Genomic DNA, 227171 nt, shown 5'->3' with positions numbered 1-227171 from the left:
ACATAAATCCCAGATACCAAGGCCTCTGTTAGGGTCACCAGGGGGTGTGGCCAGCCTGAAAACCACCACAGGCCCCTTGCCCAGACCACTCCACACCCCAAGGGAACCCCCACCCTGATCTGGGACACCCTTCAGGGCAAACAAGTGGGCCCCCACCCATGCACTAGGCCTCTATCCTATCTAATAAAAGAATAATATGCAGATTGACCATCACTCCAACACACAAGATGGCTGCCCCCATGTGGTCAAAGATCCTGTACCCGTGTGGACACAAGATGGCCATCACAAGGTGGTCAGCAGGGAAGGGTAGTTGAGAGGGACCAGGCTTGCAAGGGAGGGCAGTGATGGGTGATCAGACAAGCAGGGGAGGGCAGTTGGGAGGGACCAGGCCTGCTAAGGAGGGCAGTTGGGAACAATCAAGCCTGCAGGGGAGGAGTGTTAGGGGTGACCAGGCTGGCAGAGGAGGGAATTTGGGGGTGACCAGGCCTGCAGGGAAGGGCAGTTGGGTGGTACCCACACCTGCAGGGGAGGGCAGTTGAGCAGGACCCAGGCCTGCAGGGGAGAGCAGTTGGAAGGGACCAGGTCTGCAGGGGAGAGCAGCTGGAGGGGACCAGGTCTACAGGGGAGGGCAGTTATGGGTGACCAGGCCTGCAGGGGAGGGCAGTTAGGAGTGACCAGGCCTGCAGGAGGGCAGTTAGGGGTGATCAAGCTGGCAGAGGAGGGAAGTTGGGGGCAAACAGGCTGGCAGGGGAGTGGTTGGGGGTGATCAGGCTGGCAGGCAGAAGTGGTTAGGGGCAATCAGAAAGACAGTTGGGAGCAAGCAGTCCTTGATTGTGAGACGGATGTCCAACTGCCCGCTTAGGCCCAATCCTGGTGGGATCAGGCCTAAACAGTTAGTTGGACATCCCTTAAGAGTTCCCATATTGGAGAGGGTGCAGGCTGGGCTGAGGCACAACCCCTCTGTGCATGAATTTCATGCACCGGGCCTCTAGTCATAGGATAACAGCCAATGGGAAAGATAAGAACTAATTCCCCCCCACCCCAGAAAAGGCCATATAAATACCAAATCATCTTTAACTAAGGTGCCTTGTGCTGTTTCAATCAATTCAACACATTTTTATTGAACACCTCCTATGTGGCAGGCACTGTTCTGAGGGATGGACATAAATGGTGAAGAAAAGAGAATTAGGTGAGACACACACATGGGAAATGAGAAATTAAATTCTGTCTCCCCACCTGGCCAGTGTGGCTTAGTGGTTGAGTGTCAACATATGTACCAAGAATTCTGGGTCAGGACACATGCACAGGGTGCAGGCTTGATCCCCAGTAGGGAGTTGTAGGAGGCAGCCAATCAATGTTGTTTGTTTGTTTTATTGATTTCAGAGAGGAGGGGAGAAGAAGAGAGAGAGAGAAACATCAGTGATGAGAGAGAATCACTGATCGGCTACTTCCTGCACACTCATTATGGGGGATCGAGCCCACATCCCAGGCACGTGCCCTTGACCAGAATTGAACCTGGAACCCTTCAGTCTGCAAGCCAATGCTCTATCCACTGAGCCAACCCAGCTAGGGCCTGATCAATGTTTCTCTCTCTCTCTCTCTTTAAAAATCAATAAAACATATTTTTTAAAATATCTCTCTCCTATTGCAATATAATCTCCAGGAACCTAAAACAGTGCCAAGCACATAATATTTATTATATGAATGAATGAAAGCAATGCAGTATGGTAAGATCTGTAACTGGATAGGTAGACACAGATAAAGAGCCCCATCACAAAAAGTGGGATGAGGGAAGGCTTTCTAGAAGTGGTGATAAGGCTGAGAGCTGATGATTGAGCAGCCAGAGTTAAGAGTTAGCCAGAAGAAGAGGTAAGGGTGTTCTTGTAGACATGTCTATTTTATAGTACTTAACAAGGATGTGAAATTGGAGAGGCGAAGTAAAAATCAGAATAAACTGTGGTCCTAGTTACAATGCCGCAGTTAGATTTCTGAGAGGGTAAAGTGGCTGCCTTTCCATGTCTGTAAGCTAGACTTACAATCTTAGCTGTTTCTCCTTCCTTTCTCACTTCCCCACTCCCCTACTGGGTTTGCCTTGGCCTTCCAAATAACTTCTTGCTTTCAAACGCTTGTCTAAGGGTCTGCTGCTGAGGAAGCCCAAACCAGCATCTCAGTTAGTCTAAGCTAGTAGCAAACTACGGAAAGCTAGAGGGGATGGAGAAGGCTGATTACCTCACAAGGGAGAGGTTGGGCAGTGCAGGCCAACTTGTCCTATTTCATAAGCTTCCTGGAGCTGGCTACAGTTCCATTTTTTCCCAAGGAAAAGTAATTCTAATGGGTCATGATACACAATGGGGAATATGCTAAAATCTAGGCAAAGCAGCTGGATTTGGGAGTCAACTGAGAAAACAACAATGTGTGCAGATCTGATTGGGAGTGAGTCCTTAAGTTCCTGATATGTCAATGCCTGATAGTAACCAAAGGAGGTAACTCCAATGGGCTACACTCTCAGCTAGCCTTCTGGTGTTGGGGCTAGTGGGGAGAAATCATACCTTATCTCAGCTTCCCAGCACCTGGTAGTCTCTAAACTGAGGTACCTACCCCACAGCAGCAGCACAGATATGTTGGAGAACAGAAAGCAAACCATTAGAATTGGCATTTTAATCTATTTTCTTATTCTTTTTGATTTTTCTATTTTCATGTATGCTTGGTAATATACACAATATGAGTTCAGCAGTATTAGCTGCAAATAAATAAATATACATTAGGAGTTCATTCTCAGAAAGCTTTTACTATGAGAGCTTCACAATCAAATGCATTTAAAGAACCTTGATTTAAAGAGCCTGCTGCTGCCTTTTGAAGAGAGGAAAGGAATAGCAAGTAATAAATTTTAATAAAGAGAAAGAATCACATGTGTTTTCAAGGATAAATTCTGGGTATTGAAAAACCACATGAAGAAGGAGAAAAGGGAGGCCAGATTTGGCAAATAATTAGAAAGTTATTCAAAGAAATCAAAGATGGGTAACAACAAACTATCAATGTACACAAGGATAAATCTCAAAGGCATTATGCTGAGTGAAAGAAGCAGGCTTAAAGGGTTGTGTACATTTATATGAGACTTTGAAAAGGACAAAACCAATGGCGGAGCACTGATCAGTGGTTTCCAGGGATGATGAGTGGGTGAGGGTATGACTACAAAAGGATAGATAGATAGATAGATAGATAGATAGATATAGAGATATAGATATAGATATAGATATAGATATATAGATATAGATATATAGATATATAGATATATAGATATATAGATATAGAATCCTACCTAATGAAAGAGTAATATGCAAATTAACCATCACTCTGCTATAACCACAAGCCATGCCCACCAGCCAATCAGAGCAAGTATGCAAATAAACCCAACCAAGATGGCTACCAGGAAGGAGGCTTGGGTTTCCCCAGCAATGGAGGAAGCCAAACTTTCCACACACCCTGGTGGGCCCAGGCCTCCATTCAAAGCTACAAAGTTTCAATTATAGAAGGTAAACAAACCCAAACAGAAATGGTGGCAGCCACAGAGCAAGCAGAAGGCTTGGCTCCACTTCAGGCTACAAAGTTTCAATTGTAGAAGATCACTAAACCCCAGATACCAGGGCCTCCACTTGGGTTGCCAGGGGGCGTGGCTGTCCTACAAACCATCACAGGCCCCTTCCCCAGGCTTCCCCATGCCCCAAGGGAAAGCCCCTGATCTGGGACACCCTTCAGGGCAAACCAATCAGCCCCTACTCATGCACCAAGTCTCTATCCTATCTAATAAAAGAGTAATATGCAGATTGACCATCACTCCAACACACAAGATGGCTGACCCCATGTGGACAAAGATTCTATACCCATGTGGACACAAGATGGCCGCCACAAGATGGCCAGCAGGGGAGGGCAATTGAGAGGGACCAAGCCTGCAAGAGAGAGTAGTTGGAGACAATCAACCTGCAGGGAAGGTCAGTTAGGGGTGGCAGAGGAGGGAAGTTGGGGGCAAAAAGGCTGGCAGGGGAGCAGTTAGACATCAATCAGGCTGGCATGGGAGTGGTTAGGGGATGATCAGGCTGGCAGGCAGAAGCAGTTAGGGGCAATCAGGAAGGCAGACAGGCAAGCTATCGGGAGCCAGCAGTCCTGGATTGTGAGAAGGATGTCCGACTGCCCATTTAGGCCCAATCAGGCCTAAATGGGCAGTCAGACATCCCTCAAGTGGTCCCAGATTGGAGATGGTGCAAGCTGGCTGAGGGACACCACCCTCCCACCCCCATGCACAAATTTTGTGCACCAGGCTTCTAGTATCTTATATAATAAAAAGTTAATATGTAAATTGTCCCCAAGGGAGTTCAACAGACTGGGAGTTAAACATGGGATGACCACTAGGGGGAAGCATAAAACATGGCTGGTGTTGGCGAAGTGGTGCTGGCAGCAGGTGGCAATGGAAGTGCTACCAGCCCCAATGGGCCTCATTTGGGACTGTGGCTAGATGGTGGAGCAGGTGAGCGGGCAGCACCAGGCCAAGGTGGGTGGAAAGAGAGGCCCCAGTCAGTGGCGGTGGCAGGCAGTCGGGGGAAGACAGGCTGCTAGAGACCCTACTTGTGCACGAATTTTGTGCACTGTGCCTCTAGAGCACATGTGTCAAACACAAGGCCCGCGGGCCAAATCCGTCCTGCCAGGCCTTGCAATGTGGCCCGCACCGCGCTGTCATCACTGCACTCCGCTGCGTTTCCATCACAATGACAGTTTATGACTTCAGTAAACCATTCGGCCCACGATTTAGGCTGGATTTTAGATTTTGGCCCCTTCTCTGATTGAGTTCGACACCCCTAGAGTGTGTGTGTGTGTGTGTGTGTGTGTGTGTGTGTGTGTGTGTGTGTGTTTTATTGATTTCAGAGAGGAAGGGAGAGAAACAGAAACATCAATGATGAGAGTGAATCATTGATCGGCTGCCTCCTGCATGCCCCACACTGGGGATCAAGCCCACAACTGGGGCATGTGTCCTGACCAAGAATTGAACCGTGACCTCCTGGTTTATAGGTCAATGTTCAACCATTGTGCAACACTGGCCAGGCAGCATAGGAAGTTTTGGAGGGTGATGCTCTCTATCCTAATTGTGATGGTGGTCACACTCATCTATTCCTGGGACCAAATTCACAGGACTGTACAGCAAGTTGATTTTACTGTACACTAATTTAAAAATAAAATTTTTCAAAAAGCTTCACAGAGCTGGCTCTGGCTTAGTGCCTTGGGTCTGCAGAGATTAAAGTCCCCATGGAATGCCTCTGACTGCCAAGGGCCCTTTCTAAATCACAGCCAGAAGCAGTATTTCTGCTGTAAACTATGAACACTAAGGAAAAGACTTGCCCTTCCCTCTGATTTTACTGTTGGCTCTCTAACCATGGGCAAAATGCAAAGAACAGAGCTCCTAGTCAGAAAACACAGCCCATTCACTCTTCACTCAACAGATACTTACTGAGCATGCTCCAGCTACGAGGCAGGGATGCACAGATGAATGAGCTCTGGTTCATTTCCCTGCCAGTATACAGTGTAACAAGGGACACAGGCCCATCTACAGTAATTTCAAAACAAAAGTGCAGGTCCAGAGATATGCCACTTAGTGTTGGAGTCCAGAAATATATCAGTCTGGTCAGGGCAAGTCAGGAAATGTCTCCCAGGGGATTAAAAGGTGAGCAAAGCATTCCAGGGAACATGGGAGCATGTTATATTTGAGTAATGCTTCCTAAGACTGGGGGCTAGAGGGTGTACAGAGTGGAGGATGGGGATGTGAACCTGAAGAGATTGTTCTTGTAAATCACAACAAAGAATTCAGACTTTACCCAGTCAGTCAGGGAACGCAACTACAAATGCTTACATGAATTGGGGAAGATAATATAGACGAATAAAGCAGCCTGGGTGGAAACCATGGGACATTCTAGAGAGTTTTTGTCTAAACAAGACAGCTGCTACTTACTGGTAACTCCTCTTAGGCTGCCATACAGAAATCCTGGCCGTGTTGCCCGATGTAATTTTTCAAGAGAAGCTAAAAATATTTTTATGTAAAATCTTCCTATTTTTAAATGTGAGTATGAATATATTTCTGCAAATGTAAGATGCTGTCGATTACAAGGTGCATCACTATTTTGTGTACCAATAAAAAAGAAAAAAGCCACTCACCAAACTATGACACTCCATTGATTTTCAGAGAGATTTCAATTTCAGAGATGTTAAATGTGAAAAACATGTGCATCTTAGAACCAATGAAATACTGTAATTCCCATTTTCTCAAAACATTGTATAAACTCCATGGAGCAGCGTGAGGCTGCCAGATTGCAAGCTCTGTTTGAGTGATGGGGAGCCTGAGAGTAATTTGATTAGATTCAAACTTTAGGAAGATGACTCTAAAGGTCAAATGGTGATAAAAAGCCAGCCATAAGGCCAATGAGGAAACTCCTGCACTAGGAGATAGAGACATAGGGCTGAATTTAAGCCCTGGCAGTGGGGATGGAGAGGAGGGGCCAAATATAAAAGCCTGTTAGGTTACAAAATGCCACCGGTCTCAGATGGAGTACAGGGAGCAAAGGAGATGGAGGTATCAATCATTATTCCAGCCCCGGCCATGTGGCTCAGTTGGTTGGAGTGTAGTCCCATACACCAAAAGGTGGTGGGCCAATTTCATTTTAAGGTCAGAAAACATACCCAGGTTGTGGGTTTGATCCCTAGTCTGGGCACGTACAGGAGGCAACTGAACTGTTTCTCTCACCCTTCCTCTCCCCTTCCCTTCCCCCTCCTCCCCCGCCCCTCCCCCTTCCCTTCTCTCCCCCCTCCTCTCCCCCTCCTCCCCCTCCCTTTCCTTCTCCTTCTCCTCCTCCTCCTCCTCCTCCTCCTTCTTCTTCCTCTTCCTCTTCTTCCTATCTCTCTCTCTCTCCATTCCTCTCTGTCTACAATCAACTTTTTAAAAGCACATATCCTTGAGTGAGGATTAAAAAAAAAAAAAAAGAATGATTCCAACCCTAGGCAATGTGGCTCAATTGATTGGAGCATCATCCCCTGCACTAAGAGGTTACAGGTTCCATTCTAGTCTGGCCACAAACCCAAGTTGCTGGTTCGATCCCTGGTTGGGGTGCTACAGGAGGCAGTCCATCAATGTTTCTCAGTCTCTCCCTCTTCCTCTCTTTCTAAAATCAATAAAAACATACCCTCAAGTGAGGATTAAAAATAAGAATGATCCCAAGGTCTAGAATAATAAATGGATTCATCACTTATTTAACACCATTTACTGGGTATCTACCTTGTGCCAGACACTTTGCTGGGTGATAGAGGTACAACACTGGTCCTTCTCTCTTACAATTTACAGTCTAGGTGATACCATTAACTGCAGAAAAGTATTAACAGGTACAGGGGTAGGACATGAAGGGGGACAAGAGTGTTTATGGTGGATAAAAAGAACAAGTGGAAATATTCTTTATGCTTTAGAAGCTGGCATTTAGAGCCCCAGAAATAAATCAGGTCTTTCTGATTAAAGAGGTCATCAGGGTATCAATAACAGTTGAAGTGACTAGAGAAGATAAAATAGCCTGAGTGAGCTTATAAAGTAAGAAGGCAACAGGGATAAAAGCAGAACCCTGGGGAATAGAGACATTAAGGAGCGAACAAAGGAACAATCTGGAAAGGAAGAGGCCCAGGAGAGAGGGATGTCTGTATACCAAGGAAGATAGGTATTAACATATAACCCAGCCAAAACCGGTTTGGCTTAGTGGATAGAGCGTTGGTCTGCGGACTGAAAGGTCCTGGGTTCGATTCCGGTCAAGGGCACGTACCTTGGTTGCGGGCGGATCCCCAGGGGAGGGTGTGCAAGAGGCAGCTGGTCGATGTTTCTCTCTCATCGACTTTCTAACTCTCTATCCCTCTCAATTCCTCTCTGTGTAAAATCAATAAAATATATTAAAAAAACATATAACCCAACATATCTTCTATAATTACTGCATACAAGTAATTTACCTTGGCAATGTACAATTCAGATTTTCAGTGTTGTGGGTATTTTGTCTGAATTCCAAATCCACTTACCAGAGCTGCTTCTTATTTAGAGAGTTGTGATATTTTAAAATATTGCCACAATCTGTCCCTTCTAGCTTGCATGTGCTCCTGTTTTGCAGTATCGCAGTTTGATATCTAGCATGAGTCAATAACAGAACAATGGTAATTCTGATTTTCCTTTTGCGGGGGCTCTAATCTGCCATTCCAAGGCAAAAGTCAAACAACAAGATATACTTTTTCGCAACTCCCTGCCTTGTCCAAGCACTGGGCATTGGGTGAAACTATCTAGGCATAAATGATGGATTCCTCTTGCAAGACCACGATGAGGTTCTTGAATCAAAATAAGTGAACCTATGATGTGGCAAGATACTATGGCTCTCGAGACTTGTTCAGAAAGACCCTCCATTTTTTTTTAATCCTCCCAATGATATGCTTATTGATTTGAGATAGAAAGAAATATAATTGTGAGAAAGAACATAAATTGGCTGCCTTCCATATGTGCCCCAACCAGGGACTGAACCTGCCACCCAGGTATGTGCCCTGATTGGGGACCAAACCCCCCAACCTTTTGGTATATGGGACAATGCTCCAACCAACTCAGCACACTTGCCAGGGCAGGCCCTCCATTTCATAGGAAAGGTTAGGTGCTCCCAAATGTCATCCTATCTAATAAAAGAATGATATGCAAATTAACCATCACTCCGCTACACCCACAAGCCACGCCCACCAGCCAATCAGGAGCAAATATGGAAATAAACCCAACCAAGATGGCCACGGCCACAGAGAGCAGGAGGGAGGCTTGAGTTTCCCCAGCAATGGAGGAAGCCAAGCTTTTCTGCCTGCCCTTGACGGCCTAGGCCTCCACTTAATGCTATAAAGTTTCAATGATAGAAGATACATAAATCCAAACAGAAATGGCGGCACCCATGGAGCTGGAAAGAGCAGGAGGCTAGGGTTGCCCGGGTGATGGAGGAAGCCAACCTTTCTGTTCACTCTGGTTGGCCCAGGCCTCCGCATAAGGCTATAAAGTTTCAATTATAGAAGATAAATAAACCCCAGATACCAGGGCCTCTGCTTGGGTTACCAGGAGGCATGGCCAGCCTGCAAACCACCACAAGCCCCTCACCCAGGCCACCCCATGCCTCAAGGGAGCTCATACTCTGATCCGGGACACCTTTCAGGTCAAACCAGCTGGCCCCCATCCATGCACCAGGCCTCTATCCTATCCAATAAAAAAGTAATAAGCAGATTGACAATCACCCCAACACACGAGATGGCTGCCCCCATGTGGTCAAAGATGGCTGTCCCCATGTTGACACAAGATGGCCATCACAAGATGGCCAGCAGGGGAGGGCAGTTGGGAGAGACCAGGCCTGCAAGGGGGGGGGGGGGGGCAGTTGGGGCAACCAAGCTGGCAGAGGAGGGAAGTTGGAGGTGACCAGGCTTGTAGGGAAGGGCAGTTGGGAGGGACCCAGGCTTGCAGGGGAGAGCAGTTAGGGGCAAACAGGCTGGCAGGGGAGCAGTTAGGCATCAGTCAGGCTGGCAGGGGACTGGTTAGGGGGTGATCAGGCTGGCAGGCAGAAGCAGTTAGGGGCAATCAGGAAGGCAGGCAGGCGAGGAGCTGGGAGTCAGCAGTCCTGGATTGTAAGAGGGGTCCCAAATTGGAGAGGGTGTAGGCTGGGCTGAGGAACACACCCCCCCTCTGCACAAATTTCCTGCACTGGGCCTCTAGTAGTCTTATGACTGGATGACCAGTACTCTTACCATTACATTAAAGTTACCCAATTCGACTCTATAAAGATAGTTCCAATATAATATACTAGAGGCTTGGTGCATGAATTCATGCCCAGTTGGGGTCCCTGGGCCTAGCCTATGGGGATTGGGCCAAAATAGGCTCTCCAACACCCCCCTGAGGGGTCCTGGATTGCAAGAGGGTGGTTCTTGGGTAACACACCCCAGAATTGGGCTCCTTCCTCTCTGGCTCCAGGTGCATCATCCTAGAAATATAGCTGCCAAGTGAGACAGTCAGATGTTAGGAAGGTTGCTTAGGTTTTTATATATATAATACTAGAGGCCCAGTGCACAAAATTTGTGCACTGGGGTGTGTCCCTCAGCCCAGCTTGCACCCTCTCTAATCTGGGACCCCTCAAGGGATGCCCCACTACCCGTTTAGGCCCAATCCCACCAGGTATCCCTCTCACAATCCAGGACTGCTGGCTCTCAATCACTCACTTGCCTGCCTGCCTGATTGCCCCTAACCACCTCTGCCTGCCAGTCTGATCACTCCCTAACCATTCCCCTGATCCCTGATCAGCACCTAACTGCTCTGCTGCCAGCCCGATTGCCCCTAACTGCCCTCCCATGCAAGCCTGATCACCCCTAATTACCCGCCCCTGCCAGCCTGTTAGAACCTAACTACCCTCCCCTGCAGTCCTGGTTGCCCCCAACTTCCCTCCCCTGCTGGCCCAGTAACCCCCAACTGCCCTCCCTTGCCAGCCTGGTCACCCCTAACTGCCCTCCTCTGCAGCCTGGTCCCCCCCACTGTCCTCCTCTGCAGACCTGGATGCCGCCCAACTGCCATCTCCTGCAGGCTTGGTAACCCTTAACTGCCCTCCCCTGGAGGCCTGGTCCCTCCCAACTGCCCTCTCTGCTGGCCCAGTCACCCCTAACTGCCCTCCCCTGCTGGCTTGATTGCCCACAACTGCCCTCCCCTTTCAGCCATCTTGTGGTGGCCATCTTGTGTCCACATGGGGGCAGCCATCTTTGACTACATGGGGACAGCCATATTGTGTATTGAAGTGACGGTCAATTTGCATATTACTCTTTTATTAGATAGGACAGACTAGAGGTCCTGTGCATGAAATTCATGCACCAGGATGTGTGTCCCTCAGCCCAGCCTGCATCCTCTCCAATTTGTGACTCTTCTCACAATCCAGGACTGCTGGCTCCCAACTGCTCGCCTGCCTCCCTTCCTGATTGCACCTAACTGCTTCTGCCGGCCAGCCTGATCACCCCCAACCACTCCCCTGCCAGCCTGTTTGCCCCTAACTGACCTCCCCTGCAGGCCTGGTCCCCCCCCAACTTCCCTCCCCTACAGGCATGGTCCCCCCCAACTGCCCTCCCCTGCAGGCCTGGTCCCACCCAACTGCTCTCCCATGAAGGCCTGGGTCTCTCCCCCCCACCCCACTGCCCTTCCCTGCAGGCCTGGTTGCCCCAACTTCCCTCCTCTGCCGGTCTTGTTACCCCTAACTGCCCTCCCCTGCAGGCTTGATCACCCCCAACTGCCCCAAACCCCATGCAGTCCTGATTTCCCTCAACTGCCCTCCCCTGCAGGCCTAGTCCCTCCTAACTGCCCTCCCCTGCTCGCCATCTTGTGGCAGTCATCTTGTGGCTGCCATCTTGCGGCGGCCATCTTATGGCGGCTATCTTATGGCAGCCATCTTGTGGTGGCCATATTATGGCGGCCATCTTGTGGCAGCCCTCTTGTGGCGGCCATCTTGTGGCGGCCATTTTGTGGTAGCCATCTTATGTCCACATGGGGGCAGCCATCTTGTGTGTTGGAGTGACAGCCAATTTTCATATTACTCTTTTATTAGATAGGATATTAAAGTACAATAAACTCCTCCGAAACTGGTTTGGCTCAGTGAATAGAGCGTCGGCCTGTGGACTCAAGGGCCCCAGGTTTGATTCTGGTCAAGGGCATGTACCTAACTCTCTATCCCTCTCTCTTCGTCTCTGTTAAAAATCAATAAAATATATTTAAAAAATAAATAAATAAAGTACAATAAATTCCATACACAAAACATAAAGCCCACAAGAGTTGGCCAAACAACTAAACACAGGAAGCTTAAACTTTAAAACTAAAGCTTAACTTTAAAGTCATGTTTCCATGACTACCCAGATTTTATTCAATTAATTTTCTCATTTAAAAGTTCCTATCCTTACACATTATAACAGTTCCACACTCCTAGATACTTACTTGAGTGGTTGATGTATCTTTCAGCCTTGGCTGAAGGCTCAGGATTCAATCCATCCTCTTGTTCATAGGTGTTACTTGAGGAGGACTGAGACTTAACTGCACAGATGTTTATACAGTGAATCTTCAATAGGTTGCCATGACAACCCCATGATGTCAGACGCAATTATGACATCATCACCTGCCAACATAATGTGAACAACACAAGCTGCATACAAAAACCAATTAAAAAGGCAGGCGCAAGATCCTTCAAGCTTTCTTTTTGCCACCATTAACACCGTCAACCATTTTTGTATTCATAAACATAAAATGTAAAGAACAGTTGGTTTCTTGGGAAAATGTTGACATTATTAGCTAAACAAGACCTGGGAAAGATCCATGGCTTTATTTTCAAAACTCTTGCTACTACAGTCTCAAATGACTAATACTTATGGTGAAGATGAAGCCTTTGGAAAAGTTTTAGGGAGTTTTTTAATTGATTTTAAAAAGGAGGGAAGAAGAGAGAGACACACACATCAATGTAAAAAAGATACACCGATCAGTTGCCTCCTGCACGACCCAAACAGGAACGGAACCTGCAACCTTCCAGTACACGGGATGATGCTCCAACTGAACCACACCGGCCAGAGCTAGAGAATTTTAAGAGCACTTATTTTTGTTATGGTGTCATTCAAATATTCATTCAACAAATATTTGTCAAGCATCTATTGTGTGTCCAACACTGTACTAGACCCTGGGGATATACCAGTTAACAGAACTAACAAGGTCTCTTCCCTCATGAAATTTATAGCCTAGTGAGTAAACATTCATCAAATACGTTATAAAAATAGCTTGTGCAGTGTGGCTCTATAGTTAAGTGTTGACCTATGATCCAGGAGGTGCTGGTTGTATTCCTGGTCACAGCACATGCTCAGATTGTGGGCTTGATCCCCAGTGTGGGGCATGCAGGAGGCAGCCGATCAATTATATTCTCTCTCTCTCTCTCTCTCTCTCTCTCTCTCTCTCTCTCTCTCTCTCTCTCTCATGCTCAGATTGTGGGCTTGATCCCCAGTGTGGGGCATGCAGGAGGCAGCCGATCAATTATATTCTCTCTCTCTCTCTCTCTCTTTTTCTCTCTCTCTCTTTCTCCCCTCCATCTCCCACTCTGAAACCAATAAAAATATTTTTAATTGTAAATTTGCAGAGAAGTTAAGTATATCTTGAGAGCGTTTCAGAAGGTAAAGCAAAAAGGCTTCTCTGAGGAAATAACCTTTGTACTGACATCTGCAAGATGAACACAGATAATTATGTGAAGGTGTTGATAGGGGGATAGAATCAAGCTTAGACGCTGAGTTAAGGCTCAGTGACCTGGAGTAGATTAGTGGACTCCATGATCTGAAGAGAATCCAAGCCTTAATATATAGGTCTTAGTTTACTAAAGCTAAAGTTAGTATTTTTACCAATATTCCAAAGAGTACACAATCTGTGATTCTCATTTCCAGAAAACTCTCTAAAACAGTGCTTCTCAAACTTTAATGTGTTTATAAACCACCTGGGGGTCTTATTAAAACATAGATTAGATTATTGGGCCCATCCACTTAGAGCAGCGGTTCTCAGCCTTTCTAAAGCCGCAACCCTTTAATACAGTTCCTCATGTTGTGGTGACCTCCAACCATAAAATTATTTTCCTTGCTACTTCATAAGTGTAATTTTGCTACTGTTAATGAATCATAATGTGTGTTTTCCCATGGTCTTAGGCTCTACAGCAGTGGTTGAGAACCACAGGTTGAGAACCGTGAGCAGGGTCGCCTAAGACCATCGGAAAACACGGATATTTACATTACAACTCATAATAGTAGAAAAAGTACAGTTATGAAGTAGCAACGAAAATAATTTTATGGTTGGGGTCACCACAACTTGAGGAACTGTATTAATGGGTCGCGGCATTAGAAAGGTTGAGAACCACTGACTTAGAGGTTCTGATTAGGTAGGCCTGGAGTGGTGCTCATGAATATGTATTTCTATTAAGCTCCCAAGTGATAAGGAAGTATACTTTGAGCAGCGCTACTCTATAACACAGTATGATTTTTATTTGTTTAAATCTCTATTCCTTTAACAACCCACCCTTTCATGACTACTAAAGTAAAAGTATATTCTACAATGTTATTGTGATGTCTTTGGTCAATTCAGTAGTATCCCAAGAATGAAAGAATGTTGTGATATATAATTAAAACAATGCCATAGCTAACAATTTCAAATATTTGGGATGAATGAGAGAAATAACAATTATAAGCAATCTGAGGTATCAGTAATGGAGTGAAACTTCACTAATCTATCCCAGTAAGGTGGACTGTCACTCTTACTTAGTAAAAAGTCTGATTTACAGAGCAATCGAAAGGAAACATAATATAAATTAACCTGATGTAATGAAAGCCAGGAAATGTCTATGTTTAATGACGTTTTTACTTAAACAGGTAGATAAGAGCTATTTGTAATGAACACTTTCATATTCTGAATGAAGCTCTCGACTTTATAGTGTGTGAGATAAAAATAAATTCCCTTTGCTCAGTTGGTTGGAGTGTCGTCCTGTACATTGGAAAGTCATGGGATTGACCTACGGCACATTGTCTTCTGGCACAAAGGAGTGTTTGCATGAGCATGTAGCTAAAGGTGGGCAGTGCTGAAACTGGTTTGGCTCAGTGGATAGAGCGTCGGCCTGCGGACTGAAAGGTCCCAGGTTCGATTCCGGTCAAGGGCATGTACCTTGGTTGTGGGCACATCCCTAGGAGGGGATGTGCAAGAGGCAGTTGATGGGTGATTCTCTCTCATCGATGTTTCTAACTCTCTGTCCCTCTCTCTTCCTCTCTGTAAAAAATCAATAAAATATATACCGTATTTTCCGGCGTATAAGACGACCCCCTAATTTTACAGTTAAAACATAGGTTTAGGCCTATATTCACTGAATAAGACTACCCCCACTTCAAAGAAAAGACTTACTTTGCCGTCAAGATCTGCAGGTAATTTTTGTGCAATTTTGGTCTTTTGCCCCCGATTTTTAGTTGACTTTTTTTCGTTTCAAAAGTTGTCTTATACGCCGGAAAATATGGAAGAAGGGAAGGAAGGGAAGGAAGGGAAGGAAGGGAAGGAAGGGAAGGAAGGAAGGAAGGGAGGAAGGGAGGAAGGGAGGAAGGGAGGAAGGAAGGAAGGAAGAAAAGAAGAGAAGAGAAGAGAAGAGAAGAGAAGAGAAGAGAAGAGAAGAGAAGAGAAGAGAAAAGAAAAGAAAAAAAAAAAAAAAAAAAAAAAAAAAAAGAAAAGAAAAGAAAAGAAAAGAAAAGAAAAGAAAAGTGGGCACTACGAGCAAATCTCAGGGCTTTGGAGAAAGCGCTGGGACACAAACTTCCTCTTCTTCCCAAAATGTCGTGCTCTGAGCAAGGCTATCCCCATGAGGAGAGCCAGTCTGGGGGGCAACTGATCCATGGAGCAGGCCTGACCAAGGGAAAGGCAAGGAAACAGAGCTGGAGATCTCCTTTGTAAAACACTGGATGACATTTTACCTTCGGAATTTCCAAGTCAGATTCATTTGAGATCGGTTTTGCCTACTCAGTTTGGGCTGAATCTTCTCACTGGCAACCTCAGATTCCTTCTGAAACTGTTGGATGCAAAAAAAAAAAAAAAAAAAAAAAAAAGAAGAAAAAAAAAATTTAACATAAAGATTACATATGTAGAGGAGAACTTTCCAAATTCTGGTCTAGTGTGTCTATTTATTCAACTCTATAGTCAAGTATAATATCTATTCATACCCAAATCACCTCTCCAAAGGAAAAGAACAGCAACAGCATCTACAACTTGCAATTGTGTAAATTCATTCAAATTGCTATTCCCAAAGGAAAACAACCCAGGCAGTTGCAAGTGTTTTGTTTCTGGGTTGGTGTTTTGTTTTTTTTGTTTTTTTTTGTAAATATATCCAGGAGAGCTCCTGTAAGAATAGATGTGCATCTGGGTTTCAGAATAAACGCTGGACTCAGAGTCAGACACTGGAAACGTATGACTAATACCGAAATAATATTCACAGTCAGTTGTCATGGCAGCCTGCTCATTCGGTACAAAATAGAATCCACTTCATTTTAACAAGATTTAGCAGAGGAAAGCTCCTTGCCTGCAGCCTCTGAGTTAACCTACTAATTAGTTTGCTTTTATTATTACAGAGAACCTTCAGACTATTCCCTAATTGTATCCCAAATATCATGAATGCTTAAAATCACTAATAAAAATATACTATATGATGTTTGTTTAATATCTGGGCCACTCCTAAAACCTTCCCATCGGGCTTAGAGGCAAGCCCCATTGTGTGCACAATTGAAGCCACTTATAAATCTAAAGAAGACATTAAGTGTCAGGGAAGTGGAGGCAATAGCCAATTTCATTTTTGTCGCCAATTACCACTGGCTAGACACTGCTATCAGACATTTTCTTGTAAGTGGGGTTCTGTAGGACTGAGGTGCAGCCAAATTGCCCTGTGTTCAGTTACGCGGCCCCAAAAGAGTGACTTTAAAATTAGAGGCATCTTAAGATATATAAATAAGGAAGGGGGAGAGATAGGATTTTGAGCTGACCTCTTTATCTCCTGAATAGCTATCTCTATCAAATCTAAGCTCATCGAACATGTTGTGGGTGATTTGGGGATTATAGATAACTGTTAGGGAGAGGAATGCCACTGAGGCCATCTTCACTATTAGACAGGTTTCTGCATATTACCATGGCCCCACTCCCCTCTGCCTTCTCCACTTTTGAGTTTCTTCTTTGAGAGGAGATAGGATCTAATTAAAATCCAATCATATCCTAAGCTAGGAAAACTACCTGCAATGATTATGATCCATTAATATCTTGGAACAAAGTAGCCCTTTGGGTTAATGAATGTTCTTCAAATGCCGAGGATGGTGCCATATCATATATGTTTCTAAAACCCCCACACTGCCCAACACTGTGCTTCTAGACATATTGAAGAAATACTGTCCAATAAAGGGGGAATATACTAATTGATCATCACTCCCTCACAAAGATGGCTGCACCCACAGCTGAGGCCAAGTTCCCATAAGGAGCCTTAACCAGCAATCAGCAGGGACCTTTGGCTATGCCCTCCTCGTCTCAGTGGGTCTTGACAGGGAACCTCAGGCCACACCCCCACCCCATTGCCAAGGCAGGGGACCTGAGGCCACGCCCTGTGTGGGGGTTGACTGGGGGGGGGGGACCTCAAGATGTACTTCCCCGCCTAGTGCTGGGCTAGGGAACCTCAAGCTGCTCCCCCCGCCCTAGCACCAGGCCAGGGGACCTCAGGCCGTACCCCCCACCAGGAGGGACTTGACAGGGGACTTCAGGCTGTGCCCCCTACCCGGCACCAAGCGGGGGGACCTCAGACCGCACCCCCCACCTGGCGAGGCTTGACAGGAGACCTCAGTCTGCGGCCCGGCCCCAACACTGGGCCAGGAGACCTGAGGCTGCGCCCCCCTGCCTGGTTGGGACTGACAGGGGAACTCGGCCACGTCCCCGCCCAGTAGGGCTTGACAGAGGGACCTCAAGGTGTACCCCCAATGCTGGGTCAGGGTACTCATCCCACGCCCCCCCGCTCAGCGAGGCTTGACGGGAGACCTGAGGCTGAGCTCCCCTTTTGGTGCTGGGCTGGGGGACCTCAGGCCGTGTCCCCTACCTGGTGGGACTTGGTGGGGGACCTCAAGGCAGGCCTCCCGCCCCAGTCTGGGCTGGGGGATCTCAGGCCACACCCCCTGCCCTGACCCTAGGCATGCCCCGCAGGGTTTGACAAGGGTGGGACTGGCCAGGTCTGCATCTAGCCCAATGGGGAGGGGCCAGCGGGGTGCATGTGGGTGGGCGGGGACTTGACTCTGGGTCCCATGGTGAGCCCCAGACTCTGACAGTTCTATTATAAAGGAGGAAGGTTTTCATATACATTTTACTAATTTTCTTTCATCTCTGATAGTTCTATTATAGAGAAAGGGCAAGTAGCAATATTAAATTATTTCCTCTAATTAATCCCCTTTTAATGTGCACAAATTTCGTGTACCAGGTCACTAGTGTGATAAAAAACTTCAACACCGGGCAATTCCTCAGTAGCTGGTGGGCAGCTTAAACACTGTCAAAATGGTATGTGTGTTACATGCCATGGCTCCTCCAACTCCTGGAGGAGCAGGTGGAGGGCTGGGTTTCAATAGGAATGCAGACTATTCATCTAGGATGGGATTTTCCAACCATGGCACTATGGACATTTGGGACTAGGTAATTTGTTGTGAGTGCTGCCCTGTGCGATACAGGATGTTTCGCCGCATCCCTGGTCTCTACCCTCTAGATGCCAATAGCACCCAACCCCCCCCACCACCACCAGTCATAGCAACCAAAAGTGTCTGCAGATACTGCCAATAGCCCCCGAGATTTTGTTCCCTGTGATATACTGAGTTGTCACGACTAAGGGAGGGATGCTGTGGGCATTTAGTGAGTAGAGGCCAGGGATACTGTGAAACATTCTACAGTACACAGAACAGTTCCCCACAACCAAGAATTATCCAGTCCCAAAGTCAATAGGGCTGTGGTCGAGAAACCCTGATCTAGAGGAAGAGCCCATGTCTAGATGTCTAGGGGCACAGGTAGGTAGGTGGACAGATGTGGGGGGTACTTGTGGAAGCTCTCCTGACTGCTTCCATATTTTCACTGACATAGGAAGCAATTTCATCAGCTGTGAGATTGGTGAAGAAGGTTCAAGAAGTTTAGGAAGAGAATATAGGAAACTATCCTTTAGGAAAGGCGGACAATGAATGGACAGGGGACGTGGACATGATTCTGGGCCGCATCAAGGGCTCACTTGAAATCAGTAGTTAAGAATTCAATATGGGCGAAACTGGTTTGGCTCAGTGGATAGAGTGTCAGCCTACAGACTGAAAGGTCCCAGGTTCGATTCCAGTCAAGGGCATGTACTTTGGTTGTGGGCACATCCCCAGTAGGGGGTGTGCAAGAGGCAGCTGATCGATGTTTCTCTCTATCCCTCTCCCTTCCTCTCTGTAAAAAATAAAAAAATTAAAAAAAAAAAAAATATATATATATATATATATATATATATATATATAAAATTTAATATGAAACTTTTAGGCCTGAATGTGTATTCTTCCTGGAGCCATATTCAGAGGTGGAATGGCAGGGAGAGAGCTGAATTTAGAAGATTGTGATCTTGCTACAAGCAACAAAAAAGGCAAACAAGTGATAAAAATGAACACAGAACTTGAGCAGGGTAAGAAGACAGATGTCTTATGGTAAGCAACTATGAAAAGGTAGGTGAGCAAAAAGTACCAAACATTTTGAACATGGTGAGCCCAAAAAAGGGGAAAAAATAAGCTGAAGTCTATTATACCAAGGTAATGACTCACTTACTTAATAAATGCTTCAGTACTCTTTGGAAGACATAATACAATTGTTTCTCAATGAAACCAAGTCCACTGAGCTTTTTAAATCAGATTAGTGTTTGGGACTGCAGTCCATTTGACTGAGTTTCCCTCCAGCAGTGAAGCCAAACTCAGGGGAAGCCACACTAAACATAGGAGAAATCAAAGAACTCAAAAACCTTGAAGTGACTTCTCGTCTTCATTTACTGCTTTATGTGTTTGTCTTATACTCGATGAGATGATCATAGGCATTACCTGGGGGTGACATGTCTCACAAATCCAAGTGCACAGACTGAAGTGCCGGGCAAAACTGGGGCCATCTGAAGCATTATCCATGACTCTGGTGGTTTCAACGTGAAAATCAATAGCTGTTTCCGCAGGTTCTTGGTTCCTGCTTTTGTGGATTTCATTTAAAATTACAAAAGATAAAAACAGAAAAAGTATCAATTTCCTCACGGGCATGCATACAAAATATTACAAAAGACCATGGCACTCTTATGGGAAAAACATGGGCCTCCCAAAAAGACTTAGGTATCAAAAGAGTATGAGCCCAGCCCTGGCACTCACCAGCAGAATGGTCTCAGACAAGGCATTCACTATCTTCAGCTTCAACTTCTTCAGCTGAAAATAGTAATATTTACTACTAGTGGCCCAGTGCACGAAATTCGTGCACAGTAAAAGAGGATTAATTAGAGGAGATAATTTAATATTGCTACTTGCCCTTTCTCTATAATAGAAGTGTCAGAGATGAAAGAAAATTAGTAAAATGTATATGAAAACCTTCCTCCTGTCAGAGTCTGGGGCTCACCACGGGATCCAGAGTCAAGTCCCCGCCCACTCACATGCACCTCAAAATTGCATGAGACCCAGACCAGACTGGCGCCCCCCCTCCAATGGGCTAGATCCAGACCCAGCCAGTCTCACCTTGTCAAGCCCGACCAGGCAGGGGTGTGCCTTGTGGTCCCCCCGTCAAGCCCCACCAGGCGGGGGGGGGGGGATGCAGCCTTAGGTCCCCTGGCCCAGCACCAAGAGGGGGGCACAGCCTCAGGTCCCCCATCAAGCCCCACTGGCAGGGGGGAGCAGCTTCAGATCCCCTATCAAGCCCGCTGGGTGGGAGGCACGGCCTGAGGTCCTCTGTCAAGCCCTGCTGGGGGGGGGGGGGGGGACATGGCCTGAGGTTCCCTGTCAGGCCCCACTGGGGCTGAGGGGAGGGTGTAGCCTCAGGTCCCTGCTGATTGCTCATTAAGGCTCCTTATGGGAACATGGCCTCAGCTGTGGGTGCAGCCATCTTTGTGAGGGAGTGATGGTCAATTAGCATATTCCCTCTTTATTAGACAGGATGGTTACCTCACAGGAATAGATATATGAAAGTGCTTTGTAAACCATACTGTACTTCACTAGTTACGGAAACTGTGACTACACCTTGACAGCAGCAGGGAGTGGAACAAGTCTCCCTCCCTGTCAAAACGGAGTTTTTCACTAAAGGCAGAACCTGTGTTGCATGCATCAGAGGTGCACCAGCTCCTTTCCTACATGGGAACCTGACCAAAGCTTGCGCCTGGAGAACCCACCCTTAGAGCAAGGGCAGGAAGAAAGCTGAAGGGAGGGCAAAGCACTCCCTTAGACACATACCAAAAACACAGCTAGTGAGTACAATTCAATTCTGAGAAGCCTTGTTTTGAACTTACAGGGGTGTGGAAGCAGGTGGGACATACTTATTACTGAGCGTCCCCGGGTCATGATGGCTGCTGGACTAGGAGGAAACATGGAGCTTTTATGAAGTCATCCTCTGCTGGTGGCTGTGCAGTCATAGTCATCCCATGGCTGACGACCTAAGCACCAGATTAGCGCACTTTCCACACACCTGTTTCTTTCAGGGGCCTTCCCAGGAAGGCAGGAGTTGCCTGAATGGGTTGTTTTCCTACAATCAGTATCATTTCTCCATCATGCTGGTAGCTTCGGAGGAAAACTCCAGCAAAAAGGACAGCCGCAGCCTTCAGCCATGTCCCACTCAGCACTTAAAGATGTGGTTTTGCCAAAACCGGTTTGGCTCAGTGGATAGAGTGTCGGCCTGCGGACTGAAAGGTCCCAGGTTCGATTCCAGTCAAGGGCATGTACCTTGGTTGCGGGCACATCCCCAGTAGGGGGTGGGCAGGAGGCAGCTGGTCAATGTTTCTCTCTCATCCACTTTTCTACAATAGCTATCTCTCTCCCTTCTTCTCTGTGGAAAATCAATAAAATATATTAGAAAAAAAAAAAAAAAAAAAAAAGACGTGGTTTTACCTGGTTTTCAAGCTTGAGGATGGCAAGCAATCCGAGGATGGTGACAGAGATCCAGCCAGAGGCACAGGTGGGGGGGGGGGGGCGAGGGGGGAGAGGAAGGTATGAATAAATGGCACTGACAATGAAAACCAGGAAGGAAGCCATGCAGGCGCCCTGTGTAGTGGAGGGTCCCAGCCCCCTATAGGGCCCACAGTCCTGGAACCACAGCGACCTGTTCAAGGGTTTAGTGCTCTGAGGTCATCGTTTTGGAATTCTTAATAACGCGCACAAAAGATCTGGCACTTTTTATGTTGCATTGGGTCCCTCACGTGTTGTGTCTGCTCCTGCCTCACGCAGCCCTCACCCCACCCCAGCCATAAAGGGGTGGCTTGTCTACAACACCACCCCAACCCTACCCCAGCCAAGAGCAAACCAAAATCCTGCATGCTTAGCCCCTCTGGGGAGAAGGCTGTGGAAAGGTCAGGAGAGCTGTCATAGCCTCGCTTCTGGGGCAAGAGGCCTACTCCCCATCGGCCTTTCCCAGCCCTGGCGAAATAAACGCTGACATAAAAGTGACCCCCGCCCCAGCCCACCCCACACCCCACACTCCACACCCCACGCGGCCTGAATCTCTGGCTCTAGCAGCGCTCCTGGCCGCCCTTCAAACCGCCAGAAGCGGCTCAGTGTGCCCGTGGGGAAACTGAGGAACGTGCGGGCTCCTCACCAGCTGAGGGAAGCTGCCCTAAGGGGCTGTGCCCCGGCCAAGCGGAGGAGGGAGGGAGGACGGCGGGCACCTGGGCGCGGGGAGGGCGACCTGGCGCGTGGAGCTCACAAGCGGTCTCTACGTAGGAGCGTGAGCTCCGCCCCGCCCACCGCGAACGCGGGTTCTCGGAGGGGGCGGGGCCACGGTGGGGGGTGGAGTTACGGCGGAGAGGCGTGGCTCCAGCGGAACGCTGGCGCTGACGGAAGACTATAAGTAAACGAACGATGGACGTGTGTTACAGGGAGGTTCCATAGTGTAGTGGTTATCACGTCTGCTTTACACGCAGAAGGTCCTGGGTTCGAGCCCCAGTGGAACCACCCCGAGGCCCCCCGGCCTCGGTTCTCGTTTTCACTTTTTAAAGTGCTTTGAGTTGTTCACATGAAATCATAGAAAAGAAATCGAAGTGCTTTCCTTTCGCCCTTTAAAACAAACTTTCATTTTATTGTTTTAATTTTTAGAATGCTTTTATCACAGAAGCGTAATGAAAAATAGCCGGCTCCTCCATTCCCGGCCGCCATCGCCACAAATGAAAAACAGCAGAGGGGGGACCCCGTGATGTTGTAGTCCCGGGGCACACAGCAGCCCCCCAGGACGCTACTCCCATCTTCCCTCCGCTACTTCTGGGCGGCCTGAAACCTAGAGCTGGCGGGCAGCAACACCACCCAGCGCGGCCCTTTCCCTGCCCAAACCCTCCAAATAAAATATGTCAATACGCCAGCTCTTTGATTGCTGTTCAATAATTGAAGGGTTATTAATTATTATTTATTAAGGATTAATAATAATCATTCTGTTTTGGATAATTATTGTTTACCAAATTATTATTATTTAAAGTTTTTATTAAACTTTAAATTCAGAGTAGGGAAAACAATCTTTTTCTATTTAAAAATTTAATACAACAGTTCTTTTCTTGTTTAAAGTACTACATATGTCTCCTTCACAGCCCTTTTCTTTTTAATACAACAGTGGAGTTTGTTGAATAGACCTTCGTCTGTTTAATGAATCCATATATAGTACAGAATAAATGTCAGGCTTGTAGACACCCAATAAACATGATTGAACAATGCTTCTCTAGTTCCTTTTTGTTCCTCTTTATTAGTTCATCACACTTTAATTTTGAAGGGTCATTATCTTTTAATATTGGCTTTTTTTTTTCTTTGACAAGAGGAAAGAAGGAAAGGTGTCTGGGAGTCTGGAAGCTGAGATGGGATAGTGGTGGCCATTCATTTGGTTCTTAATGAATCATTAGCATTCATTAGGAACCAAAAAGGCAAAGGGAACAGCAGTCCTTTTCTCTGCATTTTTTTCCAAATAGTGTTGCTCATACAGTGCATAAATTTGCACCCTTTTCTAGCTCTAGACTAGAGTATGACATCTGATTGTCCCTGTTATTACAATCTCTTCAAGTTTTAACTTTTTTTTTTTACCATCTTCACCATTTTTAAGTATACAGCTCAGTAATGTGAATTATATTTACACTGTTGTCAAAAGGATCTCCAGAACTTCTTACACATATAATCCCATTTAATTCTCAAACTAACCCCATGAAGTAGGCATTATCATTTCCTTACAGACCAAAACGTTGAAACACAGAGCCCTGAAGTAACTTGGCCAAGGTCACAAAACAAATGGTTGAGCTGGGATTTGCACCGTCTGGCTTGGGAACCTGCTTTTAACCCTACTTGTTGCACTGAAACCCCTAACCTTGGCCATGGATACTGTTTCCAACTTTTTGTTATTATAAATAACCCAGCAATGTATTTTGGCATTTCCCCGAGTGACTAGATATGAACATGAAGTCAAGTTGCTTTCTAAGAGGTAAATCCGTGTCATTGTCACAGAACTCGCAAATGTTAGTGCTTATGTGGCGGGAAATTGCTCAAGGTCACCCACTAGAAGATAATGGCAGAGAAAGAATTAAGACCTGGGTCTTCAGATTCCAGGCTCCATTCCCCTCCAGTGCTTCCCTTACGTTTAAAGATAGAAGAAAAACAATATTTTCTTTTGCTAAACCGACCTCAGTTGACACTAGATTCTTGTCTAAGACTTCCTTGTTAAGGCAGGTAACTATGTGGGTTAACTTGGGGCTCAGCCCACGCCCTAAGAACTAAATGGCATAAGGTATTTAATGAGGTCGGTGCTCAAGTTAATCTGCTCCTGGGGAAGCTCTCCACTTGGATAAGGTAGAGCTGCAGCCAAGGACAAGGGAAGAATGCCACTCAAGATAGAAGCCTTCTTGTTCTTACTTCTGTTTGGCTATGAAGGTGGGTGCCAGCCAACCATTAGCATTCCTTAAACACTTAATGTGATTGAATGAATAATATAGCTGCTTAATAGAAACGCAACCTAAATAATTAAAATGTTCTTAATGAGCAAAGCATGTTAATTCATATGTGTTATTAATGAACAACATTGCCTTTGGGTGGATGTGGTTCTCTCTGTCTCGTCGCTGGCTTTTTGGCCTTCTGAAGTTCAAAGGATGCTTAAAATGGGTCAGAAAAGAAGGAAGGGTCTCAGAGATTGTGTAAAATAGCTACAAATTCAACAATTAGAAGGAAAGTGTGACATGGTCTTGTAAATTTTTAGGAGTCATGGTTAGAGTGGTTGTAGAGTTTAATCTTCCAAACCAGGACGCTAATGGAGTAGAAGAGGTTGCTATTAATAATTCTGCTGGGACAACAGGTGTAAACCAGACTGTCCCGGGCAAATCAGGACGTGAGGTCACCCTAGTTTAAATATGGATTAACGTGGGGGGAGGGGATGGGGTAGAAGAGGTCAATGGGACATAAGTAATACTTTCAACAATAAAGATTAAAACATAAAAATAAATAAATATGGATTAGTAAAACATGCTGAGTACCACTGGACTCTAATAGAAAGAATAATCCAACTGACAGTCAGAAACCCCCAAAGACTCAATACACTAAATTATGTTTAAACGGCTAAAGATGGTCCCAGCAGGAGTGATATGCTTAAATAAGGAGAAATTAAAGGCAAATATCGAAAATGTCAACCAATTCAACTTTTAAATTTTCAACTCACAAGGGCCCATCAGCTCAGGATTTCTTTTTTAGTTAATTCTGAACAAAGTATCTTCTTTATGGTCATTGAGTATGTACGTGGGTAACAGAAGATAAATAAAGAGGGCAGGGAGGAGGAGGCCTCTCCACTCTGTAAACGACCTGGTTGACAGACATGACAACACTCACACAAGCTGACTGAGAGTTCCTGGTTTCAATCATTCTCCTTTCTACCCTCTCACCTTTTACTGGTAGAGTACTCACTTTCATGATTCCCCAATGACATAACTTTTGTTATTTAGTCACCTTTTTCAGTATTTGGAAAGACTTGGAAAGATCTAATCCCAACATCATTTTTGCAAATGACATAGAGATCATTCTAAGTAGAGATCATTCCGACTAATTGTCGGATTTTTTCTCCTTGCAACATGCCCCAGTAACTTTAAAAAAAAAAAAAGAATAGTTCATTGCCCTGGCTGGTGTGGCTCGGTTGAACATCGTCCTGTGCATAGAAAGGTTGCCAGTTGGATTCCCAGTCAGGGGCCATACCCAGTTTGCGGGTTTGACGGTAGGCACTCAATCAATGTTTCTCCCTCTCTCTCTAAAATCAATAAGAACATTTTTTAAAAAGATAATAGTTTGCCCTGCTGCCGTGGCTCAGTGGTTGAGCATTGACCTACGAACTAGAAGAACACAGTTCAATGCCCAGTCAGGGCACATGCCCGGGATGCTGGCTCAATCTCTAGTGTAGGGCTCACATGCAGCCTATCAATTATTCTTTCTATCTCTCCCTTTACCTTCCTTTCTGAAATCAATAAAAATTGTGTTGTTTTTTTTTAAATTAAAGGATAGCCGAAACCAGTTTGGCTCAGTGGTAGAGCGTCGGTCTGCAGACTGAAAGGTCCCAGGTTCGATTCCGGTCAAGGGCATGTACATTGGTTGCAGGCACATCCCCGATAGGGGGTGTGCAAGAGGCAGCTGGTCGATGTTTCTCTCTCCTCGACGTTTCTAGCTCTCTATCCTTCTCTCCTCCTCTCTGTAAAAAATCAATAAAATATATTTTTTTAAAAATTAAAGGATAATAGTTTGATTTTTTTAGAGGAGGAAGGAGGGAGAAGGATTGTTATGTGTGATTGGCCTTCTGCATGCCCCCGCCCAGGGATCAATCCCACAACCTGGCATGTGCCCTTGACCTGGAGCACCAATACCCAAACAACTGAACCCACAGGCCAGGACTGTCTCAGTAACTCTTAATAGGCTCAGATGCTTTTGTGGTTTTGTTGTTTTCCCTTCTCTCTTTGACCTTTCCTCAGCAAGAACATCTAAACAGCCTTTAAAGGCTGAGATCCCAATACCTCTGGTTCTCAGACATCCACAGGGCTCATCTCAGATTCCTCTTTGTGATTGTCACTAAAATTTGTTTATCCATTCTTTCATTTGCCTGTTCATTCAGGAACCCATCCCTGAGTACCTGCTATGGGCCAAACACGTGCTGAGACTAACAACCCTGTTTTGTGATCCCCCAAATGTGAAGAAATACTATAAAAGTTTACCAGCCTATTTAAAAAATATATTTTTATTGATTTTTAGAGAGAGAGAGAGTAAGGGGAAGTTATAGAGAGATAGAAACATCAATGAGACAGGAAGCTCATCAATTGAATGCTTCCTGCATTGGCCCCACACTTGGGGATCGAGCCCACAACCCGGGCATGTGCCCTGAGCGGGAAGCCAACTGGTGACCTCTTGTACCAACAAATGAGCAGGTCTAATTTAAAGATAGGTTGGTACAAGAGGTTACCAGTTCGATTCCCGCATCAGAGTAAAGCACTGCTTATGTCTTATATAAGATGTCGGGGATATCTGCAATAAAAGACATGCTGTCAGGAGGCACAGAACCCTGCATTCATTCCTGTTCTACTGTGAAGCTTCTATTGCCTACCAATCTTTGTGCATGCCTAGGGAGCTCCAGAAATTTACAGTTAGAGAATCTTATCTGTCTGGGTGGAATGGAACATGGCCCAGTGGGTAGGCTTGAGAAGTTTAAGTTCTCTTACCCACCTAACCAAGGCCCTCCATCCTCATGCAGCATGGAAGGAAAGAAGCCAGCAGAAAATGGCCAGCGCTCTACCCTGAGCTAGAGGGATGCTCCAGGAGGCAGAGAGAAATCTTGACCGCCCCCAACTGTCCCCACCCTGCTGCCTGCTTGCCCCCAACTATCACCCTTGCTGGCCTGATCACCTTCAACTGAGCTCTACTGCCAGTATACAGTATAAAATGACCACTGAATCCGCTTGCAATCCAGACAGAGGAATAAGACATAGAGCACGTGGGGAAGATGTATTCTATTGCACACTGGGAACCTGAAGACAAAGCTTCTTTGTCTCATTGACTCTTCACTGTTTCTATTCCACGGTGGCAGTGGCTCTTTACTACAGTGAAATAAGGTAAATGGATTGACCTCCCATCCACATTAGATGAAAGCTCACTTGGGAACGCACCAATCATCAGAGTAAAGCACTGCTTGTGTCTTCTAACTGAAGCAGGCTTCTAGTTCTCTTGCATTGTACACTTTGGATTCAAAGCCAACAAGGATTTGAAAAACACCCTCCTTAGTAAATTCTATCAGGCAATTAATTGCTCATGGTTATTATATAAAAACAAACAAATAAAATGACCAAGCTTCATCTTACAGGTGTCCTCTCTGCTAGTGTGTCAATGCTCAGGGACAGCAGATTTTTTTTAAGCAGCTTGCTTGCGATGTGATTTACATATCCATTTAAAGTGTGCAGTTCCGTGTTTTTTAGTAAGTATATTTACAGATTTGTAGAGCACGCGATCTAATTTTAGAACATTCTCATCACTCCTAAAAAAGTCTGTTAGACATTCAGCCGTCACTCCTCATTCTCCACTACCCCCTCCACCCAGCCCGCCACTCCCTAGTCCAACTACTGATCCACTTTCAGTCTCTATAGCTTTGCCTCTTCGGGACCTTTCATCTAAATGCAATCATATGACATATGGTCTTTTTTTCTGTCACATAGCATATGTTTCTGAGGTTCATCTGTGTGAAGCAGGTACAGATGTCCAATTTACCCATGGATATGTCTGTTGCCTAAAATAGTCACATTTTCATACCAGAAGCCATTTCCTTCTTTCTTCTTCATGAAAAGGGACAGTATTTCAAGCTACTGTTTTTCTCCCGTGTCTTATTCTTGTTTTCAAGTAGATTGGAAGGTGGTTACAGTTTTATCATTCATAATTTTGTACTCTCTCCTCGGCTTCATCTGTTTCCATGGGCAGGAAAGCTCTGTATTTAGTGAAATCCAATCAAAGAGACTAGCAGAGGCTTTCCTATGTGCATCCAATCCATACTTCTCCTCTTGGGCTTGCAAAGTGAATTTAGCTATGCCTTGAATTTCCTGGCTGTAAGGGAAATGAATGCAACACTATGATAGTGATCAGTCATTAGTGAATGTAGTTCGTTATTAATAACTAGTGGCCCCCAAAAAACAAAAACAAAAAAAATAAACCTAGTGGCCCGGTGCATGAAATTCATGCATGGGGGGGGGGGGGGCTCAGCCCAGCCTGCACACACTCTCCAATCTGGGACCCCCTTGGGGAATGTCTGACTGCAGTAGGACGTTCCTCTTGCAATCCGGTACCGCTGGCTCCTAACTGCTCACCTGCCTATCTGCCTGAATACCCCTAAGCATTCTGCCTGCCAGGCTACTCACCCCCAACATCCCCCTGCTGGCCTGATCACCCCAACTTCCCCCCCCTTGCCAGCCTGATCGCCCCCAACTGTCCCCCCTGCTGCCTGCTTGCCCCCAACTATCACCCTTGCTGGCCTGATCACCCCCAACTGACCCCCCACTGCCAGTCTGCTCACCTCAACTGCCCTTTCTGCTGGCCTGATCACACCCAACTGCCCTCCCCCTCCTAGCCTGATCGCCCCCAACTCCCTCTGCTTCAGCCCTGTCACCATGGCTTTGTCCGGAAGGACATCTGGAAGGTCTTCCGGTCTAATTAGCATATTACCCTTTTATTAGTATAGATTATGTATAACAGGATATTGTAAAAATTAAGTTATGGATTTTTTATTAAAATGTTTCTTACATACCATTATATTGGCTGGGCCACAAAAATATTCACTATGGGCCACTTGCTGCCCACAGGCCTTGAGTTTGACATGCTTGCTCTGTAGGGGTGTCGAACTCAATCAGAGAAGGGGCCAAAATCTAAAATCCAGCCTAAATCGCGGGCCGAATGGTTTACTGAACAGTCATAAACTGTCATTGTGATGGAAACGCAGCGGAGTGCAGTGATGACAGCGCGGTGCGGGCCACATTGCAAGGCCTGGCGGGACGGATTTGGCCCGCGGGCCTTGTGTTTGACACATGTGCTTTAAACAATCAGTTTTATATGACTTCATTTCACTTTACCATGTAATGTATCATTTTGTTGAATTTCTCTTTCTTTCTTTTTTTTAACTTGATTTTTCCTCTCGTCCTCTTGCTCAGCCACACTGGGATTATCATCTGCTGAGGTATGTTACAGTAAGAAGGCTGGGTTGTACATGGATACTGTTTGTGAAGCTTTTCCTAGCCAAAACTAATGGATAGAGCTATGACTTTCTTCAATGTCCTTTTAAAGATATTTTTTCTGGTGTGGCAATAACACATTTTATCTGAGCAAGTTCCATGTTTCATTGAGAGAGTGCAAATAAACCACATCTTAATTCAGATGGTGTAATGATGAATCCAGTATCTTTTAAAACTGGGTCCCCAAAAGGGACATCCAGGGCATGTAAGGAGCCTGACCTTGGGTTGGGTGGCCCCAAACCCCTGAAGACAACTATAATGGGGTAAACGTTGTACCTTACATGAGTGTGTCTGTGAGATTATTAACTGGTCACCAACAGTGCAGAAACTTGTTTATCTAGGCAAACTCATTAGTCAACAGAGCCAAATGTCAACAGTACGATTGAAATTTCTTTTGAGAGCCCAATTTTTTAAACTTACACTTCTTCTAATGCCACTTCTTCAACATAGACTTACCCAGGCCGTGGAAGAGCCACACTCAAGGGGTCAAAGAGCCGCATGTGGCCCACGAGCCGCAGTTTGCCGACAACGGATCTAGACCCACAGATGAGTGGCAGCTGTGTGCATTAAGGCTGGACTAATGACTCAGTTGTGCTGTTGCAGTGCGAAAGCAGCTGTAGACAATAGTAATGATGAGCACTGTTTTTGAACTTCAGCTTTTCCAGTAGTGCTGACCACAGTGACCTTTGACTCTGACTTTCCTGACACCCTGCCTCTCTGGCTTCCCACAGGATGAGGGCGAGGACTCCTGGTATCACAAAGTGTGCAAGTGCGATTGCCAAGGGAATGCCAATACCCTGTGGTCTGCCGGCACCAGCTCCTTAGACTGCATACCGGGTGAGTGAGTATCCCCTCTCCTTGGGGCACCAGACCCTTGGGTTGACCTTGGGAACATCCTGCTTCTCCTTTCAATCCAGCGGAATGAAACCCCTGAATGCCACACTCTCGATTTTCTCCAGTTGGCCTCTGAGCTGCAAATGCCACATGGCCACTGATCCATTAAACTGACCTGATGGCCTTGTTAAAGATGGGACCCTTTGAAAGAGATTCATGGATAATTAATTGAAAATAAGTTCATTGCCGAAACCGGTGTAGCTCAGTGGATAGAGCATCGGCCTGTGGACTGAAAGGTCCTAGGTTCAATTCCAGTCAAGGGCGTGTACATTGGTTGCAGGTACATCCCCAGTAGGGAGTGTGCAGGAGGCAGCTGATGGATGTTTCTCTCTCCCTGATGTTTCCAACTCTCTCTCCCTCTCATTCCTCTATGTAAAACTCAATAAAATATATTTTAAAAAAAGAAAAGCTCATGGCAGGTGGCAGGGAGTTTTGAGAACAGCTTAGACTTCTGAGCCAGGAAGAGCAGAGTTGGAGTCCTGGCTGTGTGACTTATGAACTCTGGGACTGCCACTTTGCCCTTATTCTGTCAAGTGGAGGCAATACTTCTACAGGAGGAAAATAGGTTTAGTCTTCTCCTGTTGCTAGTGGGAGTGGGATTCTTGGGGGACTGCTGGAGGGAGCATTTCTAGAGGTCCCCATGGGAGGATGAGATGTGGTAGGAAACTTGATCTCCATGGAATTATACCCCTTTTCAAAGTCCCATTTCCCTTAGTCCAGTCACAGAAGAAGCTTAGCTGGGGTGTCTTCTCTTTGTTGGACTCTTGGGGAGTGTAAAGTTGCAGCTTCCTGGTGAAGCTGCCCAAATGATATGGCTATAATATCTGGCCTTCCCTTTGCTCCTTTCCTATCTATACTAATAAAAGGGTAATATGCTAAATAGACCAGATAGACCGGGAATCTTCCAGATGTCCTTCTGAACAAAGCTGCAGTGGCTGCAAGGGCCAATGAGGGCAGCTGGCAGTGGCAGCAGCAGCAGGGTGAACTTCCCCTGATTGGGGAACATCCCAAAGAGGGAAGCCAGAGACAGTAGCAGCTGCAGGGTGATGGGGGTGGTGCCTTCCCCTGATTACCTGGATTGACTTCCAGAGAGGGAGGCCAGACTGCAGCTTAGGACATCTCCTGAGGGCTCCCAGACTATGAGAGGGGGGCATACCTGGCTAAGGGATCCCCTCCAATGCATGAATTTTCATGCACTGGGCCTCTAGTCCTATATAATAAAAGGCTAATATGCAAATTGACTGAACAGCAGAATGATCATTTCTATGATGCACACTGACCACCAGAGGACATACGCTCAATGCAGGAGCTGCCCCCTGGTCATCAGTGCACTCCCACAGGGGGAGCACTGCTCAGCCAGAAGCCGGCCTCACAGCTGGCAAGTGCAGTGGTGGTGGCAGGAGTCTCTCTCACTGTTGTGGCAGTGCTAAGGACCCCTGGGGGGGTGTCCCAGATTGCAAGAGGGCACAGGCTGGGCTGAGGAACCCTCCCCCTTCCCAGTGCGTGAATGTCATGCACTGGGCCGCTAGTTATTAATAACTAGTTAATTACAATGGTATCAATGCTACTGTGCCTGGTTAGCCATTGCTCAACAAACAGCCATGTACTTCCCCACATTCCAGCCCCCAGCCCCCTCTCCACCACAATCAGTGGCTTCATATTAGCACTTCCCACCCAAGTGAATAGTGTCCTTCCAAAGTGAGGCATTTAAGGGCTGCTGGTCTTCAGCTCTCCAGCTCTCCATTTCCTGCTTAAGAAAATGGCTTTTCCCTCAGCCTGGGTGCCCACCCACAATGGCTCAGTCACCTGAGTGAGAAATAAATCTTTGTTGAATTAACCCTCTAAAATCTCTGGATGGTTTGTTCTGCAGCATAACATGACCTTTCCTGACGAATGTGAATGCCTATCTTCCTCTAAGGCAAGGGCCAGCAAACTTTGTCTATAAAGGACTAGACAATAAGTATTTACGGCTTTGTGGGTCATGCTTTCTTGACTCCTCAATTCTACCATTGTTGCTCATAAAGAATCCATAGACAACATGTCAATGCATGTGCATGGCTGTGTGCCAATAAAACTTTATTTACACAACAGGCAGTGCACAATATTTGGCCCGAGGGCCACAGTTTGTGGATCCCTGCTCGAAGAAGTTGTTATGAGGAATAACTCGGATGAGGCATGAAAGCACCTCGTGCTGTACTTGGCGAATTGGTGCTCCTTTTCTTCCTGCCTTCTAAGAGCTCACGCTCTGGCTTTCAGAGGCGCAGGAGGCCAGCAAATATTTGCCATCCTCAGTCCTTTCTAGGCTCAGAGCCTCTTTGGTATGAAACTGTCCTTGCCACCCCTCTCCAGGGTTACAGAGCGCCTGTCTCGTCATCCGCTTTACATAATCGCCTAATAATAGCTCCGGGAGAGACAGGTTTGTGTGTATGCCTGTGAGCTTCTCTTCATTATTTCATTAAATTTGCATTAAAATAGAAAATTGTGGGGGAGAGAAGGAGCGAGTCTACAATGGCTTTTACTGCCACCGTTTTCCTATTTACTAAGTCGTACAAGGGAACAGTGGGGTCCCTATAGGGAGCAAAGCATTATGTGCTGTTGAGTTCAGTGGGCTTCTCCCACTGGACCGGAGCTCCTGTAGCCATTATGTGTTGGTGTGATCTTCCCAGTCAATATTGATGCACCCTCATTAATAATCCGCCCCCTTTTGTCACGTGCCTATTATGTGCCAGATACTGATGGGGAGACAAAAATGAAGGCATTGTCTCCACCCTGGAGGAGTTTACCATGTAGTGAAAACAAATGTTCTCTTCACTAGAGACAGGAGGCTACAGGCATTCCATTCCAAGGAAGTTCTTTCTAAGAAATTGAAAAGAGATTTTTTATGCAGATTGGGTTCATTGACCTAATCAACTGTGAAAGGGCCTTGTGTTGGAGGAATGTGAAGACAATTGGGGCCCCAAAGCTATCTCCCCTACACAGTCAGGAACCGGAGGTTCTAAAATCACAAATTCTTTCCCCATTGTTTTTGCTTGTTTTCTTTTATTTTTATAACAACACAGATATTTCCAAGAAAAAAAAAAAAAAACACTCACACAACCTTGGTGTTAAATGGTTGATTCATGGGTGTTAATTAGCTTTTCCAGGAAAGATCTGATTCAAGGCAGCAGGACTATAAGCTTCCAGAAGTGACTTGCCCACAGTGCCTCAGATCCCTATTAGAACTTCGGTAATGATTGGTGCCCTTGGCCTGTATGATTCAAGGCTTTCTGCCTACTCTGATTTAGGGAGGAAGAAAAGCCTAGAAAGCACAGGAGGACAGGAAGGTCACTCATAGCTGCCAAAAAGGAGCTTCCAGGTGCACACTGGTTCTTACTGCCCAGGGCTCCCACCCATAGAGCAGAAGGGTAGGTGCGTTGTGGCCTCCTAATCTTCATCTTAACACTACTAAAAACACTCAAAGGTCTGTCATTTCCACCGTTGAGTCAAGATTACCTGGGCCCTCTGAGATGGAAGAATAGGGTAGGGAAGGTATTAGAGTATAAGAAATCCAATGGCTCAATGCTTTACTTGTATTCCAGATCCAGATTCTACATGATATTCAAATTTATATTCTATTCTTCTGTAAATATTATTTTATATTCTACTACATTGTCATAAATATTCAAGTCTAATGCCCATGCATAATAATATTCACATCTTAAACTGTGCACCAATGGATGAGGATGAGGGGGCAGAGGGTGGGGTGGGAACCTGGTGGAGGGGGGAAGAAACGAGGAACCTGTGTAATAATATGAACAATAAAGATTGATTAAAAAAAAAATTAAAAAAAATAATGATTCAAAAAAAAATAATAATAATATTCACATCTTTCTTGACAAGAATGTCCCTCTACTCTCTTTGCGTCCCTTTAGGTTAACATCTTTTATAAGCATGTCTGGCCTGAATGCCTACAGATTGAGCAATTATCTACTAAATAAGAAAAGCTAGTATGTTAAATATCCATAGTCTGGATCAGCAGCACAATGTGACTATGCCTTTATCCATCTAAGTATCACATCAGTGCTCACAAGAGCCACTTGTGCCACAAACGATTTGGGTTTCTCCTTAAGAGTAAAATGAGTATAGACAAAGGCCAGTGGGACATCTCTGGGTCAGTTAATTTCTACTTTCTCCCTGAGTTCACTGCTTCCTGTTTCTGCAATTTTCTCTGCTTATCCCCAGTGGCCACCCAAGAGGGAGGTGATGATGTTTCTTTATCCATCCATCCTTCATCTATCCATCTGATCAATATCTATGCAGTACCTACACGTGTAGGTACTGCATAGATATTCTGCAGGGCTCAGAGGATGGAATGGTGAGAAAGACTGACTGGGCTGCTGCTGATTAAATAATCACAGGAAGTGGGACAAGTGACAGGTGTAGAGTGCCTGGGAGTACTGGAATCCTTTAACCAGCTCAGGATGGGCAGAGATCTGAAGGATGAGTAGAGGTAAAGGGAGAAAAGAGGGGCAGGAATGTCATAGGCAGGCCTGCATGAGGACCTGAAGGCAGCTCAGCCAGGACTATGGAAGGAGGAGGAGAGAAAAGGAGTCAGGAAAAATAATAAAGAAACTGTACTACAGTTCACTCCACAGCACAGAGAGCACAAGGCATGTTACAGTTCTATTTTATCAAGTTCAGATAATCCTAGTTTGAGTCCCCTCTTGTCATGGCCTGTGAACAGTCTAAAGAAAGGATTGTAGAAGGTCCTTTCTCTCCCTTTTGGACTACATGAACCCATACCACAAGCTTGCAAGGGCTGCCTGGCGCAGGGCCTGGGTCCAGGCTACGTAGTAGGCTCTCTGCCCAGTCTACAGCCCCACTCCAAGGTCAACAGCTTCCTCTCTGAACCAAACTCAGTCCTGGGGACCTTTCCAAGTTTCCTGAAGGTGTCCAGAGCTCAGGGCTCTCGGGCCCCATCCCTGGTCCAGCCTCATCAGAGGCACCATTTCCCGGCTAAGCTCAGGCCCTTACCATGAGCCCCCTCCTCCTTTCCCCACCCCAACTTAGCAAGAGTCAAAGCCCAGAGCCCCTAGCATCTCCTCCTCTGGGAAAAGCAGCTGATTCCTTTTGAGGCCCACACCTTCCAAATCTACAAGCCTGGGAGTTGCTATGTTGCCAACAGGCTTCTTTCTCAAGTCACACACACACACACACACACACACACACACACACACACAGATGTGCACATTGCTTATTCCATCCTGGGGCAAGGAGAGCCCAAACCTTTGGAAACATGAAGCTGGCCTCTTTCTTAGAGATGATGGGAGCAGGACAGCGTGGGCTATAGGGTGGATGTTAGATTTCTTCCCTAGAGACTCTTCATCAGAAAAACAAACAAGCCAAACTCAAGAAGACATGACTATATTCTCACCATTTCACCCTATCCTACCAATATGAGCTGCTGCTTTTTGACCTGGCACTATGGGCTTTATACTTTACAAATGTTATTTCACATAACCCCACAGCAACTTTGTGGAGGCTGGTTCTACTGTTGTGTTCCTTTCATAGACAAGGAATCTGAAGCAGAGACATTAAGCAGCTTGCCTACCTCACAGAGGGAGAGTAGGATTCAATTCCAGGTTGCATTGGCTCTAACCCAGCAATCTTGACTTTGGCTGCCCATTACAATGACCTGTAACTTTACCCCATGCCCAGGTCCTTCCCCAGACCAATGACATCAGACTCTCTGGGGGGTCTGGCCTAAACACCAGCACTTCTGCAACTCCCCAGGTGAATCGCAGGTGAAACCCATCAGAGAGTCTCTGCTCTGTGCCCTGGGCCAAACCACCCAGTTTCTGTGTAACAGCTGGGTAGTTGGAGGCACCAAAGCTTGAGAAAGGAGCACCGGATGGAGGCAGGCTTGAGGCTTGCATGCTGAAGGGCTCAGTTTTGGCTATGAAATATCTTTGGGTCACACAGATGGAACTATTCGCCTGGAAAATACTCCTAGGGCCTGGGAGTCAGGCTTTGGCTCCCACATGCCTGCTGAAACCATGGGAATGGTGAGATCATCACTTCTCCTGGAGAGTGTGGGCAAGATCCATGTCTGGACAAGTCTTCACAGGCCTCCAAGGCTATTGCTCCTGGCCCGGTCCCTGCATGTCTACAGCCCACACTCTTAACTGTTAGATGGGTAATTGGGAAGAAATGGCAGGAGATATGAGGGGAAACAGAGAAAAATTGAAATGCTAAGAATAAAGTTCTTGGAGAGGTGGCAATGGCTTTTTCTTCCCCTCTGCTCCCTCCCTCCCTCCAAGTTGGTGGCCCTGAAGTAAGAAAAGGAAGGTTCTGGATACAGGAGAGTTAGAGATAGCCACAGTTAGAATTTAAGTAATCACCAAGGCCCAACTGAAAGCCAGCTTTCTGACACTGGAGCCTTGTCCCTCTATCTGGTGGCCCCAGTTTGTCTTCCAGGTCGGAGGCGGGTAGAGGAGGTGGAGGAGCCCTCAAAGCCATGGGCACTAGGCCCATGAATCCACCAGCCAACAAAATGCCTTCCGTGGTAGGCTAAGGCTTCCATAGTGCACTTTGATAGTGTGCTTGTTCAAAATTGGCCACTCTGGGAGTGAAATCCTGGAAACGGCATTCTTAAGAAGCTCCCTTGATGATTTGACCACACAAGGTATGTGTGTGTAGCTCATAAAGTGTTCCTGTTTCCTCTCCCAGGAATTGACATTTTAATAGGCCCCTGAAGCCTTGTGTTCTTGATCAACTACAAATGCTATACCTTCACCCCCAGTCCCACTGAGTTGCAGCTACTGGTGGGAGTTGGACCTATTTTTTTGGTGCATTGGGTAGAAAGGGTCTTACCCACCACCACCACCCTAACCCCAGGGGGTCTGAAGCTTTTTTATGCTTCATTCAGTTTCACTGACTTCTGAAAAGGATTCTCTAGAATAGGGGTGTCGAACTCAATCAGAGAAGGGGCCAAAGTCTAAAATCCAGCCTAAATCTCGGGCCGAATGGTTTACTGAACAGTCATAAACTGTCATTGTGATGGAAATGCAGCGGAGTGCAGTGATGACAGCGCGGTGCGGGCCACATTGCAAGGCCTGGCGGGACGGATTTGGCCCGAGGGCCTTGTGTTTGACACATGTGCTCTAGAAAGAACTTGCTCTCATTTTACTGTGTAAGGTGATGATACCCCCCCCAGTAAATATATTCAGCTCTTCAACATAAACCCAAACTTACACATGAAAAAAATAATCTGATTTACCTTACTTGAAGTTTATCACTCACAATCAGAAAACTAGGAGAATGTATTTGCATAAGCTGATTTATTTCCTACTAGTGACCTGGTGCATGGATTCCTACACATTGAAAGGAAATTAATTAGAAGGTGGTCTGTGGGGCGGGATTGTGCGAGACAGGCTGGACACATCTTGGAGCCAATCTCCTGCGGTCTCTCCCCGGCCTGCCACATCTGGGGCAGCACCAGGGCTCAAAGGGCATCTGCAGAGTGAGCGGGAGTCCCTCCGGAGTTGGGGTCTCTTGGCCTGGCCTGTGGAGATCGGGCTGAAACCAGCTCTCCAATATCCCCCAAGGGTTCCCAGAGTGTGAGAGGGCACTCTGCAAAGTTGTTGTACAGGGTGTGGAACACAAACGCAAGTGTGCAGTAAACCAGATTTGGGGCTGACAGTGTCCCAGCAACAACATAACCAATAGCCAAAGGTGGAATTGCAGGGCCCTGTGAGGAATCAGGCTCCCTCCTCTCTGGTTCCAGGTGCATCACCCAAGAACCACCGCTGCCAAGTCACCACAGCTCAGCAGCTCTTGTGTTGAGCATCTGCCCCTGGTGTCCAGTGTATGTCATACCTACCAGCCAGTTGGAAGGTCAATTAGCCTTTTATATATACTAGAGGTCCGGTGCATGAAATTTGTGTGTGGGGCGGGTGTGTCCCTCAGCCCAGTCTGCACCATCTCCAATCTGGGACCCTTGAGGGATCGCAGTCAGACATCCTCTCACAATCCAGGACTGCTGGCTCCCAACCGCTCACCTGCCTGCCTGCCTGCCTGATTGCCCCTAACTGCTTCTGCCTGCCAGCCTGATCACCCCCTAACTACTCCCCTGCCAGCCTGATCAACACCTAACTGCTCCCTTGCCAGCCCGATTGCCCCTAACTGCCCTCCCCTGCTGGCCTGGTCACCCCTAACTGTCCTCCCCTGCAGGCCTGGTCCCTCCCAACTGCCCTCCCCTGCTGGCCTGATTGCTCCCAACTGTCCAGACAACTGCTGGCCATCTTGTGGCAGCCATCTTGTGTGTTTGAGTGACAGTCAATTTGCATATTACCTCTCTTTGATAGATAGATAGATAGATAGATAGATAGATAGATAGATAGATAGATAGGAATTCAGTAGAAACTAGGTTTGGTTATAAATAAGAGGCCACCTAAATAGTGGGTTATTGAGTTAGCTTTGTTTTGACTGACATGGTAAAAAGACTAGGGGTAGGGTTTTGCTTAAGGATATCAGGGCTGAGGTCTCTGCCATTCCCTTGGCCTTATCCCCATGGTGCACCAGCCATTAAGTCTTGCTTCTAGGCAACAGTTAGAAAGAAGGGGCAAGCAAAACCTGACCAGAAATCCCCAGCAAACATTCTTTTATATCTCACTGGTCAGAAATTATATCACATGACTTCTAACTGGAAGAAAGTCTAGGAAAGATTGTTTTTGTAGCTGGCTACATTGCTGTCCCCAACAAAATTAGGGTTCTTTAGTGAAAAAGAAGGGGAGAATGGATACTTGGATGGCAATTGGCAATCTCTGACCAGGTAAACCAACACTAAATGTGAGAGGAAATACATGAGAAGCAGCAGGTAATTAACATAAGAACGAGCTTTGGCTATTCTTATTTGAGAAAAGCAGTTCCTTCCTACTGTTCTTTATTCGAAAGTCACTCAAACACATTTCACCCCCCACCCCCATTAGACTAGTGAGACAACTTCAATTTACAAGGAGGAACTCAGTCTCAATATATAATTGCCTTCCTGCCTCTCACCATTGCTTTTTTTCCTTATAATTGCCACCACATGCTGTCCAAGGACAATTAGGGACCCTGATGTCATCATACAGGATGGCTGATGTATTAATGAGGAAAACAAAGAGTATGGCATTTAAGTATGACATTTCGCTGCAAACCTCTTGATTTTTAGGTCTGTTTGTGAAGGAGGTGGACTATTTCTCAAAACTACCCCCAACTACTGCCATGCTTTTATGAATGTCCCGAATCTCTGTAGCAATTCCTTTACTTCATCTTCAGACGGGATGGTTTGATTTGTCATTTCGGTCTATTGTGTTTGGTGAGTATTGTGATGCAATCTGAGTGTTTTGATGTGCATTGTTTTTCCTTTCCCAGAATGCCCCTACCATAAACCCCTGGGTTTCGAGTCAGGGGAGGTTACACCAGACCAGATCACCTGCTCCAACCCGGAGCAGTACATGGGTTGGTATTCGTCGTGGACTGCCAACAGGGCCCGGCTCAACAGTCAAGGCTTTGGGTAAGCAGGGCTGGCAGCTCAGCTGACTTTTTTTAATGTGATTTGAAAAAGTAGGTCTCTGTAATAAATGAGTGAAACAAAATGCATTGAGTTATTCAGTAAATATTGGTTGAATGCCTTCCATGTGCCAAGGACTGTGGTTAGAGCACCGAGCAAGGTGGATGAGGTCCTGGCCTTTACGAAGCACACAATTTAGAGGGGGAGAAGGATTCTAAGCACATAATCACACAAGTGATCACTTAGTAAGTGTGATGAGTGCCATGGAGGAGACAGAGGAGAAACACCTGGTCCATTTGAAGCACCAGGGAAGAGCTCTCTAAGGGAAATATATTTAACCTGTGACTTATAGTTGGCCAGGTGAAGGGGTGGGCATAGGATACAGCAGGTGTAAAGGCCATCAGTAAAGACCACTTAAGGGCATGGATAGGGCCCGCAAAGAAGGCCAGCAAGGTCAGAGCACAGGCAAGGCAAAGTTGGAGAGGCAGACAGAAATCAGATCACACAGGTCCTTTTAAGTCATGCTAAAGAGTGTAGTTTTCACTTTAGGGATAGTGGGAGGATCCTGAATGTGCATTAGTTAGAATGTAGGTTTGTGCTGCTGTAACAAAGAAGCCCAAAGTACAGAGACTTAGTGTGGAGGTGTGTCTCCTGTTCATCTAAAAGTTTCATCAGGCGGTCTAGGGTTCTTATGGCAGCTGGGTGCTGGCAGGGGTCCAGATTCTTTCTACCTTGTTGTTCTATCATCCTTAACATGAAGCTTCCCATCTTGGAATTTAGCTCCTCTAGCTTCCACTGTCACTTCCACATTCTAGTCAACAGAGAGAAAAGGAGAACAGAGCACTCACACTTTTCCTTTAAGGATTCAGACAACCTTATTGGCCACTTCTGCCCATATCCCATTGACCAAAATTTAGTCTGAAGAAATGTGAACTTTGTTTGGTGGCCATTTGCCCAGATAAAACTCAGGGGTTCTATTACCAAAGGGGGATGGGAAGAGGCTATTGGGAGACAATTAGCAGACTCAGAGAAATTTGAAGTTGAGGAGTATTACAATCAAATTTGTGTTAAGAAAAAAATCTTCTGCCGAGCTGGTGTGGCTCAGTGGTTGAGCATTGAACTATGAACCAGGAGGTCATGGTTCAATTCCTGGTCAGGGCACATGCCTGGATTGCAGGCTTGATCTCCAGTGTGGGAGGTGGCCGATCAATGATTCTCTCTTATCATTGATGTTTCTATCTTTCCATCTTCCTTCCTCTCTGAAATCAATACATATATTTTTTTTAAAAAAGAAAAGAAAAAATATTCTGGCTCTTGTGGGGAGAGCTGTGTAGTTTGAGAACAAGGGTAATCCAAGGAGACTAACGAAGCTATGGTGGCAGTCCAGGCAACAATTGAGGGCTAGTGTGGTGGCAGTGAAATGGAGAGAAGTAAATGACTGACAAACACTTGGAGATGGAGCCGATAGATGGATTGGCTGTTTGAGGTGACAGAGAGGAAAGGGTCAAGGATGGCTCTCAGGTTGCTGGCATGAAGACCTAGAAAGACAGGGGTTGCATTCAGAGAGATATGTAGCATTGAAGGAGGGGTTTGGGTGAGGATAATTCATAACTCACTTTTTTAAATATATTTTATTGATTTTGTACAGAGAGGAAGGGAGAGAGATAGTTAGAAACATCGATGAGAGAGAGTCATCGATCAGCTGCCTCTTGCACACCCCCTACCGGGGATATGCCCGCAACCAAGGTACATGCCCTTGACCGGAATCGAACCTGGGACCTTTCAGTCCCCAAGCCGACGCTCTATCCATTGAGCCAAACCGGTCCCAGCTCATAACTCACTTTTGAACTTGTTTCATTTGAGATGCTCTGGCATCCGGGAGAGTTTGACTAGCTAGCGATTGATTCTCAGGATTCGGAATTTAGAAAAGGTTTGGGCTGGAAGTAGCAAGTCAGAGCCACCTGAGGAGCAAGTCTGGAATTAGAAGAGAAAGCAACCAAGGACTGAGTTCTGAGAAGCTAATTAATACGCAGTAAAAAGCGGGGGAGCTACAGGTTTCCACAATTTAGGAGGGATAAAGCTAAAAAAACAAATCAGTTCCTCAAGGTTGGTTAGCTTGTAACTGTCAAAAAGCCCGCCCAGTGCCCCTCATCTCACTGTTCCCCACACGGTAGACACTCCCTGAAAGCCACGCTTGACAGCACATGAAGGAGGTGCAGATATGTATGAAGAGAGTGATGGGTGATATTAAAGAAAAACAAAAGATTCCTGGTGAAAGAAACATCAGGAGAGACTAATGAAAAGTGAAGGGGGCTGGTCGGTGCAATAACCATGCATTGAAGAAAGACACGTTCAACCACGCCCCAAAGGTAATTTCAGCTCCATCCGAAGGCATTTCTTTGACAAATTAGTTGAATCTGACAATTTTCACTTGGGTGGTAGGGATGCAGGGAGAAAGGATGTCACAGAGGCTGGGCACGTCTTGGAGACAAGCCTCTGGGTACTTCACAGATTGTAGCTCAACCCAAGCTTAGCGGGAGAGGGGGGCTCTTTGGGTGCTGGCATCCCCTCAAAAGTCAGCATTCTCAGGCTCTTTGGAGGCCTCTCAGGGAAAGCTCCTGCTGATTCTGTGTCCCTGGCAGGTGTGCCTGGCTCTCCAAGTTCCAGGACAGCAGCCAGTGGTTACAGATCGATCTGAAGGAGGTCAAGGTGATTTCAGGGATCCTCACCCAGGGTCGTTGTGACATCGATGAGTGGATGACCAAATACAGTGTGCAGTACAGGACCGATGAGAGCCTGAATTGGATTTACTATAAGGACCAGACCGGAAACAACCGGGTAAGTCAGGCCTACCCCAAATCACCTTAGCTCACACTCTGGGACTCTCTTCTTTGCTATATCCCTGTCACCGCCCTCTGTCAGAGCACTAACCCCAAGCAGGTGTCTTTCTTGTTATATCCCAGTTTGTCTGCAAATTAGTGCATTCTTGCATGCAGAAGAAATCTTTGTCTGAATCCTCATATCAGCCTATAGTTGCTTGAATAATCAAACCCAACTCTCTGGACTATTCCAAACTCATTGGATCATTGAACACTTTGCTGCATAGGTCTGACATGATCCATTACTGATGCAGGTAGGTTCTGGTCCATTGATGTAGATATGGCTCCTCCTTACTACTGATTGAAAGTTCTGGACAACCCAGCAAATTAGCCACTAAACTACAGAAATGTTAGATACGACTCCAGCAGAGCAGACACAGAGTCCCTTAAACTTTTATATGCCACTAACCACTGAGCAACAAGACCCAACTCTGTTCATCATAGACTGAACACAATTCTCTCTCTACCTATATCTATCTATATATAGATATATAACGTATATTTATGATGAACTAAAAATTTACTAGCTATTTGGAAATATTAACTGTCCTTTCGCCTGTGAGGACTTCCCCCAGTTGATTTGGACATTTAACCAAATTAAGTGCAGCTGAAAATCAGGCGGCTTTGTACTCTCTGATGCCAATTTGTATAGCAAGAACATGCATGGGTTGAGATTTTAAGGAGTTTGAACAATAGGTAAAATCAGCTTGATACTTGGACATTTTGTCCCATTTTTGTTCTTATTGGCTTTTCAAAGAGATATGGGAATTCTTTTCAAGCTCTGTGCTTCTGAAGGCCTTGAGGTTCTTTGCAAATTGCCTGTTGGGCACTTGTGCCATCTGGAAGAGCCTGTTCCATCCTCCCTCTTCACTGGCTGCTGCCTTGAATAGGTTCAAGGGCACAAATAGGGGAGAGAAGGGGATGGGGGGGCATTATTATTAAGAAGAAAGGTAAGATCATGGCATAGAAGGCTCTTTTTGAAGGGAATGAAATGTTCTGGTGATGTCGGGCAGAACACTATGACTCTGGGAAGATTGAAAGCAATGATTTCTTTGGAAATACAGCCAAACATCCACCTCACCTTTTATGCTTCACCCACTGCATCATGCCATGTTATATCCTGAGAACCACAAAACAAACCCTTTATCTCTGTTCTCTGGCCCTGCCCTCCTCCTTGCAAACCTTCCCTCTAGTTTGTTTTTTTCTTTTAAGAAACATTCCCGAGTGTAGAAAGTCTTTGCTCTTTGTATTGATGTTGAGACTTACCATTAAGTTTAGCTCATGGCTCAGGACTGCAGAGCCAGCTCACAGGTTTTTACTTGAGCCCCACGTTGGACACCTTTGGAACTTGGCAACATTCCTCTTGTGTGATGTTCAAAATTAGAAGAGAACATCTTTTCAAAATTCTTGTCAAAACACAGAGAATTAAAATGCAAAATCAAGAGGCGATTTTTAAAATAAGCGCCATCCAAACAAACTCTGTGTGATGATGGAAATGTCCAGTATATCTGGAGACTTCTAGAACTTCACTGCCCAATATGACCACCGCCAACCACATCGGCCATGGAGAGCTGTGATTGATGAAGTGCATTGCTATCTAATTTGAAGTCCTTTGCATTTAACTAGCCACATGTAGCTCTGGCTACCATCCTGGACAGCGCAGTTCTAGCTGTCTCCAGCCTCAGAGAGGTCTGGAGCGTATAGGTGCTAACAACCAGTCAAGATCAGATTTTGTGGGGGCACCTGAAAATTCTCTCTACATGGAGCACTTTTCTGAGATTTTCCAGGTAAACATTGGGGCCAGCTCCAGACAAGAACCAGTCTTCCTTTTCCCACCCCTTTCTTTAGATCTTCTATGGGAACTCAGACAGATCTTCCACAGTCCAGAACCTGCTGCGGCCACCCATCGTTTCCCGCTTCATCCGGCTGATCCCGCTGGGCTGGCACGTCCGCATCGCCATCCGGATGGAGCTGCTGGAGTGTGCCCGAAAATGTGCCTGACACCTGCAAGCTGGGCACCTGCAGGGGGGATGGGGGGAAGAGATGGGGAGGCACAGAGTGGACCACAGAGACCCTCACCCCCCTGTGACAAGCGAGGGACATTTTACAAGCTCTTTTTTGATGCAGAGCTGGGTAGAGAATGTTTCTTGCTTTCCAGTTTTTAAGATATAGTTTCCAATTTGAATGAGAAAAAAACACACACCATAATAAACCTATTCCCCACTCAGGGCCAAAGAAAATAAGAACAAAGAAAATGTCTCTGAAAACAATTTTCATACAAGAGCCTGAGTAGCAGGGGTAATTGGATGCTGCTTTTTTTGTTTGTTTGTTTTGTTTTGTTTTGTCGCAGCAACACTGGGAAAGGTGGAGTCCCAAGGGAACACAGAGCAGCCCTGATCATTTGCAATTTCTTTTGCTTGATTCCAAACAGGAACATCATGTTTCACAAAGCCTGGCTTTTCATGTAAAGGAGGAGCAAGCGTGCGCTTCCTCTCGAGTTTTTATTAAATCGTGACCATTGAGGACTGGAGAGCCCAGGGGACAGAATGAAAGGTTTCGGGGTGACCGGGCGGTGCAGATGAGCCCAGTGGGTGTGAGCCCGTGCCCCAGTTTCCTGAGAGCCATACACGACCGAAGGGCCCAGGCTTCAGCTGCTTTTACGCCATGTCCACCGGGATTGCCGGGGGGGGGGGGGGTTGTTTCCAGAGGTCCCATTATATACAACCCATTCAGGCTGCACATGGAAGTATTTAGGGACCCCAAATGACCAGAACACATCAGAATTCCTCTATCTAGGGCTGCTGTTTCCAACAAGCTTCCTGCTTTGAAAACAGTTGGCCCAGGAGCTATCACTGGCTACGGGGAGGAGGCCCATTAGCTGAGCCCATTACCTCTGTAGGAAGCAGTCAGAACCTATGTCCTAAGGATGGGGCTGTGGCTACACCCTTGGTGAGCCCACCTTCCAACTTCTGCCCCCTTGCCTTGCAACGCAAGCCTTCCTGTTCCTGACTGCAGCTAATGATGACGTGGCAGGTGGGCAGGAGAAGATTTGAAGGAGGAGATGAGAGGGGGTGGGATCAGAGAATGGGGCCCTTTAACAAGACTGGGGAATCTAACCTGGCCTTGATGCAGTACACCCTTTGCTAGCAGCTCATTTCTCCAAGTTACTATTTTTGTTGTTGTTTTTTTTAATTTTAGTGTGTTTTTTACAGAGTGCAAGAGAGGGATAGAGAGAAACATCAATGAGAGAGAAACATTGATCAGCTGCCTCCTGCACACCCCCTACAGGGGATGTGCCCACAACCAAGGTACATGCCCTTGACCGGAATTGAACTTGGGACCCTTCAGTCCACAGGCCGATGCTCTATCCACTGAGCCAAATTGATTAGGGCTCCAAGTTACTGTTTTCCAACACCAGGCTGAGTGCTGGACTCACACTAACCTTCTCTGTGAGTGAGCAGCCTCCTAAAACCCCCAGTCTCTTCCCTGGTATCCTTGGGCTTTGAGGAGTTCCATATTTAATGCAGCCTCTTTCTTCTCCTCATGCTGTATATCTGAACCCGAAAAAACACTCTTCCCTGCGCCATCTGCTCTCAAATCAATTCACGGTGGGGAAAAATCCTTCTATGGTCTTAGGACACACAGATAAATGCATTTTGAACAGAACACCTGATTGGATATCCTAACTCCGAAAGTTGAATGAACTTTTATCATGACATGCACTGTCAGAGAAAAGCCTAAGTTCAAGCCCTCTCCAACTGGCACTTTGGACCCAGGAGGGAAGTCAAGAGGAAAAAAGAATGAAATGGTGTGAGGCAGGGATAAAGGTTCTCGAAATAATTGTTCATATTGGATATTTTTGTTTGGTAACATCTTTATTGAGATAAAGTTCACACACCATACAAATTTCACCCATTTAAATTGTACAATTCAGCGATTTTTAGTATAGAGTTGAGTAATCATTATCACAATCAATTAAAAAAACCATCATCCCAGAAATAAACCCCACACCCAGTAGGTATCACTCCACCAACCCACTTGCCCACTCCAGCCATAGATAACCACTGATTTATTTCTGTCTCTATAGCCAATTCTGGACATTTCTTAGAAATTAAATCAAACACATATGTGGACTTTTCTGTCTGGATTCTTTCGCTTAGCGGTGTTTTCAAGGTTTGCTCATGTGGTAGCATATATCATACTTCATTCCTTTTTTATGGCAGAATATCATTCCACTATAGGGGTAGACCACATTTTATTATCTATTCATTTGTTGATGGACATTTGGATTATTTCCATGCTTTTTGGCTATTACTAATAATGTTGCTCCAATTGTGTACAAGTTTTTGTGAGTCATGTACCTAGCAGAGGAACTTCTGGGTCATATAACTCTGTTTAAACTTCTGAGTAACCATGGGACGATTTTCCAGAGTGGTTGTACCATTTTACACTCACACTAGCCACTACTAGGGTTCTAATTTCTCTACACTTGTTATTATCTGTCTTTTGGATTATAGCCATCCTGGGGAGTATGAAGTAGTATCTCATTGTGGTTTCGATTTGAATTTCCCCATGACTGATGATGCTAAGAATCTTTTCATGTGTTTACTGGACCTTTGTACATTACATTGGAAATATGTCTAAGAAACTTTATCCATTTTAAATTAAGGCTGTCTTTTTATTATTGAGTTGTATGAGTTTTTAAATTTATTTTGGATGCAATTCCCTTATTAGACATATGATCTGAAAATGTTTTCTTCTATTCTATGGGTTGTCTTTTTATTTTCTTAGTGGAGTCCTTTGAAATATACATTTTAAAATTTTGATAACATCCAATTAATTTTTCTCTTTGTTTGCTTGTGCTTTGGAGTTATAGCTGGGAAACTGTTGCCAAATCGATATCATAAAGATTTACTATGTTTCCTTCCGGGAGTTTTATAGTTTTAACTTACATTTAGGTCTTTGATGCATTTTGAGTTAATTTTTATATACGGTATGAGATAGGGGTCCAACTTCATTGTTAGCATGTGTCTATACAGTTATCCCAGCACCATTTGTTAAAAAAAACTATTCCCTCCATTGAATAGCCTTGGTATCCTTATTGAAAAAATAGGAATTGACATAAAAGTGAAGGTTTATTTCTGAACTCTCAATTCTATTCCACTGATCTATATGCCTGTCCTAATGCCAGCACCAGTTTTGATTATTGTAGCCCTTGTAGTAAGTTTTGAAATTAGACCGTGTGAGTACTCCAACTTTGTTCTTCTTTAAGATTGTTTGGATTTAGTCCCTTGAATTCCCATATAAATTTTAGGATCAACTTGTGTTTTTTTTTTTACAAAGAAGTCAGCTGAGATTTCACAAGGGAAATTGTTCAATACTTCAGAATTTAATAAACAACGAGATACTGAAATCTGTAAAATGTTTATCTGCAGGTAATTTGTTTATAACAGCATATGATTTTTTACTTAATTGAATTCATGCCAGAATATATAAAGATACAACTTTTTTTGAGGGAAATCTGAAGCCTAACAGAATTTTGCTACTAAACACATGCACTATGTTTGCAGCATTATTTCTTTTGTGGGGAAAACTTTCAATTAAAAAATATATAGTCTAGCAAAACCTCATTCTCTTACCTTATGTTAACATGTTTACTTTTCTTTTCCGTAATGCCAGGGTAGTCTACACTTGGAGATTTTTTTTAATTGTGGTAAACTATACATAACATATTGCAGATTTAAACACAGCTAAATTAAATGCTACGAACAACAACAAAAAGTGGCAGAAAGTCTTGCCAAGATTAAGAAAAAAGTCTGAACTGATGTGGGTATTCAGTGAGGGAAGGGGTCACTCGGACTTAGCAAAGGTATTTCAAAACAAAGATGGCACTACGAATCCAGTCTCAGAACCTGGAGGACTGTACACCTACAGTGAGCCTTCGAACAGACACTGCCAGAAGCCTGTCTCTTTGACTGCTTGCAATTGCTGGGGCCTGCTGACAAATGCATAGCTGTAAGGGCTGTTGCTTCCCCAGGATCCAAGAATAGCTCCAAGCTATAAGTAACGTCAAGTCACAACGGTTCTTAACCTGGACAGTGTTACAGGGCTGAGGTGAAGGTCAAATAGGATTAATGTATCTAAAGTGCTTAATGAGATCTCCCTAGCTGGCAATCATAATTCTGTGATAGTCCCTTTCAAGTTCATAGGGCTGCTGACATGGGCACAAATACTAGCAACAATGTTGTAACAGCTAATGTTTATTAAGAACCTACCAAGTGCTCTGCAAAGTATCATCTCATCAAATCCTCAAAACAACCTATGAGGTAGGTATCCTTATTCTTATTTCCACTTAAAGATAAGGTAACTTCGACATAGAAAAGTTAAGTAATTTGCTTAAAGCCATACAAGATGTAGGACTACACTCAGGTAAGCAGACTCCAGATCTGGTGCTTTTGACCACTTCACCAGTCTCTGGACCTCTAGTGACCTATTTCAAAGAAATGTTATATTCTCAAATCAAATCAACTACCATCTGCTGGGAGATGGGAGGAAAGGTGTACATGAATCACCCATGCCAGTTTCTATACATGGGGACACAGCAACTGCACTATTTAGTAGTGATGAAGGACGGGCTTTACAGTGAACATGCTAAGCTCCAAATCCTAGCTGGCTGACCTTGGCCAAGTTCATGTAAAGCCCACAGACCTGTTTCTTCATCTACAAAATGGGGATACAACCCATTTCATTGTGTTGCCGTGAAAAGTAAATGTAATAGTAAAAGCAGAACACTTGGCATGGTGCCCAGCCATAGTAATATGAACATACAAAATTACAAGCCCCAGATACTCTTCATGTCTTGATAAAAAAAATAACAGAAATCACTGGTTTCCATGACTTAAGGAGAAATCTAGAGCAAAGTTGATGACAGTGCTTATAAGAATGTCCTTTGCTTAGGAAGAGAAAGAAAGTTGGAGAATATTTAGATGTGTTATTTCAAAATGTAAGTTCTTTCCTCCCTGACTGAGCATTGACTCATTAGGTCTTCTTATCCTCAGACAGAAGTGAGGGCCAAGAACAGGTAGTAACTCCGGCGTCCAGCCTGTTTTCGTAATTTTACTGGAACACGGACACACCCATCATTTTCAAATGCTTTTGGCACTGTAATAGCAGAGTTGAGTGGTAGAAACCCTACGGCTCACAGAGTCTCAAATATTTATTATCTGGCCCTTTCCAGAAAAAGGTAGCCAGCCCCCTGCTCTAAAACACAAAGGTACCCTTATTCATTCTCCATCTTGCTTTCTCCATGGCACTGAGCAGGAAGCTGGCATCTCTTCCCATCCTCCCTGGCCCACCAAATGAATGACTAGGAACGTGCAAAGGAGACAAAACTCATGTGTAAAAGAAACCAGTTTTCAAAATACCAGACGGGGGGGGGGGGGGGAGGGGGGGAGGGGGGGGGACACTTTAAAAATACAAAAAAAAATTATCAACATCGCTAAATAACAGGATTTGCCCTGCTTTACATTAATTTCAGTCCCTTAAACCGATTCCAACGTCAAAGGCCCATTTTCCCCTCATTTGAATTCCAACAAGTTCTTTACAAAGAAGGAGCTACTTGAAGGGCTTTTTGCTTTTCAAACTCGAGGGACAACAGTGCTCAAGACTGGGATGGCCTGGCAATCATTTCAGTCAGTGCAAAATCTGCATTTTATTAAAGACATTTGGAAAGATCCATTCAAAAATACATTGTGCTCGGTAAAAATTAACCATTTCATGCTGATAATTTAGGTTACCACGGAATAGATATTTGTATAGTATTTACAGCAACAATAGAAATTTTACAGAAGTTCAGAATGGAATACATGCCAGAAAAAACTTGGTAAGATGTAGGAACACATGATACAAATAGTTATAGAAACATTTTACAAATGGTTCATAATTAGCGTGTGAGAAATTTAAATAGTCAACACTTTAAATTCAGTTTGGATTCAAAAATTAAAAAGGTTAACACTACAGCACACTCTTGCCACAGTAAAAAGTATGGAATTACACTTTGCGTTATGGATTTATAAAGTCTGTGCAATTAAGAATTTCCACTGATTCTTCAACTACCACAAATTTGGGTGTTACATCACTCTGGCTTATACCTATTTTTGTTTTCATGCATGAGCAGGGTTCTCAAAGTCACCCTGCCCTGTGTCTTCCCAGATACCACCTTCAAACCTCCTAGAGATTGAAGAAGCTCGGAATAGTCTTCTAAGTATATACAGAATAACTACCTGAATTTAAAATGTCACAAAAGCAATTCCTGGAGATAGGAAGTAGGGGCCACTATTTTGTTTGGTTTAATTGTTTCTGTTAATCAATCCAGGTTTACATGAGAATTAACTTCCTGCATTCACAGCATTACCCCTCCAGCCTGACTCCATCAGTGCCCAAAGCGGAAACAAGGAGAGGGAAAGAGACTGAGAGGACTATATATAAGTAATCGTATATCTCTAGTGAAAATGGGTTTTGTACAAACGTTGCTTTCCACTATGGAAAACCTAAGCCATCATGGAGAACTTCAAAGTTCTCCAGAAGGAAAATCATCTTTTTTTTTCTTGAACCTCTGAATGCTTTGCAACTGGAGCTTTTGACAACTCTGGCAATAAATACTTTAATCCCCCAACGGGGACAAAAGTCAAGGCATCTACCTTTTCTATTCCTGGGTTTCGTCTGATTCACCCTGAAGCAGAACACTAGGACAAACTTGTCTCTGCCTGAAATGAAGCATATCAGGCTTCTGGGGACGTCCGATCCCAAACCAAAGGAAGTCCTGAGGAAGTCTTAGCAGTCTGTCAAAATGGAGGGGATGGAGGAACAGATAAGGCCTCTTTCTCCCTGATACTCTGCGCTGGAAGAGTAACAAACAAGGCAACTTCTTTTCTGCATACAACACAGAGACCGATTTTTTTCAGATTCCAAAGGAGGATCAACATATGACCCACGGATCAAATGGGGTTCAGAGAGCTTTGCCTTGTCAGCAATGAAGGGCCTTAGAAGTGAAACTGGGTTCACTGACACAGCTCTCTGGCCCTAGAAATCCAACGTGCAACTATCACAAGTTTTTTTCTGGCAAAACAAAAAGACAAGCCTCCCTCACATTAGGGAGTAAACAGTGAATGAATGAAGCTACAAGGCAGGTCGTGATCATATTTAGTAGCCTATAGGAAAATATACAGAAAGGTGGGTCAGTGCCTGGAGTGAAAAAACGTACAGTCAGGATCAGGCCTGATGCTGATGAATGAACAAAGCACTATGGGAAATGGATATTCACGTAGTAACTGACTTGGCACGAAAGTCTATGATCTTTTATAGTACATTCAGTTAAAAAAGAAGAAATAGGGTAGAATAGGGCGGCAGGCCCAGAGTTTCCTATCCACCTCGCCTTCACCACAAGTGTGTATACAGACAGACGAGGGGCTAATCCTGTCACAGCTTCATTTTCTCGTTTTTACTTATGGTTTCTAAGACAGGTTGTTTTTTACCCAGCTGAATCAGACCTCAAGATATCCTATATCTCAGCTGGTCAAGACACAAAAGAAAAAAAAAAAATAAACCAGAACCACTTACAAGTTTTTGTTTTGTAAGCCGGCCCTTTGAGTCTCTGAGAGAACCTTCTTGCGAGATTCCGGCCCTGGGGATTAGAGAGAGGACATCATCTTTTCTGCTGCCCCTTTGAAAGAAACCATTTGTTTTGAACTGTAAGTAAGTTTTCTCTGCCTACACACTTCATCTGTGGTGAGCTGATGGAGGTAAGGAAATAATTCAGTATTTTCTGACTCGGTTCAGTGTATCATACCACATTCCCAGTTCATAAAAGCATGAGTCTGTGGATCTTAGTGCTCACTTGGAGCTCAATATCCCACTATAATGCAGGAAGTAACGAACTTCTAGATATAAAAGCAGTGCTCTCCACAAACGATGTTCTGACCAGGAGAGAAGATGCGGATTTCTAAGTCCCAGCTGAGCTCCAGGAATAAGTCCCAATGAGCGGAAGTTGGTCACCACAAGGACTTAGGCGAACAGAAATAAACAGCGCCTTCCACGCATTTGAAAAGCAATCCTCTGGCCTTTACAAAAAGCTGTACACTATCAGTCGTTCTCAATACACAGCTAGAAGAAAAGAAATGGCTTTTTTCCTTATGTACTCTAAAAACTAGTTTAAGAAGTGAGGATACTATGATGGTAACTAAGAGGAGCTGGGACTGGCAAATGGGATAGCATTTCCTAGAGAAGTCCACTAATTGTCAGATTAGGAACATGCTAAACTGGCTAACTCTACAACCACAACGTACGTTATTATACACGAAGTGACTAGAAACTAACCAGCGGAGCTCTGAGCTTAGAATGAAAGTACAACTGCATATGGTGAGTTGTAAAGCTGGTCTGAAAACAGATTTGACCAAAGCGTACGGCACAAATACTACAACAGCCACATCACAACCACCAATGCGGAGAGTTTTGCTTCTAATTGGTCTGTCATATGCCAATATTTATAAAGAGCTATTAAACGACCTAAATGAAAAACAAAGACATTTCTCTTTTGGGAGACACCGCTAAAAGCCATGGATACCTTGGAGCACTTGGTCAGAATTGTGCCAATCTGCCAGGTTGCTGCTTACTTCTAACGTAAGCATCATGGCTCCGGGAAACAATTTCTAAGGACGCTGACCTAGAATTGAAGTTCTCAAATACCTATAAAGTAGCCGTGGTCTCCTCCCAAAGGATTCACCTTTTAGCAGGCCCAAGACAATGGGAACAAACAATAAGATTCCAGGGGTTCGGATACAGTAGAGTGGGATTCTCAACTTCAGCACTACTAGCATTTAGGGCTGGATCACTTTGTTGTGGGGGGCTGCCCTGTGCATGTAGGACGTGTAGCAGCATCCCTGGCCTCTACTAACTACATGCCAGTAGCATCCCACCACACCTCGTTATGATAACCACATAGGAGCCAAATGCTGCCGAAAGGCAATATTGGCTCCGGTTGAGAACCCCTGCTGTAAAGCTCTCTTGAGCCCCGTAGTGCGGACTGCTTTTGGTCCAGGGCTCTGGAGAGAAACTAAACCTCAGATTGAGACCAAACAAGGTTCAGTAAAAGTTCATTTAGAACTTCTGAGAAGAAAAACGAGGATGGTGGTAAAGCAAAAGCAGAAAACCAGCAAAGCAGAGTTTCTTTTCAAAAGGAGATCAGTGATCCTTCCATAAAACAAAGTCACCGATAAGCCTTACTTCAATCTTTTTCTTCCTTAGGAAGTTAGGGCAAATCACAGAGCACGGATGTCATAAAAATTTCCCTTCCTAAAGAAAAATGCCAGCTTTTACGACTTTAAATCAAGTCCTTATCGTGGACGGCACTCTCTGTGAGGTCCATAATTCATCGACACAGGAAAATAACAGTTGAAAGCTAAGAGAGGGCCCATTAGGTTTGAGAGGAAATGACTATTCCCCTGTGCGAGTAGGAAAAGCATTATACATGCTAGAAGTGCAGATTGTAGTTCACTTTACAACTCACTGAGGTCAATGGAAAGTCAAAATGGACAGAAGCTGAGAAGAGGATAAAAGAGCTACCTCAAAAACACGAGTTGAAAACACTGGAGATATTATCTGGCTCAAATCTGGGAATGTACGAAAAGTATGTATTGACTCTTCATCATTTAGGTTTACTTTTGCTCTAGGTAAAAGGCAATAATTCTAGCCCTTCTTTGAAGAACCATCAGGAATAGAAATGATCTGCAGACATCTGAGATCCCAGTGTTAGCAAGGATGAAAACATGGGAAACCAGCCGCTAGGCGACGGCGAGCCCCCAATGCCGCACGTGGCAATGTTGACTGCGCAGTCCTGAGCGCACAGCACAGTGAGAAGTCTTTCCAGAGGAAATAAATGTAGTTTCTGGTTTGCAAGGGGGAAGATAAGGTACAGATCTGGTGTGAAAAAGAAGACCTTCACACCCTTTTAGAGTCATTAGTAGCCAGGCAAGAACTGCTAAGGGTTCATATCACTTATATAACTGAGCAGCTGCCTGGGAAAAGCCAGAATTCAGAGCTACTTGAATAGTATTGAACTGGTGAAAGAAACAAGATATAAAAGGAACCAAAGAGCATGCAAACTATTGGTTTGAATCAAATTGTTTCAATTATAGTACCCAGTTGAGTTGCATTTTAGTGCCTATTACACTTATTAAATTAAATAAAAAGCACCTTAAAATGACCTCTATATATAACCAATACACATCATTATAGTAGTTATATAAAATGCAATATGCACACAATTTAAGCTTTAAAGAAACTAACACGTTTTCTTTATAATCTCCATAATCATCAGAACTATAATTCTCAAAATCGTGGGGGCGGGGGAACAGTAATAGCACATTTCAGTTACAGCTGACTTGATTCAGGGGCTGACACTCTCAGAATCCTGGGACAAGTACTAAATACCGAGACATTACCTCCTTGAGGGGCAGGAGGAGATCTTTAAAAACATTATTGCTACGAGACTACTTCTAAAAATCTAACGCTTTTGATGGATGATGGTGGTGAGTGATTTCTGCCAAGGATGGCCCAGAGACATGGGGCTATGACCTTTGTTGGCCAAAGGCCTTGATGAAACTTGGGAGCAACTTGGGAGTTGGAGGAGATCAAATGAGAGCAAGATAATTCCTGTTCTGACCGTGTGTGTGTGTGTGTGTGTGTGTGTGTATAACCTAGTTATATATGGTCGGTCCCAGGAAGAAAAAATGGGTATAGCAATGTCTTCTACATCTAGAATGGCTTCAGAAGCCTTTTAAATATCTCCTAAATTATCTTGCAAAGAGCAGTAACAAAATAAGCATTTAGAAATAGAAATGCCACACATATAGCTCCCCTCCTACCCCCCACCGAGTCTGGTACAGTGCACAGGATTTAGGAGCATAGAGCTGGTATGCCAGGTCTGCAGACAGGAGCCTCGTACAACCTTGCAACTAGGAATGTTCACTGGCAAATCTTTGGTCAATGCTCTACACTCATGCTAAGTAGAAGAGCCCATTCTCTCTGCAAAGAACCACGAGTAAGCCCGGATCTGTTCTCCCTCAGGTACAAGGAATGTCCCTGGACATGAAGAGGAGCCAACTGTGTGAGGACAGAGACGAGGCCTGCTGAGTGAGTTCTCATGGGCCCAGCCCACTTTTTCCCCCTGTGGGTTTGCAAGGAGATGCTGCATCCCGTCTGCTGCCAAGGAGCATGTCTAGAAGCTACTGCTGGGGCCTACAAGTTGAGCAAGGTTCCTACTGTTACAGTCACATTTAGCCACGATTCCACTCCCTTGATAAGAAGTATAATACTCACTTCATATTACAAATGTATAAAAATATGGCAGAGTGTCATAACGATACTTCCTTTAAATGATTATATTTATAAAACAGACACATATTTATCATATATATATATTTATATATAGAATAAAGTACTCCTGATGCAATATATAAATGTTACTGTTTAGTTTTTATAGAAACTACTGTAGCTGTCCCACTGCTTCACAATGTTCCAAACAGCTCAAAATAACTTTACGTGTAACATAAAAGGTATGATTATAACAGTACAATATTAATTAATTATAAATAAATGTTACAAATCCTATCAAATATGGAAGTTTAGAAAACAATTTAAGACGTACAATTAGTTCATCTACTAACCCTTCCGAGGGATACTCCTGGATTACAATAAACCCCACATTTAGTCTACGCAGAAAAAAATTTGTGGTAAGGGCATTAGTCAACACGGATTTCTCTTTTCCTTGCACTGCCAGAACACATCCTGGCTTTCCCAAGTTCAACAGGGATTGCACTACAGCTGAAATGTAGGGGAGAAACTGGCAAGAATGTTTTCTTCCTCAATGGCATGCCCTATCCACGCTCACACCAGACCCGTGGAGACTGGCAATCCCTAAGGAACTCCTGTGGCTCTAAGATCCCTGACTAGCGTTTGTGGCCGTGAGGAGCCAGATGGCTCCACACATACAATATTGCACACACTTTCATAAAGCTGAAAATACTGGCTTACCACTCTGGCCCAGCCCATGTCCCATCCCACCCTCGAAACCTTCCCCTCCCCTCCCAACTGGCTTGTCCCCCCCACCCCCGCCCCCGCCCTACCCAAGCACACATTACAAGGCTGTCTCTTTTAAATCATTTAGATTTGGCATTCGAGACCGATTTGTTCTATTATAAGGGTGCCCATTTGGCCCACTCTTGGCGCCCAGCTGTTCAGAGTAGGAAGGCCCTTCTGCGGCACTCCGGGTCACAGAGGACACGTGCCAACCAGGGTCCATCTGACCTGGCAGCTGAAGGGCTGGCCTGCCCTTTGGTGTGGGCTCCTGCCGGATGTTGCTGCTCGTGCCAGAGGCCTGGGCCAGGGAGTGAATCCGAATTTCCGAGAAGGCATTTTTGACCTGTTGAGGTGTTAAGGGCTGGAAGCGCGGGTCCCCAGGAGCTGGGTGATTGGAAGTTGAAGACAGATGCAACAGCTTGCGCAGTGATTTTAATGGCTGGCTCTGGAAGACAAGATGAGAGCATGTGTAGGGTAGACTGGAAAGCTGGGAAGAAATGAGCAGGCCGAGACCGGTTTGGCTCAATGGATAGAGCGTCGGCTTGGGGACTGAAAGGTCCCGGGTTCGGTTCCAGTCTAGGGCATATACCTTGGTTGCGGGCACATCCCCAGTAGGGGGTGTGCAAGAGGCAGCTGGTCGATGACTCTCTCTTTCATCAATGTTTCTAGCTCTCTATCTCTCTCCCTTCCTCTCTGTACAAAATCAATAAAATATATTAAAAAAATAAAATAAAATAAATGAGCAGATCTGAGATGACTTCATGGAGCCAGAGAGGGTGGGCCCTACGGAGAAGGAGGGCCTAATCCAACCTTAGCTGTTCTTTTATTCTTTTCCTGAGAAGATGTGAGTTACTTTTCTTTAATAAAAAAGCCTATGCCTTGCTGGCTCAGGAGCTGAGCAGACACCTATGACCCAGACAGAGGTCAGGGTTTGATTCCCGGTTGGGGCACATGCCCAGGTTATGGGCTCGATCCTCTGTGTGAGGCGTGCAGGAGGCAGCCTAACTATGATTTTCTCACCTACCCTTACCTTTTATGGCATACCTCACTTTTTTCACCAATTATGGTTATTTATGGATTTTCTCTCTCTCCTAGGCCATAAAGTATTCGTGGGCTGGGCCATGTCTTATTAATCCCTTAATCCCATCCCCACCCCAACCCCCAGCTAGGTGGAAGATTACTTTTTTGCCCTAGGACAAGGCTCACTGATGCCAGATCCATCTGGACCCCCAAGATACACCTGGATATTCTGGGGAGATGTTAATACTCGTTGAGACATTGACGGACTACATTTTCCAACTATGCCCCCTCCAATTAGGAGAGACGATCACTGCAGTCTAAGTCTGGGAGTGATGCCTGGGCCACTCACCTGAGGCTGCAGATCAGGGATCTTCTCAGGACGCCACTCCTTTGGCCTGCCAGTGGTGGTGTTAGAGTGAATGGCTTTCTGCAAGGTCAGAAGATCAGGGCCTTCAGAGTTGGGCACCTGGAGCAGGATACCGACAAGGATTCAGTCAGCATACCAATAAGCCTAACTAAGAGATGCAACCACGCCCGAGAGGAGAACAAAAGCAAATCAAATCAAACCCAAACTCAACCCTCCCCAAGAAGCACCCCCCAAAAAAACCAAGAAAAAAAAAAAAAGAAACCCAAACTCTCCCAATGTTCACAATGCAAGTGATGCCAGTTAAATTCTGCTGCCCTCTTAATAATTTTCCCTGAATTAGGAAAAATTGGCAGATGTCATGCAGCTTTGTTAAAACCTCAACCTCCAAAGCATTCCCATGCTGTTAGTTTTGGTCGCTGTAGGAGAGAGCAGTTAAATCGGGCTGTACCAGGAATTGCTGTCGTATCCTCATTCCACATTGCAGTTAGGTTATGAACCAGTTCAATAAAACAAAAATTTGTTCCTGCTGGGAAAATGATCCGGACACTGTGTTTGGTGGTACTCAAAGAAGTCTAGCAGGTTTTCAAGGGTAGCAAAGTGGAAAAGTATGTTTGAATCACAATAACAAGACACTGCCCAGTAAAGAATCTGGGTCTAGAATTACGCATGGTGAAAATGCTGGAAATTTGTGCCACAAATTCCACACGAATGCAACTGGTCCATTCACCAATTTTGGTGAACACGGTAGAATAACTCAAATGCCAAACAAAGCCCTGGCTTTAACCCGGTGACCAGCAAAAGCTAGAGCCAGGCAAGAAAAAAACAAATTACCAACTAACAGAAGCTGTTTTTTTTCATGGAGCCAGCAAGCTCACTCAATTTGGTCAATTCAGCTTGGTTTCAAAGAAATAAACTGCCAACCAAGGATTAACAAACTTTGTGAGCAACAAACAAAAAGATATTTGTGAATTATAAGTTAATAGAATTCTTTACGGGAAATAAGGGGTTTTATGAAAGCTGTCTGCCAACAATTGGCTAATTAGACAACCCAAACTAGCCTTTTATTAGTTTGTTTGCTCAATAGCCTTTTATACTTCAATCTCCTCAACTAATTCAGAATATCCAGAATGGCAAATAATTTATATCTCAGTGAATTTATGGAACTGGCTCAGGTACTTAACTAGCACAAAGAGAATATGACCCCATGAAAATAAAAGACATGCTGTTGTCATCAGTAAAACAAGTTTACTGGAGCAGTTTTCAGGGCTACCGTATGTAAAAATGGGTACCATGGGTGGAGTGACTACAGGAAGCTTTTTCAAAGAAGAACTATGCTTTAAATGATTCTTTGAATTAAAGAGAGGAAAGAGGGATTTCTTGATGCTTGGATTCTCCCCGTTGGTGGAATCTGTCTGCAATATAAGATACAAATAAACTAATTGCAAACGAAGAGAAAAAAAGATGTCCTTACTGAAACTTCTAGCCCTTTGGAAGCCCTTGCATTGTTAAATATTAACAGTCCCTGAAAGAATGCCTGTGCTATGTGTGTATCTAGAGGGGGTACTGTGTCATTTCTCACCTGGACACAAAGATGCCAACAATATAATTAAGACATGCCAAAACTTCTACATATATGGAAAACATGTGGTCATGATCAATACCTACTGAAGGGATGCTTAGAAACCTACACACATCATTCACATTAAGCTTACAAAACACTTAAGGGCTTATGATCAGAAATATAATTATTATAAAGAATTGTGTTTAAAGAGCTATTGATGAACTTCAATCTCTTCCTAATTGCTAGAGAAGACTTCTGCAATTAAATAATCTGCCATGCAATCTGCCTATTAGGAAAAAAAAGATAGCACAGACCCTTTGAACATGGTTAACTCTTAAAGCAGAACACATCACTTGGAAGATGAAGACCACTGTTGCAGGATTTTACCTTCAAGGAAGAAGCCTAGCTCTAGGCTGTCAGAAATATTTCTCCCATGGAAAATATCTGGTGCAATGCAGACACGGGATTTCACAGTGAAGAAACAGAAAGTTCAATCTTTAAACTGAAGCATGATTACCAGTGGAGATAGATACTAACTTGGGTACAACTACCAAGTTGGCAATCACCATATGCTCTGAGGGCTTATGTAACTCTCTGGATTTGGAACTGAAGCCAGATTTCCCAAGGCGGCTTCCAGATTTGCTTGAGTCAAAGCAAGCACCTTTATAATATAAAATTATTTTTTTGGCACCACTTTTCCCTGTTGTGGTTATCTCAGTTCTCAGAGAACTAGAATGCATATGAAAGCATTCCGATCACCTTTCACGGCTGCGTGTATGAGAACATGTAAGTAAAATAGCCCATGAAGTTGCTTGTTCCCATGAGTTTAACTTGCATCACTAAGGAGCCCACAAGAGAGTCCCAAAGAACAAGTGGTCTGAGGCTCTCCACAGAGAAGGGGCTGGTGGTGGGACTGAGCCTGGGCCTGCTAGATGGGAGAACCCGCCTTTAGTTCTCTCAACTGATAGTGCAACTTGGGGTAGGTCTCAACTCGCCTGGGTAGTTCCTATAGCAGCAAAATAAAAGGGTGAGACTAGTTTGAGGATCCATCCAGGCTTTAAAATGTCCTGTTTCTGTGTGTGCCCTGGGCATCACGTTTCCCCTTTCTTGAACCTTATGCAAATGCTACAAAGCATTCCTTCTTTCAAAGCTTGGTTACCTTTTGCTGAGTTCTAGGAAGTGGAAAATCTAACTTTAATTCTATTTCTGTTCATGTGAAGGGGACAGAGTTAAACTGCTTGGCTTAGGAGGCTGAGGTCTAGCAGGATATACTAAGTGCTCTTTGGAAATCTTACACTAGATACCGAAGTCCTTAAAAACATTTTTTTTTAAACTAAAAAATCAGAGGTACAAAAAACTTTTGGTTTGCAAGGCTTAAGGCACTGTGATCTGTATAGAGATATTTTGAAGTTACTTTACAGACCAAAAATGAAACGTATAGCCCAGCTGGTGTGACTCAATGGTTGAGTGTCCACCCATGAACCAGGAGGTCATGGTTATAGTCTGGTTGGGGCACATGCCTGGGTTGCAGGCTCAGTCCCCAGTAGGGGGAGTGCAGGAGGCAGCTGATCAATGATTCTCTCCCATAATTGATGTTTCTATCCTTCTCTCCCTTTCCCCTACTCTAAAATCAATAAAAACATTAATATATATATATATATATATATATATATATATATATATATATATATATATATGTATGAAAACCTTAAAAAAGTATGTTCAAGTGGAGAGGATATTAGAGAATAATAATTTTCCTATTTCTCTTAACCTATATTATTTCAGCATCTAAAATTTGAATCAGATCCTGAAAAGTAGAGTCATTCAACATATATATCGATATATATATATATATATATATATATATATATATATATATATATATATATACACACACACACACACACACACACACACACACACACACACTTGACTTAGGCCACAATGAGCTGGGGGCTTTCAATTTAATGATGGTCTAAGACAGACAGACATCAAAATCCAAATCTATATACAAAACACCTTCAATTCCTAAGTTTTTGCCACTTTCTTCCATTTAACCACCTCACAAGTGGCTATAGACCAGAGGTTAAGAACAAACACATCAAAATAAAAATAAGAGTGGTTATGAGGAGGTGGTCTAAGTTCAATGTTCATGATAGACAACTGCTCTATAGACAATGATAAAAGTGTTATTTATTATCACTTGAAATATTTTGAGCTTTTCTACATGAAATTAAGTCTGTTTTGTTCATCCAGCGACATTTTGACTTGAAATTCTGCTTTAAGTGAGTTTCAGTTAGAGATAAAAGTTAAAAAAACACACACAACACTTTAGGAATATCATGCAGCCATTAAAATGAAGATAATAAAATTTGTGTAGCACATAAATGTTGTGCGTATTGATACATACACTATTAAAGCCAGAATACAAAATTGTACTAGAATGATTACTATTATTAAAAATAAACTAAAAAACCACCTTTCCCCATAAACATATGCATAGGCTAAAAAACTAAGAGGACTTATACGAAAATCCTAATATTATACTAGTTGTAATAGAGTGATAAGATTAGAAATGATCATTTTTTATCAAATTTTCTGTAATGAGCTCATATTTATTTTATAATGAAATATATAAATTCAACAAACAAGCAAGTGAAAGAATAATCTAGAAAGCTAATCTAGAAGAATTGCCAATACTTCTAGAACAGTGTTTTTCAACCTTTTTTGGGCAAAGGCACACTTGTTTCATGAAAAAAATCACGAGGCACACCACCATTAGAAAATGTTAAAAAATTTAACTCTGTGCCTATATTGACTATATATAAAGTAATTCTCTTGAATAGGAATCAAATAAACACAAAGAAAGTATTTTATAATTACTTTATTATGAAATATTAAGTAAACAAAATAGTGAAAAATTATAAAATTCTTGTCTTGTCTGCACCTACGGCACACCAGGCAACAACTAGTGTGCCGCGGAACAGCGGTTGAAAAACGCTGTTCTAGAACATCTGTGAAGTAAGAAATTCTTACTTCAGCTATTATTCTTTGATACTATCATCTATTTCATCTTTACTAACCACTTGAATCTTTTTACCCTTCCAAATAACTGAGTGTTAATTATGTATGAAGTGAAAATAGAAACAAAATCATTTAAAATGACCCACTCAACATAGTGTAGTCTGGAAGATGCCATAAAGTAAAGGGGGAAGCAGGCCTCACGTGGGTAAAGAAGCACCCGCTGAACTGGAGGTCTGGCTTCCCCATGTTTTCTCATGTCACTAACCAGCAGAATCCTTGCTTGCATGGTTCAATGTTGTAATATGCACAGTTCCATGGAGCCAGCCCTGTGTTCAGGCGGAGGGCTCCCAGGAGCTAAGACTCATTCTATTTCACAGTTCAATAACAGCATATACATGTCTTCCTATTAAAGCAAGCCCTGAACTGTCAAATGCTATTTCCTCTTGGTGACTCTGCAGCCCAGAAGTGCACTTGTCAACATGGGAATTAGATAACCAGCCAAGGAGAATAATGAAGGATGGTTAGTTATAACTTTTCAGATTTAAAAATAAAACAAAACCATTTACTGAGTTTCCACATATTGTTAAGCCCCAGAGAGAAGTAAATCCTATAGTTTCATAGGTTTTACATGACTACAAGTCCACATAGATATTTATTGAGAGAGGCTTAAAGTGTTCTCTCTCATCCAAATTAAATTTTTTCTATTCCTGGAGAGATTCTGTTGAGTCTAAAAGACGCACGGTGATAGAAGGACAGTTGTATAGAATTTGAGAAACATATACAGTACATGCATGTAAGATCTCAAAAAAAAATCATTCACATTGACTGCCACATACGAAATGTAAAATACCCATTGACTAACATAGACTCGTCTGTCATTGTACCATATATAGAAATTAGCCATCTACTTACTGTTTGAGATTTCTTCTTTTTCTTTTTCATTGACCTGAAAAAACCTTGTTTTTCCTTTTCTTTGAGTTGTTCGGAATGACTAATGCTTTCAGGACCTTTCCTAAATGGGAAGACATTTTTATCATATTGATTTTTCAACCATTCTCCTACCATTCTATGACAAATATAATGAATATGAAAAATGCATGACATCTGGTTCAAATAACCATGAAGATTCAATCACATAGGTAAAGTGACTAAAAAGCACAGGAGGAACTGAATCTAATCAACCATGGCTAATGATTAGCCTTTGGCACAGACTCATTCCAACTAGCAATTTGAGCGTTATTACAAATGATCTGTAACTCTGCTGCAGGACCATTTTCATGCTGTTGAAAACCTCAGAATTAGGAGTCTAAAAAACACACGGTTTAAAGAATGCCTTTTCTGCAACCCTCCAAGGGAAAGAGCAGAAACATTTTCATTATCTTCATTTTTCTATTTACCTTCTTAAAACCAGCTTGACAAGTTCATTATTAGTGGCTTGCCAAGGTACTGAACATAAAAAACAAATAAACAAAATGCTGCTACAGAAACATCTCTCTCTATAAAAGCCTGAGTGACTGGCCAACTGGCCGACCAGCTGACTGGCCAGTAGCTATGATGTGCACTGACCACTAGGGGACAGATGCTCACACAGGAGCAGAAACCACAAGCATGAAACATGAATAAACTGATGAATCTCAGAGGGAAAGAGGGAGAGGGGAGGACAGGAAGAGATTAATCAAAGATCTTACATGCATACTTGAGGACTGGTGCACAGATTTAGGCACCAGTGGAGTCTCTCAGCCTGGCCTGTAGGGATCAGGCCAAAACCGGCTCTCTAGCATACCCTGAGGGGTCCTGGATTGTGAGAGGGTGCAGGCAAGGCCAAGGGACCCCACCAGTGCACAGGCCTCTAGTTATAAATAAAAGTAAAAAATGCCTGAAGCTGGAAAATTCCTTTATAAAAATCTTATATTTATAAGTTAATCTACATATATAAAAGCCTAAGTGACTGAATACTGGAATGACGCCACTGGTGCATGAATCCGTGCAATGGGCCTCTGGTACTAAATAAAAATAGGTAAGGTAAGAAAAATTTGGACAGGAAAAATGCTTAGTACAAAGCACTCTTCCAGAAAAAAGCCTCTAATTGAAAACACTGGCATTATGCTTCAGATTCTACCCAGGCATTTTAATACAAATAGAAATATTAAGAGACAACAATCGAGATAGCTTGGCCCCAACAAGTTGGTTACCTGTATTACTTAACTTACAGTCTTTAAAAAGCAACTCAACTGATTTTATTTTTTTTAAAGGCACATTTTATTTGCTCTATTTTACATTTGAATATCTATATGACTGTGGAAAACCACTTTCTCAAATGATTGGATTCCTTCTGCTAACTATTCCCTAAAATCAAAAGTAGAAACATTAATGGTGACACAATTTATTCATATACAATATATGGTTTTAGAATACCTAACTGTAAAGAAATTACTAGAACATCTAAGAAAACATGAGCAAAGAAGCTCCAATAATGCTGGCACCTGATTTCTCATCAGAAACTCTACAGGCCAGAAGGGAATGGCATTAAGTACTCAAGGTAATGGAAAGCAAGAATCTGAAACCAAGATTACTCTATCCAGCAAGGCTATCATTCAAAACAGATGGTCAAATGAAGAGCTTCCAGGATCAAAAAATTTAAAAAAGGCTAAAGGAGTACATCACCAACAAGCCAGCATTACAAGAAATGCTAAAAGGACTGCTGCAATGAGAAGAAGAAATATAGAGAGAAACCTAAGCATAGAGAATTAAAATGGCAATAAATAAGTACCTATCAATAATAACCTTAAATGTAAATGGATTTAAATACTCCAATCAAAAGGCATAGGGTGGCTGAATTGATACAAAAACATGGCCCAACTATATTCTGTCCGCAGGAAACCCACCTCAGAACAAAAGACACATACAGGATGAGAGTGAAGGGATGGAAATTTTTTCCCATGCAAATGGAAAAGAAAAAAAATCTGGAGTAGCAATACTCATATCCAACAAAATAGACTTCAAAATGAAGGCCATCACAAGAGACAACAAAGGTCACTACATAATACTATCGATAAAGGGATCAATCCAACAAGAGGATATAACTCTGGTAAACATATATGCACCCAACATAGGTGCACCTAAATAGAGTAAAAAACTTCTAGAGGACTTTAAGGGAGAGAGACAACAATATAGTCATAGTAGGGTCTTTAACAGCCCAATGACTTCACTGGATAGATCTCCCAGACAAAAACTTAACAAGGAAACAGTGACTCTAAAGGACACACTGGATCAGATGGATTTAATTGACATTTATAGAACATTTCACCCCTCAGCAGCAGAACATACATTCTTCTCAAGTGCACGTGGATCATTCAAAAAGATAGACCCCATGTTAGAACACAAAACAAGTTTCTACAAGTTCAAGAAGACTGAAATCATATCAAGCATCTCAGATCACAGTGGAATGAAATGAGAAATCAACTACAGTAAAAATACCCCAAAACATTCAAATATTAAGTGAAAGTAGCAGGATTCAAAACTTTCTACATAATATGAGTCTAGCTGTATTTTAAAAAAAGGAATATGTGCTTACATATACATACTTTAAAAAAAGGCAGAAAGAAATAAAATAAAATCTTAACAGTTATTATCTCTGGGTAAGAGAATTATTTTGGTGATTTACCATTCCTTCTTTTTAATTTCAATACCAAATGTACTGCAGTGTAATAAAAAGATTTTAGAAATGACAAAAATTTTTTGACTTGAAAAGCCAAGAACTAAAGATCAAAGACAACAAGGGGGATGGATATATATATATATATATATATATATATATATAGAGAGAGAGAGAGAGAGAGAGAGAGAGAGAGAGAGAGAGAGAAAGAGGGAGAGAGAGAGAAACAGGAACTAAAAACCATGACTGTTTAAAGGAAAAATGATAATTTCTTCTAAAGTGTTTAGCCTAAAAGTTAATGGGAATCCCAAGGAAGTAAAAGCATGTACTGTAGGCACAGGTGTTCCTGAAACTCATTAGGACCTGTAATTTTAAACATCATCAAAATTCCCAACTTCTGAAATGACAGTGTTGTAATACAGCACAACCAGTGAAATGACTAGTATTGGAACTCTGAATGATTTACAATTTAGAAACCTGAAAAACTTCAGACAGGGTGGAATGGGTGAGAATGAAATGAATGAAAAGTTAAAAATTCTTGACATGCAGTGTTGTGGTGCTGCGGAAAACATTGTTGTCCGAAGGGCAGACTGGGATTTCGGCCACACTTTCTTATGGCAAGTACTTTTGAGATTAAGGAGATGAAACCCTCTTGCAGGAAGCCTAAAGACAGACTAGTACCCTAAACTCAATTCCAGGCCAAACATTCAGTCATGTGAGGGTTCTAAGAAACACAGCAGAATCAGCATACTTTGCTGTTGGAACCACAAAAGCAGGACCCAGCTAGCCACCTGGCACATTAATAAAATGGCGGAGGTGAGAGGTGAGAGGTGAGGATGGTGCGGGGGTAACAGGCTGCTTTCTGAACTGTCTTGGGACTCAAGCATTATTTCACACAACAGCTATTTCTCTAACTGGTCAAGAGGAAAGAGAATTCAAAAGACTCACTTAAAAAAGGAATGATTTAAAACCGACTGAATCAAAGTCAACCAACATTTATAGAGTACCTGATGTGCCAGGCCCTGTGCTAGGTGTTGGAACTACAGAGAAAAATAAAACAGGAGTGTGACTTCAAGCTGCTCAGACTCCAGGCAGGAGCCGCACAGGTTTGAGAGGGTCAGACCTCAGAATCTTCCGCAGAATCCTGCTGGGAGCAGCATGAAGGTGAACTGGAGAGGAGAGGGGCATAAATTACTCTGTAACACTTTCCTTGCCACCTTCCCTCCTCTGGCAGTGTCAATAATGTTTGAGAAGAGAAAATCAGTGAATAATTTTGTGACAAGCAATAATGGACACCAATATATTAATAACTCTACAAGAAGAAAAAGCCTGGGATGGTACAAGTGAGTGACAGCAATTCTTCACTGGGATTTCTCATTAATTTGGTTTACTGTTTTAAGCATCAATTTTTAGCCCATTTTTGACAGCAGGCTTTCTAAACATATTTACACATTAAGCAAATTAAAAGCATCCTAGTTTTTATAAATAAGGATTCTAGATAGCTGAGATGGCCAGAATAACCATTCTGGACAGTATACTACAATATCTATTTATTACTTATAAGACTTAGCAGCTTGATTTTTTTTTTCATTACAAAAAATGTATACCCTGTAGAAACATTCTCTTCCCCAAAGAAATGTTAAGTACTACTATCAAGGAGAAACAGACTGCCCTTAGGAAAGTAGTAATTTAGAAACAGCAATCCACTGTTTTCTGTAACAATTATCAAGCTGCAATTCTTTCAAATATACACAGTATGGTGAAAAAATGAGATTACTTGTTTAAGAAAAAAACATCAAGTCAAGTCAAGCTTAACAAATGACTTAGAGTAAGTTAGATGTGATGCATGAAGAAATATCATAGCAGCAATATCAGGAGAGGTAATGGGAACAAAAGAATATTGAAATTCATCACCAATGAGCTGGTACTCTCTCGAGCCTCCTAGGACTAGCAGCAGAGTACAGATGACTCAATGGAAACTTGTCTAAAGTTCAATGTCCCAATTGTGTCTCTAATTTTTTAGAACGGTTTTCAGTTTTCCACACATTCCCAGGTCTAAACAAGCTCTACTCAAATTGATTATCAAAAAGACAGAAGCAGTATGTTGTGAGTACCACTTATACCACATTTGGACTCAGTTTTGATATGATCTATCTAATTTTCACAGGATTCAATCTATAATTGATACTCTTTTAAACCATGACTAATCCATTAGGCAATAACAAGAGGAAAACCATTTTTTTCTGGTAATTCCATATTCTCATAATTTAGACACTATTCTCAAGTCTTGTTAAAGCCACACTTGAAAACTGTCAATGCTGATAATTAAAATAAGTTGCAACTGTGCTCCCAGGTTAAGGTATAGGAGATCTTGTCTACAGTCACATAAAGAATGTACTGAAGTTTGTCAGCAGAGTAAATGGAAGGGAGACACGTGACCAGTCATACTGAAGTTACAGGACATGAATGGTGAACACTGCTGACATTAAGAAGTTATTGCTCTAGATGCTTGATGTTTTAACCCAGTTAATCAGCACTAACCCTGTGAAGGAGATGCTCTTCCTAGCCCTATTTTACCGATGAGGAAAAGGATGTCAAAGTCACATAGCCAGGAAGTGACATTAATCAAGGTACTCTATTTCCAAAGTCTACCCTCTTAGTTGTCACTAATATTAAAACTCTCATTTTATAAATAAAGCAATGGATATTAAGTGTGCTTATAAAAGAAAAATTATTTATAGCTTTAAAAATAGCTTTTATTATAGTTTTAAAATAATTACCCAAGCCGGTTTGTCTCAGTGGATAGAGCACTGGCCCTGAGACTAAAGGGTCCCAGGTTTGATTCTAGTCAAGGGCATATACTCCAGCTGCAGGCTCAATCTACACCCCTGGTCGGGGCACATGTGGGAGGCAATCAATCTATGTCTTTCTCTTACATTGATGTTTCTGTCTCTCCCCCGCCCTTACACTTTCTCTCAAAATCAGTAAAAAAAATCCTCGGGTGAGGATTAACAGAACAAAAAAATAATAATTAAGTTATTTTCACTATTGGGCACAGTAACAATGAAATGTCAAAATAACCCTGCCAACAGGGTCCAAATTGTGAAACCACACGGGGTTAGGAGAACTGACCTAAGCCTGTCTGTGGCTTCTGCCAATACCAGAGATGGGCTCTCTGACAGATTGGTCTCATTCTAAATTCAGTGTGTTACAGCAATGCCCCGTTTTATTCTACTGGTGGAAAACTTGGTAGGTAGTTCTATGAAGTGCACATAAGTGCCCCTCACATCTGGATTCTGGGCAGTCTTTCGGCCGCTGAGAAAACAAAGTCCACATTACTATTTTCAAAAAGTCCTTACTTCCAGTCATATCCTCCGAGACTTGATGTACATTATAGTCTCCCTAAATTTTTATTACATATGACCCAAGAAGATAAAAGGATTAGCAAAGTTGGCACATTTTAATGTCTGTGGTACCATACACAATTGTTTTCTCATTTCTCTTTTTATCATGAAAAAAGTAAGTTTGGAGATTTTATCTTGAGATGGACTACCAATAAAAATTTTAGTTAACACTTTAGGAACAGCTTTTTGTCAAGTGCAATTAGTATATTTCCAGTAGGACATGATCTCACTCATCTAGGGGAAATGGTGAACAACATAGACTGATGAACAAGAACAGACCCAGAGATAAGGAGCCATGGGTCAGACTGTTGGACCTCAAAGGGAGGGTGGGAATAAAAGGGAGAGATCAACCAAATGACTTATGTGCACACATATGAGCCTAACCAGTGGTCAAGGACAATAGGGGGGTGGGGGCATGAGTGGGGATTGGGTGGGGGATTGGAATGGGGGGGTTGAGGACAAATATGTGATACCTTAATCAATAAAGAAATTAATTTTTAAAAAAAGAAAAGAAAAAGTAAGTTGGGCCTGGCTGGGCATGGCTCAGTGGTTGAGCATCGACCTATGAACCAGGAGGTCATGGTTCAATTTCCAGTCAGGGCACATGACTGGATTTCGGGCTCAATCTCCAAGGTGGGGCATACAGAAGGCAGCTGATCGCTGATTCTCTCTCATCATTGATGTTTCTACCTCTCTCTTTCTCTCTGAAATATATAATTAAAGCTTTAAAAAAGTAAGTTGGCATAGAGATGAAATATACAAGCCATGGAGTCAGAATCCATGTAGGACTAGATCCTGTTATTGGCTGTCCAGCACCCAACAAGCTCCTTACCTTTTTAAAGCTGTGGTTTCCCCATATGTAGAGTGGGAGCCACCCCTACTTCAAACACTGATTGTGAGAACTGAACACTATAGTGTATACAAACTGCTAAGCAAAGTGTCTGCTACGTGATTCAATACAACAAAAGAGGAGACAGTGAAAGACATCAATCATATCAGAAGAGCGCAATGAAAGACTTATGAGGTATTTACTGCACCAGGAAATTTTTTTCTTTTACATGGTATTTAATATAAGTGCTGCACTTGAAATAAACCATTACAAATAATGACAGATCACATTTTCCTTATCAAACAACCTCTCTTGAGAAAGAAAGGCCTAGCATGAGAAAGAATGCTAAATGTTTACCCAGAATTTTTTTAAAATCTCAAATCTCCAGTTAGAAAAAATAAGGGTAGAAACAAACCAAAATCCTTACCATGTTTCGAACGTTGGTTGTCTTTTTGAGTGGGTAGTTCCCGAACTGCTGTCTGAAGGCAGGGAAGAAACTCTGGATGACACATTATTCTCATGGAAAGAATTATCTGGACGTGGAGATGGCACTAGATAAAGAAAGTCACTGATGTAGTACTGTTTTGGTCAAAGCAGTATTCAAGTTACCCCATTGCATTTTTTCTCACATAAATAAAACCCAACTATGCAAAATCTATCCTTAGTTTGAAGTGATTTTTAACAATATGTGTGCTGGGACATACAAACTACCATTTAAGTCTTGACACTTTGGAGGCAGCACCAGCTATATATATTGTTAAACTAAATCCCAAAGAAATTTGGTTACTTGCACAAGAATACAACCTTTTCTGCAAGTTCTCAATCCAGGAATAAACAAAGAAAAACCAAATTGTATTTGAGTAAATACTTTCTGCTGTTTGGGTGAGGGTTACTATTTTTTTCTGTCAATTTCTAAGCTTGGTCATAAATCAAAACATATTGCAAATTTCATCACAAAAAGAATATACAGGCTGGATATCAAGATAAATGACACCATTTCACTTGACTCTTGACCAGTACAATGAAATATTCTAGAAACATCTATCATTTCAGTGATACCACTAAATCTTCATCCAATTAGATTTAGTAAGATTATTGAAATGGCAGCTGTCTCCAGATGTTCACTTAGTTAAATCTTTTCTATTTGTACACTTTCTAAAATAAAAAGTGGATTATCAGGTAGACAAATGAGGGGCTTTGCTGATATTAACTAAGTTAATTGCAAGCAAAATAAAACTGTGGATCCAGATTCATTAATTAGAATTTTGTTAACATTTTATATTAAAGTATATTCCACAGACATCTACAGAAATAACATGGTTCATTTTGAAAGTAAAAGTTAAAGTGATAGAAGAAAAGGCCTTTGCTCATGTATTCTATAAGATTTTGTTTTAAGTAACTTTAGTCTGAATTAAAAATTTAATCCCATAAGATTCTAAAGTAACCATGGCAAGAGAAAAGAGTACATTAAAAGGTATATTCAGCCCTAGCCAGTTTGGCTCAGTGTAGAGAGCGCTGGCCTGCAAATTAAAGGGTCCCAGGTTCGATTCTGGCCAAGGACATATGTCCAGGTTGCAGGCTCGATCCCCAGGGGGGAGGAAGGGGGTTATGTATGTGCAGGAGGCAGCGAATCAATAATTCTCTCTTATCATTGATGTTTCTATCTCTCTATCCCTCTCCCTTCCTCTCTGAAATCAATTAAAATATTTTTAAAGAAGGGTATATTCAAGGCCTTATGCTTTTTTTTAATATAATTTTTTTTTTAGCCTTATGCTTTTTTCAAAGGTGGGGCTAGGAGAAAACAGAGTAGCCTAGTCATTCAATATACATTTAGTCCTGAATAACACTTGTATGTATTTATTTAGCTCGGGTTCCTGGTTAAAATGACCAAGCAGCTGTCCACTGCACCCCCCCCCCCCAATTCCTGCCCCTTTCCAGCTGTCCTCCCTAATTAGCACAATAGCGAGAAGCCAGGCAATGTGGGTGTGGGTGTATGTGCAAGGTTTTGAAAAGATGAGCCTCCCAAACCCAGGACCTTGCCCCACCCTGATGGGCTTGCTGTCTGCTCCTTACTATAGGCTAAAGCTCCCCAGGAACTCCTCAAAGAGGATGCCTTTCTCTGTCAGCATCTCCTAAAGCCACACAGGCCGTCAAAGCACCTGTTTTAGATTCTATTAAACCACATGTGTCAAACACAAGGCCCGCGGGCCAAATCCGTCCCGCCAGGCCTTGCAATGTGGCCCGCACCGCGCTGTCATCACTGCACTCCGCTGCGTTTCCATCACAATGACAGTTTATGACTGTTGAGTAAACCATTCGGCCCGCGATTTAGGCTGGATTTTAGATTTTGGCCCCTTCTCTGATTGAGTTCGACACCCCTATATTAAACCCTGAAGTGCATTTTAAGGCTGTGCAAGATTTTAAGATTTTCTTTCATTCAACCAACAAATATTAATGAAACTGCCAGGTAGTCTGCTAGTCGATGAGGGTGAAAGAGAACAAGGGAGGAAACACTTTGTCTGGGTGGGCAGGGAAGACATCACTGCAAAGAACCTCACAGTACAATCTTAAAAAGGACAGAAACAAGCTATCCAAGCAGTGGGAGGAGTGAGTTTCAGGCCAGAGGTGGGTGTGACACGCATGCGTACCACAGGCTGGTCACCAGAGAGGAAGTGGAGCAGCTGGAAAGGATAGCAGGGCCAGGGAATGGGAAGTCTGAAATGCCATCTCTAGAGAATTCACATTTTGTTTTGATGCCAGTGAGAAGCTGGCAGAAGACTCTCAGAAGGTGAGAGATGGAGGACTGTGGATGAGGTGGTGGGGGGCAATGGGTTGTCTTGTTCTATTTTTTTTTCCTGTAGCATGTATTACCTTTATGGTTCTATATAATTATTATATTTAGTGCTGCTCTCTTCCCATGATGATGTGAGGTTGAAGACCTTCAACAGTCAAGTTCACTGCCATGATCTAAACTAGAAAAATGCCAGGCATACAGGTGATATCAGAAAGTATTTTATCACTGAATTAAATCAATGAATGGTGTGGTCAGAACATAGCTTCAGAAGGGTCATTCCAGAGACTGCTTTGATGGTGATCTTGGAAATGGAAGACTACTCAAATAACCCAAGTCAGAAGCCCTGAGGACCTCAAATTAGACAGCGGGACCTGAAGCCGGGAGAAGCATTGGAAGGCGACAGGGCAGGTGAATCACACTGACCTGAAGCCAGGACAGTGAAACGTAGGGGAGAGTATGGGCTGCAGGTATAGTGAGGGGCAGAGAGAGGACCCTTTGGGGCGTCAGGGGTCAGGCTTACCTCTGTAGAAGCTGCCAACTCTCCTTGGAACAGGATCATTGTACAGATGTCTGTTTTCTTTAGGGGCAGTGCCATCATCAGAGTGGGGGTCATGATATGCTCCACCCTGAGAGAGGAAACAGGCTTATATAAAATAAAAGACCTGTGGATTTAGAATAGCACTCCAGGGTCTTTTTAAAAGAAAACTGAGAATTACGGCATGAGGGAAACTACTTTATAAGTCAGTTCAAATTATTGGTGGGAGACTGGGCATGGATAAATGTTAAAAGACAGGTTGTAATGATGCTGAAGGACCGCTCTTTACAGACAGGTATTATCATATAAGGTAGCAATCTGGAGAAGTCAGACCTCAGATTTCTGCCGCGTGTGGAATGCAGAGTTTCCTTCTCTGGAGGATTCTTTAACGGAAGATCTTGCCACCGTCATCTCTGGAGGGTGCTGTTCCCCGGGCTGAAAGTCAAATCGAAAAGGATTAATAAATTATGAAAATCATCTAAGTTGCCATGGGCTTTATTTGGTATAACCAGTATCCAAACTGACTAAAAGAAAAAACGTTAGTTGGCTAAAACATAGATCGTCCTGTACAAGTCATCTGATGAATGTAAAGTAAGTCAAACAACTGTCACACAGAGGGAAAGTGAAATTCTCATTAAAGTTAAGGCGAGCCGGGAATGAATTATTCTGAAAATAGTTCAATTAATTATTAAAAACAAAGAAAATGATCTTCCTAATATCTAGATGGCCATGGCTCTGTTCAGCACTCTAATCAGAGATTCTATTACTTAATTCAAGAATTCTCTAGCAGACTTTAGGCTGAGTTCGTCAAAAAAGTACTGTGCAGATCCAAAATTATTTTTCATGAAGAATTTATATGGCATATGCAGATGAAAATTAAAGTTCTTTGGATATATCAAGGAATAGAATACATACCCTTAATCATTTCTGTCTTAAATTTCTCTAACTACTGTAGTTTATATACTTAAGTTCTCTTCTGAATCTTCTCTAGGATAGCAGCACTTACATCTCATATACTTCCTTAACCATAATTACAACACTGCTGACCTCAGGAGACACTACCTATTTCTCTCAAGGAAGTGATTCACAAGCTAAAAGCAGCACCGGTCCATAGTGGTGTTCAAAGAGGGGGAAAGCAGCATTTTCTACTCTCAGAAAAAAAGATTAAGGAACAAAATTACCAAGCCATTAAGAGGAGTTAGCTGCATCATGTACTATCATGAGCCTTATGTATCAAAAACATTTAAAATTTAAAATCTGAGTCTCTCTTTTTCCTCGTCACTCCCCAAATGTACTATGAATGGATTCTTAGCAGGAAATCATCCAATATAACCATTCTTCTTTCTACTTTATGGCAAAATCTCATATGAATGTTATCACCTGTATTGTTACAAATGCCTCTAAAAGATATTTTAGAGAACAAAGGATTTACATCTAACCTAAACTCTCAAATGACAGTGCCAGTCCAGTCCCCATACTCTTAAACATAGCCACAACATCTTGTAAGAGAGATTCCCCTCATTTATCCACAGATTTAGTTATTGTCAAGCTGTCTGACATCTTTGTGCCTTTAAAGTTGTACTGTCTTGCAGGTTGGCACTGTGCATCCTGAACTGGACCTAACATTTAATAACAGTTGTATCTGTGCTTAGCCCACAGTCACTATTTATAATTAGTTTATTTTCACCATGTTCTAAGTATTTTTTTTTCTGGAACTCTCAAAAAGCTTTTCAAGTTCAAGCTTTTTGTTTTTCTTGCTGCTTCTCTATGCTTAGTGCTAGCAAGTTTTACCTGGGTTTGACCTTAATGTCTATGGGTATCTACCAGGCTCTAGAAATCTTTGTAGGCCCTAGAGCTTCTCTCCTCTCTAGAGAGGATCCTTGAGGGAGCCTACTACCCTGTTTCCCCGAAAATAAGACAGTGTCTTATATTAATTTTTTTCTCCCAAAGTTGCGCTAGGTCTTATTTTCAGGGGATGTCTTATCTTTCCACGCGCTAGGTCTTATTTTCAGAGGATGTCTTATTTTCGGGGAAACACGGTACCACTGCTCTGACTCCAATCATGGTATCTCTTGCTCCTCCTCTCTCCTGGGCACCTGAAGGGCTTTCTAACCTCATAAAGACCAGGGGTCACTTTGTCCTCAAGATGTCAGCATGAAACAGTAAAAAGAGTGCTGGCTAGGGACCTGGACATTGCCTCATGATCCCAGCTCTGCTCCGAATTGGTAAACTTGGACAACCCAGTGAACAGTTAGGAGCCTCAGCATGCTCATTGTGAAATGAAGAAGTTGAATTCAATGGCTTTAAAAGTCCTCTCTTCTACTCTGAAAAGGAGCTCCTAGAAAAGCAACCCTGAAGGCTTTCCTTTTCCTCTGTTCTGTCCTTCAATTCACAAGTCCCCTTGTTTCTACTTCTAAGGAGTCTTTGAGACCCACTCTTTCTGTTTTTCTTACTGGCATTGGCAGTCCAGAACATTCTCTCCTCACCTCATGCTTACATTGTTGCAAAAGCCACCCAAAATCTTTCATTTCCGTTCCAGCGAGGTGGAACACGTGATCCCCACAGCATGCCATGCTATTTAATGTCTCTCTTACTCTCCTCTTCCTTGTTCTTTCCCACCTTCCCGTCTAGCCTCTTTCCTGATGTTGACTCCATTGTCTTCCCCTAGGTAAGTCCCAGAAGTGTCTGTTTAGGTAATACCTCCCCTGGGGGCTTCCCGCAAGCCCCTGCCTGACTGAGAGCTTCCTTGGCCTCTAGAGCACACACATCTCCCAAGCAGTATTATAATAAGCTATATGTTGGCAAGTGTGCAACCCTCATACTCTAAAAGGGCAGGGACCACATCTTTTCCATCTCTCTAATTAGAGCCAATCATGGTGCCTAGCTCAATGAATGCCTAGCGCACCTTCATTCTCTCTACAAAACTCTCTCTACACCCTCGCTCACAGCAAGACCTTTAGTTGCCCCTAAAGTCATTTCTGACTGATCCTGCTCACAATGCTCTCTCTCTGTTCCCAACTCCTATTTATAGTCGGTGCCATAGGAATGTAGTTCCTAATTAGTCCATGGTAATGTATAATTTAATCTTCCCTGAGAGAAGATAAGTTTCTCAAGGGCAAGAACCCAACCTCAGACTCTTCTGAGCACCTGAGAATACTCATCACAGAAAAGGTGTTGCATGTCTAAAGAACAGCCCCCACCATCACAGAAGCAGCAACAACTAAAATTTGTTCAACATTTACTCTGTGCTGAGCACTGGGCATGGTGCTTTATACACTGTCTTTAATCCTCACAACAACACTCAGATGAGGAATCTGAGGCACAGAGAGATTGTATCCCTTTTCCAAATTCACAGTTTGAAGCACATTGTAGAACTGGGATATGAACCCAGGTCTGCGGGGTTTCCCTGCTGAGCTCTTAGCTACTTTGCTACACAAACTGTGACTGTGGCTGCTGGTTACTTAGCCAATCATCTTGCTAAGCCTCCCATGACATTTTCCATCCATATTATCTAGAGTTTTTACATATGCCTATTTGTGTAACATCTAAATGGGGAAGACTTTCTCTGCATGAAACTCATCCCCTTCGGACACTGGCTTTTCTCCACCTTCATTTCTTTGATGCAGGTGAATGTTTAATATCATGAAAATATAATAAAAATATAACTACTCCAAACTGTGTTCTGTTGCAAGAATGCTGCTCTTTTAAAGAGGTATCGGTTCTAGAGGGTGAAGATCAATGAGATGGAGAAAGTATTATGCTAAAAGCATTGCCTTGAGATTTAAAAAACAATCCAAAGACCAACTATTAACACTTATCCTGGCCTGATGTTAACTTTCTCTATGGTTCTACGTAAATTTCAAACTTTTCAATCTGGTTAAGATATTGATAAGGTCTTAGCAAAAATGGTTTGGAGTCATTGGAGAAAAATTCCCATGAATTCTTACTGAATTTTGAGAAAATTAAAAACTATCCCATACAGCCAATGAATTCTATAATAGACCAAAATGGAATGCTCTCAACAAAATATGCCAGAAAGGGACATTTAAGAGAACAGATTTCTGAAACCAAGCTTTGAGTTCTGAGTACTCAACAATTGAGTTAAATAATTCAATTCTTTCAAACATATTTTAGTTTTTCAAGTATTACTTCCCTAATGCCTCCTCTCAAGCAAGTAGACTCTTGTAATAGGGAAAATTGCAGACTGACCCTATTTCCCCCTGCACCAACTTCCCACGGTGAACCACCAGACAAGGTCATGGCCCTCAGCGTACCTGGGGTGATAAGAGCTGCAGGCTGTTGGCTCTGGCTGCCATCCCTTGCCCTACGCTCAAGCTTCCGTCCAAGCCTTTTGCTCTCACTTTGTCCCGGGTCACATACATGGAATGTCTATGTGGACGCTGTTGGGAGGAGAAGGGGCTGGTGTAGCCCAGTCCATAAGAAAAGGATTCATGAGGTGCAGACAACGAATGAGAATGGCTGCCGTCCACGTGGTCTGGTAGCTTCAATTCGTCCATCGTTTTGGAATGCCTGGCTGTGGTTCGGCGTGAGTCCAGAGTGCCCTCACTTCGGTTATTTCTCCCCGAGGGGCTGAGCAAAGTTCTTGTGTCGCTGTGCCTGGTGGGGGTTGGGCTGGTTGGAGAGTTCAAGTCCAAGCAGCTGGAGGGGAAGTACCTATTGGTGTTGGACTCTGCAATTTGGGCCCTGGATTCGGAAAGGTTGCTCACAGACTTGGAGTCACTCAGTGCCCCGTGGCTTTTCGTCTTGGTCCGGTAGGAAGGACTTCTAGAGGACTGGGGAATGGTGTCGATGTAGCTGTGTCGACTCTGCTTTTCACTGGGCTGCAGGGTTCCAGCCTTGCTCTGGGAGCTTTCCATAAACGAGTGCCGGTTCTGCTGTGATCTGGTGTTTGACTTGAGGTACTTGGTGCCCGGGCCTTCTGAAGGCTTTGGGTCAATATTGAAATCAAACTCAGACTTCGACTTGGTTTCTTTTGGGCTGAGAAGGTGTGTTAAGTTGTTGTTGGAAAGATCTTTGCTGGTGGACCCAGGCTGGCTGCTTGCTTGATAGGTTTTGGTGTGCATGGGGCTGAGAGTAGCTCCAGCAAGGTTTCCATTGAGGAAGCTTTCACTAGCGGGCAGACCTTCTTCAGCCCGGGGCAGAGCCACGCTTAGGTTCTGGATGTCCTTGCTATTAGATCTGTGGTGAGACTGCAAAGCGGTACTTTTGCTGGCTTGACTTCTATATTAAAAACAACCCAAAACAAGTGTATCAGTTTTCCTCAATAGCAAACACACAGAAAGTATCATAAAAAAAGAATACTTAAAACACCTCAGAGTTTAAAAGCATTAAGTCTCAAACTAGATTCAATAAATAATAAGTAACTGTAAGGGCCTTACATCAAATCATTCTGGAAGCACCAGTCCTGGAGAAATGATTTGGACATCCTTAAAAGCTCAGCTAACTTGCTGCCAATATAGTTTCTAACTGATAATCTGGGAAAGCCTGCTCTTGCTGTGTTACTGCTCATGTGAGTGTTTGTTACAGAATGCCTGCTTGAACCAAAAGAGTTGAGCTATAGATAAACCCTTTATAACTCTTTTTGTCTGCTTAAATGTCAGAAGGCAACATTTACACTTAAAGGTCACTGTGTTCCTTGAACTTCATTTTTATTTGCCAAACTCACAGCCTGCCTCAGAGGTACATACTGACAATATATACACAGACACCAGTGTCTCTTTTGTCTTTAGTCTATATCATCAAAGAATGAGAATTCTAGCAATGTACTCCTTACGAGAAAATGACACTCTGAACAGAAATGTAAACTGTCTAGTGAGGTCTGTTGGAAAACACAATGATCAATGTTTATGTTTCAGTGAAGTGGCAATACTAGGGGTACAACAGATACTTGTACATTCAATAGGAATGCATCTTGAACTGGATCTCAGGGATCTAAAAAATTCATTTCTCTTCAAAAACCACAATTTATTCTCTTCTTCATTTCACACGTCATTATTGCAAACTGACTGAGACCTTCTTTAGGATTTAAATCTTCATTTCCTACTTGGTTTAAAATACAAAACATAAATCTAGAGGAAAACCTTGTCCTCTATTTGAAAGCTGAAACTAACATCACAACCAGGTCATTTTGTCCTATTGTAATTATTTAAAGGATCAAATTGTACTTTGAGATAGTTAAGAATATTTTTAATATTTTATTGATTTTTTTTTTACAGTGAGGAAGGGAAGAGGGATAGTTAGAAACATCAGTGAGAGAGAAACATCGATCACCTGCCTCCTACACTCCACCTACTAGAGATGTGCCCACAACCAATGTACATGCCCCTGACCAGAATCGAACCTGGTACCCTTCAGTCCACAGGCTGACACTATCCACTAAGCCAAACTGATTAGGGCCAAGAATATTTTTAAGTGAAAAAGAATTCCCTTTATCTGCATTTAGAAAATGTTGCTGCAAATATTGTTATTGCTAATGATGGTTTCATTTGGGAGAGTTCTGTTCCTATCACACAAGAATTGGGGAAAAAGTCACATTCCCCCCCACCCCCTGTTGAATGGTAATCTGTAAAAACATGTCTTCCATTTTCCCTGAAAACCCACTTGTTCAGGCATCAAAGGTAAGGGTCCTTTTCCTCTCCTCTATCTTTCAGAATATTAAAAAGTATTGGATATCAAGCAAGCCTGTACTAGAGTGCAGGGCCCCATCTCCTAAATGCACACTCACTAATCAGCACTAAGTAAAGTCACTTATCTACAAGCTAACTAAATGGCAAATCCCAGACCTAGAAAGAAGTTACAAAAAAAAGGAAAGTTTAGCCTGGCCGGTATGCTCAGTGGTTGAGCATCGAACTATGAACCAGAAGGTCACTGTTTGATTTCTGGTCAGGTCAGGCCACATGCATGGGTTGTGAGCTCCACCTCCAGTGTGGGGTGTGCAGAAGGCAGCCAATCAATCATTCTCCATCATCACTGATATTTCTATCTATCATCTATCTATCTATCTATCTATCTATCTATCTATCATCTATCTATCTCTTCCTTCCTCTCTGAAATCAATTAACATATTCTTAAAAAAGAGCAAAGTTTCACTTTTCATTAAACAATGTCAACAGAGTCTACCTTCGTCAATAAAGAAAAGCCCCCTAGAGTCGTTAGTTATCTTGGTAATTAGAATATCTTAGCAATTTTTCAAAACCCCAATGATGACAGACAAACAGTCTCACCTATAAACACATATGATTGAGTATGTTGGTTATTTTCCATTTGCCCAACCCCTAATCCACTCTACTCCTCTTTACCCCATCCTGGGTCTCAGGAATCCAGTTCTGTAGACTGCATCACCCAGGCTCCATTGCCTCTAACTCCCTGCTGGGTTTAGTAGTGCAAGAGGCTGGGGGCTGTCTTCTCTGTTTTTCCAGACATCAGCACCCTCTAGATTACAGTGCCCACAGGACAGCTCCTTCTGTCGGGCTCCCTTGGGCTCACATAACTATTTCCTCCCCTTTCTCCTTCAGGCCTAGAAAGAGTAATAGCAGGGATAACACATGCAGACACTGAAAAGTCCAAAGCTCTAGCCAGCAAAGAATAGAGAAAAGTGAAGATGGCTGCTAGAGTTTTGAAAATCTTGGAAACACTGCTCTCAATGTGGAGCACAAAATTACACGTGAATTTGAACAGAATTTGAACCTGCTCCCAGGCCTTCAAACAAACAAAAAAGAAATAGGTAAGAATGGTTTATAAGATGTGAGGGGAAAATACCAAAAACAATCATTTTAAAGATAGTAAACAGCTGTAAAAAAGACAATAACCCCCAAAACAAAAATAAAAAATTACACCATTGCAATTCAGCAGGAAAATACATGGCAAAATGGTTATTGACAATTTATGGATGCACTCATAGATCTAAAAAGTACCCAGTCTTGAGCTTTCAAAATTCCATTAGATTAAGAACATGGAGAAAAAAATTAGGGGGAAATAAGAGAAACTTATAGTTAAAAAATTTCATATTAAGAATTATTATTTTCTATTATTCCTCTTATAGTAAACTAAAAGCCCGGTGCATGAATTCATGCAACAGTGTGGTCCCTCAGCCTGGCCTGTGCCCTCTCATAATCTGGGACCCCTTGAGGGATGTTGAGAGCTGGTTTTGTCCGATCCCCACAGGCCACGCTGAGGGACCTCACAATACACGAATCTGGCCAATTCTACTGGCTGATTAGCTGGTCAGCTGGTTGGCTAGTTGCTTAGGCTTTTATATACAGATAGATGAGAGAAAATATTTCCTATCACCTATGATCTAAGCAACACTGGATGACAAGGCCAGCATCTTGGGAGAGGAAGGAAAACAGGGAGTGACAAACACTGCCCTCCTGTAAATGCAGCCAACAGAATCAGGGAATAGCTTTTCTGGAGAGAGAAGTTGATTGCATGGCCTAATCCCTGTGAATTTCCGCACCCCAGAAATAGAGGTGTTTTTTGAAAAAAGATTATGCTGAAAATACCACTTTTAAAAAACACCAATTTTAAAAATCACTATCTTCCAAACTGACTTTAGTATTTCAATATTCTTATTCTTATGAAAAATAACCTCTCAAATCAATAGTTAAAAGTCAAGAGCAACAAAAACACAAAACCCTTCTATAGAGCCAGACCTACTGGGTTCGGTTGCAAAGATTGTCCTCGGTATCTTCCCACCCATCTGGGTTTAGTATCTTCTTCTCTCTCCAGAAATCCTCTTGCTCTAACCTACCCTTCTTCCCCAGGTATCACTCCCTGGATCCCATTTGTACAGAATCTTTTAGCTCATGAGGCTAGAACCATCCTTAGTTGCTAACGCATGCTATCTTTCCCAGTTAAACGCATAGGTTTCCATAATATACTTGTTAAAGATAAGCAAGTCTTTAAGACCTACATGACTCTTAAATTGTGGTTCTGAATCATACAATAAGCATAAGGAAGCTATTTTTGAATAAAGAGGGCTTTCCTTCTTTTCTCTAATTGCAACATTTAAGCACCCACCTCCTCTACCTACACTGCATCTGTATTTCCTTAAAAGGGAATATTTACCTATTAGACAAAGTGCTGCTTTCCACGTGGTAAGGTTTTCTTTTTGTTGACCTTGAAGGGGAACGATCCAACAGCCTCTGGGTTTGAAATGCAGGGTGATTCAAACACTGTTCTGTCAAGTATCTTTCAGCTGGGTCCAACTTCAGTAAATTCTTAGGAAATAAAGTTAGGATGGGAAAGAACATTACAACATCAAATTTAAACTCTTAAAAGCCTTATTTTCTTATAGAAGAAATGCATGGTCATTGCAGAATATCTAGCAAATACAATTTAGTGCCCTCCCCCCCTAACATTTTAAAGGACTATGTAAATCACCCATGATCTTACCATTGCTGTCCTCTGGGGATATGCCCTTTCAGTCCCTTTTTGAATATCACATATAATATTTTCTTTTACAAAATCTGACTCACATTACACACTTAAGTTTTATATCATGTACTTCTCACTTATTTATCAAAAACATTATTTATACCATCATTATAACTTTTTAAATACTTTTGCAATAAGTATACAGTCATATGAAAGAATACATTCTTCATCTTTCTCCTGTCCTTCTCTCTGGAGGCAGCCCATGCTACCAGTTTCTTGCGCATCTGTAAGTATCTCCATCTGCTCTGTACATATCTTTATCTGCTCCTTTTATTTACCCATATAGTAGCATACACACAATGGTCTGCTCTTAGCTTTCTTTCACTGGACATTAGATCTTCTGAGATCATTTCATATCAGTAAAGAGTTGTAACTATGAATGTACCTTAGGTTGTTTTTAGCAATTCCCTAATAATAAACATTTTGGTTGTTTTCCTTCTTTTAGTATTATGAATAATGTTGCAACAAAAAAAAACTTTGCAATATGTTTTTCTATATAGAAGTTTGTGGTATGGATATATCATGATTTAACCAATCTCCTACTGTTGGACATTTAAATGGCTATCACTTTTCTTTTTTCTTTTAAAAAAAATATATTTTATTGATTTTTTTACAGAGAGGAAGGGAGAGGGATAGAGAGCTAGAAACATCGATGAGAAACATCGATCAGCTGCCTCTTGCATACCCCCTACTGGGGATATGCCCGCAACCAAGGTACATGCTCTTGACAAGAATCGAACATGGGACCTTTCAGTCCACAGGCCAACGCTCTATCCACTGAGCCAAACCGGTTTCGGCGGCTATCACTTTTCACTATTATAATTAATACAGTGGTGAAATCTTTGCATACATCCACGATCCCTTTCACAGGATAAACTCCTGGAGATGGAACGAATAGGTTTGCTAACTTTTAAAGATGATTTCTGTGTTGCCAAATTATCCCCTAGGAAGTTTGTCTCAAATTATACTCCTCTCAGCAATTGAGTCTACCAATTTCCTGGCACCTTCATCAACAGGCATTATCATTCTTTTTAGTGCTTGTAAATTACCGTATTTTTCGGACCATAAGACGCTCCGGACCATAAGACGCACCAGTTTTTAGAGAAGGGAAATGAAGAAAAAAAGATTCTGAAACAAATAGTGTCCTAAAATATTTTATGTACATTAAAACCCAACATCACAGTCATAAACACATGTAATCAACCCTGTAAAGTAAACAGCAGCATTTAGAACCATTTTAGAGCCGGGCAAGCACACAGAGACCACACAAAGCCGGGCAAGTAAAAAAACTTTTTTTTAAAAGTATATGTGTAGGCTATATTTGGACCATAAGACGCAGGGACTTTTCCCCCCCACTTCTGGGGGGAAAAAAGTGCGTCTTATGGTCCGAAAAATACGGTATATATTTTTAAAAATGGCATCTCACAGTTGCTTTAATTCATATCTTTGATAACTAGTGAGGTTGAATATTTTTGTTCATTGGTTATTTATCTTCCTTCTTTTCTTATTTTTCTATCTGTGTATCTATTCTAATTTATTTCTAAGTGTTCTTTATTCATTAAAGTACTAACCCTTTTACATTACACAGATTATATTCTTTTAAAACTAAAATATTTTCTTCTCATAATATTTATCTTATTAGTAATTGGACAAGATTTCAAAAGGTGACTCATAATTAAAACTAATTGGTTTTACTGATGAATTAAATATATAAAGAACCAATGAACACAGACACCAGGGTGGGGTGAGGGCATGAACAGGGGTGGAGGGGCATTGGGGGAGGAATAAGGACACATATGTAATATCTTAATCAATAAAGAAAAAAATAAAAGAAAAAAAGAAAAAAGAAAAAAAGAAACACAACCTACATAACCTAACACAACTCAACAGAACACACTTAACTTTTCTCTTTGAGTGACAGGAATTCTCCTTCAGAGAGAAGAAAAAGGAAGTAATCCCTTTGTGATCCACTGTTGAACACTGATAGTAAACCCAGATTTGCTCCCAATAAGCCAGAATTCAATTTTAGACAACCACTATCAACCTACCATCACAGAAAATTTGAAATGTGATCCTTTCATATAATAACACATTCACTTTGGGTCAGAATCTGGAAACCTAAGCCCCTGCTTACATACAAATGGATTTACATTCATGTTGACTCAGATTAATTCTTTCTTCTTCCTTATTAAAAAACAAAAACTGTGGAGGTATATAAAATGATTTCTCACTGGCATTTAAAACAGTTAACATCAAAATGTTTCAACTGCAGTGATACTAGGTAAAATAAAGGAAAGTCAGCCTCTGAGTAGTATTTTAAATTAGAAGTACACGTGAACTTTCAAAAGCCAAATTATACTAGCATTAAAGTGCTATTTTAATTTAAAATTAGCAACTGTAGAAATTACTACACATACATGCAAAGAACTATTTTTATGTTTATGAATATAGCTGTTAATTTTCAAATTACTTGGAAGGATGAGGTCATTATGAGGAAAGAATAAAACAGCATAATTTAAAAAAAAACCTAAAATAGAACTCATTATTATTATAGTTTCCTTTAAGTTATTAGGGGCTTGGGTTAATTCTGGAGACTTTTATTCCCCCTAAAATGGCTGACATGTATAAACAGATGCAGAATGAGACGGCCATTTTAGGTACTTATAAATGGACTAGAGGTCCAATACATGAAGGCTGGTGCAAGAATGGGCCTGCCTTCCCCTGGCTGTTGGCACCCCTTCACTCTGGCCTGGAGCTGCCTTTCTGCCTTTGCTCAGGGCCTTTCTGCCTCCCCATGCTGCCTAGAGGCCGGGAGTGGTGGGGCGTTGCAGAATGCCTGTGTATGCAAATTAACCTGCTATCTTTGTTGGGTTGATTTGCATACTAACTCCTGCTTGGCTGGTGGGTGTGCAAAGGTATGATCAATTTGCATCTTTCTTTTTTATTAGTGTAGATAAAAGTATCAAATCTGCTTTAGGAAAATGGCATAGAGAACACATTTCTTCATAAAAAGCTAAATGGTACTATTTATTTTTCAAATCCATTCTAAAAAATAACTAAAAGACAAAAGGAATAATTCTATTTATATTAATATTCAATAATAACAAGGCAATATCTTTGGTAATAGAAATCAGAATCATGGTTTCCAGGAGTAGTGAGGATGGAGTATACAGTCTGAGAGGTGGTCATGAGGAGGCTTCTGGAATATTAATAATTTTCTATATCTCAATTTGGGTGGGGTTACACAGATACTTACCTTACAAAACTTAACTGAGATATACACATAATTTATATACCTTATGAATATATATTTTAATAAAATGGTTCTTTAATATTCAGAAAACTCAAAGGTAAATATATTAAATAAATAGAAATTAGGTTGTTTAACTTCCAAACTGGTATAAATGCAAATTCAGGTTATCATTGATGCTTATAATTATATTTAGTAATGATTTAACAGGGAAAGTTCAATTATTTTTTAAAAAAATGTATTTTATTGATTTTTTACAGAGAGGAAGGGAGAGAGATAGAGTTAGAAACATCGATGAGAGAGTCATTGATCAGCTGCCTCTTGCACACCCCCTATGGGAATATGCCCACAACCATGGTACATGCCCTTGACCGAAATCGAACCTGGGACCCTTCAGTCCGCAGGCCGACGGTCTATCCACTGAGCCAAACCGGTTTCGGCAAAGTTCAATTATTTTTAACTATAAAAAGAAAAAGGCAGAAAACATGAAATCACACTTAATTCAACTCTTCTACTTTATTATATTTATATTAGAGGCCCAATGTATAAAATTCATGCATGGGTAGGGTCCCTAGGCCTGGCCCAAGATCAGGGCCAATTTGTGGGGCAACTAACAGGGTGATGGGGGGCGGGCTGTTGGCTCCCACCTTGGCTGGCCTAGTGCCACCCACTCACTGGTCCCACCCTTGTCACGGGTAGCCTCCCTCTGTGGGGCAACTGGCCAGGCAATTGCCCCCTGCCCTGCACTGGCACCAGCCTGACGGCTAGGAGCAGCCCCTGGTAGTCAGTGTATATCATAGTGACGGGTCATCCCAAGGGTCATTCCAACATTTGGTTGATTTGCATATTGGGCTTTTATTATATAGGATTTTTAAAGTTACCAAATAATTAAGACACTGATAAGTAAATATTGATTGCATGAAATAACATATTGACAAAACCCAACTGATTTAAGAGATAATTTATGCCTAATTAACCTGAAAGAGCCTTGAGGGTTCTTTTTTTAATAGCATCTCTCAATCTGTGTTCAGAAGAACACTAGTGCTGTGGAGCTTTATTTTTAAAACTGTATTCAGTAATTACATTTGGGAAATGTCGGGTGAGACAGAAATGCTTCTTCGCTGTGGGATTTCTTTTTTTTTCTTTTTTTTTCTGAAAGCCTGTATAGGTTAATGAATATGGTATGTGGCCTTTCTCAAAGGCCACGCCCCTCCCCCACTTCTGCCCCACACCTATTTATAGTGTTCCTTGGCGCACAGATTAACATAGTTTAAAGCACAGCAAAGTTCTGAGAGCACTGCTCAACAATTTCCAACTGTGCTAAGTATGCCTTTTTAAGGCTTTGTGCAGTGTAACCACCTCTGATTTTGATGGTTGTCTGAATGGGCATATAACAAACCTGATCCATTAACAACTGTTTTCTAAAGGTCTACTTTAAAAGCACTTAAAAGCACCAGCACTTGCTTATGCACTGACTGGCTTTAATGAAAGCTGGAAAAGTATGAAAAAAAAAATAGTTCTCACTCAAGGGGCTGACTTTGTCTACTGGGGAAGAAAATCATGAATAAAAACTGTGAGAATGTTTTCAGTAGTCCAAAGCAGGAAGACCTCCTGGACAGGGGCGCTAGCAACGGGAAGAACACGCAGGCCCAGTAAAAGCAGAACTATCAATTATCTGTGTCAAAAAGAGCCAGAAAGAGCCAAGGTTGGAAGAGGCCAAGTTAGAAAATGAGCAGAATTAGTTAAAATAATCGTATGAGAGGTCTTATAGATCATGTAAAAAAATGTTAGAATCTCTTTTCTTTCAACATTCGTTTTAAGATTTGTTTTAAAACCTTATGCTTAAAAAAAAAATGCACACCTTATACTTGAGCAGCTCTTGAGTGCTGAATAAATTTAATCATTTCTTATTATTTATCTTTAGATTATCATTATTCTGTCCATTTTAGGAATATAATTTAAGTATTCACAGTCCTGTTTAGATGAAATGTTATAATGCTAGATACTTCTGCCATTTAAAATAAATTCCATGTCTTTTAACATGATATAGTCCTTATTATTTACCATTATACATCTATTAACAAAACATTTAATTTGTAAAAGCAGGCTATGGTCACACTTAAGACACAAGAGAATCCACAAACCAAACAACATTTCATACAGACAACATCAACTTGTCCCACCTTCATTAAGTCAAGTAAAACACTGTTTAAAATTCCAAGATATCTTCTCTCCAATGACTGAGGATGGTTAACAGCTGGAAACTGGAAGAACAACATGACAGGGTGTTAGCACAGGAGAAAGGGTATACCTGTGCATGTACTGTCATTGATGAAGAAGGCGGCAGCCGAACGGAAGTTCTTGCCCTAGTGCCAATCCAAGTCAAATTGATCTCATACGCATATTACTTTTGGTATCTATGTATCTGAGGTACGGATTCATAGAACTGGGCATTAAATAACAGGAAAACTCACAGGTGAAAGATGATACTAAATCTCGTCAGATAATACTGAAGCATGCAAAGCAACCCAAAATATAAAAATTTGAAACTTTTTATACAGCATTGTCTGCTTATTTAGAGAATTCAGTTACAATACAGTTAGTATAGAATTTCTCTGCTTATAGAGACAATTCTCTTTTTCACAAGACATCATTTACTTCTAAAAATTAGACAAGTAAAAAAAAAGAGAGAAAAAAACCAGAGAAGCCAGCTCCTGAAAGACCATAGAAGTAGACATGGTAAATTAAGACACACATTGTATTATTGCTTTTATATACTTTTAAAATGACCTGTTTTCAATCCCTTCCTGTATGTAAGTTGGAATAGAAGGCACACAGGCTCGTAAGTTAACAAATGCATTTTTAAATAAAATGAGGGGAAGAGGTCAAGTTTATTTAGATGTTCTATCCTTCCCTCACATTTCACAATATCTAAGTGGATGGTAAAGTATTAGAACCCAATTCCATGAACTCCCTCCCAATGGGAGGGCTACTTTGCCTTTAATATATATTCCTTCTATACCAACATGAGAGCATTTTAAAGTACTGAAATCCCTACATGCTAAATGAGTGAACGGGAGGATTGGTTATGTGGGAAAACAAACAAGGCCTTTAGGAGTGATTATGACCTCACCCCCACACTGTGCCAGATAGCGCAGGAGAGAGAGAATGAGTAAGACCTAAACCTTGCACTCAAGCACTCCTCAGTCAGGTGGGAAAGCAATTATAAGTGAACTGTGCAGCTGTCAATTCCATGTGGAGCTCACAGAAAGGAGAGACCCAGGTGGTTTGAAGCTGTAGGAGAAAGAACCCATAGCTAATATTTGAGCCAGGCTTTGAAAGATAAGAAAAATGTGAGGATGGAGAAAAGTAGGACAGCATCTTCTACACAGAGGAAGTAGAAGAAATGGCATGAGCTGAATTCACTCAGACACTATGGCAACAACCTAACACTGATTTCTGAGGGAAGTGATGCTACATGAGGCATTTTAGCAATGATCATTCTTTGCTTATTTTAGAAATGAGAAAGGTGATGACCAGAAAGTTAAATAACTTGTTTGAGGCAAGTCATACCATAAAAAAGAAGTAGAACTAGTTTGCCCCCAAGTCTACAGTCCAAACCCACACTCTTCCCAAACCTAGGTACTTCTCTTTGGAGAGGTACAAAGGTCCCTTTGGATGTTGTCAGAGCATTAATTATTAGCCCAGAGGCAGAAATACCTGTCCTACTGTGATAAAAGACTATACTGGTATCTTAGTGAGTACATTGCTCATGAGGTCTATCTTATGCTACCAGGTACCCCTTCCCTTTCCCCCCTCAGGGTAACATTTTCTAAAGGCAATGTGAAAAGACTGAAGTGAAGAGAGAAGGTTGAAGCAATCAGTTTGGGAGCAGCTGTCAATAGTTCAGGTAAAAGGTGCAAGAGCGAAAGCAGCATTACAGATGGAGAGAAGTTGAACTTGAGCCCTGACAGCACAGATTGGTTCAAGCGTTCATTCAAATACTCAGAGTGCCACTGAATGTGCTGGGCTCTGTGTTAGAGGTTGGAAACAGTGATAAAATATGATTTCTGCCCTTGGGGAGCTTATACTCGAAGTGGTTCAGAACTAGACAATTAATAATTAACAAGTAAACAAACACAAATAATTACTTATCATGAGAAGTGCTATGATGGGGAAAAGGGATGCTATGGAAGGTGACAGAAAGGAGGTGGCAAAGTGAGAAGGGGTCACACAAGGGAAGTGCCTTTACTGGAAGGAGACGCAAGTCTCAAACCCAGGAGGTTGGAGAAACCTTGGAATGTTTATGGAAGTCAAAGGAAAGGTAAGGCAAGTGTGGTGACAGTTTGGAGGGAAGGGGAACAGAGACCAGTATGAGCTGAGTTCAAGAAGCTAGAAGGGCCTGGATCAGGCAAGGTATCATAGGCTATGGGAAGGAGCTTGGATGTATTCCCAGCCCAACAGGAATTCATGAATTATGAGTAACTCTATGTCTGAATAGATTTTCATTTCTGCTAGACTGAGAGTGAGTCCTACCTATTGTCACATTGTTAGCATCTAGTATGACAAATGTTTAACAACTGCTAGTATGACAAATGTTTAACAACTGCTGAACTCTGTGCATCCTCATTTATGGTCATAATTTGGCTAATTTTTGGCTTATAAAAATAAAAGGAGAAAGGAGAAACTTGCTGGATGTAACAACGATTTGAAAGAGAGAGGGAAAAACAGAAAGGAGATGAGAAACTATGCACTTCTGTTTACCCCTTTCTTTCGCAGTCAGAGTGGGTGCTGTGTTGGCCACTCATGTGTGAAAAGGGTTGCTCTTCAGGTGAAATGAACTGAGGTCCAGAAACTCAAAGGAAGAAACAAAGTGCTTTGCAAATGTCAAGAAAACATGGATTGAGAATTATGCATTTAAGAGGAAAAAAAAGAGAGTGGTGATAAGCTTATTTTATAGTCCCCACAATGGCCGCCACCAATTGGCATGCTGGCCCAAACAGGGCAGCTGTCAACTAAAAAATGTAACTTTGGTAAGAGAGAAGCAGCCTAGAACTGGCCACTTCCATAAGGTGCTTCTGCAGGCCGGCTGTCCCTCATTTAGGGAAAACTTATATTTTAAGACCCTTTTTAGTATATTTTCTGAAAAGTGTACATTAGCAAGTCTCACAAAGGCTGCCCAAGACAATATACCAGTTTGAAAAGAAGACAATGTTTCACTGTCAACAGAAATAGCCACCAGAACAGCATCTTTAAATCTGAAGAATGTAAGCATTCATAGGCTTCCTCCAATCACTACAAATATGTTTGCTCAAATAAGCAACAGCCATTTGTACATTTTCCTGTCTTTTGGGTATGCTTAATGTTTAGGAGAAACAAACATTCTGAGATAAGCAAAGTTTAGAATATAATAATACCCAAACTAGAAAAGACTTTGAAAAATTGGTACATACAAATTAGGAAAAACGTAAGCAGTTCCCACTTTCAAATTCGGGCCACTTTTTAAAATTAACAAATACTATATAAGATTCAAAAATAAAATGTTATAGTGGAGTTTATAAGCATTGTAATGAGAAAGAGAATAGCTAAGCATTCCATTGTGTAATGAACAATGATTTAGATATTGCTGTACTAGTTCCATTTTGAGTTTTTGCAAAGCCTCTTACCCGGAGCCCATGGAAACGAGGATTACTATAGAAGAGCTTCATCTGCTCAGATGGAAGTGGTCCTAGCACCTTCTGAATGGTGAAGAGCTGGTCAATTTCACTTTCTCCGGGAAATAAAGGTTGTCCATCGCTAAGCTCCCCAAGAATACAGCCCACCGACCACATATCTACGGATTTTCCATACGGAGCTCTGCAAAGCAAAGGGAGAGCTTATCCTGGCAACTGAAGAAATACATTTTAATAATTTCTAAATTATTTTAAACAGATTCATGATTTCAAACACACTTATGTATTTAAGGAATTAAAAAAGTGTCAGGGGATAAAAGGGAGGCTAAGAAAGGAATTATGGATATCCAACTAAAAATTCAGAACACAAGTGAATAAATCTATGCTAATAAAACCATCAGTTTAATAATAATAACACCTGGTGTATTTTGAACATGAATCGCTTAATAAACCTTAGTACAGTGCACGTGCATGATAACACCTCACTTGGGGAATGAAATGCTCCCCAAAATTTGTTCTAGGTCAGTGAATTTCAACCTTTTTCATCTCATGGCATACATAAACCAATTAATAAAATTCTGCAATAGATTTTTTTGCCAATCTGACAAAAATAGGTATCATTCTGATTATTTAGAAAAAAATAAAAATAAATAATTAGCTACTAATTTTGCTCCAAAGTGACTTTTTTAAAAACCAGGTACTTATACTTGTATATAAGTATTTATGGTTCCAAAGATGAACCAGACACAACATTATTATATGACGTGACCAATGAGAAGCAACTCTCATTGTTGCTTATATATTTATGGTTCAAGACTGAGCATTCAAAGTAGGTGGCCATTATTATTGGCTGTTGTCATTTTTTCAATTTGACAATCTAAGACAAAAGAGGCCAGTGCCTCTGATTAAATAACCAGGTATTGCATGTGTTAAAAATTCTTGTGTTACACTGGTAAATCCAAATTATAATCCCTCTCAAAGAAAATGGACTATGCATCCCAGTGAGTCCAAACAGAAGTACACAGAAGAAACAGACAAAAGCAACCTCTGTGGACATCCACATTCTTAATGTGAAAGATGATTAACAAAGATGGTGGCAATAATTCCCCCATTTCTTTACATTTCTCACTTTGTAATTTGACCCTGCCACTCATCCCATCAAGAGCTGTGTTTATTCCTCCATCCTTTGAATCAGGACTTGGCCATGTAATGTGCTTTGGCCAATGAGGCAAAAGCCATGCAAAGAGAACCTTGAAAGCAACTTCTGGTTTGGGGCTTGCCCTAATGCTGCAGGGAGTTCTGTTATCACACGCAGAAACTTGGACTTGCCTACTGGAGAATGAGTCCCCATGGGACAGAAATGGTCTGTCCCAGCTGTGGCCCCATAAACCAACCAGCCTCCAGATGACCTGTCACAGACTGACTATAGTGACATTAGCAACTCCAGTTGAGACCAGCAGAAGAACCATCCAGCCAAACTCAAATGCTGACTCCCCCTAATCACTGGCACTCAGAATTGAGAGCAAATAAAATGGTATTTTGGTTTATGCCATTAAGTTTTGGGGCGATTTGTTACAGTGGAATAGGTAACTGGTATTTAATTAACTGAAGTTATTTTCCATAGATGAACTCAGAGCTAATGATATAGGATCAGCAGATAGGCAGATGACATTCTATTTGGGGAAGAGAGCTCACCCAAGTAAGAGTTCTGGGGACCGATACCACCTGGTAGCCACATACTCTGTATAATTAGCATTATTGCCTTCTGATAGATTCCGAGCAAAACCTGAAAGATAACAAAGCCCAAAGATGTAACTTTGAAAAAGAAAAAATAATTACATGTTGGCAAAATATTTCAGTGCTAGCAATATTTTAAAGGAACAGCAAAAGAACATAATGACTGGTATTGATGGGCTGTTTATTAATAGCGTCCTTGTTATTTTAAAAGGTTAGTCCACTGTTCATAAGTCAATTAAAAAGAAATATTTGCTAAAAACAAACAAAAAATAGTATCCCCTTCTGCCTAAGAAATCCATGTTTTCAAAGTCATCACACGCTTTAATATGCATTCAGAACATATTTTTTAAGTATAAAAATTCTTTTTATTCTTTAAATATATTTTTAATTGATTTCAGAGAGGAAGGGAGAGGGAGAGAGAGATAGAAACATCAATGATGAGAGAATCATTGATCAGCTGCCTCCTGCATGCCCCCCACTGGGGATTGAGCCTCCAACCCGGGCATGTGTCTTTGACGGGAACCAAATCCGGGACCCCTCAGACTGCAGGCTGATGCTCTATCCACTGAGCCAAACCAGCTAGGGCCACAGCATATTTTTGAAACAGCTCTCCCAATAAATACAAAGCTTAGGAACAAAATGAAGCCCCACAAATGCCAGAAATCAAAGCTAAACTAGCGTTTCACAGCACTCATTGTATGCTGCAATGTGGGCCATTCATGGTATTTGTATATCTACTGTTGCTGATCAGCTCCAACCACTATAGAAGCAAGTAACAGCTAGCAATGACAGAAACAAAGCAGGCCAAAATTATTTTTATCTCCTAATGTGACTAAGAAGTACATTAGAGGTATCTTAATTACCTTATCTACTCTATTACTATTTTCCTCCAAAGCCATTTCAAGAGGTTTTAGGGTCACAAAATAAACCAGTAGGTAAGTTAATTACCCATCTAACTCACCAAAAGTAATATGGATTTTTTTGTAAATAGCTGTAGAGAACCAGAACATTAAAATTGGGGGTAAAAATTAATATATCAGTTTTAAAAAGTTGGCAATAGTATTTTTTAGAATGGAACAGTAAAAAAAAAAATAATAACTACAGCAGAAAACAAAACCCTAACTTCAGTTAATTAATACTCCTTTGTAAGACATATTCTGAAGGAATATTCAAAATTTTTGTAAATGGGGTTCTTCCAGCTAAACAAAGGAGCTGCTTGCTCTGGGAGGGAAAGCAATGAGGAAGCCCTCAGAGGGGATGCGCAGGGCACAGTAGTGCTATCTTGCTGAATTTCCGGACCATTTAAAATGGTCTTTTCTGTAAATGATGTTAGACTAGGGATATTCTTTTCCTATTACTAACCATTCTACAGGCATCTTTTATAACTTGCTTAACAAATTTCAGTAACTGTGGAGTTTAAGATCACCAACCCCGTAGTTCATGGATACACAGTAAAGGGTCTATGAGCTGCACAAAGTCTCAGTACTTGATGGTTATCACAATTATGGATAGCAAGTAAAAAATAGATATTACTCCTGAATATCATAATGCTAAGGAAATGCCAAAAATGCCACGATCAAAATCTTTTAAATATAGTATTCAGTCTTTTCTTTTTATTCTCCTAAGCACATCTTAAGATGTTTAGGATACATCAGGACTCTTCTCTGCAATATTCCTTGTTATATAATATGAAGAAAGTTAAGTTATATAAAAAAATTTTTTCTCAGGGAAACAGGTTCAAAATATTCAAAATCTTTGAAAACATTGGATAAAAGCAGTTATACATGCTTCCAATTGCTACACTGCACAAAATTGGTCATTCTAAAGTGATTTCTTGGAATGTTTCTATGTCTCACTTGTGTGCTCCATCTCCTAAGTACTAATCTAAATTTTGTTTACAAAAAGAAATGACTTCTCATTTACATGTGGAGGTTTATATTGTATGTGACTATATTTGAATATCTGAAAAATGACCTTTTTAAAAAAGTTATTTTTCAATATATGGATTAGACAAAACTACAATTTACAAAAGTGATTCATGCCTTAAATACCCTATGTTTTTAATACAGAGTTTTATACACAGGAAACAATATAGAATGTTCTACTAGAAAAAAATACAACTTGAAAACTTCATTATACACTCAACCAGAAGCTGGAGTATTATACATTAATTACTAATCTCATGCACTGAACACTTAAAGAGAATAAAACTGTTCTAAAACTCTGGATTCTTACAGATATATAACATTTGCATTCACACCATACATAGGCACATTTTCAGTGTTTATAATTATGACTAAAACAATTTCTATCAACGTTTAAAATATTTTTAAAAAATTTTTTTCGCCGAAACTAGTTTGGCTCAGTGGATAGAGCATCAGCCTGCGGACTGAAGAATCCCAGGTTCGATTCTGGTTGAGGGCATGTACCTTAGTTGCGGGCATATCACCAGTAGGGGACGTGCAAGAGGCAGTTGATCAATGATTCTCTCTCATCGATGTTTCTAACTCTCTCTCTTCCTTCCTCTCTGTAAAAAAATCAATAAAATAGTGACTTTGAGCTAAGCCAATCAATGAAAAAGAAACACCACATGACCTCACTTATTTATGGATAATAAAGAACATTATAAACTGATGAACCAAAAGATAGATATAGAAACAGTAAAGCAACAAGCAGACTGTCAAATTACAGTGGGGAGGGGAGGGAGATCTGGGGGAGATAACAGATCAACCGAAGGACTTGTATACATGCATATAAGTACAACCAATGGACATAAAACTCTGGGGAGGGAGGGTATGTATGGGAGGGAGGGGGGCAAAAAAAATAAATGTCAAGAGCCTTGAAATAGAAAAAATAAATAAACATAGATGTTTCTAGGGAAAAAAATCAATAATATATATATATACACACATATACATATATATATATATATATATATATATATATATATATATATATATATAGATAGATATATAGATAGATAGATAGATATATGATTTTCTACTCAAACCAGAGGGTATTTCCTAGAAAACTCTTTCAGGGGTCATTAACTGCCTGACTCATGAATATGTGCACATGCATGCATTTGAATACTAATGAAATAACTACTGCATGATAAATTTTTTTAAATAGTAGACAATACTATGTACAGCAAAGAGAGAGAGAGTAAGTACTCTTCCTGCAATCAATTTTTCAACATATGACCAAATAAAATGTTCCTCTGCTACTTTAAGTCCAAACATAAAAAAATACTTTTAATATGCTCGTGAAAACTTCTGATGTGTGATATTAACTCAATTTTGTATAGTGCTCTCCTTATCACAAGGGCTACATTCCAAGACACACACCCCCTTCCCCTGTGGATGCCTAAAACCTCAGATAACACCAAACCCTGTATCTGATGTTTTTTTCCCTACACATACATACTTTTCACTTAAAAGAAGCATTTCACAGCTTATCTTGCACCTTGGGGCCATTATTAGTACAATAAGGGTTACTTGAACACAAGTACTGGTGTACTGAGACAGTTGATCTGATAGCTGAGACAGATACTGTGATTCAATCCCAGGAGAGACAGAACAGAAAGTATGAGATTTCATCACACTACTCAGAGTGACATCCAATTTTAAACTTACGAATTCATTATTTCTAGAATTTTCCATTTAACATTTTCTGATCTCGGCTGACTGTGTGCAAATGAAACCACAGAAAGTGAAACTACAGATAAGATAATGTACTGACAGGGCTCAATTTCTTTTCAACTTACCAAAGTCACACAGCTTCAAAACATCATTGTGGCTGATTAAGAGATTTTCTGGCTTTATATCTGGAGCATCAAGATGAAAAAACAATGATTAAAAAATGTCCCATGGACTGCTGATTGATGCCATAGAACACTATAACAGCACCTAACTAGAAATATCCAATGTTATTTGAACAGAAACCTGTGGCAGTGAAAAGCAGAGCAACACATTTTATGCTGGCACATAAAAGTTCCATTAATTTCTTTTTGAGGAACATGCAGACCACAATTTCAAAAATATTTTCCCCTTAAATCTTAAAGGCATTAATTGCATTTCTGAAAAGAATTTAAGAATGATTGAATCTAGGCCACCACATTCTAAGGAACTATTTTTACTTTTTGAAAGAAAATACCTAGCATTATTTGCTTTCAAAAAGTAAAAAAATACATATAAGATACATATTCTGTAACGATTTTCTGTGTGGTTTCTATATTTATATATCTCTTTAGCTTTTCTATGTGGCTCACAATTATAAATCTCTAATGCTGAATGAAGCTACATTGAATGTGTTAAAATAAGATTTCTCTCTCTCTTTTTTTTTCATGGATCTTTTGAGGCTGTGGTGAGAGTTGAGGAGTAGAAATACACAAAAAATGCAAATTAACATCCCCCTTAGAAGGCATCTCACAATTTATTTTCAGAGAACCCATCATCTACCATATGGTAGAGGTGAAATGGAGAAAGGGGAGGGGTAGAAATAAAATCTGTAGATTTCAGAATCATGGTTTCTATTGCTAATTCCCAATCACTGAATCACTATATACTTAACCAAATCATTGTAACATTATGGAAATGCAGTCAAATCAGTTCCTTATTAATAGCCTCAAACTGAAAGTATAGACTGTTATTTTACCCTAGACACTAGATTTCCAGCTGGAGGAGGTCTATCCATGCCATCCTTGATAAAATAAATACTATGAAAGTCAAATGCAAGAGAAATATCAACTGTCTGTTTCTAGAAATAATAGGACTCGGCATTCTTCCCAAAGTATTCTTAAAGTGAGACTATCTTTAAAGTGATATTCTTGTGTCTCTATATAGGTAAATTAAAATGTAGTATTCACTTATTTGACTATTCAAAGACAAGAAGTATATATAACATATTTATATTAAGGTATTATACGTGTACATATCTTTCCATTGCCCCCCTACTCCCATACATGCCCTCCCCCCTATAACATTTTCTGACAAACATCTTTTAGCTTCATTATTTTATCAGTTCATGTCTTAGGATTGTAAAACTCTGGAATGCAAGAGAAATTATCAGAAGATAAATGGCTTAGAGTTAAAGACAGTGCAATTCATGGCAATAAAGGATAAAATAAAACAGTTTATGAAAGTATAACCATGGCCTTTATGTCAGGTTGGTCATGTATGAGACCTGCAACAAAAGGCAGTTTTCAATAACAGGTAAGGAAACAGATTGGAGATCTTAGTCTCTAAGGGAATAAGCAATGACTGTCAATGTGATTGAGAGGGGGGTGGTGTTAGTGATTTAGGCACTATCTCTAAAGCCTGATTTGGGGTTTGATTCACATTACTTGGTCTAACTGAAGAACCAAAGACAATGGAGAGGGTCCCCCCACTTAGTAAGTGCTAAAGTTTGAATCTGTTGAGTTTTTGTTTTTAATCCTTACCTGAGGACATTTTCCCACTGATTTTTAGAGAGAGAGGAAGAGAGAAGGAAAGACAGAGACCCTGACCAGGGCCTTGGCTAGGAAAGAGCCTGCAACTGAGGTACGTGCCCTTGATTGGATTGAACCCAGGACTCATAGAGCATGGTCCACAGGCCTATGCTCTATGCACTGAGCCAAACCGGCTAGGGGCTGTTGAGTTCTAGGTGTTCCTAGAGTTGAGAGTAAATACAGTTATACAAACACATAGATCTCACCATAATATCCAAGTAAATTTGCCATCCATCCTTTTTGTGATACGAAACGAGACTTAGAAGGTAAACAAGGTCTCTTTTCCTGTACTTTCAAAATGTATTTAATTTAAATGGACTGTCAGTGTCTTTGGAAATATTATGAGAGTAATATGTGAAGTAATTTACTGTTAACTTTGATGTTTGAATTCTTCTATTTCAAAAATTCCATACTTACCCCTATGAACAATATCATTCTTATGGCACCAGTGAATAGCTTTGATTAGCTGATAGATATAACTTTTTACTTTTTCAGGTGGAACTCCATTTGGCATTTCTTCCAGCAACTCAAGCATATTCTAAAAATTAAATAGGGAGCCATTAATCTCCAAAATTAGGTAGTCCATAAATTATATATTAATAATTTTAAAAAGCAGCTTGGATGATAACTCATCTAATACACAGCCTGCATTTTTAAAATTGTTTTGCTTTTCATCTATAAGTTTTTTCATGTTGAGGTAAGATATTGTATTAAATCAAGGTTCTTTTTAAAGAGAATTTCGTACTCCCCAGTGCCGTCCCAAATAATAATTTTGTGTACTTTTCACTCTCCCTAAAAACTTTGAGGCATAATTTTAGCAGTTTTCAATGGAAAAGCAATAAGACAAAGTAGGGATAAGACAGTGCAATGTATAAACCTGAGGAAAATCATTTTAACAGTGCATTGTGCATCTTTAATATAACTTTGCAATAAAATCAAGCCTTGAAAATATTCCTGGGAGACCTGGAAAATATTCTTAGAGGAAATAATCCCTAAGATTAGTAACAATCAATAAAATCAGTGTAAAAAACAAAATAGTCTAGAAAATACTGCTGAAATAAAAATTCCCAAACTCCAAACAAATCAATATTGAAAATTTCAGTCTGTAACAACCATTCTAAAATTCATGGAAGTTTTTCATGAAGTACAAACTCCAGTTAACCAGTCTCACTGAATTGCCAGATTAACCAAACATTCTCCATTTCCTCTGAAAAGTACAAGATTAAGGCCTATAGCACCACTAACATTTACTGTTTGTAGATGATCATCTTAACAGTGTTTCCCAAACTTTTGAAATATGTGTACCCTTTCTATAATTTTCGTAACGCTGAGTACCCCTCGTACTCATGAGAACGTAGAATTAGGCGCAGCTAAGCACGGTGCAGTGCATATCCCCACCAAACTCTGGTGCAACGCGTACCCCCACCAAACTTCCCGTACCCCTGGGGGTACGCGTACCACACTTTGGGAAACACTGATCTAGGACAACAGTTCTCAAAGTGTGATCTGTGGATCTCTGGAGGCAGTTCTCAGACTATCAGGAGCACTGATGAAGTCAAAACTATAGTCATAATAACACAGCCCTTTTCACTGTGCTGGCATTTACATTTATGGATAAAGTGGTAGCACTTAACATGAATCAAGGCTTTTGATTCTTCAATGCCACATCCTTGCAGTTAAAAAACAAACCAGTTTTAGTTAAGGATGTATTTATTTGATGAAGCAGTATGTGCCTTACTAAATTTCAATTCTCAAGTACATGTATTTTTAGGAACCTACAGGATAAAATGAGGAATACACACAAAACACTTCTTGCTGCTACACATCACAGTAGATGGTCATTTTAAGGAAAAGACTTGGGCAATTGAGTTGCAAAAGGAACAAACCACTTTTCTTGTGAAACACCATTTTGCACTTGAAAGAATGACTGACACACAAAGGTATTTATGTTAACATGCACAATGGGTTAATTATTGTTATTTAAATAGATGGATATTGTTATATTGTTCCGTTTTGATTTCTAAAAGAAAAATAGTAACAGATAAAACCTACATAAATAAAAAGCTCTAGTCCTAAGATGAAAAAATTAGAAAAGTGCTGTTCTCATACAACATGACAACTTCGTTCTCACCTATGTTGGTACCTAAAGAAGATTAAGACTGGAGAGGTTTGTGCCGAAATCGGTTTGGCTCCGTGGATAGAGTGTCAGCTTGCAGACTGAAAGGTCCCAGGTTCGATTCGTCAGGGGCATGTACCTTGGTTGCGGGCACATCCCCAGCAGGGGTGTGCAAGAGGCAGCTGATCGATGACTCTCTCTCATCGATGTTTCTAACTCTCCCTCTCTCTTCCTCTCTGTAAAAATTAATAAAATATAAAATAAAAAAAAGACTGGAGAGGTTTGTGTTTGCTTTAGGTCAGTTTCCAGGTGCTTTCTATGGCACAAATGACCAGTCAAGTTGCATACATTTCATCAGTCAGTTTTGGTTTACAATACATCCATCCCTATTTCTAACAGATGCACTTGTTATTTTAATCTAACTAAATATCATGTAAACCAATGAAATAATGTTTTTTAAAAAGGGAGTTGTTGTTTATAAGAAAATTAAGTTTCATTCTTTGGAAAGATTTAATAAAGAAAAGCCATCAAACATACTGCCCTCTAATCAAATGTGAGTACAACGACCATGAAACACGCGCAAGGACAGGGGTGGTGGCGGTGCTGAGAATTCTGCTCTGAGATTGCTTTGTAATGTTTTTAAAGCTTTTGCGTCACTTTAAAGAAGCTGGCACAGAATATCATAGTTGATGCGTTACGGGTATGATGTATGCAAGAAAGACCCATCAGAACACCAATCAGAAGATCAGTACTTAAAAGGCCTTGACCTTACCTCTGAAGGACAGTAAATCTATATTTATTCAAGTTAAAAGAAAATGTTTCAAGTATGTATGCACCATTTTAAAAATGCTTCTCCACTTGAATCGCCTTTTTCAATTGACAAATGCATACGAGGTCCCAAATGCACAGGAGGAATAAGAGGGCTTTGTAATAGGGCAAATGAATTGTCTCATTTCATATTCGACTCTAAATCCCTCAGTGGCAGAGAGGAATTCATTGTTCTCTCATTTCACAGTAATACAATTTGTAAGTGGATGCCCAGGTGGCCAGAATGAACAGTATATGTATTTCTCCGCTGCCTCACAACTAGTGGGGCCATGCAACTAAGTCCTGGCCAATGGGATGCGATAGCTCAAGCTCTATCTTGACTGTGAGGACAAAGGTCACATGTCAGGGGTGGTGAGCAGAAAGGCGGAAGCAGCCTGGAATTCCTATGGCTGTGGAGTTACCATCCCAGCCCTATACTGCCCACCTTTGCATCTGTGCATGAAAAAGAAATTTGTTTTGTTTTAGCTCCTGTGGTCCTTCATCTGTTACAATCCCCTACCCCTAGAGCATCCTTTTCCTTGCTCTCTTGAGATTCGTCCATTGTTAGGCACTGCCACTGACGGATTGGTGTGATGGTCACCTTCCACTGAGAAAACATAGGATCAGAGCGAGAATACAAGACCCAGGGTCGGGAAACTGGAGTTCTGGTAGAGTTCTGCCTCTTACCAGCAGACAGATCTCAGATATGACAGATTATCTGAAACAAAGAAGTGATTTCTGCATTTATTCCTACTAAACTGTTATTAATCATGAATAATCGCCATGAGTAGAACAGAAAAAAAGGATAAACTGAAAAAGATGTCAGAATTTTATCATTTGGCAGTGAAAACTGCAAATGGCTTGATTATTTTTGACAACTGTAAGATAACTTAAACAACATCTGCTTTTACAGCAATCCTTTTTGTATGGCTTTGATATAAAAAATATATCAAATTTCAGTTTTATTTTGGTGGGGAAGGCCTAGGAAAATAACTAAATTGACACAGAAAAAGAAAACCTAAAACAAATTTTAGAAATACTCCATAAAGCAGTGCTTAAAACAACAAAAAGCCCTGTAACTTTTCAACTGCTGCTTGTCATGAAGTGACTATGTATATTTTTTAATTAGTAAGATAGTTTGTAAAATTTGAATTAATTCAAAAGCCACATCACTGGTCAGCCGTCTCAGCAACACTGCTTTCCATTTTTATTTCCTGATGGTGGTGGTGGTGGTGATACTCGGTCATTTGTGCCACAGGAAGTACCTGGGAACTGACCTAAAGCAAAAATAAGCCTCTCCAGTCCTAATCTTCAGGTAATAACATAGGAAATCAGCAGAGCCACCTATTTAATGATCAATGAAATCTTTAAAGGTCCATCTGGCTCCTCTTTATTTTCCTTTTGTTAAAGCACTGACTTAAGTTCTGACAGTAAGCAACTGCCATAGGTCAACTACTGTCCAAGAAAATCATAGGCACGTAAAATGGCTTACTATAGCGTACATTTGCCCTTAGGCCCCATCATTAAAACTGTCACTAATAATTAACATGTTTTAAAGGTATACTAAAACAACACTCAGACAACTTAAACCATGTGTGACTTTCTTTCCCCCCACGTTTCCAATTCCTTTATCTGTGGTCTCACCTCCCTCCTCAAGCCTCACCCCATGCCTCTGGCACATCTTCTTCCTCAAATACAGCCAAAGCACCGGCAATTCACCAGAGGCTGCTTTGTGAGCCCACCCCTTCACCAACCTTAGGTCTGATTCAGACACCCATCCTATGCTTGTGAGGTGTCTTACACGGACCTCACCCATCCTGTACCGTTGCTGCCCATTTATTTGTCTCCCTCGGCAGCCTCGCTTAGGTCTAATTAAAATAAACCAAGTCTAAAAATTACTTGTTGAACACGGATTCTCAGACTTTAGAAGCCAAGCCAATACACTGTTTAAACTTAAGATTTTATCTATACAGTGAAATTGTATAAAATCCGTCAATATATTTCAGGGCTTCTCTAATGATTATGGGTAATGCTCGCCATTTTGAAGTCCTTGGATTAGGAGAACATTGACAAATCATACTACCCTGTTTCCCCGAAAATAAGACAGTGTCTTATATTAATTTTTGCTCCCAAAGATGCGCTAGATCTTATTTTTCAGGGGATGTTTTATTTTTCCATGCGCTAGGTCTTATTTTCGGAGGATGTCTTATTTTCGGGGAAACACAGTAGATAATGACACTTCCTTGAATGGCATCAGAAACAGCCCTAAGTAAAAGAATCAGGCAAATATCCACAGTATCGATTAGGGACTTACTTTTTCCACATACTCAAACACCAAGTATAATTTCCCCCTCCGACGAAAGGCTTCTTTCAGCTCCACAATGTTTTCCTGTTTGAGAGTACGAAGCATTTTAAGCTCTCGTAGGGTCGTTTCCTTGACCTCTTCATTTTCTAGAATGTAAACATGGTGAATAGAGTAAATTAAAGCTTTCAAACTACTCTTCACAAAATTCTAAGAACACTGCAAACAAACTAATTTCACTTTCTACTTTGAGTACTTCCGCATAAGAAGTCTGAGGATGACACATTAAATATAACCTCTTTTTGTTCAAAGGACCAAGAGTAAGAAACTTCAAGAAAAGGCTTACTTAAGCAGCACGAACCTAATTTTCTGCTCGAATGTTCTTAACCTTCTCATTGTAAAGTGTACGTGTAAAACACAGAGTTCCACATATGGACCCACTGTCGATGTAACACTACATTCTGAAGGAGGAGTTTAATATGGTAAAAAGAAATCAACTGTAGCATTGTGCAGAGGACCCTCTATGCAGCATCTGTAGTGGCTGATGCTTTTAAGTTTGGCCTGAGGCTTTGGCTTAAATGGGCATTTTACTGCTCAGGCTGCATGGGAGTCACCTCAGTGAGCAGAGGCCAAGCGCCAGGTATCCACACTGCTGTAGGTTCCTACCGTCCTCTTGTGACATGTCCATCTGTCCATCCCAGACGGTGGAGCTGTACTGGGGTGGAGAACTTATGCTGAACCAACATCCCCTTCCATATCATCATCAACTCATGATATCCCCAACAGACAAAGAGGAAGGACATAAGTCACATGAACTTGAATGGATTCATGGACAGCAGGAGTGCAGAAGGTAATGTTTCATTGTACATGAGTTTTTATGATTTAGCCGGGAAATTCTAACCACCATGTTTAGGTATGTACACACAAGGATACAGATCCATAATTCCTCATCTGCAATTCCAAGGATCCAAAAACCAGTCTAAAAACTGAACAATTTCTAAGTTTATGGAAAATCTCTTTAAAGGCAAAATCTGAACTGACATAAGACCACTTATTGTCTTTGTGTATGCATCCCACTTACTATGAATAGTCTTAAGCTGTGCTTTAAAAATAGTACCTGATTACAAGGTATGAAAGTAGCATGCTGCATTTTCATTCTAAAATCCAAACCTTATAAATTCCGAAACACATCTGTCCCCCACGGTTTTGGGTAAGGGTTAGAAGCCTAGCTTGAGAGTCTAAGTTGTGTGATTCTCAGGTTCAGGCATGTCTCGGGGTGGGATGAAAGAGAAAATGGCATTTGGAGATAGGAGTGAGAAAGATTAAGGTACCTTCTAGGAAGAAAGACTTCCTAAGCAAGATACAGGGGAGTAAAAGCCTGAAGGGGCCAAATGTGTCAGGGGTGAGGGTGGGGGGTATTGTAAATGCAGTGCCAGAAGTACTTCCCAGATTAGTTTATTTTTTTAAATAGTTATTGTTGAGCCAAAACCGGTTTGGCTCAGCGGTCAGTCTAGGGACTGAAAGGTCCCAGGTTCGATTCCGGTCAAGGGCATGTACCTTGGTTGCGGGCACATCCCCGGTAGGGGGTGTGTAAGAGGCAGCTGGTCGATGTTTCTCTCTCATCGATGTTTCTAGCTCTCTATCTCTCTCCCTTCCTCACTGTAAAAAATCAATAAAATATACTTAAAAAATAATTATTGTTGAAAGTATATTTCCCCCTTTTTCCATCATTGACCCCTCCAGCCCACCCTCTTCCCCCCTCAGATTATTTTCTATCCCAATTCCCTGCCAAATTGAGTGTAAAGAAAGGAGAACTGTTTCCACAAATAAAAAGATGTTCCCTACTTCAGCAAGAACATTGTTGGAGAAGGCTGGGACTCAGTCAGGAAAGGGCAGAGAGAGACTGCCCATCAGAAGGAAGGCAAAGACTAGCAGCAGCTAAGGTCAACAGTGGCCTAGGCAGTGAAGCAACCCAGCCACATCAGGGCCACTGACAAGGCCCACATTAGTGGAAAAGAGCATGGCACAGTGGGGCCACCTGGTGAGTAGGAAGGAAACATGTGTGATGTGATTGGGGGGGGGGGGCTTAGAGGGTAGGGCTGGGGCTGGAGAGACAGACACAGAGGTCCAGCTGCTCTTCTAGTTGGAGCTGAGCCAGCGAAGGCTGTTTTGTGGCTGCTAGAACTGCTAAGCCCAGGGAAGAATAAAATCCCTTAGTCTTGTGAAGAGGGCTTACCCTGCTTCTCTGCTGTCCCATCTGAGTTACTCTCAAGGTTGGGGCAATCAGACTAAAATTCACCTAGCTCTAAGACAGTGGTCGGCAAACCATGGCTCGTGAGCCACACGGGGCTCTTTGGCCCCTTGAGGGTAGCTCTTCCACAAAATATTATACCACGTGCGGGCGCACACGTACAGTGCGATTGAAATTTCGTGGCCCATGCGCAGAAGTCGGTTTTTGGCCTAAATGAGTCTATTTTGAAGAAGTGGCATTAGAACACTCAAGGGGCCAAAGAGCCGCATTTGGCGCGCGGGCCGCTGTTTGCCGACCACTGCTCTAAGACACACAGGTCTTAGTAAGAAGCAACTGATCTTGATTCAGCAAGAGATAAATATATTGGTGACTCAAGACCTGGATCCTGCTTACTTTTCTTTTCTCATTTCATGCCCTCCTTCCCCACCCCTCTCCCATTAGTCTTTCAGTTCCTAATACAGTCTCAAACTTTATTTTTCAGTGTTAGGGCCTTAGAACTCATTCCCTCTGCCTAGAACTCTCATTCTACTCCAGGGCTGTTTCCTTCAGGTTTTAGTAAAGCAAATCAGGCCTCCATCCCATTATTCCTTATCGCATACTCTGAACATTTCTGTCAGACCTTCACACCACCTTTATTTATGTGTTTGTTTGCTTAGTGGCTTACCATCTGTGTGGCCACCCCTGCAAACCAGTGCTAGGAGGACAAGCCTCAGTTCTTCTGTTTAACCATATGTACCCAAAACCTGGGACTGTATCTGTCACAAAGAGGGGATCAAAGAATACTTCCTACAGGAATGCTTCCACTGGTACCATGAGGAAATCTTTGTTCATATATGGCTTGTTCCTATGCCCTTAAGACATAGGCAGCTGAAATTCAAGACCTAGATTTTGTATGTTTTAACCAACTAACACTGTGAGATGTGCCTTTGAGCAAGCCATAATTTCTCATTCATAAAATAAATAAATGCCCCCCCCCCCCCCGCGCACACAATCTAACCCCCCCGGGCTTCTCTAAATCTAATAATCTATTATTTCTTTTCATTAAAGTATCATTGATTATGAGCCTAAACCTCATTGAATTTTAGTTCATTGTTATATATACATCATTCAGATCTATGCTAACTCTACTTAAGAATGGTTATAGAGAGAGGAGAAAGAAATCTTCAAAAAGCAGCTCACAAATCACTTAATATGTAGTGCCCAAACCACGTCATCCAAGCAGCCTACTTTTTCAGGAAATGAAGGCTTCTCTAATTTACACCAGTTAGAGGTATTAAAAGTTGCAGCAAGCATTTTGGCACTGAGACTGTAATAAATGGGAATGGGCAGGAAGTGCAATTATTAATTTCCTAAGTGCAAGCAAAATATACACTCTTCATTACGAGGTATCACCTATCATTTTTGTTGCTCTGAGTACTTTGAAGATTCCTGGCCTCCCCTGGACTTTAGATGAAACTTGGGGCACCAAACAATCAGATGATGGAGAAAAGGAAAGCACATTCCACTTTTGTATGCTTCTCTCCCCAGAGGCCCAGGAAGGAGTCACGTTCTTCAGTGAGGATGTTTTTTAAAGGTGGTGGCAGAACCCACTGAAGTGAGCACAAAAACACCTTCTACTTGACAGAACCCCATGGATTCTTTATTGAGGCCAGTGTCCTCCAGTTTACAAGTGGGGGCTGGGGGAGGGGGGGAGAAACAAGTTGAGAAAGAACTTTCTCAGGGTGAGTGAAGAGAATGTCACATGGAGTAGAACACAGGCAACATGGTGGAAAGCAGTGAGCAAGCTTTGGAGAATGAGTTGGAACAGCCAGGCTCGGGTCTAGGCCCTGCTGCTGCTCAGCTGAGTGGCAAAGCAGCATGCTATGGGCAGAAGAAAAAATTCAACGAAGACCCTGGGGTCTGCATCTTAGTCTCAGTTAACCACAGACTAACTATGCAGCTTTGGGCCTTTAGTTCCTGGGCTGTAAATCGGGGCTGGGGTTCTATGAAATGTTTCAGAAGGTCCTTCCAGCTCTAGGAGATGGTACTTCCATGCAAGTTCTGCTGCTCTACATGCTGATAGAGTTGGATATCAGTAACTACTGAGGGTGTCGAGCTTAGTACAGACAGCAATTCTGACAAAGTTATATAAATTCTCAGTAGTGACTAAATGGCAGAGAAGAAAAATGACGTTAATTTTTTTTAAAAAAATAAGCAACTCAGGCACTGCCCTGACTAGGAATCAAACCGTCACCTCCTAGTTCATGGGTTGATGCTTAACCACTGAACCACACCAGCCAGGCAGTAAAAGAACATTTTTTTTTAATGAAAAAAGATCACTCCTAACCTGTTTGGCTCAGAGATAGAGCATCAGCCCACAAACTAAAGGGTCCCAGATTCAATCCAGGTCAAGGGCAGGTACCTCGGTTATAGGCTCAATCTCTGGTCCTGGTTGGGGAGTGTGTGGGAGGCAACCAATCAACATGTCTCTCTCACATCAATATTTCTCTCGCAACCAATCAATGTGTGTCTCTCACATCAATATTTCTCTCTCTGTCTCTTCCCCTCCCTTCCACTCTCTCTAAAAGTCAATGGAAAATATATCCCTGGGTGAGGATTAACAAAAAGAAGAAGAAAGATCACAGGAGCAAAAGAAATGCAAAGATAAGTGATGAAAGAGAAAAACCTAAAGATGAGCTGAATCTCTATTGTAACTCTATTTTTAAAGAACCGTGGGCTTGGAAAAGAAATCCAGAAATAGCTGTAACCTACTTTTTGAAACCACAACCCTGACATTCTTGTATAACCAAAGAGCCCTCTCCCCCCAATGGAACTTTAAACAGGTATACTGGGGTGGGGGAACTCAACCTTTTAGTCTTTGTATAAGACTAAAAGGATACCATGTTTGAGTCTGGTCGCCCTGACTAAAGAAGGAACATCAATAGGAGGACAATTAACATGGCCTGGAGGGCTTGAATAGTGGTGCTGTCATATATACCACAAAATATGAGAACTCTTAAATCTTCAGAGATGAAGGCCAGGTAAAGCACAATGAAACTTTATTAAGCCATGAAAGGTGCAAAATGTTCACAAATCCTAGAAGAATCCCTGAAGTTTGAAAGAGATCTATTTTGAACAGTAAAAGCAAGTGTGGTGAAATCATGACTAGCAGAATGCTCAAGCTTAGTTAACTGAATTCTCTGTTTAACCAGAGCTTGGAACATTAGTTTCAAGGCCTCTCTTATCAAGGAATCAAGTTCTTGCCCAGCCGGCATGGCTCAGTGGTTGAGTGTTGGACTATGAACCAGGAGGTCATGGTTTGATTCCTGGTCAGGACACATATCAGGATTGTGGGGTTTGATCCCCAGTGTGGGGCATGCAGAAGGCAACTGATCAGTGAATGATTCTCTCTCATCACTGATGTTTCTATCTCTCTTCCTCTCTGAAATCAATAAAAATATATTTTAAACAAAAAGAAATCAAGTTCTTGAATTTAAGGAGTAGAAATGATGAATTCTTGTTTTGTACCATTATACAAAACTAGAGGGCCAATGCACAAAATTCGTGCAAGGGGCTCAGCACGAATTTTGGTATAAAAGCAGAGACTCAGCCTAAATTCCATCTGAATTGAAGACTGCAACACAGCTCCCTGAGAGTCAGTCCCCTTGCTATGTGACAAGTAGAGAGGATTCCTCCTCACTCCATTACCTGTACATTCAGAGAAAAACTGAAAAGTACAAAGCAAAAGTTGTCACATCAGAAGATCCAAATGTTTATGTAGAAAATAAATTCTAGACCAAAGGATCTCAAGTAAGGGCTGAACAGACAGTGTTTTTAATTCTTGCTGGTCCAAAGCTATCTAGTCTAAATTAGTTGCTCTTGGATTATGTAACAAATCAAGGATGGCAGACACGTGTACATATGTGCATGAGAATGATAATCCAATATTGATAGAAGATTATCACCTGAACATCAAATATCATTGTATAAGACTGGACTTATAGGAAGGGTAAGCTAATTAGGTTAATTTTATCCTAATACATAGTCTGAAAAGTACCTTTTAACTAAATCATCTTTAGTATTTTTTTGTTTTGTGGTCATTTTTCTCTTCTTAGAAAATCCAAATACTGAACAGAACTAATTCTATAGAGAATTCTGGTTGGTTAAGTTTATAACTTAATGTTTCCTGTGGAAATTTACATTAACAGACAAATTTCTAATACTGTCATTCAGGATATGATTAAGAATTCATTATCTGAGACTCCACATTTATGGTGATGTAAAAAGAAGTAAACATCAACAAAACAAGAAAATATTAATTAATGAAGTTATCTCAAATAAAAATGCCATCACTCAAATATTCCTCCCATTTTTTCTTTTTAAATATAGTTTTATTGATTTCAGAGAGGAAGGGTGATGGGGAGAGAGATAGAAACACTAATTATGAGAGAAAATCATTGAGTGGTTGCCTCCTGCACGCCCCACACTGGGGATCGAGCTAGCAACCCAGGTATGTATCCTGAACAGGAATTGAACCAAGACCTTCTGGTTCATACATAGGTTGACACTTAACCACTGATCCATATGGCCAAGCCAGTCCTCCTTTTTAACAGGAGTTTTTGACCCCCACCAAGAATTTGAAAGCCTTTCAGGAGAAATCATAGGCAAAGATAACTAATAAATGATATTAAAAAAAGAACGTACAAAAATGAAAACTGAGAAAGTCTTTCATTGACCTACCATTCAATTTTACTGTAAAAATTACTCCTCCCCCTAAAAGAGAAAAACACTTGATCCTTTCTTCTAAGAAATAGTACATTGTTGCTATTATAACCTAAATTGTGTTAACTATAAGATAAAGTTAATGTATTTTTTATAATTTTAGCTTCTTTTTTATAATCTAACCTTTTATTTACTAATACATTTTGGCTCCCATTTTACATAATGATCTACTGTCCCGGGATAATAAGGACTTCTTGAAATAAATACTGGTGTACCTTAAAATGTAGTTTTGAAAGATTTAAACAAATTTGTGGATATACAGATATTTAACTAGAATTATAGTCATAATCCTTTTATTTTTAATCCTCACTCGAGGATATGTTTTTATTGATTTTAAAGAGAGAGAGTAGGGGGAGAGAGAAACATTGATGTAACAAAGAAGCATCAATCAGCTGCCTCCTGTATCCACCCTATTGGGGATCGAACCCGAAACCCAGGTGTGTTCCCTGGCCAGGAACTGAACCCACAACCTTTTGGTGTATGGATGATGTTCCAACCAACTAAGCCATCTGGCAAGGGCCATAGTCGTAATCTTTTGAAGTTTAACAGAAGGTAATATTATATGCTCTCATAAAATATCCCTTGATATCATCAGCATGAGAATACTTGATTAGCTTGAACATGGCTCAGATCAAGTTCAGATACAGTTATGGTTTAACAAGATTTTTACAAGGTTACTTCATTATCTTCAAAAAGATTTAATATTTGATTTAAAAAAGACACTATGATAGTATCAGGAGAATATTTTGAATAACTAATAAAAGAGATTAATGAGCACTATCTGACAATAAGGGTAATATTATGAAACTGTTTCTTATTATAATTGGTCTTACTAAAATTTAAGGTGATAAACTGTTTCAGACTATAGTGGTTCACAGAGGGGTTAAATGGACATCCTCACCTGTACTAGACTATCTATGTACATACAATTCACACTCCAAAAATGTTGTTTACCACACACATTCCACTACTTTCCATTAAGCAAGATACTACTCTGGCAAGAGGAAAAGGGCAAAGACAGGAAAGAGAATATGAGCCCGGTGTGACTCAATGGTTGAGAATTGGCTCATGTACCAGGAGGTTACAGTTTGATTCCTGGTCAGGGCACATGCCCAGGTTGTGGGCTCCATCCCCAGTAGGGTTCCTTCAGGAGGCAGCAATTGATGTTTATATATCTCTGTCCTTCCCCCTTCCTTTCTCTAAAATAAATAGAAAAATAATTAGAATGCTATATTTTTTTAAAAAAATAGAGTATGAGATCTACACTAGGGAGAACTGGAAATAGTAGGCAAGTGTGCCTAAAATAGGACTGAGCTAAAAAGTTATAAATAATTGTATATGTCTCCAGATTCTATTATAAAAATGTTCAGGAAGTATCCCTCAAGAAGTATGTATAGGTGTACCTACAAAGGTGTCCATCTGCAAAATGGATGATATACGTATAGAGCCGGAGCAGAGCAGACTTTCTGGACCCCTCTGACAATCCAATATGGAGTCTGTCATGACAGTTATGTCAAGTGCTATGTCAAGGCTATTGGTGTGCTGCCACTGTAGCCACCTGGTTTAAGACCTTTACCCACCTCTCTCCCTGCGGACTCTGCCAGTGGTTAGGACTTTGCTCTGGACATTTGATCTGCTCGCTTCTATCAAGTTATCTTCCCCTCTCTGTGTATATCCTGCGTGTGACTCTATTGGCTTATTGGGGCAGTCTCCCCTAATAAACCTGGCATTGTGGAAAGACACAACATGTGTAACTCCTTTCGAGGATGCTCCCAACAGTGGGTAATAAGGTTGCATGCCTGAGGTATGGTAACTGAGATGAAGGCATGGTTGGATTCATGTTTTGTCAGCTCAGTGAAATAAGGGCTGATCAAACATCTCCTATAATGTCTACCCTATTCATGCATTCCCAAGACACCACAGCTAAAAACAACCTGTCTCAAAATTATACAAATTCATTCAAGCACTGACTGCTTTCTACTCTATTTAACTATTTATAAACAGGTCTTAAGAATTGGTATGCAGAGAATACAGGTTGTAAAGAAAATGGTACCTATTTAAAAAAAAAAGGCAATGACATACATGTCCTAGATTGTACTGCTTTTCAAAAAATTTGATGACAAATACTATTTTTTGCTGGTAACTGATGCTTGACAGGTGTCTTACAAGATGAATGCACAGCCAGAAGTATTTACACTTGTGCAAAGGTTATGCTTGATCTACTGCTGCAACCCCTCTTTTTAGTAGATCACCATTTGTCTCTTGGCCACCTGTGGTTAGCCCAAAGCCACAGCTCAAAGAGCTCATTTCTAATGGTCTCAGAGTGAGTTGGCCAAGGCTACTGTTTCCTGTTAAGACGACAGGTACATCATTTGAAGCAGTTTCTTTTTCTTTTTTTAAGAATAGCTAAAAGCATTACTTTATTGCCTTCTCTTTAAGGCTGCTGGGACAATGGCTGCTCAAGTCCAAGCTGGTATGCATGTGCTCCATATAACAGCACATCAGAGTCAGGTTACGTCATATCCCACTGACTCTACATCACAGGACTTTGTCAGTGAGCTCTTTTTGTTACTGAATGTTTGCTGAGTCTCTAAGGCACATGTGTCAAACACAAGGCCCGCGGGCCAAATCCGTCCCGCCAGGCCTTGCAATGTGGCCCGCACCGCGCTGTCATCACTGCACTCCGCTGCGTTTCCATCACAATGACAGTTTATGACTGTTCAGTAAACCATTCAGCCCGCGATTTAGGCTGGATTTTAGATTTTGGCCCCTTCTCTGATTGAGTTCGACACCTCTACTCTAAGGTAAGGGTGGTGAAACCGTTCACAAATATAGAGGCTGCTGTCTTACAGTAATCACTTGACATGAGCTGATGAAGGTAGGCTGTGACTGCTATTGTCATACTTCTAATTAGATATGAAGGTTGATGCTATGCCGGTGACTCTCATGCCTGGAGTGCTGTTTTTCAAACAGCAGTTTGTGACTCATTAGTGGTGCAATGAAAGTATTTGATGCTATAATAGGCATTTATATGAATTCATATGGGCACGAAAGAACACAAAAGGGAGAAACACACATTAGTAAAATAAAGCAATTTTGTGACACTTTTGTTTCGGTTATATATAGGGCATTATGTATGCTGATACTGGATTGGGGTGTAAAAAACATATCTACTGTGGGTCTCTGTCCAAAGAAAATTAGGAAAATGCTGCCTAGAACTTAGAAGACATCATGTGTGTCTTCATGGTCAGTTTTTTTACTTGGCGATCTTTATTTTTTTATTATTTTTTTATTTTTAATATATTTTATTGATTTTTACAGAGAGCAAGAGAGAGGGATAGAGAGTTAGAAACATTGATGAGGGAGAATCATCAATCAGCTGCCTCTTGCACACCCCACACTGGGGATGTGCCCGCAACCAAGGTACATGCCCTTGACCGGAATCGAACCTGGGACCTTTCAGTCTGCAGGCCGATGCTCCATCCACTGAGCCAAACCGGTTTCAGCTTGGCTATCTTTAAATGGCCAATACTATACATTCAAAACCGAACAAACTACTGAAATGCTTTATTTATTTATTTTTTTGATAAATTACCTTTTTGTATATCGATACATTACTTTTTTTTTAAGGTTTATTTTATTTTAACCTTTCTCATCCAGCATGGGATAATTTTAATACTCTATTCAAAATGGTCCGGACATGTGATCAAGCCCTCTAAGTATAGTATTTACCTTTGAAAACCTTTTATTCACCCAATAACTTTTATAAAATCATTCCCCTGATATCATCTATACCACTTACTCTTATATTTCTAACTGACTAGAACCAGAGATCCTAGTACTGAATACTAAAGCCTTTCACCCAGTGCTTAGTACTTGTGTGAACCTACAGAAACATTTACTTCAAATACATTTTCTCATTTTTCTTATATTTGGAAACTATGTAAATAGCATTCCTTCTACCCAGCACATGAAGCAAGTTTTCCAAGATTAACTGTACCTTAAAATACATGTTTTCTAATGTCACGAGATTTGAAAAGATTTACAGAGAAGAAACTAAAGTTTTCAAAGCAGAGCATGATAATAAGCTACATTCACTTTCTAAGATTGAGGTTTTGTAAATTGAGGAATAGAGTCTTATCAGCTCAATCCCATCTTTTCCACATTCTATTCAGAGAAATCAAAGACAGACAGACAGACAGATAGATAGATAGATAGATAGATAGATAGATAGATAGATAGAAAAAGATATATACCTTCACTATCCTTGAATTTCTTGATTGCCACAATTTCATGAGTTTCCTGCAATGGAAAAGAGGCAGAAAGAAAAGTCATTCTCCTGTTTTTCAAACTAGGAATCCCAATTGCCCGGGGGGGTAGGAATATTCTGAGACACAGTAGCAAGAACTCAGAGAGTAAAAAATAGATCCTTCTCATCCCAGTCCCTCACTTCTTGGTTCCAAAATTCTTTCTTACCACCCTGCAGACATTCTCAGGAACAGAAAAGGAGAGGGAAGTGAGGGAGGGGGCAAAAAACAGAGACAGTGAGAGAACACGGGTGAACCAGAAATGTCAATGTCTTGAGGTTATACAAAAGTGCAAGGATGACTGACAACAGACCACCGACTGTACTCCCCTCTGGAACTCAGGGATACATTTTAATTGGGCTTCTAAGACCAGAGACAAGGCTTCTACAATGCTTGACAGTTACTGGAAGCAGAATGCCCCCTCCAAATCTCCTTCACCTACTTTTTCCTAATGAACCTATCCAGTTGCTCACCAGCTCGTCCCTATGGGTAGTCATCATTTCAAATCCAAAGTGCGAAAATATCTGTCACCAAATACCAATCACCCCCCCACTCCTCACCTTTATTTAATTCTCCTGAATTAACAGAAGTAGTTTGTGAGCAGAACCCTACTTTAAACTGAAATGTTGCAGATCTCTCCCTCTCCCTCTCCCTCTCCCTCTCCCTCTCCCTCTCCCTCTCCCTCTCCCTCTCCCTCTCCCTCTCCCTCTCCCTCTCCCTCTCCCTCTCCCTCTCCCTCTCCCTCTCCCTCTCCCTCTCCCTCTCCCTCTCCCTCTCCCTTTTCCTCTCTCGGTTGGAAGAGAATAATATAAGGACTGGAAAGGAAATCGAAATGCTAAAAACTAAGTACCATTAGGCTAAATAACTCATGTCCAATTCTGGTCTATAAAAAGCTTTTGATAAAATAGAGTCCTCAAACTGTCATATAGAAACGTCTTTTGAATGACTGAGGCCTGCCTTTTACTCTGAGTACACTTTCAAACCTGTAGGACCAAATCTTTTAATAAAAAATTGTCCCTGCACCAAAACAAAGGTTTCAAAGACAACACAATACCAGGCAAAAATTAACAGAGCACAAATCATTAACATTAAAAATGTCTGCTTTTTGCCTACTAAGTTTCTTACAAAAGCAAGGGGAATCATGAAAGGTGGTGGTGGGAGGGACCGATTTAATTTAATTATTATGCAGAAAGACAAACCCTGAGTTGTAACCATGATGTACACACTGAGGAGAAAGATTCTTAAGGGTATTGTGTTTTTGTTTTCAATGGAGGAACAGAATTATAAAGGAACAGGTACTTTCTGATATTGTAAATTTCACTATTTTACAATAGGAATAACTGCAAGGTCAACATAATGCAGGAAAAGATGGACTAAAATATTAATATAGGTAGTAGCAGATAACTCTTGTAAGAAAATGTATTAAGAGAAAATAGGTAGGCTATTTTCTCTTAATGCATTTTCTTATGTTGTTCCTTTTCAAATGGCTCTAGCTAGCAGCTCACCTTTGACACAAGGGAAAGAACAAACCCTATTAGGAAACTGCTCACAGCACAAACTAAGGGGAAGCATGATGTGTGTCCAGGAAGAGTGAGCCTGCTCATACCTCAAGTAGTGTTTCATCCCATATTGTACTCTAAACTCAGAGTCCCATATGCATTTTTAAAATTTTATCCTAAGTGTTAAAACCTTACCTGATTTCATAAAAGGTCTTGCTTGGTTCAAAATTGTCCAAAATACGACCACAAACTCAATTTCAAAACTAGCACATTTATACCATCTCAAATAAAGAAATTCATGAGTTTTTTTCTCCGGGCATCTCATAAATAGAATTTACTGTATAAACAGTTGTGCAAAAAGGGCCAGTTTGGCTCAGTGGATGGGACATTGGTCTGTGGACTGAAGGATCCTGGGTTTGATTCTGGCCAAGGGCACATGCCAGAGTTGCAGGCTCAATCCCCAATGAGGACGTGCAGGAGGCAGCTGATCAATGATTCTCTCTCATCATTGATGTTTCTGTCTCTCTCTCCCTTCATCTCTGAAATCAATAAGAAAAAATTAAATCTATTTTATTGATTTTTTTACAGAAAGGAAGGAAGAGGGATAGAAAGCTAGAAACATCGATGAGAGAGAAACATCGACCAGCTGCCTCCTGCACACCCCCTACTGGGAATGTGCCCACAACCAAGGTACATGCCCTTGACCGGAATTGAACCTGGGACCTTTCAGTCTGCAGGCCGATGTTCTATCCACTGAGCCAAACCGGTTTTGGCAATAAAAATTTAAAAAAAAATTAAATTAAAAAAAGGGGGGTCAAATAAAATAAAATATTTATTATTTTATTTATACTTTCATCAGTACCATGGAAATCCTCTCTCTCAACACACACACACACACACACACACAAATGGTTTCTATATTTAGTTAAAGATTGAAGCCAAGTAGACAGTTTTCTACATAAAATCAATTCAATGTTTGATGGAAAACAAATGTAATTAACAGCAAAAGATGTTGGAAAGAATTTAACATTTCACTTTGATTCAAACTGCTTATGAAAAACTAGAGGCTCAGTGCATGAAATCTGTGCACAGGTAGGGTCCCTAGGCCTAGTCGGCTATCTTTGGGGCAACAGGCAGAGTGATCAAGGGGCCCCCGCTGGTACCTGCCTTGGCCAGCCTGGAACCACCTGCTCACTGGCACTGCCCCCCTGCCACCACCACCCGCTCACTCGCCAGCTGGCCCTACCTCTCCCCCTGCTGCAACTGCCAGCCACCTCCCTCTGCAGGGCAACTGGCAGGGCAATCAGGGGGTCCCTGCTGGCACCCACCTTGGCCAGCCTGGAGCCTGTGGGCTGGGAGCAGCTCCTGCATTGACTGTCTGCCCCCTGGTGGTCAGTGCATGGTCATAGCGACCTGTGGTTCCACCATTCAGTCAATCTGCATATTAGGCTTTTATTATATAGGATATACAAACTCATTACAGAAAATATAAAAGAATATGAAGGGTATAAGAAGTATCTATAATAATAAAAGCATAATATGCTAATTAGTCCAGACATCCTTCTGGACTACCTTCCAGACGAAGCCAGGGCTGCTAGAGAAGCCCAGGTCCTGGGTGCCACAGAGGAGCTGGTGCTGGCAGCTGGGGGAAGGAAGGCTTACTCTTGCATGAATTTCATGCATCAGGCCTCTCGTAAGAGTATTAAAGGAGTATAAAGAAAAAATTAAAAAAAAAAACATTTATATAAGTCTTGTTATCCTCATTATATCTTCTTCCAATAATTTTTTTTTCAAATTGGAATAGTAATATTGTATATTGTGTTACATGTTGCTTTATTTCACATAATATTGTATAAGATACATTTATCAGTCTTTAAATAATTTTTAAAACCATGGTCTATAATGGATGGTTCTTTAACCAGTCTACCAATGAACATACTTCAACATCTGCATCTTTATTTCCATAAAGTAAATTCTGTAAGTGATATAATTGGGTCAAAGGGTATAAAACAATATCTGGAGGGGCTATAATATTTCTCAAAATCTCCACCTGTAAAAAGCATGCTTCAATCACTAAACAACCATATTGGACACAGAGAGTTATAACCCAAACTCACTCCTGTCACTGATTGTTTAAAGCTCCCGAATGTTTGACATATTCCCAGAATCAATTGTCCTTTCTTAAGATGTTGACAAACTAATCAGTATTAACAGCTAGTGGCCCGGTGCACGAAATTCATGCCCATTAAAAGGGGGTTAATTAGAGGAAATATTTTAATATTGCCATTTGCCCTTTCTCTATAATAGAAGTGTCAGAGATGAAAGAAAATTAGTAAAATATATATGAAAATTTTCCTCCTGTCAGAGTCTGGGGTACACCACGGGACCCAGAGTCAAGTCCCCACCAATCCACGTGCACTTCAAAATCGTGAGAGACCCAGCCCCAGCCCCCCGCCCCCATTGGGCTAGCTCCAGACCTACCCTTGTCAAGCCCCACTAGGCAGTGTCGCAGCCTCAGGTCCCCTGGCCTGGCATGGGGCGGGAGTGCAGCCTGAGGTCCCCCATCAAGCACTGTGGCCTGAGGTTCCCTGTCAAGCCCCACCAGGCACGGACTGCGGCCTCAGGTCCCCCAGCCCGGTGCCAGGGCAGGGGATGTGTCCTGAGGTCCCGTCAAGCCCAGCTGGATGGGGAGCATGGCCTGAGGTCCCCCAGCCAGGCACCAGAGACGGGGGAGTGGTCTGAGGTTCTCTATCAAGCTCCACGAGGGAGGGTTGCGGGGGGCTCAGCCTCAGGTCCCGGCTGATTGTTCGTTAAGGCTCATTGCGGGAACTCAGCCTCTGCTGAGGGCACAGCCGTGTTATGGAACCTCCACCCCCACTTCCGCTGTGGGCATTTTTTGTGGTGGAGTGATGGTCAATTTGCATGTTCCCTATTTATTATATAAGATGATAAGATTTATTGTTATTTAAAATACACTTACGTAACTTGATTTGATTATTGCTTCTGAACAGCGAATTCTCTAAACCAGTGGTCAGCAAACCGCCGCTCACGAGCCACATGCGGCTCTTTGGCCCCTTGGGTGTGGCTCTTCCACAAAATACCACGTGCAGGTGCACATGTACAGTGTGATTAAAACTTTGTGGCCCATGCGCAGAAGTCAGTTTTCAGCCTGGGTGAGTCTATTTTGAAGAAGTGGCATTAGAACACTCAAGGGGCCAAAGAGCCACATGTGGCTCATGAGCCGGGTTTGCCAACCACTGCTCTAAACCAATCATACACTGTTTAAGGAAGTAGGATGAATCACCGTTTTAAATGTTTTGCTCTATAATTTGAAATATCCAACAAGCATTTTAAAGCAGAACAGAAAAAAAATGATTTTATTTTACTCTACTATTCATGGATTAAACCAATGCAAAGGTTATATTCAACAATTCATTATCTAATTACTCTGAGGAGGCCTTTCATTGAGAGGAAGTTTTTATTGTTCATCCAAATAGCAGGAATATAATTTGATAATTGAAGTATTTTAAAATATTGCAATCTATGGTTTGAATGAAAATATCCCAACTGTCTAAGTGCTTTTAAATGCCCATAATTTTCCCCAAGATCATACATCTAAGAAGTAACAGAGCCATATATATATATATATATATATATATATATATATATATATATATGTTTTATTGTTGAAAAGGATATATTCTAAAACACACACACACACACACACACACACACACACACATGAACATGAGAGAGCATGGAGCCAAAAGAGGAAGATGTAGGAAGTCAGATTTTACAAAGACAAAATTCTATAGAAAACAACTGCCTCCAAGCTAAGTCAGCAATAAAATGCCTATGTAACATAATCTATTTTCTCATTTATTTCCATTAGAACATCAAATCCCTTCTATCCCCTCTGGGCTAAATCGGCTCTCCAAAAATATTTATTGGGATATAAAATGAAAGCAAGAGTGTAAGATATTTAAACAGAACGTCTAACCATTTCCTCATCTTATCCCTCTGAAACTGGTGTTGTCTCCTGATCCCAATATCTCATGAATACTAGCCAAAAATGTAGGATCACTCTTTTATATATATATATATATATATATATATATCCTACCTAATAAAAGAGTAATATGCAAACCGGCTGAGCAAGGGTCACTCTTGACATCTCCTTACACCCCAAACCCATTAAGTCTATCACTAAGAGCTGTTGATTTTGCCTCCTAAATCTTTCAATTTGGCCCACTGTTCTCTACCCAAACACTACCAAGTGCCCTTTGCATTCCCACCTGGAATACTGTGTGGACTCTTGGCCCTTCCAAGTAACTGATTTCAGTTCCCCACCTTTTCCCTTAAAACTCACCCCAAACTCCCCTGCCCTAAGGATTACATCAAAGCCCCTTTATGTAGTCAGTGAGGTCTGTCCGGGGAACACTGCAATGCTCTGCCGCCTCCTCTCCCCAGGTCTCCCTTGCTTGCTGAGCCCCCACCACCCAAACCCTTCTTGCCAAAGGGCCTGTTCCCTTTTCTTCTAAAAGCTTTGCCCTTCCATGCTCCACTCAACCCTACATTATCCTCAGTCTTGGCTCAATCCTCACTTCCTGAAGAGAGCCTTTCCACAGTCCCAAGTTTAGGTCTGAATCCCCTAGGCTCTCTTAGCAAACAACTTTCTTTAAAACTTTTATTAAAACGACACCTTTACATATTTATATGGCCACTTGATAGAGGTCTGATTCTACCACTGGACCACAAGCAAATGGGTAAGAAATAAATGGATGACTGGTCCAAAGTGTGCTGAGAAGAGAAATCCACTGCAAATGTCTCACTATACTGCATCACCAAACCAGCCACACACTTTGAAAGTACTTCTAATATGGCCCAGTATAACTATAACTGTTAATGTATCAATATCAATCTGAAGAGACATTGGCTAAAAATGTTAAAGGATGTAACTGTAATGAACTGAGAAAACTATCAATAGTTTATAGAGAACTGTATGACTTAAAATGGGTACAACTTACTGTATATAAGAAGTTACATTCTTATTTGTAAACTATACCTCAATAAAGATAATTTAAAATGAATCATTTAAAAATAATTAACCTCTTAGTTCCAGACTAATATAAATTTAACAACCTATCCTAATATTACAGATTAGGAAATTAATAAAATGTTTTAAAATAAAATGTAGTTAATCACAATGAAAAATGAGGAATTCAAAGAATTCCTTTTTACATAGAGGATGAGAGAGGGATAGAGAGTTAGAAACATCGATGAGAGAGAATCACTGATCAGCTGCCTCCTGCACAACCCTTACTGAGGACATGCCGGCAACCAAGATACGTGCCCTTGACTGGAATCGAACCTGGGACCTTTCAGTCCGCAGGCCAATGCTCTAACTATGAGCCAAACCGGTTTTGGCATTACCTCCATATTTATAGATCATATAAATATAGTTGACTTTCATGTAACCCACACATTTGGACATTATGTACAGATGCTCTCAAACCACCCACTCAGACTGTGGTATGTCAGCAAATGAATGGATATTTTGAAGAGTACATGGTAAGGATGTCTGGCAGACAGCATTTCAGTTTAGTAATATTTACCAACACGTCTGTACTGTAGTTATTGTGCAATTATGTCACAACTTTAGTTCACTTTGCCCTTATTTTATAACAATGAATAGACAATGATGAAATGAAAATTCCCCTTCTAGTGATCAAGTAATTGAGACAAAATAGCATTAACTAGGCATGCCAAATGCAGGCAATCAAGAACCTCAATCAAACAATCATTGGACTTAAAATGTATTCATTAGTGAACAAAGAATACAAAATTTAAATTTAAACACTAGAAATACATTCTAAAACGTTAACTCAAAGGTGTGCCAATAAAATGTAATAATTTTAGCTTTTAAGTTTTCTATAACTAATTTAACATTGCTTTTTAACAAAGAATGTATTTAAACAGGCATAAATGATAAATCAATATAACTTGAAAAAAATATGTGCTTCAGATAAAGGACATAGTGGGTAAGTGCTCATAGAAATTTAAGAACCAATGTTATAAACCCATATAATTTTATTAACCAATGTCACTCCAATAAATTTAATTTAAAAAGAAGAGCTTGCCAAAACTGGTTTGGCTCAGTGGGTAGGTTCGATTCTGGTCAAGGGCATGTGCCTTGGTTGCAGGCACATCCCCAGTAGGGGGTGTGCAGGAGGCAGCTGGTCGATGTCTCTCTCTCATTGATGTTTCTAGCTCTCTATCTCTCTTCCTTCCTCTCTGTAAAAAAAATCAATAAAATATATTTAAAAAAAAGAAGAAGAGCCAATGGTAGAAAAATACAAATTAATGGATGATTTTAAGAGGAATTGTATAATATTCTCTAATAAAACATGGCAAACTTTTTCTATTCAACACTTTATAAGTAATGGAACAAATTATTAGATTATACTACCAAGTACAAGGAATATGTATGCAAATGAAAGTTGATTCCATATTTTAAATGAGTAAAAAAATTAAATATTTTAACTAAAAAAACAAGGTAAAGGACAGCATGAATCTTTTTTGTACAGATCTTGGCTACATTATAAGGCCTCAAAATAAGCCCCAAAGTAGGATTTAAGTCTAATGGCATGAATAATATTTATATAAGGACTGTAAATCATGTCCTCCTAGTTATTCTACTACCTGTATTTGAATAAAAAAGTATCTAAAGCAATAGAAAATATAACAAGTGCACAAATAAATATGATATATAATAAAAATAATCTGGTTAAATTTTCTCTTAAGCCCTAAACAACTGAACAAAAAAGCAGGAATTTCTAACAAAACCCTGCATTCTGACTTCACTCCAGCTGGAATCTTCTCTCCGGCTGGAGCCTTCAGTCTTTGCTCCAGCTGGAGTGCCGCTCCTGTAGTTCCCTCAGCCCCCTACCCTCCCCCTCACAGCAGGTGTCCCACCACGCATGGCAGCTCTGAGCCTGCATGTGTGCTGCCCAGAGGCCCAGAGCAGTTGGGAGGCAGGGCCACTGCCATCTTTGTTGAGTTAATTTGCATACTCACTATCAATTGGCTGGTGGGTATTGTAAAGTGATGGTCAATTTGCATGTTTCTCTTTCATTAGTGTAGATACACTAGAGGCCCTGTGCATAGATTTGTGCACCAGTGGGGTCCCTCGGCCTGGCCTGCAGGAATCGGGCTAAAACTAGATCTCCAACATCCCCCAAAGGATCCCAGATTGTGAGAGGGAGGTTCTTGAGTGACAAACCTCAGAATCTGGCTCCCTCCTCTCTGGTTCCAGGTGCATCACCCAAGAATTGCAGCTGCCAAGTCACTGTAACTCAGCAGCTCCTGCATTGAGTGTCTGCTCCCTGTTGATCATTGTGCATCAGAGCTACTGGTTGGATGGTTTAATGATCGGACAGTCACTTAGGATTTTACATATGTAGATGATTGTTTACAGAATTTTCACATGCACATGGAGACTTCAAGTTTTGGTAAAGACAGAGTAGCACCATTCCTGCCATCCTTCCACATAAAATAAAAAATCCCTATATATAACACACCAATAAGAATAGGAAGACAGAGTGGATAGGAAGAAAATGACTGCCTAGGGACATTGGGACTTGAGGAAAGCTATGGCAGTGAAATGCCTAGGTTTCCTCACGTATTCCTGATAGGGTACTACAGAAGCCTTCAACCTAGAACTGAGAATAGATAAGTATAAAAAAAAAGTGCCAAGAAAAGCCTGTACTCACAGTCAAAACACCAGGAAAAGGATGGGCTAACAACAGAAAATTTTTTAGGTAACACTCACCCTACTCCAATGGAAATACTGCACCACCATCCCACTGAGGTTTCAGTGTGGTTAAATGGGTAAACACACATATTCACTTTCTCTCTCTCTCTCTCTCTCTCTCTCTCTCTCTCTCTCTCTCTCTCTCTCTCTCTCTCTTTCTCTCTCTCTCCCTCTCTCCCTCCCTCCCTCCCTGAGAAAGTAGGTAGCAGCTCCAACTTCCTGACCAGGTGCTGGCCTTGTTAGTGGGGCTGAGCAGGCAGCTAATCACCCATTCCCTGCCTGACAGAAGCAGGCAGTGCACCCATTCCCAGCCTCTGATGTTGGCAGGTCTAGTCAGGGAACAGTACTCTGGCCCCTCAGCCAGGTTAAGTGTCTGCAGGATGGAGCAGAGGCAACAGACAATTTGAATCACTGGTTCACTTTTGCTGGGAAGGTGTTAGTAGGGCCAAGTGAAGAGCTGAACGTCCACACTGCCCGTCTACCAGGAGGCAGTAGGAGAAAGAGCAAAACTACGGAGGTGCTGTGAAGGGTGCAAGCAGGAGGCTAAACATACACATGCACCTGGCCCTCAACAAGGAGGCTGCCTATTCAACAAAAAAGTCTCATAATATCTGAAATGACCAGGATAAAATAAAAAAATCAATCCTGATACCAAGGACCATGAAAGCCACAAATTAAATGAGAAAAGACAAGGGACATTAATACCAAGACTAGTAAGATGTTGTAATTATCCCTTAATAAAGGGGGAAAAAAACTTAATGAAAATATATTATGCCAAAATATGTGGAATGCAGCTAAAGCAGCACTGAAAAACATTAATAGCACTAAATGAATACATTAGAAAAGAGTGAAAAGGTCTCAAATCAATAATCTAAACCCTTACCTCAACATTATAAAAAAAAATAAACCAAAGCAAAAAGGGAGGAAATAGTAAACATAAAAGCAAAAATCAATGAAATTTCAAACAGGAAAACAAATAAGAAAATCAATGAAGCAAAAGCTTGTTCTGCAAAAAATAAAATAAAAAGATTGACAAAATTGATAACCTCTAGAAAGACTAATAAAGCTAAAAACAGAGAGGACAAAAATCATAATATCAGGAAGGAATAAAACAGGTGAAATCCCTTCAATCCTGTAGCCAATAAAAGAATAAGGAAACACTACACACTTTACACTCATAAATTTGACAACTTAGAAGAGATGGGCCAGTTCCTTGAAAACAACTATCCAGATTTAACCAAGATGAGATAAATAACTTAGTCATATAATTAAGTAAATGGAATTTGCAATTTAAAAGTTTCCAATAAAAGAAGGATTCAGGTTCAGTTGGCTCCACTGGAGAATTCAGTAGCTTAATGTGAAATGTTAAATTCGTATTTCTCTTTGTACAAAACTGCTTATGTAACTCTCATGCAATAACAAAGTCTTAAACTCAGGATTTTCACCAATCATCTGTGAAGTTTTAAAAAAGACAGCACAAAAAACATAAACTACAGACATATCTCTCATGAACTCAGGCACAAAAATTCTCAAGAAATTATTAGCAAATCAAATCCAGTGATGTATAAAAATGAACTATATATCATGACCAAGTTGGATTTATTCCAAATATGCAAATCTGATTCAACATCTGAAATTATATCAACAAGGTAAAGAAGGAAAATCATATGATTATATCAATTGACACAGTAAAATAATTGTACAAAATTCATCATTTGTGATTTTAAAAACTCTCTGGCAACCAAGAAATAGGAGGGAATTTCCTCAACTTGCGTGAGAATAGATAATTATCAAGATAACAATTTTAAAGACAATAAAGCAAGCAATATGAGAACATGAATGTGAAACAGGAAGTGAGGGTAGCAGTGTCCAATCTGATTCCAAAGTTTCAGAAATTTTGTAGTGTCCCAAAGAAACACACCTCCCAGTAGTATAATTGTGATTATTCTCACAAAAGGGCTTGTGAGCATATCGGAAAGATTTCATTAAACCAAGAGACGATGTTTTCTAAATGAGCCTGTTTAAACTGCCAGAGCAGGATGCAGTGGATTGGCAGGTTTAATGTTTAAGTTGTTCCCATCTCCTCTTTCCCACAGTGCCCTGTGGAGTGGGAGGAAGCTTCTGATAAAGAGTAGCTCAATTAAAAGGAAAAAAAGAAGCCACATTTTTTTGTTGTTGCACATTTGGAAGTAGTGGGTATATCTGTGACTTTGCTACATATAATTAAAGATGTCAATACTAAAACCTTCTGTAATGTAGTATTACAATTCCATTTCTACAAATCTGATTCTAGTGTATTTTGCTTAGATTATGATGTACCAAGGAAGAGTTCAAAAGACTAGCAAAGGTCAGGGCAGCCAGAAGCTCTAAGAGGCATAATGCGGGTTGCTCTCTTGAAACTTAACTGAATAAAGAACACTCTCTAGAATATATGATGGACTAGGTCTACACCACCTGCAATAAAGCTGAATATGACAGTGGCTTAATGTGAAATGTTAAATTAGTATTCCTCATTGTCCAAAACTGCTTACGTAGCTCTTGTGCAATAACAAAGTATAAAGCTCAGATTTTCACCAATCATCTTTAAAAAAAAAAACATTTGAAGAAATTAGTTTTAGGGTATATTTCAAATAATTAGTTACATGGTAATACTCAAACTTCTTTCAACCTATCTTTAATTCCAAATAAAATCTTATTACAAACATAAAAAACGATCAAACACAAACTACCAAATTTCTAATAGAGTACAAGTTCTGAAATACAATTTATTAAGTAGGATAAAGCCAAGAGCTATCAGTTGCTGCAAAATTCATGTAAGAGCATTTAATAGTACAGCTCTAAGTATTTCTTTTAAGGTTCTCACATTAATGAGCATTGTTTACTGTACTGAATTCTATTATTCAAGCATCAATGATTACATTTCAGAAAAAGAATCATGGTACTTGTCCTGAGAGTCTCTGGAATAGGCAATCAATACTGGTGCTGTGAACCTGAATGCTCTCCTGAATGAAGGAGCATTTTGGAAGGATAGCTGCCATTCTCCTTAGCAGGAAGAAGCAAGATCAGCAGAAAAAAAGAGGAGTTGCTGTTCCCTTTTTATCTGAGAATTGGAAGTCAGGTCCCTACCAACAGGAGCCTCAAATTAAATACATATTTACTGAATGTGGACCATTATCTTTAGTTGCATTGTTAGCACATGGAAGCTTTACAGTTAAGACTAAGATATTAATATGCTATGTTCACTCCTGGGAGTTTCTTCCAGGATATTATTAAATTATATCTAGAGCTTTTTAAAAAGATTTCAGCAGGAGCAACAATGATACCACCCACCAACCTATTAAGAGTGGGTAGAACCTAGCACAACACATAACTGTGCCACTACTTAAGACCTACTCTGCTTTCTCTATTTTGTAATAACAACCCTATTCTATATAATAAAGAGCTAATATGCAAATGGTCATCATGCCCTAGCGCCAGGGGACCTGAGGCTGCATCCCCCACCTGGCGGGGCTTGAAGGGGGCCCTGAAGCTGTGCCCCCTGCCCAGTGGGGCTTGACGGGGGACCTGAGGCTGCACTCCCCTGCCCAGCAGGGCTTGACAGGGGTGGGGCCAGCTGGGTCTGGGTTTCCTGCTATAATATGTCAAGGTGTACATGGGTGGTCTGGGTTTCCTGCTATAATATTTCAAGGTGTACATGGGTGGGCGGGAACTTGACTCTGGGTCCTACGGCGTGCCCCAGACTCTGACAGGAGATATGTAGATTTTCATATAAATTTTACTAATTTTCTTTCATCGCTGGCACTTCCATTATAGAGAAAGGGCAAATAAATAGCAATATTAAAATATTTCCTCTAATTAACTCCCTTTTAATGTGCATGAATTTCGTGCACCAGGCCACTAGTTTCTTTATAAGAAACATCTCTAAGCAAAAGCCTAGGGAAAGCTTTCTGCCTCAAATTCAGATTATGCTAGACAAATGTATCTTAAAGTGAACTGCAGCTAATTGATTATTACACGGCAAAAAAAAAAAAAAATAATTACTTTCAACCAAACCCTTTCAATACAGTACCAACTCATCACTTTTTAAAACAAGTTTTATTTAATACACTAAGATATTAATAATACATAATATTTTAATTCTCCCTCTTCAGAGTAATCTTAAATTCCCAAAGATATTCATTTTAAACAATTAGAAAAATTAAAACAGGAAAATATTGATTAAAATAAACACAACATGGATTTGCCAACTAATAAGCAAAATTAAGAACCATGCAGTTAATTTGTTTGTTGTTCTACTGGCTGTTCCTCACAGCAGATTTAGTGAGAAAATAAAACTTAAAATGAAACATCAAAAAGGGCAAGGTTAATATAATTTAAATTGTCTCCAGCTCCCAAGGTTGGTTACAACTGTTCTCCAAGGATAAGAACTGAAGTCCCTCCAATTGCAATTTTTTAGTAAGTAATCAAATTATAAAGCTTTAAAGTAAACATAGTCTTTCTTTTCTTTAGTACCCCAGTTGAACCAAATTGTCCTCTATCACACAGATTCTGAAAGTAATATTATTAAACTAAAGTCACCAAGATTTATAGTTAGTAATTAGTATATTCTTCAAGGTTAATTGAAAATAAACCATTGGCAGCGCAAGACCTCAGCATTTATTCTCATTAGTTTTTCAAACTTAAACTGTTTATTCTCCAGAGATTTCAAAGTGCCTTAAAAAACTGAGTTACTTCTTCAAAAATATGTGGGTAAAATACCAAGTGAAGGGTAAAGAAAATAACCCACCAAACTTCTTTAGCATGGTTTATAGACGGTATCTGATAAAACAGAAAGTGCTGGGATAGGGTGAGAAAAATCAATAATTTTAGTAAATTTAGGATAGTTATTAGCATTTTATAGAACTACACGAAGTTTTTCATATATTTTGTTCTGAAAAAGTTCTTACTAAGCACTTTGAAAACACACACATCTGAGATTCAAAGGGATAAAAATAACTGAGAATGAGTCATCTCAGTTAAGCAAATGGTTCATGGGAAACTTAAAAGCCTCTTGATGAACAGTATTGGACAAGATAGTCCCAATTTTAAGGTATAAATGTAGCCCTGGCTGATTATCTCAGTGGTTAGAGGGTCAGCCTGTGGACTGAAGGGTCACAGGTTTGATTCCCAGTCAAGGGCACAAACCTTGGTTGCAGGTTCCCCAGCCGTGGTTGGGGTGTGTGTGGGAAGCAACCAATAAACATGTCTCTCTCATTGATGTTTCTCTCTTTATCCACCCCTTTCTCCCTCCTTTCCATTCTCTCTAGAAATAAAAAAGTATATATCCTCGAGTGAGGATGAAAAAATAAATAAAAAATAAAGTATAAATGTAAAACTTCAGGTTTCAGCTCCAACATGTAAAGTACTTACATATCGCCACTCCTGTCATTACAAAAACAAAACAGCCCAAACAAACTAAAACTCAACAACTTTTCCTAGGCTTATAAGGGAATTGAAGATACAGGGCAAACTGAGCTCCTGAAATCTGGAGAGAGGCAAATAGAGACTCACATTCAAGATCAGCTTACCTGGAGCGCGAGGTGCTAGAGTAATCACCAGTAAGAAAACTTAAATGGTAATTTTGACAAAGGCTTGAGAGTAAGAACTCCCGGGGGTCCAATCTTAGAAGGGCCTCCACACAATTGTGGCTTTACTTCCAGGAAACTCACTAGGTTCTGACTGTAAAGATCCAAGAATTATCTCCTCCACTTTTGGGTGAGAGGAAAAGAAAAGTAACGATTTTGAAATGCACCCAGGGTGAAGATCTAATGAAAAAGTCTCCCTTTTTGGTAACGGAAAGAGGAAAGTAACCATTTTGAAATATGCCCAAAGGAAAAGGAACAGTTTTGAAATAAGCCCAGAATGTTATCCATAACAAAGGCCAACACTCCAAGGTAAAATTTACCAGAGCCTTATGTGTTATCCTAGGAGAGGGGAAATTAACCAACTATAGCCCCATATAGCTTTCTTGTTTCTCCTAAATGCAAGTGGGAGAAATAAAGGTTGCATCCCAGTACTCAGGCCCACCAAAAGACTAAGATTTGGTCTATAGATTACAGAACAGAACACTTTCCCTTCCCCACTCTCTAACACCATGTCACCAGGGTCCTAGTACAGTAGCAGCAGATTACAAGTGAAAGAGTTGCAAGAAACAAACTCTATTTAAAAAGAAGTTCTTAGGAAAACCCAAAGACAACATGAGGAAAAATAAAGAAAAGCATATAGACACTAGAAGAAACTGAAGAATCTGGCACCTACACCTACAACAAATATTAAATATTAGAGGCCTGGTGCATGAAATTTGTGCACTGGAGGGGGGTCCTTCAGCTTGGCCCACCCCTTCTCACAGTCTGGGAGCCATCAGGGGATGTCCTACTAATGGCTTAGGTCCACTCCATGGGGAGCGGGCCTAAACCACAGTCTAGCCTCCCCCTGCCGGAGGTGACCTGCTGTTCAGGGAAAGGCACCGCCCCATCATCCCTTCGCTGCTGCAGGAGCAACCCAGTAATCAGGAGAAAGTGATGCCTCCCATCATGCCTCTGCTGCTGCCACTGACAGCTGCGAGGCTGCCTGAGACTTGGCCTTCACAGCCACTATAGCTTGCCTGAGTCTCACCCAACCATCACTGCTAGATGACAAATTAAAAGAAAATGCTAGAAATCAAAAGAACTATAACAAGAAAATGAATAATACTTTCAATGGACTCATCAGTAGATTGGACATAGCCAAGGAAAGAATCAGTAAACTTAAAGATATGTCAATAGAAATTCCAAAACTAAAATGAAAAGAGAAAAGAAGAATTTTTAAAAGCAGAATAGAATATCCAAGGTCTGTGGAACAATTACAAAAGGTGTAACTGGAATTTCAGGAGGAGAAGAATGAGACCAAAGAGAAGAAACAATGAACAATAAGAAATTAAAATTTAAAACACAATATCATTTATATTATCACTAAAAGTAAAGAAGTGCTTATGTATAAATCTAACAAAATATTTGCAAGATCTGTAGTCTAAAAAACTACATAAATCTTGATAGAAATAAAAGATCTAAATAAATGGAGAGATATTTTGTGTTTATGGATCAGAAGACTCAATATTATTATGTCGACTCTTCTCAACTTGATCTATAAATTCAATGTGATCCTAATCCCGGCAAGTTATTTTCTGGATATTAAAAAACTGATATTAAAGATAATATGAAAAGGCATTTTTCTTTATTACTGGCATGAATTTGCTCCTGAACAGGATTTAATGGAGAATTTATTTTAAAAATGGGAAATAAGGTTTCACAATATCATTTCAACTACAATCTTTTCTCAAATTTATCTCTCCCAAACTATATTTTAAGCTTCCTAAAAAATAAAAACATGATTTTGTATTTGTTCATTTATACATGCTAGACTATATTCCTCAAAAATAAGAATTACAACTTACTGATTTTTGCAGAGCCAGTGCCTAACAGAGCACCTGATATTTTGTAGGCACATAATAGATTTTTCTTAAACAGATATTTGTTTGAATTTTATTTTATAACTAGAGGCCCGGTGCACAAAATTTGTACACAGTTGGGGTCCCTAGGCCTGGCCGGCAATCAGGGATTACTGGGGCTGTCTCACCCAGTCCTGATTAGGGCCAGGCCAGCTGGGGCCGGCCAGCAGAGAGTGGGGGGGAGGGGGGGACTGTGGAAGGTTTGCTGGTTAGGGGGAGGGACCAATGGACGTTGGCTGGCCATGAGAGGTTGGCTGTGGGAGTGCACTGACCACCAGGGAGAAGCTCCTGTGTTAAACATCTGCCCTTGGTGGTCAGTGTGGGTCATAGTGACTGGTCGATAGGTTGTTCTAGTTGTTCAGTCGTAACAGTTGCTTAGGCTTTTATATAAATAAATAGATGCCATGCCTAGAACACAGTACTATTAAATATAAGAGGTAGAAAACAAGTTTATTTGGTTTTAAAAATTAAAATGTTCTAACTTATTAAACAAATCTTTAAATTAAGAAGTAGTGAAGCTCAGAAGCATTGTATATCTTGTAATAGTATTTCAAGGTTAGGTTACTTTTTTGTAGAAAAAGATCACTGTGTACTATGTTCCAGTCTCTGATTTCAACAATTCATAAAAGCACCCACTATATGGGCATTTGTTGTTCAGTTCCTTTTCTTATATTGTCAGTGAACAAAGGTGGACATAAGTAGGTTTACAGTTGTGAGTATGAGAGACACAGAGTTCTTGTATTATTATTTATGAATGACTGTATTATTTCCCATACCAACAACTGTAAACCTATTTTTGCCCACCCCTTATACAATATATTGCAGGCCTGCATAGAAAAATGATTCATTCTCATTTTTGCTCCTAGAGCTTTGAAAAAAGGTCATATTGAAAAGCCTGGGAGGGCAAGGTGGAGGGAGTCAATGGGGGGGAAAAAGGGGGACAACTGTAATACTTTCAACAATAAAGATATTTTTTTTTTAAAAAGCGAATATAAATCTCTTAAGCACACACATTATCAAAAACTAGTGAAATGACTCATCTTAAGAAAGTGTAGGAAAAAATGTTCTCATCTTTGAATTAACTATGTTTTATGATTAGCAGAAAAGGGGACTTTAAAGTCCATCTAGTACTCCAGCCAACTCATCCTCTAGAGACTGAGTGGCGGGTGGGGATATGATCATTTAGGAACTGAGAACTGATTTACTATAAGAAGGGTGAATGAGGTAAAGTATTCTGTGTAGACTAGGGGTGTCGAACTCAATCAGAGAAGGGGCCAAAATCTAAAATCCAGCCTAAATCGCGGGCCGAATGGTTTACTGAACAGTCATAAACTGTCATTGTGATGGAAACGCAGCGGAGTGCAGTGATGACAGCGTGGTGCGGGCCACATTGCAAGGCCTGGCGGGACGGATTTGGCCCGCGGGCCTTGTGTTTGACACATGTGGTGTAGACAATGCATACAGACCTAATACTGGCTAGTTCTAGTATTACCATTCCCTTATCCCACTTATTAAAAAACAAACCACAACAAAACAAATCCAGTCTAGGATGATGTGGATAAAGGTAACCAGTAAACCTGCAACAACCCCAAATTTTTCTAGTTCCCTAAAGAAATCACTCGCCTGGAAACTGACAGACAAGCCATTATTTTTTCTATTTATTGATAACCAGACAACAAAAACATAGGTGGTTTTTCCTAAATCAAAAGACTTGCGGAACTGAAATTATACAATATTGTAATTCAAAAAAGGATGATTTGGTGAGCCTTTTGTAATGTCCCAGAGACTATTCTATAATTAAGTGGAACGGCAACAAAAACCAGGTCAAGAGAGGAAACTACTACACAGAACACTGGTCTATATGGGTGCCTATGTAAGAGGCAATGGAAGATGTTTTCCCCATGAATGATTCCTACTATCGTTGTTCCTGATCTGAAGTCCAGGTTTATATTGGCATCTCATTAATCTCTATAACATGCGATAAGCTAATGCCATTTAGGAGAGAGTAATTACTTAAAAATGATTATGACAAACTAATCAATAATGGATTCTTTCCAGCTTCTGACAATTTTTATGAAAAATCCCAAGCCCCTCTTTCATTTTCTTCAAATGTTAAAAATTTTACACACAAAAAGCAAAAATCACACTTTCTTTTTATTTAAATAGGATGAAAGTAATGACAAAGTAAATAATATAATCAATCCAATATATTCAGTTTCTCATTGTTGATCTCTCTAAGCTTTGTTTAAAACACTCAATTCACATGTAAAAACCAAAACTCAAAGAAAAGCATTAGTCTTATTTACTGTAGAAAAAAAGAAAAAAGTAAAAATTTGTTTTAGTAGAAAATAACTGTGTGGTCTGATATAGCAGACTATAAATAATCTGTTAAATTGATGATGGCTAAAAAAAAGTATGATGGTTCACTGAATTTTCCTCAAATATCTTCTTAAAATAGTTTGTTTTAGTCCTGGCCAGTTTGCCTCGGTGATTAGAGCGCCAGCCCCCAGACTGAAGTGTCTCGGGTTCAATTCCAATCCAGGGTACATACTTCGGTTGCAGGTTCGATTCCCAGCCCCGGTCAGACACATGCAAGAGACAACCAGTTGATGTGTTTCTCTCACATTGATGTTTCTCTCTCTCTTTCTTTCCCCCTTCCTTCTACTCTCTCTAAAAATCAATGGGGAAAAATATCCTCAGTTGAGGATTAACAACAACAACAACAACAAATAGGTTGCTTTAAAAAAAAAAAAAAGTAACCAAATCATCATTTAGCATTTTGGCAGAAAAGCAAAATTAATCTGAAAAAGAAAAAAAAAAGGAATCACTAATCCAAAATGCAAAATGCTTACTAAAATCAAAGCATTATAGCAAAAGACAAACTGAATATTAACAGCAAACAACCAAAGTATGTTTTTTAATACAGGGAGGTAAGGATATTCCTAACTAGTGAATATTTTTATCAAATCTACTCTTCTTCCTACTTTTAATCTCAGTCTCTCAAATCTCAAAGGGGGAAAATGGCACAATCCAGATTTTATCCATGTTTTCTCTCCTTAACCTTTTTCAATTTGGCATTCGATGTACCATTTCACTCAAAGAGGGCATTAATAAATGGCACTGTTAATCTTTATCATCAGAGATTTTTTTTATGGATTTTTACACAGTTTGTGAATGCCAATTAAAAAAAGCCTTCCTTCCTTGCTTTCACGAGGTCAGCCTCCCTCTCCTTTCAGTCTGACCATTTGAAACATGCCCTTCCCTCTGCTTTGCACTCCCTCTTGGAAGGTTCATATTATTTCACAGTTCCAGCTCATGCTCAAGTTAGCCCATTTTTGGAGTCAGGTCAAAGTCACTGTATAAACTATGCAATCTTGGCCCTGTTACATAACTTCTCTATGACTCAGTTTCCTCTCTTGGAAAATGGAAATAAGAGGACTGTTGTAGGATAAAATGTAAAATATCTAGTAGAGTGCCTAGCACAGGTTAAATGTTCAACATGCGGTATTTAGTAATATCAGGTTTGTTATTCTGGTACCATTTTATTCTTTGCTAGAGGCACAGTACAAGAAATTTGCGCATGGTCCCTCAACCCAGCTTGCACTCTCTCCAGTCTAGGATTGGGCCTAAACCAGCAGTCAGACATCCCTCTCAATCCAGGACTTCTGGCTCCTAACCACTCGCCTGCCTGCCTGATTGCCCCTAACTGCTTCTGCCTGCCAGCCTGATCACCCCCTAACCGCTTCCCTGCCTGCCTGATTGACACCCAACTGCTCCCCTGTGGGCCTGGTCACCTCCCACTGCCCTCCCCTGCTGGCCTATTCACCCCCAACTGCCCTCCCCTGCCAGCCATCTTGTGGTGACCATTTTGTGATGACATGGGGGTGGCCCTCTTGTGACGATGTGGGGCAGCCATCTTGTGATGACACAAGGGCGTGAGGGCCACTAATACTTTTAATAGTATAGATTATGAAAGCCAAACTTATTATTTCTCCCCCTAAGCTTATACACCCTTTATAAGTTTTTCAGTCAGATACATGATACCAATGCTTTTCCAGTTTGCCAAAAGTCCTTGGGATCATTTTTAATCCCTCCACAGGGACCTAATACTCTGCAACAGCTCTTTACAGTGTCCTTCATTTTTGGTTCTATAATTTAAGTCAACTTTATTATTAATTGAATACTTATAAGCTATATCCTAATACTGGATAGTTCATGGCTTTGTATAACTTGCTATCTCAAGAGCATATGGCATCTACTGCTCCACAATAAACAGAAACTTCTCATAAGTCAACCCCAGCCATAGGAAAGGAATTACATAAACCAGTACATCCCTGTGCTAGACTCAGCATCACCCTCAAACCTCTACTTGGCTGCACAACCCTTTTGCCTCTAATCTCATCTCCCTATTTCTTTTCCCCCCCTATATTTTATTGATTTTTTTACAGAGAGGAGGGGAGAGAGATAGAGAGTTAGAAACATTGATGAGAGAGTCATCAATCAGCTGCCTCTTGCACAACCCCCACTGGGAATATGCCCGCAACCAAGGTACATGCACTTGACCGGAATCAAACCCGGGACCCTTGAGTCCGCAGGCCAACGCTCTATCCATTGAGCCAAACTGGTTTCGGCTCATCTCCCTATTTCAACACCATTCCATTCTCCCTACTTTGTAATGAGGACGACCTCTTTAAACTTCTACAAAGAAATGTGTGCTATAAAACATGTCTCCCCTCTCACAGGCACTTCAAAGCAGACATGCAAATTAAAGAAAAATCAGCAACATATATCAGCAGGGTAAAGGTCCAAACCAGTACATCTTCCAAATGCCAGTATTCATCAAGTGCCATAAATAGCTGAACAGTCATTGCTAAGAGTTTTCATATACATGTCAATGTGTATATATAAAAATAAACTATCAAAAAGAGAGTATTGCTACATTCTTCTTTTAATATATTTTTATTGACTTTAAAGAGGAAGGGAGAGGGAGAGAGAGATAGAAACATCAATGATGAAAGAGAATCATTGATTGGCTGCCTCCTGCACTCCTCATGCTAGGGATCAAGCCCACAACCCAGGCATATGGCCTGACTGGGAATCAAACCGTGACCTCCTGTTTCATAGGTCAATACTCAATTACTTAGCCATGTTGACCAGGCTGGGCCACATTCTTTTTTAATTGGGCAGCATTTAATTCAATAAACTAAGTATGGTCTTTGGCCTGGAATAAACCAACATTTATCGTGTTCACAAAAGACAAGCTATATCTTTTTATAAACATGATCTCTAAATTTCTTGCAACAATACACAGATTAAAAGAGTAACTTTCTTTCATACTTGCTCAAATATACAACACTAGAGGCCCAGTGCATGAAATTCGTGCACAGGGGTCAGAGGGTCACTCAGCCTGACATGCACCCTCTCCAATCCAGGACCCCTTAGGGGATGTCTGACTGTCTGTTTTTCAGACATCCCTCTTGCAATCTGGGACCACTGGCTCCTAACCACTCGCCTGCCTGCCTGCCTGCCTGCCTAATTGCCCCTAACCACCTCTGCCTGTTGGCCTGATGCCCCTAACTGCTCCCCTGCCAGCCTGATTGCCCCTAACCGCCTCTGCCTGCCAACCTGATTGCCCCTTAACTGTTCCCCTGCTTACCTGATTGTTCCCTAACTGCCACCCCCCTGCCAGCCTAATCACCCCTAACTGCTCTCCCCTGCCAGCCTGATCACCCCTAACCACCTCTACCTCAGCCCCTGCCAATGTGGATTTGTCTTAAAGATTTCCAGTCTAATTACCCTTTTATTAGTATAGATTATATTAGTATAGATGCTAGGAATTATTTAATTATATATACACCAAGATCCAACCCTCTCAAAAAGAGAACAAATAAAGTTTGTTTATGCATGTGATCACACACACATATGCATAAGTAATACTACACTTTATAACCATTTTATTAAAATTTTAAAAGGTATGTAAAATACATGGGTATGATTATGTTAACAGTACAACAGAAATTATCATATCCATTTTTAACTATAACCTGAGATTTAGTGGTTATCCATTGTTTGCTCCTGAAGGGTAAATCTTACCAAAAGCACCAAATTCTCTATTTTGGGGTAAAAGGGTAAAGATTTGAAGGTCTGATTCTAGCTGAAAGAAGAATATACTATAACAAGTCTAATGACTAAACAGCTGCAAATTCTAAAAAGAGTTTTTATTACTCTGACTTAGGCACTAATTTATGTTTAAATTTTCCATCCGATATCTTTTTAGATGCATGAAAGGAAAAAAACAATACTTTCAAGAGCTGTTTTGTGGGTCCCCTCATTCAGTAAAGGGCAGTAAAAAGAGTTTTTAGATGCAATCTCATCTTTTAAAGTATCTCTTTAGACAAACCCTAAGCAATACAAGGTTAAGGAAACTACAGTTTACTTATCCTTGTAACCCAAAGTGCTCTACAGATAGCCACTAGGAATCAGAGTTCACATTTAGAATTGGTTTCCCAAGAGCTTAGATCCCTGTTATCATCTACTCTCACTCTGGACCCATCTGACAGTGTGCATTAACAGTGTGTCTGTGTGAACCACTTCTTATTACAGTTAACAAGAATATTTAACAAACAAGTAGACACATATATGGAAAGATAAAAAAATTCAACTAATAAACCTTTTTTACATAAAAGACAAAAGAGCTTAGGTCAAAATTGTTATAGCTTTAACACTTCCCATTTTTTTAATTGAGGTATAACTGGCATAAAACATTATATTAGTTTCAGGTAATCACTACAATGTAATGAAATATTTGAACACTTATCATCTAAAAGTTAGTCTCTGAATAAAACATGTTCACCACTGAGCAACAGCTATGGAAACTTGAAATAACTTACCTGAATAAATGGTGATTATTATCAGAGTCAAATAATTTATATAATTTGATTCATTCAAGCCTATTAAAGGGTGATAAACTATAAACAATAATAATCATATATTATTATCCCAAGCCCTATTTTATATCAAATACCTATCCACTATAATCTTCAAAACCTGGATTCAGACCCATAAAGTATTCTAAGTTATTGGGTCTACATGAAAAATACTAACTGAATGAAATTCTTCATTGTTCTTAAGTACCTGAACATAAATTCATCACTACTTTTATTTCTTCTCTACCACCTCTTCTCTTCTCATTAGGCAGCTTTTCACCTATACATTGGATAGGCGAAAAAAAAAATAGCACATGATTGTAAAGAACTAATGACTACCGAATCATGATAAAGCAAAGTAATCTCCTTTCTCTGGGTTCACAAATTAATTCTACTCAACAAGCATCATCATTATAGCCAGACAGCTTTAATTATATGCCCACATGCACAGAACAGTACATTAATTTCAAAACAGTTAAACACATTTTTTCTTCTTGTACTTGCCTTATGTCTGCATTTAAGTACAACTCCATAGGCTCCTATAATAAAAAGAAGTAAACAGTTAGAAGCAGTATACCTACTACGACTCTTATAGAAATTTAAGTTCTATTATATTTACACTAGAGACCCAGTGCACACAATTTGTGCACTTGGGGGGTGTCCCTCTCACAATCTGGGTCCTCTCAAGGGATGTCCGACTGCTGGTTTAGGCCCAATCCCAGCCTGGCCTGTGAGGATCAGGCCTAAACCAACAGTCAGACATTCCCTGAGGGATGTAGCAGTGCGCCAAGCGGCAGGCGGCCAGGGAGGAACTAGAGTAGGGGTGTCGAACTCAATCAGAGAAGGGGCCAAAATCTAAAATCCAGCCTAAATCGCGGGCCGAATGGTTTACTGAACAGTCATAAACTGTCATTGTGATGGAAACGCAGCGGAGTGCAGTGATGACAGCGCGGTGCGGGCCACATTGCAAGGCCTGGCGGGACGGATTTGGCCCGCGGGCCTTGTGTTTGACACATGTGAACTAGAGCATTGCTTGTGATCATCACAGCCCACGGCACCTGCTGCCTTCACTTGGAGCCTCTTCTGCCACAGAGTCAGGAGAGGCTCCTGCCGCTGCAGCTGCACTCGCCAGCAGTGAGCCCAGCTTCTGGCTGAGCAGTGCTCCCTCTGTGGGAGTGCACTGACTACCAGGGGGAAACTCCTGCCCTGAGTGTCTGCCCCCTGGTGGTCAGTATGTATCATAGCGACTGATCAAGCAGTCATTCTAATCATTCCATCGTAACAGTACCTTAGGTTTTTATATATATAGATTAGTTATCAGTATATGTTATAATAATGATTCCTAAAATGACAATATTGTGCAGTGATAATGCAAAGAGCTACCTACAAAGCATGGATTTTATTATATATATTTTCATAAACTGAGAGTATAAGCAACTCATTTCCTCAACATGTACTTTTACAGGTTTCTCTTTTAAAGAAATTTTCACTGGAGACATTTTTAATTTATACTTAAATTATTCTAGAGACAACATTTGGGTATAAGAACCTTGGGAGTAGATGAAAATTAATTCAAAGGATTCTAGAAAACTTAAAATTTAAGAGCTAATGATTTCTTAGCATGGAGCTTACCAAATATGCTATCTATAATATCCTAGGAGACAAATAAATCCTCTTCTACGATACTGGAATATTTTTCCTGATTGGCAAAACAATATAGGCCTTAGCATTCCAATTAATAACTAATCAAAATTGATAAATTTTTGCCATTAATACTCAATTCAAGGGCATATGCCACAAGCAGTTCAAGAATCTCTGGCCATTTATAGCCATGCACTCCCATTTTATTTGATTATTTTGATGAAATTCATCATCTTTTGGGTTACTTATTATCCAGCCAGTAAACTACTTCCTTAGAGACAGAATACAGAGTTGACAGCAAGTTATTCAGAAAACTGAGGTTAAAGTTATACTGTGAATATCTAATTGGAAGAATCAGAAGGTAGATTCCGCTTGACAGTTTTAGAGAGTTTGCTTGACAGTTTTAAATTTCCTTAATATATATTTGTATTTCTTAGCCAAAAAGCATCTGAGGTAGTTTACACAAAAAACAAAAACAAAAAAACAAAACACACACACATAGCAATAATGGTTCTGGCTACAACTTAAACTGAAATATTCTGATTTATATAACAGTCTGGTAATTTTAGTTAATCTGAGCCAATCCCTGAGAAGATGATCACATATAAATACACAAATAAACACAAGGTTAGGATATAGAAAACTTAAACTCAGATTCTGGAACATTCCAAATGTGTTATACTACAGTGGTTGGCAAACTCATTAGTCAACAGAACCAAATATCAACAGTACAACGACTAAAATTTCTTTTGAGAGCCAAATTTTTTAAACTTAAACTTCTTCTAATGCCTCTTCTTCAAAATAGACTTGCCCAGGCCATGGTATTTTGTGGAAGAGCCACACTCAAGGGGCCAAAGAGCTGCATGTGGCTCATGAGCCGCAGTTTGCCGACCACGGCTCTCTGAGATGACCTTCTCCTGTCAATAGTTTATTGCTTAAATCTAACTGTAATACTTCTTTGCGGGGGGGGGGGGGGCACCAATAACAAATAAACAAAAAGGCAGCTATTATAAAACAGATAGTAGGTAAGATATGGACAATAAATTTTATTTACATAATTAATATTCATGAAGAAAAGGAAAAGGCATTGACAAGTGAAGGAAGAATGATCCATTCTCTTAATATGGTTTCAACTTCAGATCTTGAAGCAAACACCCAATGATTAGACTGTGTTTTAACTGCTTTTAGTTATTTTATGTTTTATTTAAATTCTTTATTGTTGAAAGTATTACATGTCTCCTTTTCCCCCCACTAACCTCACCTCTGCCCAGCACAGGCTCTCACCCCCCATACTGTCTGTGTCCATTGGTTATGCTTACTGTATATGCGTATAAGTCCTTTGGTTGATCTCTTACTCCCCCTCTTTCACCCTACATTGCCTTCTCTCTGAGGTTTGACACTTAGTATTAAAATCTAAAACAGCTTTGCTGTTCACATTGGTAAATTTTTAAAACTTCTTTTGAAATTTCAAATTTGTTTGAAAATTCTGAAATATGAAATTTTTGTAACAGTTGCTTTAAAGATATAAATGCTAAGAAACCATAATTATAGTCATTTATCTCATTAACAGAATCATTTATCAAAATCTCCATAAAGTTATCTTTAAGTAAGGAGCAGAAATTACTAAAATGAAGAAATAAAAAAGACTTATGAAAATTAATTACCATATTTCATCTAATCAATGATGTCATTGAATATAAGCATAATTTTATGTACTAGGGAAGGAAAAATGCTGCCAATTAAACCATAATATGCTGATTATAATATACATCTGATTTCAAAGACATTACAATATGACCAAATTGTGTGCCTCAGAATTTATAAAATGTGATTTGTCATTCCCAAAGACGGACAGAAGTTATTTATTCACTTATTTACCATGTAGTAAGTAAAATTTAACTTATACAAATAAATTTTAACCTACTGACAATAAGCCTAGCTGATATAAAAATAAAATGTAACCAAAAAATTCACGGTTCCTAATGAAAGAATGAAATGGATCTTATAACATAGAAACCCCTGAAACCTGTATGTTCATGTTGACCAATGTCAACCCAATAAATTAAATAAAAAAGAAATGAAATTAAAGAAGCCTCAAGAAATTTCTGATTTATTAAACTTTAAGGGGTTTTTAAATGTTTTCAACTTTCAATTTGAGAGTAATTCTCAACTTCCAATAGTTGAGAGTAATTTTATTTTTAATATCTTGCTCTTAGGTCCTTATCTAAATTGATGCAGATTAAATTAATAGGACCTGAATTATTAACATTTTTTGGTGGTAGGTATAATTGAATATTGCTAAAAAAAATTCAAGAAATGCTAAACTTACCTTCACCTACAACCCCAAGGATCTCAAATTTATTCATCACATTACCAATGTTAGGAATCTTCATGAAGACAAACTCCTCTTTTGATGCGAGCCACAAAACATGGCATCAAAAAAGAACTTCTGAGAAAGTTGTCTAGTAAGTAGAACAAAAAAATGAGCGAAGGAAGAAATTCTCACAGGTTGGCAGGAACTTTCACATATTTCTTCTATTAAATAATTCCCTGAAAGAACAAACATTTAAAAGCCATTAGTTTTATATTTCAGTAATCAAATAAACTAGCCTATATTTTTATACAGTTCTTTTAAAACCATATTAATGTTTCACATACTAAAAAAAGAAAAAAGACAGAATCATAGAAGGGAAGAATCCATAATGGAACATAAATGAACAAATGTAGTTAACTGTATTTGAAACGAGTAATGTAAACACACTGAGTGGGGCCAGAGGAAAAAAAATTAACCTTATGTAATTCTTGAAAACAATATTTAATACCATACTCTTCTTAGACAAAAAATAAATACAAATGCATATTATATTTTACTTAGGTAGTTGTTTTAAACAGATATATGAAACTTCTTTATATGTATTCTAGGATTAAGCAAATAAGTATATGTATTGTGGATAATATGAGTTTGGTTCCTTATTCTCATAAAAAGAAGTTACGAAAATAAAAAGGGGGAAGTCCCTGGATAGCATTGCTCAGTGGTTAGAGCATCAGCCCACACACCAAAGGTTCAGGGGTTTGATTCCCGGTCAAGGGCACGTACCTAGGTTGCATGTTCAATCCCTGGCCCTAGTCTAGGTGCATGCAGGAGGCAACCAATCGATGTGTCTCTCTCACATTGATGTTTCTCTCTGTCTCTCCCTTCTTCCCTTCCTCCTTTCTATTCTCTGTAAAAGCAATGGAAAATATATCCATGTATCCTCAGGTGAGGATTGACAAACAACAACAACAATAAAAAAAAAAAAAAGAAAAGAAAAGGGAGAAGGCTTGGAATTACAATTAACCACAGAAGCTCATTCTTAATATAGAGAGATATAGAAATAGACATAAGAGTGTGTAAGTATAATACACACACACACACATACACACACACACACACACACATTCCTTAGCTCTATCTGCTGAGGGAGCCTGGAAGCAATGACACTGCTAATGAGTCAATGAAAGGAACCAAGGTTCCTGGGAGAAATGGCTGATTTCCAGGCTACAACAGAAAGTAAGAAAATCCTCAAGGAATAATGGGGGCATGTCTAAAGGACACAGTAGTCTGCCAAAGAGACTCCCACTGGTGAAATGAGGAACATTTGAGCAACAAAATAAATGTAGTGGTAGGTTATAATCCATAGAAGTATAAAAAAGTGCACCAATCCTTACTGACATAAATAAATGGGGGAGAAGAAAAAGCTCTTTCTAAGAGTAAAATTCCAAATAATAAATTTGATGAAGAAATAAGAAAAATCACCATTTGACAAACCACCCTGACTATAATTATTTCAGGCAAGTATCAATATATGATAAAACTAGTGAAAGTATGATGGAAAATAGAGTTATTATTCAGTCTCAAAGTAGCTCCCTATAAGATACCTATCGATTATAAAGGAGAAAATAGTAATTTCATAGTAAAGAACCCTGCCAAACACTATCTTAAGTGATCAAAATTAACATTGTTAGTAATAGGACAAATCAACACCATATGCCTCCTGATAGGATGCATCACAATATACTCCTGTAGCATTACTTCTTAAAAAGGTAAAATCTAAATCTCAGCAGAAACAGCAGCAGACAAGCCCAAACTAAGGACATTCTACTAAACTAGAGGCCTGGTGCACAAATTCATGCACATTGAAAGGAAATTAATTATAAGAAATATTTTAGAGGCAGGGAGGGACCACCGGAGGTTGGCTCCAGGGTGTGTCTGGCCCATCTCCCCCAGTCCTGATCAGCCAGACTCCAGCAGCAAGCTAACCTATCAGTCAGAATGTCTGCCCGTGGGTGATCAGTGCACATCATAGCAACTGGTCCAGCAGTCGATGAACAGTCAGACACTTAGCATATTAAGCTTTTATATACACAGATAACTGGCCGGTATTTTTTAAAAATGTCTGCCATGAAAGACAAAGAATAACTGATGAACTATTCCAGAAAAGAAAATTAAGAGTCATGAAAACTAAATATAATGCATTATCCTAAATTGGAATCTGGACAAGAAAAAAAATGCTATAAAGGGTAACTGATAACATTTAAATGTCTACAGATTATATAATATTATGTCAATGATTATTTTGATAATAGCATAGTGGTTATGTAAAATAATTCTCTTGTTTCAAGAAATTACAAAATAGGTGAAAGTGGTCAAAAGGTACAAACTTCTAGTTAAAAAATAAATAAGTCCATTGTGTCTATAGCTAGTACACTGATGGTAGGAATGTAAACTGAGACAAGCTTTCTAAAGTGTAATATGTCCATAATTAACGGCTTTAGAAATGTTCATATCCTGGATAAATGTATCTGACAAAAATCTATATCATTTTATTTTTTAAATATATTTTATTGATTTTTTTTACAGAGAGGAAGAGAGAGGGATAGAGAGTTAGAAACATTGATGAGAGAATATCATCAATCAGCTGCCTCTTGCACCACCCCTACCTACGGGGATGTGCCTGCAACCAAGGCACATGCCCTTGACCGGAATTGAACCTGGGACCTTTCAGTCTGCAGGCGGACACTCTATCCACTGAGCCAAACCGGTTTCTGCTACAACATCATTTTTAAATGTAAAATATTAGACACAGTCCCTTTAAAAATTAAGAACCTAACAAGTTGTCTTACAACTAATACTTATTAATATTATTATTAAACATTATCCTGGTGAGTTCTTGCCAGCTCAGTAAAATAAGAAAAAAAAATAAATGATTAAAATATATAACACTGGAAAGAGGGAAACACAATAGTATTTATAGATATTATTATCTACATAAAAAGTTCAGAGAAATTTTTAAATTATAAGTGTTAGCAAGGTAGCTAAATATAAATTTAATATACAAATATCAACTGCATGTATAAACATCAACAAGAAACAAAATTTAGGTTTTTAAAATCACATTTATAACAAAAAAGTAGTTTGGGATTTAACAAAACATATTCAGGGCCTCTATTCAACCATATGGAGTTATCCTAAATAAAAGGAGTTATCCCACTTTTAAGCTAGGAAGAATCAATATTCTCCATATTAACCTATATAGTCAATGCGATCTCAATCAAAATCCCAGTGTTTTCTAAAATGTGTGAAAGAGCAGAGTTCCAAGTACAGTCCATACTCGCCTGAATAAGAAAAGAAGGCTCAGCCTTGAGGTTATGATCTGGCAGTATGCCCTACCAAATATATTGAGGGTTAGAACTGAGCTATAGAAGGTAAGACAGGAAGCTCCTGGCACAGATATAGACAAATTAAACAATAGAACTGACGTGAGAACCCAGCAGTAGACTATGCCTAACTTTAATATCCCTACAGCTCTGCTTTCAACTCCACTGAATTCAGTTTGTTTTCTATGCAAAAGTCTTTGGGATAAGTCAGATCATGTCACATCTCTGCTCAAAACTTTCCAATGGCCTCCCTTATCATTAAGAGTGAAAGTTCAAGTCCACATCAGCCACACGTCCTTAACCTGCGCTCCTCTGAAATCATTTCCGAATAGTCTCTCTCTCGGTTTGCTTCACTTCAGCCACACACATAACAAGAAAGTCACAGTTGTCCCTAATCCTAAGTATTTCTTTATCACTCTAACATTTATTTTAGGTCAATTCTTATTAACTTATTTTTCATTCAATATTTACAAAAAAATGCTTTTGAAAAAAGGCAAGAGAAAGCAGACACTATTATTTTAGAAACATTTAATGTAGTAAAATCATACATTTTAAAAAGTGACCATGGCCAAAACCGGTTTGGCTCAGTGGATAGAGCGTCGGCCTGCAGACTAAAGGGTCCCGGGTTTGATTCCGGTCAAGGGCATGTGCTTTGGTTGTGGGCACATCCCCAGTGGGGGACAGGGGGTACAGGAGGCAGCTGATCGATGTTTCTCTCTCATCAGTGTTTCTAACTCTCTATCCCCCTCCCTTCCTCTCTGTAAAATATCAATAAAATATATTTTTTTAAAGAAAAAAAAGGTGACTATGATATTTAGAGAAAATTATGTCAATTTCAGAAGAAATTAATAAATATTTTATTCATTCATTTATTAAATAAACAATTACTCACTGACTAACATGTTTCAGGAAATAAATAAGACACACAAGACAGTAGTGAGCATAGGCCCTCATGGAGATTTAGATTTCGCTGAGGAAGGAAAAATGTAAAAATATTATCAGATACTGATACATTCAGAGAGGCCTCTCTAAAAAAGTGACATCTGAGGTAAAATATCAATAACAAGATGCAACCCATATGAAAATCTAAGTCAGTCACATTCCAGATAAAAGATGCTCGGAGTGCTTGAGAATGACTCATTCTTTCATTTTCTATGACTGAATTGGAAGAACACCAGGAAACATGCAAATATTCCATTTTCTGCCAATAATATATATGGCTTGTTTCAAAAGAAACTAGAGATAAAGATTAAATCATTCCCACAAAGAAGATTCAGCACCCCAAAAGTTCTATATGTAAGTATATGTAAAGAACATTTGGTCCCACCTATTGCCCTGTGGAAATCAAAACTGAATAATGCAAACTAGGAATCAGAATTTAAACGTGAGAGTAGATACACAATTCAGGTGTCAAGAACAGTCTTTTAATTACTAATATCCACACAGAGGGGAAAATATGCCAAATTGAATTTAACTACGTAAACAAAAAGGGGGCAACATAGTAGAGCCCACAAGCACAGAGAGCTACTTGGCAGGTCTGACAAGCTCAGGGACTGAAGGTCATCTCAGGCCTATAGCTTCCTTAGCAAAAGTCAATATTTACCTTCAGTGAGCCTCATCCATTGTTCTTATGTATCTAGAATAACATATCTTCGAATAATTTTCTTTTCCAGACTCCTGGAAGGCACAACCACTGGCACCACAGCACAAGACCACAAGACTCCTCGTTGTTACATCACATCTTTAGGTACTGTAAATTTTAATATATATATATATATGTGTGTGTGTGTGTGTGTGTGTGTGTGTGTGTGTGTGTGTGTGTATATATATATATATATATATATGTATAAAATTGACTTTTTTTTTTTTACAGAGAGGAAGGGAGAGGGAGAGTTAGAAACATCGCTAAGAGAGAAACATCGATCAGCTGCCTCCTGCACACCCCCTATTGGGGATATGCCCGCAACCAAGGTGCGTGCCCTTGACCAGAATCGAACTTAGGACTCAAGTCTGCAGGCTGACAATCTATCCACTGAGCCAAATCCGTCAGGGCTAAGTACTGTAAATGTTAAATGTTACCTGTTCTGTACCCACCAATATAAAATAAACTAGAGGCCTGGTGCATTAAACTCATGCACTGGGGTGTCCCTCAGCCCAGCCTGTACTCTCTCCAATCTGGGACCTCTTAGAGGATGTCCAACTGTTGGTTTAGGTCCGATCTCACAGGGATTGGGCCTAAACCAGCAGTCAGACATCCCTCTCACAATCTAGGACTGCTGACTCCTAACCACTCGCCTGCCTGGCCACCTGTTTGTCCCTAACCACTCTGCCTGCCAGCCTCATTGCCCTCTAACCGCTCCCCTGTTGGCCTGATCACCCCCAACTGCCATCCCCTATAGGCCTAGTCCTCCCCAACTGCCCTTCCCTGCAGGAGTGGTCACCCCTAACAGCCATCTTATGACAGCATGGGGGTGGCTATCTTGTGACATGAGGGAATGAGGGTCAATTTGCATATTACTCTTTATTATATAGGATATGTTTCTCTGTTTTTCTTTTTATCCGATCCCAGAGATTTCCCCACTTTGCTTTATTCTACCACCAATGTATTCCATGTAACCCCTTTATGTCTTCTCCTTTGATTCTAAGTGTATAAAATAACTGCAAAACTGCCATTCTCTGGAGCATTTTCTCAATCTGTTGAAATCTTGTTTCTGAGCATGAATTCAAAATTTTGGCTGAAATAAACTCATATAAAATTTTTCTATAGATTTGGATGTTCTTACGCCAACAACTACGATTTTATGTGAATAATACTGATTAATTTCTAAGGCATAAAAATTTGGATGAAATGTCCCTTTAAAGATAAATACACATTCTGGAGGGAATACTTTTTAAAAACAGCCCTAAGACCCCAAAGATTTAACATGATCGTGAAGAATTACCTGGCTGAAATAAAGGCAAAAGAAAAGAACCCAGAGAGGTAGTCTAAACACTCAAAATGATTTTAGGACTCTGGCACTTGAAGGTCCAGGGGGGGAAAAATGGGGGGAAAGACAGCTTGCTTTTAAAACCCTTACAAATCCATGGGCAAAAAATGTCAAAGGCAAAAGGAGGAAGTTTGGTTAAGACACCACTCACTTGAAACAGAAACCCTAAAGAGCTATACTCCCAGGTCAGAAAAAATCTAGAAAGAAATCAGCCCTTGGACAGACTTAAATGATAGCTTTATGTCATCTGGGTGACCTAAGTAAAGCTGTAAGTGTACCTTGGATTGTTGTATTGAGTTGGTTCCACATTCACATTGGTGGTGCCACCAGCTATCTGGTTTGAAGCAAGTGGGTAGGGTGGGGGTGAAGGTGCAAAAAAAAGCAAGACTCTGCAGAAGATTCCACCAATTATCAGAAATAGCCAATAAAACAACTATAATGTTTAATTAATAAAAACTCAAGGTTCGAACATTTTGACAGGACTTGAAAGACTAAAGGTATAAAAACAAATTTGAAAAAATAAATTAAGAATTCTAGAACTGCAAGTTAGAATAATAGCAAAGGAATTCAGCAGACAGTTAAAAGAGAAAAATATCAGAATATAAAAGATTTTAAAAACTTGACCAAATGAACATATAAACTGGAGCAAAAAATATAGAATATCTTTTATTTTCTCCAAGTGCACATAGAACATTTAAAAAAAAGACTGATACTGTTCTAGGCCATAATGCAATCCAAAACAAATAACAAGGATTGAAGTGCCAGGATGCTGTTCTCTCTCTTCTCCACAATTCAAGTATGGAAAAAAAAATCAATGCAAGAAATAATTTTTAAATGTTCTTACATTTATAAATTAGTACAGTCTTAAAATAATCCATAAGCCAGTCGAAGAAGAAATCATAAAAGGCATTTAAAAATGCAAATTTATGGGAAGAAGCTAAGCTATGCTTGGGGGCAACTGAGAACCTTATATATGCATAGATCAGAAAATAATTTTTTAGAAAATTAATAAACAAAGCATGAATCTCGAGAGCTTTAAAAAAAAGAACAGAAAAGCAAATGCAAAGAAAATATGAAGAATTAAATAATTAAGAGCAGAAATTCATGAAATAAAAAATACATGAAGGGGTTCAGAACAGGTATATATAAATTGGAGGCCCACCTGACTTCCTAGGAACCAGGAGGTCATGGTTAGATTCCTAGTCAGGGCATATGTCTGGGTTGTAGACTCGATACCCAGTGTGGGGCATGCAATTCAAGTATGCAAATCATGAAAGCTGAACTACATTGTTTGGGGATGCATATATACGTGGTAAATCTATTTTAAAAATAAGAAGTAAATCTATTTAAAAATAAGTGATCAAGGAAGTGTTTCTTCTAAAAATCAGGACATTACTTACTTCCAGGGAGGAGTTGAGATTGAGAAGAGATATTTAATGAGATTGGGTATCTGGCAAGCTGCAATTGATAAAAGCTATAGGAACTATCAAGAAGAAGGTAGACCACCACCCATCAGATTTATTACTTAAAATAGGCAGTGACTGCTCAATCCAACTTAGTAACTAATTTCTCTTAAATGTAACCCCCTTAGTTTCATTATATACTCACATTATATACTCACATTAGCATGCTGAGCAACACACCCCATGTCACCATGATCTGAAATGAAAAGCCCATAAAAGGACACAAATGGCCAATGGAACTCCTCTGAAAAATCTCCACCCCTTTCCAGAGAAGATCCTGAATATCCCTCCTCTATTGAATACCGTACCCCCACCCCAATTAAATAAAGGAAGCAAATTCTGCTAAAAAGGAGGGGGGTGCTCTATCTGTGGAGTAGCCCATTCTCTTACTGCTTCCCTAATAAACTCACTTTCACTTTCAACTCTATGCTAGCTCAAGTTTGAATTCTTTCCTTGGCAAAGACAAGAAGCCAGAGTGGGTTGTGGACTTTCGGGTCCCCAGACCCCTCCCATGCTGTGTCAATAACGGCATTCTGGAACGATGATAATGTTCTATTTCTTGATTTGAGTGACAGATAAATAGACATTAATGAGAGTGTATATTTATATTTTACGTATTTCTATGCTGTTATATTCCACAATAAAACAAATTTTTAAGGACTCAAAGAAAAGAGTAATTCTGACAATGACATCATACATAAATAATCATGTTAGGGGCAGAAATAACTTTTGGGGACCAGCTATAATTATGGGAAATATTAATCATGCTCTGTTAACCATGGCAGTTCTGTTCTGATTAGAGAAAGCACACTCTAACCTAGCTGAGAGTTGTACGCCCTAGGACATGGTAGCTAACACAGGAATGCAATCCATCCTCCTGTCCCAAGAACTATCTATCATTACGGAAAGATTTACAACCTCGTGGTGAGGCAATCTAGTCCTGGAGGCACCTGCTCTTTATAATCTCCAGCCCCTATTGCCCATAATCTGGTCCAGGGGTGCCCATTGGCACCCTACCTCTCTAATGCCCGCCCCCCCGCCCATATGACTTGTAACCTGTAATGATTATCCTGTGCCTACTTTCCCACCCCTGTAATTCCTACTTTCCCACGTAATCTTTGTCCTTCTATCAAATATAAGCAGCTGGCTTAAGGGTAGAGGCAGAGCAGATTTTTGTGGATGACCTGCTGCTCTCCTGTACTGTTGGCCTTACTGGAATAAACACTTATATGATTCAAGTCTGTCTCTGCTTCATTGGCTCATGTAGTGACAGGCAGCCTGGACCCCTTGGTTGTCCAGTTACAGTTCCTTGATAATTTACATGGAAGTAAAAGATAAACAGTGGCCAAAAAAGTTAAACTAAACTATACTTCTCTCTGAGGCACAGACTCCACAAAATGTACTGTGTCTAGTGCTGGGTATCAACAACAAAACCCGAAACTCCCCGTGATGGATAAACAGAAGCTGGCTATGCCCTTAAAGAGGAGCTGGTGAGGAAACTAGGTGAGTTGAGCTCAATGAGAGAGTATTGACATCCAAATGCCTGAAGACTTTGCAAAAGAGGGAGTAGAGCAGGAAATACCATTTGAATTATTTCAGAGGAAAGAACTAAGATCAGTGATAGAAAGGAAAAAGATAGATTTCAGCACAGTAGTGATTTGACAACAATGAACCATTGACGGTTACTCATTCGTTTTATAAATACCTGTCAGAGACTTATAGTGGACCAGTCCATTTATAGAGCTTTCAGTGAACACAGCAGTGAACAACACAGACATGGCCCCTGCTCTCATGGAGCCTACTGAGGGAAACAGGCAAGCATGATCATTCCAGACGGTGAGCAGATTTGCTACCCCAAAATATGCCTCTTTGGCATAAGCACTATTTTGAGTTAAAGGCAATCAAAACTCAACACATTCAGGAAAAGCTCTTTACCTCCCCCCTGGACTGCCTAAATTTATAAGGGAAATGGGGCCTGTACCAGGAAGAAAGCAGTTACCACACTTTTTTTTTTTTTTTTTTTTTTTTTTTTTTTTTTTTACCAATATAACAAAGCAACCTTTGTTTTCCAAAAATCTTCTCTGGCCTTTCCCCCTCTGTATGCCAGAACCTTATCCCTTTCCCTAGCTCAGGATGTTATATAAGCTTCAGTTACCTGGCTGCTCTTTGCATCTTAGTATATTCTTATGAGGCCCCATATCTATATAAATTGGGGCTTTTTTCCTTTAATCTGTCTTATGTCAATATAATTGTTTAGACCAGCCGAAGACACTAGAAGATGAAATTTTCTACCCCTAGATCAGTGACAAGGATTATAAAGAGGGAAAAAACAGTCTTATGGTAGAAAGCTATGGCAGTTGGGGAGGGATAGGATGGTCTGGGAAGTAAGATTTGAGTGAAATCTGTTTAATGTAAAAAAGCAAGCCAAGGAACAAGGATGTGAAAAGAGCATTTAAGGCAGTACAAAAAGCGGTACAGAACTTGATTAATTCAAGGACAGAGAAGATCTGTAACCTGAAGCACAGCAGACAAGAGAACTAAGGGGGAACAGGAAGAGACCACTGGACAGTTTCGGCCTTCATAAAAAGGGTCCTATACTAAACTAGATGTGCTCTATGGTTCCTTCCAAAGCAAAGATCTAAGAATTTCTCAAAAATAATTTACGTTTTGCCCTAGCTGGTTTGGTTCAGGGTCATGGGTTCGATTCCAGTTAAGGGCACATACCTCGGTTGCAGGCTCCTCCCCAGCCCGGTCCCTGGTCAGGCGCACTCAGGAGGCAACCAATCAATGCTCTCACATCGATATTTCTCTCTTTCACTCACTCTAAAAATCAATAGGAAAATATCCTCAGGTGAAGATTTTAAAAAATCATTTGAGTTTTTTATTACTAATCACTAACTTCATAAATAACAGAATGCATTTTAAAGCAAATTTGTCTTGCACTAAGAAACACATCTAAAAATAATTAATCTTGCCTCTGCGTTGGCAAGTAAGCAGGTATCTACCCACAAGAACTGACAGAAACATAAAGCTTATGATTTATTTCATATATCATTAGAACTAAATTTAAGAGACACCTGAGCCTTGAATGTTTCCTTTGTTGTTGAAATAATAACCTTCATCTCAACGGATCTTTTCTTCTTCCAAAAGAGAGTACAAAAATCAGTTGAGTTTTATTCTTGTTTCTGGTATTGTTTTTATACATACAAATGAGAGATAATACACTCCATTTGCTTGCTTTTTTTTTAATCCTCACCCAAGGACGTGCTTATTGATTTCAGAGAAAGAGGGAGGGAGAGAAGGAGGGAGGGAAGGAGAGAAGGAGGGAGAGAGAGGAGGGAGGGAGTGGAAGGAGGGAAGGAGGGAGGGAGGGACATTTGATGTGAGAAACATTTATCAGCTGCCTCTCCTATGTGCCCCAAATAGGGATAGAACCACAACCTAGGCCTATACCCTGATCAGAAATCAAACCCACAATCTCAGTGTATAGGATGACATTCCAACTAACTGAGCCATACTAGTCAGGGCCCCATTTGTTTTCTTCCTGGACGCAACCACCTGACCAATAATTACCGTATTTTTCGGACCATAAGATGCACTTTTTCCCCCCAGAAGTGGGGGGGAAAAGTCCCTGCGTCTTATGGTCCAAATATAGCCTACACATATACTTTAAAAAAAAAGTTTTTTTACTTGCCCGGCTCTGTGTGGTCTCTGTGTGCTTGCCCGGCTCTAAAATGGTTCTAAATGCTGCTGTTTACTTTACAGGGTTGATTACATATGTTTATGACTGTGATGTTGAGTTTTAATGCACATAAAATATTTTAGGACACTATTTGTTTCAGAATCTTTTTTTCTTCATTTCCCTTCTCTAAAAACTGGTGCGTCTTATGGTCCGGAGCGTCTTATGGTCCGAAAAATACGGTAATAGGATATTTTTTTAAAATATATTTTATTGATTTTTTTTGCCCCCCTCCTTCCCTCCCACACATCCCCTCCCTCCCCAGAGTTTTGTGTCCATTGGTTGTACTTATATGCATGTATAAAAGTCCTTCGGTTGATCTATTATCTCTCCCACCACATGACCTCACTCATTTGTGGATGATAAAGAACATTATAAACTGATGAACCAAAAGATAGATATAGAGACAGTATATCAACAAGTAGACTGTCAGATTACAGCGGGGAGGGGAGGAAGATCTGGGAGAGGATACTTTTTATGCTTTATTCTCCCAATAGTGGAGGTTCATTTGAGAGGCTCACTGCATGTAATCTGTGCATGGGTAGGGTCCCTAGGCCTGGCTAGCGATCAGGACCAATTGGGGCCTTCCTTCCCCTGGCTGCTGGATGCGGGCCAGTGACTTCCTTCTTTCCACACCACCCCCTGGTAGTCAGTGCATGTCATAGGGAGCAGTCGAACTCCCAGTTGGTTGAATTCCTGAGGGGACAATTTGCATATTAGCTTTTTATTATATTGGAGAATATATTCTCTAATTCAGTTCTCATGATTAAATCAAACTGATATTTAACTATCATGTATAGCATACAGGCAATTTAATGGCATAAAAATTTAAAACTATCAAACATGTAAATTGCCTTCCCACCCTTTATCTTTAGAATCCTTCCACAAAGAAGTAAATCTAACACCAACTCGATGTATCTCTTATCCAGCTACTTGATTATTTCTCTAGGCACTCCCAACCATATTCAACTCCCAGCCCTTCCTGAGAATCTGAGGGTCTTATGGTTCACATTGGGGAAATTTTCCTCCCACCTAAATTACCCTACCTAGGTTAATGATCAAATTAACAGAGACAGGTTAACAGGAGAAAATGCACATTTGACAGTGCCATAATGAGATCCCCAAACAGACTGGGCAAATGAGGCTTTTATGTTATTTTGGAGCTGAGGAGAAGGGGAGAGTAGTAGTGGTTTGGGACTTCAACGGGGAGGAAGACAACTCACATGAACATGGAAAAGCAAATGTTTTATAAATAAACGTTTGCTGGACCATCTTTAACAATGGGACACAGAGAAGACTTTGAACAAATGGACCTCCCTGTCTGTCACATGCTAGTTTATATTAAACTAGTTATCTTATGCTACCTCCATTCCTGGACCAGATTCTCTTTCTAAATTCCTTTTAGACAGTTAGGGAAGAAGTCAAAGTTTTTCCTGAGTCTTTTGTTCCTTAATAAATAGCCTAAAATCAATATTGTAAAATATATATTTTGAGTTATAAAACTCTGCTTCCCTTCAGTGCTAAATTGGGGTCAGAGAAATTTAAGATTCATATTAATACTGTATGATTTAAGATAGACTTTGGTTTAAAAGATTTTGAAAGCACCCGCATGAAAATGTAAGTATCAACTTTTTCATGGTTTCTATGGGAAAATTTGTTTTGATCTCCAAATTCTAAATAACTAAATTTAAAATATATTTAACAGGTTTTTAAACTTAGGTTTCTTTCATCAAACCAAAGTATCAAATTTATGGCTGACCTTGACAGCTTTCATTTTCTCAGTTATAAATAAGGCTCCTCTGTTGGATGATCTCTGAGGTACCTTCTAGTTTTCAAGTCCCACACTTTACACCCATAACCACTCAAACTCCTGAAACAAGTGTCAAAGTCCTGAATTAATAAAGGCCAATTCATTGGGGATCAGTATAAAATACATAAAATCTATCCTTTCTTTTCATTATGGTGCCAAATCACTAACCAAGGTAAGTTTCAAGAACAGTTGAGTAAAATCATCTTAGAACAAGGGAAGGAATGGAGCGATTACTTTTTGGCCTATTTCAGAAAAAAATGCAAAATCAGAATAAGAAGAATACTACTGGTCAAACATCTGGTGATCAAGCTATTCCTGGGAGGAACACTTATGTTAAGGGGGGTGAGGGGAGGAAACAAATAGTAATAATGACTAGACAGCAGCAACTTTGCAAGGCATGAAGAGGAAGTCTGGGATATTTTCCAAATGAGTTGCGAGGAAATTATTTTTATTTACAGAGATATTTGTGTCCTATTTAAAATATAGAAAGAACTGAAGAAAATCAAGCTAAAGATCTTCCACTTCATCAGCTGTTTGTCCTGCTAAGTTTAGAAGGGAAAGTAACATTACTTTGACCAAACAAATGCAGTCAAAATTACAAGAAATTTCATCAAGGCCATTAACTGATGAAAGCATTCAATTAAGTTCAAAAGAAATTCGAACACAGGACTAATAAATAATAAAATGTAATATATTAAAAGAAAAGATAGATAGGTTCTTTTCCTATCTATCTGATAGAAGGGTGTGTGTGTGTGTGTGTGTGTGTGTGTGTGTGTGACAACAAGATATCATTAAGAGGACTTTTGAGTTACAGCTCTCCCACATGCTAACTTAATATTGAGCTGAGCAGTCTCTTGAAGATTTCATTTTTAAACTGGGGTTAAGTGTCCCTAACACCAAATACATGACCTCTTTTCCAACACCAATTCTCTGGTGCCAACTGGATGCCCTACAATCTATTCTAACACTACCCAGAATTAATATCAAATTTCACAGGTTTAAGGGCATAATCCCATGAAACTTCATTATCTTTAGAAGCCAGTCACAAGTCCTGGGTCCCCAGGCCACCTGCACTTCTGTCTGACATGGCTAAAAAAGTGGGAGTTCTCACAACCCCTTCCTCAAATTTGAATAATTCCCTAGAATGACTCACAGAACTCAGGAAAATGCTTTAGTTACCACTATCCGTTTATTATAAAGGATATACCTTAGGAACAGCCAAAGGAAAGAAATGCATATTACATATAATAAAAACTGAAGATTAAAACAACACTTAGAACAATTTTTCAGATTACCAAAGACCAAAATTAACATACCATGTTGATGAAAGCATGAGAAAATTAAGCTTGCTCATACACTGCTGGTGGCAATGTATATACGGATACAATTTTTTGGAGGCCAATTTGACAACATCTTTCAAAACTAAAAACAAGCATATTATAATGATACAGCAATTACATTTCTAGGAATTTATCCTAACACACACACACACACTCACACACACACACACACACACACACACACACACACACAGAGACAAACAAATTGAAGATTAAAACGACATTTAGAACAGGCAATAGGAGTGGGAGGTTGCAAGGGAGGGTGCCTCTAGGACTAGATTGTTTCAGTCACGAGGTTGTAAATCTTTCCATAATGATAGGCAGATCTTGGGAAAGGAGGATGGACTGCATTCCATGTTAGCTCCATGTCCCAGGGCGTACAACTCTCAGCCGAATTAGAATGTGCTTTATCTAATCAAAAAGAACCGTCATGGTTGACAGATGCTCCCAGCAGTCCCAGTACCTTGATGTGTTTGCCAACCCAGAAGTTTCCCCAAACCCTTATGCTTAGGCATTTTTATGGAGGTTTCCTTATGTAGGCACTCTTGATTACATCATGAGCTATTGGTGATTGAGTGCAAACTCCAGTCCCTCCCTTACTCAGAGGTAGGGGTGGGAGGACGGAACAGATCTAACCTTCTAATCATGGCTTGATCCTTCTGGTGACCAGGCCCTAACCTGAAGTTATTTAGGGGCCTCTACTCAGTCATTTCATTATCATACAAAAGATACTCATTACTAAGGATATTCAGTAGACTTCCTTTTTTAAAAAAAACTTTATTTTATTTTTTCCATCACTATTTATCCCCTCTATGCCTTCTTCCAGCTCCAACCACCTTTACCCACCCCCACAATAACCACACTATATTCCATATGTCCATGAGTTCTCTCTTTTCTTTTATGCTCAGTCCCTCCACCCCTCTACCCCTTACCAGAGCTGTCTGCCTGCTCTCTCTGAGTGAGGTAACTTTCTTGAGACAAAAAATGAATAGGCATTCCACAAAATGTGCAAAAACAGCCCCCCGCCCCCCCCCCCCCAAAAAAAAAAAAAACAAGGAGTGTTTGTAGAACTCAAGTCATTCAGATTCTCCAAAATCCAGGGCAAAGGCCCAGGAATAGCAAAAAAAGACACAGGGACTAAATCATAAAAGGTTCCTGCATGTCATGGCATAGGCATGTTTCCCCTGTATTTGGAGAAAGGGTTAAAATGCTTTATAAGACGTTTGAAGGCTACTGCCATAGAACAGAGTAAATTAAGAGAAGCTTTTTTGGTGAGTAATTATCAGTATTTTGTTTCAGAAAAAATCACCGTGGAGGCAAGAAGAGGGTTAACGCAGAGACATTAATCAGAAAGCTACTGGCTGATAAGAAGCCAGGCATAGCATGATGAAAATCTGAAAGCAACAACAGTGAGAACAGAGAAAGGCAGGGAGATTTGAGATATTTAGGGGGAGTACTCAAAATACACAGCGACAAATTAAAAATAGTTGACAAATGAGGGATGGAGAAGTCCAGATGACTGCAAAATGTCTGCCTTGATTACTGGGTGTATGAGGGCGCTGCTGACTGACACTGGGAGGCAGAAGAGCAGATGGAGGAGCTCAGCTCTCCCCTCTCCCCACACCACCTACCCCCTTTTGTTAGGGGCAGAAATAGAACATTGGGGACCAGCTACAGCTATAAGTAATATTAATCATGCTCTGTTAACCAGGATGGTTCTGTTCTGAGAAAGCACACTCTAACCTGGCTGAAAATTGTACGCTCTGGGACATGGAAGCTATCATCAGAATGCAGTCCATCCTCCTTTACTGAGAACTGCATAACATTATGGAAAAATTTACAACTTTGTAGCTAAAACAATCTAGTCCAGGAGACACCTGCCCTTTGCAACCCCTGCCCCTATTGCCTGTAATCTGGTCCCAGAGATGCCTGGAGGCACCCACCCTCTACAACTCAAGCCCCCAGCCAGCATTGCCTGTAATCTGTAACCATCATATCTTGTCTACTTTTCCAGGCCTGTAATTCTTACTTTCCATGTAATCTTTGTTCTTCTACCAAATAAAGGCAGCTGGCTTACAGGAGGGGCAGAGCAGATTTTTGTGGATGACCTGCTGCTCTCCCATACTGCCGACATTACTGGAATAAATGCTCATATATGATTCAACTCTGTTTCTGCTTTATTGGCTCAAGTAATGACAGGCAGCCCAGACTCGTTAGTTGTCCAGTTACACTTTCACAACAGAGAAGGTAGGGACAACAGATAGCTTCCTGGTGACCATGTACCCACCTGCTTCTCAGCATGGTATTATCACTTTCCTTAAATAACTCCCAACTCACTTAATCATAAATACAGTATTCGATATTTTAAAGAATCCAACACACATTCCATATTAAAATGTTGTCTATTAACCTATTATTTTGAATTAATCAAACATGTTTGTCTATGTGAAATAGACACAGATGATGTACCCATCATTTTCATTCATATCTTGTTGGCCAAGATTTAATACTGTTCCCAAACCTGGCTGCAAATGAGATTGGGAAATGTAGTCTTTACCTAGGTGGCGAGCACCTATGTAAATAAAAAAGCAATTACAATACTAAAAACTGAACAGATACTAGAAGCCAACTTAGAACATATTAAATACTCAAAGATTACATCTAACTCTCCAGAGTATTTCAGTCACTATCAGTGAGTATTCTTAAAAGAAATTAAAATATTCTCCAATCCAAGAAAAAAAATAAATGGGAAAGAGACAAATGAACCCCCATATGGGCTCCAGGAAGGAGATAAATGGAAACTATTTTCAGTACTTTCTATCTTTAATCATGCCCTTATTCTCCAATCCTGTCATATCATTAATTTAAAAAAAAACACACCAAGAACTAGCAGGCATGTATGTTACCCGTGCACTGCAGAAGACAAAAGACAGACATGGAGCACAAAGGATGTAGTGAGAGTTTGAGAATAGCAGACCAACTTAATTTTGCTGGTTGAATGCATCAAGCTAGCTAACAAAATTTTGAGATTCTGTATCTCAAAGAACTTAGAAGTCCTCAAATTAAAATCTCTTTGCAAATGGTCATCTTTTATTTACCATTAGTACCATTAATACTCCAGAAAGTTGGCACAAAGTAAGATGTCTGCTTGGTTATTTTTAACCCCAAATTCACCAAAGACTATTCAGAGTTATTCATATTAATTTTGTGCCCAACCAGGTTGGCTCAGTGGTTGAGCGTCAATCTATGAAACAGGAAGTCACAATTTGATTCCCAGTCAGGGCCAATGCCCAGGTTTCAGGCTCGATCCCCAGTGTAGGGTGTACAGATGGCATTCGATTGATGATTGTCTCTCATAATTTATGTTTCTATCTTTCCCTCCCTCTTCCTCTCTTTGAAATCAATAAAAATGTATTTATTTAAAGAAAAAAAAATTTCTGAAGTGGGCCCATGGACTCTAATTTTAAAATTATAAAAATGTCCTAAACCTACTGTGGTGACCATTTCGCAATATATGAAAATCAAACCATCATGCTGTATACCTCAAACTTACAACAGTGATGTATGTCAATTATTCCACACACACAAAAAAAAAAAAAAAAAACTGAGGGAGAAAATTATAAAAATATAAAACTTGTGAAGTAATCATTAGAAACATCTTCTCCTCCAAAAGAAATTAATATACACTGAGTGGCCAGATTATTATTATCTCTGAACACATAATAATCTGGCCACTCAGTGTGTGTGTGTGTGTGTGTGTGTGTGTGTGTGTGTGTGTGTTAGAGGCCGGTGCATGAATTCATGCATGGGTGGGGTCCGGCTAGCCTGACCAGGAGAGGAGACATGGGCAGTTGGCCGGTCTGCCTGCTGGTCAAAATTCTGGTTGAGGGGACAATTTGAGTATTAGCCTTTTATTATATAGGATGTACACTGAGTGGCCAGATTATTATGCGTCCAAGATCATAATAATTTGGTCACTCAGTATATATTAAGCACTCAAGTCCTGAACTAGACACTAGCAGGTTTGATTCAATCACTTTTTTAAAGTCATCTTTTCTAAAGATTCTCCAGGCTATATTTGGAATTTAACAACCTTTACAGTCTAACATACATTTTCATACAGGTTTTATAAATTACTAACTCTTTCATGACTGTGACATTAAGATAGCCTATAGTTAGCCTGCCATATTATAGGACATAAAAATTCACATTTTAAAATACAGTCTGCTAGCCCTAGCTGGTGTGGCTCAGTGGATAGAGTGTTGGCCTGTGGTCTGAAGGGTCCCAGGTTCAATTCCATTCAAGGGCACATGCCTCGGTTGGGAGCTTGATCCCCAGTAGGGGGCATGCAGGAGGCAGCCAATCAATGACTCTCCCATCTCTAAAACCAATTCTATATAATAAAAGGCTAATGTGCAAATAGACCGAATGGCAGAATGACCAGTCGCTATGACGTGCACTGACCACCAGGGAGGCAGATGCTCAATGTAGGAGCTTCTCCCTGGTGGCCAGTGATCTTCCACAGGGGGAGCGCCACTTAGCCAGAAGCCCTGAGCCTCTCCCACCTCTGCAGCAGAGCTTAGGATATCTGACTGCCCGCTTAGGCCCGTTCAGTTGGACATCCACTGAGGGCTCACCGAGTGAGAGAGGGTGTAGGCCAGGCAGAGGGACGCCCCTCTCCCGAGTGCATTGATTTCCATGTATTAGGCCTCTAGTAAAAGTATACACTGAGTGGCCAGATTATTATGATCTCTGAACACATAATAATCTGGCCACTCAGTGTACATCCTATATAATAAAAGGCTAATATGCAAATTGTCCTCTTGACCAGGAGTTCAACCAGCAGGCAGGCCAGCCAAGTGCCTATGTCCCTCCCTCCCCCCTGGCCAGGCTGGCCAGACTGGCCAGACCCCACTCATGCACAAATTCATGCACCATGCCTCTAATATATAAATATTATGAGTGGCCAGATTATTATGATCTTTGAATGCATAATAATCTGGCCACTCAGTGTATTTTTTAATAAGCGATTCAAGTACCATTTAAAAATTAAAATAAAATATATTAGGCCATAAATAAGAACCATAATTAAATATCAAATCCAGTTACAAATCTTTAAAACACTACTTGTGACTGAAAACATTTATTATATATATATATTAAAACTCGGCCCTCTCTGTAGACAGAATATATATGGAGGGGTAGGGGAAGATTAGGAATATTCATGGTAATAAATGAACACTCCTTTTACAAAAAGATTCACCTTATAAGTTATTTGAAATAAAGATTCATAAAGTGTTTAAAATTACTCTGTCTAGAAAAACTGAGACTATTTTATAAGATAGTATTATCCTATAAAAACATTTATAATCGTAAATGCTAGCTAGCATTTGCCAGTACTAAAGGTTCATCATTGAACCCCTATCCACAAAATGGTATAGAATAGCCCCTTGCATAAATTCCCAACTTAAGAAAGGCACATGCCACTAATAAAATTATTCAGAAAACACCACTGGGAAAAGAAATAAGTTGCATTTAACTCTATGTGGCTTCCTTTAGAATCTTAAAACATATACTAGGAAGATAAATTTTACTTACAAATGTCAACACATTAAAAAAAATACAGAACATTCTGAATTAACTAACTTAAGGTCACAATTTTTTTTAACTTATTTGCTATTTATAATGACATTTTTTTCTTTAACTAGAAAACTGTAAATTGAATTCAAATAGGTCACACTCCAAAATTAGAATAAGATTTTCCTCTAAAATGTGATCTTTTTTAAAAAAATTAAACCTAGAGGAACAATAAAATTATTTAACCTGCTAGATTGGTTAAAGATAGCAATCATTTTTTAAAATTTATATTTATTGTGCAAAGTATTTGATATCCCTCCCTTATTCCTCATTGACTCCCTCATCTCTGCTCCCACCACCTCCTCCCCAGGCCTTCAGGCACTATTGTCTATGTTCATGGGTTATGCATATCCTATCTAATAAAAGTGTGATATGCAAATTGACCATCACTCCAACACACAAGTTGGTTGCCGCCATGTGGTCAAAGATAACTGCCCCCATGTGGACACAAGATGGCCACCACAAAATGACCAGCAGGAGAGGGCAGTTGGGAGGGACCAGGCCAGCAAGGGAGGGCAGTTGGGGGTGATCACCTGCAGAGGAGGGCAGTTAGGGGTGACCAGGCCAGCAAGGAAGGGCAGTTGGGGGTGATCTCCTGCAGGGGAAGGCAGTTAGGAGTGACCAGGCCAGCAGAGGAGGGAATTTAGAGGCGACTGGGCCTGCAGGGAAGGGCAGTTGGGGAGGATCCAGGCCTCCAGGAGAGAGCAGTTGGGGGACAGGCCTGTAGGGGAGGGCAGTTAAGGGTGACCAGGCCTGCAGGGGAGGGCAGTTAGGGGCAATCAGGCTGGCAGGGGAGCAGTTAGGTATCAATCAGGCTGGCAGGCAGAAGTGGTTAAGGGCAATCAGTAAGTCAGGCAGGTGAGCAGTTGGGAGCCAGCAGTCCTGGATTGTGAGAGGGATGTCCGACTGCCCATTTAGGCCTGATCCTACCGGGATTGGGCCTAAACGGGCAGTTGGACATCCCTCAAGGGGTCCCAGATTGGAGAGCGTGCAGGGTGGGCTGAGGGACTCACACACTCATGCACGAATTTCATGCACTGGGCCTCTAGTATGCATACAAGTTCTTTGGTTAATCTCTTCCCACCTTTCCCTGAATTATGCTTCAGTGTCTCTGGATCTATTTTGTTCATCAGTTTATTTGTTCGTTATATTCCACATATGAGTGAGATCATGTGATACTTGTCTTTCTCCAACTGCCTTATTTACTAATCATTTTTAATGAGTGCATTTGAGTTCATTTGCAGTAGTTTCTAAAATTTTTCCAAAGTGTTAATGATGATTCATACACATATGACATTAAGTAAACACCTATCATATGTAAAGCACTATGAAAAACAAAAAGTGGGAAGGAGAAAAATTGTTTTCATCCCCCAATGCTAAGTACATTTGCAGTTTTTCTTTGCCCACTCCCATAATTCCCAAAATAGTTAATACAATCTTATTCATTATAAGTGCCTTTTGCTGGTCCATCTATAGTTCATCATGGTATTATTGAAATTCCACAATCAAGATAGCACAAACTCACCCATGAAGATGACCTAGCGGGGGGGGGGGGGTGTGTCTGTTTTAAGCTTCATTTTCTTGAAACTGCTCAACATCTGTTGATTCCCTTGGTAACAGAAGTCCACAGATTTCTCCAGCTCACAGGCATATGCCTGACATTGCCAGAGGACAAGCTGTGACAAGACTGTGATCCCTCAGCTGCAATCTACCAAGTTACTAGACAAGTTGGAATTTCCCTCTGTGAAACACTATGGGACACTTGCCCACACTGACACTCATATGCCACTTCGTTCCTCATGCAGATTCCAGAGTTCTCCCTGCAGTACATCTTTACTGGCACTATATGGCATCACCCAGGAAGCCAGTGCCTTTGCAAAGTGGACAGTTCCCTGGGTTACCTCCAGTAGAAGGCTTCTAAGAATGATGCTTAAGTAAAATAAGTTCATCAGAGGTGCCTTGTGGCTAAAGACTCCACCACTTTGCAGATTTCTTTAAACTACTGATAAATTTTCATATATAAGTCCTTGGGAGACACATTAAGAGTTCTAACTATCAAAACTTTAAACATTAAAAATAAAGATTTCATAAGTTCTGTTTCTATAGCCTTTAGGAACATTTATGATGTCTGAAAAGAGAGTACTATCATTCATGGGGCCTCATGGCTATTGAGGTACACAGAGATTTGGGTCTAAATTCAAAATAATTCAGAAATGAGAATGGAATGCAATTTTAACTTTCCATATGGGAATAATTTCTGCTTCTGTTGTAGGCGATTAAATAGACATGAGCAGAGCGAGGACTATGGACCAGGTATAGAAGGTCACCAGGATGGAAAGCCGCAGGATGGACAATCAATTGTAGGGTGGACCTTGCCCCCAGGGTGACTTTCCCTCCCCTAACATATCGCTAGTTATGAGGTTTGTACCCCTTGACCTTTGCTCCCTAGCATCTAGATTTCAAGTTGTATTTCAGCTCTAGGCCCAGATAAGCCACAGCTGACATCAGGATAAGCTCCATGGAATAATGACACTCCCAGCCCTGGTGCTTGTCTATCAATCAGTGGAGACCACAACCCTGAATGGGCACACCTGGAAAGCTACTGACTATTCTATTAAGACTAGTGGCCCGGTGCACAAAATTTGTGCACATTAAAAGGGAATTAATTAGAGGAAATATTTTAATATTGGTATTTGACCTTTCTTTATAATAGAAGTGGCAGAGATGAAAGAAAATTAGTAAAATTTATATGAAAATCTTCCTCCTGTCAGAGTCTGAGGCATGACTCAGGACCCAGAGTCAAGTCCCCGCCCACCTGCGTGCACCTTGAAATCATGTGGGACCCAGACCCGGATGGCCCCACCTCCATTGGACGAGATCCAGACATGGCTGGCCCCACCTCTGTCAAGCCCCACTGGGCAGGGGTCACACCTCAGGTCCCCCCGCCTGGTGCTGGGTAGGAGGCACAGCCTCAGGTCCCCCGCTCTGGCCCTGCAGCCTCAGGTCCCTGCTGATCGCTCATTACAGTTTTTTACGGGAACCCCCACCTCCACTGCAGGCGCAGTCATCTTGTTATGATGTGACAGAGTGAGGGTCAATTTGCATATTACCTATTTATTATATAATCTCTTTCCCTGGGACCTCCCTTTAAATCTATGCCCTTAAAATCCTTAGGGTGGCCCTAGCCAGTCTGGCTCCATGAATAGGGCATCTGCCTGTGGACTGAAGGGTTCCTGGGTTTTACTCCAATCAAGGACACATGCCTAGGGTGTGAACTCAATCCCCAGTGTGGGGCATGTAGGAGGCAGCCCATAAATGATTCTCTCTTATCATTAATATTCCTATCTCTCTCTTCCCCTCTTCCTTCCTCTCTGAAGTCAATAAAAATATTTTTTTTAATCCTTAGGATGGGCCCAGTGCATGAGCAAATTGTCCCTCCACCAGGAGTTCGACCAGTAGGCAGGCTGGCCAACTGCCCATGTCCCCTCCCCCTGGCCAGGCTGGCCAGACCCCACCCATGCACAAATTCATGCACCAGGTCTCTAAACCTCTAAATACACACACACACACACACACACACACACACTGCTGAGTGGCCAGATTATTATGCATTCGGAGACCATAATAATCTGGCCATTATGTGTATATTTGGTCTTTGCTCCAGTTTCTGGCTGAGAGTTCCTTAAACCCTTAGAATTCCCTAAGTGATGAGAACAACAAAGGTGTCTCTTTTTATGTTAATAAGGTGACTTTAAAAAAGCCCCTAGATAACCTAAAGATGGGAGTAGGTTGCCAGTGGAGCCACTCAAGTGATCAGAGGGTTGGAACTTTCAGGCCTCCCACCCGGTCTCCAGGGAAGGGAGAGGGGTTTATGATAGAGTTCAATTGCCAGTGGAGGATGATTTAATCAATCATGCCTGTGTAATGAAACCTCCATAAAAACCTAATAGGGTAGAATTCAGAGAGCTTCAAGGTGGTGAACATATAGAAATGTGGAGAGAATGCCTGCCTGGAGAGGGCATGGAAGGTCAATGGCCTTTCTCCAGGCCACTATTAAAATTATTTAGCCCAAGAGAAATGAAAGCATCTGCCCATTTTGTCTGTATTAGCAAAAAACAAGAAACAATCTAAATGTCCTATCTAATAAAAGGGTAATATGCAAATTAAGCATCACTCCATCACAAATATGATGGCACCCATAGTCACAAGATGGTGGCACCTAGTCCTCTCAGCCCCACTGGAGTCCCCCAGTCCCTGTGGGGGTGGCTGTTGGGAGCTGACAGCATGAGCAGCCTGGCAGAATGCTTGCTTCGTCACCACGGCAATGAGGCAAGGGTTCTGCACTAAGCCTCGGATGGGCCTCTGGGCCGCAGAGCGCCTCTGGCCCCGCAGAGCTACTAGTGCACGAATTCTTAAGCAGGGCTACTAATCTGTTAATAAGAGAATGGATAAATTGTGTTTTACCATACAATAAAATGGAAACAAGAAAAAGATTCAAGAAACTTTTGCTCCGATCATTGCAAGCCACACTCACTGTCAGAGAAATCCATGGGAGTGAACAGTTCATGTAAATATTTCGTGTCCAATTATATCTTCCCTGAAAAATTACATGTTGTACTGTGAATATCAAATTTGAAAACTTGGAATATTTCAGTGTGGTGCATTCCACCAAACCATAGCCTTGTGACATAATGAGCTACTGCAGAATCCCACTTGGTAAGTGATAAGAAACTAGGTAAAAATTCTTAAATTTTCCGTGTGATAAAACTTGTTTCAAAAACCTTCTTTAGTTTCTAAAAAAATTAAAAATAGAACTACCATATGATCCAGCAATCACACTTCTGGGTTTATATCCAAAGGAAGCAAAATCTGTATCTTAAAGAGAGAGATGTGCATTCCCATGGTTCACTGCAGCATTATTCACAATAGTCAAAATATAGAAACAACCCAAATGTCTATTGATGGATGACTGAATAAAAAAAAATGGGAAGGGGCCCTACCGGCTTGGCTCAGTGGATAGAGTGTTGGCCTGCGGACCAAAGGGTCGCGGGTTCAATGCCCATCAGAGGCACATACCTCAGTTGCAGGCTCCTCCCCAGTGGACCCTGGTCAGCTCGTGCAGGAGGCAGCCTATCGATGTGTCTCTCTCACATCACATCGATGTTTTCCTCTGTCTTTCCCTCTTTCTTCCACTCTCCCTAAAAATCAATGGAAAAATATCCTCAGGTGAGGATTAACAAAAAAAAAAAAAAAAGGAAAAGAAAAAAAGTAAATGGGAAGCGGATATAAAATGGAATACTATTCAGCTATTTTTAAAAAAGAATTCTGCCATTTTCGACAACATCAATAAGCCTGGAAAGCATTATGCTAAGTGAAATGAACCAGAGAAAGACAAATATTGTATGGTATCACTTACATGTGGAATCTAAATTTTTAAAAGTGAAACTCATACAAACATTAGTATGCTATAATACAATAGTTACCAAGGGGTGGGAGTGGGAAAATGGGGAGATATTGGTCAAAGGGTGTAAACTTTCAGGTAAAAGTTCTGAGACTCCAACATACAACACGGTTGGAATACTACTATATTATATACTTGAAATTAGCTGAGAGAGCAAATCTACTATATTATATACTTGAAATTAGCTGAGAGAGCAAATCTTGTGTTCTCACCAAAAAAAAGGTAACTATGTAAGGTGATGGTTGTGTTAATTAACTTGATTGTGGTAATCATTCCACAATGTACATGTGTATCAAATCATCACATTATACACTATAAATATATACAATTTTACTTGCCAATTTTACCTCAATTAAGTTGCGAGGAAAAAGGTGTGACTTTGCATAAAAAAGAAACCCTCTTTAAAAAAGGACAGGAGGATACATATTGAATAAAAGCAGCTAGGCAACCTTCCCAGTTTGAAAATGCAGAGCCTTTGCCGCCCCTCCTCCCATTTTTAAATATATCTTATTGACTTCAGAGAGGAAGGGAGAGAGGGAGAGAGAGAGAAAGAAACATCAATAATGAGAGAGAATCATTGATCAGCTGCCTCCTGCAAGCCCCACACTGGGGATTGAGTCTGTAACCCAGGCAAGTGCCCTGACCAGGAATCGACCCCTGACCTCCTGGTTCAACCATTGAGCCATGTCGGCAGGGTGAGCCTTTACCCCTTTTATACAAACTCTTGAACACCCCAGTTTTTTCTAGGTACCTACTACTTACTGTCCCAGGCCCTAGGGTAAAACCAAGCAAAAGACAATTTCTCTTACCTCCTTGAAGGAAAAAATATAGCTAATAGTGTTAGACATGAGCAGAGCAAGGATGATGGGTCAGGTACAGAAACTCACCAGGGCAAAAAGCCCAGGATGCCTAGCAAAGGGGCAAAACTGGAAAAACAAGAACCTCGCCCCAGGGTAACCTATCCTCCCCTAGCATATCACTGGTCATTCTGTTTGGACCCCTGATCTTTCATATCACTGGTCACGCGGTTTAGACCTCCCTGATCTTTTCCTCTCTAAAGATAACATCTAGGCCTCACTTATATTTCAGCTCCAGGCCCAGAAAAGCAGCAAAACCAGACAAGTGACAGTGTGGCTGCCTCTGGACCAGATACATTGAGTAATAACCCCCCTGCCCTGGCACTGACCAATCAGTGGAGACCACAACCCTGAAAGAGGACACCTGGAAAGCTAATGAATATTCTATGAAGACCCTCTCCTGAGACCTCCCCTAAGATTTACACCTGCAAGAGAAATATAATTAGGCTCAGGACAAAGGACCCAGTGCTTGCTCTCCCTCCAAGGAGCATGCCCAGGCCATTCCCCCCCCCCCCCCCCCGCTCTCCTACCACCAGCATGTATGCAACTGGGGGAGCAGTGGACAGTGGTAGCTCGCATGGGCTAACCTCCTGAACCTGTCTCCAAGACCCCCTTTTCTCTGACTTCTCAGTGCCAAAGCAGCCCAGCCTAGACTTTCCTGTTGCTTCTTCTAAGCCCTTCCTTGTTTTACTGTCCTAATACATTTTTCTGCCATCATGGCTCAGTGTGCTGTGTAGCCCTTCCTTTCGGATATCCCCATCTCCCATCCTCTTTTCCTTAAATAAATTCATTTTTCTTTATTCACCATCTGAGACTGCTATTTAGCCTACCCACACACCACCGACTTTAACCTTTCAAAAGTAATGCCAGAAATCAAATGACTAAATCTTTTCCAACTCTCTAGTTATAGCTGTAAATCACATTGTACACTAATGCTGTCCAGCAAAACATTCTGTTAACTAGTGGCCTGGTACACGAAATTCATGCAGGGGTGGGGGGGTGGGGGGGGAAGGGTGTCCCTCAGCCAGGCCTGCACCCTCTCCAATCTGGGACTCCTCAGGAGATAACAGGCAGTCAGATAACCCTCTCACAATCCAGAACTGCTGGCTCCTAACTGCTCACCTGCCTGCATGATTGCCCCTAACTTCTTCTGCCTTCCAGCCTGATTGTTCCTAACTGCTCCCCTGCTGGCTTGATTGCTCCTAACCACCTCTGCTTTGCCCCGCATCTGGGACTCAGGATTCCCTCCTCCAGCTACCCAGAGGCACCCAGGATCCATGCTTCACTCGCTCTGGTCAGCCATAGCCGCACAGGCCGGCTGCAGCCACAGGGGATGGTGGCCAGGTAGCTTCACCTGGGCTTCAGCCACAAGTGCTGGCATCTAGAACTGCGGGGTGGGCAGCTTCTCTGTCTTCCAGGCCACAGCCAGCCACAGGTGTTGGCTCATGGACCACAGACGGGTGGCTTTTCTGTCTTCCCTGGGATTCAGTGTGGGCGACTTCTCCAGCTGGCTGCAGTCTGGGATCATAGGTGGCTTCTTCGTTTCCCGGGCTGCATCCAGCCTCAGGCACTGGGGCCTAGTTTCTCTGTCTCCCCCAAGATGTGGGGCAGGTGGGCATGAGGCTTCTACTGCTGTCTGCGGCCTGGGATCATGGGCAGGCAGCTTCTTCATCTCCAAGTCTGCGGTCACCCTCAGGCGCTGGCTTCTGACTTCTCGGACTCCCACAGGCCCAGAGCCGTGGGGGGTAAGGGGGAGGGCAGGGCTGCTGCCATGGTTTCAGGTTAATTTTCATACTCACTCTGGTTGGCAGTGTAGCGGAGTGATGGTAATTTGCATGTTTCTCTTTTATTAGTGTAGATGATAGAAATATCCTCTATCTGCACTGTCCAATACAGTAGCCACTAGTCAAATTATTGCGTATGTGAATTGTGACTAATACACCAAAGAACTGAATCTTTTAATTCTATCTAATTTTAATTAATTTAACCCTAAATGTAAGCAATGTAATGTCTGATTAAGTAGTCATATGGGGCTAGAAGCTACCATATTTGACAGTGCAACTCTATACATATTTCTATCATAATACTTACCATTGATAAATGCTATAGTTCCCCAATGATAAGGTTCTACTAGTTGTAAGTATAGCAATTTAATACTCTTGAAGAGGGCATAAAAAACTACATTAAACAAATATGGCAGGATTAAGCTCATTTGGATTTTAGAAATGTAAAAGCCTGGGGAGAAAATATACTTTAGAACTAAGGAGACCCAGTAGCTATATTTACTAGGCCTCTCCCTTTGGAGGTGAGCAGCCTGTGAAAGAGGACTCTATAATCCACCTGTGCAGTCAGCACAGAGAAGGCACTCAATAAACATTTGCTCAGTAAAATGCCAGACAAGTGTCTCTCTCTCCCACTGGTATTCAAAGAGCAAAAGACTGGGTCTGTAATATTTGTATTCCCAGCACTTAAACTGTGCTTAGACTATACTATGTAGTCAATATTTGTTTTTTTAATTGGCATGCAATGATGAAAATTGAAACAATGGTGTGGCCAAAAATGATGCTTGGAAGAAAGAAGCAGAACTTGCGGACCAAAATGTGGAGTTAAAGGGAGAATTCCATCACTGTAAACAGAAAAAGCAAAGTCTGGAAGAGGAACTACTAAGTGTACCGGTTACTAATGGCAGATTTTGTAATCAAAGAAAACACTGTAATTTCAAGAGAAACAACAAAAGCACTTTATTTGAAAAATGTCCATCGCTAGCTACACATTCTCCCCTTCTTTCAGGTAATTTATGGATACTGTCCCAATAGAACTTTTTTTGTTTTGAGGCAAACCATTCAGAGACACAATTTTCCACTTCTTCATATGTTTTTTTTGAAGTGATGCTCAGAAAGTGTGTGTGCCATTGATCGGAACAAGTGCTAATCTGAAGGAGCAAGGTCTGGTGAATATGGCGGGTGGGATAATACTTCCCAGGCACGATCTTTTAACGTGACTTTAACCGGTCTTAAAGTGTGTGATGGTGCGTCACCATGAAGCAAAATTACTTTGCCATGTCTTCTGGCCCATTCTGGTCATTTCACTAACAAAGCGTGGTTCAAATTGATTATTTATTGCCAGTAGTGATGAGTATTAACTGTTCCACCTGGTTTTAGAAGCTCATACTACACCACACCTTCCTGATTCCACCAAACGCAGAGCACTGTCTTCTTTCCAAAGAGATTTGGCCTTGCAGTCAATGCTGATGGTTGACTTGGATCAACTCATGATTTTGTGCATTTGAGATTCTCAAAATAAATTCACTTTTCATCACCAGTCACAACTTGATGCAAAAAGACTTTCTTTTGTGCCTTTGAAGCAACATTTTACTGATGATTTTTCGGTTTTCCATTTGTCTTTTGTTCAGTTGATGTGGCACCCATTTTCCTTCCTTTAAAATCTTTCCCATTGCTTGTAAACAGTCGGAAATTGTTTGCTGAGCAACATTTAATCTTTCTGCAAGTTGTTTTTGAGCTTGACACTCATCTTTATCCAATAATACTTGTAACTGTTGGTCTTCAAACATTTTTGAGACCTGGACATTCTTTGTCTTTCACATTGAAACCATCACTTTTAAATCGTTTAAACCAGCATTCACAATATCTTGAGATGGAGCATGCTCACCATAAACTTCCTGAAGTATACGATAACTTTTTCTTCAAAATAAAGTAATGAATTAAAACTTCCCACAAATGCTCTCTCTCTCTTTTTTTTTTTTTTTTTTTTTGGCACGGAATTTGACATTTTTAAGTGTAAAAATATCTATGATGTTAACACCTTCAGCAAATTTGACATATGAAGTTTTGAAGCTTGCTGTCAATACAACAAAATAGCATACATATCAAATTGCATATATATCAACATATGTGTAACTCCATCTACAGTATTGAAAAAATCCGCATTATTAACCCGTACACCTAATGAATTTGGTTAAAGAAGCTAAATTTAAGAGAATGGTGTATGACACCTACTACTTACAAACTATATACTAGACACTTTAAGAACTACAAAGATGCAACTTACTCTCAAAGAAGTTACAGTCTAGTAGAAGTATGTAGGCTAAGGTTAGGGTTAAAACTAAGCATTACCGCAAGGGCAGAAAAAGGAAAGAGCCAAAGGCAGACTGTTAAAGAAAACAAAATTTTGCAGGAGGAAAAGGCTAGAAATGGAAATAGGCAGCCTGGGAGTATGTGACAGAAACGAAGAGAAGAAAGTTCCAAAGAGATCCAGACTATAAAATGCCACAAAGCAGTAAATACGTGCCAGAGAGCCCTGTTGTTACCACTCACAATCCAATTTAGGTCCTATGTATTATCAAAACCGCACAGATTCCCACAGGCTCTAATTAATCTCATCTCCCCATATGTTCCCATTGTACTATTAGAATACAGGTCCACAGACAAGAACCATGTATTATTAAACTCAATATTTGTAAATATAATACAGTATCTTGGACATATGGAATATAACATACTTCAGTATAAGTGTATGAAGTATTTTCTGGTCTGAATCTATAGATAACAATGGCTTATTTCCTTATGGCACACCAATGAAAACTATTATCTTAGCAAGATTTGATTGTTTCATCAGTTTGAATGGCTAAAACTCTTTTCATTCAATTTCTTCGGCACCAACTATGGGTTAAACATTGCAGACAAAATCTCCTCAGAGAAAGAGCTCACAGAAGAGGTGAACACATGAATTAGTTACACGTGAGAAGTGTAGAAAAGGGTCTATGCAAGGTATTTAACATGTCCAGAAGATGTATAAACCACCTATGTCTGGGAGAAGGGGGAAACTCTACTTGGAGAAAAGGCTTCACAATGATCTTATTTGAGCAGTGATTTTTCTCCATGCACTCAGTAATTCATTTATCTCCGTTTTATTGTAAAAAGGCATGTTATTCATGGCAAATGGACTTTTTGAAAAGTATAAAATGCATTTACAAAAGTCCATTTGCACTGGGCACTTAAGCCATATTGGCCCTCTAGCATGTCATTTAACCGGCCAGCTCCCCATTACCTCTGTAAAACAGACCAGCTGATGCATTGTTTTTGGCTAATAGGTACTAGTTCAACTTCACACTTCTACTCCCTTCAATTGAGTTGCATACTTAGCATCCAAAAGTTAGTTGCATTTCTTCCCAAAAATCACTTGCCAACTCCTTTTGTAACAGACATCACATGGTTTTCAACTAAATAGTATGTAAACCAATTAAAAGAAAGTTGCAGTTTCTGTGAAAATTAAGTGGGATGCTTTGGCAAGATTTGATGAAGGTCATGAGTCACTTTAAAAATGTGGCCATCAATTACACATGGGTTAGATAACATTAAAAGATAGGAGAGCACTGTAAAAATTTACAATTCTGCACTAGATGGTTTCATAAGTTGTCTATATTATTGTCCCACTTTCAAGAAACCAAAACTGGACCTACTGGACAGATAAGATGGATTATGAGTATGCTTCATACAAGAAAGATGACACTGAACTTCAGCCAGCTGATCCATACTCAGAAAGAAAAAGAAAAAAAGCCCTTGGCCCTACATCAAAAGACTGGCAAATAAATATGCTTTACAGCAAAATGTTTATGTGTACATTGTTATGAATTACTTACAGCTTTACCAATTTTTAAAATTAACTTTCCAATTATTGACTTCAATCTATCAAATAAGAAGCATTCTGCTAACGCTTTTCCCTTCAAATCTCTGCACAAAGGTCACCTCCTTCAGAAAGCCCCAAGAGTGCTAGCTGCCTCTTCAAAAAACCCTCAACTGCTGCTAGACCGCTGCTATGGGATTTAATCTCAAACCACTTTTAAAGAACAAATTCATTATAGAGAACCAAAATTCTATTAATATTTTCTTCTTTTGATCTTGATGCACTAGAAGTAAGACAAATGACCTCAATAAATTACTGCAGAGATTTTACAAAGACAGCATAAGGGAGAAACAGTAGTTGTCCAAAAGGATCTTGGAAGTAAGAAAGTTCAGGAAATATAGGATTTATCTTGGTGAAGGAGAAATACGTAGGAAACAGGTCAACATATTTGAAAACAAACCAAAGAAGAAAGAAAACATAAATATGAACCAATTATTTTTTAAAAATCCAGACATCACAGACAAATGCTAGGCTGGTTCTAACAAGGAAATTCTATTTGCAATTTGATTTTCACATTAATGATACATCAACTAATTACCCACTGCCACGTTTTATTATGTATAAAGAATCATTCATGAGACCAAGAAGTAAGTACACATCACAGTCTTTATTCATAAAGTAATATTGAGTTAATTAAACAAGGAGGCCATTAGACTGAGCTAGCTCTAATGCCCAAAGGCAAACCAAAACTAGGCCTTAAGCTAAAGCCAATCAAATAATTTCCTTTATTTGCTAACACACTTTCTCTATATAAGGCTTTCCCCCTGGCTCCTATCAACAAAGTGCTCCTAATCACTTCCAGTTTGGTGCTGCCCAATTCAAATTGATTTTTTTCCTCAAACCCTCAAAAATTTTAATAAAGCTTTGTTTATCTTCCAATAGTAACTTACAATTCAATTGTGAAGACTGGAATTAATACATTAAAACTTTGTGCCTAGAGGATTAGGACAATATAGGTGTTCAATCAAGGTTTACTGGTTTCATTAAGAGTTAGACGTTTCAAGATTGTAGTAAATACATCAAGACAGCAGGCAAGATGAGCCAGCTGCAAAAATGGGTGGAGTTACATTTAAGTTGTGTGAGCAAAAAAGAAGAGAGTATATTTCAGCAAAATTTGTTTTAAAACACTTGGGAATTATTATAAATAATGATAAGAATGATATTATATAATTTGCAAAGTGCTTTTATGTTTACCATTTAACTGGAAACCACAACAACCCAGTGCGTTAATTCACAACCCAGAGAATTATCCACTTGAAATAAAAAAAAGGTATCTGATCAAAATTGCACATTCTAAAAGAGAAGAAACCTGAGTATGGTTAGATTCAATAGGATTTTTAATGCAAAGTGAAGAAATTTGAATTTCAGCTTGTAAACTTGGGAATTTATTGTAAGTTTTGTTACAGATTTTTTTTTTTTTACAGCGACCGAATAATAAAGAAAAAAAAAAAAACCTACTTGAATTACAATAGTGGTAAACAAAATTCAAGGTAAATGCAATATTCACCATTTATTTATTCATTCATTCATTTCACAAATATTTACTGAGTAAGCAAGTACTCTATGCCAGTTAGTATAGCAGATATAGCAGATGTTACCAATACAGTATTGAGCAAAACAGACCAGACCCTGCCTTCATGGAGCTTAAAATCATAAGAGATGCAAAATATTCCAATAGAACAAAATATTTTAAATAAAAAAATCTGGTGACATACCAGATTTTCAAATGTAATAAAAATAATAACATCTAAAACATATAAATAGCATTTTGTACTAAGCAACTGGTCTACCTGCTTTATATTAATTTATTTCATCCTCAAAAAAAAAAACTTTTACTGTCCTTTACTACCAATGAGGAGACAAAGAGAGAAATTAGTTACACAGCCAGCAAAATGGCAGAACTGGAGTTCAAACCCAGACTATCAGGCTCCAGAAACCCCATACTTCACCACCATGCTGTATCCTTTAACAGATAAGGCATATGGCTTTTGGAACACTTCCATGATGCTACGTATTTTTATTCACATTATCACAGTTCATCCTAACACTTTAATAAAAGAAAGAAAGAAAAAAAAAAAGCAGTGCCAGAGTCATTAAATACCTTGTCACTGGTCACACAACTAGGAAGTGTCAAGGCCAGAATCAAACAAAAGGGTTTTTTCAATCTCCAAAGGCCTAGTTTTACTCATAATAGTATTTTACAAGACAACAGTTATTTGTAAGCCTTACTGAATGCATCCCAAGTAGAAAACTAAACTGGGAAAATCAAAAGGATGATGAAGAGATCTATTTAGAAAATTTTTGAAAAGAAGTGAATTAGCAAGTTTAAGACAAAATGGATTTCTCCATGTGCAGAGTGCACTAGATTCATAGATGTTCTACCATCCATGCTATATGGGGTCTTACTATTTTCAGTAACAGCCTTTACTTCACTATGACACCAACCCACTACAAAAAGCTAAATACAGAACTAACTCTGACTTATTTCATTAAAGTTTGTATATCTGCTAGTTCATCCATTAAAATGTTTTCCCCTCAAATCCCCAGAGCCTAATTATAATTGCTAATTTTTTCCTCCTTTACTAGAGATTAATTGAAAAAGCTGACTATTAACAGCAGAGTCATCCTTAAGAGTGCAACAAATGGGGCCATTTACCCTGGCCCCAAACATGGGAAACCCCTTGCAGCTGTTACAGGAACCACAGCTCCAAGGCAAAAAATGTAATCGGCAAATATAATCAGTATCAGCACAAAAATCTTCCTTTCTCATTATGGCTAAAGCAGTGTAGCATGTCTTCCAACTTTCAATGTCTTTTCTACCAGCCAATGAATCTGAAAGCTATTTTAATCACTTCAGCAGCATAAAATATAAAGGACGAGAGAAAAGCAGTAAGAAGTAGAGATGCAATTTAGGAATGGGCTTCACATACCATTTAATAAAAGATGACTCATTCTTTCAACAAATATTTACTCAGCACCGACTGAGGCTGGAAGTAATGGTCAGCATCCCGATATATCCTATTTTTTACCTCAGCCAGGAGTTGGACAGATCACCCTTCAAGGTGCCCATCTAGAAAGTGGAGCTAATAACTATTCTCACAGAAATGTCATGGATGATATGTGGCGCACCAACCTTTAAAGTGTTCTGTCTTCAAATAAAATAACAGTTTTAAAGAATGAAAGGTCTTCAAAACAGCATTTAAAAAAAAGCCTAGAAAGGTAAATATATATATTTACACACACACATATATATATATATATATATATATATATATATATATATATATATATACACACACATACACACACACACACACACACACACATACATACAGTAAGCTAATGTTTATCCCTGGACTGAAAGCAGCATTAAACATCTCTCTATCCCTCAGGGTATTTGGCATACTGACCTTCATTTAACAAGGATCAGTAAGTACATAAGATGGAGTATGGAGTACTGTCTTTATTTTAACAATCTGGCAAAGGAGAAAGAATGCAGAAAAGAACTAATATTTACTGCTGCCTATCATGTACTAAACAATGTATTGGGCACTTCATTTACGTTATTTTATTTAATTTTCACAGCCACCTTGTGAGGTACATATTAATAATCACAAATGAGGAGTTGATTTTCATTTTCCAAGCATCAGATGATAAATATAAACTTAAAAAAATGAGCAATGTATTCAACATTTGGCAGTTTTCTTATTTCATGTTAAAAAAAATAATCATATGACTCCTACAAGGGTATTTAAAAAAAAACACCTGTATTGACATGAAAAGAAAATGCACAAAGAAAAATAGAAATGGCCAATAATTAAATTTTGTGAATGTTCCACCTGGCAACTAATTTTTTTAAGATCAAATAAAAAACAGTAAGGTTGACCAAAATAATAAACATTTTTTAACTGGTAACTTTTTCTTTAGTCAAATCAGCATATTTCCTTTACATTCTCCGTAGGTGTGGCACACTCCCTCTTATCAATGGCATGTATCATCACCCCCAGTGATTCCAGGGGAGCATATAAGACAGTGTCCTAAGAAAATCACCAAAAATTTTCCTAAGGGTTCACATTAAAATATATTATTTGCCGTGATGTCTACAATAGAGAGAAAGGAGAAACCACATGAGGTACAGGGCACTGAAGTTCTGCTTGAAAATGGCTAACCAAACACACATGTTTACTTTTATTCCTACATTAAAAGCCACTGAAATAAGCAAATAAATATAAAAATAAGTCCAGAGCAGCCCTGGCAATGTAGCTGCTAGAGCAGATAGGCCAATAAGGAATTCCAAAGAGTTAGGAAGCAGGTTAAGATCCAATGGATGGACCCTGGCCGAATAGAGCATCATCCACATACAAGAACCAACCAACGAATGCGTAAATAAATGGAATAACAAATCAACATTTCCTTCTCTCTCCCTCTCTCATCAATCAATAAGTAAAAAAGATTTTTTTAAAAAGAAGATCCAATAGATAGTAAAACGCAACAGAGCTGAAGAACACACAACTTCATATAGGAAAATAAAGAGCTCTCTCCCAAAATACATATTTTCCCAGAACACTTCAAAAATAATAAAACTTAGGTAGCAGGAACTAAGAAAAGAAATGGCTAATAATAAACAACATACTTGAAGAACTGTAAAGCACCATTACCCATGCCCACTGCCTACTCTTTTTCAGCAGGACTAATACTAGCATTTATCCAGTCCTGCCTCTCTAAAATGATAGTTCGGACAAGGAACGCTATCCAGTAACATTTCTCCAGAGAAGTTAAGAAAGGTGACAATTATTTATAGCTTCCATAAGAAACAGGAGTCCCAATGGCTGGAAACTTTTGCGGGAACTTGAGGGTCTGCTGAATCAAGTGATGAAGGCTTATATCTGGATGTGTTGAGTTAGTATAGGGCTGGGGTGTTGATCTGTGAGTGCCTTGGGTGGGGCCTGGATGAGGCTGGTTGACCTATTAGGAAATGTCTTTTGTGTGAAGTGTATCATTGGGCATGTGGAGGTATTATTGCTATGAGAAAATGCTAAGTAACTGATTTACTATCTGAAAAGGGATTTACTATCGGGGAAAGGGAGGAAGGAAGAGACTGAACATAAACTGTGCACCAATGGATGAGGATGAGGGGGCAGAGGGTGGGGTGGGAACCTGGTGGAGGGGGGAAGAAACGAGGAACCTGTGTAATAATATGAACAATAAAGATTGATTAAAAAAAAAAAAGAAGAAAGAAACAGGAGTCCCACCAAAGAGCTAATGACCCACACACTCTATAGGATACACTGCATTTCAGGGCAAGGAGGCAGCATAAGCAAGGACATCACATTTGAAACAAAATTTTATGGGGAACTCTACATTCCAGAGCACAGTGTTTGAGGCAAACTCAGAAAGATGTGAGGTTGGAGAGGTAGATAAGCAGAGAACATACCAAAAAGCCTGATAGGCCATATAAGGGAATTCAGATTTTTCTCCTCCTGTCAGCTTGAGAGAACCACTGCAGGCTTTCAAGCAGGTCAGTGATAAGTATTGTACAAAATCAGGCCCAATTGGCGCGGCTCAGTGGTTGAGCATTGGCCTATGAACCAGGAGGTCATCGTTTCATTCCTGGTCAGGGCACATGCCCAGGTTGCAGGCTCGATCCCCAGTAGGAGGCATGCAGGAGGCAGCTGATCAATGATTCTCTCTTATCATTGACGTTTCTATCTCTCCATCTCCCTTCCTCTCAGAAATCAATAAAAACATATTTTTAAAAAAATTCTAAGGATGCAGTAAGGTTACTGAACCTCAGCACTACCGACTTTTTGGACCAGGTAATTATTTGATGTGGGGTTATGTTGTGCATTGTAAGATGCTTATTAGCAGCATCCCCGGCCTCTAGTCTAGAGATGCCATCACCACCCAGTTGTAACAACAAAAAATGTCCCCAGATACTGCCAAATGTCCCCTGGTAGCAAAATCATCCCAGTTGAGGAACACTGGGATACACAAAGGGGAGGAAGAGAGGGAATAACTGATGGGAAAAGATGCCGGTGCAGCAGCACTGAAGCTGAGGGGACTGGGCAAGGGACTGGCTTCGAACAGCAGCAGAAGCACCTCATCATCTGAGACAGGAGGAAAGAACAGCTCTGAGAAAAAGGAACTGATAAATTTGAACACGGAAGCAGAACCTGCAGAAAATCAGCCAGAAGGCCTTCGTGTTCTTAGTGGAATAGAGGCAAGGCTGTGTGCTAAGGGTGAGTGGTGATGATTCGGTGGCAGGTTTGAGAACAATGGCTAGGATTTGGAACAACAGAAGGGACTGGTAGCTGGTATGTCACACCACAGAAGACCACCATACTCCCTTTTCTTACTGGGAATGTTAAAACATAGAAATCATCTTCTTCATGCTGATTACAGTCATAAAGGGTCTATATGAATTTAATCCACACAATGGACTCCTCTGGGTTACTTAGGAAACAAATCCATTTTTTAAATAACATAGTTCCTATGAGATAATATGAACTGTTCTACATAATTAATGTCTACATGAGCATTTGGTAAGCAACCTTTAAAGTCAGAAGATGCCTGTGGTTGCAACTGCTTCCTGGTTCTTAATTGGATGAACTACTTCCTCATCAACAGTCAGGAAAACTAGAGTAGAAAGGAATGGCTGTAAAGACAAGAAACTTATTAAATGAGATTCTTCACAAGACAAAGACCTGCTTACTCCAGCCCTCTAAACCCAAGGGCTGCAAACTCAAATAATTATGGGACCAGAAAAACCAAATCAACTGCCTCAAGTCCATGCATGGGAGAGAAGCTGGAAGTGAACCACCAGCATGAAGCCAAGAGATATAAAGGGCTGCCCTTGGGTAAATGGGAGTTGGGGGGTGGGGTAGAAATGCTACATAGCAGCCCAGGGCTGTGCATAGGAGTGATCAAAGCAAAAGGGGAACCAGAGTCTTTGCTCCACTGCAGATATGGAGTCCAAATTCTCACCACTCTCAGGATATCAGAAACCCATCTGAGAACAGATCAGAAATACTTCAGAAGTAGTGAACCCAAAGGGTCCGCTCAGAGATAAATGCAAAGCCATCCAAAAGCACATTCTGCAAACCAGGCACCATCAAACAATTCCCAAATTGTCAGATGTTGCAAACCACAAGAGAAACAAGCAAAATATGGAGGGAGGGAAGAAAGGTAATGGGAGATTTCATTCCTCAAGAACTACAGCTAAGAATATAATCCAAGCATAACTCTATTTTTAAATGTTCACAGCATATGAACATTTGAAAATGAAAACGAAGTTTTGAAGAAAAAAAAAACACTGAAATTTTTACATTAAGAATATAGTCAAAATTTTTTAGTGAGAATTCTCAATAAATGGATTAGACAATAGACTAGATACAGCTAAAGAGAAATTAGTGAACCGTAAGATGGGTATGAGGAAATCACCCAGAAGTAAAAATAGAAAATATTAAAAGAAAACTTAAGCAATACAATGGAAGATACAATGAAAAACACCAACACATATCTAAATAATGGTTCCAGATATGGAAATTGGAGAAGTATTATTTTAAAAGATAAGTAGGATATTTTTCCACAGTTAAAGATGATGTAAGTCTTCAGGCTGATGGGAGCACGCCAAATAAAAGCAGCATACATAAATCCATATCTAAAGATATTGCGAAGAAACTGCAGAAGATAAAAAGCAAGGAAACATCTTAAATGCAGCCCAAGAGAAAAGATAATTGCCTGTGTACAAAGGGATTACATCTGAACTGACTAAAGACCACTCGTTAACAAGGCTTGTCAAAATGTTAGCGAAAGAGAAAGGAGCTAGGCCTGGAGGAGGTGTGACTCATGGCTCAGTGGTAGAGCATCAGCCTGCACACTGACGAGTGCTGGGTTCCTGGTGAAGGGTACCTGGGGCACAGGTTCTCCCCTCTGTCCCGGTCAGGGTGCGTGGTCAGGGTGCCTGCAGGAAGCAACCAGTTGATGTGTCTCTCACACGTTCCCTCCCTTCACACTTTTTTTTTTTTAATGGGAAGCACCCCATTTAATTTTAAGACTTAGTTTTGTTTTATATTTTATTGATATTTTACAGAAAGGAGGAAGGGAGAGAGATAGAGAGCTAGAAACATCGATGAGAAACATCAACCAACTGCCTCTTGCACACCCCCTACCAGGGATGTGCCCGCAACCAAGGTACATGCCCTTGACTGGAATCGAACCTGGGACCTTTCAGTCTGCAGACCGACGCTCTACCGCTGAGCCAAACCGGTTTCGGCCCTCCACACTCTTTAAAAAACAAATCAATGTTAATCTGGTGAGGATTAGCAAAAAAAGAGAGAGAAGGGAGCAAGACTGGCTTGGCCTGATTGAGTCTGGAAATTATAACCCACCCCTCTGCTCCCATTCCCCAGGGCAGAAGGAAGGACTGGCTTTCTAATCTCTCCAGGGAACCACCAGTCTGCTGCACACAAATTATTTGGAAAAGGGGAAGGGGAGATGTGGAAGAACCAGAAAGGGGGAAATTCCTTTCTGGGTGCATGTGCACTATTGAGCCAAGATGACGACCATTGATAACCATAAAGGGGAAGTATTCTAACCTGGAAAAAAAGACCAGATTGGATAGAGGGAGGACTCACCACAAGTCCATGAAGAGACAGGAAAGAGATTGGTTAATTTGAAAGAAAGCTTACCCCTTCCCAACCCTTACGTAATATAATCAAAGCTTAACCACGGCCATCTGGGTGGCATAAGGCACCTGTTCATTCGCCTGTTTGCACATGCTCTCTCTCCATGGCAGCTGTGCAGCTTCAAGTGTAGGTCTGTTGCAGCTGTGTAGGCTGGCAATCTCAGGGGGCCAAGCTTGGGTGGGCTACAAGTTCAGGCCTGGGTGCAGCAGTACAGGAACAGAGACTAAGCTATCCGGACAAGGACAGAGACTGAGCCAGACTAACCTTTGGCATGGACTCAACTACGAAAGCCTCTCTGATGCCCTGCCAATACCAGGTAATGGTGCAATATCTCTGGACCCTGACCTTATCTTCACCAAGGCCAGAAGATCTTACCATTACACCTCATTCTTCCATTCATGGGTCCCCAAAATGCTTTTCTTGCAACTCAATTTCCACTGGCAACAAAAACACAAGAATAGAGAAAATAATTGTCACCGCTAAGTTCTCAACATCATCAAGAGAAAAAGTAAAATAAAGACACTCAAAGGCTAAGGCCAAGCTGACTAACAGGCATTTAGTAAAAGAACTACTTAAGAACATTCTTTACAAAGAAAGAAGCTGAACCCAAAAGTTTAGAAATAGAGTAAATGAAGAATGGTGTGCAAAGAAATTTGAAAAACATGTTGATGCATTAATATTCACAATTTTATAGGCTTAAGGTGGCTTATACAAGACAAAACTAAAGCATAAATAACTAACATGGATGAGGGGATTGTGGGTTAAAAGATAAACCATTCTAAAATCTGTCGTATTTAGTAAGAATAATAATTAAGCTTAGACCAAGTTAAATGTGCCTGTTAAAAATTTAAGAGTAACCAAACTTCAGTCTTTCACCCTGGAATGTGAAAGCTGGAAGAAATATAGCAGCCCCTCTTCTAATGAAAAAGAGCTGGATTTCAAATTCATGACTTTCTTTAAATGCATCATAGAACCAATTGGCTCAAAATCTTAAGAGAGGCAGGACCTTAAAGAAGAAGAAACAACCATGTACTCTCTTGGGGTAGAGTGCAACTGGACTTCAGTTGGAGGTCAGCTATGACAATTGGCAAATTGATCAAATTCTGATGTGATTTGATAAAGAGACAGAGTAAAACCACCAGGGGAAACCCCAACCTCCTTCAGGATCTTCCTCCACCAATCTCACCAGGCACTCACGGAAAGAGCCCTTAGGACTGCCCATTGTGCTGCAGACCTGAGGAAGAGAACTTCAGCTGTGCCTCAAGAGCAAGAAATTGACCCAGATCCTATCTCCCTATCTCCACTAAAGAAAAGCTGGTATCGGTGAAAGCAAGTCCAATAATCGAGTCTATCCTCACTTAAAGCTTTCTTTGCCATTGGGAAAAGAAGCAGGCACCCTACTCCTGGGAGAGGAACAAGATTCCATCCCGAGCCCGCCAAAAAGTCTGGGGAGGGGCAAGACCTTGGGACACCCTGGCACATAAACCTGAGGTTTAATCCGAACAAAAGACCACACCCCACCACCACTTCCCACCTGCAAGCTAACCAACTTCCAGTGACAGGTAAATAGCAGAATATTACCAGTGGAGGATCAAAACAAGAAGACCCTCTGTAAGGGCACAGTTCAAAAGGGAGACCTGAAACTCAGAATAAAATAAATCAACTGCCAGCCTAAGCACCAAGTATCTCCATGAGAATTTGAAGCCTATATATACTAAGGGTAACCACAGCAACAACAAAATTCAAATCTAGCCCAACTCTTAACTAAATTAATTCAAATCACTGCAGGAAAGGTCTAGTAAGAAAAACATGCCCACTTACAGACATAAAAATAATGTACATTAGTCTCTAATGTTCTGAAAAATAGGTCAGATTTGCAACAAAAACATCACAAGGTATAAGAAATGGCAAAGAAAAAACAATACTCAAAAGACAAAGAATATACCAGAATGAGACACATAATCAGATGTTGAAAATATCAAGAATGAACCTTTAAATACTATGAGTAACATATTTAGGGCTCTAACCCAAAAGGAGAACAACATGCAAAACCAGATGGATAATTCAGCAGAGAATGGAAATTATAAGAAAGAATAAAATGAAAGTACTAAAAATGAAAAGCATAGTTAAGAGAAATCAGAGTGCCTTCAATGGGCTCTTGAGTAGACTCAACTCAGCCAAGAAAAGAAGACAGGTCGATAGAAATTACCCCAACCAAAACACTGTGAGAAAACAGAATGAAAACAATAGAACAGAACAGAACATTCAAGAGCTGTGGGACAATATCAAAGGTTCTAATATACTGATAACTGGGATCACAGAAATAAGAGAATGCAACAAAAATATGTGAAGAGGTATTGGCTGAAAATATTCCAAAATTATTGTAATATAAGACATCTAACCACAAGTCCCAGTGATCAGAGAACAGGAAGACCAATTTACAAAAAAAAAAAAAAAAAAAAGTATTGCCACCACTCAGCATCAACCCCACTTGAGAATGAATTCCATAAGCTCTGCCACTGCCATGCCTTAAAAAACAAAACAACATGCCGAAACTGGTTTGGCTCAGTGGGAAGAGTGTCGGCTTGCAGACTGAGAGGTCCCAGGTTCGATTTCGGTCAAGGGCATGTACATTGGTTGCGGGCACATCCCCAGTAGGGGGTGTGCAGGAGGCAGCTGGTAGATGTTCTTCTCTCATCGATGTTTCTAGCTCTCTATCCCTCTCCCATCCTCTATGAAAAAAAAATCAATAAAAAACAAAACAACAACAAAAAACAACAACATTATCTAGCCAGTGTTGCTCAGTGGTTAAGCTTTGACCTATGAATCAGGAGATCATGGTTTGACCCCAAGTAGGTAGGTAGGTGGGTTGTGGACTCGATCCCCAGTAGGGGGCATGTAGGAGGCAGCCAATCAATGATTCTCTCTCATCACTGATGTTTCTTTCTCTTCCTCTCCCTTCCTCTCTGAAATCAATAACAATATATTTTTAAAAAAACACGCCTGTCATAATGATCATCAGGTCATTAATTCAATTACAATTACACATGATGCCCAGCTCACAATGCTTACCTCTACATACAAGTCTCACTCCGTGTAAATGACTGGTCAAACCTAGATCACAAGCTTTTATCTTAGCTGTAAAAGAGATTGTGGATGTGAGTTTCCTGGGAAAGTGGGACCCATAATATGAGAAATGACCAAAACATAGGGTATTTAATAGTCTATTACCCATGATAAAAAGCAAACAACAACAGCAAAGCAACGCCCCCCCCGCCCCCATCTAACTAATCAGCTATTACTGTACAGAGGATTCTCTGGTGAAGACATTGCATTCCTGGAGGACCTTTCTGTAAGACAAATAGTTTACCTCAATGTGGTAACACCCTTAAAAGCAGCTTCCCAATCTGAGGGACATAAACAATAATGTGGGGTGTGTAAAGCAACAGGATAAGTAAGCAAACATCTTCACAGAATGTCTATTTTGTTTAATGGCAAGTAATATACAATGCAGATGTATATACACACACACACACACATTCATACACACACAGAGTTTATTATGGAATAGAGCTCATAACTTCAATAAATTCATGCAATAAATTATGAAAAAATCAAGAAAATGTCACCCTTATAGGTGTCAACTTTGGCCTCCCCTGTGTCTGCCACACGAAAGTGTTGGTACAAGTTTCAGAAGCCCCACAGTGAGCCATTAACATCTTTGTATGCTTAGCAAAGTCATACAGTATGTGGATCCAATTATAACACAGTTATGCCTGGTGGCTAGATATGGGGCAAGCATGTATAGAAGGTGATTAAAGAGAAAGAGCCACTAGGTAGATAGGTTCCTGACAGAGAAGAGAAGCCACTGAACAAGGAAGAAGGCACTGACAAGAAATGGGAAGGGGCAAAAAGGAGACGCTCTGCATAAGAGAAACATCTATTGAACTTTTCCTAAGGGCCAGGAAATGGGCTGGATGCTGAGGCAACAGTCAGCACTCTATGCCTCCATGGATCTTGCAGTAGAAAAACATTTGCCATCTGCTTATCCATTTTTTCCAGAGGTCCAACCCCTATTTAAATTCCTGACCTTAGTATTTCCTTCCTATACTCTCAGATAAAAGCAAAAATGGACAGGAAAAAAAAAAAGCCAAAAGATTGCCATAAAGAAAATCAAGACCCTATGATGTAGATGGGGCAAAAGCATCAAAGCAAGGCATGCAATATACAAATCCACATCATTTGTTGCTAATCTCCCAGCTTTATACGCCCATTCTTAGATTCATGTCTTTGAATATACCATCTGCCAAGAAACCTTTTCCCTCCACCTGATATCCTGGGCCTCCTTTAAGACTTTTCACAAACACTCAAGAATCATCACCTTTTCCAGTCCCCTTAAGTCTGCGGTGAGTACACCTCTTCTTGCCTAGAGCACCAGGACCCCGTGTTTCCATCTAAACATGCATATCATCCTACACTTTAGCCACTGTTTTCTGCTGGATCACAAACTCCATAAGGGCCCATCAACACAGCTTGGCTTTATTTCTCCATCACTTACCATGATGCTGACATCCTTTCAGTTGCCTGAATGACACTTGACACCAAGATACCCTAACCATTAACCTATCACAAAGTCAGCCAAAGAAAGACAAGGATGGCCTTCCTTTCCCGATCCTGCACAGAGCGACAGGCTTGAAAGCACAACTCTAAATCGAGGGCAGGATTTTGAATGACAGAGAACCCACTAGCACAAAAACATCAGTTTCAAAGTCTGAAATCTGAAATGAGGCAACACTTTTAAAAATAAACGTCCTGGGCTAGATAGAAAGTGAAAAAAGTAATGACACAAATCACGGCAAACTCTTCAAGTTATCACCAGGAGAAGAAAAAAAATAAAAGATGAAAGCAACAAAAATACAGAGCAGGTATAAAATGGTTCAGAAAAGCCTCAGAACTCAAGGACAAAGTGAGCTAAGTTAGAGGCTGCATCAAAACGTCGATTTCAAAGGAAATATTTGAAGAAGGATGTGATGATGTGGATATTCTTTGTATATGTGGAGGGGAAAATGGGCAACAGTATTCCAACCAGACACAAACTAACAACCTATGAAAATTATTCCAAAGAAGACCCAAATGATTGCTTGTTCAATCAACATGGCATACAAAAATTTAGCATGGCTAAAGATTTCCAAAAAAGAACTAGGCATGTACCGTGTTTCCCCGAAAAATAAGACATCCTCTGAAAATAAGACCTACTTACAGGTTTCCTTCTGAGTGAAATATAAGGCATCCCCCCGAAAATAAGCCCCCCCCCCCAGGCTCTGTCTCAGAATGCTATTGCTAAACATGAGAGATTTGGTCCACTGATTCTGAAAGAAATGGAGTCACAAGAAATTCACCAGGAAATTCAGGAATTGGATTGTTATGATGATGTTCCAGAAGATGATGACATGATTGTCATTGAATAAATGAGTAAATTCTTGATACTGTAGGATTCACAGTTTGTCTGGTTTGTGTTGACAACTACCGTACTACCGTATCGTATACAGGTAATAAATTTCCTTTATTTTCATTTAACAATAAATGTGTACCGTATTCTTCTTCATGGAAAAATAAGACATCCCCTGAAAATAAGACCTAGCGCATCTTTGGGAGCAAAAATTAATATAAGACACTGTCTTATTTTCGGGTAAACAGGGTAGGAATATCTACTGTAGAAGGAGAGAAAATAGTGCTTTTACAATTCTTTTATATATACAATCTCACTTGAACATAAGCTCAGCAGAGACCAGTTTAATATGAAAGATGACATGGTCACAGAATGTGAACCAGATTTGAAAGTGGTACCCTTGTTAAAGATTAGTAATCTTAACATTAATAAAATTCTCTAGAAACATTGTAGGAGCTGAAAATAAGATTCAATTAACTGGGAATAGCATAAATGCTGAAAAATATTAAACTAGACCTAAGACATTGTATGGGGGGGTAAAGCAATTTAATGTTAATATTTAATGAAACATTTCATTAAAACATTAAATACCTTGAGCAGATTAAAGGTATCTGGGGGGTGTGGGGGAAGGCCCAGCAGAGTTTTAAGTTTCAATATGAAAGAGAACTAAAACTGTTAGAAAAAAATGCCAGAACTGGTTTGGCTCAGTGGATAGAGCATAGGCCTGCGGACTGAAAGGTCCCAGGTTCGATTCCGGTCAAGGGCATGTATCTTGGTTGCGGGCACAAACCCAGTGGGGGCTGTGCAGGAGGCAGCTGGTCGATGTTCCTTCCTCTCTGTAAAAAGTCAATAAAATATATTTTTAAAAAATTTTAACTCAGTTATAAACAGAGGTGGCACTCCTAGTTAAGGTTAACAAAATTCCATTGTTTTTATAGGAATTACCTTTAATTTTCTGAAGGCTCCTCCTTAATAAAAGAAAAGGAGGAGCCTTCAGAAAATTAAAGGTAATTCCTATAAAAACAATGAAAAGAGTATCACAGATGCAATTGCAAAAACTTTATTTTAATATTTGAGAATTACACCAGTATTTTACCTTGCAGAGATTTGACCTTTTTTGGTAAATTATCAAGGTTCCTATTGAGCTAAAACTCTTGTTTTTTGTGGCATTTCATTTTATGTCACATCCCTTCAATAGCTTCCTAGGAGACTTAAGACAAGTTCAAAAACCCAGCAGCTGGGCTTTGTTAAGTCTTTTCAAGATTTGGCCCCTGCCTACTTCTCCTTCATCACCAGCTTCTCTACTTCCCAGCCATTGTGGATTTCTTCAGTTCTTTAAAAGGTTCGTTTTTTCAAAAGCCTCTCTCTCTCTTACCTTGCCTAAGGGCATCTGCACCTTCTGCCAGGACAGCTTACTTTCTTAACTGGACCATGCCCTTCTCATTCTTTAGGTCTCCCTTAAATGTTACCTCCTCAGTATGGCCTTCCTATCTGCTCCCCTAGGATAGATACCCCATCCCTACCCTGTTATGTACCCCCCTAGTGCCTTGTACCTCTCCGCTTCCACCTCAAGACAGTAAATTAGCCCTGGCCTGTGTGGCTCAGTTGTTTAGAATGTTATCCCATACACCAAAGGGTCATGGGTTCGATCCCCAATAGGGGTGTTGTGTACCAGAGGCAACCAATGGATGTCTCTCCTCCCTCTCCCTCTCCCTCTCCCTCTCCCTCTCCCTCTCCCTCTCCCTCTCCCTCTCCCTCTCCCTCTCCCTCTCCCTCTCCCTCTCCCTCTCCCTCTCCCTCTCCCTCTCCCTCTCCCTCTCCCTCTCCCTCTCCCTCTCCCTCTCCCTCTCCCTCTCCCTCTCCCTCTCCCTCTCCCTCTCCCTCTCCCTCTCCCTCTCCCTCTCCCTCTCCCTCTCCCTCTCCCTCTCCCTCTCCCTCTCCCTCTCCCTCTCCCTCTCCCTCTCCCTCTCCCTCTCCCTCTCCCTCTCCCTCTCCCTCTCCCTCTCCATCTCCATCTCCATCTCCCTCTCTCCATTCCTTTCTCTATCTGGAACCAATGAAAAAATATTCCTTTGGGTGAGGATTAAAAATAAGAAAAAAGTACTGTAAACTATTTGAGAGCAGGGTCTACTTCCCTTTTATGTATCCAGCCTCTATCACAGTCTGGCACATAGTAGACACTCAATCAGTATTTACTAAATGAAGGACAGATCCTCAGGATCTAGGACAGGCAGGTAATTTTAGAAAGAAATCATTGATAAAGTATGACACACCAATTTGCACAAAATTAGCTTTTGTCTACCTCAATTATTTTCAATTATTAACAATTAAAAGGAAACTTTCTTTTCCTGTGAAATGCTACTCGTAAATTTTAGTGGTAATATTATTCATCATAATTACTAGCAATTAAAGTTAATACGTCCCACAAGAGGCTGAATAACCAGGGTAGCCTGTGTGGATAAATTCTAGGATATGTCATACTTGAACCAGCTTTTGTAATCTCTGAGCGATTCCATCCATCAGGAAGCCAGTTTCTACTCTTGGGCAATATCGGGGTAATTGAGCAAATTAAAGTCAATACATTTTTCTTCAACTATTACTTATCACCATTTTTCATCTGCCATATCACATGAGTATGGCTTAATCTAATTATTGTAATACAACCTTACACTGCCAAGAACCTAATTGGTATGCATAACAAGAGACCTAAAAATTGCAACTTACCTAAAATAATTTAAGACAGTTTTTAAAAAAACACCCGAAATCATAATGTATTCGTCCATACGTTTTGTTAACTTCCAGAGACCAAGCTATTACTTTCAAAAATCACTACAAAGAACTCAAAAGTAACAACAGCTCTTAAGCAGTTAAAAAAAAAAGTTATGATTGAATTTACAGTAAACTATTAATGGTGTTGTGTGCAATCTGTCTGTTATTAAAAATCCAGACACAAACTACCACACACGGAGTTATTGATTTACCTGCCTGGCACTTACAAGTAAGCTCTTTCCATCCAGAAATGTCCATCTAAAAGCAATGAAAAGTTAGAGTTTCCAAAACACTTTACTTCCAACCGAATCATTGGATTCCTTAATTATGCATACCCCAAAATTAATATCCCTTAGCTATCTTATCAGCAGAGTCCATCTACACATAGAACACTTAGCAAAGGAGGGCACAGCGAATTGGTGCACACCATCGAGAGTAACAAAAAAGAAAATGATGCAGGCAGGAAGAAGTAGCTACCGTACCTTGCAGGTTAAGCTCTTTCCAAATCCCACAACAATCCAGTCTGAAGCAATGGAGAAAGCAGACAAGGTGTGCAAATACCTGAACTGAATGAAGTCTACTCTATGGCATGAATTTCTCAAGGGGGATTCGAATAATAAAATGCACAATATTATTATTGGCTTAAATTTTTTTTAAAAAATATTTTGCCTATGATCTTAAATCTTAAAGGAATTTTTTCTTGCCCAATACTTATATTACTTTTACCTTGATTCACCCCACACACACACATTTCCAACATATCATTAAGACCACTGTATTTTATTTGCTGGTTTTAAAAAGATCAAAACAAAAAACAAACAAACAAAAAAAAAGACCAAAACAAAATCTATACCATTCGCTGTACTGTCCTTTATATTCTACTATATATTATGTTTAGGCAAAAACATTTGAAAATACAAAAAAATACTAAGAGATCGTAATATGTATAAGGTATTTTTAAAAGGTATTTTTAAAGATCTACGTGATCCATCTATCAGTGCCTGATGTTAAAGGGGTCTACGTGGAAGCAAATAAGGTAAAAAAATGAATGTTGCAGGGGAGATCTTTTCGGGCTGATGGAAATGTTCTAAAATAGGACTGCAGTGACATCTATTCAACTCCATAAATTTCCCTAAAAAATCATTTAATGATACACTTAACACAGGTAAATTTTACGGTATGTAAAATACACCTCAGTACAGCTGTGAAAAATTCTTACTGAAAACTCACACTGGGTAAAGAAATCCATAAGAACATATATAGACCCCATCTCTGTAGAATAACTTTCCTGCTTTGACAAGATGATTTCCAGCCCTGAGATCCTATGATATTCATCACTCTTTTCTAACTCAATAAAGTCACAAAAGTGATTCTCGTCAATTACAGAATAGGAAATTAAGACTTTTCCCTCCTTAACCTGAATATCTGAGTTTTCCTATGGGCTAAGCAACCCTTTAGCTCTCTTAGTGATGGGTCTTGTTTAAACACATGCATACATAAATACATACATAAATACGTGTACACACGCACACACACACACACACACACACAATCACAAGAAGCTTGAAGTAATAGAAAATTCTACTCTCAAGTAAATAAATTTTTGTCAGAGTCCAACTTCTTTGCATTAAGAAAAACAATAATGTATCTCTGCAGACTTCACATCTAGAGTTTAGTTCACTTTCAGGCGTCTTCAAACTGGGGCCCGCAGAGGAGTCTGATCCGGCCCGCCAGGTTTTTTGGGCAGTGAGCGCAGCCGAGGTGTTACAGTAGGAATTAGTAGTTCATATAGTCCGGCCCTCCAGCTCTCTGAGGGACCGTGATCTGGCCCCCACTTTAAAAAGTTTGAGGACCCCTGATTAGGTCATTATACTGTATTTACAGAAGAGATACCATCTGTAACTTGTAATGACTGCCATTTCACTTCAAGAATACATCAAACCACAAAATTGAATTCAAGAAATATCTTCATAGCCTGGCTGGTGTGGCTCAGTGGTTGAGCACTGACTCAGGAACTAAGAAGTCGCTGGTTGGATTCCAGGTCAGGGCACATACCAGTATTGCAGGCTCGATCCCCGGTACGGATCCTGCAGGAGGCAGCCCATTGATGATGCTCCTCTCTCATCAATGTTTCTATCTCTATTCCTTTCCCTTCCTCTCTCTCTCAAAATCAATAAAAACATATTTCAGCCGAAGCCGGTTTGGCTCAGCGTTCGGTCTGCGAACTGAAAGGTCCCAGGTTCGATTCCGGTCAAGGGCATGTACATTGGTTGTGGGCACATCCCCGGTAGGTGGTGTGCAAGAGGAAGCTGGTCGATGTTTCTCTCTCATCAACGTTTCTAACTCTCTATCTCTCTCCCTTCCTCTCTGTAGGAAAAATCAATAAAATATATTTTTAAAAAAATAAAAAATAATAAAAACAGATTCCAAAAAAATAAAAGACATATCTTCATAGCCTTCATTAGTGTAGCAAATTTAATCGAAGTCAAAAGTATAATGGAACATGCAGAAACATGAAATACCAAGTGGTTAACTAAAAACAGCCATTCATGTTGGGTGAAAATAATTTGGTATAACCTTCATTTTTGAAGAAACAGAACTAATGAGCCTGTTAGGGAAATATGACTTCCAGGCGTCCTGTCCAGCGCTACTGACGGATCTGAGTCCAGCCTCTCACGTGATTAAAGATTAGGTGGCCTGGCCAATGCAGCCTGTGAACTCCAGGAAGCATGTTGATATCTTTAGTGCCACCCCAGGAGTGGAATCAGATTCTAAAGAGAAGCAGAAAGCATGGTTTTGAAGAGCACAGGTTCAAGTTCAAGTCAGACCGGTTTGGATGGAAGTTTTGCCTCTGATGATGACTAGCTAGGTAATCTGGCAAATTATTTTCTCTCTCTGAGCCATTTCGTCAAGTACATACAGGAAATAAGAGATGTGAGAATTCACGTACACGCACATATTCACGCAAATAAATTATCTGCCACTGTATCTGGTATTCAATAAGGCCCGATAAATAGAATATTCTAACTTATTTATTACAGAAGACTGCCCAAAGGAGAGGCCATACCGAAAACTTGACCCTAATTAGCATTATCTTAAGCACAAATATTTCTAAATACATAAAGGGCATAATTCAAAATGTTGACAATTTCAGAGATCTAAATGGGCTAGACACTTTTTAAAAAATATATTTTATTGATTTTTTTACATAGAGGAAGGGAGAGGGATAGTTAGAAACATCGATGAGAAACATGGATCAGCTGCCTCCTGCACACCCCCCACTAGGGATGTGCCCATAACTAAGGTATATGCCCTTGACCGGAATCAAACCTGAGACCCTTTAATCTGCAGGCTGACGCTCTATCCACTGAGCCAAACCGGTTTCGGCTGGGCTAGATACTTTTAGTCTAATAAATAATTTTTTCTTAATACCCAAATCTGAACTGTCTAAATATTATAAGGCTCTTCAAGTAGAAGGACCTCACTCGCAGCTTTCATACCCAACAACAGATCTCAGTATTAAGAAGTGTACAAACTCCAATGAGAAATGACGCCAGACCTTTGGGTAATCCAGTCATTCACACACTGTTCTATATTTTAAAAAAATAATAATGTCTAAAAACTATCAAGAGCCGAAACCGGTTTGGCTCAATGGATAGAGCGTCGGCCTGGGGACTAAAAAGTCCCAGGTTCGATTCCGGTCAAGGGCATGTACCTTGGTTGCGGGCACATCCCCAGTGGGGGGTGTGCAGGAGGCAGCTGGTCAATGAATCTCTCTCATCGATGTTTCTAACTCTCTATCCTTCTCTCTTCCTCTCTAAAAAATCAATAAAATATATTTAAAAAATAAAAATAAAAATAAAAAAACTATCAAGAATTTGGATTCAAACACTGATGCATCACCAATAAAAAAATTCTAACATTGAAGTTAAGATTGAAAGTAAATTGGAAAAACTTCCCAAATGAAGAGTTTAAATGCAGTCTTTCAATTGCATTATTTTCATACTCTGAAATATGTGTTCCAACTGACATCATCATCAGATGATGAATGTTTGAGACTTTCTCCTCTTCTACCAAGAAATGAGATGCTGCCAAAAAATCAGAACTTTAGAATCTAAAATTATAAAATCCTGAGGAAACAGCCTTTTCTACTTAAAAAGAAACTTAATTTTAACTCCAAATGTTGCTGCTCCTGTACCAAAGTTAAGGGTTACCTGAAGGATCGTCCTCGCATTTTGGATCTATGCATGTGAATTAATTTGTCCTTAAACACCTTCTGCTATTATCTGACATCAATTCCTTATATGAAAAAGTCATATCCCTGCACTATCTGCCAGCACACCTTCTAATAGCTAGAAGAAACAAAGCAGATAATCACCAAAGTTATTAGAATGGGAGGAGAGAAAAGATAAAATTTCAACAGACACAGGGAAGAAGGCTTATTTTTTTCCCTCTGCCCACTTTCTTAAAATGTCCTACAGTCAAATTCTCAAGTATAGCTGCATGTTCTATCCCAAAGTAAATTGAAACATAAATCATAATGAAAGGTTAAATTCCTGCAACGGAAGCCACTGTCATTTCCAACAATGCAACTATTGTTGAGTCTCCCCAGATTCTTGGATGCAGTGCTGAAGCAAGGGTGGAGGGTAAAAGCATACTTGAAGTAATTTCCCCACCTCTGTATTTCAGTTTGTCATGTAACAATGCCGCACCTTCAAAATAGAAATACCACACAAAATTTGCTTCTCGTTAAATAGACTGCCTTAGCCCCATGCAGCATATCTGGAACAGAATACAGCTGATTCAAAATCGGTCAACCTTCTATTACTCATCAATGCGAGATGGCTGGGCAATTTCCCTCAACGGGAGGCTTTTCTTTAAGAATCCTGGGGCACACTGTAGGTGCCACACTCTGGTTGAAATAACTCCAAGAAAATTGCAAGGAAAATAATGGCAGATTTAGCCCAGGGAACTTGAATAAGTAAAAATCAAAAACCTGAGATAAAGGGGTAAAAAAAAAAAAAATCCCTACCTCAAACCACTAAACCATGAATAAATCATACATCTGAGCAGGAATAAAAAAAGAAATCCTCTCTGGAGAAAGAATGTTTATTTCTAGTTTTATTTTTGAAACAATGAGGCTTAGGAAACATACTGAATAAGCAAACTTAAAATATTAACCATATATACATATATATATGTATATATGGTTAATATTTTAACCAATATATATATCAAATTAATAGCTGCATTATGTTAAAAAAGGCAAGACAATTCAGAGAGATTTGACGCTGTCATCAACTGAAGACCCTCCAACTCCTCTGAAATGGTCGATTATTTAGCACTCTTGGACTGATTAACTTTATTTAGCATGCATTTCGAGTTCTATTATTTAATACATCCGAACTGATTTTTTTTTTACCCTAATTAGGTTTCCTTGTACTTGTGAAATGCTCAGCATACACACTGTACTGGCATCTTTAGTTCTACAGCTTCTCTCTCCTGGCTCCTTCCCCCTTCCCCCCCCCCCCCTCCAACCCCCCCTCAAAAAAAAAAAAAAAGAAGATATTCTTCCCAAATGTTCTCTGCATTTGTCAACAGAAACACCCACTGGTGGTGTCAAACTGGTCATACCGCTGCAGGCTTCCTTACTCCTGTTCCAGTGTCAACGCCAAAAAATGCTCAACCCTAAAATAGTACTTTAAATAACGAAATGAAAAGGATGGCTAAGGCACTCAACTATCATGTTCCCAAAAAGGCGCACGCCTGTTAAACATGTATTATTAACAAACTCTAATCGGGTTGCTAAATATAAGATTATACTACCCCCCTCCGACACTAAACAGAGACAAGTAAACATACCTTCTTCGCATGTTATGAATAAGATATCTTAAACCCTTAAAGAAATTAAGAACAGATTTACATCTAAATGTCATTGACATAGAGTCCCATCGCCTCGGTAATGATGCCTTTTTTGTAACCCTACAGCGAGAAAGGAACAAGCTGGAACTGCTCCAGCAGATGTTACCTAAAAGGAAAACCCTCTCCTATACATATGTATGTCTCCTGCTCCAGTCCAATGCTCTCCAACAAATTAATCCGTGCAAGCTTTCGCATTAACCACAGAACCATTGCGTCCCAACAATCCGGATTCGGATGCACGGAGAGAAATGATTCTGTGTCTGCGAGACTTTCCAAAAGCAGCTTACATCTCAGCCAATTAAAATAGATCGTGTTCCACAGAACGCCGAGCTGCGATTGCTGAAATATCACAGCGCCCCGTCTAATCTGAGATACTAGGGTTAGGCTTTTCTTATTCCGGCATCTGTGCTTTTAACACTCCAGCGAAGCGAAAAAACAAAAAGCTCCCGGGAAGATCTCTGCCTTTGCACGGAAATATGCTCAGGTTATTTTTTCCCCCAACGTGGGCACGAGGCGAGTGGATGCGAGCAGGACCTGTTCGTTCGGGGAGCTGATTGCAAACCCCAGGATTGAATAGCTAGGAGGGTACAAAGGGTGCGAAGCGCTGGGAAAGGGCCAATTCTGCTTCCCCCCAACCCCAGCCCGATCTGCCAGCCTTGAACTTCACAGCGACGCGTGAAACTTGTTCCGGGGAGGCCGGGGGACACGCGGGGCAGGTGGCGGGTCCCTCGCCCACCCTTGCGGGCGGCCAAGGTCAGCGGGTCCCGGGCTCGCTCGGAACTCCGGCGGGGGCTCCGCGCGCAGGCTGCTCCCCGGCGCCCGCGGAAGGGGCTTCTCTCGCCGCAAGCCCGAGGGAGCGGGCGCCGCAGGGGCGGCGGGGGCGCCGCAGACCGGCCGCCGAGGGGAGCCCCGGGGGGCGGCCTCGACTCGCAGCCCCTCCTCGCACCCTCGGGTCCCCTCACCCCAAAATACAGCCCTGGAGGCGCGGCGGGGAATCCCTTCCGGGGGTGCAAGGGAGCGCGGAGAAGGGGCCACTCCGGACTGGGGCGCCCTCGCCGAGTCGCCCTGTGCAGGGGGTACCCGCGCCGCCGCCCCTTCTCCCGCCTGCCCGGGAGGACCGGGTGGGTCCCCTCTCCGGGGAGAAGTTGGGAGGTGCGGGCCGAGGCGCGGGCAAGGGCGGGCGGGCGGCGGCGCGACTACTCACCCGGCAAGTCCCCCACCTCCGGCCGGGGGACCCGAGAGCTCCTGAGGCCACGGTCGCCGCTTTACCTTCCCCAGCGGCAGCGACAACTAATCGAAACCTCCAGCCCCGCCCTCTCGCAGGAGCGAACGCGCAGCCTAATTCGCTAACGGCCCCGCCCCGGCCGTCTGCTCCGGCGAATGGGGAAGCTCCTCAGCCCCAGCCAGGTCCCGCCTCCGTCCCCGCCTACTTCTCACGGGAGCCAATGAGGAGAGCGCGCTCGTGCTCGCGCGCGTGCTCGCGAGCCCCGCCCGCTCCACTCGGGCTCGGATCCCCGGAGCCAAAGCCCGCGGGCTCCTTGTGGAAGCTCGCCTGCGCGCGCACGCGCGCCGCGCCTCCCCGCGCGCGGGTTCCGCCGCGCCGCCGGGCCCTAGCAACCTGCGCCGGGCGGCTGCGAGGGGCGGAGCCCGAGCCGCGAGCTGCCGGGGAGGGAGGGATGCGGTGGGGGGGAGATCGTGACTGGGAAAGGGGCGGCTGCGGGGGTGGAGGGCCTAGGAGGCCCGGGAATCCGCCTGTCACTGCGGAAAAAAGGGAAATCCTGCCTGCAACGCAGCTAGCCTTGCCTCCCTCCGGAGGGACACGTGTGGGGGCGCGGGGGTCCCGGAAGATTGGGGACGGCACATTTGCAGCGGGAACCGAGGCACTGCTGGAGAATAAAGGATAAAAGACGGTTTATCCCTGTCGTTGGTTTAAAATAATAGGGAAGTCCATTGCTGCTGTTGTCCAACTGTTGCAGCGACGCTTGCGCGCGCGCGCGCGCACACACACACACACACACACACACACAGTCACGCATACACTCATCCATCAGCCTGCGATCCCTTGGGTGAATTAGGAGCAAAAAACGAATAACCTGAGGATTCCTTACACGGCAGCTGGGTGCATGCAAAGGGTTGTTGCTGCAGCAGCAGCAGCAACCCACGGCTCCGCTCTGGTCCGATGCTCCATCCACCACACAAGATTCCCCAGCTGGCATGAAAGCAATGAAGTCATCGCCCAGCCAGTAGAGATGTAAAGATCTTAATACCTACCAGGGCTCAGGTTTCCAATGAGGATGAGGAGGTGATGAAATGGAAGGAGATACATTTCCAGTGCAGCTTTTTGGAAATTAATAATAATTTTTAAAAGACATCAAGGGCAAATGTATGTAAAGCTGCCTAATAATTTCCACTTTACAAAGCAAGGAAGAAAAATAGTTTGTGTGTTGCTTGTTTGTTTTTTCAGGAAAGCACAGAATACAAACAATGTATGAGGTCATAGCAACCACCATCAAATGAGAAATAGGAAGTACCGTATTGTAATGGGAAATAGATATTTGAATAAAATTCACTTGATCTATCCTATCATGAATCTGGTAACAATATGTAACAATATGCTGGGTTTGGCCACTGCACCAAGCCAAGAGGGTTTTCTCTTTCATAACATGGTGAATATTTGATGAGGAAATAAAGGTGCCTGCTTTCTCCTGAGCTTTTCAGGAAGCAGATTGGAAAATTGTACAGGTAGGAACAGTGAATTAGCAGTGAGGGGAAAATGGAGTCAGAGGCAGCAGCAGAGCTGTTCAAAGTCTTCTGCCTCCTCCAGATGCAAAGTAAAGGTGCTGTGACCTCAAGCTTCACACAGGGAGCCAGAATCCCTGAGGCAATCACTCCATGTTCATCCCTGTATGTAAAATGAAGAATGGTTTATCTGTATAGAATCAGAACAAGTTAAGGAAAAACCAATAACCGAATGCTCATTGATATAGATCCAATTTAGTTTTCAGTGCTAATATTAGATGCTTTATAATGTGCCATCCCCGATAGACAAATATAACCTTCTACTTAGGGACTTATTTTGGTTTTGAATAGTAGTAAAGGCTTTCTTGGAGCCACATCAAAATTATATCTTTTGATCAAAACTATATCTTTTCTAGAAGGTTAGTAAGAGATAAGAAGTACTGTACTGCCATTTAACTGAGCTCTTTTCTTATGTAGAAGGAACACTAATACAACTGAATGAATGCCTGCTATGTGTCAACAATGTTACTTACATTTAGTGTTGCCAGATAAAATACAGGAGGCCCATTAAATTTGAATTTCAGATAAACAGTGAATAAGAAATGTTAGTATAAGTATGTATTTTTATCCTGGATACAAGTGGGAGGCGGATAGAAGACTAAATATGCTTTCTAATCATCACAAAAATATTTTTTAAAATACCCCTCATAATGCAATCAGATCTCATAATGCAATCAGGATCTAGGAGAAAAGCTTAAGACCCAAATGAATGTGCAAATTTCTAGTGTTTGTAGAAAGAGGTGCGCACTTATACTAAAAAAAGTTATTTGCTGTTTATCTGAAATTCAAATTTCGCTGGGCATCCTTTATTTTTGCATGCTAGATCTGGCAACCAGACATACATTGTTTCGAGCGTCATGATTTTCTGCAAAATTCTTTGTTAGGTCACAATTTTCTAGATGAAGAGACAATTTCAGAGCCTCCCCACCATCTATTGCTCCTTCTTCTTCTAATAAAACCCAAACTGTGTTCACACTTCCAGAGTGGTAGGTGCTGGTTAGTCTTAGTTACTCTATGTATGGCCCAGTTAGACTAAAGAAAAGGACTTAATATCCTATTGTTTGAGAGAGATTTTCCCTGTCTATCTGGTTAGATGAAAAAAGAAGCAAGTATCCTGGCTGCCCTTCTAAGTACCCTTCTAAGCAATGGAAAAAAGCATTTATGCAATGCTCATCTGGGCCTAGACCTCAGAATGCAATCAAGATATCCAGAAGAAAAGCTTAAGAATCAAATCACTGTGCAAATGTGTAGTGTTTGTACAAAAGGGTGAGCATTAGTTATTCCTTGGCCCTGCTCAGAGTTTAAATCAGACTGTCAGATCTCACATGTTTTTATTAAAGTTCATACCATTTGGGAAAATGTCATTTGAGAAATATTAAGTCCACTTAATAGTTTAAGTCATTTTAAACTATTAAAATCTCTATCCCTGTCCTCCAGGCACTAAGTTGAACCACAAACAGTGTAGAAAGAACAGAAATGTCAGCCACAAAAGACCCAAAAGGGAAAACCACACCAGAATAAAATGCCATAGGAAAGTGGATGGTTGATAAGGCAGTATAGCTTAGTGGCTACAACCATAGACTCAGGAGCCAGATTACCCACAATCAAATGCCAGCTCTAGTTATGCTTTTTGGGGAAATTGTTCAATTGTTCCTCTGTAAAATGGTGATAATAACAGTGGTTTAAAAAAATAATATATATATATAATTGATTTTTTTCACAGAGAGGAAGGGAGAGGGATAGAGAGCTAGAAACATCGACCAACTGCCTCCTGCACACCCCCTACCGGGGATGTGCCCACACCAATGCACATGCCCTTGACAGGAATCGAACCTGGGACCTTTCAGTCTGCAGACTGGCGCTCTATCCACTGAGTCATAGGTCTAGATGAGCGACTATTTTTGAAATGCTTAGCAGAGTACCTAGCCCATGGTAAGGACTTTACAAGGATTAGCTCTTATTGACCAGGCTCAATTCCATGGACAATAAACTGAGGCAGTTTCTTTTTCTTCATTCACTGCTTTGAACCATATTTTTATGGCAAATTTGCCTTTCATGTCTTTTCACATCTTGGACAGTTTTAACAACTCTAAGGTCTTCTTCAAATATTAAAAATCAAAGCAGCCAAAACCGGTTTGGCTCAGTGGATAGAGCGTCGGCCTGCAGACTCAAAGGTCCCAGGTTCGATTCTGGTCAAAGGCATGTACATTGGTTGTGGGCTCATCCCCGGTGGGGGGTGTGAAAAAGGCAGCTGGTCGATGTTTCTCTCTCTCTCATCAATGTTTCTAGCTTTCTATCCCCCTCCCTTCCTCTCTGTAAAAAAATCAATAATATATATATATATATATATATATATATATATATATATATATATTAAATCAAAGCAGTTTAAAACTCAAATGTTGTGTTTGACTAAATTCCATCCCCTCCGACAATCACCTTTCCCACCATCATCGTCTGTCAGGCTTGGGACTCAAGACACCTGAAATGACCATTTTCAATCCACTAGAGTGGCTGTGGACTCTCTGGTCTGCCTTAGTCTAGTGTACCCAGATCGTCTGATATCAATGGTATCCAGGGAGCTGGAGTGTCGCAGTGCTAATGGATGCTGTTACTGATGTACAAGGGCTTTTTATTTCAAGAGGAATATCTAATAAGATAATGGATATGTGCTGTCTTTGGCTTTGTAATAAGTGAGCCAGCTAATTTTATAGATAACAGCAGGAAAATAACAGTGAGGATCGGGGCACATAATAGAGGGTAATTCTAGCATCTTTCCATCTGGCCTAAATAATTTAATAGTTCTGTATACCCAGACCTGATGATTTTATGTATAAACATCCAGTTCCTCTTCCTCCCCAACACAATAAATTATGAAAGAGGTTTGAAGCCAGAGGATATGTTAAAAATACTTGTTGCTTCATATACCTGTTTCAAATGAACATTCATAATTCTACATAATTTTAACTCCCAATAAATTAATTTTTCATGTGTTAATGTCTTAATCCAGATGAAATAAATGTCCCTAGTTAAATAGTAGCCCATTGATTTTTCTTTAGAAATAGTATTAATCAACATTTGTTGAGTGCTTACTATGTTCCTGGCATGATGCTGAACATTTTGCATTGAATCCTTGCAATACCCTTAGGAAGTCATGTAGTGGTTTTAAGATATCATTACAAAATTTTCTCCCTTCTCCTCCTTTGAAAAGATAGCTAAATTACTCTCCTCCTGAGTGTAGGCTATACTCAGTGACTCACTTCTAACAAATAAAATATGGCAGAAGTGATGGTCATGGGTAGTCACGACATGAGATTAGGTCTTAAAAGTGTTGTGGCTTCCTCTTTGCTCTCTCTCTCACAAACTATTGGAGAAGCCAGCTACGTGTTGTGAGGATACTCTGAAGACACCCTATGGAGAGATCAGGGGGTGAGGAATTGAAGCATCCTGTCAACAACCAGCAGGGAACTGTCCAATGCAGTGTTAGTACATCATCTAGAAGCAGATCCTTCAGCCCTAGTCAAGCCTTCAGGTGACCACAGCCCTAGCTGACATCCTGAACACAATCTCATGAGAGATCCTGAACCACAACCACCCAATTAAGCCACTCTTAAACTTATGACCCACAGGAACTATGGGATAACAAAAGTTTATTGATTGACACCACTAAGTTTGGGGTAATTTATTATGCAGGAGTGGGTGGTTAATGCAAGTGAATTCTATCTCCATTATACATACAAGGTTGTAATTATTGTACTTACCCAAACTTATACTCAGGCAGAAGGTGGTAGAACCAGGATGAAGATTCAGGCAACTGACTCTGGAAGCCCAATACTTAACCGTTAAGGTATGCCGTCCAGCAATAGAAACCATTTATGCAATAGTGTTATGTGCCAGGAACTTTCCTTACACAGCCTCATTTATTCCCATAACAGCTCTGCAAGGAAGACTTTTTTTCTCCCTTTCAAAGCCATTAAAGTACAGTTACTATCTTCTTATGAGAATTGATGCTAACAATGTGCATGAAGGTATAGGAGGGAAGCAGCACTGTTGTCCAATTTTATTTTTGTCCTTTGCTTACTTGTCTAGCTCAAGTGTGAGGCGACTAGATAAGCACCTTACTAATATCCTTCCCTCAAAGGTTTTTGAAAAATTTAAATGACCCCAAATGATGCCTTTCCCTTGAAAATATGCATAGATGAGATGTAGCATATAATGTATGTTATCTCAAGGTTTTAATTAAAAATGGAAAAATTAAAAAAACACATACAGCATTTAATCTGTAAAGGAAACAAACGAATTCATAAAGCATAAATATTAAAAAGTAATAAAATGACCGTAGCTCTCATTTTCTAGTTTTAATTCAGACCTGATTCAATACAATTTTACAGACTATTTATAAGGGTCCTTGGAATTCTGGGCTAGTTATATAAAAACATATATAGTGGAAAACATGTTGAACTTGCTTCTTCTCAAATCCATAAAACAAGTCTTGCTCATTTAAAATATTCTAATATAACAATGAATCATTAGTCTTCTGTGTTTGCTCCTGTTTTGTGTCTGTACAACATAAAGCAGAGATTGGGTAAAGAGCAATAGCTTTGTCATTGGAAGTGTGGGAAAAATCTTCTAATAGACCTCAGTTATCCAGGTTTGACATCAGTATTGATCAATGCACCATAGTAATCACTTTGCATTGAAAATAAAAATTATGTCTTTATTCATTTTTGTTTTCCCAATGCCTTGCACAGAACCTGACTCTCAATAAGTATTTGTTGAAAGAATTAATGAATCAATGAACTGATCAATGAGTTCCCACATTATTTTGGGCTGTGTTGATACACAATAGAGGAAAATTAAGAATTCAGATAATTACCTAAAGGATATATGTTGCTTAAAAAGCAGAAGAAAGATGAACATAAAGTGACTAGGTAAATTGAGGCTATAGCACTGGAGGAGGTGGGTTGGAATAAAAAGATATGGAAGTGGTGGCATGAACCTGATCCACCTGCACAATTGCTTTGAGTCTTGATTTCATTTCTCTAAAATAAATTTGTTGTTGTTGTCGTTGTTAATCCTCACCTGAGGATATTCTTTCCATTGATTTTTAGGTAGAGTGGAAGGGAGGGGAAAAGACAGAGAGAGAGAGAAACATCAAAGTGAGAGAGACACGTTGATTGGTTGCTTATACAGACATGTGCAGAATAATAAATATCTCTATTTTGGGATTATTATGGCAATGCAAGTTTATGATTTATGTTGTGTGTGTATGTTTATGTGTGTGCGTGTGTGGATTTGTACTTGCTCCTGGTTAAACTTGGAATACTGAACCTGGCTAGCTATGATTTGGCCATTACTTTTTATGAGAACTTGAAATCATAAAGCAACGTATATATTTCTATCAAAGTAGCATTTTCCTGACATTTTTCATCAAAATTTTCAAAACACTAAAAGTTTAAAGAATTGCACAGTGAATACTTATATATACCCACCACCAAAATTCTACAATTAACATTTTACTCTATTTTCTTCATCATCCCTCCTTCCTTCCCTCCCTCTAACCATCCATCAATCCATCTTGTTTTTTTATACTTCAAAGTAGCTTGCAGTCATCAGTACACAAAGCTGTATGTTTTGAGTTCTATTTTTAAAATGTGGACACGTTTTTCTTTTTTTTCTTATTTCAGTCCAACGTGTAAAAGTTGTACTTGACAAATATATGAAATCAGGTGGATTTGATCTTTTGTCATGTTAAAAATGAAATCTATGACAATTTGATGGAGAAGTTGCTAGAGAAACAAAATGCACAGATTGTGCTCTGTGATGCATATTATTTAATGTGCTTCAGATGTGCTCTGTGATGCATATTATTTAATGTGCTTCAGATGAAATATTTGTCTTCACTTAAGAATGTAAGAGATCAACCAAAGGACTTGTATGCATGTATATGTGCAAAACCAATGGATATAGACAGTAGGGAGTGTGAGGGCTTGTGCTTGGGGGAGAGAGTGATGGGGGAGAGGTCAATGGGGGGAAAGGAGACTCATGTAATAACTTAAACAATAAAGAATTTAAAAAGAGAATGTAATAAAAATTTATACATTTTAAACTGAATAATTGTGTCCCTTGGTAGTAAAAAAAAAAAAAAAAGGCTGAGGAATTAATAAAATAAGCATTGTACCTTTTAACTTCCTTAAGTATGTTGGAAGCCATATTGAATTTTTATCTGTAAAGCTGGTGAAATTTTTTTTTTAGTCCTAACTGGTCTGGCTCAGTGGATAGAGTGTCGTGGACCTGCAGACTCAAGGGTCCCAGGTTCAATTCTGGTTAAGGGCATGTACCTTGGTTGCAGGGACATCCCCAGTAGGGAGTGTGCAAGAGGCAGCTGAATTGATGTTTCTCTCTTATCGATGTTTTTAACTCTCTATCCCTCTCCTTTCCTCTCTGTAAAAACAAAAATCAATAAAATATATTTTTAAAAAATTTCTTTTAGTTCTAGCTGTTTGCTCAGTGATTAAAAACATTGGATCAAGGACTAAAGGGTGCATACTCTGTTGAAGGTTCAATGGTTGCAGGCTTGATGTGGGAGGCAACAAATCAATGATCCATGTTTCTCTCTCCCCTTCCTTTCTCCCTTCCCTACACTTTATCTGAAATAAATCAATAGAAAAAATATTCTCAGATGAGGTTATCCAGAGATTACTGCTTCAGGAAGCCCTACCTCTCCTCGATGGAAAGGAAAAGGGGCAAATGAGCTTCTCCTGAACCCACAAGAGCTGTGCTGTTGGGGTTGCTGGAATTCTAAAGGCTGTGCTCCTTGCAGAAAGCAGGCACCCGTATTCCCACCAGTGTTGCAGGAACCCCACAGTGACCTCAACAAGGGGGTTTTTATGACATTGGCAAACTATGACATAAAATTCAGTGAAAAAAGGCAAGACTTATGTGATGATGGATATTGCCATTTTTTGAGAGATGACTGCATTTAGGCATTTTATAGACATCATCTCATTTAACAAAACAATAATCCTCATGGAAACACTGAGGGGCAGGTATTATTATCTGAACTTTATAGGTGAGAAAGTGGAGAGTTTAAGAAAGATGAAGTTTCTATCAACATGTGAGTTCATGAAGGAAAGGCTTTATCTCCCTTCTATTCCCAGTTATTTTTGACTGAATGAATGAAAGATTCAACATACATAAGTGGCAGAGACAGAATTCACACTAGATCTTTCTGTCTTCAGAGCTCATGTTCTTAATTTTGTCACACTGCTGCCTCCCATTAGTCTAGTATGAGCTCCACTATATAGAGAAAAAAATATATATCAGAGAATATTAGAAAAATATGCAAAAAATGTTAATGATGATTCTCTGATTACTTCCACTGGGTAAGATTATAGGTGATTTTTTTTTATCTGCTCTTATGCCATTTTGGACTATGCAGATTATTTACAGGTGCTTTTATAGTCAGGGCCAATAAATAATTGAATTCACTTCACTTCTTAAAGATCAGTGTTGAAGAGAGGAAGGCTTTCTTTTTATTTTTGATTTCTGCGGCATGTTTGCTGGAAATTGCCACGGTAGAAATAAAGAGATCTTGATCTCAGCCCAGCATCTGTGCTCAGCCACAGGTGTGCGAACCTGCTGGCCCGTGAACGGCAGTTTGTTGCTCCTCCTGCTGAATGAATCAGTGCAAATGGAAACAGCGATTTAAGCAGGTGTGCTTTTCATTTTACACTATAAATTCCTATTTATAATCCATTTCCATCTTGAGTGTTGAGATAGACACCCTGGCGCACCACCACAGCCCCTTCAGCAAAGGCCTCGTAGCTCCGGCAGCTGGGAGTGCTGTAGGCAGGCATCCTCGAGCCATCAGTCCCTTAAGCAGGTGCCTCAGCTGTAGAAAGCCACCTGGTCCAGGTGGCCTGCATCTAATGACTTACGGATGCAAGGTTATAGATGCCTAGCCATCTTGGCCCAGCCTAGAGCAAAGTTTCAGATTGTTCCTGTGGCTATGGTTGGGTTGGTATGACAGATGGATTTCTCCCTTGCCCAGGCCTGCTTCCCACCCTTGCCATTTATCTTCCACGGGGGTTGACTTCACGGCGCTTCCTAATAAACACCCGGGTCTATCTCAGAGCCTGCTCTCTGGGGAACCCAATTTGTGACACGTCTCAATTCTTATTTTATTAACTAAAATTTCATCTCATATTCAGTAGAGAAAGTGGGACATTATAAGAGGAACTGAGAAGTGGAAGGGCATTTCATAATTTAGCAAGATATCAGTTCAGAGAGATTTTCCATTAAACTGAAAAGTTCCATTATCACTAGGCAGCTCTGGCTAAGATAAAGTCTAAAGTGTCATGACTCTCAGAGCAGTCTGCAAATGAAAAAGCCTTTCTAACCTTCCCTAAAAAAGGAAAGATAATCAGCTGGGGATATTTGGGGGCTAGTGGCCCTTCTGTGCCACTCAAATCTTCCTCAAAGGACATGTACTGGTCACCATTTCTCAACCATCGCCCTACCCACTGGCCCCAGGCTTTCTCCAACTTATAACCAGAAGGAATCCTTACAGCTCTTAAGATAAAATTTAAGGACAGCCAAAGTCTGGCCATTTTTCTAAAGTAGACTCAATTTCTACAATTGTGAAATGTTTGCTTCAGAGACAGGATTTTAAAGAAGAAACATGGACGCCAAGTGCTGTTCCAGAACAGGCCAGGAAATAAAGTTATTGGAGGCATGGGTTGGTAGTACTAGGAAGGGAAGCAGGTGGCCATTGCTGGGGCCAGCTAAAGGCCCAAGAACCATAAAGTACCCTGAATCAACTCCTCCCTGCCCCTCAGGAGCCCAGGTTGGCTCCCAGGCCCATTTATCAGCCCATCCCTGACTGCTTACCATATCGCACACCTCTGCTCCTGGGCACTTGAAACTTCCATCTATACCTGGCAGTAAGAAAGTGACCAGCAGGTGGGGAGGGGAGAAGATGTGAGCCCATACGGACATACTAGTATATTCCTGGCATTTCAAGTCAGAATCTTAAACATATTTTCCATAGAAACACTGGCATAAGATGGGGTTTGGCTTCTATGATACTACTGTGCTTCTGGAACTTTAGTTAAACGTGCTTTTCCAGCCTTACCTGGTCTCTTAGTCAACCTCTATAACCCCGATTCTGAGATAAAATGCCACTAATTTAATACTTTTTTTTTTTTTTTTTTTTTTTTTTTTTTTTGTTAATCCTCACCTTAGGATATTTTCCCATTGATTTTTAGAGAGAGTAGAAGGGAGTGGGAGAGAAATGAGCATCAATATGAAAGAGACACCAATTAGTTAGCCCCTACTGGGTGTTTGGGATTGAGCCTGCAACTGATGTACCTGCTCTTGACTGGAATTGAACCTGCGACCCTACACTCCAATAGCCGACACACTATCCACTGAGCCAAACCAGCTAGGGCAAAATGCCATTAATTTAAAAATCAACTTTTGGAGTAAAACGTCTTTGTGTTGAAGCCTCTTCTCCTCCACCTCCTTCTCTTCCTTTTCCTCTTCTTCTTTCTCCCTCTTCACATACATATATATGTAAATATATCAAGCACTAATCAAAGGCGATAACCTTTACAACTTGCTAAATATATGAATTTCAGATAATATGCATTAAGCTCCTCTATTCATTAAGTGGTGGCAAATGTCTATGGACAGAGAGAATGTATGAAGAAGGAAAGGTGGGGGCAGGACCAGTCTTGCAGTACCACACTCACCTCACACACCATCAGAGTAGGTGTAACCCTAGACAAGCAATATCCTTCTGTAGGTCTTGGTTTCCTCCTAATTGTACTAAGATTAGTTAGAGCTCAAAAAGTATCAGGTTTCACTACCATAATGCGACTCCAACTGAAATGACTGCAATCAGGTCTATATTTACTTAGCAACCCTAAGGTTTCTTTGCCTCTAGTTCAGATTAAAAATGGTTCCAATAGGTTTCTTTCAAAATGTCAAATTAGGGAAAATAATTAGTCATAGTTAAACAATTTGAGGGAGCAATGGTGCCAAATTGACACCATCTGGGAAATTCTCTGTCTATATTTAATGTTTCAGCTACTCTCTTTTTTTTTTTTTCCGCTTTGCATTTTGTCTTGTTGAAAGGATCTAATTGTAATGATGTCTGTTACTCAGGCACCAGAGTAAAAAATGTGAAAATCATGGGCAAAACCCTGATTACACCCTCTTTCCTGATTTGCGCACTTGGCTTCTATTGTAACACACATAAAAGTCAATGCCCCACATGATCCAGCCTACATACTGATTGGCATTCAAAGTAGCACAGCACAGCCTCTACCAGTAACTGCACTTGACTGGGTCCCTGAGAGAGTGCCAAGGCAGCCCCAATCGGCAATTCCCACAATTCTTATAACCCACTTTTCTCTTTTCTCTCACTTGCAATATCTCTCCCATCGTGTAAATGCCATGAATTTCTCAATCTCTTATTCTCCACTTACAATATTAAAAAAAATATTTCTGCCTCAGCTAACTTCCATGATGTCTCCCTTTTTGAGTGGCTCTCATATTCAATCTCTTCCTTACTAGTCGCTCTCTTTTCCAAAGCAGTATTGAATTACTTGTGCACCTTGAAATTCACCAGCTCTTTTTCTTCATTACAAAGAGCCTCAGAGTATTTCAGAGGAGGCCTCGGAGTATTTCATAGGAGGCATCATGGAAGGAATTGTGATACCCCCAAATTCACATGTTGGATTCCTAACCAACAGTGTAACTGGATTTGGAGATAGAGCCTTCAAAGAGGTAATTAAGGTTAAATGAGGCCTGTAGGATAGGTTCTAATCCAATATGACTGGTGTCTTCATAGGAAGAGGAAGAAGCATCAGGGATGTACACAGAGGCCGGGCCATCTGAGAACACAGGGAGAAGGCAGCTATCTAAAAGCCAAGGAGAGAGGCTTCAGGAGGTCTGGGGGGCCAGAAATAGAGAAAACAAATTTTTGTTGATTAAGCCACCTAGTCTGTGGTATGTTGTTATTGCACCCCTAGTAGACTAATGCAAAGGGCTTACAATAACTAACTGATCTAGGCAATCTCCTGTAAAGATTGCATTGTATGTTTACATCAACACGCTGTTTTTATTTAGACTGTATATTTATTTAAGATAGCTCTTATGAAGGTGAGAGCTGTAGAGATTATTTCTGGCATTCAAGCCCCCTTCCCACAAGGCCCCTCTTTCCATGACCGGGTCCATCTAAACCCCACGGGGGCGGGGGGGGGGGGCAGATGTGGCTGGGGCCAGACATGGCAGGGATCTCCCTTTTCCATGTCCAGCACGGAAAGAGAGATGAACTAACCGGTTCCAAGTGGAGGCGGCCAGGGATTGAGGAATAATGAAGGAAAGAAAGAAAGAAAGAAAGAAAGAAAGAAAGAAAGAAAGAAAGAAAGAAAGAAAGAAAGAAAGAAAGAAAGAAAGAAAGAAAGAAAGAAAGAAAAGCAGAAATAGATTTGAAAGCTGGGAGCTGGGTGGAACACTGCTCCTTCTGATGAAGGGGCAGAACAATGAGGACCCTGAGCCACACAGCACATTTATTTTATACCCCCAATACTAGAAAGTAACACCAAAACTTAGGATCAAAGGAGCTTATTTGCATTCTTAAGTAGGCCCTAGCATTCCTATTGCTTGACTGGATTTACATTTCTAAACCCATCCCTGCCTCAGACATCTGGGCTGATATGAAGGCCAAACTGATTACACTGTCTGCCATCTTGGGGAAATGTGTATCCAAGACGAGGTTCTGCCAGTCGTCTCGGACTCAGCTGACAATTTAAAGAAATGCCCATGTGCCTTCCCAGGCGGCCCTCTACACCCCATCACATTTCCTTTGAGCTATTTGAGCATCCTACTCCCTCTCCACTCTGTGCCCTGATTTCTCATAATTTCCAAGCTCTGAAGTCTGATCAATCCTAACCAGCAAACCTGCCTCCTTTTGACCATGGCCAGCTGTGAGTAGGCCTCAGCATACTTCATGTCCTTTCCCTCCCGCCTCCTTTTCATCAAAGACACGCTCAATTCATTTCCAATAGATTTAGTATTCAGCATGTGTACTTATAGCACTGTGCCCAAACCAGAGAGACAGACACCTCCCCAATTGCATTAGTTTGCTAGGGCTGCTGTACAAAGCGCCACCAGTTGGGTCACTTAAACCACAGGAATGTATTGTCTCCCAATTCTGGAGACCAGAGGTCTGAGACCCAGGTGTTTTGAGGGTTAGCCCTTTTGAGGGCTGTGAGGGAGGATCTGTTCTGGGGCTCTCACCTAGCTTCTGGTGGTTTGCTGGCAGTCTTTGGCATTCCATGGCTCATAGATGCTTCACCCCAATCTCCGCCTTTATCTTCACATGCCGTTCTCTCTGTGTGCACATCTCTATGTCCAAATTTCTCCTTTTTATAAAGACATCAACTATACTGGATTAGGTGTCCAACCTATTTTAGTATGAACTCATCTTAACTAATTATATCTGCAAGGACCCCCTTTGACACAATTCTATCTCTTTCACTTTCCCTGGTTTGGTGTCTCTTCCTACTTACTTCTTATTCTATAAGAAAAGGCCTTTGGTGCACTTGAACTTTTTCTCTCTTAATCATTCACCTCAAAAAGCATGTACAGACCTAGCCAATTAACTCAGTGGATAGAGCATTGGCCTGCAGACCAAAGGGTCCCAGGTTGGATTCTAGTCAAGGGCACATACCTCGGTTTCAGAATCCTCTCTGGTCCAGGCCTTGGTTGGGAAGCATGCAGGAGGCAGGGGACACATGCAGGAGGCAACCAATCAATGTGTTTCTCCCACAAGGCTATTTTTGTCTTTCCTTCTCTCTTCCACTCTCTCTAAAAATCAAAGGAAAAATAGGTATCCTTGGGTGAGCATTAAAAAAAGAAAACAAAACCCCCCACAAAATTAGACTCTTTATATATATATGTTAAAAAAAAAAAAAAAAGCATGTACAACCCCATGGCTTCTAAGACAGCACCCAAATCTGAATTGGCAGCTGTGGCTTGTCTCCCAAGCCTCCAGTCTCAAGTCTCCTGCTTAACAGACTGGACACTTACTGGTAGATGTCATTTCAGGTTCAGAATTTATACATGTGAACTTCTAATCTTCTCATAGCTGCCTGCCCCTCCCAATGCCACTTTATGTCCTTGACGACATCACTATTGTCCCAATGCTTACAGCCCTTGTCAATTTCTTCTTAGTCTTCTGGATGCATTGATTGATGAGTTCTCTCAATGATATCCCAGTTTCTTTTAATTTATTCCCTGTTTTCACTCCTAGAGGTTCTAGTTCAGGTCATTGCCTCCAAGGTCATTCAACAATGACTGTGACCTCTGAACATTTTCTCTTGGCCTCTGGCTGTCTCTGCCTTTCTGTCCACAATGTGTGGAGTTGCCAAACTGATCTGCTTAAATCACAGCTGTGATCATCTAAGTGCTTAGCTAAGAAAAGCTACGACTGCCCATGCTCTACAACAGTGTTTCCCAAACTTTTGACATATGTGTACCCCTTCTATAATTTTTGTAACGCTGAGTATCCCTCGTACTCATGAGAACGCAGAATTAGGCGCAGCTAAGCATGGTGCAGTGCATATCCCCACCAAACTCCGGTGCAATGCGTACCCCCACCAAACTCTTCCCGTACCCCTGGGGGGTACGCGTACCATACTTTGGGAAACTGCCAAAGAAACATTCGGGCTCCTTAGGGGACTTTGGAAGCCTTTTTGCAGGCTGCTCTTTGCCTGGCATGGGGAGGCAGGAGCAGAATGATCCAAAAGGGGAGACATTTCGGGCTTACCAGCTCACCTCTTCCAACCAGCTCACCTTCCTGGGCCAGAACCGTGAACACAACCAACACTCTGCTGGCCATCCAGGATGCCACACTCTGACCACTGTGCTTCATGACACTTTTCACTGTCTAACCCTCATCCCACCCACCATATATATGCCAACCAGCATCAAGACCCCATTCCATTCCCACTCTCTCATTTAGTTTTCCCAGGATCTGCTGTGCCTCCACTCTTTTGTATATCTCTAAAGCAGTCTATTTCTAATACTACTCATTTTAGCATCAATCTTCTACCACTGTTGCTAGATTTCTTGCACTGACATGTCGAATGGCGAGTTTTCTCTACATCTTTGTATGGTCAGTGCCAAGCAAGCACTACATATAAAATAAAAAGTTTTATTTAATGAATATCTGCATAGTAGCTAACATTGTTACTTTTTAAAATATTTCAACTGCACAGAAGAGTAAAGACACCAATATAACAGGTAACCGTAGTATCAAAACACTGACTTAACAGATGCTAATAATTAACAAAATTGCTTCAGAAATCTTTAAAAATAAATAAAATTAAAACATTACAGAGAACAGTTAAAGCTCACCTTCCTCACCCAACCCCTATACATATATTCTTGCTATTCCCCTTTATCTCATGAACATTTGTACTTTTAACAATATATGTCTAGTTCCGTAAAGAAATACCTGTAATTGCGTAGCTTAAAATTTTATACAAATATCTATCTTTTCTGATGTTGCCTTGTTTTCACCCAAGGTTATATTTTTGAGGTTTATTCATGTTGATCCCTTCATTCATTGTGTCAGTCTTTCATTGTAACAGTTGAATCAGTCTGTCCCTTTGAGAAAGAGATGGTGTACCCAAAAGATTTCACTGGAGAGAATCCATTGAAGGGACTCGTTTAAGAAAACCAACAGGGATAGTGAAGCCCTAGGGATCAGCAGTGTCAGGAAGCTTTTGTGCAGATTATCTTTGCTCCAAATCTATCCTCCATTGCCAGCTCTGTGACAATGGATCAGAACCCTTTAAATGTCTTGCCTTGGCCAGCTGGCATGTTGTCAGTAGAGGGAGGGGAGGTAATACTGTAGGAGGAAGGGTTTTGCTCCCTGCCTCCCAGTGCCTGCAGTGCACACAGCCTCTCCAGTGTGTAGTTCCTGCAGCACCCACAACTTCCGCAGTGTCTGGCAGCCAGCAGTGGGTTTGCAGGCTCTAGTGAGTCACCTTCCTGTGAGCAGTTTTGCTTGGTGTCCTAGAGGGACGATTTCCAGTAAGTTCCATCAGTGCAGCGCCATGGTGGTGTGTTTGCTGTGAGCTATGGCTGTGCCCTCTTATGAGGTCTGGGGTGAGGGGAGGGGTTCTTTCTTGGCTGTTCTATGGCAGCTATAGGGGCATGGCTGATCTCATACCAGCTATACTTATATTCTCCCAGAGTTCTCTTTACTTCTTACTAGTCATCTTATTACTCCAATCCCTTGTTATAGTTCATCATTCTTTAATTTTTTATGTATTGATTGGTGAGAGAGAGAAAAACATAGATTTGTTGTTCCCCTTATCTGAGCATCCATTGGTTGCTTCTTGTATGTGCCCTGACCTGAGATAAAATCCACAACCTTGATGTATCAAGATGATGCTCTAACTAACTTGGCTACCTGGCCAGAGCCATGGATCATTCTTTATATTAAACTTTCTCTGTTCAAAGTACTATGTGACTCCTCTCTCCTGACTGGCCCAAACTGATGCACAGTCACCACTTCTAAGCCTGAAGGGCTCAGAGCAGGGGGCAGCCACTGAAACAAGTTAGAAAGCCAAGTTATGGGAGGGCGGCTGCCTCATTAGAATGGTTACATAAATGGAGATTGATCCATAGAATAGAATACAATACAACAATTACGCTGTGTAGTTTCCATTTTCCCTTCCACATACATTTTCAATGATTCTCCATCCTTCTCTGCGCCTTGGAAACTGACAATGAGTGCTGGTAAGTGATTAACACAAGCACTATGAGGGGAAAAATACCATGATTTGTAGTGTTTGCTGATTTCTGTGGAGTAATTACTCTCATCGTCGGCATTTTCAACTTATGGATGTGACCAACATGGATTTGGGAAGAGATGCTCCCAGTTGACCCAGCCCAGCCCGGAGGCTGACCTCTAAAGACTGCAAACTCCATACTCACTTGCCCTCATGCTTTCCAAAAGGCTTTGTCAATGGGAGACACAGCAGAAGAGAGGTGAGCTAAGAGAGTCCTCTCTCTCCTGCTACCTGTAGCAGCCTGTGGTTTGAGGGTGACATGTTTATCTTCTCACAAGAGGCCTAGGTAGATTGTTTCTGCTTTCTCTCTATTACACAGCAAGGCTGTGGCCAGCATCACTGTCCGTGTGTCCTTGACCTGTGTGTGAGAATTTCTCCAGTGGTTATGTTGCCACATCAAATACAGGATGTTCAATTATACCTAAACTAGTGACCCAGTGCACGAAATTTGTGCACATTAAAAGGGGATTAATTGGAGGAAATAATTTAATATTGCTATTTGCCCTTTCTCTATAATAGAAGTGTCAGAGATGAAAGAGAATTAGTAAAATGTATATGAAAACCTTCCTCCTGTCAAAGTCTGGGACTCACCACAGGACCCAGAATCAAGTCCCCACTCACTCATATGCACCTCAAAATCACATGAGACCCAGACCCGGCTGCCCCTTCCCCCATTGGGCTAGATCCAGACCTGGATAGTCCCACCCTTGTCAAGCCCTGCCATGCAGGTGGCATAACCTCAGGTCCCCTGGCCCGGTGCCAGGATGGAGGGCCATGGCCTGGGGTCCCCCAGCCCAGATCAGTGTGGTGGGTGTGCCTTGAGGTCCTCCATCAAGCCCCACTAGGTGAGGAACATGGCTTAAAGTCCCCTGTCAAACCCCAGCATGTGGGGGAGGGGTCCCCCCTCAAGCCCTGCTGGGTGGGGGCATGGCCTGAATTCCCCTGACCCAACACAGGGGTGCACATAGAGGTCCCCCATCAAGCCCCACTGGGCAGGGGGCATGGCCTGAGGTCCCCTGTCAAGCCCCATGGGGGCGGGGGAGGGCGTAGCCTCAAGTCCCTGCTGATTGCTGGTTAAGGCTCCTTAAGGGAACTTGGCCTCAGCTGTGGGTGCAGCCATCTTTGTGATGGAGTGATGGTCAATTAGCATATTCCCTCTTTATTAGATAGGATTTCAGAAAAATGCCACCTTATTTTTAAATATAAGTGTATCCTAAATTGTGCATGGGACATATTTACACACTAAAGAAGTATTCACTGTTTATCTGAAAATAAATATAACTGGGATTACTGTTTTGCTTTTGGTTTTCCTAAATGTGGCAGTTCTACCTGGAGAGATTCCTACCAGTGGAATTTCTGTGTGGGTATTGTTTTTCCTATAAGAATGTCTCCAATATGATTTGGGTTCTGTAAATTATATATGATGAATTCGTTTATGTTCTTCAGATGTCCCTCAATCTAGTTTTCAGCCACCTGTAACCCAATATTGGTTCTTCCTCTCGTAAGGCTTGACAATGGGTGAGGCCATACCACACGATGACTAAGACCTCGGGCTTTTCATGTGAGATTGGACAAGATCAGCATTTGGCCTGAGAAGATTTGCATAGTCTAGACTTCACCTCCCCTTACCCTCCACCCCCGATGGCAAAGGCCTCTGAAGAGGCAGTGGGAGTTCACATTTGGAACCCAGGCCCCTTGCTTTCCAGAGTCTCCTCCCTCTAGGACCCAGTGCCCAGAGGCCTGACTTGGAAGTTGCACCCAGTCTTATACCCTTGAGCATATACTTAATCTTCCTGTCTCCCTGACAAGTCTTGCCTGTGTGTGTGTGTGTGTGTGTGATGGGGGGGAGGGGAGTTTCTTTTTTCCAGAGAATGACCTTTATTATCAAGCAAGGTGACAAATGAATGCCCAGAAAGGCCTTCATAATGGTGAAAGGTGCTGCCTTCTAGAAGTATTTATATTTTAAGCAGCAATTCATATGGCTGGAGTTCTTAAGAGACATCACATGATCTCACACATCTAGAGGAAATAATGAACAACATAAACTGATAAACAAAAACAGACCCAGAGAAAGAGAAGCAGCAATCAGACTCTCAAAGCTCAGAGGGAAAGTAGGGAAGGGTGGGGGTAAGGGAGAGAGATCAACCTAAGGACTTGTGTGCATGCATATGGGCCTAGCCAGTGGCCATGGACAACAGGGGGAGTGGGGGAATATATAGGGAGGGGTTTGGGATGGGAATGGCAGGATGAAGACAATTATGTGATACCATAATAAATAAATTATTTTTTTAAAAAAGAAGATATGTCTGACACTTAACACATACAAATGTGACTTCTTTCTCCCCCGGGAGAGTAAAGTCCTTGTCTTCTTTTGCACGTGTCTCCACAAAATTATTTTATTTTGCGTCATCCAGAAGAGTTCCTAATCTGACCTTGGAGATGCAGACTTTAAACAGGTCCAGGCCTGGGGAAGAATGGTGTGTTGGATCAGTCTGTTTCCTGGCCTTCCACAGAGCTCCTGGAAAACTGGTCGCTTTACATTGTGCCACAGTGCCATCTGCTGCCCCAAATCAGCAAGCGCCGCGAGTTCTTTTTAGCGAGTATTTTACAAGAGCGGTTTTTTTCTTAAAGGGGAAGAGACTATTTTGGGTTGCTTTGCTTGGCTTTGCCGCGCTGATGCGCTCCTACATAACAAAGGGCATTTCAAACGCTTTTGCCCAGCTAAGAAAATGTTGACCAAGGAGTGGATTATGTTGGAGGGGGCAGGCGAGCGGTTCTGGATCTGAGATTCTGCATTTCTAACAAGCTCTCAGGGGATGCCCACATCGCTGGTCTGGTCGTAGGGAGGGGATAGACCACAATAGTGCACGCTCCTTGGTAGGAGACTTACAAATAACCCTCCTTGGAGATGTAGATTTTAAATAGGTTCAGATCCAGCACTAGATTGCTGTTTGTGGGTATTGTTCCCCCAGCTTCCCGCTAGCTACATCCCTATAGTTGTCTCACAGTGCCATCTGCTGTCTGAAAGCGGCAGGCTTTCACCCCAGCAATATTTTTGGAGCACCAGTAGCCATAGAGACAAAGCTCTAGGCCTGGACCTTTGCAGGGACTCAGATATAATGAGAGCTCCCCAGGGATGGGACTGGAACTGTAAAATAAAATGAGGTGGGGCACCAGGGAGCTTCTGGAAGGCTGAGTAGGGAGAGAAAGCTCAGAGGGTCTTCTTGGTGCTATGTGGGGAAAGATGTCAGAGAGGGGCCATCTCTCTCCCCCGCTCTAGGGTCTAGAAAGTAATCAGCTTTAGTAGGAGAATTTACAGGCCGCATCCAACATCAGGGCACCAGCCAGAAAGCCCCTCTCACCATAGCATCAGCTGTGGCTTTGAGCTGTGTTTTGTGCCTGTGTCGTAAAGAACACCTCTCCCTCTTCTTGGTGTGAACTCTTGTCACTGGGATTGCTTTTGCCCCAAACTCCTACAGGGTTTATGATGAAACCACTTCCTCACTTTTTAAAAAGCCCTCTTCCTTTACCTAGAGAACTTAGGCCTTGTTCTAGGGAGTGGGGCCATGAGAAAAATTTGACCAATTCCTTTCTGGGGGTCACTCCTCACATCGCTGCACCAAGTGTGATTCCCTATTCCTGTAGGATGAATTTGTTCCTAGGAGGCCCTCAAGCTGTGCCTGAGTCCAGGTCTGAATCAGTTGCAAGAGTCAGAAACCGCCGAAACCGGTTTGGCTCAGTGGTAGAGCGTAGGTATGCGGACTGAAAGGTCCCGGGTTTGATTCCGGTCAAGGGCAATACTTTGGCTGCGGGCACATCCCCAGTAGGGGATGTGCAAGAGGCGGCTGGTCGATGTTTCTCTCTCATCAACGTTTCTGGCTCTCTATCTCTCTCCCTTCCTCTCTGTAAAAAAATCAATAAAATATATTTTAAAAAAAAGAATGCAGAATTTCTTAAAAAAAAAAAAAAAAGAGTCAGAAACCCAGGTTAACTGGCTTCAGCACAAAAGGAGACATGTATTGGCTTATGTTCACTGGGAAATCCAGGGGTGAACTTCAAGCATGGAAGGCACCAGAGGCTCACGAGATGCGGCAAGGCTTTCTTTATTTCCAACTCTTAGCTCACCTTCTTTTTCTGTCTGGCTCCATTCTCCCACACTTTGTAAGGGCTTCCTCTGTGTGGCTGGGAGCACGACCAGCCAAACCTTTAGGCTTATGCCATAGCAGCTTGAGATCCAAGGAAAATGAGGACTGCTCTCATTTCTGGCACCCATCTATGTGCTTCTCAGAAACACACTCTGATAGGCCTCGTTTGATTCATATGCCCACACTTTGAACAAATCAGTGACCAAGGGGCTAAGGCAGTATATCCAAGTGCTGCAGTGGCCCGCCTCCTAGATGGCTCCCATTGATCTCTGGCCACCAGGGTTAATGACCTCCCAAAATGTCCCCCCGACGTTGTATCATATTGGTGTCCGGGAGCAAAATACATGGCATGTGGATTATTTTGAGATGATGGCAATCAGCACCCAGAGAATTCAAGAAAAATGTTTTCCTCTCCCTTAACTGTCTGACCCAAAAAGAGAGCTATTACCAGAAATAACTTTTATTTGAATGCCCTACCTGGATGGTAGGACAAACATGTAAATACCAAACATCTGCTCTTATCCTCCTATAAATTGCCCTCTTTACTTTTGAAGAACCAGGCCTTCATGTCTTAGCTCATGATAATATATAAGGCTCAAATGCCCAACCTGTCCTTGAGTGTAACATATATGAGAGCCCTGTATATATGTAATTTAAATTTGTTTTTTTTCCCTCCAGCTAATCTGTTTTATGTTAATTTGATTATAAAACCAGCCAGAGAACCTACAAGGGTGGAAAATATTTTTCTCTTCTACGGTGGCCTGTGTGATCAATATAAAAAGGCAGATGTGATGGTATGTGACTTACAGCACGTTATGAAAGGCCTTGCAGCTTCCTCTTGGTCTTTTTCTTAGGTCTTTCCCTTGGAGAAAAAGCAGCTGCATATCCCGAGGAGAGGCCCACCATTGTGAGGAACTAAGGCCTCTGGCCAACAGCCAACGAGGGACTAAGGCATACCAGCCGTGTGAGTGGAATTGGAAACATCCTCTAGCCCCAAGCAAGTCTTCAGATGACTGCAGGTCTGGCTGACATCTGTACTGCCACCTCCTGAGACACCCTGAAATGCTGCTGCCATGAGCCTAGGAATGCCAGTAGCTACCAAAAGGAGGAAGAGGCAAGGAATGGACCCCCCCCCCCCAACTCCCCACCCCCTCACCTCCCGCCGGAACATGCCTGTCAACACCTTTATTTCTGCCCAATGAAACGGATTTCAAACTTCAGGCCTCCAGAACTAGAAGAGAATGACTTTTTATTTTAAGCCACTAAGGTTTGCTAATTTGTTACAATAGCCATAGGAAATGAGTACAGTATTATTATCTAAAGAGCCCCCTGCAGTTGTCCTATCTATAGTAGGCAATATAAAAGAAATGGGACCTTAGCTGGTGTGGCTCAGTGGGTAGAGCATCGGCCTGCAGACTGAAGGGTCCCAGGTTTGATTCTGGCCAAGGGCACATGACCAGGATGCAGGCTTGATCCCTAGTAGGGGGCATGCAGAAGGCAGCTGATGGATGATTCTCTCTCATCATTGATGTTTCTATCTCTCTCTCCCTCTCCCTTCCTCTCTGAAATCAATAAAGAAATATATATATATATTTAAAAAAGAAATGGGGATGGTTTAGAAATTAGTTAGGCTTCTTTACTCTTCCTATCATTTCCTACATAAACATATAGAGATACACTATATTACAGACATGTAGAGACTCACTTTTACTTTGCAAACTAAAGAGATAAGAACTTGGCAGAAAATTTAATCTGAAAGTTCTAAACAAGGAAAAAGATAAAAAATGGTACATTTTGCTTCTGTACTACCAATGGCATACATTTCTGTAATGCTTACTCTCCTCACAAAACTTGAAATTGTATTAACACATTAGTTTTGGATCTCTTTCTGATAATTCTCTTTAGAATGCCTCTTGGCCAGCGTGTTCTCACCTTCCAATTTTGGCAGACTGAGAATAATGCTAGTAAAATTGGTCAATGGAGCAAATATTTATCTAAGCCATCTATTCAAACCGTGTTTGCAGGCTCCTGTTATAGGAATGTAATTAAAATCAGCGATAGCAGCTTGGATTCTCACCGGATATAGTCTCTGCTGGCCAATCTCTTTTGTGGATTTCATTTCAATTTGATATTAATTACAAGTTTCATCTAATTAAAACTCCTGCTTTGTGGCCCTCCGGCTACCCTGTAGGCCTTGATATTCCTAAAATGGATCTTGCAGTAATTGCTTATGTGTCCCTGAGTCTTTGCAGGTAGTTCTGCAGTGTAGAAAATTAGAGTGTGTGCCTTAAAATTTATATTGTCTGGGGGACTATCTCCAGACAATGTTTCCCCTATTAATGGGGGATGTGTAGCTTTAATATCTTGGTCCTCACCAAGCGGTCTTTCACACTACTCTATCCTGGATGTTAGGGCAAAGTATATTAGAACTGCAGGACACAGATGCCTGAGTGATATGCAGGCAAACTTTCAGAGAGCACAGCCACAGATACGTGAGCTCCTGCTGCTCACTGATTTAATTGTTGCGTGTGGATACCAAAAATAGAAGCAGATTCTACCTCTCCTTTCCTGGCTTCCCCTTGGTGACATAATGATGGAACAAATGTCAAAACTTCCAGAGCTTCAAAATCCTGATTTCACAGTAGTTGAGCTCCTTAAAAATTGTCATGGCATGTGACACAATGACAAAGGAGGCGGTTGAGAAAGGCAAAAAAAGAGAGAGGATTGCAGCCCATATGTCTGATATGTACACACCATACATGGAAGGTGGCTAGCCCAATGATCAGATGCATGAAATGTGAGATCTTTTAAATATCAAAGTATATTCAAAGTGTTTGGAGCATCCTTATATCATAGATGCTGAAGATTCATCATGATTTTTCATCTGTGGTCAAACGCATGCTATTTACCTTCTGAGACTGACTCTGCTTTGGGTTTGTTCTAAATGAAAAATTAAACTAAATTTAAATACTTGCTCAAGGTAGAGTATTTTGTAAAGCATATGATTATCTAACCACCACGCTGTACACCTGAAACTAATACAAATAATATTGATGCAAACTGTCATTTTATTTTTAAAAAATATATATTTTATTGATTTCAGAGAGAAAGGGAGACGGAGATAGGGATAGAAACACTGATGATGAGAAAGAATCATTGATCGGCTTCCTCCTGCATGAACCCCACTGGAGATTGAGCCCGGAACCTGGGCATGTGCCCTGACCAGGAATTGAATCTTGATCTCCTGGTTCATAGGTTGAGCTCAACCACTGAGCCATGCTGGCTGGGCACAAACTGTAATTTAAACATTATTTTTAATTAAAAAAAAAGAGAAAGAGAATTACTCAAGGTCAGAAATTTAGTGGGTAGAAGGGGAAAGGAAGATCCCTGAAGCCAACCAGATTTTTCTTTTAAAAAAAAATATATTTTATTGATTTTTTACAGAGAGGAAGAGAGAGGGATAGAGAGTTAGAAACATCGATGAGAGAGAAACATCAATTCAGCTGCCTCTTGCACATTCCCTACTGGGGATGTGCCCGCAACCAATGTACATGCCCTTGACCGGAATCGAACCTGGGACCTTTCAGTCCGCAGGACGTTCTATCCACTGAGTCAAACCGGTTTCGGCCAACCAAATTTTTCTACAATGCTACACTGCCTGCCCCAGAGTCAGGACACAGATTTATTTATATAACCCATTACTCCCTAGAAAATGTAGAGGCAAGACATGGAGACAGATTGTCCATAACAGTGATATAATATTTTCTCAAATGATCATTGTAGCTGCTACCACATCTAATAATTATAATCAAACTTCCTTAATGACTATGCCATAACATTGACTTTGCTTTAGAACTGAAGTGTATTGTTGAATTTTCTATAATGGAAAGTCTGTTAAATTCATTGTTAGACAAGTCTACTGAGTGGAGAGATTGTATTCAATCCCTTTAGAGACAGCCATTTACATACAACATGTAAACACTGGCTATGCTAAATATAAGCACTAAATCAGTATGCTTCTAGCAAACATTTTTTATCTGTTTGCTGAAATTAGTTTCCTGGGCAATGCATTGTTAGTCCAATTCCAGATGCTATACATTCTTGAAAGCACGAAAACTTTTTTTTTTTTGCTTTAAATCAAAATATCCGCCCTGTTCTCTAAAATAATATGCTATTCTGACTTCAATGTAATTATTGTTTGACTATTTGTAAAGTAATAGAAGTCTAACCTAATCATCTCATTTTTATGAGTTAGTAAACTGGGTCTCAATAGCTTCAGTGATGGAACTATACATCATCATGCGACAATCAGGTCATTGTCATAGGCTTCAGCAGGTTTTTTCAGGAATACAAAGAAGGTTCAGTCATTGGCACTTGTAAGCACCCGTAAGCTTCTACTTCTGTCATTTATCCTTCCTCCACCAGTTTTATTGATATGGCTGATTGGCCCTTGCCATGCATTTCAACCTGTTTCTTGTGTGTATGCTGTACCACAGGGACTAAGCCTACATTTCCTAGGTCCGTGGTCAACAAACTGCTGCTCGCGAGCCAC

General features: G+C 40.9%; 2 protein-coding genes, 2 long non-coding RNA genes and 1 other non-coding gene across 6 annotated transcripts; 3 read left to right on the top strand and 2 right to left on the bottom strand.

The window, feature by feature from the left end:
* Window positions 1–12031: 12031 nt before the first annotated feature.
* LOC123652444 lies at window positions 12032–21482 on the bottom strand. The gene is made up of 4 exons (XR_006741799.1): window positions 21320–21482; window positions 20023–20076; window positions 15568–15662; window positions 12032–12133 (listed from the first exon to the last, which is right to left on the bottom strand). It is a non-coding gene; the product is annotated as an uncharacterized LOC123652444 (long non-coding RNA).
* A 1242-nt stretch (window positions 21483–22724) lies between these two features.
* TRNAV-UAC lies at window positions 22725–22797 on the top strand. The gene has a single exon. It is a non-coding gene; the product is annotated as a tRNA-Val (tRNA).
* Window positions 22798–24646: 1849 nt separating this feature from the next.
* RS1 (retinoschisin 1) lies at window positions 24647–45448 on the top strand. Its single transcript, XM_036439591.1, has 6 exons — window positions 24647–24741; window positions 30018–30043; window positions 30830–30935; window positions 40389–40530; window positions 43170–43365; window positions 45255–45448. The coding sequence occupies exons 1-6, from the start codon at window positions 24690–24692 to the stop codon at window positions 45405–45407; spliced, it is 675 nt and encodes a 224-aa protein (XP_036295484.1). The 5' UTR covers window positions 24647–24689; the 3' UTR covers window positions 45408–45448.
* A 4963-nt stretch (window positions 45449–50411) lies between these two features.
* On the top strand, window positions 50412–56603 carry LOC123652430. Its single transcript, XR_006741778.1, has 3 exons — window positions 50412–50490; window positions 52924–52927; window positions 56529–56603. It is a non-coding gene; the product is annotated as an uncharacterized LOC123652430 (long non-coding RNA).
* A 983-nt stretch (window positions 56604–57586) lies between these two features.
* Window positions 57587–201121, bottom strand: CDKL5 (cyclin dependent kinase like 5). Of its 2 annotated transcripts, XM_036439589.2 has the most exons (19): window positions 201005–201121; window positions 144609–144829; window positions 141143–141177; window positions 116825–116870; window positions 105569–105705; window positions 100749–100869; window positions 98610–98669; window positions 94802–94892; window positions 93101–93290; window positions 89618–89698; window positions 83816–83967; window positions 79003–79969; window positions 75062–75163; window positions 74714–74819; window positions 71827–71950; window positions 64424–64523; window positions 60216–60338; window positions 58909–59025; window positions 57587–57984 (listed from the first exon to the last, which is right to left on the bottom strand). In XM_036439589.2, exons 2-19 carry the CDS (start codon window positions 144670–144672, stop codon window positions 57598–57600), a joined length of 3003 nt encoding a protein of 1000 aa, XP_036295482.1. In that variant the 5' UTR covers window positions 144673–144829; window positions 201005–201121; the 3' UTR covers window positions 57587–57597. The 2 variants fall into 2 exon arrangements, with proteins under 2 accessions (XP_036295482.1, XP_036295483.1); XM_036439590.2 differs by lacking the exon at window positions 60216–60338.
* Between the last annotated feature and the right edge of the window lie 26050 nt (window positions 201122–227171).

Source organism: Pipistrellus kuhlii, unplaced genomic scaffold, assembly GCF_014108245.1.
Source record: "Pipistrellus kuhlii isolate mPipKuh1 unplaced genomic scaffold, mPipKuh1.p scaffold_m20_p_16, whole genome shotgun sequence".
NCBI lineage: Eukaryota > Metazoa > Chordata > Mammalia > Chiroptera > Vespertilionidae > Pipistrellus > Pipistrellus kuhlii.
This window is presented reverse-complemented; position numbering and strand designations above follow the sequence as displayed.

Bases quoted from the DNA above. Each gene is read 5' to 3' on its own strand.
- RS1 (XM_036439591.1), top strand. From the start codon at position 24,690: ATGCCACTCAAGATAGAAGCCTTCTTGTTCTTACTTCTGTTTGGCTAT. The intron at 40,531-43,169 runs GTAAGCAGGGCT...TGTCCCTGGCAG, and splicing joins CTCAACAGTCAAGGCTTTGG to GTGTGCCTGGCTCTCCAAGT. The intron at 43,366-45,254 runs GTAAGTCAGGCC...CCCTTTCTTTAG, and splicing joins ACCAGACCGGAAACAACCGG to ATCTTCTATGGGAACTCAGA.
- CDKL5 (XM_036439589.2), bottom strand. From the start codon at position 144,672: ATGAAGATTCCTAACATTGGTAATGTGATGAATAAATTTGAGATCCTT. The intron at 89,699-93,100 runs GTAAGAGGCTTT...TTGTTCTTCCAG, and splicing joins CTCGTTTCCATGGGCTCCGG to TTTCCAGCTGTTAACCATCC. The intron at 71,951-74,713 runs GTAAGCCTGACC...TTCTTTATCTAG, and splicing joins AGTTGGCAGCTTCTACAGAG to TGCCATCTCCACGTCCAGAT.